This window comes from Ambystoma mexicanum, chromosome 10 (genome assembly GCF_040938575.1).
Source record: "Ambystoma mexicanum isolate Mex_15411 chromosome 10, UKY_AmexF1_1, whole genome shotgun sequence".
Classification (NCBI taxonomy): Eukaryota; Metazoa; Chordata; class Amphibia; order Caudata; family Ambystomatidae; genus Ambystoma; species Ambystoma mexicanum.
In genome coordinates this window covers 1,302,656,864-1,302,945,221 of record NC_090932.1, presented here as the reverse complement: position 1 = coordinate 1,302,945,221, position 288,358 = coordinate 1,302,656,864, and the positions used below count along the sequence as shown (strand labels likewise).

The 288,358-nt window shown below is 44.7% G+C and overlaps 1 protein-coding gene across 4 annotated transcripts; it reads left to right on the top strand.

Annotated features, from left to right (window-relative positions):
- The first annotated feature begins 57,916 nt into the window (after positions 1-57,916).
- Positions 57,917-286,674, top strand: GAL3ST1 (galactose-3-O-sulfotransferase 1). 4 transcript variants are annotated; one of them, XM_069619317.1, is made up of 5 exons: positions 57,917-58,521; positions 220,567-220,658; positions 242,304-242,339; positions 257,487-257,620; positions 281,901-286,674. In XM_069619317.1, exons 4-5 carry the CDS (start codon positions 257,496-257,498, stop codon positions 283,057-283,059), a joined length of 1,284 nt encoding a protein of 427 aa, XP_069475418.1. In that variant the 5' UTR covers positions 57,917-58,521; positions 220,567-220,658; positions 242,304-242,339; positions 257,487-257,495; the 3' UTR covers positions 283,060-286,674. The 4 variants fall into 4 exon arrangements, with proteins under 4 accessions (XP_069475418.1, XP_069475419.1, XP_069475420.1 ...); XM_069619316.1 differs by lacking the exon at positions 242,304-242,339 and having other exon boundaries at positions 57,918-58,521; XM_069619318.1 differs by lacking the exons at positions 220,567-220,658; positions 242,304-242,339.
- The last annotated feature ends 1,684 nt before the right edge of the window (positions 286,675-288,358 follow it).

Here is a 288,358-nt window from a genome sequence, read left to right as displayed (position 1 = left end):
CTGATGAAATTTATTTCAACATAATGAACACTTGGACAAGTATTGCCTTTAAGACTATGGATAGTTATGAGAATGTGAAGCCCTGCTGTGGGCAGTAAGTTATTAATGATTTTTTCAGCGCTTCCCACCAAATGTTCAAGTGGACTATCACAGTTTTCACAGTTGACACTGCTTTGTGACATATGTGTAAGTATGACTGACTACCCGGCTAAATGGCTGACAACCAACCTTTTTATAAATGCTAAAAATAGGGATTCTACCTATACACACAGGTACATGACATATGCACAAGAGAATGTGAACCCCGAGTGTGGGCAGTATTTTCTGAACATTTATTTTGTATCTCTCAAGCTTTTTGCATTTTACACTTTGTCGGCCACATAGGGTCATTACCAGCATATACCCAAGACTTGAATTACAACATTTACTATTGTTTTTCCACACTAGTAGTACCCTCTTTAACATCACCACTAAGGTGTACACTGAGGTTGTTTTACCATTGTGGTAGTTTCTCTTTCATCTAATATTCTGCAATAGATTGCTGTAGAAATGTTCATACCATATGGGAATGGGCCCTTCGGTCCTTCATGCCCCTCAGAGCTTTCTTCTTATTAAGACCACTATCATCTTAAGCTTAGGTGTTACATCTTAATTGCACTTATTAATTTGTTTTTGTTTTTCCACCACCAGACGTTACATGGCTGCATTAAACAGCCTTTTCCGTGGGAATAGGCCTGCTGTGCACGTAGTCTGCAAACCTCTCTCGTAGGCTAAAAATGTAATTTACTTGTTTATTTTCAACTGTTCCTTGGAGATAACCTAGTTCACCCTGGCTATCTCTCTCCTACAATAGCAGTCAAGGCATCACAGAGCGTTCGTAACAGTGGACATTCTGTTTGATTGGGCCAGCGGATGACGCTTTGTTTACATGTGACGTCACCCGCTATTTGGCGTGGTGATGTCAGCATGTAAACACGGATACTTAATCATTCCTTTCACAGGATTATGACTGTGTAACTTGGCATCGTACAGACCCATCATAGTAATGGGTTTAGTACAATATTCATTTTTTATTTTTATCTTTTTCTTGCCGCGTATTTCCTATGACATCCTTTCAAACTGATGTTACTCACGCATGCGCGCTGTGACGTTTTCAGACACTTCCGTATAAAAATGACTCTGCGGGGCCAATGGAGTCGGACATCCATTTTGGTATCCGATTCCGTTGGGCTTCGCCGCGTTCTAAGGTAAGAGCTTCCTACCTGCTAGCACATATCCGCTCTTACTCTAGGGCTCCCATGGGACCTTCCTTATCTTTTTATTTCAACCTTCTTAGTTGATACCCCCTTTTTTTTCTCTCTAGATTCGTCTTCTCTCCAGAGTACCAACTACTGGTTGTTAGCCATTTTTTTGACCGACCCTCTCAAGTGCCTTCTCACAAGACCCGCTGTAAGTTGCTTTTTATACCGCTTCTACATAGTCACTGCTTACTATTTTTAAATCAGGCACTCATACTGCGCCTTTCATCTTTGTACATAGGAACTTGATTTTACAGACCAAATTGAGGATAAGCAGCTCGCTCAACACGTATGTGACCCATTACCCGGAGTTGCATTACTGGTTGAACGCCATTTTATGGCCTTTTTCCATGTAGTGCCTTACCACAGACCTTTTTTGTAAGTTGATCTTCATTACTCATTTTTTAGCCACTAGCTACTAACGAGGCACAGAAATTTTATCTATAATCACAAGTATAGATTTTCTGATTTTCTGAATTTCTGTATTTTTGATCTAACCCAGACCCACCAATTGTAACCTTATGACCTCAGCTTTTCTACTTCCATAAGACTAGCTCTACCACATTTAACATATTATGACCCATGGTGTCTAGACGTTGATAGGAAAGTATTTCTCTTAAGTTTCTTTTCTCTATGGAACCAAAATGGACATAAATAAGATATCGGAATGCTAGATGGTTTTTGAAGACTTAGATTTCTTATTGGAGAATGTGTCTTTAATATACTTGAACTAATTGAAGGTTTGATTTAAAAATTGTCTATCATAAATTGCTTTTCATTGAATGTTAAAATTGTATATAAATCTTTTCCTAGAAATTGAACTGCCCCTGATGAAGAGTATGCAATACTCGAAACGCGACGGGCCCTTATCGACTTCATCATCATGAATAAAATGAAGATGGTTTCTTGTGACCTAATCTGACTGAATGAGCATCATTTCAAAATTGCCCTCTTTTCTTAACATATGCAAAATACATTGATTGATTTACTTAAAACATTGTGAATCTATATGATTAAGTATTGGTCTGGTATTCCAGACACATGATAGTGTGGAGGGGATGTGAGTTCCCGACACGGGAACTTGTTTTCTTGTTCTGTATTTAGCTCAACCTAGGTGTCAAGGTTGCATCTCTCTCCTCTGCACCTCAAATCTAATCTTGAATTAGTTAATGATCTGACTAACATTATTTCTAACACTTTAAAAGTTCTTGTCAAGAGGGCGTGCTTCCATTTTCCACTTTCTTCTTTCTTCATAGAGCAGGCAACCCACATTTACGAAGTCCAAAAACCTGCTGAAAACAAGCATCTGGCCAAAAACCCCAAACCATCCAACACCCCTGCTGCTGCTAAGGTGGTGGAGGTGAAAGTCGCCCCCATTCTAGACCTAGAGATGGGGGAGCCTAAAAGGGTACCTACACAAAATCAGCAAAATCAGAGACACAGAAGGCCCTCAGGCCAATCACAAACAGGTGGCAGTCAGGTAGGTAATCCTACCAATGGGACCCCTAACTCCTGGTATAGGCCGATTTAACTGACAAAAAATGGTCGCAATGACTAAAAGTTCTAAAAATGCTACCACCAAAGGTTCGAACACCAAAAGTTTGAACCTTTGGTGGTAGCATTGTAAAAAAAAAACGGGGGTGGCCTCCTCATCTCCCCGCTCACTATACTTCATGGTATAGTGAGCGGGAGTTGTGGGGGACACCCCCGCAGCTTTCCGTTTGAAAAAAAAAGGGTGCTGTGGGGGTGTCCTCTGCATCGCCCCGCTTACTATTCTTTATGGTATATGGCCCCGCAGCCTTCCGTTAAAAAAAAAAAAAAGAAAAGAAAAGGACCCTGTGACGCCGGTTCCCGATCACGGAAGTGAAAGGGAACTGGCGCTGCAGGAACCCAACGTGAAGATGAAGGTAAGTGGATTTTGTTTATGTTGGGGGTGTGGATGGGGGTGTGATGAGGGTGTGGGTGTGGGGGTGTTATGGGTGTGTTGTGTGTGTGGGTGTGAGCATGTATGTGTGTTCGCATGAGAAAGGTGCAAACTTTTGGTAGTTCGCACCTTTCTCATGCAAACGTTTCGGCCACGATAGTTTCAGCCACGGCCAAATCACTTAGATTCTAACTCCCCTGATTATATAAGTCCCATTTACAAGGGCAACCAACCAATCTTGGGGTATGTATGGACTTCCCCAGCCCAAGGGGGGGGGATCCAATCAGGTAATTACTGCCCCGGGAAACTTCCCTCCTAACTTCCCCCAGGAGGGCAGTAATCCCCCAAATGCTGGGTTAAGTTTCTTCCCACGGTACTCACAAAACCCCAACCTGCAGGACAACCCTCCTTTCGTTTCCAGTTTTCAGGAAACCAGACTCACGCTCTGAAACAGTTGTGTACGAGCGCGATATAAATAAAATATCATTTCATTTTATTTCAGACAACCCAATCCGGGAGAGGGGAGGCCAAGGGTGGAGAGTTACCAAAAAATGCATAATATCCAGGGTACAATGGGAGAAGGGGTACTTACCCTTCGCGTGATCACCTAGATTCGAACAGAGACCCCCGTACCAGCCGGAACGGGTGTCCCAAATGGAGCGCCAGGTCCAAAACCTTACCCAGGATCTGGGTTGCATGTTGAGGGCTCAACAGAACCCTCAGGTCAACATGGCGGCTCAGAACCCCACAAACCAAGGGTCTGGCACCCTAGAACAATGACGGGGAGAGAACCCTGACAACTCACCGATTCCAGAGGAGGAGACACGGGGAAAAGGGGGTGTTAAGCCCTAGGGGAAGCTTTCTTCCTCACTTGTGAAAAGCCCCTGGAAACCCAGGAACCAGAACAAAAATATTTTGCCCCTGAAAATCTGCAACCCAGGGAACACATGGTGGGTAGGAGAAATAATGACAGCAAAAAGGCCCAATTTGGGAAGGAAGTTAGTGTCCTCCAGTTTGAAGGGGAAGAATCCTTAGGGCATTCTGGGAAAAAAATCTTCTCCTTCAGGGATGGGGGAACTCCTCCCAAAGAAAAATGGGTCTCAAGAGATCTAAATGAAGACGGGGTGGGAGTGTAGACTGATTCAGTATCTCCCATCCTTGAACCCCAGAATGAACATCCAGGGAATCAAGTATTAAAAGAGGATTCCCAAACTCCCTGAATCAATTCTGGTGACTGCCTCCAAAAAGGGAAGGGCAGCCCAGAATCAGAAAAGAAGGAGCCCGAAACTCCCCAAATATCAGAATGTAAAATTTTGCTTTCAGATTCCCAAACTCCAACACAGAATTATCCCCAAACTACCCCTGTGTCGGAGTCTAAGATGAAGAAATTGACCACCCAGCTTGCCCGGAATGGACATTACCATTGCCCATTGGAGGAGAAAGAGGGTAGATTTTATGGCCCGGTCCAAGTGCAAGGGCAATGTACATTTGCAGCACTGGTGGACACTGGATCCCAAGCCACTCTTCTGTCAAAAAGGGCCTTTTATTACCTAAATTCAGAAAGGGGGGAGAGATACAAGATCCCTCTCACTCCTCTTCCTGGACAACTCCAAAACTTTGACGGGAATGAAATTCCTTTCGAGGGGAGAGCGAATTTGGAAATAAAAATTGGGCAACACAAAGTGAAACACCCGGTCATAATCGTGTCTCCGAGGGCACACCCTGTCTACTAGGGAATGACATCCTGCGCAGGCTGCCCCCCCTAATAGACTAAGTGAATAAGGTGCTCTGGACTCAGACCAACAGACCAATAAAATTAAAACAGAGTGTCAACAATGTTAGTTTAAATGGCACATTCCACATAGTTGAACAAAAACCCGATCATATTGAGTTTAATTTCCAGAACAATCAAATACCTGACGTGACAGTTATTGCTGTAGGACAACAAACTGGTGATGGGAACCCCTCTCCATTCCTGAAAATCAACCTTTTGAAGTTTTATACTGATTCACAATCTGAAAATCCCAATTCCATAGTCAAAAGTGATGAGAATTCAGCTCACAGTTTAGCTGATATTCAGAAAATTACAGAACAGTTGTTCCTCCCTATTCAGTTAAATGAGGGGAGGGAGTCTGTTCTCGCCCGAGTGTGCATGAACAATGTTAAGAGCTTCATCAGCAAAGCCACTTTCAGGAAGCTCCCAAAAGATCCAGCCATTCCCATATTTAAATTGATCGATAAGTGGGAAATGGGCCTGGAAACTCCTAATTCCAAACATCTCCTGCCTAGCAGGTGTCTGCTCAAAATTTCCTTTGGTAACAAAAGCATAGAACACAATTTTCGGGTTGTGCTAGATGTCCCAGCTGAATTCTATTTAGGCAGTGAAATTCTCAATCGTTTTGCCATTACTTTGGAATTGATAAATTACAAAGCCTTGTCCCGACTAGGGGGTAATCTCATGGACTTTGATGATTCAGAAAAAGCATTTCGGTCAGCCCAATTGCTGCCGTATGCGGTTGAAGTTCAAATGGGAGAGGAGGTTACCATCCCAGGATGGACCTGACTATTCCCACTTGAATTAAAAATTAAAAGAGGACAGAAACTGCAAAATCCTGACACATATGTACAGCTCAACACCCATCTCCAACCCCATTAGTCAATGTAGAACACAACACCATTCCAATATTGATGGATAACACGACCCTAGGAGTATCACTCTGGGGGCAGGCACCATTATTGGAATGGCGGTTGATGACTGACATTTTTCCATGTAACTAGGAAATGAACTGATAGGACCAATCCCCCATGACTGTTTTGACAATGACAGTGACAATGACTTACCACCAGACAGGATATTTACCCGGCAAGGAGGACATTTCCTGGTGTACTCTTCCTGTCCTTACGGTGAGGAAGAGGTGACCTGTGACATCAGGCAGGATGAGGTGATCTTCCAGGTCCACAATGACAGCCTCTCCTACCTGAAACCCTCTGTCCAATACAATACTCTAACCAGGGACCTCTCCACCCAGCTGGAGGAGGCCGCTGAGATCGCAAAACCGGAAGTCTTTCCAAGCTTCGGACAAATGCTTGAAGAGCGAATCAACCTAGCTGATGCCTGTGAGACTCCGGAGCAAAAGCAAAAGTTCAAACAGGTGTTCTTAGATTTTCAAGATCTCTTTGCGGTGGACTCGTATGACTGTAGTCGCACAGAAATTCACACTACAACAATTCCCATGGACCCTGGAATGACTCCAGTGTTTGTGAAGCAATACTGCTTGCCTCTCGCATCCATGGAGTCCCTGACGGAAATATTCAAAAACCTTGAGTCCCGTGGGATAATTTGTCCAGTCCACAGCACCTTTAATAATCTGGTGCTGGGGATTTTAAAACCGAACGGCCAGTGGCGACTCTGTGCTGACCTGAGGGAACTGAATAAACAGGTCCACATGTCCCGATGTCCTCTCCCCTACATTGACCAGGGGCTGGCCCAGATCCAGTGGTCAAAGGCATACACTGCCATTGACCTGACTAATGGATACTGGACCGTGCCTGTCAGTAGGGAGGACCAATACAAGCTGGCCTTTACCTTCGGGGGTAGCAGTACATCTGGACCCAGACTCCCTTCGGATACATCAACTCCGGCAATGAATTCAACAACTTCCTACATAAGGCCATGCCCGACTTGGGTGAAAGGGGTAACCTGGCCTATGTGGATGATGTCCTGATAAAAAGCTCAACTGCGGAGGAACACATAACTGAAATCCGTTATGTTCTGACACAGATGAGAGTTGCCGGAGCAAAACTATCCTTCCAAAAGGCACAGTGGTTGTAACGCTCACTTGGCTCCCACGGAGGCGCTGGTCTGGATTTCTAGAATTCGGACCACCGATTGAACAGGACCCCCAAATCTTGCTTGTCTGGCCCGTAGGAATATCCTTCTGCAGATGAGAAAGGGGATTAACTGTCTGCTGAATAGTGTGCTTGCTCCCCTCTTTCCCCCTTCGTTCTTCTCTGACTTCCTCCAAACCCCCGGTTTAAGCTCACCTTATGGTTTGGAAGGATGAACTCTCCATCCTGCTTCTGGTGCAGGGGCGCGCGTTCGTCCAGTTACTTCACTGGTTTTCAGAATGGCGCTGGCAAATCCACTTGACTTTTCTGAGCGATACGCCATAAGTATGAAGATGCAAAAGTTCAAGTCTGAGCCTCCTTTTATGTTGTTTTTCCTAACCTGTGATCTGTCCTTTATTTCAGGTGCAGAACAAAGGCGATGCGTTGAGGGGTTAAATTGCCAGTGGTAAAATCTGGTGAGTTAGTGCTGTGGGCGACCCCTCTAAATGTCTTTATAATTCCCCAGTAATGTCTTTTGTCCTTTCCCCATAGGGGCCGGGGTGCGGTACCTGCCAAAGATGCGGCGCCGACCCGAGATGTGGAATGGTTCACCAAGAGAAGCCGGTAAGTAAAATGGCTGAAAATTTGGCTTTCCTCCTGTGTTCCCTTGCTCACATTTTGTCTCTTCTTCTCTCCCCTAGGTGCAGAGATGTGGCGACCGGTGCTGAGAGCCGCGATGGAGCCAGGCGGCGTCTCGGGAACAGGTGAGTGAAGCGCGGCGCTGCAGCGAGCAACGCGGTGCCTTTAAATGGAAGTCTTCCTTCAGGAATGCTGGCGTGAAGATTCCGGATGCAGGTAAGAAGGTTGAATAAGTTCTTGGTTTTCACCTTTCTCTTCTCTTCTTTCCTTACAGGTGTTCCAGGTTCGAGGCGGGCGTGGCTGGAGTCCAGGTGCAGGAGCAGACACGGTGAGCGTTCAGCTGCTGGGATGCAGAACAACGCGAAGCACGTGTGGCTGTCCGGGCGTGGCTTAAATAGCCTTGGAAGAAGTTCCAGGTGAGTGTTCTTCCACAGCCCCACCCAAGTAACAAAATAGTTCCTTCAGAAAAATAGTCCCTCCTAAGCCTCATTTGGCTTGGTTCTTCATGCAGCATGGTCTGCATCAGGTGAGTGTGCAGCATGGTCTGCTTCAGGTAAGTGCACCCAAACACTTCCCCATATGAGCCTGGCACCTATGGCGCCAGGACTGATGTCCAACATGAGCCTGGCGCCAACGGCGCCAGGACAAAAACCAAAGAGCCCCTATAAAGGGCCGCTGGGCTTTTACCCGGGGGCGTGATGCCTGCTCCCGGGGGTGCTGGGCCTGGCCTCGTGCTCCGGGGGTAGGCATCATGACAGTGGTGCAGGACCTGTGTCATCCTCTTGGGGCATGAGATAATTCCTGAGGGTCTCTGTCCCCAGGAAAAGAAAGTGGAAGCACTCCTAAAACTAAAAGACCTCACAACTCTGCGTGAGCTAAGAAGCCTCATTGGACTGACTATTTATAGACCCCTGAACCATCTGTTGAAGGGGGGGTCCAATTGGGACTGGTGTCCAGAACAAGCCGAGGCAGTAGAGCAACTCAAAAGAAGCCTCTCACACGTGCCTTGCCTAGTTTACCCTGTCAAAAATAAGGAGTTCTTCTTGGAGACAGGGTTTTCAAATACATGCTTGACTGCAGTATTATATCAAAAGCATGACAAGGTCAATAAAATCATCTCCTATGCAAGCAAGACTTAATCCTCTGTGGAGGAAAAATTAAATGATTGTGAGAAGGTACTTCTGACAACGATGTGGGCATTGAAAAATTACCACCCGTTTATCCAGGGGGAACACATCATAGTGGAGACTCCACACCAGCCTCTGCAATACCTCCAAAGTGACAGAATCCGGGCCGGAAATGTGAGTAATTCCAGAATTACCTCCTGGATTCTGTCAATGCAAGGCTTTCCTGTGGAGGTCAGATATGGCCAAAACAAGAAGAGTCCCCTCGTGCAAGGTCTGGCTGACTTGCATGATTGTGCCAGAGAAAACTGCCTTGAGGACGAAAGTCTTTAAACCCAGGACAACATGGAGGCGTACCTGAATTCCCTGCACAAAGTCTATGAAGAAGACAAGTGCGAGGGAATGCCCACAGTTTATTTGGACGGGTGCTCCTACCATGTTGACAACAACGGGGAAAAGGAACTGGTGGCCAGTGTTGGGAATGCCTGGGTGAATGATGCCTCCCTACCCTCCGCTGGGTACAAAATCGGTCCCCGTAGTAGTCAGGTGGCAGAGTTCATGGTAGCTGATCAGGCCATCTTCACTGCCGTCCAACACCAACTCCACGAACTGGTCATAATCACTGATTCAGATTATGTCTGGAACGGGTTCGTGCAGCACCTGGTTAATTGGAAAACCAGTGCTAATAACAAATTGCTGAAACATGGCAAGCTAATCCAAAATGTAGATGATCTGGTTACCTCTAGTGGGAAGACCATCTATTGGAAGAAGATCAAGGGTCATTCCAAAATAGAAGACCCAGACAAAACTGGAAACGACCTCGCTGATCAGCTGACCAAAACTAGAGCCATCCAGGGGGATCTCCTCAAGATCGAATCCCTGTTGGGAGAAATCCAGGTCACTGCTATCACTGGGTCCAAGACAAATGCTCACAATGAACTCTCAACTGCCCAGTGGAGTAAGGAGACCTCAGATGCTGATTTAATCATGGCGCAAAAAGGGGATCTGATTATTGGTAAATTTTATCGACACATTGAGGATCCTGAGAACATTCCCCTGACGGATACCGATTACATTGGGAAGGAGGACCTCAGGGTGTTGATGAAATGTCCAAAAATGTTCTGAATCCAAGACGGTTTGTTGATGAGGAGATCCATATCTGGCTCTGACCAGTGGGTGATCCCTACCTCTTTCCGAAGCCTGATGCTAAGTCATGCCCATGATGCGGCCACAGCCGGTCATCTGGGTTTTCACACTACTTTGGAAATCTTGCTGGAGGTTGAATACTGGCCACACATGGGGCAGGACCTCAACCAATACTTGAAGGGGAGTCTTGTGTGTGCACAATTTCAGCCAACTTCACTCACACATCGAGCTCCTGTCCAGAAGAGGGGGATGACACTGCCTTGGTCAGATTTACAAGTAGATTTCATTGGGCCCATGATTCGCTCCTCTAGGGGGAGCAAGTACATGCTAACCGTAAACTGCCTGTTTACCAAATGGGTGGAATGTCTCCTGGACCCAAATTGCAAGGCAGAAAAAGCAGCTGCCCTGATGATCAACCACATCTTCTTGCGTTTTGGCCTACCTCAAAGGATTGAGTCAGACCGAGATAGTCACTTCACGAGCAAAGTGATAACAAAGATGTGGGAGATATTTGGGGTAAAAAGGAAATTTCACATTGTATACCGCCAGTCCTCTAGTGGTGGAGTTGAGAGGTACAATAAAAACCATTGTGAGCATTCTAAAAAAGTTTGTGGCAGACTCTGGGCCAAGTTGGGACATCTGATTACCGCTGGTCCTGATGGCCATCAGATCTACACCTTCTTCTGCAACTAAGATCTCTCCATTTGTGCTGATGACTGGATGAAGGATGGTGCTGCCTCAGAATCTGCTCTATGGAACACAAGAGCAGACACTGATAAACGCCTCCACAACTCATGAGTATGTTGAGAATCTAAGAAAACACCTTCAACATGCTTTTGCGTATGCTCAGCAGAATCTGGAAAGACCTGCAGAGGGTATGAAGACTCAATATGATTTAAAAACAACCAAAAACGATTACTAAGTAGGAGACCGGGTCTACTTGTACAATTTCCAAAGGAACTAGACCAAAGAGCGTACATTTTTGCCAAGCTGGCGGGGTCCTTTTGAAATTGTAGATAACATTTCACCTGTCGCCTACAGAATCCGCATCCCCAAAGGAGACCTGACAGAAGAGAAATGGGTCCATATTAATCAGCTAAAGAGTTGTCAACCTAGGCACACGCTGCAGCAAATTGAGGAGCCACGAGATATTCAAATAAAGGAGACATCTGAAGCATGTGAATAAGAAAAAGAAGGATCAGAAGGGAACAATGGATTTACAAGTATAATTATGTAACAGGGAGTATTTTTCTTCATTATCAATTGTCATTATTGAATGCATGTTTGTCCCACTGCTGTCATCCTTCCATGGGGGGGGGAGTCAGTGGGAAATTGTGGTAACCGGTTTGTGTTTACTTCATTGATTCGTACTGGTTGCACCATCATCACCAAGGAGGACCTCCCCGGGGGCCGGGAAAGGAAAGGGCCAAGGAAAAGCTGTGGGAGTCGTTCCACGCTCCAACAAGAGACAGCGGGAGGATTGTGTCGTACTGCTCCCTGATGCAAGAAGGACTCCTAACTGATGAAGCCCACTTTGCCCTACTCTCCCTCGACAAGGATCTCAGAAGAGTCAGGGGGATTTGTGGGCTACATTCACCCACTGAACAGAATTTCTCCATAACCAAGCTGCGCTTCTGCAGAAACAGCAAAATGGCTGCGCTGGCTCCAGTAAGTACCATTGCACCAAAACTGCATTTTGCAGCAACACAACGATGGCTGTACCATCTTGCCAAGCACATAGTGGGCAGGATGGAACAAGGGGGCACACTTAGGGAGCTTGCCTGTGTGTTCTTACATATACAAAAGAAATAGAGTGAAAAAGCAGCGCTGCTTTGCTGCCAGCCCAAAGTCCCCATTGAAAAGGGGGTATTTTACCTTAAAATGATGCTGCTCTGATGCTATTTTTATCTGTGCTTCCTCAAACTGCTGTTAGTAATAAGACCCTGCCATGCCCATTCATATCCCCATTGTGCTTCAGCAAAACCAGACATGACTCCTGAATGACAGGCTCTGTCAAACCAAATCTGAGAAAAATCAACAAAGAAACTTAATTTTCCGCCGCACGGGAAAAAGCTTCACTTTTAAGTTACAAAGTGTCAAGGACTAGTAATTCAAAGGAACTCCAGCTCTGTGCTATGTCAATTTCAGTGCATAGGTGGTTAAAATAAACTACTGCCTAAAAGAAAATAACTATAGTTGCAAAACAGTGTGGAAATCCAGAGGGAAAGTCAAAAACCGAATTTGAAAGCAAAGTGCTAGCAGCTTGCACCACATGTGTAAAAATGGGCTTTGCAAACTAAAGGAGAAAAATGCTTGTTTGAGAGTCTTAGGTTGAACAAAAACTTCTTCTTGCCTAGCAATGTGAAAGGGGATTGTACTGTGAAAATATAATGTATGAAATGGTTCTATTCAGCAGGTTTTCTTCCAATTCAGAGCAAAATCAATAGAATTAAATCAAACTTCAGTGGCTGCATGGGGGAGGAATCAGCTGAAGATGGGTTTCTGCTGAGAGGATGACAGAAACAAAAGGGGCCCTCTCAGTAGATACTAACACAACATAAATGCAAATAAATAGATAAATAAACACCCCAGTGATAATTACTAGGTTGGACAGAATCTGGTCTGGGCTGAGTCCTCCACAATGGAATTTCCAGGTCACGGATGTGCAAAGTGGAGAAGGGCCAATAAACCTTCAATTAAGCTGGGAAAACCCCCTTCATCCCTCTGGGGGAAGTGACAGTTGGTGGCAGCTGAAAAGAAAAAAAAGTGGGCCAGTGTAGGACAAAGGATGCCCATTCGTTTCAAAAGATTATTTTATTAAGAAACTTTGAAGATGGTTATCTTTGCAACAGGACTTTGCAAAAATGTTATAATTTAGTAGTTTAAATGTGATTTTTGTGGCTTTCGAATATGTCTTGGCTGTCAATAGCATGTATGAGGCATGAACGCCAGAAGAATGTGAATCATGGGGAAAGGAAACATGATGGAATGTTAAAAATTGACAGAAATAGGCCCCATGATAGTATGTACGCACATGTAAAGTCCCAGAATTTTAGGCTGAACATTTCACACTGAAAATGACCAAAGATTATTAAACGTACAAAATGATGTCTCACAGATTGCAGAGTTGGGCTGCAATGGTCTGCATAAAATATGTAACCTGTTTATGTAATTTGCTAAGAGACTTCAACTGTATAAATGTACCATTTGTGGCAAAATCGTATTTTAGCTAAAGTAACTGTGGGAGGTTTTCGAACATTGTAAAACTCACATCATAAATCTGACATCCTGCCCTTGAAATACAAACAGCTGAGAGCGAGGCGGGGTCTAGCACCCCTGACCAATCCAGTCGGTAGAGGTGCGTTTAGCTAAGCCTGCCCAGCCATATACTTCAATGATGTCACTATGCATTATAAATAAGAGTCCATGACAGGACTCCAGACACACACTCTTCCTGAAGTTCCTGTGCTGCGTTCCTGATCTGCTCCATTCATCTTGCTAAATCCAACTACAAGGCCAAAGCATTGCTGACCCTACTCCAGAGCCCACTGCAAAACCCAAGCATAGCTGATTCCTATCCCAGCAAGGCCAGGGATCCAGAATCAACCCACTAATCTCCCATTAAAAAGGGGAAACCTTTTGCATCCTGAAATCAGACCGGCTTGCTGCCCACTAACTGCTTGCCCACTGACTGCATCCAGTGGTACCTGTGCCATCAAGTGACCCGAATTGCCCAGATGTTCGCTACCCGGTCACCAGACCTTGCTCAGCTGACTTTTGCCAGTCACGCCGCCGTGTGGTGACCAGAACCTGTTGACTGTCCAAAAATCCAAAAACTAAAAAGTGGTCTGTGAGTATAATCCCCACCCCATAGAAACACATAGCCTATCTTGGCTTGCCCTTGTCCTCATCCCACTCTCTAAGTAGTCATATTTAGACCCTGGTAACTTGTTGAAACTGTTAGAATTATCCTTGTATCCTATCCTTAATGTTTAAGTGCTAGCGCCATCTCTTTTCAATTTTGTCTGGTGAAAATTATAAGCCCTTAGTTATATTTTGAATAATAAAACTAATTTCCATATATTTTATTGTTGGGGTTGAGGACTGGGGTGACCAGGTTGACCTTGCGAATACACCTTGGAGCTTACTGCTTTCCTCTTTAACAATATAGCCTAGATAATTTAGTGCAAGTAACATTTTCCTTTCTTTCAAAACCAATTTTCTCACTTTTAACTGCCCTATTTTCCTAAAAACAAACCTCACTCTACCTTCCAAATCCCTCTCAATTCACCAGCTAGAGAAGTATTTTCATCCCTATATTGTCCCTGTGATATACCTCTACCACACAGCCCAAAAAGCACACTCAAAATCAGAGTATTTCACCCGTTTTTATTTTTAAAATCTTTGGGTCATATAAAGCGGGAATTGAGTAAATTGCAAGTTTTCCAACTTGTCATTTGGCTGCAGATGTCTAAATGTTCCACTCATTTTCTAATTGTATGCCTTTTGCTGATCCATTGCCTTGTGAATGACAGTGATATAACATACCTGCTATTGTGATAAAACATATGTATATTATAATGTAACCACACATTAATTAATTATTTGTAAAATCCCAGTGTTATTGTAGGACTTTTCTAAGGGTTTAAAGTCCTCTTACTCTGTAAGGGAAGGTCGGATTTTGAGTCTGTTTTCTGCCTCTTATCCCTGACTACCTGCTGCTTCTTTCTATCCATTCAGAATTCGTTTATTTGTGGGTTGAGGGAACATTGGAGGGGAAAACCTTGACTTGTGTGCTATCTATCCTAATCCCAAAAGTGCTCCTATTCATGTGTGCTTTATATATTTCTAGGAGAAGGTTAACCAAGTGCATTGCTTCGATTTTCATTGTAAATATCACCCCATTGGTGATTGCTGTCCCATATTTAAAATTGTATGATTTTTTTAGAATTTTCAAAATAAATAAATGTTGAATTTTCACCAACCGGCCTGGTTCATGGTCCAGGGGTATTTGAAAAAGGGGGGTTGATATGGATTGTGTACCATCTCAAATTGAATTTGCATAAAATAAAGAGAAAGGCATCTCAGTTGTGCACTGCATACTGGGATGAGACCAAGGTGTGTGTCACCTGATTGAAATCCTTAAGAAACTGAAAACAGTATCTAGATTAATTTTGTGGAGAATATTTGTTCTAAGTGATAAAACATACCTGCCGATAGTGACGTTCATCGGCTTGTGGTTGCTGTCTTTTTGTTCATACTTCAATCTTACCCTGCTCTTGTTAGAAGAGACGTTAATATTCACACTTTTTTACACAATCCTAAATGCGGTCCAGTGAAAAGAAGACTCCTTATTGCTATGATTGACATTTTTATTACACTTGCAGATATAAAGAAACTTGATGATTGTATTAAAAATGAAGAAATGGCATGGTTATAGAGAATGAACAAGTTCAACAACCAGTAGGATGGTGCGAGAAATGGATGCCAGGATTTTTATGTATGATATATATTTGCATGATTGTTCTCGTTGTCTTTCTGTTTATCATCTTTCACAGTCTCTATCATGTCAGTACTTCAGCTGAACGAGTTCTCCCCACTGTGAAAACAAACAAAGACACGCTTTTGGATTTCTATAGGTATATTGGGAGATACAAAAGAGATGCAGAGGAAGATAGTGAAGGGATAACTATCTATCTAGATAACACAGCTCACCTGGGGATTAACATGCAGTACCAACACCTGAAAAAAGTAGGGCAGAAAGCATATAAGGAGGGCTGCTACATCTACTCTTGCATCCCCTATGCCATGAATCCAGTAGGAGCTCTCATTGCAAAGGAGGTACCAGAGCACGATGCAAAGTGCCTCAGCCATCTTGCACCATGTACTACTTGAGGACAATTCCAATGAAGTTGGGCAACTTTGCAGTGGAGATCAAAATGGTCGTTTCCATACCAGGATGACTACATTAAAACTCTACAAATGGAGAAGGAGCCTGGATGGAAGAGCAAGATTCTTGTGTATACTGCTGCAGGACAGGACGAGGTGATCATTGAAGAAATGAGGAGAAGGAATTGCCCTGATGTGACGGAAATAGCTAGATCACCTTGATGTTGGGAACAAACTCAATTATTGATCTATGGACGAGTGAATTCCAAGAATGGATGGGAAGAAGGAATGATGTCCTGTGCAGCTCATCTGCTGAAAACAGATTATGTACAAGAGGTACAGAAGGTGAATGATGAATGCTTAAGTCATGGTGCAAGCACTCCAAACTGTTGCCATGGGCAGATGATGAATCAGGCCCAGTAGTTGTAATGCCATTGGTTACTGCAACACTATGCTTCCAAAGACACAGGAAGAACCATTTGGGATATAACAACGTATACAAGACCAAAATTGATGTTCCTAGGATGGGAGAAGGGACAGCCATCCTTATGGATCGATATTGGGCTTGTGGATCTAGAGCCTATACGAGGCTACCCAAGTATTGGGGCAGAGTATGTTCCTTGGTGCTCATCCATGTTCCAGTATTAGTGATTCCTTAAAGCAATCTGAACATTGGTGAATTTCCAAAGGGAGATGCCAAGTTGAGAAAAAGAAGATGGCTTAAACTTCTCAAACGGACAAGAAGAGTTAATTATGTCTCAGCCAAATCGATAACAGCGTATGACTCCTTTCCTGAGGACTACACGTTGTTCAGCAAGACTGCCGCAATACTGACAACTGTATTCATGCCTGGGATGCAAACAGTGGCGCACGCCAAATGGTTACAGATCACTAGATGGGAGCTTCTGCAGACAATCAATGCTACCATAAAGGGATTCAACGCCATTAAAGAAGAGCTGAGGGCCATACGACTGATGATTCTCCAGAATAGGAATGCCGTTAATATGATCACAGTGATGGAAAGAGGAGTTTGTGCCAAAATCGGGCCATCATGTTTCACATTCATACCTTCTCACGATGAACAAAATGGAACCCTGACAGAGGCCATAATGTTGTTGACAACCCTGCATAACAAGATGGAAGAAGAGACAGATGACAATGAAGACGACTGCTGGTTTGCCTTCTTGTTCTTGCGGATTCAACAATGATTGGCAAATATGTTCAAAATTCTTGGAGTAATATTGGTGCTGGTGAAGTTTGGATTCTGTGTAGTCAGGATAGTGATTGCCCAATGCAAGAAAACGGCAAAGAAAGTGGTAAGGATGAAGATCATGATCGATGTCAGACCTGAACCAAACACCAGTGAGCTGACTCATGACGCTGTCAGAAAGTATATAGAGGCCAGCATTGTTGCACCTGAGGGAATGAAGTTCCCGTATCCAAACAATCATAAGAAGTATGTGGGACGATGGGTCTATTGTACCCCAATGTAACTACATGACCTGGAGTGTAGACGAACATGTCAAATCAGCAGGTACCCTGAGGGGGTGATGAAGTTATGGATACCAAAGAAACCCTTCTTCTAGAGAAAATATCAGGATGTGGAAACAATTGAGGAGGTGGTTGAGGACTCGACCAGGTGGGTAATGTAGAGGAGCAGCTGCATGCCTCTGCAGGAAACCCCGGCCCTTATCTCCCATTTGTTGGAAGCCTGAGATTGTGCTGTGTTTGACAACAGCAGTTGTGCCAATAACACAACATATGTTCGAAAGAAGATACCCATTGAGAACACCCTATTGAATGTATCCCCAAAGAGACAAACATTTGAGGGAGGAACTCCCTGAAGGAATATAAAAAAGAGCTAATAAAGAAGCCTGTGACGTCATAAGAGAGTATGCACAACATCTCAGGATACTGGCTGAAGAGGTTGTATGGATCCTACAGAAATTATTGACGAAGTAAAGAATCAAGAGAATTTTTAAATATGAAAAAGAAGATCACAAGTGCACAAAATGCTGCAGAGAATCAACCGTTCAATAATTGTACAGATGCTGAAATGCAAGTAGACTGAGTTATCATAGAAGCTGGCTATATGTAGTGAATAGAATGCAGGCAAAGCTGCCATTGTATAGGAGCTGGACATCGGTATCATGAATTTTTAGTAAACCAAGACCCATGAAGAGCAAAAGGAAAATTGTGTCACAGCAAGAATAAGCTTAATCGTGGAGCCAAATGGTAAGGTTGTCTGGCCTGAAGTCAAAACTGAAGCAGCAAAGGTTGGCTATCTATTCTGGAAAGGAGTGAACATGCAAGAATGAATCCTCTATTATTAAGGTGCAAAGAAAGAACACCAAAAGTGCCAAGTTTAATTCATTTAAGACATTTAAAACCTACATAAATGTACCAAATCGTGGTCTCCTGTCACGTGAGCCAAGGATGAAAATAGAGTCGAACTTGGAGTCCGAGAACACGATAGTGAGTGCCCGCAATCCCATGTATTCTCAGAGATAAGGAAACTTTGTAAGGCCAAGTTCAATGACAATCTTCATGGCAGAAGGCTTGGGTGATGAGAGATGCTGGGCTAATTGGGTGGGAGGTAGAGTCAGGCCCCATCTCCTTGCACCTGGGTCTGCGCTTACGTGCTGCTAAATGAACCAAATGTTCCAGACATGGCACAACCGTGCCAACCAATTGTAATGATCCATATATTGAAGGACCTTATAGTTTGAAAACCAATAAGAAACCGTCTATCTAATGTTCTTGAAGATGAAATGTTTTAGAGGTAGGTATATATTGTCCACCTGACAGTGGGCAGCCAATCATAATCCCAGTTCCTATAGATGATATACTTAGATGTTCTCCTTAAGCCTATCCCCATCCCCAGTAGGTTTTTCATTATTTGCCACCTAGTATGACGTCGCCTCTGATCATTATTTGCCACCTAGTATGACGTCGCCTCTGATGTATTATTAATATATAACCATGTTTTTATGGAACGATCGCTGAGAGAAATCGAGCGTATGTCCATTGATGTTCGTTGTAACTCCCTTTTTTAGATAATTGTTAATAAAACAGTACTTTGCCATCTTCCCGATTTGGTTCGGTTATTTGGACTCAGAGTTATTCTGTGTGAACCCATCCATTACATGCACGTTCCTAAAGGGCCATAAGCTCAGGTGTTTTTGCACTGGAGTTTATCTTGGGGACCCGTGCTCCTATATCCATTTGTGGTGCTGCAGAAGATGTTGACAATAACGGAGGGGATGGCATATCATAGCTTGGTGATCATGGGGAGAGTACAGCATCCACTCCTTTCCCTCTCTAGAAGGCACATTCTGTGTGGGGAGTTCCTCCAACTCACTATACCTGGGTCGGAGCACCGGGGAATGCACTGAGAGTGCTGCTTCATCTGCACTGAAAATGAGGTCTAATGCTTGGCTCTTCCTTTGTATCGGTCTGTGAACACGTTGTGTCAAATGGAAATCATCTATATTAGAGGGCAAGTTGTTCACCGTTGAATTCTTACTTCAGTTGACTTTCATTTCTAAGTCACCGAGAACATTGAGATTTTTGTATATCAGCAGTTGGCCTGTGACTAAATCCTCAAGACGATGAGGGAATTGGGCATCAGACTTCGCGGGCCAGTGGGTGAGGGGACAGCAGTCTATTTTCAAGGGTGATCTGGGGCACGCCACAGCAGTAACTGACAGTTTTGAGAGCTTTACATTGTAAGGGATTAACAGGCGTTCATGAAGAGGAGATCACTTCTTCTGGCTATCCTCACTGAAGTGCCAGCCTCGCATTGGGACTCTATTTCAAGGAACTATACTTACAAGCTATTGCAGCCTTGTGCAGACTACAGCTTTCATACTAAGAGCTCAGTCCCCTTGGCTTTCCAAAGTGGGTCTTTGCATTGATCTACAGCACCAAAGTGCCACCTGCCTGCCTGCATATCTTCCACTGAATGCCTTATTCTAAGTGGGCAGAGCATCCTCAGAGCTTCTAATTCCTGGGAGAAACACTACCTTGAGGGAAAAGGACCTGAATGGGGCCAGTGCATTCCTGTAGAATGGTCTCAGGCCTAAATCCATCACACTTCTTAACATTGTGAGTTTACCTGCACCTAGAGGACCTCATTGGGCCTTGAGGACTCTCACCTGACTGGCGCCAAGCAGCTCTCTGATTTATTGACTTCTGCATGTCTGTCCCCATCCAATCACCATGTAGACAGAGGAAAAGACGGATTGCACTGTCAACTATGGCTACTTTCATGCTTCCAGTCCCTTAACTTAGAATTTGAGAAAACACTGCTCATTCTGAATGTGGCATTCTCTGAAATAAATGGAGAACATGTATTTTCACATTTTTTTCCTCCATCTGGCACTTCTTATTCCTGCGGGAAAGAGAGTTTAGTGCACAGGTGTAAAACCCCTTCTAGGTAATCAGTGTGCGGTTCCATGCATCCATGCAGGAAATCCTCATGACAGTGGGAAATCAGTGTTCCAATTCACCCAGGAATTCCACTGGATTTTGCCTGGTTTCTATCCGCCTGAAAAAAAACAGGTGCAATCTGGTAGAATAAATAGGGCCATGACAATAAACATTTGTACATCTCATGAGAGTGCTTGCCCTCTGCCAGCCTTTTACAGGCATATTATGTGACAGGGACAGGCGCCTGACCCTGTCAGGGGTGAACAGGGCCCCCTGAGCCTGCAGTAGGTGGCCCACAAGGGCGTATGCCAGAGCCGATCCTATCCCAGAGGCGGAGTGAGGGAGTTGAGAGGGCTCCAGTCTTTGACACCCCACCCCCACTCATCCCCCTCTGGCCCCCCATCGCTCAACCACCTGCCTTGTATAGTTGAAATGTTGGCACCACTGTCTATCACACCATGTCTTCTAGTCTCTTTTCTGGTCAGAGTTTTTCTTGTTTCTTACACAACCACAGTTCCCAGAAGCAAATTCGTCCTCATGGGAGCACATCATGGGAAGAAGCAGGGTTGCAGGTCACACGTCTCACTGCTCCGACACCATAAAGTCTACCGGCAGGAAGATGATGAAGGAAGAAGGCACGCATGGTGAGCAAGAGAGCAGGTATAAAAGACTTGCACTCAGAAGCCTAGATAAAGGGTGTTCGGGTGAGGTCATGAGGAGAGTTGGTGAAGCGAGGGACCAGAGGGAGGGTGGAAGTTGGAGCTGAGTGCTGAGAAGTGGCAGGAAGTATTGGATGACATTGCAGGTGAAGTACTGTGTGTATGAGAGAGATTGGTACCAAGCTTAAGAGACTGGAGTGGTTATTGTGAGAGTGTATGTTGGAGTGGGTGGTAGTAGAGTACAGTCTGTGGGTAAGAGATAGAAGAGAGTGAGTGTAGAGGGTGAAGATAAATAGTGGAAGGTGAGATTGGTACAGAGAGGAAGGAAGTGTGAGTGAAAGAGAGAGTGGGTTAGGAGAGAAGACACAGGTACAGAGGAGGAGATTGGAGAATAGGACAGAGCAGTAGAAGGGAGAAATAGAAGGAAGGGGAGTGAGAAAGACTGGAGTGATAGAGACATTTTTTTTTCCAATTTCTTTTCTCCAAAACGGCCCAAGCATGGCTAGAAACCGGCCCCCCCTCCCCAAGGATGCTTTCGGGCCTATCCGACCCTGGACCGAGGACACCGCGATGGAATGTCTTGGGATGATCGTAATAGAGACAACAGGAGAATAATAATGCTATAACTGCAACTTGTTAAAAGTGAAATACATAGTCCCAAATGCTTTTTGGACGTTTTTGTCTGCGTTGTGAATTTGAGGTGTTTAAGAACAGACTAAATCATCGACTCACCCCCTGAAGTGTGCCTGAAATAAATCTTTGATGATTCTAGCAATTATTGTATAGAGTTCCAGAAAGACAAATTATTTGGTATTCCTATTTGTTCTTATTTAGGGTCACTGTTCAAAGTGTTACACTTGTGGAACTCCCTATTTTTTTTAAAGAGGCCTGAACAAGAAGGCCAGCCACTCCAGAAACAAAGAGCCACATGGCATTGGCCACAGCCCAGAAGTTCCCTTTACATTTTTTTTAAACCTTCTATATTTTTTTAGGTGTAGCAATGGAGACCACAGGGGTAGCAAGGGAGAACTCAGGGGTCGCAGGTGCGACCCCTGACAACTCCAAAATGACGTCCTGGCCGCTAGCCATAGGAAGGTTGTGGTCAGTCGCTGCATGGGGGAGGGGGGGGGGCAGGAGGAGAGTATGCACTGTGATGAGGAAGTATAGGACTACATGTAATAAAGATTACCAGTATCAATTCCAGGCACTACCATCTCTTCCCTCACCCTCCGCCCAGTCCGGACCAGAGCTAGGAATGTGTGCTTAGGGGCTCTGTGCCCCACATAGTCTACTCATTATTTAAGTGTTCAATAGGGCAATCCTGGCTTAATTGGCAAGGCATGCCTGAAAGTGTTTTTTTGGGGTTTTACCCAGAGTTTGTTTTCTTTTATGATATATACGCAGAATGGTGCGTTTTTAAAACTACCCTCTAAACACATGTTGATAAAAATGAAAAAAAATACTTCTCCCCCTAGAACTACAGGAAGAAACCACTGTTTCGTAGCAGTGCCACCCAGCAGCAGCACTTGAGCCCACAGTTCATGAAGTGCATTAAGCGGAGCTCATTAAGTATGACATTGTGCCTTGGCTGCCGGTGTGTTTCGGTGCTCTGCTGATGCCAGAGTAGTTAATATATGTGGGCAGTGAATCACTCACAGCCCCCTCTCACCGACTGAGCTTCACTCTGCTTCCACCCAGGGTCGGACTGGGACAAGAAATAGGCCCGGTCACCCAAAGAAAAGTGGCCCACCCCTCGCCTCACGACCCTTGACCCCTGATTACATCACCGGAAGTGATGTAATTTGACCCCACCCCAAAGTGACATCCCGGGAAGCGATGAAACACAACCCTTCACCCCTTGACAAAACAGGAAGTGGCATCAAATAGCATTGTTCCTAAGTACACTAAATTACTGTGAATCCAAGCAGACGTCCAAGGCCAAATGATAATATGTTATTGTATAGCACTTCCGCTTAAGCTCTTTTTTATAGAACAAATATGCAAACAATATCACCCAACCTATGTTATTACTCATCTATCCACCTAAGAAGGATGAAAAGCTTTTTATAAAAATAATAATTTTAAAGAAAAAAAATATTTTTTTTTCAATTTTTTTTTCTTCTTCCAAACCGGCCCAGACATGGCTAGAAAGCGGCCCCCCACTCCCCAGGGACGATTTCGGCCCGGCCACCACCACATGCTTTGCCTGCAGATCTGCACGGGAGCCGCTAATTCAAATTACAAAGGCTGGAGAATCCGGTGAATGCCCAAGGGGACGCTTAGAAGTTAACAAATGGTTGCAGACATAGTACAAACCTATGGCGAAACGATCGTGTTCTGTTTGTTGCGTTAATGAAATCAAAAAAGCTGGCCCTGGTTGGCCCCTTGAATTGTGTCTGCCCAATATTCTAAGGTATTTTGAAAAGTAACGCAATTGTCCATGTGGGTGTGTGGCTGATGTATTAAAACAAATAAAAAGGCTTCTGATGGCAGTGTGCTGTGCCACTCTTTTTTTTGTCTAATTACAGGTTGAGCATATCATTTCCTCGGACAGCACGAAGGACTCAAATGAGTCCTCCGTGCTGTCCGAGGAGATTAAGCTCTGTTACTTTTCTAAATACCCAACGGGACACTTCTAATGATTTTTTCTTTTTCTGAGGTGGGATGTTTGGAATCTCCCTCTGGGCCCCAAGCTTGCTGATGCCCCCCTTTTACCATCTACGCCATCGTCAGCGAATCACCAGTAAATGAAACAAGAACTGTAAATGCCAACAGGCCTGGCATTTCAAATGTAGAAGGCAGTTGTCTTGTGTTAAACCCCCACTGGGCAATAACGTCGTATGGCCTGATTAGATCTTAGAATACCTGATGCTTTACCACTCTGACAAATTCAGAGTCTGAAAAGTCAAACTCATCTCTTCCAACAGCTTTTGTGTGGCGGTAACTACATTTGCACAAAAGCATTCCCACGTGCAGTAATTACCACATGGGGTAATGTGAAATTCCCATGGCACTCCCAAATGAGTAATACCTTAAAGATCGACCTAAAGTTCAGACCTAAAGCTCAGAATCATGCATAGTTTTCAAATGACTGCATGCTTGCCATATGCGGCAATGCTACTACCATTGGGTGGTACTTCCAGATAAAATTCAGACAAATGTGTAATCAGCGACTTAATATTTAGTTTACAAAGCCTGGCCTACTTGCTTTGCCAATGCTTGCTGCTCTTGCGTTCGCCACAACTGGTCTCCACCATGCATACATTGCCTATGGTGGGTCGAACGCGCAGAAGCATGAGGCATGGCGGGCGCCGCCCCTTAGTGGGGGTTGCCCAGCCAACCTCCCCCCTCCTCTGCAACGTGGGGGGGGGGGGCAGGCAGCCCACAGCAGGAGTCCCGCCCCCGGAAGACAGGAGGGGAGACGGCACAAGACAAGGGGCAGGGCAGGAAACCGAGGGGGGAGGAAGCCCTATAAAGGAGTGGGATCGCATCCCAGGTCACAGAAATCTACTAGCAAAGGAACAGTTTGGATTTCGAAAGGAGCATGCAACGACTCATCAGCTACTGAGAGTGGTGGACACCATCAGCCACGGATTCAACATCAAGAAGTCCACAGGAATCGTCTTCCTGGATGTAGCCAAAGCATTCGACCGAGTCTGGCACAAGGGACTGCTGCACAAGATGATTGGCCTGGGATTTCCGAACTACCTGGTGAAGACGATTGCAAGCTACCTGGGAGGCCGCACCTTCCATGTCGCCATGCGGTCTGAGATGTCCTCTTCACATCCCATCCGAGCAGGCGTGCCACAGGGATCGAACCTCGGACCCTTCCTGTTCAACCTCTTCACCAACGACATCCCGACAGATCTCCACAAGACGAACCTGGCACTGTATGCAGACGATGTTGCAGTAATCTCCCAGTCTTTCAGCGAAAAGGAAGTGGCGAAGAACCTGCAAGCTTCATTGGATACCATCGCAAAGTGGTACAGCGACTGGCGGATAGAACTCAACACCAGGAAGACAACTGCAACGCTGTTCACCAGAAAGAAGATCAAGGAGCACCCACACATCAGCCTCAACGGGGAGACCATCAAATGGGAGAGCAGCAGCCGCTACCTCGGTGTGACCCTGGACAGCAAACTCAACTGGGAAAGCCACATCGAGAATACTCAGCAGAAGGCAACAGGAAAGATGGCAGCGCTGTACCCACTCCTGAAGAGCAAGTCCATGCCCCTCCGGACAAAGATCAACGTCTACAAGGCGATCATCAGACCAACCCTGACTTATGCCTCACCAGCATGGATGACCTGCCATGAGCGACACCGGAAGAGTCTTCAGATAGTCCAGAACAAGGCCCTGCGGATATCATCTGGAGCTCCAATCTTCACAAGGATAGCAGACCTTCACAGAGACCTGGACATCGAGATGTTGGATGAACATCTAGCAAAGCTGAGTAAGAACTTCTGCCAAGAACTGGATCAGAACCCGAACCCTCTGATCAGAAGACTCACTGCCACCACTGCAAACCCCTTCGACCGCTACCCGCGGCCCATCACTGCGAAGACCCAGTGAAACCAGCCCTACTGTGACAAGACCACACAGACCAAGAAGAATACAAACCCACGACTACACACTCAACCCGAGAAGATGGAGTAATGAGGCTCAAGCCTCGGTATCCAAAAAATCACCGCTGATGGATAAAAATCTATCAGCAAGAAGAAGAACAAGCGCCAGGTCACAGAGCCCAGCTCTACTGTGACAAGAACACACAGGCCCACATTCCAACCCAGGCGTTAAGGGTTTAACGGCGCCGACGGCTCATTTCCACCTTAACGCCTGCTTTTAGCAGGCGTTAAGTACCAAGGCGCTAAGCGTCCTTGGCGCTAATTACGGCACCGTAATTTACGGTGCCGTAATTAGCGCCTTCCCCACTCCCATTATGCCCTATGGGGCAAAAATGGGAATGGGGAAGGGTAAATGGGGATTGGGGATTTACCACCCCACTCACCTTGGAATGGGGCGGTAAATCCGCCATCCACCATGGTGTAAACATAGTTTACACCATGGTGGTAAAGTAGGGAACTTACCACCTGGGTTGGAATGAGGGCCACAGACCAAGAAGAAAACAAACCCACGACTACATACTCAACCCGAGAAGATGGAGTAATGAGGCTCAAGCCTCGGTATCCAAAAATCCCCGCTGATGGATACAAATCTATCAGCAAGAAGAAGAACAAGCGCTCGGGGCCAGGTCACAGATCACTTCGGCAGCAGGCCGGCACGAGAACAGGGGTGGGGGAGGTGGTGGAATGATAGAAGGGCTGGGGAAGGAAGTACTGGCCTGCGTGGCCGGGTCGGATGGAGCAAGGGAGGAGGGGGGCGGGACATGGCGATGGGATGCCCCCGCTAAGGAATTAGCGAGGTTAGAACAGCCAGCCAACAGACTTCTAGCCAGTGCTGCTGAGGGGGCAACCCGCAGCTCGAAAGCGCGGACAAGTAACCTGGGGGGCAAGAAGCACACAGGGGTATGGGCAGAACAGTTGCATACACATGGTCCGCCCCATACACCTCCCTCCTCCTCAGCTACAAAAGAGACAGGCAGGATCAGCCCACTACAAAGGGGCTAAGCACATTAGCATGTGCCGCAGCCAGTGGTTAAAGTGGGCCGGGGCCTGCTGGGGCTGGGCCCCGGCAGTCTCCAAAAAGTGGGACTGAGCCGGGGCCCTGCCGGGGCCCCCGTCCTACCACAACATTGGCGGGATGATGTGCCTGCAATGAAGTCAGGCAAGCTGACAGAAGTGGCAGCCAACCACAGCGACGCTGTGACTGGTTGCCACTTCCGTCAGTCATAGTAACTGCATCTAGTGACCCCTCGCGCGAGAGGTCACCAGAGGCAGTTACTGTCCCTTTGTTTCCCCAGGTCGCCAGGCGTCTTTAACCCTCGGCGAACCTGGGGATTCCTCAACATATTTCGAGGTTTATAAAAGATGGCTTTGAAAGTACACATTTCAAGCCATCTTTTATAAAGCTTTGCCGACGGACAATTTTGTCCGTAGTCAAAGCTTTATAAAAGATGGCATGAATTGTGTACTTTCAAAGCCATCTTTTATAAACCTGAAATGTTTAAAAAAGGTGCCCTGAAAACTAGGCAAACCGTAGGGTATGCACACAAATATATATAAATGTTATATATTTGTGTGCGTACCTTACTATGGTTTGTGTACTTTGCAAGCCATCTTTTATAAACGTAGAAATATGTTACATATTTCTATGTTTAGAAAAGATGGTTTGCATAGTACACAAACCATAGTAAGGTACGCACACAAATATATAACATTTATATATATTTGTGTGTATACCCTACGATTTGCGTACTTTTAGGCCACGCCCCTCCCACAAGCCACGCCCCCAAATGAGGGCCCCCCCTCGATTTCTTACCCCACTTAAAGCCCTGGCCGCAGCCCCCCCCCCCCCCCCCAACAAGAAAGCAGGAAGGCAGGAGGAAATAACAAGTGACCAAAAATGGTCACCATGAGGTGCTGACTGCAGTCAGCACCAGCCGGCCGGGGGAGCAGAAAGCCACCCCACACACATGCTGTGCCTAGGGGTATTCTGTGAGGCTATAAGCAGCTGCCTGGGCAGCAAGAAACACAACCTTGGTGCTCCATGCGCAGCACCACGAATCATCTACGTACACAAAAGACTTTTCCTTTTGAAGTATTGCTCTGCTTCAGTGCCGTGAGCTTCACCTTGCTCCGGTGCAGCCCGACTTTTAAGGGGCAGAAGAGAAGCGTTTCTTCAGGCGCACGTGAAGAGCCACCTGCTCAACCACGATACCCGAGAAAACACCGTAAGCATGCACTTGCTCCAATATGAAGGACAGGCCAGCTAGGATCAAATGGGACCAACTGATCAATATACCACAAAACATGTCCTAGCACCGTGGAGAAAACAGCAACAGAAAGAAGCAGCCAGGGCAGAGCAGGAGCTGGTCCACGCTCGGGGGAAAAACAATTGTAAGTAAAAGGGACTTACCGGTACTACAGCAGGGTGCTGGAAAAAAGACAGAGGATTCTGCGAACAACGCAGTCTGGCCCAAATCCAAAACCGCACATGAGGGACATTCAGACTGCGAGAAATCAGGAAGCTTGATTTAAAGCGAAAGAAGTTTTGGGCTTACTGCACAAATTTATCCAGACTCGCTTTTTGGTGGAAAAGGTTGCTTTAATGTGACAGGCCACAGCTCACAAAGAAATGCTAACCTGGCTCCCTGGCCTTACAGACTAACATATCCAGTTTAACAAATTTCTAAACAGTTAAATAAACAATTCCCCTACAATTAAATGCATTTTTAAAAAATATGTTTTATTGGTTTTCCATGCATATTAAAATACATTACAACATGATGTGTGTTGATGCTCTTTGAATACCCTTGCCCGCCCCTCCCTCAGTACCTCCCTAACCCCAACTTTTTAACAGAAAACTTGGTCACAAGGTAATGCTGTCGAGATACTGAGTGCCCAAGTCAATGTCTCTGGAGGTGGTGTGTGTTTGGTGATCGTTGCGCTTCTCAGGGTCTTTTTTTTCATTGCAACTTGGCTTTCTGTCCGGTGCCGTGCATTTAGGGGGGCCTGTTGTCCGGAGAGGTGAACAGATCTTGTATTATTGTGTTCCATGTTGCTATGTCTATTGAGCTTTCTCTTTTTCCTTTTGTAGTGCTTCGTGCCAGACTGCCGTCTCTGCTTTGGTCCACCTTTGTAAATCTTTCCACCACATCTCTATTTTGGGTCCATCTCTGGCCTTCCATTTCATCGCTATCCATCGCTTAGCTAGCGCCCATGCTAGAATAATCATCTTTTCCATTGCTTTGTTTTTATTCTGGAAACTGTAGAGGCCCAAGAGACAGGCTTCGATGGTCCACTCCTGGCCTTTCATCCCTTTCTCTCTCAAGCGCTGCTCTATTTCTTGGAAGTATTTCGGGATTCTTGGACAGAAGCAGAACATGTGTCCCAGGTTTGCGTTTTCCTCTCTGCATTTTGGTCTGTGCAGTGGCACCTGGGAAGTGTGATATTTTTTGTGGGGTTAGGTTTGCTCTGTTAAGTATGTAGAACTGCAATTGTTTTAGCCTGGCATTTCTGGATATTTTGTTTTGGGCAGAGTTTCGCCTTAGCACATTGCTTGTCTGTGATTGTCCTGTCTAATATTCTTTCCCATGTCTGCCTTCCTTTGTCCGTGCTTTTGGGGAGCCCTTCTGTGATCGCTTGGTATATCCTGGATAGTATATGTCCTCCCTCGGCGACGTTGTAGAGCAGGTCTAGGACTGGATCTTCTGTTTGCATTGCTGTTGGAGACAGCCATTTTGTATTCAGTTGTTTGATGAGTCTTGCATGGGTTATAAATTGGCCATGGTGTAATTCATGGGACTCGACTAGGTCTTGAACGTCTAGTTTCATTCCTTCTGGGGCTAGGTCTCCCGTCGTGACGATTCCTTTTGTCTCCCAATGGTCTCTGATTTGTTTGAAGTCATCTCTGCTGGTTCCATTGAGTGCTGCTAGCGGTATCTGGGGAGAATAGGGTTCTTTTATTTTCAGAAGTTTTTTGGTTCTGTTCCATATTTGTCTCCCTAGTTGTAGGAACGTAGGGGTTTGTGCGATCTCGCTTCTGTCTAGGAGAGGAGAGAGTGGGCAGCCCTGTTTGGTGCCTCTACTGATCGGGAATAGGTCTGAGATGTATTTACCTGTGTGTCCCCTTGCCGATGGTTTGGCATATACCATGTGTATCCATCGGATGAACCCTTGGCCTATTCCATAGTGTTCTAGCGTGACAGACATCCATTCCCATCTTACAGAATTGAAAGCCTTGATGACATCTAGAGCAGCTACTGCGCAGCCTTCTGATCTGGTGTGTGTTCTGTCTTTGACCATCTGGAGGTGTCTTAGATTTGCTGTTGTGGCCCTGCCTGGGATGTAACCAGTCTGTTCTGGGTGGACTAGTGTAGTGATTACCCTTTTGAGTCGATCTGTGAGGATCGCTGTGAGGATCTTCGTGTCTTGGTTTATTAGTGCTATGGGCCGGTAGGACTCACATAGTTTGCTGCCATTGCCTAGTTTTAGGATGGGTAGTATTTGGGCCTGTTCCATCTAGTCAGGGAGGGTTCCTCTTTCGTATGCCTCTTGTAAGACCTGCAGTAATTGTGGGACTAGCATATCTGTGTATTCCTTATAAAATTCGAGCAGGAGTCCGTCGGCGCCAGGGGTTTTCCCAGTAGGTAGTGAGGCGATAACTCCCTGTATCTCCTCTAGTGTGAGTGGGCTATCTAGCATTTCTCGCTGTTCTGTTGTTAGGTTTGGTAGCCCTAGATCTTCTAAGGTTTCCAGTATCTCAGGCATTTTCAAGTGTGTGTTGTCTTCATATAGTTTGGTGTAGAAGTCTTTAAAGGTTTGGTTAATTTCTAATTATGACCTCTTTCTGTCCCCGCTCTCGTCTGTTATTTCTGCCACCTCCTCCTTGTTATCTAGTCACCTGACCAGCCAGGCCCATAGTCTGCCTGGTTTATCCCCTTGCCTATGTATTTTTTCAGTGTATCTCTTGAAGCTGAAATCTCCCAGTTTTTCCCAGTATTCCATGTATTTTAATCTTAATGACATGAGGGTGCTTTCTGCCGAGGCGAGATCTGTCCCAACGCAGAAGTAGCAAGAACTCCTACCTCCCCTTGGTGGTCTTGGCCACCGCGACCCCCACGGGGAAAGAGGGTTAGGGTCCACGGGTTGGATAGGTTTGGGGGAAGTAGGATAACCAGATTGAGGATTAGGGAGGGATTGTGGACAGGCAGGGGAATAATAGGGAAAACATGCTCCTTGACTCCGACCTTGGTGAGACTGCTTTGGTGGTTGTGATTGCATAAATAACTTAACGTTCTCATTCACACATCCGTGCACTCGTTCATATCTCAACCATGCTTTACCCAAAACGAGGCTCCGCACTCAGTTATTAACCTGCACTGAGTTATGCCCCCTTACAGTGGTATCACACGCATGCGTTACCCAAGATGAGGCCCAGCACTCAGTTTAAATGTAGCACTGAGTTTCGCCTCCTTAGTATGTTCATAGCATAAATTCCAACATATCACATTTGCATTAACTGTGGCAATGCATCACATAGAACATGCAAAAGCACTTAGCTCTGGCTTCTCTTTAAGTTCTTTCCGCCCGCCGGCTCCGTAGTCTGGGGGGCCCGTAGGGAGTTTGGGCGTTAAGCTGACAAAATGCTCCTGGCAAGAAAGGGAACAATTAGCATGTGCCTTTCATGTACTTCAGGTAACTGTTCAACTCACTCACAAGCACCCGCAACTGGTGGATGTAAATCAGCATGCAGTTAGTTATTAAACATTCTGATTGTTCAGATATTCCCTCCTATGTGCATGCTCGGCTCTCCCAGCTGTCAGAAAGTCAAACGGAGCCTCTAACAAGGGTTAGTTCATCAGGTAAGTAATTGCAGCATACTCCGTAACGATAGTCAAACAAATCACTTATCTTTGATGCCGCGGGGCCTGAAGATAGTGTTCCGGCAGCGAGGGCGGCTCCGTGTGAGACTTTGCTGGAGCTCTGTAAGGTACGTCCTCTAGGGAGCAGAGTTGAGCGCGAACAAGCGCTCGCAGGTCACGCATGCGCACGAGTCCTTTCGCGCATGCGTGTTGCTCTGGGGCATTGGCTTGGGCGTTCTGGGACGTTTGCAGGCTCTGTGTGCCTGATTTCTCCCGGCAACAAATCCGGGCTGCTGGGGCTGTAGTCACGAGGTGCGAGGCTGCTGGGAAATGTAGTTTTTCCCGGTTTTGCTTTTGCACGTCTTCTCTTGCCACACCAGACACACCTACAGGAGGGGAAAATATGGCATTTACTTAGTGAATACCCCCCCCATAGTACCAGCAACTACCTTCCCCTTGTGTTTCCCCTCAGAGCTTGGTCTTGGGTTTACAACAGTACACCCCATCCCCACAGAAGGGCCTGGTTTAGCGGGGTGATTGCGATGGAACAGGCGTAAGAGTCCAGGAGCATGCACATTTGAAGCGGGTTCCCAAGACCTATCCTCGGGACCAAACCTCACCCAGTCAACAAAGTAATACAACCAACCACCCCTTACCCGTGAGTTCAAAATGGCCTGAACCTCGTATTCCGGGAACCCCTCTACCAGTACAGGTGGTGGCCTTTCCATGCGTATGTGAGGGACTGCAGGTTACAACAGTGCCACATGAAAAACCGGATGAACTTTCATGTGGTCAGGGAGAAAAAGCCGCATGGCAACTGGGTTGATAATTTGTGTGATGCTGAATGGGCCTAGGAAGCAAGGTTTTAATTTCTGACACCCAGGTAGGCGCAAGTGCCGTGTCGAGAGCCATACTTTGTCTCCTATTTTGTACTCTGGATTAGCACAACGCTTTCTATCGGCATATTTCTTACTGGTGTTCTTGGCTACGAGTAGATTCTGGTGAACAGCCTTCCAGGTTTGTGTTAGGTGAGTCACTTTGGTTTGTACTGAAGGTAGTGTATCCGGGATACTTGCACCGCTTGGTTGTATATGCGGATTATATCCATAGGTCACATAAAATGGAGAATACCCTGTGGAGGTGTGCCTGGAATTGTTGTACGCTAGTTCTGCCAGCCATAGATGTTCCACCCAACCATCCTCGGCACTGCGCGTAAAACAACAAGTTCAAGTGTCTGATTCAGTCGCTCCGTTTGCCCGTCCGTCTCGGGATGATAGCTACTGGACATTTGTAATTGAATACCTATTTTATCACAGAAGAGACGCCAGAATTTTGATGTGAACTGGGATCCACGGTCCGAAACTATGTGCTGCGGTACCCCATGCAGTCGGACTATGTGTTGAAGAAATAAATTCACAAATTCGCCTGCTGTAGGCAGGCCGCGACTGGGCATGAAGTGAGCTAATTTGGCGAGTGAATCTATTATCACTAATATTGTAATGTAGCCTTGATCCGGAGGTAACTCCACGATGAAGTCTAAAGATACCGTATGCCATGGCTGTGACGGCGTGGGTAAAGGTCTAAGCAATCCCATTGGCTTCTTGTGATCTGTTTTAGTTCTGGACTTCCTTGTGGAATTTGGGCCACCAATAATGCTGTTTGATCAGTTCTTGTGTCTTGTTAACACCCGGGTGACCAGCTAAAGGGGAATCATGGCACCACTTGAGAGCTTGAGTTCGTAGGGTCTTTGTAGGCAAATACACCGCTTCTCCTTGGTATGGTATTCCACCTTGCAGATGACGTTGGAGCTCTAGGTTTTCCCATTGCAGTAATTCCTGAGCAGTCATTGCATTGCCTATTTCTTCGAGCAGTGTGTTGGTCATACCTCCTATGATATTGGCTGGGGGTACTATAGGTTTCGCTATTTCTTCTTCCCTGGTTAAAACCTTTGTTTCTGGATATCTGGAGAGTATATCATCTTTTTTGTTTTCCTGCCCTGGATGGTATGTGACAACGAAGTCGAAGTCAGCAAAATACATGGCCCACCTCAATTGCCATGGAGAAAGAGCTTGTGCTGACTTCAGAAATTGAAGATTGCGATGGTCTGTTAGGACCGTGATGGTATGTCTCGCACCTAGCAGATAGTGCCTCCATTCAGCAAAGGCGGCTTTGACAGCAAGGAGTTCACGATCCGCTATAGTATAGTTTTGTTCTGCTGAGCTAAGTTTTCTCGAATAATAGGCTACTGGATGTAAGTGTCCCGTCTGATCTCGCTGGGACAGGATCGCCCCCAGAGCGTAACTCGAAGCATCGGTTTCTACTATGAACGGCAGTGTATGATCTGGATATAGTAAGTCTGGTGCTGTGGTGAAAGCCTCTTTTAACTGATTGAAACTTTGTTCTGCCTCGGAATCCCACACAAAAGGTCTTCCTTTTCTTAGTAGATGAGTAATAGCTAAACTTTTTTGTGCAAATCCTTGGATGAACCTACGGTAAAAATTTGCAAACCCTAATACTGATTGTACCTCTTTGATGTTTTGTGGGGCTGGCCAATCTAGAATTGTTTGTACTTTGTGTGTATCCATAGTTACTCCTTTCGGAGACAGAATAAATCCGAGGAACTCTACTGTGGTACAGTGGAATGAACATTTCTCCAATTTGGCGAATAACTGGTGTTCGCGTAGACGCTATAAAATGGATCAGAAATGTTGCACATGCTTCTCTTCGGTATGGGAGTAAATCAAGATATCGTCTATGTAGACTACAACGAAAATGTCCAGGAAACCACGAAGGACCTCATCCAGGAAGTGCTGGAAGGCGGCGGGTGCATTACAGAGACCGAATGGCATGACCTGATACTCATAGAGTCCGAATTTCGTTCTGAAGGCAGTCTTCCATTCGTCTTCTTCACGCACCCGTACCAGATGGTAGGCACCTCGTAGGTCCAATTTCGGGTAGATAGTGGCTCCCCGAACTTGGTCCAACAAAACTGGTATAAGCGGGAGTGGATACCTATTCTTTATGGTAATTCGATTCACCGCACGATAATCGATACATGTCCTGAGATCTCCAGTTTTCTTCGGAACAAAAAATAACGGTGATGAGACAGGTGAGGTGGAATGACGAAGGAAACCGTTTTGCAGGTTAGCGTCTATGTATTCCTTGAGATGTTGATTCTCCGCTTCGGTTAACGCATAAATCCTGCTGCAAGGCAGTGTGGCTCCCGGCTCTAGGTCTATCAGACAGTCAAATTCCCGATGTGGTGGTAGCGTTTCCGCAGCTGCTTTACTGAAGACATCTCGAAAGTCTTCGTATTCCTGTGGCAGGTCCTTCAATAGTTCTTTTTCTGTATCTTGTGTGGCCCCCAGAACCTGCACTACGTGTCCCACTTATTTTGTACAATGAGTACCACAGTAGCCTGAAGAAAAGAGAACCGTGCCACATGTCCAATCAATAACTGGGTTGTGCATCACGAGTCAAGGCAATCGGAGGATTAAACCAAACTGGGGAGCTGCGATGATGTCAAATTTAATGAGCTCTTTATGTCCTTGGATGTTCAGTACGACCTCCCCTGTTTGCTGCGTCACAGGTCCCGACCTCAATGGAGATCCATCAACAGAAAAGACCACCTCCTGAATTCCCTTAGGTGTCACCGGTAGCCCTAGCTTTTGAGCATAATCAACAACAACGAAGTTACCTATAGCACCCGAGTCTACTATAAGGGTAACTGACTGGTCTTTTTGGCGCGTCTGTAAAATACCTGTTTGACGGTGATATGGGTTTTGTGAGCATGCGTCACATTACCCAGCATATGGGTAGGGGCGTCGTTGTGACTTAAGCTCGACAGATCCGCCCTCCTCACTGGCGAGCATTGGCGTTTCCCGCTGGTGTAGTGTTTTTAGGTTTGGCCCCACATTCCTTCACAAAATGCCCAGACTTACCGCAATACATACAAAGTTTTTCTCATCTCCGTTTATCCCGCTCCTCCTTAGAGAGTGGTCCTCGTATTGTTCCAATTTGCATGGGTTCGGGCTCTGAGGTTTTTTCTGTTTTACTTGTGCTGGTCTGCGTCCGTGAATAATATGGTTTTGTTAGGTTTTGTTTGCTGTCCCATCTTCTCTTTTCTTGTCTCCTTTCCCCTTGTCGATGATCCAGGCGCAAGGCCAGCTCTATCATTCCCGTGCAGGAGGTTGGCTGGGGGTCTATCTGTGCTATCAAGTCTTTTAACTCCTCCCTAAGTCCTTGGTAGAAAAGGGCTAACCTTTCCTCGTGAGGCCACTTGGCTTCCACCACCAAGCGGTTAAATGTGGTCACGTAAGTAATGAGGTCCTTGCTTCCCTGTCGCAGTGTGAGTAGCTCTCTATCTCGAATTAGGGAAGCTGCTTTTTGGTTAAACATTTTTCCAAACTCATCTTGGAATTCCGCCCAGTCGTATAATAAGGCATCATCTTTCTGTACGAGAGGGGTAGCCCATGCTGCTTCGTCCCCGGTGAGGTAGGAAATAATAAAGGCAGTACGGGACTGGGCTGAAAGAAATATGGCTGGTTTAGTCAGAAAGTGTAATTGACATTGTGTCATAAAAATAGAAAACTTTTGTGAATCTCCCCCATACCTTTCCGGGATAGCCAGGGGCATGGGTGGTTCTGTAGTGACCTGAACTTGCACTGGTAATGGACGGCCCCATCCGGGAGTGGTCGTCCCTGAGCTGTGAGTTCCTGTACCCTGGTGGCTAACGTTGCATAGTCCTGCCTAGTGGCTTCTAGTGCTTCTTTTAGTTTGTGTAGGACGCGTGCCATGTCTTCCATGACTGCAGAGTTTGTGCTACTTAGGCACTGAAGTTATACGTGGGTTCGCGCTTCTGTCGAGGCGAGATCTGTCCCAACGCAGAAGTAGCAAGAACTCCTACCTCCCCTTGGTGGTCTTGGCACCTGGATTAGATAAACGCAGGCCACCGCGACCCACACGGGGAAAGAGGGTTAGGGTCCACGGTTGGATAGGTTCGGGGGAAGTAGGAAAACAGGATTGAGGTTTAGGGAGGGGTTGTGGACAGGCAGGGGAATAATAGGGAAAACATGCTCCTTGACTCCGACCTTGGTGAGACTGCTTTGGTGGTTGTGATTGCATAAATAACTTAATGTTCTCATTCACACATCCGTGCACTCATTTATATCTCAACCATGCTTTACCCAAAACGAGGCTCCGCACTCAGTTATTAACCTGCACTGAGTTATGCCCCCTTACAATGGTATCACACGCATGCGTTACCCAAGATGAGGCCCAGCACTCAGTTTAAATGTAGCACTGACTTTCGCCTCCTTAGTATGTTCATAGCATGAATTCCAACATATCACATTTGCATTAACTGTGGCAATGCATCACATAGAACATGCAAAAGCACTTAGCTCTGGCTTCTCTTTAAGTTCTTTCTGCCCGCCGGCTCCGTAGTCTGGGGGGCCCGTAGGGAGTTTGGCCGTTAAGCTGACAAAATGCTCCTGGCAAGAAAGGGAACAATTAGCATAGCATGTGCCTTTCATGTACTTCAGGTAACTGTTCAACTCACTCACAAGCACCCGCAACTGGCGGATGTAAATCAGCATGCAGTTAGTTAGTAAACATTCTGATTGTTCAGATATTCCCTCCTATGTGCTTGCTCGGCTCTCCCAGCTGTCAGACAGTCAACCGGAGTCTCTAACGAGGGTTAGTTTAGCAGGTAGGTAATTGCAGCATGCTCCGTAACGATAGTCAAACAAATCACTTATCTTTGATGCAGGTCGCGCATGCACACAAGTCCTTTCGCGCATGCTTGTTGCTCTGGGGCATTGGCTTGGGCATTCTGGGCCGTTTGCAGGCTCTGTGTGCCTGATTTCTCCCGGCAACGAATCCGGGCTGCTGGGGCTGTAGTCACGAGGTGCGAGGCTGCTGGGAAATCTAGTTTTTCCCGGTTTTGCTTTTGCACGTCTTCTCTTGCCACACCAGACACACCTACAGGAGGGGCAAAGATGGCATCTACTTAGTGAATACCCCCCCATAGCACCAGCAACCTTCCCCTTGTGTTTCCCCTGAGGGCTTGGTCTTGGGTTTACAACACTTTCTTTATTTTGCCTGGGGTCTCGTTTTTTTTCTAGGTTTGTGATTTCGGCTTCTACTTTTGAGATTTGGTTTTCCAGGTCCTTTTGTACACCTCCCGTAGTGGCTATCGCTACTCCCCTTATGACCACTTTGTAGCCCTCCCACACTGTGCTGGTGTTATCTACACTGCCTAGATTGAGTTCAAAGAACTGGTCTGATTGGAGTCTCAGGGTCTCCCTGAAGCTAGCGTCTCATAGTGATTCTGCACGCAATTTCCATGTGGGGATGGGTGTGAGGCGATCTGCAAGTACCCATTGAACTACCAAGGGGGAATAGTCGGATAGGGTCCTGCCCTCGTATGATGCTCCTGCTATGTTCCCTAAATGTTCCTTCCCCGTGAAGACAAAGTCGATCCTTGTGTATATCTTGTGTACACTTGAGTAAAATGAGAATTCTTGCTTGCCGAGGTTCAGTCATCGCCATATTTCCTGTTGTTCCAAGTCTCGGGTTAGTGTCTGCAGAGCTTTGGATGAGGGGGGGAGGTTTTGCCATGTGATCTGATCTGTCCAGGACAGGGTCCAGCACCCAATTGAAATCTCCTCCCCATACACAGTGGGCGCCTCTATACAAGGACAGGATAGAGTAAAGCGAGAGATAGAATGTGGCTGCGTTTTGGGAGGGTGCATAGGTGCCTATTATGCAAAACTCTCTTTTGTCTACGTATCCATGTAGTAGTATGATCCTGCCCTCCGTGTCTGAGTATTTGTGTATGATCCGGTGTGTCACGCCTGGCGCAAACCATATGAACACCCCTCTTGTGTAATTGGAGTATGCTGAACCATATCCCTTTCCTCTACATTTGCTGGGAATATGCGTTTGTTTGTCTGGTGTTAGATGGGTTTCTTGCAGTAGTGCGATTTGGATGGCTTTTCTGCGTAGATAGAACATTACTCTCATCCTTTTGATGTAGTTATTTAGGCCACGTATGTTCCACGTGGCTATTCTTAGGTTTTCGGACATTGGATGTTTGTTGTTTGGTTTATCATGAGTCTATGTCCTAAAAGCTTGGTTATGTCGCGGTGCTCTATTTCTCCAGCTCTGCCCATGTGCCATCTCGTTTCAACCATTTTTCTGGCCTTTTTTGTGCTCGTGGGCTTTGGGTCTCTGGTTGCTTCTTGGGTTTGCAGCTTCCCCACTGAAGGGTGGTTTCCCCCTGTGACTCTGACAACAAAACTAAAGCATAACCTTGAACTTGTTGCCCATTGGTGTGAGGCGTCTCCATCATCTTCCCGTTGGTCCACGGGGAGTCGGTGGATGAGTACCCAGGGTACTCTCAGTCCATTTTTAAGTTAGGTGGGGGGTCTGGCTGCGTTGGGACAGAAAGGTAGCGATAGGGTGATTTGGCTATGGTTATTGCCCACCACCATATGTCCAAATGGTTTTTTGGTTTCAGTTTGGTTGGGTCAGGTTGCTGAGCTCCTGCATTGTGTGTTCGTATTCCGTGATGCCAGTGGAGTTGAGTGTCATGATGCCTACCTCCAAGGAGCCAGGCCCAGCCCAGCAACCCCAGAGGCAGACATCATTTTCCCCAAGGACGTCTCAGCGGGCCCAAGTTGGAGCCTTTTGGACGCAGTCCTGGCGCCTTTGGCGCCAGGCTCATTCTGGACCCCAGTTCTGGCGCCTTAGGCGCCAGGCTCATAAAGCAAGACATGTGTGTAAGTGTTTTAATGTGCACTTACCTGAAGCAGACCATGCTGCTACATCCAGGGCCTCTTGAGGACTGAATGGGACTACTTTATCTTTTGGACTACTTTATCACTCGGGTGTGGTCTGAGGAAGAATACATACCTGAGTGGAAGGATACATACCTGGAACTACTTTACAGGCTATTTAAACCACACCCGAAGAGCAGCACATGCTTCGCGTTGTTCTGCATCTAGCAGCTGGACGCTCACCGTGTTTGCTCCTGCATTCGGACTTCTGCCACGCCTGCCAGCATCCTGATCATCTACAAAGGAAGAGAAAGAGAGAATAGGAGAAGGAAAAGACTTTACCTGCAAGATCCGCATTCCGGAGTCAGCTCGCCAACGATCCTGCAAAGGAAGACACTTAATTTAAAAGCACATCGCATCGACCGCCGCAGCGCCGCATTCCACTCACCTTCACAGGGCGCCTCCATGTTCAGCAGCGATCACCCGGATTCGCAGCCACGCTTCCACGCCTAGGGAGAAAAAGACAAGAGCAAAGGTGAGAGAGAGAAGGGAATGAGGAAACCTAAACCTCCATGTTAAGACTTACCTGTTGGGTCATTCCCTCTTCATTTCGGGTCCGCGCCGCATCCAGGCGTTTCCGGACCCCGGCCCCTATGGGGAAAAAGACATTAGCGTCAATGAGCGAATGAAAAGACATTACCCAAAAACGCTCATCAAGACTTACCTGATTTCTACAGGGATTGCACCTCGCATCTCGGGTCGGTGCCTTTTCCCCGGCATTCCGTACCCCGGCCCCCATGGGGAAAAAGACATTGACATTAGCATATTGATGCAAGGACAAAAGGGGAACCTTTCAAGGAACTTACCTGGAAGCCAAGCAAGTTTGGTTCTCATAAAACCAAGAATCCAGTGAAGTAACTGGATACCAACGCACCCCTGCATCAGAAGCAGGAAGGAGAGCTCGCCCTTCAAGACCCTAAGGTGAGACGCCACGGGAAGCACAGAAGGGTTTCGAGGAGGGTGAGAGGGGAAAGGGGGAGGCTGGTAGCATTCCCCGCAGACAGTTAATCCCTTATTCTCGCCTACAGAAGGATACTTTTGCAAGCCGGACAAGCAGGAGTTGGGAGTCCGGTCCAGTCCATCTTCTGAGCCCCGCGCAACACCTTAGAAGAGGTCACAGCAGCACAATCCTGGCCAGCGCCTCCGTGGGAGTCAGGTGAGCGTAACAGAACGCAAAGCCTACCCACAATTTCCCACCCGGGCGCTATGGAGACTTCTGAGACAGACCAGCTGGCCCAGCTGTTGGGTGAATTAATGGCAGAGGTACACTCAGCTCGCCAAGAGACTAATGCCCTCAAAAGAGAACTCATTCTCTCCAAGGAACAAACTGATGACCTGGCCAAACGATTGCTACAGAGTCAGGCTGGACAAATTCCTTTACCTAGTCCCGGGGGAATTTCCACTTCGTTGGGTTCGAGTAACCCTGTTCAGATCAATCTGCCGGGATCCATGCCTTTAGCACCGCCTGAACGTTTTGCGGGGGACCCAAAGAAATATGGCATTTTTATGAACCAATGTCGCTTACATTTTATATGCAGACCAGGAGCCTTCCCTGATGATAGGACCAAAGTGGCCTTCGTGTTATCGTACCTAAGTGGCTGTGCTGCCGATTGGTCTGTTCCCTTGGTGAACCAGAACGATCCAATTCTCCAGGATTTTCAGGGCTTTCAGGCCAGCATGGAAAGGTTGTTCGCTCGACACTCGCAGGGACAGGCCCTTGACAACGAACTGCTATCTCTACCACAAGGTAGTCAAGATCTTTTGTCTTATATAGCCTCCTTTAACAGACTGGTGGTGGAAACCGGATGGCCTGAAAATAAAAGGATCACTTTATTTCACCGGGGTCTGCGCGGAGAGCTAAAAGACATTCTGGCCCAAGTAGTGAATCCACCCCAGGGCTGCGCAGAATATATTGACTTTGTGGTACAACTGGATCACAGACTTCAGAATAGGAAAGCAGATCGGTCCAAGTTTGAAACCCGAGTACCGATCAGAACCCTCGTAAACCCCAGGAATACCGAAGCTTCGGAACCTATGCAAATAGGGGGAGTTAAGGGACCGTTAACTCAGAAGGAACGCGAGAGAAGGCGACAAAAGCAACTATGCCTCTATTGCGGGGCTTCCGGTCACTTTCTTCGTGATTGTCCGGTAAAACCACCTAGGAAGGTGGTTGGTGCCTCTGACAACAACTTATTGGAACCTGTTTCGGGAAACGACCTGGCTCGACAAGCGTAGAGGTCTGCTTGCCGAGCTTGAAAACGAACTCTCTGACCTCGTATTTTGTCTTGCCAATGGTGCTCGTGGATCCAAAAAAGCCCCAACGGTTGCATGCCATCAAAGCATACGTCGACAGCGGAGCTATCGGAAACTACGTGGACCGCGAATTGGCCTCCAGGATGAACCTTCCTCTGCATCCAAAAATAAACCAGGATGTCATTACTACGGTTGATGGTACCGAAATAGCCTCTGGGCCGGTAACGCATTCCACCACAGAAGTGACACTTGTGAGTCAGGATGGACATCGGGAAGCAATAGTGTTTGATATAATCAAGGCTCCACAATTTCAAGTAATCCTCGGAATTCCTTGGTTAGAAACACACAATCCTCGAATAGACTGGCGAGCAAAGAGAATAACTTTTCCAGATTGTGGTCCCACTTGTTATCCTAGAAATCCAGCTATTGGTTTAGCCACAGTAACCCCCGCCACTGTTCAACTACCGGCAGAATACCTTCAATACCAGGATGTTTTTCAGAAAGAACAGGCTAACACGCTACCCCCTCATCGTTCTTACGATTGCCAGATCGATCTAGTTCCCAATGCTCAACCGCCGTGTAGTAGGATTTACGCTCTCACTGAACCTGAAAACCAGCATTTGCGTCAGTATTTGGATCAGTACCTTGCCAATGGCTTTATTCGCCCATCAAAGTCCCCGGTCTCTTCCGCTTTGTTCTTCGTGCCTAAAAAAGAAGGAGACCTTAGAACTTGTATTGACTACCGCGCTTTAAATCAGATAACGATAAAGAATCGTTATCCCCTGCCTCTGATCCCTGAACTTCTTGATCAAGTAAAAGATGCTCGTATATACACCAAGTTAGATCTCCGGGGAGCTTATCACCTAGTGCGAATAAAAGAAGGTGACGAGTGGAAGACAGCTTTCCGCACCAAATACGGGCTCTTCGAATATCAGGTTATGCCCTTCGGTTTGTGCAACGCGCCTGCAGCTTTTCAATTCTTCATGAACGATGTTCTGCGAGAACTTATCGATGTTTGTGTCATCGTATACATCGACGACATCCTGGTGTACTCATCTTCTGAGTCAGATCATCGAAAACATGTTCGAGCAGTTCTAGAGAAATTGCGCCAGCACAAACTATTTGCCAAGCTGGAAAAGTGTGTCTTTCATACCACTGAGGTTGAATTCCTCGGATTTGTTCTGACTCCTAAAGGAATTCGAATGGATTCACGAAAGGTGGGCGCCATCCTCAAATGGCCATCTCCCGGTTCAGTGAAAGGGGTTCAGAGTATGCTTGGCTTTGCCAACTTTTATCGAAGATTCATCCCGGAGTTTTCACGAATAGTCCAACCCATTACTGCTCTTTTACGTAAGAATAAACATTTTGAATCGACTCCATAGGCCGAACAAGCCTTTCAAGACCTAAAGACCAAATTCACTTCCGCACCTGTGTTGAAGCACCCGCGTCCTGATCTCCCGTATATTGTTGAAACTGACGCATCCAGTTTAGCCATGGGAGCTGTCCTGTCGCAAAGGGATCCGAAAACTAACCAGCTACACCCTGTAGCCTTTTGGTCCAGGAAATTCTCAGCTCCTGAAATTAATTACGCAATTACCGACAAAGAGTTACTGGCCATTAAATCTGCTTTTAAGGCTTGGCGTCATTACCTCCTCGGTGCAAGACACACCATCACTGTAATTACGGATCACAGAAATTTGCAGTATTTAAAGACGGCCAAAGCCCAATCTTCACGACAACTCCGATGGGCTTTATTCTTTGCAGAATTTGATTTTATAATTATCTATCGCCCTGGCTGCAAGAATGGCAAAGCGGACGCCTTATCCCGGATTGGCATGGAAGAACCCAATTCGTGTTTAGAACCTGTGCCGATAATACCTGAACAAAGAATCTTAGGTTTGACTTCATTGCAAACCATCGAGGACGTTGAAACTCGAGTCAAACTACTTTTTGACCCTTCAGCCTTACTGGAATGGACTCAAAAGGGTCCCCACTTCACCGTTAAGGATAACTTACCGTACTTCCAAGAGCGGTTATTTCTGCCAAGTAAGGAATTGCAAGAACTAGTTATTGCTCATTATCATGAATCGTTAATGGAAGGACACCCTGGTATCGCTAAAACGGAAGAAAAGATCAAACGCCAATTCTGGTGGCCTTCTTGGAGAAAAGACATAAAGTCTTTTGTGATGTCTTGCGGAGTTTGCGCCCAAAATAAAGGTCAAAGGAACAGGCCAGCCGGCCTACTTCAACCCTTGGAGATTCCACTGGCACCTTGGCACACGTTGTCTATGGACTTCATTACGGACCTGCCTCCGTGTGGTGGTTACAACACTATCCTAGTAATCGTGGATCTGTTCTCCAAAATGGCCCACTTTATCCCTCTAAAAGGATTGCCTTCAGCTTCCATCCTGGCCAAGGAATTCCTGGAGAATATAGTTCGAATACATGGTTTCCCTTCCGTACTAGTCTCAGATCGTGGAAGTCAATTCATTTCCCATTTTTGGAGGAAGTGTTGCCAACTAGCACAAATAGATGTGCGATTATCCACCAGCCACCACCCCCAGACCGACGGACAAACCGAGAGGACAAATCAGACTCTCGAGCAATATCTTCGGTGCATGTTGCACCAATCCGAGTACAATTGGAAAGACATTCTTTGGATCGCAGAATATGCATACAACAATTCTATGCATTCCGGAACCGGTCAAACTCCTTTTTATACTGTGTATGGTCACCATCCTCGAACCTCTGACCTAGATCCACCTCTGACCCTGGAAATGCCCGCAGTAAATCATCTGCATTCCACAATAACCCGAGCCTTCAAAGAAGCTACAACTCATTTACAGCAAGCCAAGAAAAAGTACAAAGAAAACGCTGATTTGCACCGAAGTAAAACACCTCCTTACCAAGTAGGAGACCAGTTTTGGCTAGCAACTAGACATTTATCTCTCAAGGGCCCACAGACTTTCAATCCCAGATTCATTGGGCCTTACCCCATCAAAGCCATAATCAACCCAGTGGCCTTTAAACTGGATTTGCCTTCCAACATGCGTATTCATCCCGTTTTTCACGCATCACTTTTGAAACCGGTACAACCAGGAACCCGACTGTCCAAGCCTCCAGATCCTATTCAAATTGATGGGGAATTAGAATTCGAAGTGAAAGACATTTTAGACTCCAAAATGTTAAAGTCAAAACTCTTCTATCTTTTTGACTGGAAGGGTTATGGACCTCATGAGAGATCGTGGGAGCCTAGTAACCATATTCACGCACCTCGATTAATACGAAGGTTCCACCGTAGATTCCCGAACAAGCCAAAACCCCCGGAGGAAACAACCTTGGGAGGGGTCTTGTGGGGGGGTACTGTCATGATGCCTACCTAAAGGAGCCAGGCCCAGCCCAGCAACCCCAGAGGCAGACATCATTTTCCCCAAGGACGTCTCAGCGGGCCCAAGTTGGTCACAGCAGCACGATCCTGGCCAGCGCCTCCGTGGGAGTCAGGTGAGCGTAACATTGAGGTCTAGTAGGTGGGTTGTTGATCTCGTTAGTTGTCCCCCCGTTTCTGTTTGGGTGCCTCTCCTGGCTTTGGCCTAGGTTGTGTTTGTCCATCCAGGAGTTTATTGTTTTCTGGGGTCTCAAAGAATAAGGATTTTCCGTTGTAGAGTATTTTCATTTTTGCTGGAAAGAGGAGCATATATTTGATGCCTTGGTGTCATAGTCTTTCTTTGGTTTGTACGTATTGTGCATGTCATCTTTGTACGTGTAGTGTGTAATCTGGGTATATCGCTAGGGTTGCCCAATCTTTTTGGATTACGACTCCCAGTCTTGAGAAGGTTAGTATCTTTTCCTTGTCGCTGTAATTTAGTATTTTAGCCCTAACACCCTACCTCAACTGCTGCTACCTACAAGGCCCCAATGCAGGGAAGGCTAAGGAGCTGCAACCTGGGACAAACCTTTGTCCCAACTGTCGCTTGCTCGTGAACATTCCCTGCACTCTTTTAAACCCCCCGCGGCGCTCAGGCCATCTCGCTCCCACCCAGTACCCCCCTTTGCAAAAGTGGCGGTGGGCAGAGTATACCCGCTAAAGAAAGGAGAAAGGAACCGGCTGAGGTTGCCGTAGCAACCTACGAGCAGAAGGTCAGGAATATTCAGCAACACAAAATTGTTGTTGAAGACCGGTCACGGCGCACAGCACCAGCGTGAGGGGTGAAATCTATTTGTTAGCACAGAAATGTTTAAAGGGACGTACGGAGAGCCTAGTATATTTTCTGGCAGAAACAATGAGAAATACGCTTTGTTGGGAGGCAATGCCATGCAGAGCAATGCACAGCGCACAGGGCTTAAAAGACCTCGCAGAGATACCTATGAAGCGATAAGAAAAATTGGATCTACTTATTGCATAAACAACGTGCAACATACTGGTCTTGGAGGCAAGACCACGCAGAGCAGGGTACAACACACAGGTCCTGGTAGCAGGACCACGCAGAGCAACGTTATGAAGATATGGGATGAACCTATGCTAATTTTCACTTAAACAATGTGCAAAATGCTGGTCGGAGAGGCAAGAGCACACAGAGCAATATACAACACACAGGACTTGGAAGCAAGACCACGCAGAACAACGTGTGAACCTAAACAAGATGCAAACACGCTGGTCTTAGAGGCAATTAAGACCACACAGACAAACGAAACTTGAAGCAACAAGAAAAACATAAATACAGAAAAGGAAGCAAAGGGGCATCCAAAAAGAAATCAAAGCTCATGGGCGCCGGGGAAGTGAAGCCCAAATCTCTTATAGTAGCACTGGGCACGTGGGGCATAAGGCTGGAAGATTGAATTTTTTTTTTAGCAGTGCCATGCAATAGCAGCCCGGCAGTGAATATAGAAGGTGTCTGCGAAGTAAGAGACATAGAAGAAAAGGGCTCACAGAAACGTCACAGGTTACAACAATTATAAAAGAAAAGACGCAGGCTGAATGTCAAGATGCAGCCTTCAAAAGAAGGCGACAGCAACTCGTTTGACAGAAGTCGGTGAAGCAATGACGAAAAGAAGTTTGAAAGTAGGATGGCCAGAGGCAGGATGCACGTGCAGGCTACCATAGAGCATGAGGGGCAACTAACGACACCCCCTCTCACACGGTGCCAACGGGAGAAATATGACAATAAGAACAGAAAGGAAGACAAAACACCCTGCGGCAAGCAGCGTCGTTCACAAGGCAAATAGACTTCAGGCAAACAGCAAGCATAATTCACACGGAATAACAGGCAGGAGTAGCCAACCAATGTAGGCACTGGCGGGTGAAACAAGACTAAATACATTGTCAACGAGCGAGGGGCGAAAGACGACAATGAACATTTAGCAACACAGGGCATGCTGGGAAATAAACAGCAGAGTTATGCATTGACAATATGAGAGAAGATATGCCGGCCGCAGCAAGATGAAGAAAGCAGTGAAAGGAAGCAGCAGAACGATTCAAGCTAATAAACCACAGGAGATTGACGGTTAACAGGAGCAGCGAAGTTAAGGCTAATCCGATCCTGCCATGCATACTGGAAGGCGGTACAAGAAGGTGGACTGCAGTGATGGCGAACTCAAGTTCCGAACAGAAGCATAACAGATGGCAGTTTCAACACCCGCAACAAGAGGACAAAAACATGTGTCGAAGGTTCCCGAATGAACAGGGGAACAAATAATCAAAGCGAATGAGAGCCAGGCAATGGAGGGCAAATAAAGGGAGAAACCGCAAGGAAAGGCCTCCATTTCACTCAGCATTCCGAATGGAACGCAGCAAAATGTTTTCTGCATACGCAGAAAAAAGGAAAGAGCCCAGAAAACGGGGTTAGAACACCGCACAGTGTGCGTTTTTTGCTTCAATTAAGGAGAACCCGATAGAAGGGGGACCCAGTTTCACACAACACTCCGTACGGAATGCAACAAAAATAGACCGGATACACAGAGTTTCCTGCAGGTACAACAGCACAGAGGCACCAAACAAGGCAACAGCAATCCGGCAAAGGAGCACGGAAACCACCATGACATCCGGCAGTCAGAAGACGATAGCGAGCCAAGTGGATAAGTTAAGACGATGCCAAGCACCAAGGTCAAGGTAAGCAAGAAAACACCCAGAGAGAAGGAAAAAGAGGCACCTAAAGTGTGAAATGCCATCAGCACCAGCCAGCTAGGGGCGGGACAAGCCCCCACACAGGCAGACAATATCCGGGGTCATCCCTGGAAATCATAAAAAGCTTCCCAAACAGCATGAATGTATATTCATTTTTAGGACTCCGACCGGAGCACCAAACAAAGTATCTACAAGCAATTTACTGGGAAGAGAGCTAATGGCCAGCAAATGGCACAATAAGGTGCCTGTTTTGCTGCTGGCACCAGCCGGCCAGGGGGCAATAGAAAGCCCCTGCAGAAGTATAAGGGTAGTCCAGGGCGAAAGTACGGCAAAGAGAGCCACAGGGTAAAAAAGGAAAACAAGTCAAAGCCACCAGGACGCCGCAAGGAGCACCGCAAATAGGTGGGCGAACTGGCCCAGGGATAGTGATTAGAGGCCAATAGATTGCATAATAAAAGACACTAAAAGAATAGTACCAGAAGCAGGTAGGTGAGCGCAGCAAGACACAGAGTCAAGCCAGGCAAGACTGAAACCAATCCCCCACCTGTTTTATAATAAACAGTGTGCAGACACCAGGACTGTTTTTTCATAAACACAAGATAAAAAGCGAATGCGTATGGGTTAAGGGCAAGCCTACCCAGAAGACAAACAGGCGCAACCCAATAGCTTAAGAAAGCAGCTCAAGGGAAGGCGGTTGCACAGCACGCAAGCAACCGGGTTTGGGGCTAAACAAAATAACGAGCCACACACCACCAGACAGCCAAATGGGCAGCGACAGAGATGGGCTCTAACAACACAGATGCTATTACAAAACGCAAAGAAACAGTCTGAGAACAGAAAAGGTGGGGAAGATAAATTGATTGAAGGAATACTATAAAGAATACAGTGAAATGAAAAGGGGCACACAGACAGCTATTTAATATATATAGGGAGGAAAACACAAAAGAGGTAGCGATCTACATCTAATCCCCTACAGGAACAATACACAAATGTTTTCTCCCAAGAAAACCTGCGGTCAAGAGATCCGGGAACAGTTATGCCAAACAAGCCCCCACATTCCAAATGAAAAACTAGACTGCAGCAGATGGAGGTAGGAACTTATCCCCACCCCAACACTGATAGGAATTATCACAACAGGTAGAGCATGGGTCTACCAGTAACAACATGCAGGATTCAAGCCACCCCACAGGCATGTGAAACAAAAATGGCAGATCGATGTACAAATCAATATGTTTACAGGTGGAAAAGAGAGCTCAGCGTATAAGGTTTAAGACCACACAAAGCTGTAGTCATAGCAAAAAGCTACACGGCTAAAGCGTGGGGGGGGAAATTGCAGCTGTGGACTGCAACCCCACACGAGCAAGACCAAGCCATAACAGAACCCTGACAAGGGGCAGTTACTGGTCAAGGGAATGGAATGGGCAAGTCACATTTTAAGATTGGCAGACAGTTTGGCCTCTGGCAGAAGTAGAGGAGCAACTTTTGGGGGGAACCTGGATGGCCGGCAACCCATCCAGGTGTGGCGGCACGAGCCAGGGGGCACAACCCTGGACCTCGTGACCCAAAAGTGTACATTATGCATGATATGGTTATTATTATTATGACTATTACGTTGTGTAATATTACGTAATGTACAATAAAAAACCACTGCCTTTTTATTGCCAACACTTTCACAATGTTTCAGTGATCATTGGGGAAACACAATATGGGTAACAGTCGCCAACCTCTTGGCTCCTCTGGTTATTACTCATTCTCTATCAGTAGTGTCCGGAAGCTGTTAAGGTCACCCACTCTAACCCCCTGCTGAAGAGAACACTGGCAGGTCTACATGACCTGTCTAATTATAGAATGGCCTCTAATCTACCCTTTCCTGAAAAACTGTTAGCCCATTTACTTAACAACTACAGGCCTTGGTAGTGTCTAATGCTTTTACTCGATCTGACTCAGACTGCATTCTGCCCAATCCACAGCACCGAGTCTTTGGTGACCTCTCTAGGGGATGGTGCGAGATGGGGCTGACAGTGACGAGGTGCGTGTACTGGCAGGCCTGCATTTCTGCAGTGAAGAATGAAGAAATACTGGCGGATCCCGCTTCCTTCTTCCTCCTGCCTGAGCAGCAGACCAGCAGTGTATAATTTGTGAGGGTGTTGGCCAGGGCTCTTTTGAAGCCCGGCACTTACTGTCTCAGGCTCACTTTAAATATGACGTGTTGATAGTCAGTGCATCCATCAACCATAATGAGCAGGTGCAAGCTCTAGTGTAACCCCAAAATATTTGGGAGCTGGCACTTATTTTTGTACAAATTAATGCACCGGTTTACAAGCATGCACTGACTGACCCCCCTCCCCACCTCCTCTAAGTATAGAGACGCTCAGAAGTGACCCCACGACAGCAGTGCTACTATCCACCTGCCGCCTCGGAGTGCTCCATTTACCCTGGGCAAAACCTTGTACGTGTGGACATTATTTTTTCACTCCGTGCTGGCCCATACATTTTCTTATGAAGTGTATTCGTGTTAAGTTTAGCATTTTATTCTTATTTTGAATATTTTGACGGGACAGTTATGTATGGTGTCTTAATTTTTTCATCTGATCTTTCCATGGGCGTTATTTTTGGGAAGCTGTGGGGACCCTTATTTGGCTGTGAGAGAGGGTTTGGTGCAGTCTGTGCACTCTGTCCCTTGTGTGCTGTCCCTCTGGTACTTGGACCAGCCGGTAAGTACTTTAGCCAGGGGCGGTTCGTCCATAACGGACAATAGGGGGTGATCATACCCATTTTGGATGAGCCACCAAGCCAACCCAGTGAAAACACAAAGTGCTCACTCACCTGCAAATAAGAAACTCCTGGGCTATCGTGAACTGTCAAAGCTAGTTTCCCTTTGACAGTTAGTGCTCCAGCACGCATGTCCAATCGGCCATGCAAGACCAGGGACATTTTACTTCTCCAGCCTTGCATGGTCCATTGACAATACACGCTGGGGTACTGCAGGTCTGAATGTTGGAGTGTGTGCTCCTGCGCCTCCTGGCACATTGAATTTGTGTGTTATTGGGAGCGTGCGTGAAGGAAACAGTTTGCATTGTGTGGGTGCATTGTTGAATGGGAGAGCGTATGTTATGGGTGCATGGGTGAAAGGGTTATAAATGTTGTTAATGTGTATGGGTGCGCGAATGAATGTGCATGGGTGTGTGAGTGAATCTGTATGAATGGTGTGTGAAAAAGGAACCCTCCCCCTGGATTCCCAAATCAGAAGCCATCATAAGCGGGCCCATATTTAAGGGCGCGGGGTGCCCCCAAATCAGAGGCACGCTCACCAGCACAGTGAACACCAGCACTGTGCCAGCCAGCTGGCCTCTGATCTGGGGATGACAGCCCTGGCTACCTCTCGGAAAGGCTCTCATGACTACCCAGCGGGAGGGGAGGTTCCTGAGATCGAACAACACTAATCTACTATTGGTGCCTTGGACAAAACTGTCTTTGGTTAGCCGGGGTGCGTTCCACCTGGAATTTAGGGGTTGTGCGTCCCTGGACATCGTTAAACGCACCCTGAAAACACACTTCTACGCATGAGTTTGATCACCTTTAATGTCCAATTTTGTATTCTGAGATTTGTTGTTTGATGTATTTTGCTGAGCTATTTGTTTTTGTCCTGTGTTGTGTGCTTTGTTTGCAATGGCGCCCTGATGACCCCGGGCTTGATCGTCTTTCCATGGCGCTTTATAAATATTAAATAAATAAATGAATCAGAGCAAGGGCCCGCTCACCAGCACCAGTAGCCAATTAAAAATAATACGTGCTGCCACTGACCCTAGTACTCTGTTCCCCCAGTACTCTTGCTCCCTGGTTGTATTGTCCTCCGCCTATGTGCTACTTTAGTGCTCTTGTCTATGTCCTGTGGCACTCCAGTACTCTAGTTCTCTTTTTCTGTGGTACTCCAGTACTCGGTTGTCCTGTCTAAGTGGGACTCTGAGTCTGTGATAGTCTGTTTGTCTGTCTATATGTCTCTCGGGTACTCTAGAATGTTTGTGTTCTCTCTCAGTATAAATCCGCCCGCTTGGCTATATGTCCCTGGGGTACTCTAGTTATCACTCACTACTTGACGTATTCTCTGCCTGAACTCATTTTGTGCTCCACTTCTCTCTTCCTGTTGCGCTCTCTGTCTTTGCAGTGGTCTGACTTTCTCTCGATGAACTACGCTGTCCCCGATGTTCTCTGATATTGCATTTCCCCTTCTCGCTGGCCATCTAGTGCGCTGCCCATCTGGGGCTCCAGTTTTCATCCCAGCTCTGGTACTCTATCTGGCTCTTTAGCTCTGTACTCCATTACTCTGGTGTGCAGTCTCTGTGTGATATCCTGCCCCTGTGGTGCAGTAGTATTTCGATTGTCTGTCCCCGTGGCAACGCAGAACTCGGATTCTCTGTCCCTGTGCGGTGGTACTCAAGTAATCTGTTCATGTGGTATATTGTGTGCCTGTGGTAGTCTAGTACTCTTAGGCTGAGTAGTGTGGGTTCACTTTGCTTCTCTTACCAGATACCTACCTAAGTAATAAATTACAGACAACTTATGTGTATGGAAAAGTTGTAGGCCGTAGGCATTTTATTTTCTTACAGAAAATACAACACAACAAAATAATTACACTGCCATATCCTTTTGGGCACATTGTGTCCAGTTCCGAAGTTGCCCAAGGCTCCTCCTGAGTCCTTGTTATCCCTGAGCCTTCGTTCCTGGGCACATGCCGCCACAACTGAGTGGGTGTTCCTTACACCCGCTCAGGTCCCCCCCAAAAGCACCCTACCTACAACCCCATTCCTGGAGTGGCCTAAAAATGTTGTCGGAAAAAAACCCCATCCCTTCCTTTGATAGGTGCACCCCATCCTGGTGAAACATGTCTGAAATGTTCCAGTGTAAGCCATGTCTTATGAAATGCAGCCCTGTGCTATTGCAGTACTTTTCTACTGATTTATTTAGTTTCTTTCTGGCTATCTCAATTGCGTGCCTCTTCTGTGCCCCATTCCAGACCCTTCTTGGTATTATCTCTGACATAAAAATCTTGGTTTTCCACCAGCTGTGGGCTATGCTATGCAGTGACTCGCAGATGTTCCTTTGTAATTTACCCCTGTTTGTGCTCACCAGGTCGTTCCCCCCGAGATGTATAACCAGGTACTCGGGGGGGGTCCCTGTAACCTATCAGGTCCGATAGCCTGTCGTGGATGTCCTCCCACTGCATCCCCGGGAGGCCCCACCATGACGTAATTGTGTTCCTGAAATGTAGTCCTTGCTTCACCTCTTCCAGCCACCTGCTTGCCCGGGTCACGAAAGAGTGCCCCAATATCCATGCCGATTTGTATGGTCCGGCCTCTGTAGAAACGGGGGAGATAAGTGCCATATCAGTTCCTCCCTTATGTATTTCTTAAAACATTGCGACTTCCATCCCCCAATACATCTCACTCCTTTTGCTCCCAGGCCCCCCGCCCACGCAGAGGTTGCTGCCCCTATCCTGAAGGAGTGTGTCCCAAATTCGGCTGGATCCCATCCCGCTTTTGCCACCGCCTGTTTTAATACTGCCTGAAACTGGTACCTGCTGAGCGCGCTGCCGTCCCTATGGATCAATAACTGTCCGTGGACCTCTGGTCGCAGCTCCAGGAATTCTTGGGTGATGCATCTGGGACAGTGGTCCTTTTCTCTGATGCAATTGAGATCTATTGCTCTCCCCTTCCCCATTTGGTCTGTCTTAGATTTCCTTAGCATTATAGACATCCCCTTGATACCCATACTAACGTCTTTTCTTGCCAGGCCGTCTCCTGCCTCTGTATTCCTGGCCACCAGATCCCCTATTCTGAATGCTCCATAGTATGCTAGCACAAATGCTGCCCTGAACAGCGCGGTTTCGTACGTGCAGCTGCACGTGTCTTGCAGAACTTTTAGCAGAATTATCAATTTCCCAAAATTTACCGGCCTTCTGCTATCTGGTTTTTTCCCCTTTAACTTTGCCCATCCCCTCATGGCGTATTTTATTTTAGCGGTGTCAGTCGGGTCCGGTATGCCCGCCACTTTTGTGGTATATGCCACCGCCGCCAGGTGCGTTGCTGCCCAGCTTTTCTTTTTCCCTTTGGCAAATGCCTCTTCAAGAAATTCACAAATTTTTTCTGCAGAAATTTTTTCCACCTTTTTTCCACCTGTCTCCATCAACACATCTTTTACATGCTTTTCGTACTGTTTACCCATTTTGTATGTCAGGGCATTTCTGGTCAGCTTGTCGATGACCCTTTTTTTTCTCCGTTCTTCTCCTACTTCTTTTGAGTCGACCTTGAGGCCAACCGTGCTTTCCTTTCTAGTGCCTCCAACGGGACCCATGCCTTTCGTGGCGTGGGCGTTCTTTCCTTGTCGGCGTCCGGTCTCAGCTCCCTGAATTTCTCCCACTGAAAGCGACAGATTGCATCAGCCACCACATTTTCTTCCCCAGCGATATGCCTCGCCTTTATGCATGTATTCATTTTTAGGCTTTCCAGTGTGATTGCCCTCATTAATTCTAATAATATCATGCATGACGCACTTCCTTTGTTTAACACGTGCACCACCGCCATGTTATCTGACCATACTGCCAACTCCTTGTTCCCTAGCTCTTCCCTCCATGGGCATAACGCGACCCATTTCGGGAAGAGCTCCAGCAGCGTTATGTTCTTTGTCCACTCCGCCACTTGCCACGATTTTGCCCACTTGCCTGCACACCCTTTTTTCCCCAGTATTGCGTCAAAACCAAAGCCACCGGCTGCATCAGTGAACAACACCCTTTTACCTTCATCGTTCACCGGTGAGCGCCATATTACCGCCCCCTTGAAGTTTTTCAGAAATTCTGCCCATACTTCCAGATCTCTCTTGATTCCTCCCCCTAGCCTGACCCTGTGGTGCCCTTTGGTAGAACCTCTCGTTTTCAGCTCGATACTTCTCTGGAATACCTTCCCCTGAGGTATGACTCTTCCTGCGAAGTTCAGTTTTCCTGCCAGCGCTTGCAATTCTCTCACTGTTGCTTTGTTTCTTCCTTGTAGTTCCTTTATTGTCTTCAGCAGCTCCGTCACCTTGTCCTCCGGGATCCGACACCTCCCCTTGTTGGAGTCAATTTCTATACCTAGGAATTGGATAACCTGCGTTGGCTCCATCGTTTTCTCTTCCGCCAGAGGAAAACCCCACTCGCTCGTTATTTCCACGAATTTGTCCAGGGTTGCCCTGCATAGATCCGCACCTTTGGGGCCGACGAATAAGAAATCGTCCAGGTAATGCACCATCATGGACTCCATCATCTCCTGTGTTACTGCCCATTGTAAGAATGAACTTACCCTCTCGAAATATGCGCATGAGATGGCGCACCCCATCGGAAGGCATTTGTTGATGAAGTATTCCCCCTCCCAATGCATGCATAACAATCTTTGTGATCTGCTGTTGACTGGCAACAGGCGAAATGCCGATTTAATGTCTGCTTTCGCCATCCATGCCCCTTCCCCTGCCTTTCTGACCAGTTCCACCGCCTCCTCAAAGTCTGAATATGATACTGTCGCCTCGCTCTGAGCGATGCCGTCGTTCACCGAGGCACCCGGGGGGTAAGTTAGGTGGTGTATCAGCCTGTATTCCCCTTTGTCTTTTTTCAGCACCAGTCCTAGTGGTGAACATAAAAATTCTTTGAATGGTAGGGCCGTGAACGGGCCCTCTACCCTCCCTAGTTCTACTTCCTTCCTGATCTTACTGGTCACTATCTCCTTGTTTTCGCTTGCAGATTTTAGATTCCTAGGATTGTCATGTGCTCCTTGCCCGGTAAACAGGATGTTAAAACCTTCTCTAAAGCCTTGCCTGATTTGTTCTGCCGCTTCTTGGTCGGGGTATTTCCGGAGCCACCTTTCCATCCTCTCGATTTTTACCGGCGTGGCCCCTTTCCTGCCGCAGTTTTTATTTCCGCGTCTCATCTCTTCTGCCGCTTGGCGCACCGGCCCTTGTGCACTTGGAGCTGCTGTGGTCACCCTTGCATCTCTCACACTTGTGGCTGAATTTGCACTTCCATCCCCAGCTACATGGTACCCCCTTTTCAAAGCTCCTGCATTGACCTGGTTCGCTCGTGCTGTCCCCGTGCTCCCACTGCCCCCCCCCTTGTGTTGTCGGGGTCAGGCTGCTCTGCCATCCTCTCTGTGACCCGTAATTTCTGCTCCGAAAACTCTGGTCTCTATTCCTGTCATAGCTGGGTTCGTACCTTCTGCCACTCGATCTATAATCTGTTTTGTAATCATTCTGCCAGTACTGCCTTCTCTGCTGTCCCCCTGTGCTCCGCTCCTTGGAATCCCATTTCTCTTTTGGTACGTTAAAAATGTAGAGGTTAAAGTTTTCTTTGTCCCAGCCCATATCCGGAAAGCAGTCCATCTCCTTTCTGAACTCATGGTCATACTCCAGCCTTGCATCCCCTCCAAATGCTGCGTGGACCTTCAGCACCCTCTGTTGATATGCAACTAATGTTACCCCGTCTTCCGGGAATTTTTGTAATATAATTGTAGACATTATGGTGAAGGCCGACATCCAATTGTCAAAGCTCCTTACTACTGGCCCCTTTCTTAGTAAGCTTTTTTCATCCTCCTTCATGTCCTCTAGGGCCACATTCATCCCCCTCTTTTGACAATCTAACAATGTAAATATATCCATCAATTCCTTCCTCCAGATTTTTTCCTTTACTTTGTCATTTATGTACCAAGCCATCGCTTTCATTGACCTGCCCTGTGCGTCTTTACCCATGGTTGGCCTGCCATATTTCGTCATGAGTGGCCACTCATTTTCTGCCGCTGCCACCGTCGGTGCTGCCCCCGGTGGTGTGGCCCCTGCCCCTGTGTTTGGCCCTGCCGGTACACATTGTGGTGTCGGTAAAATTGGTGCTCCTTGCGGCACAGGGACTACTGGTGCCCCTTGTGGTGCCGGGACCGGGGCTTCCCTGGGCTCAGCTGGTGCCCCCTGTGGTGCCGGGACCGGGGCCTCTCTGGGTTCTGCCCCTGCCCCCCCTACCCCACTCTGCCTTACCTTGCTCACCACTCCTCTCCATTTAACCCAAGCCTTTAGGTGATCCCTTTCTTCGTCATCACTGCTTGATTCGTCTGATGAACTCCCCTGCCACTCTTCCCTGCTTTTCTTCCCCGTCTGCTCTTCTTGTCATTGGTTCTGGGCGATTTACCCGAAACCGTGACACAATTTTTTAACATTTTTACTATTTTATTCCCCGCATTATTATTCACGGTACCTTTCTTTTTATCTTTTTTCTTTCTCTTGGTCGGTGCCTCTGTCTGTTCCTCTGATCTCTTCGACTCCGCTCTTCCCTTTTTCTGTCCTTGCGGTACCTCATCTTCTCCTTCGCTGCTGCTGGGCTCTATGAACAGCAGAGGTGATGTTGCCTTCGCTCTTTCCTCTTTCTGCATTACTTCTAGCACCCATTGTGCCCCATACTCCTTCTCCGCCTTTCTTGCCCATTCTGAGAATTCTCGGGTCCTCTTCGCTCTTCCTTCCGCCATCCTTCTCGTCTGAATTCTGTTGGTCGGGCTTCTGTTTCACCACTGCGAAAGTGTCCTTCGTTCGTTCGCAGCTGGTACTTCTGGGTCGCTCCTGCTCTGGCACCGTTGTAACCACCGCGATAGTATGAACTTCTAGAGAGGTAGAAAAATGCGTGAGCCCGCAAGAGCAAACATTTTTCCTTCCCCTTCTCCAGGTACTAAGAGCCTACCCGAGAGAGGTGAGCTCTTACCTGGTTTGTGCCGCCTCTCCTTTTCCAGGCTTACTTATACCCCCCCGGCCTTTTGTTCCTTCCTGGGGGCGGCCGGGTTACCCCCCTGACCCCTTGCTGTTACAATTCGCACCTTCCCAGGTGCTGTTTCCTGCCCTTCCTGGGCTTTTGTTTCTTGTGGCGCCATTCGGACGCCCCTCCCTACGCTTTCGCGCCCTTTCCCCCCACCCCGTGCCTAAACTCCCAGACCCTCTATCGTCCCGCATTTCATGCGGCCCGGGGCCTGGGTCAGACTGCCGCGTGGTACTCTGTCCTGGGGATGTTATATTAATATGGTTCTCCATCCCTGTGGTACTCTCTTTTAACGCCGAGTTTCTGTCCCTGTGGTCATTCAACCTGAATGTATTGTAGTACTTTGGTTGTCCATCCCAGCAGTACCGCCCATTTCCTACCCAAGCCCTACTCCAGTGGCCATATGGTGCTGTGGGCCTCTTTCTCCACTCATTCTCTCTCTTCGTATGCACTCTTTTAGGTTTGCACCTCTGCGGTTCTCTAGTACTTGGGCTTCCCGCCCCTTTGGCACTGTGACTCGGTGCTGCGACCTTCAACCCGCGAGGCCCCTATCTCGCACCCGGGGCTGGGCCGAGCTCCTCTGAGTGCAGGCCTTTGTTGCCGCACATGGAGACAACTGGCCGCTTGTTGTGGGCGGCCATGAATGAGCTCCCTGTGCGAAGCGCCCGCCGTGTGAGGAGGGAGAAAGCCGGGGCTGTGACAGTCTCTGAGGAGGAGGGCCCGCGAGTGGCCACCGTGTAGCCTGGCCGAACAGCCGGAGGGAGGCAGGCAACGTGGGAGGGTCTGGCAGGTGACCGGCGGGAGTTTCACCTCCTAGAGGCCGGCCAGGTGACCGAGAGGGGCTGCCGCGACCCGCTGGGGGAGGAGGCGGGGGAAGAGTCCAAGTTGCCAAGAGGTGCAGCTCACCTGAGCCGCGGGAGGGGGGCAGTGGCTGAGAGATGTGAGAGAGCAGGACGACGCTGCGACTGGGAGGACACCGCGCACAAGCATCCTGCGTGGGCAAGGCATCGCGTGAGCGCCACCCAGACCTGTACCACAGCGCCGGAGGGAAGAGGAGTGCATGCCACTATAGAGGTAAGGGCACACTGAAAAGGATCCTCCGAAAAAGCGTGCCTCACTGCAGGAGAGCCGGCACACGCGACCACCGCACACAGAGAGGCACAGCCGCACACACAGTGAGAAAAAGCGCGCAGGGACCAGATCAGACGGAGTGTACGGGTGCGAGTGACAAGACATGCCCCACACAAAAGACGAGAGGCGCACAGGATGACAGCGAGAGTGCCGCACAAAGAGATCATGGCACACACGGGGCAGCGTCTGTGCGACAGCTGGCAAGGACACTTTACTGTGGCAATTTGGGTTAATTTCTTAATGCAACGTGCAGCCAGGCAGGGGCGCAACAAAACCTACATTCCGGGGAAAATGTTGGGCGAGGCACTAACTTCAGAGATGGTGGGGGAGGGACACACGTATTTGTCTGGGCGGTAACTAACTTTCATACGCATTCTAATTAGACTATTCCAGTGCATCTTCAATGTTACAAGCAGTTAACTGTCTCTTGTAAGTCTGAGAGCTCCCACGTAGGAATGATGTGCGTATGAGCGGTCTCCTGTCGCCCACTCCACCCTTCCAATCACTCCCTGGCATGCAAGTAATAACCCCACATCACGATTTTAATTGCCTAAAAATGCGTGCATGTGAATGCAGTGCAGGCATTAACAGTGATAAGCTGATGATAAGCATACGCAGTTGTACTATAATGCACACATAATTATAACCCGGAGACAGCTTGTTGTGGCAATAAAAAGGCCATAGGCTTTATTAAACATAACATCAATAAAATGATACGCGTTATGATTCCCAGCAACAGGTGTGCTGCTTGGCTTTGCTGCGTGCTTTTGGGCGCTTGGGCCAGGCAAAGGAAAGCTGCCCAGCCGGGTGCTAGTCCTGGAGTTCCATATTCCAGGTCCGTGCCAGTGGGACCTGTTATGTCATCTGGCTGGTGCTGCACCCCTGTGCCTGATGACAGCTTCCTTCCTGGCTCATGCCGCGAAACACGCGAGGGGCTCTCTGGGCACTCGAGTTCTCCAAAAGAACTCTATCTACATCCCTTCTCTGTGAGGGCATTGAGGGTCCCTGCGGAAAACATTTCCATCCCTTTTATTGTTAGGTGTGTCCCGTCCTTGTGGAGCAGGTCTGGGATGGCCATTGCTGTATACCCGTGTTTCATCAAATTCAAGCCCATGCTCCTACAAAACTTGGCAATGCCTTTGTTGAGTTTCTTTCTTGCTATGTCTATGGCTCTGTTAGATATGGCCCCCTCCATTGATTTCTGAATATTATTTCGAACGTTAAAATATCGGTCCCGCAGTGTAATATGCCCATCAAAGGTGAGCATATATCAAGCATTAACAGTTTCCGCCCTAGTTTCACTAAATAGATGCCCCCCAGGTGTATTACTAGGAACTCTGAGGGTCTCTGAAACCCACCAGGTCAGCTAGTTTGTTGTGTATTTCCTCCCACTGCATTCCTGGGTTGCCCCACCAAGAGGTGATGGTCCACTTGAATGGTAATCCTTCCCTTGTGTCCTCAATCCATCTTCCTGTTCTTATGATATGATATAAGTCATTTATAACGCGCCTGTACACAAGTGTTTCTAGGCGCAACAAGACAAGGAAGGGAAGACAGAAGGGGGACAAAACAATGGTCTTTCTAGGCCTTGTGTCAATCAGATCACGCAAGTGTGGGAGGGAGGGAGTGGGAGAAGTGCCAGGGGGCGAGGGGGAGGGCAGAGCGCAATATAACACGTAAGTGCTGCCAGGGAGGTGGCTCATAAGTACAGGAAGTCAGGGGACTGTAGGGTTGCAGATACAGTCCCTAAGTAGTTTGGAAGCCCAGAGGCAGTGCAAGGGCAACTGGTCGTGCCGGAGCCTGGTCCCGTAGTTCAGTGGGTGGCCAGGTAACCAGTTTGCGCAGCAGACAGGTGCATTAGCAAGGGAGAGGGAGAGTGAAAGCAGAAACAAAAAGGAGGGTCTTCATGTGCTTCTGGAACTTTAGGTGGTCCTGCTCAAGTTTGAGAGAGGCAGGGAGGCTGTTCCAGAGGGAGGCCCCCCACTCTCTGCCTGGAGAAGCGTCCGACCCTGAGAGAGTTGGAGGTGGATGAGCATAGGGCTCGAGAAGGAAGATGCTTAGGAAGAGAAAGTTGGATGTAGTTTGATCCCCGGCCCCAGAAAGCCTTGTGGACAATGCAGAGGGTCTTGAACTTGATCCTTGCAGCCACTGGGAGCCAGTGAAGAGATTTCAGGGCTGCAGAGATATAATTCCTGGGCTTGAGGCCAAGGACAAGTCTTGCAGTCCTGTTCTGGATTAGTTGTAAAAGGCGAAGAGTAGAGGCAGGCAGATTTAGAAACAGGCTGTTGCAGTAGTCCAGGCTAGAGAGACCCAGGGCTCTGGAGACAGTGAGCTTCTGGGGGAAAGTGAGAAAAGGAAGAATACCTCTAAGGAGGTGCAGCTGATATTGTGACTTCCTAGAGACTTCAGAGATGTGAGGAGAGAAGGCGAGGGTGGAGTCGAAGATGACACCAAGGTTCTTAGCCTCACAGGAAGGTACAGGTAGAGGGCCCAGGGTGGGCGGCCAGAGTGAGAGAGGGAAGGTGGGAGCAGATGTCCCAATGAGGAGGATCTCGGTCTTAATGGCATTAAGACAGATATCGTTGGAGGCACTTCATTCCTGAATTGCGGACAGTCAGGTATGAGAGAAGGAGCAGAAGAGGCTGAGGGGAGCCTGAAGGAGAGCTGAGTGTGCTTCGCATAACACTGAACGTTAGAATGGAAGATAGAGATGCAGTGGGCCAGAGGTGCCAGGTAATGGTTAAAGAGCAATGGGGAGAGTTAGACCCCTGAAGAACACCACAAGTAGAGAGATAGAACGAAGAGAGGAATGACCCAAGTTGGACCTGGGAGGGTCACTCGGAGAGAAAGGTGGTCAACCAGGCTAGGGCCTGGCCAGTGAGTCCCATGTTGTCATGGAGATGATTGAGCAGGATGGCATGGTTGACCGTGTCGAAAGCAGAGGGTAGATGATGGAGAATGGGGAAAGAAGGAAGGTTAGAGTCTAGATTAGAGAGCAAGTCTTCACGGGTGTTCAGGAGAGCAGTTTCCATGCTTCTGGCTGCTCTGAAGCCAGACTGGTGGTCATGGAGACAACCAACAGATTCAGTATGTAGGTTACGCTGGGAGATGGCCTGCTTTTCCAGGAGTTTGCCCAGGAAAGGAGTGATGGAGATCGGGTGGTAGTTTGCTGGAGATGAAGGACCTGCAGAGGGCATTTTAAGGAAGGGGTGCACAAGGGAGTGCTTATGGGTGAGGGGAAGGTTCTAGTGGCAAAAGAGTGATTGGAAATCGGACCAGGCTGGAGCAAGGGTGTCGATTTGGTCCTTAATGGTTCTAAAGGAGCAGGGGAGCACCTGCTTTGATGAGACCTTCATAGATTGGACTTGTCTAGAAACACTGTCGGGAGTTAACAGGGAGAAGGAGGAGAAAGGAGGAGAAAGGAAGAGGAGAAACGGCCGGAGAGGGGCCTGGAGTGGTAGAGGGAGAGAAAGAGGAGGTAGAGGAAGAAGAAAGAGTGGACAGGATATCGTGAGTTTTAGTGGTGAAATTGAGTTGAGAGGTAGAGGCAAGGAGGGAGACGGAGAGGTCATCCCACTTGGAAAAGGAGAGGGCGACCTGGCTAGGCGGTCTGTAGATGGTGGCCACAGTGAGAGAGAAGCTAGGAGAGATAGAGAGCCTGCAGACCAGGCATTCAAAGGAGGAGTATGCCCGCACAGGAATGACAGAAGCAGGGATCCACTGTGGGAAGATCAGGGCTACTCTACCCCCAGGATGGTTGGTTCTGGGTTTGGAGAGGATTTTGTACCCATCAGGAAGAAGAGCGTGAAAACATGTGACCGAGCTGGCCGTGAACAAAGTCTCGTGAGACCGAGTACATCCAGATCAAGCTCTTCGAGGAGAATGCAGATGTCAGAGGAGTGTTTGACAGCAGAGCGAGAGTTAAGAGTAGCGACCTGGAGCAGGTTGCTACTTTTGCAATACTTCCGTGGAGGGTAAAGTGCATGAGGTACGCCCCGCGGAAGTGTTAGAGGTGCCTGAGAATGGGCAGAGGAGGAAGGAGGAGAACACAGGGTAGTCAAAGAGGAAAGAAGAGGGTGCCAGAGAGTTGGCAGAGGAAGGAGAATGCAGAGCGGCCAGAGAAGCAGTGGAGGGTTCCAGAGAGGTGATGGAGGAAGGAGGTGGACACAAGCGGGGAAGGGGAGAAGGGACGGATGCGCAGGTGGGGGGAAGCAGGGCCTAAGTTGCTAGGGGGAGCAGAAGGGGAACTGAGAAGGGGCAGATGCGCAGGTGGGGGGGGAGCGGGGCTAAAGTTGCTAGGGAGCGCAAGCGGGGAAGGGAGAAGGGACGGACGTGCCAGAGGTGGGAAGGGGGCATCTCTTATCCTTGATGGGACCCTTGATCCTTGCCCATCCCTTGAGGGCATATTTCACTAATATGCTGTGTGTTGGGTCTCTACATCCTGCCAGTTTCACGTAGTGTGCTACGGCTGACAGGCTAGCTGTTTCTTTGTGGGATCGCTATTGGATTGCGTGCGCTATTTACCACTCTTAAAACCTAAAAGAAAGGTCGGCAGCAAGTAATAATCTTCCCTCAAGCTTCCCACAGAGCTTGTAGCAAGTAAACAGAAAAGATATCCTCCCTAGTTCGGGAGGATATCTTGCGCTCACACCATACACTTGATCTAAGTTTTACATTTTTACAAGTCCAACATCATTATTCATAAAGTCACTCAAGTGTTCCTTCAATGTGAATGTTTTTAATTCTTCTAGAGAAAGACACAGCCGACACGTGTTTCGACCACCGGTCGTTCTCAAGGCTGTACAAAAATACACATTCATTCAATATATACATTTTTCAAAAACCATACCATATTGTGTCACATGTCAGGTCAGGATGATGGAAAATTCATGGCATAATCAAGAATTTCAATCGGTGTTTAAAGAAAAAAAACATAAATTTAAGACCACAAATTAGTGTCTCAATCAAAATATCTCTGTTTGATCAACAAAAATAGACAGCTATCTGTATTCCACAATTAAATCCACTAATGTATTCATTATCAAATTAAATTAAACTGAGTCAGAATAAAAACAAATAGACTGCAATATATAAAGCTACGGCTGACAGGTTTGCCGTTGCCCAAGATGTCTTATTTTTGACCGAAAGCCCATTCCACAAAATTCCAATATTTTCATTTATATATTTTGTGTTTTTTACATTTGCTATTTCCATCACAGTTGCCAATCAGTTACTGTATTGTTTAGCTATTCTTGACGCTAGGGCATTGTTGGCCAGATCCATTAACACGCTTGTGGATGCCTCTGGGTTTTAGTCTGGATAAACTGTCTTTGTGGTACCCGTCGCTAAGGTGTGTTTTGTGGCTGTGTAGTTCTCTCCACTATCCCCACTGTTCAGCATGTTATGCTCAGCCAATGTTATCATTCTGTCAGAACTCTCCAAACCTCTTCTGGTACCTCTGTTATCTGCTGGTCTGCATCCGGTCTGAGGTACCTGTATGTTTCCCACTGTAGGCGAGCCAAAGCATCTGCAACACAATACTCTTTACCCACAATGTGTTTTGCTTTCACCTCTATATTTTGTTTCAGAGCAATTTTAGTCATTGCCCTTAGGATGTTCAAAGTCAGCTGACATGACATGGTTCTTCTGTTAAAGGAGAGTTCCGGGACTTTTTTTTTATTGTCCCTACGGTTCGGCCATGTGTTTTTAAGCATAAATCGGTAGATGGTAGAAAACTTTCCTATGGACCTTACCCGACTTTTCGTCCATTAACGCACTCGAAATCAGATGCCATTTTCTGATAATCCTATAATTTCCCCCCATCGCCCTGGCTCACCTGCTTTTGCGGCACTAAATCAAATCCCCCGCCCCTGAAACAGACTTTATCAAAACATTCATATTCCCCGCCTCTATCCGTGACGTGACTGTGCTGCGTAGGCAAACGCGCCCAGGCGTCTTCTACGCGACTCCACACAGAACTCGGAAATCAACACAGATCAGCTCACAACACAGCGCGCCACAATTGGGAATATGAAACTGTACTTTTAAATCAAACCGCAAGATTGTAAATTTGGTAAAGTACATTTATTTGACATCAAATGTTTAGAGAATATTCAGCGATTTTCATTTTTATTTGCTCACGTTCCAAAAAGTTCGTTTTGAGGCACGCAATGTTCCTTTGTTGTACACAGGGTCTTAGATCATCTCACAATACAGCGCCACAATTCGGAATATGAAACTGTGGTTTAAAAGCAAACGGCAAGATTGTACATTTGGCAAAGTACATTTATTGGACATCAAATGTTTAGAGAATATTCAGCGATTTGCATTTGTCTTTGCTCTCGATCCAAAATAGTTCGTCTTGAGGCAAGCGATGTTCGTGTGCAGTACACAGGGTGTTGGTTTACGATAAAATAAGCTCTTCGGTCGCACTGATAATCGCATGGCTGTTCCAACAACGAGGCACTAGGCCACCACAACGGTCTGTATGTTGCATCTAGCCGTTAGTACCGCGTAAGGGCATACTTGTACTTGGCGATCGTCCCATAAAATGGTCAGGGTGGTAACGTTGTTCACGCGGAGAAGCAACTGGCGGTTGAAAAACCCATCCGCCGGTGTCTGGTACTCGTGACACATACAATAATGAGTGATGTACCTGTTTTAAAAACATAAAAAATGAAATTAGTCTCATCATCAGATCTTTATTAAAATTATTCATTTTATATATTAGGTCGGGAAATTATTTCATAGCTAGGACAGTGCAACTGGGTATTATACGTCATTTCCAGTAACCCACCCCCTCTCCTCCGCCTTTTTCACAGCCGCCTGAGCGCCAGTGGACCACTTCGTCACTGATATGATATAATATGGCATTTGCAACGCGCCTATACACAAGTGTTTCAAGGCGTGGCGAGGCGGGGGGGGGACAAGGAGAAGACAGACAACGATCCTACAAGGCCAGGTGTCATTCAGATGGCGCAAGTGCAGGGGTAGGGGGAAGGTAAAAGTGCAAGGGGAAGGGGAGGGGGGAAGTGGAGTACAAGGTAAGTAGCATAAAATAATAAATACATAGGGCCAGCTGGTGGCGAGTGCAAGGTAAGTGCAGAACAAGTGCGGGGAAGGGGGGGCTGTAGGATACTGAGACAGTCCCCCAGTGCAGGGGTTGACAGGGAGGCAGTGCAGGTGGAGAGTGGAAGGGCCCAGGACTGAGGTCGCAGACAGTGGACCAGTTGTAGCAGGGGAGAGGGAGAGAGAAAGCAGAAGCAAAGAGTAAGGTTTTGAGGTGCTTCCGTAAAAGGAGATTGTTCTCCTCAAGATAGTGCGCGGTACAAAACAATATGCCACATTGAACGAACAAGTACAACTTAACCCGTCTTTAAAGCTACTGTATAGTAATTAAATTGCGGTATAAACTCATCTAAAGAGTTACTTACATTATATTTGCATTTTCCATTGTGTCTGTGCGTAGGGCAGCCCCGAAATACCACTCCTTCTATGCCGACGTTATTTCTTCTAATGAACGAACATTAAATGGCTATAGTTTCTGAAATTTTATTCATTATCGTTTCTTACGTTATTGCACCACACCCCCAAAAAGAAGTCTTTCGGGATGGTCCCGGCCCGTCAAGGTCAAATAACAATAGAACCTTATACTGAGTCGTGGGCCATTCCGGCACCCGAGCAAAAAATCAAAGCAGCTGACCTTCACTTTGAACGAGCACACATTCCTAGTTAGCTACATTCAGTGTAAGGCCATCTCACAGGACTTGAAATTTACACTCCATCTTTGCATTTTGTCTGCGTGCTTTGCAGCCCCAGAGAACCATAAATACGGAGACATTCTATATTTTTTGAAAAATGATTTACATTACTGTTTGGTTTAATTTAATGCGCAAATGAACAAGGTTGGAGAGACACATTGCATGTACACTGAGCAATCACTTTTATTTACACAATACATAGCTACACATATTCAATGGGCCTGCGACATGAGGAGACTCGAGAGAACAGACAATCAAATTACAATCATTTAAACCGTGATGTGTATTTCTCAATGAGCTCTTCTTTAGGTGGACATGGAACAGAGGCAATGTTGGGTGGCAATGCAGTTGTCCCCTGCACAGGTTCGTTCACAACTCCATGTATGTGCCTATCTAGGACATCAACAATAAGTCTCTCAATAAACTCATATTGCATATCCTCAAACACTGGTTTGATCACCCATTGTTTACTTCTTTTAGTGAAGGCCTTATTGTAGCGAAGCGTCCCTAAAGTTCCGGTCGTCCTACTTTGTTGACGGCCAACATTATGGTTATGTGCCAAGACCGCTAGAAGAGTCCGATTTATCATGCCCTCCATGCCAAAATGCAATCGTTTTGGCCTGTACTTTAGGCACATATTGTGGAACACCTCCAAATCTCCTGTGTGGCAGAATTCCATGAGTCCCCTCAAATCTCTTGTTATAGTTTTATTAAATACAATCTTTTCAATGGCTTTGTGAGTGGGTGATGAAGGAATCAACCACTTCTTCTTCCGTGCCTCCTCTGTGGACAAATGGCCATGTTCACAATTGTGGAAATGTTGGTTTGTGTTCCAACGGTGAACGTTGGTACAGTGTAGCATTACTGACCGCCATTTTTCCAGTAGAATTTCCAACGACCCTCCACATGTTTTTGAGCTCCACCAAAGATGGTTGCTGATTGACTTGGACCACTGTGAAATACCTTGCATATCTTTTTTTTTACCTGCAGCCGACATTTTTTTATTGATTGTTTTTGCAAGATGCCAAACGTCAAATTGGTGATTTATATTTTTGTACTCTTCTCTCATTGTCTTGGCAATTGAAACATGTCTGTCCGTGGCTATCAGGTCGATCACCATTCCCTGCGATTGTAGTTCTTGCAATGATGCTACAAAGCCAACTTTCTCCATGGCCACTGAGGATGTACTTTGTGACACCTGCACGACCACCGAACTCACAATTTTCTTACTTTCCATGTCCTGAAAGTGGTAGGTGCAGTACTTGGCTGAAAATCCTGGGCTGTCGCACTGTCCATCACCGGCTAGCCTGAACCGTTTGCCCGCGAATGTACGATCAATAGACATTTTTTCCATTCTCCAAGCTTCGCTAATGGCTGGAAATAGATAATCGGTTTGGTATTTGTAGAACTGAGTTTTCGCAATGAAATGGATTCCCACAAACTGAAAGAAAGACTCTAACTTTTTAAAACTTGAACCACTAAAAAGTGCAGCCGCTGCACAAAGTAGATTGCCTGCTGGCAGTTGCCCCAGCATGGGTTGTGCAGACCATGAGAAAGGATGATATTTTGTACAGGTGGCATGTATTTTAAGGTTAGTGCCTCGAATTGCACGAGTCACATTAATCAATGGCTCCCCACATACTTCCCCACCAACCGAATGCCCACATTTCATCCGAATAATAATATCAATCAAACAACTATCGAATACAATGAATTTGGCCTCTTTCCTTATACTGTCACTGTGCATCCCAGCTGGTTCGGCCTGTAACGTTGAGGACATGTCACTCACATGAAAGGTAGAATCTCTGATATCGTCTTCCGCTATGTTCAGTGATATTGATGGTGTTTCATTGTCGTCCACTTCATTCTCTTCCATTGCATCATCTGTTCCTTCTCCGGCGATGGGTGAATAAAACAATTTCTTCAACTTTCTCGCGGTCTTAGTTTTTGCGGGCGTGGATTCTGTGAATTGATCTCCGACTGCATCCGAACTACCAGGAGGACATTCACTATCAATGGCTAGTGGTGGTATAGCTCCGTTGTCAATCACTTGATATTCTTCCCATTGGCACAATGCATCTCCAGTCTCAAGTCCCTGCCAAAAGGTTTGACAAGCAACATCTCTCGTTCGCTTCACTGTCTGTGTAGATCTAGTTCGTACACCCTCTCGCAACTAGAGGACAGATTGGAAAAGGGATGTTCAGTTTAAACACAACTTACAGTATTGAACTAATAACAGTGAAAAACAACATATTATAGTGACCAGGACACTAACCTTCTTTTGCTTTCTTTTCTTTGAAACTTTCTTGCCTCGAACTTCAACATCAGGACGCTGTTGCTCCGACTCGTGTGTGCATGTCTCCACTTCCTCTTGCGCTGCAACGACTATATTTCCATGATAAGCACATCCATCACGCACTGACGCTCCATCGACTCCCTGAAACAAAGAACTTTCATTAGTATGTATAATAATATCGAAAACACAAAATGTACTTGGGGACCAATACCCACGTACATCTCAATAGCAAAACACGAATGAACGCTTTGTGTAGAACATTCAAACGACAATTATTCACGCATTGTTGATCTAGTTAGATGGAACTGTCAAGATCCATACCTCGGGCTCCTCATAGACTTCCATTGATGATATTATTGAAGATGATGCTTCAGTAACTCCCTGAAACACAGTAATTGCATTAGTATGGTTTTCTATTTTGTTAAAAAGAACATAAACTTTGTGCAGGCGTCAACGGCTCATCTAAATAGACCTGCACAAATGATCAGTTGTCTAAAATAAATAATGGATATGTAAATATGATTCGATTTGCTCGATCGTTGGAAGTGTCACCACCCAGAGATCTGCATCAACTACTAGGGGTGATGTTCTTGTAGAAGAAGCTCCGTCATCTCCCTGAAACATAGTACTTGCGTTAATAAAGAAGGAAGTATAGAGGATGTAATCACGTCATATGATTTCGCTTGATCGAACTGTCAGTATCCATACCTCGAAATGCATAAGAACATCAAGGGACGATGTAACTGCGGTGCACACTTCTGCAAGCTGTTGCGCAGACCCGTAACTGCATGCTCCCCCTTCTTCTTGGACTAATGCTCCATCGACTCCCTGAAACATAGGACTTTCATTAGTAATGAACACAATATTGAAAAAAGAAGACACATAGGAGGGCGACGACAGAAGGACATATCAATGGCTAAAACGAAAGAAACATTGTGTGTAACAATCACGCTACAAGAATGCAAGATCTGATGATCTCCATCGATGGAACTGTCCGGAAACGTACCTCGAGCATCTGAGTGACATCAACGGTTGTCGTCAATACGTTGGACTCCTCAGCATCTCCCTGAAAGACAGTACTTGCATTATTTTGGATAACAATAATTATAACTGAAAACAAAGACTAGAGGACGAGTACAAGGGTGTACCATTAGGTAAAATAATTACACGATAAATTAAAACTATTGATTTACATGCCTAAAACAAGTCAGTGGCAGAATAGCCAAGTAAGATTACCCGATAGGCGCTTGAAGTGGCTGATGACTGCAATAACGACACGGATGGAGAATCTTCCGCCTTCATATTGAGTGGATACATAAATGGGGAAATTATTGTTAGCTAATGCTACACACTACCGCAAGGCCGAGAGATAAATACGTAAACTTGACTCACCAGTGGAGGGATGTGGACGAATAGAGTGGGAATAGCGGTTGAGAGCAATTTTCGCCTCGCTCGCGGTGTGTTCTTCTTTATTAGCAATGATGTGGAGTACATGTCTGAGCTAAAGTGCCTGCTGCAGATGCGGTATCGATCACCCCTCTTGTCCGCAAAGACTTCTAGGACTCTACTTTCAAGCTCAGACGGTGGATATCCGCAATATCTGACCCATTCTCTTATCTGATCTATTGTCTTAGGGAAAACATGCATTATAGTACCTTCAGATTTATTATGGGTCTTCGAAGGGCAACCGCCAATGGAACAGGCAGGCATTGTGGAAAGTTCTGAAAAGTAAAGATCAACAATTCTCTATGAATACCAATGTAAACTCAGAACATGTGACTAGTTCCTTGCATGTACTGTCTTGAACGAAAAGAAATTGGACGCAAAATGATTATGGTACATGGCCTTACCTTGACGAACAAACAGTTAGATGCAGGGATCAGAGTAGTTTCTTGTCGTAGAACGGAGCAGTTCACAGGTTGCAAACTGAGGAGTTTCCTCGAAGTGTTCACGGAATTTCACAGAGACGAAGAGCAGATAACCAGCACCTTCACGGGTTGACTAGCAAAGCGCAAAGAAGTGCTCATTAGAAATATGAAGTGGGTTATAAAGAATTCAAAACAGGGGTTTGTTTGTGAATGAATGACGTGTATATGTCGTGGCATTATGCGGTTTGCAGGGGGCCGTCCAGCGTGAGGGGGGATGCTTGGCAGGAGACACGGGGTCTGGAGGTAGACATGGGAACAACAACCCATGCTCTCTAGACCACTTTGAAGTGTACATAGTCTTTGGCACCTCTTGGCCTTTATCGCTCCCTGACAGCTCCACTTGCCAGCACAAGTACCCCGGTGCGAACTGCCTTTGATAGGGCGGGGGTGGATTGGGGCGGTGGTCGTGCAGACAAGACACAGGAAGACTCGTGAATGGAGACACACTTATGTGGATTGCAGGGGGCCGTCCAGCGTGAGGGGGGATGCTTGGCAGGAGACACGGGGTCTGGAGGTAGACATGGGAACAACAACCCATGCTCTATAGACCACTTTGAAGTGTACATGGTCTTTGGCACCTCTTGGCCTTTATCGCTCCCTGACAGCTCCACTTGCCAGCACAAGTACCCCGGTACGAACTGCCTTTGATAGGGCGGGGGGGGTGGATTAGGGCGCTGGTCGTGCAGACAAGACTCGTTTGCCGCAGGGCCTCACCAAGGAGAGGCCATCTCACTGCATGTAAGAGGCAGGCTGAAGGATCTAGTACATGGAAGGCAGGGGGGTGAGTTTATAAATACCTCAGCCTCCCAGGAGAATATATGGGTGCAGTTCACCCTGGAGACCCTGGATGCCTAGGCAGTTAGTCAGCAGCAGGCTGGCCTGTGGTGGCAAGGCGGCACGGGCCAGAGGGGGTCATCTCTGTACCCGGTGCCCAAAAGGATGATTTATTATGATCAACCATATTGATTATTTACCTATAACCATGTTTTGTATCAATAAAATCCAACGGCCTTCCTTTTATTGCCAACGCTTAAACAAAGTGGTGTGGTAAGTATTTTTGGGGGAGGAGGCAAGGCCGGGAGGCTTGATGCCAACCCGCAAAATAACATATGTATGTATGCTGCATATGGGTTCAACGGTTATGTGGATTGAAGGTGGGCGGCCAGCGTGAGGGAGGATGCTGGCCGGAGACATGTGGTGTGACAAGACAAGGCACAGGAAGACTATTCAATGGAGACACACTAGATTCATTTAAAAAATCAAAACAACCATTGTTAAAATATATGTTGGGTTTTATTTTAGATCTTAATTTCAATTGAACATAAATAATAAACATTACACATTGTAAAGTTCCGGTTGCAGCACATCCAGGGAAAATCCGCGGTATTGTCCACTGTCGCTGGGGAAATGTTGTCTAATGGCAAGTACCGCACAGGCTGGTATTACTCTCCGAACGCGGTGTCCGAGCCTCCCGTGAAGCCACCAAGTGAAGCAACGATAGGCCTCCAGCCTGTACCACCTGTGAAAATGAAAGATGCAAACTGTATTAAAATGACAAAACTTTCTTATCACTGTCGATTCAGGTAAAAAATGTCATTCTGCTTTGAAAAAAATTCTATCTAGAAAATGCACAATATGGAACCAATTTACATGCATTCGAATGATATGTAGATGTAATTGTATATGTGGGAGACGACCATGACATAGTAGTGGCATCACTCACTGACATCAAAACCAGAGTATACTTACTCGTTACTCGGATTACGCGGACGAACAGTGCCGCGAAGTTCGTGCATAAGCACCATCATCATCCTCAACACGGTCCGTGAGAGGCAGGCTTCCCTGAACTCTGGCAGCTCGGTGATGCATTGCGGACTTGGCTCGCCTTCCGAAATGTAGGCCAAGCACCCGGAATTTTCACGGCAGCAGCAGTTCTCCTCCTCAGTTGGCATTAGCTCGCACCGATTGCACGTGCACCAGGTGGAGACGCCGTCCATGCGACATGGTCCAGGCTCTTCATCCGTTGACTGGTCCTCCCAACTGCCGTCCGAATCCCCATCGTTTTCGCGTGCTTGCCTTTCCAGTAGTTCTTCCTCGGTGTACTCGGGCTCGTACATATACGGCATTATTGTAGCCATTGTGTGGTAAAGAAAGTAAAATAATTTACAGAGATGGTACAGGTGTTCACAAGGCCTAGAAGCGGCGAAGGTAGCTGACCAGAGCACAGAAACGAGTCACAGAATACTCAAAGTAACACACAGAGAGTAATGGAATCGAAAATCTGCTGCTGTGTGTTGTGAAACGGTGTGTTTATACTTATTGAGGAAAGAGGCGTCCTGCCATTTCCATGGCGACACTTCATTAGCTGAGGCGCAGCGATTGTTGACACGAAACGTGCTTTGGCGTTGGGAAATGGGCGGTACGCGTCTGCTGATGTCAGGCTCAGGAGCGGGGGATTTGATTTAGTGCCACAAAAGCAGGTGAGCCAGGGCGATGGGGGGAAATGATAGGATTATCAGAAAATGGCGGCTGATTTCGAGTGCGTTAATGGACGAAAAGTCGGGTAAGGTCCATAGGAAAGTTTTCTACCATCTACCGATTTATGCTTAAAAACACATGGCCGAACCGTAGGGACAATAAAAAAAAAGTCCTGGAACTCTCCTTTAATGATGTTGACCACTGCCATGTTGTCTGACCAGACTGCCAGCTCTTTGTTGCCTAACTCCCTGCCCGATAGGCACATGGCAAGCTAAACGGGGATGATGTCCAGTAACGTAATGTTTCTGGTCCACCCGCTCCTGTGCCATGCCTGAGGCCAAGGACCAGCATTCCATTTTCTCCCAAGGATTGCCCCAAACCCCTTGCTGTCGGCTGCATCTGTAAATAGTACTCTCCTTTCTTCTTCATTTAATGGCATGCTGCATATTACTGATCCATTGAATGTCTTCAAGAACTCCTCCCATGTTGCCAAATCTTTCTTTAAATGATTGCCTAGCCTTACGTGTAAATGTGGCTTTCTAAAACCTTTAGTTTTTAATTCCAGGCTTCTTGAGAAGATCTTGCCTTATGGTATTATCCTCGCTGCAAAGTTGAGTTTGCCTGCTAGTGACTGGAGTTCCTTCACTGTCCCTTTCTCTTTCTTTATTAATGTTGTGATGGTCTCTAGCAGTCCCTCCACCTTGTCTTTAGGGACCCAGCATTCTCCTTTTATCATGTCAATTTCTATCCTTAGAAAGGATGTTGTGTGCTATGCCTGAAATTTTCACGCGGCCAGGCGGATGCCCCACTCTTCTGCTAATCTTTAACATTTTCCCAGTGCCAGTCTGCATGCATCAGAGATTTTGGGACCAATTAACAGGAAATCATCCAGGTAATGGACTGTGGATGCCTCTGGTGTGGAGCTTCCATTGCAGAAAACAGCTGAATTTTTAAAAAAGGACGCATGAAATTGCGCAGCCCATTGCGAGGAATTGGTCGAAATAAAATGTGTTTTTAAACTTGATGGCTTCCTGGAAGCTGGTGTATGATACTGCTGACTCTAGTTCTGAAATACTGTTGCTCACTGACCTGCTTGGGGGGGTGCCAGCATAGGTGGTGTATTAACCTGTATTCTCCTTGTTCCTTCTTGGGAACCAGGCCTAGCGGGAACAAATAAACTCAGGAAACGGTGCTTCCTCCCACGGGCCACTCACCCTGCTTAGGTCTACTTCTTTCTGTATTTTTAGTCTTATAATTTCAAGCCTTTCCCTTGCTGATTTGAGGTTTTTGGGCATGTTTGGTGAGCTGGACCCTTTGATAGGTCTCAGAAAGCCTTTTGTGAGACCTTTGGTAATGAACACGCTGGTCTCTCTGTCTGGATCTAAATCTAGCCTGTCATTGCTTGTATTTTTATTGATCATCTGCCTACGTCTGTTTTTACCCTTCTAGGGGTCTTCTTCTTTGATGTCCCTGGGTATGTTTTTGTGCATTTGACACTGCTGTGCTCTCCCCCGCATTTACTACATTGATGCCTTTACCTGCACTCCTTGCCCCAGTTACAAAAACACTTCTCAAACTTCTAACATGCTTTTGCTGTGCTTCCATTTTGTGGGCTCCCCCGGGTGGGCTGAAGTGTGAAGGGTCGTGTTGTGGGTATATGTCTTAGTCCCCAAGGTCTGCTTCTTGTGAAAGGGCTGGCCCCCTTTCTTCTGTTGTTTGTAGCTGTCACTGTGTTTGGGTGTGTAGTATTGGGAGGTTTGCATGCTTGGTGGCCCGCGGGTATTGCTGCCTGTATTGTTTTGACCTTTAAAACATTGAACATGTAAAGGTTTGTTTCTACCTCGTCCCTCCTGAGCTCTGGGTATCTGGCCATTGCCATTCTGAACTCTCTATCATAGTTGAGACAGGTATCACCCCCAAAAGTATAATTGACTTCCAAAATGTTGTCTTGGTAGGCCATCAATGCTACCCCCTCTTCTAGAAATGTGTCTAGGATTATGGTTTCTAGAATTATGAAATTTTATTTTTTCATTGTTTATCACGCAAACCTGGACCAAAAGCAGCAGCGCGCTGTACAGAGTTCAGGAGAAGCCAGATGCTAGTGTTTATAACAGTAAAGCAGTACTGTGGGGTATTGTCCGAGTTTCCATCCTGGGGGAGGAAGCGATGAAAGAGCCATGTCTTCACGATTTTTTCAGAAAACTGCATGATTGAAGGGGCAGTACGAGCCTCCAGTGGGAGTGAGTTCCAGAGTGGTGGGGCATAGCAGGAGAAGGACCGGTTTCTGGTCCTTTCCTTACTGGTAAGCATGGACTCTAACCTTTTGATGGTCGAGCTACAGGAGGTGCAGGAACCCCCTGAGATACAGAGTTTGCTTCCATGTAAGGCGGGGTTCCGTTGCAGACCACTTTGTATATGATGCACACAGTTTTAAAGAGAATCCTTGCTGAAAGTGGACATCACTTAGGATGGGGTGATGTGGTTGAATCTGTAGGCACACATGATAAGACAGGCTGCGCTGTGGTGGGCAGCTTTGAGGGGAGCCAAGTACGTGGCTGGGAGCCCGGAAAGGAGGACGTTACCCCCATCAATGTGTGAGACGAACAGTGCCTGGACCACTGTACGGATGTTTGCGGGGGGGTGAAGGGTTTGATTTTCCTAAATGTGGAGATTTTGAGCCAGGTAGTTTTGGCTTTCTTGGCCTCATGTTTTTGGATGGAGAGACCTCTATCGACAATGAAGCCTAGGGATTTGGCTGAGTTGGTCAGCTTGGGGGTGAATCCGTCTAGGTTAATGTTGTTGAGCCCGTTTTGGACTATGGGCCTCATTACGACCCAGGCGGTAAGTTACCGCCTGGGCCGTGACTTTACCACCATGGCGTAAACTACGTTTACGCCATGGTGGTTGGCGGACTTACCGCCCCATTCCGACCTTGGCGGGGCGGTAAGTCCCCAATCCCCATTTACCCTTCCCCATTCCCATTTTTGCCCCATAGGGCATAATGGGAGTGGGGAAGGCGTTAATTACGCCACCGTAAATTACGGTGGCGTAATTAACTCCATGGTCCCTTAGTGCCATGGATTTTAACACCTGCTAAAAGCAGGTGTTAAGTCCGCCATGGTGCTAAGGGACCTCGTACTCAGGCGGTAAGGGTCGGCGCTGTTTACGCCGCCGTAAAACCCTTACCGCCTGAGTCGTAATGAGGCCCTATCTGTTGTTTGGAGGGGGGGGGCGATAAGGAGCCTCTGGGGGGGGTGAGTTCCAGAGTGGTGGGGCATTGCAGGATAAGGACCGCTTTCTGCTCCTTTCCTTACGGGTAAGCATGGACTCTAACCTTTTGATGGTCGAACTGCAGGAGGTGCTGGAATCCCCTGAGATACGAAGTTTGGCTGCCAGGTAAGGTGGGGTTCCGTTTCAGACCGTTTTGTATATGATGCACACGGTTTTAAAGAGAATCCTTGCGGGAAGAGGGAGCCAGTGGAGATCACTTAGGATGGGGTGATATGGTTGAATCTGCAGGCACACATGATAAGACAGGCTGCGCTGTGGTGGGCAGCTTTGAGGGGAGCCAGGTACGTGGCTGGGAGCCCGGCAAGGAGGACGTTACCCCAATCTATGTGTGAGACGACCAGTGCCTGGACCACTGTACGGAAGTAAGCGGGGGGATTTCTAAGTGTGGAGATTTGGAGCCAGGTGGTTTTGGCTTTCTTGACCACATGTTTTTGGAGGGAGAAGCCTCTATTGCAATGAAGACTAGGGATTTGGCTGAGTTGGTCAGCTTGGGGGTGAATCTGTCTAGGTTCATGTTGTCAAGCCTGTTTTGGACTATCGATTGTTTGGAGGGGAGAGGGGGGGGTTGATAAGGACAAGCTCAGTTTTGGCGGGGTTGAGTTTTAGGTAGGCAGGTCTGGATGGTGTCCAAGCAGCACCCGAGACAAGAGATGTCTTGAGGGCCAGTAACCTTAAGGTACAGCTGCTTGTCAAGAGCGTACTGGTAGATGGAACTGCTGTGGGCATTTAAGAGATTTCCCAGGATGTGGGAAGCCGCCAACTAATTCCTGAAACTTTGTTCATTGGTGCTTTCTTTGTTTCACTCTTGTCCTCATCTTTTTTCTCCTCTCTTGTAACGTCAAAAACTCTATTTTGAAATTCTAGCAGTGTAAACATTTCAACAAATTCTTCCCCCTATATATTCCTTTTAACTTTCGTTACTATGTGCCATGCTAATGTTCTTTTAAATTATTTCTGAGGCTTGTTACCTGTTGTGTGCCTACCAAATTTTGTTTCAAAAGTTCCTTTGCTTGCTTTTTCTCCTGATTGCCTGTTACCCTTCACTTTTGCTGTGCTTTCTATTCATGCTTTCAAGGCTCCCTATCTTTGCTGCTGTGTTGTCTGTGCCAATCTCCTTCTTACTGTTTCTCCTCTTCAATTTCCCCAATTGTACCATAATTTCATCCATTTTCCCCCAAATTCTTTCATCTTGCTTTGCTTTATGTTCCTGCAAAGCTTTTCTAATCATTCTCCCCACTCTTTCCCCTATTAACCTGTGATCTTCTTTCTTCTCTGTGTGTTTCTTTCCAGTGCTGCCGCTGGCTGAGCTTCTGGCTTTTGAAGATCTCCCTTCCTTCTCTCTCAGTGCCTTCTTGCTGTGTGCCCCTTCCTCTGTGCCATTATTACTGCCCTGCTGGTTGATAGGTGAACCACTCCTCTGTGTGCTTAATTTTGTGCACACCCAATCAAGTCCAAATTCTTATTCTGCCACTGATGCCCATTCCAGTAGCTGTGTCTCTCACTGCATGTGTTCAGCTATTCTCCTCCAACTGCCACAGTGCCTTCAGTTATTCCTTCAATGCTGTGCCGTTTCTCGTGGCTGGCCTTCCTTTTGCAGAGGAGCAGCTAATTGCCTCTAGAGGAAGTCCCGTCCCCACCCTGCCATATGCTGGAAGCCTGAGATTGTGCCATGCCTGACGTCAGCAGTTGCAACTATTCCACAGGGTACCCACTGAGAAAACCCTATCACATGTATCCCCGAGATGACAATCTAATGGTGGAGCTCCCTGAAGGAATATGAAAATGAGAGAAAGAGAAGTTGGTGACGTCACAAGAGACGAGCGTGATGCACTGAGAAGACTGGCTGAAGAAGAGAATGTATGGACCTCATAGAAACTGATGACGGAGTAAAGAATCGAGTAAAGTCTCATATGCGAAAAGAAGATTGCACGTGTGAAGAGCACTGCAGAAAATGCAAGTGGTTCAATAAATGTACAGATGCTGCAACGCAAGTAGATTAAGTAATCTTAGAAGCTAGCTATAGTAGTGAATAGACTGTAGGCGGAGCTGCCATTATATAGAAGATGGACATTGGTGTCACATATTTTGTAAGCTCGAACCCATGAAGAGAAGTGATGAGAGCTGTGTCGCAGCACAGAATTAGCCGAGATCATGGAAGAGTCTGGAAGTGCTGTCTGGCCTGGTGTCAAGGCTGAAGCAGCCAACACTGGTTATCTATTCTTGAAGGCAGTAACAGTGAGATGCGGAATCATCCCTTGTTAAGGTGCAAAGAAAGAACACCATGAGTGCCAAGTTCTATTCATTTAAGACAATTAAATGCTGAAATATGCACCAAATTGTGGTCTTCTGTCACGTGAGCCAAGGATGGAAATAGAGTTCAGGCTTGGAGGGCCAGAATAGCGATAGTGCATGCTCACACTCCCACATATTCCCAGAGACAAGGATACTTTGCAAGGCCAAATTCAAAGACAATCTTCATGGCAGAAGGCTTGGGTGATGAGAGATATTGGGCTAATTGGTGAAGAGGCACAGTCAAGTCCACCTCCTGGCACCCGGGATACAAGCTTACGTGCTGCTAGTGAGCCGAATGTTCCAGACCAGTCCAATTGTAGAAGGCCGTATAATGAAGGGCCTTACAATTTGAAAGCCAATGATATATTGTATACTTAATAAATGTTGAAGATGACTTGCACTAGGGGTGGGCATGAGTTGTCCACCTGACAGTAGAGATCCAATCACAACCCAACCTCTTACAGAAAGTATACTTAGATGTTCCCCATGAACATATCCCACCCCTCGTAGATTTCTCATATTTTCCACGTAGTATGACGAATGTTTACTATATAAATGTAACTTTTTGTATGATGTGACGAGAGCTTTTGCGACGTCCGTTGTTAATCCCTGTTTTAGATAATTGATATTAAAAGAGAAAAGCTTTGCCATCTTCCTGAGTGGGTTTGATTGTTTGGTGTAAGAGTTACTTTGCTTCCTATCCACTGCATGACACGCTACCAAATAAAGAGCCTTATGTTCATGTGGTAGCAGTGTCGGATGGTTTCGACCCATCGATCAGTTAATTCCAGAGTTTCGGACGATCAGGCATCCTCCACCATTAAGACGGAAGATCGCGGGGTTTCCTGTTCAGAGCGGCTGATATAAATAAACTTGCAAGAAGGACCAAGATGGTGGGCAGGTGCCCCTTTGACGAAATCCCTGCCCGGTTTCCATGGGTGCTCTGTGGATGGAAGGCGAAATGGTCGGTTTGAGGAAGAGACGATACCGAAGGCCTCGAGTCGATTACCAAATGAATGGTGAGTAGACTAAGGGGGAATGGAAAATAAATAAGGGGCGTTATGTTCACTTTCCTTGACTAAGCCAAACATGCTGATCTCCAATGATGCTACCAGAGCATTAACGTGCTGCCAGACGCTGCAAAGCTGGAAGCCAAAGTAATCCTGGGCTGTGTTCACCACAAGATCCAGCGGGTGCTAGCCAGGCGCTGCAGGGAGGCGATTGATTGCATCCCGAATCCAAATGTTTCCTGGGCCATGAGCAGTACTGCTGAGACACTGAATGGATGCAATCCCCCGTCTTTGCTCAGTTGCACTGATTGACCCTGACAAAGTGAGTGGTACTGGCCTAACTGAATTTTGTGTGTCGCCTACGCAGGAAAGGATGAGGTGACACAGGCACTGATCATACCACTAAGGACGGCTGGGACTCCTCAACAACTGATCCAGTGGCCTTGTTCGCTCGATTGAAACAATATGGGAGTGACTAAACTGGCAGTCGTATAACAGGGTGGGCTGTTCTCGCAAGACCGCAAATCGAAGTGACGAGTGCTCATCGGTTTTAAAAGTGGAACTAAAAAGTGGAACTGTGTAACACAGGATTGGCAGAGCCACCCCGAAAAGGACCGCCCGTTAGGATGACTCCAATAATGTGACCATGCGTTTTCCAATAAAAATGAACATGTGTTTTTCAGTCAGAAAATGGCGTCTGTCTAATTATGTATGGAAACAATGTGGATGGTGTATTCCCTTGTTATGGGGCTGCAGCAGGGGTCAGCCCCGCTATGAAAATTTGAGCACGTGCGCAACCAAATCAAAGAAGGGAGATATAGAGAACAGAACCTTTTGCTGGCAGCTGGACCACGCGCAACAGACGAAACGAGTAAGATAGGAGATACAGGAAAAGAACATGTTTTTCACCGTTCACTGAAAATGTGTGCGATCCATGCAGAGCGCAAAGTTGTGATTCTGTGCCTTAGGAGCCGATATTTAAGTGCAAAACCGATGGTCCGGACCAGACGGCTTGAACAAATACTCCCGCCCATGTATTTACCTCAGTCCGGGCAGGACCTACTTCGCACCTATGTGCACTGCTCCTTTATTTTCTTGCCTAACACACTTCCCCCTTTGAAGTGGGGAAGTGCTGGGCCTATTGGTGTTCCCTGCCTGGCACCGTCACCCATTTGTGCCATTGTTTCGACCCGGCAGCCAGTGCTGCTGTTACTGGGATGTAGGTGAGTGCGTGGGCATGGGGTGGGAGCCTGTCAGTCACCCTCTTCCCTCTCCCGTTGGCCACTAGCTCAGCTTCCCTCATCTTAATAGCTGGGCCCTTTAGTTCATTGGGTGACCCATTCTGTGGCACAGGCAAATGCTTTAAGTTAGTGATTGCAGAGCCTTTGTTAACAGCGCAGCCCAGGCTCCATTTAACATCTGTGCCCTGTTCTGTCCGGCCGCGGCTCTGCAACTTTTATTGTCTTTCCAATGTACCATATTCTTCCCGGGTTCCTAAATTACCAGCGCCGTGATACTTACGGGTTTGGGCGCTATCAAATTAAATACATAAAATAAATAAATAAAATGGGTCATCCAGGTAGAGTCAACATAGACCAAAACTTCAGGGGTGGAGGGAGGTGGTGTTGAAGTCCGGTCAGCTCAATGGTGTTGCGCCACTGTGTGCAGCTTGTATTTCTTAACAGTGTTACAAGCCAGTTACCAATGTGTTTTAAAAGGCACAATTTCACCTTCATTTTTCCCATAAATGTGTACTCAGATACTATTTAGGTTTCTGAAAAGTCACAAATTGCGAATTGTGTATATGAGTATATGAGCCTCTTTTTTTATATGTTGTGTTAAAGCTTTTTATTCTAGGCCAGTCCTTATTGCAGTGGTCTAACAGCCAGGGCAGCAGAGGCGGGGGAAGGGGGGGGGAACCCGTCATTATTTCTACTGCGCCAGTCCTTATTCCAATGGTCTAACAGCCAGGGCAGCAGTGGGGAGGGAAGGGGGGGGGGTGGTACCCGTCATTATTTCTACTGCGCCAGTCCTTACTGCAGTGGTCTATTAGCCAGGGCAGCAGGGGTGGGGGTAAGGGCGGACCCGTCACTGTTTCTTGTCCCAGTCTGACTCTGGGTGATAAGAGTGCTATACACAGAGAGAGAGATGAACAGACAGGGCGACAGTGAGGCTCAGTGCCACATCTGCAGGGGGAGGCAGAGAGTGTGCCACACACACAGACAGAGACATGGGCGTAATTGTAGGGGGGGGACAGTGGGGTTTGTCCCCCCCAACTTTCATGGCACACCATTTTGTCCCCATTCATTTGGATGGGGCACCGTTTCTTCAGATATCATGTCCCCCCCCAACTTTTTCAGCAAAGTTACTCCACTGGACAGCGAACCACTGCCACAGGCAGTGCGAGATGAGGAGACTACACAGGGGACAGCAGAGCGCGGCTGGGTACCAGACGTAACCCGGAAATGTTTTTCAAAGGGGCCCTCCCAGTGCTGGAAATGGAAATGATTAACTGTGGGATCCCAACAGCGGGGTCAGGGATGGAGATGGGGGGCAGACTTTATAATTTAGGGGGAGGAGGGGGCCTCAGGACATTATTCTCAGTCTCCAAAATAAACATTTCCATTTCATTAATTAATAATGTATTAACAACTGAAAGGAGGAACATTTCCTATAATGTTGCAAGCAAATTATAAAAGGTGCACATCTTATACATGTACAAAACTGTACATAAACACATGTAGTAGAATCCTAACAGATATATTCACAAATGTTTTCACCAGACATTGGTCCTGACGACCCGATTTCAAATCCTGGCTTCAGCAGCATGTGCTAATAGATTTCTTCAAACTGAGAAAACCCGGGGGGACATTATTTGCCGGATCTTTGATCCGAGACAATCCGGCCCAATGACCAACGCTGGGGCCCATATTATGTCATGCACGCAAGCCCAACAGTAGAGGTTGGGGGTTCTCCCACAGGAACACAGGAACATTTGGAAAACGTGTCACAAACGTGTAGTTAAACAAGAAAGAAACAGACATGTAACACTTGAAAGAGGGAGGGATTACATACTGGAAGCTTTATAACAAAGTGGGTGCTTCAAAGGTCTGCATGCGACCGGGAAATAAGTCAGGAATGGGGATTGGTGTATGGGGAAGCTGTTAAGAGGAGAACACAACCAGGGCACCCACACAAAGTAAGCTCATGGTGCAGAGGCCCACCACTGAGGGACATCGCGGCTGAAGGCACTGCACAGAGCGAGGGAGCGCCACACACAAAGCCATTATCTATTTCTCCACTTGCAGGGATGGCAAAACCACACACCGTGGGAGGGAATCAGTGTTTAGTTAATTGACCTGGTGTAATGATCGACTCGTGAGTGTCCTTTAGTTCATTGATCAGTAGATCTTACAGTCAAGGGAGTGGAGAACCTGCATCATGCTGTGGCTAAGAGCCGAAAAGAGGCCACGAATGTCACAGGGCTTCCTCACCGAGTCACTGCCAGCAGGTCTGCCCTGTGTGGAGGAAAGGATGGAATGGATACGAAGCGAGACAGGGAGATTATGCCCCACCCTGTGCACGTTTGTATGTATTGTATAATGTAAGCACATCATCTCCTCAAGTATTGGTGTGTATGTGTGGGGTTAACTTGGACATGAACCGCACACATACACATCAACCCGTGAGGATAGCTCAGCGGCAACGTGCCCGCCTTGGAAGCAAGACAACACGAAGCAGCACAGGTTCAATCCCTGGGTCCGCGCCTAGAAACCTCTGGGTGTTTAAGCGCCTTATAGACACGCGACTAAGACAAAACAATGACACAACTAAAATACGAACAATTTGTGTAACGGGGCTGTGTGAGCGCTTTAAAAATAAATGAAGGCAAGAGGCATGCAGCGTCTGGGAAGCCACCGACATGGGTTAACTTTCTGATTGGCCAGCTGGCTGCCCAGGAAGTACAGCAACCCTGCTGTGTGATTGACAGCCTAGGCTCTGCATGAATGAGAAAACTTGCTTAAAAGGTGAGGGTTTTGGGACTAGAGGCGGAGTGCACCACTGAAAGAAACATCCCATGAAGAAACTGTGAAGAGAAGCCTGCTGCAACCTTCTGGACCTTGAATTGCCCGGTGAAGCCCTGCTGGCTGTGCTGACCTCCTTTTTCACCTCGACAGAGAAGCTCTAACCCCGAGACGAACACCACTTTGGCGCAATCCCCGACCTGCTGTGCCTCTCCGTTGCTGCAGAAGCCCAATGCCAGGGGCCGAGTGTCCATAACTGAGTGCAATGTCTGCCGCGGAATGAATCCAGCCAAAAGTTCCAGGAGCCTCCTTAGGACACTCCAGAAGCAGGAAATTCTGATCCAGAGTCCGGGAGCAAGGAAAGCCCAACCGGAGATATTCAATCTGCATCAGTGCTGTTTGCGACTCGCTGAAACCGCGAAGTGCCGCTGAATCAAAGAGAACTCCTTCTCGCGTACTGCTGAAAGAGCCTGCCAGATGTCCTCCCTGGGCCGGCATGGCTGTAGCAAGACGACGTACAGCTGGACCACTTTTCCTCTAACCAGAGGCACTGTTTGGGCTTTGGGGTGCTTACCTTCTTGCCTTAAGTCGTGCTGTCTTTCTTGAGATCTGCACTTTCTTAACGTTCTGAGTTGATTTCAACTCCCCTTTGCCCAGGCTTTACAGCTTGTGTTCCTACAGTGATTTTCTGAACTATCTGACTTTTGTGAAAGACTTTCTATCCAAGAAGTGCATCAGAACTATAGACTTTGTCCAAGTGACTTTGGTTGTCCGAGCTCCCAAAAGGCACTTTTCTGAATCCATTGACTTTGGCATTGTTTGTGCCTCATAGGTTGAAATTTGTTGAACACTTTTTCTGCTGGGAAAGGCTTACCTAGACATCCTTGGTGGATTCCCATTGTCCTCACATTATAAGTAAATGTTCTAACCTTTCTATTTTTCCTTAACCATTCCTTCCTGAAACTCAGAATCTAAAAAGTATACTGTTGTTATATATTAATACAATACTATCCTAGTGTAGGAGAAAGGTATTCACATCTCCAAAGAGCATTGATCAGCTTTATTGATTTTGAAAAGTAATTCCAAAGTTTGCTTGACTGTTACGAACAATTGCCTTTTTAAAGAATGCTTTACTAAAAACTGATATTAAATAAATAAATAACTATTTATAACTGAAACCTTGTGTGTAAGTGTTACTTGGTTACTTGTATTGACAGATTTCATTTGTACAGCTCTACAGCTCACATTTACCCCTCTTGAGATAGGCCTGGCTGCTCAGTCACACTACCAACTTGTGTAGTACAGTCCCATACCAAACGGTGGGTTACCTAATACCAAGCAGATAAGTCTTGTGTAGTCTCACACAGTGTGACTGCACCAATTCCTACCTAACGCTGGTGACAGGCAGTGGAATTGGGTAGAGTGGTTACAGTGACTATGTGTTGTACTTGTGCCCAACTAAACCATCCACAAGGCTAAGCTCCACCAAAAAGATAAGCAACTTGTAACAAATGTCTAGTATGGATAACTATAATGGGTCATCCCTTTGTAATCCGACTGTAGGTCAATTTAAAGATGTATGTAATGCTAAGGGTCTGCCTATGAAAGGAAGAAAAAGTGAACTTATTGCAAGGTTGTTAAATCACCAAAGTATGGGAATTAGGCCTGCAATACCTACTAACCGAAATGATGTGTAAGAGAATGACGAGGATGCTAGTTTATAGTCAAACTCCAATCTGCAAGAAGAGTCCGAGGAGGGAGAGGAATCTCCAGAAGGGAGCAATCCTCTTCCACAACCTGCCTCTATGCCTCAGCCACTTCCTATCCTGACCCCGCAAGGTTCAAATCTAAGCCCAGAATATCTTGCACTTAAAAGACTAAGTTTAGAGCTGGAATTCCAAAAACGGAAAGTACATTCTGAAAGCAAACATCAGGAGGTGAAACTCAGAGAAAGAGAAATGCAGCATGAAATTGAATTGAAAAAGATGTCCCTTGATTCTGCTTCCCTTGCAGGGTCTTCTAGGTCTACTAGTACCAAGAGGCCTTGCCTGCCTAAAGAAGCTGTAAGTGTGTATGATCCTAAACTTGATGTGTTGGATTGGCTGAGTACGTTTGAATACACCTATAGTCTACACGAAATAAGAGGGAATGATTTGATTGCATGGCTCATGTCTAGGCTCCCCAGAATGGTTGTGATGCTGTTATGGAGTTGAGTGCCTGTGACAGAAAAGACTATGAGTTCCTTAAGCTGGCAATAATAGCCATATTTGGGAAGACTCCTTCCCAGTACCTTGAGACGTTTAGGACCCTCAAAAAGACTGACGGTACCCCTTGGGCTACCTGGGTATGTGAATGTTTGAAGAACTTAGATGGTCGGGGTAAGGGTTACAGAATGAACTCCTTTGAAGGAATGAGAAACCTTTTTTGCTTGAAACTATTTCTGATGCCTGCTCTCCTGACTGAGCTGAAACAGAACTTGGCTGACTGTAAGGAAATCGATTTTATGAAACTAGCACAAGCTGCTGACTCATGGGGAGCTAACAGGGCCACTTCTAAGGATTCTGGGGCTACTCACAAGAAGGAAGAGGGGAAGCAGCACAAGAAAGAGGGTAAAGAAAGTTCTAATTCCAACCACCTAAAAGAGGGCCACAAACAAAATAAGGGTAGATCCCATGGGAAACCTGTCAGGTCTAGTGACACCTCTGATGCCAAACCAGAGGGAGGTCAGCAGAAACCCCCATTCTCAAGAACATTTGGTAAATGTTTTGTATTTGGGTCTGTGGACCGTGTGAAAGGGGATACGAGATGTAAGGGTAAACCTTCAGGGGTCCACACTGCCTCCTTAGCCTTCATCCCTGAGGGAGAGGCACAAATGGCTAGTGCAAACTTTCAACTACTGGCTGAAGACCCCATTGGAGTTCAAGCCAGTGTATCTTTAGTGTCCCCGGGTCTGCGTGAACAGCAGAACATTGATGTTTATAACACCATTTCAGTTAACACCAAAGAGTATTATATGGACAGTGTTCTTGTAGATGGTCAGGAGATTCCTGCCATTAGAGACACAGGGGCAAGCAGAAGAGTGGTGGATGAACGTTTTTTCCAACCTGAGGATGTAGCTAAGCCGGCCAAAGGGACCACTAAACATGCCGGAGGCCCTGTCCAAATGGTTCTAATTTTACCAGCTCTTGTTCAGTGCAATAATATGACTGTTAGGATCCCTGTCAGTGTACAGAATGAGGTGCCTGGGAGAGTCCTGTTGGGGAATGACTTAAAAACCCCTGGAGTAGTGTCCAGTACCTCCAGGTCTCCCAGCAAAAAGAAACAAGAGCAAACCAGACTGGCTAGAGAGGCAACCTTAAGAGACAACTGTGAGCCCGTGGGACCCTCTACAGAGGACCCCACCGTAGGTCCTATTGTTAGTAGGGCAACCACTAACCAAGGCAAATAAAAAACTAGAATATTAGGGAAATGGGAGCCCAAACCATGCTCCATCATTGCAATTCCAATTGTAAAGTCTTTGTTCCACACTGCTTCTGAGGAAGGGGTGGATAGACAAGTTGGAAACCTATCTAGGCCTGTGAGAACTGATGATTCTCAAAACTGGTAGAAATCCAGGAAAATAAGTCTAAGGCTAAACACCTTAAGAATGTTGGATCTTCTGCTGAAGACTCCAGTGTAAATCCTAGGGTTAGGAGGGAACCCCCTAACCAAGGTACAACAAGATCTAAGAGGAAGTGGAGGCCTGTACCTTGCTCTGCCACTAGAACTCCAACTAAGATACCGGAGACCCAACCTGCTCAGGTGAGAGAGTTGGTGAGGAATCATGGAGACCCCTCTAGGTCTATGCGATTTCTTTATAAGAACCCTTGTAAAAAGCCTATCGTAGGTTCAGAAGTTGTCACCACGCCCGAGGGACTGTTAAACCAGATCCCCTACACATTAAACAAGATAGATGTACCCAACAGTACTTGTACGTCATATAGCTTGCAAATGAAAACTAATGTTAAAAGGAATCACAGCAAGGGTTACAAAAGATTGCTGGTGGTCTCAGCAAACTGTTTAGCCGACTTGAAACAGGATATCCATCCTGGTGAGGATTAGATCCTCCTGTTCCTTAGTCTGGGGGGGACGAGTGTTAGGGAGAATTTTCATTTCTGTGCTAATTCCCTTCAACCTTAGAGACCCCCATCTCTTATGCTGGACTAAGGACTTTTAAATTTGAACTCCTGAGTGAGTGGGACTTTTTCTCACTCTCTCATGTGTTTTTCCCTGATTTGGATTTTATGTTGTCACTGTTTTTGGAGTCTGACAAACTCCATAGGCATCTGCTTTTTTTATAGTGATTCACAGCACCTTCGGTGCAGTGTCACTGTGAAATACTTTGGATTTCTCTTAAGGTTTAAATACCTTTTCTTGGGTGAACTACAGTTCCCAAGAATAATAAGATGAAAGTGATCTTACTTTCCTTTTTCCTTTTGTCGGTCCATTAAACACCATCCTATGCGGAGTGCTGGGGGGTTACTTAGTAGCCCCTTATCCTACTTTCTCACGTAACATTTTCTGTTACTCTCACTGCGCTAAATGGCTGGTGGCAGTGGTTTAACCTTTTACTGCGAGTGTGCTTTTATACCGCAGGCTGAACCGTCAGCTGCAGTACAGCACCCATGGGTGTCCATTTTGTAAAAATGGCTCCTGTCTTCTTTTTTTGCCATTTTCTGTTTGTGACATCTTTCTTGGCTTTTACTCTGTGCGTTGAGACAGGTTTGAGCCCTTTGTGTGTTTTGACTTTGGCGGGCTTCAGCCCTGAAGCCCGCCCCTGGCTCCAGTATGTCTGGGAGGACAGGAAGTGAGGGAGGGTCCTGAAACTCCCCTGTCCTTTGTCTCTATGTGTGCCTGACCGAAACCAGTCCTGGAAGGGCAGCTACCCTGCTGTGTGATTGACAGCCTAGGCTGTTCATGAATGGGAAAACCTGCTTAAAAGGCGAGGGTTTTGGGACTAAAGGCAGAGTCCACCACTGGGAGAAACATCTGATGAAGAAACCATGAAGAGAAGCCTGCTGCAACCTCCTGGACCTTGAATTGCCCGGTGAAGCCCTGCTGCTGTGCTGACCTCCTCATTCACCTCAACAGAGAAGCTCCGGATGGAATGACTTCTCTCCTTTGGTTAGTGGGACCAACTAACCCTGAGACGAACTCCACTTTGGCGCAATCCCCGACTTGCTGTGCCTCTCCGTTTCTGAGATTGGGGAAACATCACAATATTATATCACAAAGTGGTTATCTTGTCAGGTAAATCATTTAATTAGGAATATCATTTCCACTGTTTGAAAGGTGTGAGAATGCCAAAATGTGCTCTAAATTCCACGCCTTATCTCTCAAAGAACCTGTGACCTCTAATTGTCAATCAACTACAAGGCAAAATTAAGACCTTTTTTTATTTTTCATCATATGTCCACATTTTTTTTATTTAGTTAGACACATATTTTTTCATGTTTTATTCATCAAAATTACTAGAAATTACAAACATGCATAAAATATACAAGATAATGTACGAAAACACAGGAACCAATCACTTGGTGTAAATACGTTCATGGACAGTGTCAGCTGAAAGAGTTAAGCTCAAACACCTGTTCTCCTACAAAACGGTCTGCCCTAATAACAATTTGTGGGCTCAGGTGTCCAAATTTACCCCTCTCGAGATAGGCCTGGCTGCCCAGTCACACTACCAGTGTATAGTACAGACCTATACCAAAAGGTGGGTTATCTAATACCAACCAGATAAGTCCTGTGTAGTCTCACACAGTGTGACTGCACCAATTCTTATCTAACACCAATTAAGGGCATTCAGGTGGGTGGGACTCGTACTCCGATGGCAGATCCTAAAGTATGTATTAGATGAGTGTGGCACAGTGGTAGTATTTCACAGTAGGAGCACACACATTACCTCCCACCAGGAATTAAAATTATAATATTACTTATAATTATAATTCCTGGTGATAGGTAATGAGTGTCACTGGATGGATGACCTCTGTGCGCCGCTCCCAATGACCCAGATGGTGAGCGGAGGCCTCTCGTCCGCACCTTCAGGTCCTGGACATATTTCGTACTCCTTTATTCCTAGAGTAGGCTGCCCGGGCGGCAGCAGTGCAAAGTGGAAACGCGATGCCTTAAGTTCCCTGGGTTTTCAATACTTGATGAGTGTTGCCTCTACTGCCTAATGCAAAGGTCTGCAACCTTTGGCTCTCCAGATGTTTTGGACTACAACTCCCATCAGCCCAAGCCAGTATAGTCAATAGTGAGGGATTCTGGGTGTTGAAGCCCAAAATATCTGACGAGACGCAGGTTGCAGACGCCTGGCCTAAGGTGAGAAAACAAGGCTTGCCCAAAAAATGGGACAAGTCAACGACAGATAAGGATCTTGAAAAGAGGGGGTAGCTAGAAGATCAGGTAGACAGACAAGATTGCTGACAGCTTATCCCCCAAACAGAGAGTTGACATTAAGGAAATGTTGGTTAGAGGGTAAGCTTGACTAGTACCACTGCCACATAACGGCTCACTCCAAAGTAGTACTAAGTACAAATATTTAAAGTTGCAGATAGAACACTCAGGTTCCAGGTTTACTTTAGCCCATAGGACTCAATGGGGCATTTTTGGCAGAATTAATGCTGCAGTAATTCTGCTGCAGTAATTCCACCAAAAATGAGTGGAAAATTGGTGGATCTACCTCCAGCTCATAGCTTTCCAACTTTCTGCTCAACTCATAGTTGGGGGGTGCAGTAAAGTCTAACCCGCACCGCCCAACTTGTAATGAGGCTCAGTGGCCTGTCTGCAAATTCACAAATAAAACTGTATTGTTTGAGCATAACTAAAAAAATGGAAATTGACCTTACAAAATGTCATTTATTCACTTTTTCTCCTCGCATTAAGGTATAGGTAGGAAAAACGATAAGACAAAGTTAATGTGCGAATAACAGAGCACATGCCAGAAAATCATATCTGCTCCATTAGTAGAGGACCTTTCTAGAGACTCTTATATGAGGTCACTTTAGAGCTATGTTGCTGGATTTACACATTTTGCAATGGGGCCTTCCCATGTGTAGCTCTACTCTAGACTTTACACTGACTACAGATTTCGAGGTTGTAAAGTTCTTAACTTGCCATGATTAAGATATTGGGTATGTAAGAAATAAAGGCAGTGTTTGTGAAAGTGTGAGGTGCCATGCAAAGAATCAAAGGAATTATGAAACGCAAGGTTTGGGAGGGGGGCATGGCATAGCAATTAGGGGAGGAAGGGAGATGCATGATGTCGCCACATGTCAAACTTGGCATCTATGTAACATATGTCTTATATGATGAAATGCCTAGTATGTTTGCAGGTGCTTAATGTATCAAGGCTTTCTGTATATCTCCTTTTCACCGGCCTTGCCTTTTTCACTGGCCGGGCCTTGTGAATTTTCAAAGGTGTGTTGCATAAATGTTTTCTCTGCTTTGCGCCGAGCGAACGAGTCGTCATAAGCATCGTTCTCAGGGATCCTGATGGCTGGCACAAGTGCTGATATCAGGGCTGGCCTTAGAAGTGGGCCACCCAGGCAACTGCCCAGGGCGTCGAGCCATTAGCCCCCCACAAGGCCAGCTCGGGCGAATCTTTCAAGTTCTCCCCCAAGCTGGCGTGGTGGGAGAAGGCGCGCCACCCGCCCTATTGAAACTAAATGCGCTCTGCTCTCAGGAGCGGATTGCATTTAATAATTATAGGGAGCGGATGCTTTCTGCACCTATTGAAAAATGTGGCACCCCCACTATCTCCCCGCATGACCAGGGGCGCAATTGAGAGGAGGACGCCACATTTTTGTTTTGCCGCCCAGGACGCTGGGGCCGCTAAGGACGGTCCTGGCTGATATGGACTTGGGATATGAGATGAGGGTACAGGGACACACAATCGTCCCCTTGAAAGTGCGAAAAACTACACAATACAAAGTCTGGAACTTTGAATGATGAATTGGTGATATACATTTATTCTGAGGGAGTGTGTGTATACCAACCCAGTAGGACACACGTTTATTTCAAAGACATTTATTTGTAGGGTGACCGGACTGCTTTTGTTGGGACAGTCCTGTTTTTAACAACTTGTCTCATAGCCAAGTATGGGCTTTGACATTAGAAACTTATCAGAGCACTTCTATAATACAAGATGAACGAGGATGTGTTACAGCTGGAGGGAAAATCCTCGTGTGTAGACCTAAGCAACTCCTGCAGCTGGCAAAAGATAGATTTTTTGGAAAATAAAGAGAGAACAGATCAAAGAGAGTGCAGAGATAGGATGGTCGAGAAAGGGGAAAACTGTGCAATTGAGTGAGGAGGCAATAGAAATTGTATACGAGGAAGGATGAGTGCAGAAAAGTAAGGCATAGAGGTAACAGCAATTGTTTGAACACCCACTGCCTCAGCAGTGTGCTTAGTGCACTCCTATCACAGATAATCATCATACATGCACCCATACACTCTGCAAAGTCTCCAGATCACCAAGAAAAGGTTTAGACTGTTCCAATCGCCCCTAAGACGGCCACAGTAACCCCAACATTGCAAAGTAAGACTTTAACGTGTTTGGTCTGTCACGTGTTTATTTGAGACCCTTCCCGTTCTCTTTATTACATTGACTTCACAAATCTGTCCTGGATTTCAATTTGGGAAATTCGGTCACTCTAAGGATATGCTAGAATGCATGTGCTCCATATAAATAGCAGGCGTGTTAGTGAGAAGGACCGGGTCAGGCCGTAGGGAGCTCATTAGTACTTACCACCTCCCCTGCTACCTCTGACTGGCCGGACATGTCCGGCTCCTCCGGACTCTGGCTCCTCCCGACTCGCTCTTACTCTGGACGGTCCAGGCTAGAGAGGAGCAGTCCACCTCGGCTTGCTCTCTGAGGCATCTGGTGGTTGTGTGGGGTCCTCCTTCCCATCAACAATCATGAGCTGAAGGAGGACTGTGGGGGTACTGGAGACCAGAGCCTTCCTCGACCCACTCCTCAGCTCATATCATCCTCCCTAGAACCCTATCTACGTTTCTGTTCTTACACAGTGTTGGGTGGGGTCAGCAAGTCTGTGTGAGGAATAGGATAGGGATGGGGGTCCAGGGTGATCTATGCCTTATCTAGGGCACTTCAATTTTAGCACCCCAGGCATCCAATTGGCCCGGCTTTGGAAGCCTTTGTTTGTCCACTTACCAGCCCAAATGTAACTGCGTGTGTGTAGTTCTCCCCTGCTTTTTTACAGCACAGCCACTATGTCCAGGCAATATACTACTTTATAAAGCGAGGCAATATACTACTTTCACGTGATATGCAATAATTCCAAAGCATTAGCTCTTCTTTCTTGGGGTGTGCTTTCTTTTCCCATGGGAAGCAGGGCTCCCCTCTCATTTCTCTAGGAAGCCTTGCAGCAGACCACGTATAATAAATGTCAGGGATGCCAAGGTTAGGCACCTTTGCCTTGTTTTTGAAACGTTTTAATCCTGCACCTTCGGGCTTTCCCCCTGCCTAATTGGCTTAGATCTTAGATGAAGTTTCAACCAATCTCTCTGTGTCCAACCCAAACACTAAAGATCTTTGCCACGCATATTTTCGGTCAACATGCTGGATCTCAGTCTCCTCAATACTCGTACTACTCCTCACCAACCCGAAATGGATGCAAATACCATTTGTTTTCTTTTAGATAGCTGATGCTGTTTGATATCAAGGCCCCCCTTCTATGTTTATGCTCTTAGGGTTTTCTCACATTGTCTGCCATCTTGCAATGGGAAATGTTAAAGATGGCAAGTGTTGCACACACTTACATGTTCCAGGGGTTTTGTTTATGGACAAAATACGTTAATTTCCCAGGTTTGTGTCTTGTGCACTCCCCCTTGTCCATAGCAAACTTTCCTGTCTCCGTGTCTCTAATATCATACCTCCTTTTGATGAAATGTAAAATTTCATTTATTCACTCTATGTAGATGAATTCCTTATAAAGGAACAATCTGCTTCAGTGTGTATGAGACCTGCAAGAGGAAGGGATCCATGTTGCCCTGAAAGCTTGCCCATGAATACATGTCCTTCTGAAGGAAGCATCCTTTCAAGGCTGCTAATCCTGGCTTTATCTTTGTTTTTTAACAAATTGACTTTTTCCCTAATAGATTCTCGGTGTCTCCCATGATCCTCATTTTGTCTCCCTCTGTAGGGTAACAGAGCAATGCCTGAGCCAAAAAGGCAAAATACTAGCGTGGTCCAGTTTTTTGGGCTCAAAGTGGGCAACTTTTTTCGCCAATGTGTGCCAGTTTGATGAATTACTTCACTATGCAGCTAGTAGTTTTCATCATTGTTGCTGAAAAAATATTCTTTAAATTGCACAATTTCATTGTATTTGATCCACAAAAAAACCCTTGGGTACTATTCAAACAGTTTGTCACAATAGGAATGAATTGCCATTTGCAACTTTGGGACACTTTTTGATTGGTACCCGAGACAATTTTATGCCCCAGTCCGACCCTGCCTGGCACCCTATCTTTGCCTGGCACACACTCTCTGCACATGTCCCTCAGCTTTACTCAATTCAATTGTCCAATTCATTATTAACTTTTACTGGCACGAGTACAAGATTGGCAGGTACTGTGACGGCTGGGCTCGTATTTTTACCAGGCTTTGCCTGGCACCATTGTTACATTGGCCTTTGATGTGTGTATTTTTGTTAGTTGATAGCTACATGTTTGCTTTTGCGCTATGATTCCCTGGGTGTCTGACAGTGTCTGTTTATGTTTGGCAGCACGGGTTTGTCCTCTTGATTCTAACCTGCACTCTGGGAAGTCTGAAACAACCACCCTTCATAGTGAGAGTATGCATTCAAAAAGTTCGTTCGACATTGCAGCATCCTGGGTATAGTTTTAGAGGCGTTTATTTATTTATTTTTTCATTTGTTATATGCCCAATCGCTGATGTATCACGGCGTAGTTACAGACATCTTAATAATTACTTTACACACCGTATACATACAGACAAGAGAGCAAAAAATTACAAGTTACAGACACATCAGTACACATTTACTTGGCTGAATATTCAGGTAGACGCTGCCACATGTAAATCATATAGCTGGGAATTTAAGACTTGTGGCGATACTGTCAGCATGGCACATGAGCAGTGCACATTACTTGGCATGCTACGCATCATCCATGGATATGTAGTACATCATAGCAAACCGCATTGACGGGTTGTAAAATAATCCAAATCGCAAACAGTTGTACAGCATTACTTTCTAAATTGGCATTTTGATCTGAGCCCCACCAATGGTTTTGTGAACCTTACTCTCAGAGGAGACTGCAGCGAAAGGTTGGAGTGGCAGGCAAAGGGTTATGGTCAATGTTCAAATGGTATGAAGTGCCCAGATGTGATGTACCATGAATTATATTCAAAGGTTGTGGTGTGGGGCATCAGCATCTGCCGGAGGCAGGCCTGCAGTAGTTCTGTTCATAGCGCAGTATGGAGCCATTAGCAGGGGTGGAGTTAAATCATTAGTTGGTGTTTTCATTCGCTCTGGTTTATGGGTGGTGTTTTAGTGCCACCTTGTTGGGCTGAAACTAATAGCATGGGGTGTGGAGAGGGTAGTGTGGCATTTACAGACCAATATGCATCTGTGGCTGTCATTTGCCAAATGTCCTGCCCTCACCACACTCGTGCCATGCTCTGATTTGTTTTGAGCACGTGCATGCCATTACAGGATGTGCACAGCATCTATAAATTGTTTATTGATTAATTTAAGGAATTTATAGAGTGCAAGCCTTATCAAAATTTGATTATCAGAGTGCTGTAGACCAGGTAAAAAACCGTGGGAAGCATTACAATACAAGGATACAATGAAACGTCACACAACAAATCAACAGGAAATACCACAAAGGATAACAAAACACCAATAAAGATTTCAGTCACTTCATCCAGATATAAACCCAAGGACACCATTAATTATTATTTGGGCAAGGGAAATGTTTTCAATTTTTTTCAAAAATCGATCAAAGAGGAGGCTGTTTTTCCTTGTGTACAAAGTGTGGTCCGTTATCAGACCCACCCTGGGAATACCTCTATAATGAGGAATTTTGCAGCACAGGTGGCTTCGGGGTGGGAGCATGGGTCGGCATCGAGCCATTGAGAAAATGGGCACAGGGCTACTAGCATGTTTCTGTAGCCATTGCAATTCTGGATCATATCCACATATCCTCTCAAAACTCACAAAGTGTGTCCTGCTGTGCATTGTTGGCATACAATGCAGTTATACATGAAGGCGGCAACATGCTCCGCCAAGTTGGGACAGAACCAGTTTTCTGCTATATGCGTTGCAACACCCTCTTTGCTTATATGGGTTGGGTAGTGGAGCTGCATTAAGGCTATCTGGAGTAATGCAAGTGGCATGAACGCCTTTCCGGTGCTCTCCTGTCACCACATTGCATCCATGGGGGATACTGAACACCCCCTCCTTATCCAAAAATCCTTCTCTTATACTGGTGCTTGTCCCTGTAACTCTATTATCTGGGTAATGGGCAATGAATTGAACCTTTCTTGCATTAACCTGTTACGTAATCGTGTGTGCCTATTGCGAGGAGTATCAAATTCATTTATCTCTGGAGAGTATGCTGCTTTTTATGCTTCTGTGTCTGCAGCTTCCTCCTCGTGTGGACTTGGCACTTCACCATTGTGATGATTGATGAGAGTTGCAGTGTGTCTATGAGTCTGTCCAATAGGGGCGCGTGCTGCACTGGCATGCCGTCAACACGTTGGAAGCCCCGGCTTTTCCATTGTGACAGCTCTGCATGTACTCTTGATATCACATATGTACATGTGTTCTCCTCGTCCTCGTGTGTTTCTAATGCTGTGATGGGTGCTACCAATTCTGCTGCTTGTGCTGAGAAATGTGAGGGTAATCTCGCGCTTGTTACTACTTTAAATGTCGCGCTCTGTCTCAACTTTACAACTGCCGTCCCGGTATGTTGTTCACCTGATGTCTGGTCAATCATTGAGGACCCATCAATAAAGAGTATTTCCTCACTTCCCAGGGCATTTTCTCTGGCCTTGGGATGTCGTCATAGTATTCTGTGTATTTAGTGCAGTCATGTACGTAGTCTCCCTCCTCCACTGCCTCTGCTATGAATGTCCCTGGGTTTACAACTCTGCATCTCGCTACTTTTATTGCTGGGTTTGAGATAATCACCTCATATCCAGATGCTCTCTGTGTTGTCAGTGTGCTTTTGGGTTTCTCAAGGATGGCAAAAAGGGCATGCTCCACATAGAGAGTTGTACTGCAGTCCATTGTGAAACTTGCTGATCTCTCAATTGCAAAGGTAGCAGCAGCCAGTGCTTGTTCACAAGGAAAATGGTCTCTCATCACTGGATCTGAGAGCCCACTGTAGTAGACTATCCGTGTGTGCCCCTGTTAGGGAGAGTTCTCAGTTCGGTGCTAGTTCCCTTCAACTTTAAAGACCCCCAGCTCTTTTGCTGGACTTTAGGACTTTTTAATTTGAACCCTGGAGTGAGTGAAACCTTTTTTACTCTCTCGTGTATTTTAACCTGATTTGGATTCTGTGTTTCCTTTGGTTTTGGAGTCGGACAAACTCCATAGGCATCTACTTTTTGTGTATGGTGACACACAGCACCGTCAGTGCAGTGTCACAGAGAAATCCTTTAGATTTCTCAATAGGTTTAAATATCTTTCTTGTGTGAACTACTGTTCCCAAGAACAGTAAAGTGAAATTTACTTTACTTACCTTTTCTCTTTCTGGGTCCAGCACACACCATCTTATGTGGAGTGCTGGGGGGTTACTTAGTAGCCCCTTATTTTACCTACTCAAGTAACATTCTTTATTATACCCTCACTACTTTAAATGGCTGGTGACAGAGGTTGAATTTTCCTACCATTGTGCTTCTCTACCACAGGCTAAACCTTCAGCTGCAGTATAGCACCCATGGGTGACTATCTTGTCAAAATGGCCCTGTTCTTCTTTTTGTTGCCATTTTCAGTTTGTGAGGTCTTTCCTGGGTTTTACTCTGCCTGCCAAGCTAGGTTTGAGCCCTTTGTTCTTTTTGCCTTTGGCAGGCTATAGTCCTGAAGCCCGCCTCTGGCTCCAGTGTGTCTGGAAGGGCAGGAAGGGTATCAGGTAATATTATCCCCACCAAAAATATCACCGTATATATGGTTGTCGGGAACGGCCATAGGCAATATTTTTAGTGGGGATAATAGTTGGGGTGTTTTGGGAGCGGGAGTTGTGGGGGTGTCCCCGCTCCCTTTCAAATAATATGAGGATTGCAGGGGTGTCCCCTACAGGTTCCATGCCTTAATATCACTACAAAAATATGGCAATATATTTGTATGGATATATTTTTGCAGGGATATTAACACATGGAACTGCATGAAGTGATGGAGGTGCCTGAACCTCCCCTGTCCTTTGTCTCTAGGAGTGCCTCAATGCAACCAGTCCTGATTGGCTGGCTGACTGTCTTTTCAGGACAGCCACCATGCTGTTTGAGTGACAGCCTAGGCTGCGTATGAATGGGAGAAACCTCCTTAAACGGCAAGGGTTTTGGTACTAGAGGCAGAGTCGACCACTGGGAAGAACACCTGGTGAAGAAAACGTGAACAAAGCTTGCTGCATCCTCCTGAACCTTTGAATTACCTGGTGAAGCCCTGCTGCTGTGCTGAAACTCCTTTTTCTGATCGACAAGAGAAGCTCTGGAAGGTACAACTTCTTCCCTTTGGTTAGTGGGACCAACTAACCTGTGTCGAACTCCATTGGACCATCTTCCCCAACTGGCTGTACTTCTTTGCTGCTGTAGGAACCCAGTGCCAGGGGTCGAGAAATCCGTAGTCCAGTGCAGCATCTGCAATCCGGCCCGGGAGCTCCAGGAGTCTCCTAAGGACCCTTCAGAAACAAGATGACCAGAGCTCGGGTCCTCTCACCAGAGTGCAGGACTGAAGGAGTGAAGGAATCCCAACCGGTATCCAAGATCTGCAGTGGCGCTGTTTACTGCACGCTGAAACAACAAAGTGCAGCAGATCCGTAAAGAGCCCGTGCTGACGACTTCCAAATTGCTGCCACAGGAGTCCTCCAGATGTCCTCCCTCTTGTCCCCATGACTGAGGCTCAAGAACGCAGGATCTGCATCGCTGCAACAGGACCGAATCCAGCTGGACCACTCTTCTTTAAACCATATGTACTGTTCAGACTTCAGTGTCTTTTGCTTTGCTCTTCTCAGTTGAGACTTGCAGGGGCTACTTTTGTAAGAGCTGATGTCAACTATGCTCTCCACAGTGGTAACAGTTTATGACCCTACACTGATTTTCTACAAAACTCTCTAACTTTGTGAAAGACCTTTATTAACTACGAAGTACCTCAGCTCCATAGACTGTGCTCCAAATGACTTTGGCTCTCCTGGCTCCCTGCAGACTATTCTAGTCATTGGCTTTGATATTTTCTATCCCTCAGAGGTGATAACTTGTGTTCAGACTTTTATTGCTGGGAAAGGTTTTGTCTAGTCTTTATTGGAAGATTTAAGTATATGCACATGCCCTGAGAACGTGTTTAACCTTTTTCCTGCCTTTAACCTTTCCTTTCTGCAACATCAGAATCTGTTAAGTGCACTAGTGACATATAAATTCCATTACTGTCCTTGTGAATGAAGTCACCTCCGGGTGTAGGAAGAGTGTAAAAAGCATCTCTAAAGAGTATCCTCTAAACTTATGCTGATTCTGGAGAAGTATTTTAAAGTATATTTCATTCTTAGATATCTTGCCCTTTTAAAATAACGCTTATTTAATAACAATTTAGCATTTATATACCGCTATGAACCCCCAGGTATCTGAGCGCTGCTTATTATTACCCATGGTGTGTGGAGCTCATTTATCGACCTCGGAAGGATGAAAGGCTGAGTTTGGCCCTGCTGGGATTCGAACCTGCGTCAGCAGGCTCTGCACAGGTGTCAAAGCGAGCGCTCTACTCACTGTGCCACTTGACCGGCTTAAAAATTGATGTTAAATAAATAACTATTTATTGCTGAAACCTTGAGTGTAAGTGTTACTTGGCTACTTGTATTTGTGAAATGTCATTGTTATAGCTCTACAGCTCACATTTACCCCTCTTGAGATGGCTTACCTAATACCAAGTAGACAAGGGTTGTGTAGTCTCACACAGTATTACTACAGCAATTCTTGCCTAACAACCCCAATGTGGTTTTCTGTGTGAGTACTGCTGTCATCACCACTTCATTTGAGTGCGAGAATAAGTACAATTCTGCACTGTAATCGTGGGATTCCCAAAACTGGGGCCGTGCATATTGCCCCTTTCAATTCTGCAAATTCTTCTGTCATTTCACCTGTCCAGATTAGCTTGCCGTCAACCCTTTGAGCTTCCTTAAGTCTGTTTAGAAGGGATCTAGTGTAAGTGCTGTAGTCAAACACAAAGGCCCTGCAATAATTGCAAAGACCCAAAAATTGCTGCATCTCCCTCACAATCTTTAGCAGCAGTGTTTTCATAATCACCTCTGGCCTTTCAGGAATCACCTTCCTGCCTTCCTGTGAGATTAACTGTCCAATGTATAGAACTTCTTCCTGGCAGTACTATAATTTTGCCTTGTCCACCTTGTTTCCCTTCTCTGCCAAAACTGTCATCAATTGTATTGAGTCTTTTCGACACTGCTCCTCTGTACCGCTACATACCAGAATGTCTTCCACGTATTGGATCACTGTGATGTCCAAATGTACATTCCCCAGGTCCATTTGAAGGACCATATTGAATATGGAAGGAGATTCACAGTACCCCTGTGGCAGCCTCGTACGTTTCCACTTTTTATTTATGTATAGAAACAAGGTCACGTCTTGTGATTCCTCATGGAGGGGAATTGAGAAGACCGCATTCTTCAGGTCATTTATCATGAAATGTGTAGCTTCTGGTGGCATATAACATAAGATTGTCACTGGGTTAGGAACTAAGGTAAGCGATGCTTCAACAATATTGGTCAGAGAGCGCAAATCCTGAATGCCACAACCCCCCGCCCCCCGCCGCCTTCTTCAATGGGAATAATAATATGCTTGGCACCTGTGCTAGGTCATCCTCAAGAAATGGTGGTGTCATTTTCATCAGGGCCATCCTCTGTGGGACTTCCCTGTACTTAATCCTCATCCACTAAGTAATGCTCATATAAAACACGGTCTCAATATTTGAACAGTCGTCCCGAAACAGTTCTTCGTCTGTCAAGTCAGTCAGTCTGTATCCTTCGCCTACTGCAATTACTGCTCTACAAGCTTTTCCCAGCATCTTCAGTCCCATGAATAACCATTCTCTCTTCCTTTACTATAACTGTTTCCAATTCTAATGGGAATACATGTCCTTCCTCCTCGTCCAAGGGAATTTCTGGTCTGAACAAACTTTCGTTGTGCAAGTGCAGTAGTTTGCTCTGCATCCCACAGAGCCATGCTCGCATTATATTCACTCCATACTGGATTACCTCAGTATCTAGGGGCAACCCCCTCTGTACAGTACGGCCACAGAATTCTTAGATAAATTCTTGTGCATTCATATAATGAATCCCTGGGGTAGAGCACACTATCCCCTGTTCAGTGCATGAGATGGTCATGTTAAGTGTACTCATCATGTCCTTTCCCTTTATGTTAACTGGTGTCTAGTGGGGATATACCAGTGGCATTGTAAGATCATGCCCTCCAACCCAAGATTGGCAATTAGTCAGTGAACGGAACCAAATCTGTGGCCCCCAAAAATGCCCTACATGGGGTATCTCCCCTTTCTAACACAGCGCCTGGGTGGCCCCGTATCTATGAGAAAGGAGAAAGTCTTGTCTCCTATAGTTACCCCCACTCGTGGTTCCTCGTTCGCTTTGGGTGTAACAGATAGGCTTGAACACATCAAGTCAGTCTGTGGGCTGACCTGTGGGTATGAGCTCATCCCTGCACCCGTTAAAGGATTTCCTCCCACTACAGCCAGATTCCATAGTCTCTGTGTGGGAGTCTGTACTGTGGTATCCAAATGTCTCGTCGTTACAGTGCTCTGCTGTGCTGGTGCTTTCGGTGTTGCCTGCACTGGCTGTGTGTATGCATGTGCTTGCAGTGTCCGAGTCATTGGTTGTTGCGGCTGCACCTTTGCTTGTTGTGTTGGTGCCATTTGCGGCACATAGGTCTGTGTCTGCTTGTGATCTTGGGCATAATAGTCAGGTTGGTCTGTAGTGTAGGCTGGTGGATGTGTCGTCCGCCCTCTTGGGTCTTGCCAATTCTGTTGCATCCCTCCCCTGTTTCTGCACACTAGGGCTATGTGGCCAATCTTCTCACATGTCCAACATTGTAGTGGGGGTCCCATGGGCTGTCCCCTGTTAAATCCTTTCTCTACTTGCTGTGGGTGGTATCCCGCTCCTCTCCCCCTGGGCATGCCTCCTCTTCCCCGTGGCCAATAGTTAGCGTCCCCTCTACCTGAAAAACTTCCCCCTGCCATTTGTTACTGGTGCTGTGAATTTTGGGTAACTACTGCCTCTCCACTTGTTAACATTGCCCCTTCCATTGAATACTTCGACCATTTTTTTGAAATAACTTCACTTCTTCTTGCTTTCTTTCCTCTCATTTATTTCTTGCGTTCTCTTGCATTAACCGACAATAACGTACTACAGTCAATTGAATTTCTGACCATGGCTTCGCCTCCTTCACCTCTAATTTTTTTAATTGCTTCTGTACTTGCTCTGGTAGTCCCTGACCTAGTATGTGGTAAAACAAACCCATGGTTTTGGCCCACAGTTCACAAGTCTCAAGACGCCAGTATTCTTGTATGCATTTTGCGTGCCATTGTTGCGCTTATGTCAGATGTATCTAGGTATTGTACTCTCAGGGACTGCCATATGACCACCCTACAGTTATTAAAAGGTGCCCCTTCATGCACGGTGTTTTGTGCCATCACTCCAGGATACCCTGCCTGTTTCCAAACATCGTCAGTTAACTCCCTAAGAATGGCAGAGAACAAGCTCTTCATGTCACCCACTGCTGGTGTTGTCCCTGCTGTCAACCTTTCTAGCTCATAAATCCATGTTTCTGCCCTGTGCAGTCAACAATGTCAGTTTCCACCTCAGATTATCCTTGTCCATTTGTTGCCAAGGTATATATTGTGGCCATCCTCTACCCTTTACTAGCAGTGGAAACTGTGTCAGCCCCACACTCCTCTCGGGTTTCCTCATGACTTTCATTATTGTAAATGCTCCCATCATGCTAGCTCTCTTCCGCCCTAGTATTGCTCTCAACCTCTGCACGTACAGAGTAACCTCGTCTGCGCTATAAGATCAGCCTTTTCAGTGCTTGGTGTGCCCTTCAGGTTCTAGCTTCCCTCTTTCTATATCCCCCTCTTCATCCCATTGTGTCTCCCAATCTGGGATTTCTCCTTCGGAGGGGCAGCGCAAACTCCTCCTCCCTTATTCATCATCGTTTTCCCATTGCTCCTCATCAGACCCCATTGGCCCTAAACTGTCATCACACTCTTCATCTCCTTCGTCCTCAAAGCTCAGTCGTATCAACGTATTATTTCCCTGGCGTTCCCGTCATTGCCCTAACCAGCGGGTTGCTCCCCTTTCTCAGCAGGGATCCCGCTGTGCTTCTGCTTGCCTTAAGGGCCACAGCACTATCCATCCTGCTTCGATACAGTGTCCCAATCCTCTTTCCTATTCCTGCTTCCCCGTCTTTGTCCGGAAGTCTGCGAACTCTCATTATGTCCTCCAGTTCATGAAGGCGCCTCTAGTTCTCTCAATCTCTTCTCCCTTCTCAATTGTACCTGCCTCTCTTTTTCCTCTTCAGCATTTCTTGTCACCCTCTCCTCTGTTTCTTTCTGTTTTCTGCCCTTTTCCTTTTCTTCTCTCTCTTTATCTAAATCCCTCCTCAGCTGTTACTGTTCCTTCTTCTCTCTTTCTCTTCTCATTGCTTCCTCCATTAGCTCTACCCATTCTCTTTCCTCTTCCTCTAATCTCTTTCATTCATCCTCTGCCTCCTTTTCCTCTTAGCTTCCCCCTCTGGGTCCCCGAACTCTGTTATAACCCTTCCATCTAGTTTAAGCAATATTTGTCCTCCCATCCACTCATTCAGTGGGACTGCTGTCCCTCTTACGTCTCTGAGTCGCCTCCTCACCCCTGTCAACTTCAGCTGTAGCTGGCTGCGCTCTTTGCACTCGTCAGTCATGGTCCATACTTTCTGATTCACTAGCTTAGCTCCACTAAGTGCGTTTTCGCTGCTATACACAGGAGGTGCATACACAGGCCGTTGCTTTTAATGCTTTCAAGGGGTAAAATCCCTGTCCTCCTGTCGGTGGGTTAGTCATTTGACAAGGAGGAGGAGGAGGAGCTGCGGGCGTTTCGCACCCCACATCATGCTGCCTGAGCAGCCACTCCCTCTTGGGTGGGTCCTTCTCTTTGTCCTCGAATATCTTCCATAGTTCCAACATCGCTAATCTGCTGTCCAACTTCTTTTCTTTGTATGCAGCATGTAAATATGTGGTCCTGGGTTGCAGCTCAGATTTAGAAAGGCTTCCTTCCCGGGGCCATGACCTCACCATTTTGCCCGCTGTATCGCAAGTCCATTCCGCACTACACATGCATATCTTATCCTAATATTGCAGAAGGGACTTGCCCAACTGTTGAGGGGAGTGTCCCCCATGATGGCACATCACCTTCTGACTGCCGATACTTATTTGACCTCAAATCAGGATTTTTACTTATTGCAAATAATCCCAATCTTATCTCTACAGTTCTTGTCAACAATACATCAACTCTTCAAAAATGCAACAATCTCCGATCTATTCCCCATTCTCTCTGGCTTCACCAACACAAACAAGGGTGCATACCAAAACCCGCCAACACTCTAACTTTCGCCCTAATAGGCCAATCCAAACCTCAATGTGCTCCTCTAGCCTTACCTAATAGTACTACAATATTTTAGTTTTCAAAAACCTCAAACTCTTGAGCTAGTCGGGCCTTCACTCTTCAAACATCACTTTAATCCACTGCAAAACAACACCTTTCTTCTCTTTTCTCCACCACAATTACAGTGCCCACAGCGGGCTGACAACCTTCTGTCAATGTCCTATTCACAACCTCCTTCTGACGTCATCAGCCACTATGCATGCAAAACATATGAGTGCACTCTTAGGCCGCCACAATAATAGACAACACCCGACACAAATACCCTGCGGCCATCTTCCTGCTTTTATACACAGAGGATTCATCTCTTAAAGTACCCACTCAGGGGCGTGGCCCTTCTACACTGTAGCATAGGATAAACTTTTCTTCTTTTTTTTATGCCTTTTAATTTTTTCAGTATTCAACAAGGTGCCACCTTCCATAACCTAAGCTAACCTAAGCTAACGCCTAAAAACAGGGATACCCTCTTCATCCGTAACCTCAGCTAACACCTGGAAACAGGGATTCTAAGAAAATCCCTAGTGAAGAAATTGGATCTCATATTACAAGCAATACTTTATGTCCTGACGAAGGCCTAGAGATGAAAGAATGAGAGATCGCAATGGGATGGGTGGATTGCAAGTAAAAAGGCTGAAACTCTCTGTGTCGACATTTTAGGAAATATACATCCCTTTGTTAGAGAAAAGTGTAGAGAACAGGATATGCAGAAATAATATTCCTGTGGGAAACTGTGGGGACATTATTTCAGTTTTTGAATAAAATGAGAGTTTGGTAATTAACCCTCATTCCAAGTCTAGGGGTCTGGAAATAAGGGTGCCGGTAGCAACAAACCAACACCCTTTCTGTACAACTATGCCTGCAGGGGCCATTGCTCCAAGCAGATCTGACCTGCCAGGGGCACCGGCTCCTGCAGGCATGGTTTTCATGGACGCACTGGCACCGTTAGCAACAGTGCCAGTGCTTTCGTGTCCCCATTCCCGTGGAGTCCTTTGGGACTCCACGGGAATGGTAACTTAAACTTTCCACTGCCTGATATCCTGGGCCTCTAGGACTTCCCGGTGCCACTGGGATATCTGGCGGTGGAACGGTGTTGTGAGTTTGGCGACAACCCACCTGTAGCACCGGCGGGTTATCACGAAACTCGTAATGAGGCTCAATGTCTGTTCAGTGATCTAATAACAGAGCCATGTTGTTCTGTTACTTGGGTGTGAGCGCTTCGTGTTTTCAACATTCCAACGTTCTATTCTGCCTGTAATTTTCCTCAACTGGGCAGCACTGTGAGCCGAGCTCTTGATGCTTCCCCTGCTTCCTGGAGGAGGAGGGACCTACTACGGACACGTGACTCATCACGTGACTGCTCTCCGACACAAATTGCTGGCCCAACCGCCCGAGCGGCATTGTTCTGTTACTTGGGTGTGAGCGCTTCGTGTTTTGAACGTTCCAACGTTCTACTCTGCCTGTAATTTTCCTCAACTGGGCAGCACTGCGAGACGAGCTCTTGATGCTTCCCCTGCTTCCTGGAGGAGGCGGGGTCTACTACGGACACGTGACTCATCACGTGACTGCTCTCTGACACAAATTGCTGGCTCAACCACCCTTGCAGCGTTAAGCCCTGGAGGCAGTAAGGGCTCGAACTGATGTTTTGCTGTTTGGCTGTGACCTGTGACTGTGAGCTCCCCAGACTAAGGTCCTATGCTATTTTATCAGCCTTATTCCAACCAGCATTTAGGGTAAGGGGGGAGAGTCGTACTCTGGCCGCTCCTCAAACCGTCGGGCGTTCCTTAACCTAATACCAGGTGCACCCCAAGGTCTATGTTGCCTCATGGTACTATTACTTAATCTTTGACCTTTCTATCAGAACAATTAACTGACATACTTGATGTTATGTTTATTCCCGATTTTTTCCCCATTCTTGAAAGAGATCCATATCTATCTGTATTTTATCACTGTGTTTTAAAGTGTACTTGGTGTAGTATTTAATGTGTTTTAGCTACTCCTCGTATTCAGTGCAATTTTAAAATTGTTTGCAATTCCCTTTGTCTTAAATTTTTTGATTCTTTCTCCTTGCTGTGCTCATTTCTATTTTATCTCTAGGAGCTCCCCTACTTTACCACCAATAGAGCTCTTTTGCTGTTAAACTCTTTGGTTTCCTGCCTTTTGCCCCCTCGTATTCTCCACTGGTTTGAATGACACGCAAGGGAGTTAGGAGTCAGGTAGCTATGGAGGCTTCTCTTGATTCTACTCTTCCTGTAGTGTTGGCTCTTTCTCCTTCCTCGATAGATTGTATTCCATCAATAAAACCCATCTCTGTCTCTTTAGGCAAGCCACAACACACAATAGTAGATAGTTTAGAGGATCCTGCTCTCCAAAAATGTATGGCTCATGCCCAAATCCATTCACAAGAAATGACTGATTTCCCACCACAACCTAGGCTGCCTTTACCTGCTTCATTGTTGGATGACTCTGTTGCGAATGTTATTGATTCCTCTGTTTTATCTAAAGAGTCTACTACGCAACAATTTCCTCCACCAGAGGCTAACAGGAACTATGGTATTTCCCCCATCAATTTATCAACGGAGGTATTTTCCTCTGGTAAGTGGGTTAAGCACACTTCCTCTATTCATGTTACTCTCTCTGCTACCCCCGTTGATACTACCACCACTTCCACACTGAAACCCATACTGTTTAAAACTCCACTTACAAAACCTCCGGTCTACACCCCTAAAATAAAATCTTACATGGGCTCTCAGGGTAAACCTATCCAAGGGAAAAAAATTCTCATTTCTTTGGAAAATGGACTGACTGCCACTAGAACCCTTATCAAACCTCCACATTCAGTTTTAACAGTGGCTACCATAGACCATACGCATCTGGCGGATGTAGTAAAGAAGTTGGAGACTGAAGACCCTGGAGATAATGATATTGATGATATTAGTATCATAGAATGTGCAGATAAGGCAATAGCTGAGAGTCATTTGGATCCTAATTCTATTAACAAAAACAATGTAACCCAGCAAACTTGTGATGCCTCTTAAGTGGGTTCTCCCTCTGAACTCACTAATGTCATTGATGAGTATACAGAGAAGCAAAATTGGCTTAGAGAAAGGGGTTTACTTCCAGACTCACAAAAGGACCATGCTAGCCAGTCTATTATGCATCACACTGTTAAAGAGGCAGATGACAGAATAAAATTAACTCAACCTACATTATCTGCATTGAATATGATTCTCAGTTCTTTTGTGAGTCTCTATGACAATATATGGTCAGAGGTTAGATCACATTCTCTCTTACTCTCTGAAATCTATGATAGGCTAGAAGGTCTAGATAGATTTGAAGAGTTGGTTAAAATGATCAAGGAAGATCATCCCTCAACAATAAAACAGTCTTCATACCCTATTTTTGCAGCCCAACCTACTATGGAAGTGCCTCGGGTCAAGAAAGCCCTAAGCGTGCAAACAGCTAGTTTCCCAGGGGACCCCATTAATAGTGCCCCAGGGATCACTGACCCTCATTGCGCGGATAGGGGAATTTCTGATCAAATCTCTCTGATTCCCCCTATGAAGGTTGAGGCCATACAAGTGGGCCATATTCTTGATGTAGATCTCACTATCACCCCCACAAAAGCAACTACCAAACCCTTAGTGGAGAAAGCCCAAGAGGGGCTGATTCTTAATTCTTTAAGCCCAATTCCCAAGAGTTTATCTTCAGGACCTACTACACTAGAAATGGCCGAACCACTTAAGGGAGACAATACTGCTCCATCTTATGACTCTAAATCTGATCTTATTTTGGAAAAGCCGCTTGACACTATCGACCTTACTAAGGAATCGGTACAGTGAAGGGGCTTTGCTCATATAGTTAAAAAAAATCATAACCAACAAATCAAGAAAACAAAAAATCAGTAGAATATGAAAAAAATAAATTCTTATACTAATCAATTCTTTAAAAATCTTTTTCTGGCAAGTGCCCCTGTGCGTGCAACAATTCCTACCCCTCCTAAGGGGACTAAGAATCCGGTGAGATCAGCGGTACTTGTGACCACTACTTCAAATATAGACGCCGCTTCTGCTGTACTAACCTCACTACCTTCTATTCCAGCTATACCTAGTCAGCCTGATCCCTCGGTAGTTAGTCCTATGCCAAAGGATAATATTCCTCTGGCGGAGGTGGGCAATAGTGGGCGGGCCGAGGAAACTCCTGCTACTTGCCTTCCAAAAATAGTCTTAACTCAACGGGAGCCTATAAATAACACCGCTCCAGCTATATTGGATGCCCAAATTGTATGTAAGCCGATGGCACCCCTTTTGGACGCAGCTCCCCCAACTACTCTGTGCAATCCTTCATCTACATTAGCTCCTACCCACCCTGAGCCTACCACTACTCCGTTATCGGCGAATTTGGTCAACCTCAACATGGTAAAACAACTATTTCAGGAGCTTCTTAATACAAATTCATCTACGTCACAATTCGAAATATTAAACCGTTCTTTAAAAGAAAACAATAACCCTGTACAATTTGTAAAGTACTTTCATTTCACAATAAACTCTCCGAGAACATCTGACTATTCCCATATTCAATCAAATTGCAAATTTGTTTCTTCGCTCGTGATCCAAAATGTTAATCGTGAGGCACACGTTGTTAGTTTTCCATACACAAAGTGTTTGTTTTCGATAAAGGAACCGCTTGGGTTGCACAGTGAATTGCAGGGCTTCTGCATCAACTTGGGCCTAGACCACCATATAAGATGTTATGTTACTCCTAATTGCTACAGCAGTGTACGGGCACATGGGCCCTGGGCGATCGTCCCGAAAAACAGTCACTGTGAGCCAGCCGTTGATGACTACGTGCACCTGGCGATTGAAGACGCCATCAGTTGGCATCTGGAATCTATGGTAATCGCAGTATGGCAGCATGCATGTAGCTATTTGGAAAACATAACAGAAAATATGTATCAATACCTGACCTTTATTACAATATATCTATTGATTTCTTAAGTCGGCATAGAGTTCAAACGTACGATTAGCACACACATCAAACAGTTTCAACAAAGACAAAAACAACGTGGAAACTGATACACAATTCGATATGGTCATACATGACATTTTAATGAAATATTAGCGTTGAACCTGGGTGAATCTAGTGATAGTCTACATGCACCTAGATTCTGCACTCCCCATAACCACATAAAAAAGACAACCACACAGAAAGATAGTATGTGAGTTACATTGCCAAAATGAATCCTCAGATAATAATAACTTAAAGCTCGTTTCGGTATACAGCCGTCAAAATCAAACTTACATTACATTCACCATTTCCATTCTCTTGCCGTAACTCAGACCGAAATGCTCGCTGCGCTCGCACCAAAGAATCTTCATGAACTGATTTTACATGTTCCTTACACACTTTTGGAATGCATAACCTTATCAAATGTTCATTATTACAAACCTCCACTCATTGCATTCCTTACAGAATATTCCCTTTCTCTCAAGGTCAAAAAACAATTGACCCTTATACTTTGTGTCCCATGTGTGGGCTTCCTTAGCTCGCAACCAAAAAATCAAAGCTGGTGACCTTCAGTCAGAATCTAAATACATTCTTACTTTGCAACAACATGGCTCAACGGATTCATGAGAACTCGTATTCTCATACATGTGCAGGGCCGCTGTTTCCATAAAACACTGCAGGTGGCTGCCTCAGATGCCAGAATCTAGGGGGCGCCTGTCTGACTCCAATATTATTGTAAATACATTGTAACACAGACACATTAGTCATTCGCCTGTACTTTTTGCACATTATATTGTGGAACACCTCCAGTACCGTATGACTTTCGTGACAAAAAAACACCACTTTTTTGCTTCTTGCTGCCACATCCCATCCTCATCAAACCTCACCTCCCCAGACAGTATTTGATAAGTTTAACAAGTGCAATGTTGTGTTTTTTAATATGTTTTTGCAGCGATGTCTGCAGACACCAAAACACGGATCAAAGATGGCGGGCGCATCGGAAAAATCTGACGCACTTCACGCTCTTCACCATCCAATGAGCAAATGCGTCACATGTCCGTGGACATGACGCGCCCGATTAGCCAATCGTTATCTTGCCCGCGGAGCGAACAGGGAAGTTTGTCTGCAGAGCGGACATAGATATCACAAATTCTTTGAGGCCTACTTTTTGATGGTTTAAAAAAAACAACTGGACGGATTTTCACCAAATTTACAAAAGCACGCTTTTGGGACCAAACCACTGCTCCTGCCGCAAATTTGGTGAAAATCCGTCCAGGGGTTTGAGCTGTAGCCGTGCGCAAAGTTTTTCCCCCATTCAGTCTATGGGAAAAAAATAAATTTTGGGACCCTCCCTATAACTTTTCCCCCCCTGGACCAAACCTCACCAAACCTTGCAATTCAGAGTGGGCCATATTCTTTTTTTGCAAAGTTTGCTGAGGATTCGTCCATGGGGAGCAAAGTTATAAACCGCCCAAAAAGTGCCTATGGAAACAGCAATTTAACAATAACTACACAGCCACTACCATGGCTGTGTAATATATATATATATATATATATATATATTCCCTAAAAAAACCTTTGTTAAGGGGACGTTACGGTTAAGTTGCGCTACTAAAAACCTGTGAAATTCACTAAAAGTTTTTTACAAACGTGAAATAATACAAAAGTCTCATTACGGTTCAAAGTAAAACGGAAAAACCCTTGAAATTCGCCATTTATGGTACGCTAAGCAACCATAACTCCCCGCAATACTGTGCACTGCTAACAGTAACACCCAGGACATCAAAGATGACATCATAAATGTCATTGATGACATCACTGATGACATCACATGTGCATGTACTTTTCAAACAAGGGGTTGTGAAGGTCATTTTGGCAAAAAAGTATCAGGGATTATCGGGGCATGCGTAATAAACTTCATACTTCATCACGCAATGTAGGCGTGTAAAGAAAAGTCCTTTGCAGTGTTCTTTCTAGTACAGGAATCTGCTCATACAGAAATGTAAGTATTGGCTGCAGCATACACCACAGAGGTGCTATATTTGTACTTTCCAAAGTTGTATAATAAAATGGTGAATGCTTCTGTATGAACCTTTTCTGGTCCGTGAAACATGTACTAAGTTGCTAATAATACATTGGTTAGTATATATTTCTAGTAATACACACAAAACGTAAATAGACTACAATGCATACAAATATGGGGCATATATATGGAGAGAAAAGTAAGCAAACAAGAGGCAGTATCATTAGCAACTGTATAGAATGTACATTAAAGTATTGACACACAAAAATGATTGCTGTGTTGCAGGCCTGATTCTTCCCGTTTATATGTACTTTATAAGATGTGAATAATTTCTAAGAAAAGTAGTGTAAGAACATGTGAGAATATCAATATCTATAAATGTAATATCTTTTGAAAGCTAAGTTTCTGACTGTCAGTAAAGCCACCTTGCCTACATATGGCACTGAAGAAAAACGAAGGGGCTACACATGGGATGTCATCAGTGATGTCATCAATGATATTTGTGATGTCATCTTTGATGTCCTGGGTGTTACTGTTAGCAGTGCACAGTGCTGCGGGGGGTTATGGTTGCTTAGCGTACCATAACTGGTGAATTTCAAGGGTTTTTCGGTTTTACTTTGAACCATAATGAGACTTTTGTATTATGTCACATTTGTAAAAAAACTTTTAGTGAATTTCATAGGTTTTTAGTAGCGCAACTTAACCATAACTTCCCCTTAACAAAGTTTTTTTTAGTGAATTGTACAAGGTTTTTAGTAGGACAATTTAAGTGTAAGGTCTTGCTAAGAAAGACATTTTCTACTGCATGTCACAGATTTTCAGTAGGGCAACATAACCATAACGTCCCTTTACCAATAGTTGTTTGGCAAACAGTATACACCTTGCGAAGAATGCCACATGAAAGTATGCTGGGGTACAGCACTGTGACATGTCCCGGAATTATTACACACTTAACTGTACCATCTATGCCTCGTGGGCAGTGTGGAAATAGATTTTATATTCATGTTGGAACGTCCACCCTCAACATTTGCCGTACACAACGCCAACATGTATTGGTATGCAGGGATTACCAATGCACTACACATTATATATCGTTAGCAAAAGTTATACTTATCTGAAAAAGACATCTGCTAAAAGCATCCTTCCTCCCTAAGAAACAGCAGCACTGGTGTTATGAGAAAGCATAAGAAACAGTGGCGCTACCTTGCACATAACAAACAGACAAAATGTATCGCCGTACATCCACCAACCCATATTACCGTTTATTGCCTATTTGCTCATTGCCGTTCGCAAATTCCCTTATTGCCTGCCTGGCCAAAAAATAAACCCACCCGTAAACAAGGATAATAATGCGTTAATAACAACCTTTCACAGTGTAAGGAAAAAAAAAATTATAATAATTTGCATACACTCCAAATACTGCATATTTCTCAGTAAAGTACATAGACGCCATAATCTTTGCCAGTAATACTCTAAATTAGCAAAGCAGTAACATGTGCTTCTGAAAAGGATGATTAGTTGTTGTAATCCGGGACGGCGGTCGCAGTTCGGATTACAAAAGGAAATCCTCTTTCAAGATGGCAGCCATAGAAAGGGAAGGCGGTTATTCCATACAACGCCCCTCTTCCCTTTCCATGGTGGGCTGCAAAAAGCACAAGTATGTGACGCCACACTTGTAAACAAACATACAGCGACGTACAACCTAATAACTAACATTTGGAAATGATGCCGTTGAATGTAAAAGAAAACGTGAACATTTTACAGTTTGCAAAGTAGGTTTATTTAACAACAAAGTGGCAGAGACCATCGGAGTAAGGGCATTTTTAGTACAATCATAACAATAGTTCTAAGGGCGGCATTGCAAATGTCGAAGATCACGAACATGTTTTTTTTTTGGCAGACAAAAATTTTGGGATTTTGTTGAAGCAGTCACTTAGTTTCCACAGTGATTTCCCAAAAGTCGTCATGGCCTTCAGCCTACAGCACCATAAATGAAGTGACGTTGCTCCGCATAGCGAGTTCAGCGTACGGACAAAGTGGAATTAAAGTCTCATTCCACATAATTGTTATGGACAGGCAACCGCTCACCAGCAGCTGCATTTGCCGTCCGAAGAAGCCGTCACTCAGCAAGTGAAACCCATGACACGCACAATATGGCAAGATATACCCAGGCGGGAAAGGTTACAGAAAATATGTGTGAATAACCAACCTGTACCAAAAAATTTCAAAAAAGGCACATAAAATGTGCAAAGTACTACACAAAGGTACGTGTTCAAACATGACATTTTAATAAAATGTTACTAATGTGCATTTCTACCTATAGTGCCAAGCTACAAACGCCGAGATTTTGCATTTGCCGTAAGAGAAAAAAAATGCCAACTACACAGGAAGAGGATAATTCAGTTATGAAATGAAAAAGGAAGGGAGAATGAAAAGAAAATGACATTGAGTGATTTCAAAGAAGACTAAAAAAAGTGCAAAGGTGTACACAAAGCTATGTGGAGATAGTTAATGTTTCAAATAAGAAATAGTAATGCTAAAAAAGAATGAGTGCAGTCATACACCACAAAAGTACAACCTGGGCACTCTCAAATATTACTGCAATAATGTAATAGCACAGAAAGATAATACGACAATTATATTGGCACAATTAGATGTGCGGTAAGAGAACAATAAAGCGCGGTTCGCTGCAGAGTGGGCAAAATTCAACTTACACAATATTTACTGCCTCCATTCTGTTTGTGCAAGGTACACCAATGTGTTCGCATGGAAGATTCTTCGTATACTGATATTCGATGTCCCTTATAAACCTTTTAAAACATAACGTTATCAATTGCTATTTTTTTTTACCCTTTCATTCCGTGAACTGCCAGTAAGTTTCCCTTTTCACTCAAGGTCAAAAAACAATTGCCCCTTATACATTCACTCAGATGCGCGGGCATATTGAGCGGTCAACCAAAAAAACAACTCATGTGGCATTCACTCAGAAGCCAAATACATTCTTTCTTTGAAGCAACATATTGCAATCCATTTATGAGTACCGCTACTTCCATACACATCCCAAAGGGATGTTTCCAGCAAACACTGCAGATGGTTGCCGTAGTTTACAAAACTGAGGGTGCCAGTTTGACGGCAATTTTATTCCAAAAACATTTTAACCCACACACAGTAATTGGTTGTGGAACAGTAAGCAGGAACGTCCATTTAAACGTATCACTTTGGTGAGAAAAAAGCTTCAATTTTTCATTTTGCGCTTCCACATCCCATTCCGCCCCCCTCAAAGGTCAACTACTGAAATACTGTTACATGAGTGTGTCAAGTCCAATGCAGTGTTGATTTCGATGTGTTACTAGCGATATCCGCATACACTGAAACATGAATAAAACATAGGGGGGGCACCGAAAAAAGCTCACTTACTTTACGCTGTTGTACAACCTATCAGGGAATGAGTCACATGTTCACGTGCACAAACTTTTTCCCCCATTCAATCTAAGGGGAAAAGAGACGTTTTGAGAACCCCTGCCCCTTATAACTTGCGCCCCCCCTGCGCCAAACATCATCAAACTTTCCAAAGAAAGTCACAGTGAGTGATACAATTTTTTTTGCAAACTTTGGTGACGATTCATCCAAGTATAGCACAGGTACAAGGCAGTCAAAAAGTGTTCTTCCTATGGAAACAGCAACTCCACCATAACAACATAGCCACTAACGTGCCTGTCTAATATGCTGTAGTGGTTGTTGGCTGGACCTACAGATTTGGATATATGTCAGCATACATTTGAATGTATACGTGTACATTGGCTTATAACTCAACTGCTTATAAGGTCGTTTCTGGGTGCATGGCCTTCAGCCATGCACCGAAGACAGTACACCCTCCCCAGAACTATCTGACATGCTAACATATACTACAGGTGTATGCATTGCTCTTATATGATGCAGTGGATGTGGGCAGGGCCTAGGGTTTTAGGAGTATGTTGTATGGGCTACAGCCTGCAGCCATGCAACCAAAACTGTACATCCTGCCCACAACCACCTCAGTGATGTGCAGTAGTACGGGTGTATTGATAGGTGTAGTTTGCTTCAATTGTTCTGGCCAGAGACTGCACTCCTAGCTGTATGTCCATAGATATTGCAATGTGTGGGTGTGCACTGGCTTACACCTCCAGCGCTTCTAACTTTGTTCTTGGGTGCTGTACACACTCCCCACAAACATGTAATCGTGAGTCAATACAACACGCCATGCACCTAAGACAGTACACCCTCCCCAGAACCATCTGACATACTAACATATACTACAGGTGTATGCATTGCTCTAATATGATGCGGTGGATGTGGGCAGGGCCTAGGGTTTTAGGAGTATGTTGTATGGGCTACAGCCTGCAGCCATGCAACCAAAACTGTACATCCTGCCCACAACCACCTCAGTGATGTGTAGTAGTACGGGTGTATTGATAGGTGTAGTTTGTTTCACTTTTTCTGGCCAGAGACTGCACTCCTAGCTGTATGTCCATAGATATTGCAATGTGTGGGTGTGCACTGGCTTACACCTCCAGCGCTTATAACTTTGTTCTTGGGTGCTGTACACACTCCCCACAACCATGTAATCGTTAGTCAATACTACAGGTGTATCCATGGTTGTGACATGCTGCGGTGGTTGTGGCCAGAGCCTACAGTCTTGAAAGTATGGCCTCCGGCCTACGGCCTGCGGCCATGCATCCAAGACTGTAGGCCCTGGCCACAACCACCACAGCATGTCATAACCATGGTGGCATACTAATCAATAACAGACCCATAGGAAAATGTAATCTAATAACGTCATGTACTCAATTTGAACGGTCAGTAACACAACACGTGTCCTTCGAACATTTTCAAGGTGCCTCTACACAGCACAGACTAAAATACTACCCTTATCGCACCCCTCATTTTCTGCATGTACAAATATCCTGAACAAGGCGGCAATCGAGAATACATCAATAACAGTTGCCGCCCAAACAAGTACAGTATTTCAGTCATCTTTTACGCTCTGAGCCTCTCCAAGCACTGTAGGTGTTCAGAAGACTTTCCCAAACACCATTTCGCATGGCGAATACATCATTACCTCCTTCTGCCCAAACAAATACAGTATTTAAGCAATCTCTTACTCTGTGATCCTCCCCACGCAATGTAGGAGAGCAAAACAGTTTCCAAAACAGCATTTCGCCTCTGGTGGCGACCCGCTGTCTTGGGATCCAAGATGTCGGGCCCATCCACATATTCTAACGCACATCACGGCTCGCTGTAGCCAATCGGCAAAGACGTCGCATGTCCTCGGTCATGACGCCATCTCCCTGGCCAATCAATATCTTGTCCGCGGAGTGAACAGGGAACTGTGACCGCGGAGGGGACATACATATCACTAATTCTTTTATAGATATTTTTTGTTCGTTTTAAAGGAAACTTCTGGACGGATTGGCACCAAATTCCAAATTTACAAAAGCACGCTTTTGGGACCAAGCCCCTGCTGCAAATTTGATGACAATCCGTCCAGCGGTTTGGGGGTGTAGGCGTGCGCAATGTTTTTCCCCCATTCAGTCTATGGGAAAAAAGATGTTTTGGGACCCCCCCTATAACTTTTGCCCCCTGGACCAAACATCACCAAACCTTGCAAAATAATTCAGAGTGGCCCATATACTTTTTTTGCAAAGTTTGGTGAGGATTCGTCCAGGGGGAGTGGAGTTATAGGCCACCCAAAAAGTGCTCTTCCTATGGAAACAGCAACTTAACCATAACATAATATATATACACACTAACAAAAAACATTTGTTAAAGGGACATTATGGTTCAGTTGCCCTAAAAAAAAAACTATCAAATTCAGTGCACCTATTACATGAAAGGAACATTATACTTACTTTGCACTAATAACATCCTATCCATATTTTGGTTACAAGTAAAACCGAAAACCCCCAGAAATTCGCCAGTTATGGTAAGCTAAGCAACTAACTCGCGCCACTGTGCACTGCTAAGAATAACACCCATGACATGAAAGATGACATCTCAAATTTCATTGATGACATCACATGTGTGCGTTCCTCTATTTTTGTTTACTGACATATCTAGGGCAGGAGGTTTTGCTCATGGACAGGCAGGGACTAAAAATGGGAAAGGTACTATATTTACCTTACCTTTCCCATATGTTGTTAGACTGCTTGCAGTAGGGTTTAGTTACATTATATGATACATATACATAGGAGAAGAAGGAAGACCGAAATCCAGCAATCAGTTGTGTGCATGAAGATAATGACGTAGGTTATGAACAGTTTTTGGTAATATTGCTGTTTTTTTCCTTACTTTTTTTTCCGTGTATGTACTCATATTTGGATGCATTGTGCGCACTTTAGGTTTTGTGTGTAGTAGTACAATTATGTAGTAAGTGAAGCATTATAACGTACTTACTGTATGTTGCACGGTACGGAAAGCTCTGAAAGGTAAGCATTCATCATTTTCCTATCCAACATGGGAAGATGTTGAACATTTACCCTCTACAGTGCATGCTGCAGACAATGCATACTTTTCCACATGAGTAGGTTCATGTACTGGAAAGAAGTATGTAATACAATGGTGTTTATAGCAATGCATTACTTATTGAACGATGTATGCCATGATAGTTCTCCCAATTACCTCTGATAGGTTTCTACCAACATTACATTGACAATCCCTTGTGGAGGCTTTTTATGAAAAGTAAATGGACATGTGATGTCATCGGTGATGTCATCAATGACATTTGTGATGTCATCTTTCATGTCATGGGTGTTAGTCTTAGTAGTGCACTGTGGTGGCGCGAGTTAGGTTGCTTAGCTTACCATAACTGAAGATTTTCTGGGGTTTTTTGGTTTTTACTTGTAACCATAATATGGATAGGGTGTTATTAGTGCAAAGTAAGTATAATGTTCCTTTCATGTACTAGGTGCACTGAATTTGATAGGTTTTTCTTAGGGCAACTGAACCATAACGTCCCTTTAACAATGTTTTTTCTTAGTGAATTTCATAGGTTTTTAGTAGGGCATTGTAACCGGAACGTTGCTATAGCATAGTGTTTTCTGTAAAGGTGATATGTTTTTGGTACCGCAACTGACCCATAACGTCCCGTTAAGAACGTCTTGTCACTGATCGCTTGTCTGCCCTGCTCGCAAACTTGTGGAAAGCCCAAATTCCCCTGTGTATCTATCCATTTGTGCTACCCCTTCCCTTGCCTAATAGTTTCGGTGTATCTTACAAATGAAAGGTGTGCATGTTAAGTGTTGGTGAGAATGTGAGTGGTGTTTCTTTTTGTGTTAACATAGCATGGTGAATCTGTGCCGCACATTACTAGCTGAGATAGCTGCAGGTAAGCAATGTGGAGGTTTCCTATGCAGACTGCACATGTCCGGATTATATGTGCAATCACAATGCAGGTATCTGTAGGACTGCAGTACTGGCCGCATGGCTGCATGCTCTAAAGCACTTTTAATTAGTTGTGGGACCGCACGTCTATCCATTGTACAACTATGTCCATGCTTAGGGCATCCTCTGTGTGCTGGTAAGAGTGCTCCTGTCGCCAGCCTTATGGATTGATATGGTAGGCTACCACATTTTAAGTACTCCTCACGACTATTGCTCTGCAAACCTACCAATTTGTCGCTGCACCATGCTTGCCTGTATCAGGCCCACTGGAAAACAAGGAACAGCAACCTCGAGTGTACGGTGGGCATGCTAAATGTCACAATAGTTTGATTGATGTGCTGCTTGCCTTTCCATGACCCGTGAAAGAGACACACCGTCTCGGCACTGAGCACTGTGCCGGAAAGTGTCAAGGGTTCCTCTGCGGGTCGTAGTTGGAGATAACATTTAACTGCAGGTGTGACTGTTTGTGGTGGTTCTGCAAAATGCCAAAGCTGGTGCGGCTTGGTCACTAACATAATAGTGCATGTAAATAGAGAAGTAAGCAAACAGCAGAGTCTTCGGAGAGCAAAGAATATCACTGGTAGTTAGAACTGTACTGTAGCCGCATGGGTCGCACTTAATAAATATCTTCCTCCTGCACTTATTGAAGCTTGATTATCCTTGCTGTAAGCAATCTTGTATTTCACAATTTAATCATATCTGTGCATGCTAGTCCTACGTCTAATGGCGTACCATGAACTGTCCGTACCGCATGTGACGAGAACAGCAATGCAAGCATAAGGGACCAGTGTGCAGGGTACTACCATGCCAAAAATGTATGAGGGTAATTTCATGTACAGCATTCTCCACATAGGCTTCGGGCTACAACAGGGGCACACCTGTGCTGCACCAGAGCTTTAAAACACCCTTGCAGACCATATGCTGTGCTACTGACCCTTACCTGGCAAAGGGCATTGTAGTGCACATGTACTGCAACACAGTACTCTACAGAGGGAAGCTACTTTGAAGTGCTTGGGAAGAGTTCGTCTGGGAGCATGACAATGAGTGGTGGCTATTTAAGTGAGGGACACCCAACATTTCCGTCTCTCTGCACGTCCCCTATGGTATCCCTGCAGGTGCTGGCCCTTCCGTACCAGCCCTTGCCTTTCGTTCCTTCGGTGGCGTGTGTTACAAGACCAAAATAAATAGAAAGTGGAACAGGACAAAAGTTAAGTAAAGAAAGCACCTTTCAGAGTTCAACAATCTAAGTGGCAATGGAGGGAGGCATCGCGCTGCGCATCGTATACCCTCCACAGACTGTGCGCTAAATATAAGGAGCCATGGTACTGTGGAAAACACTGCAGTCGAATCGGATAGAAATGGCTCGCTGTTAATGTTAATGTTGAAGGACATTTGTACCGCGCACTATCACCACTGGAGTGGTCCCCTGGCGCTCTGGCGACTCTGAAAGAGGGAAGGGCAGGTGAGTTAGTGGGTGGAGGCTGGAAAAGTGCAAGAGAGCAGTGATGTACTATTGGCAGCCTCAGCCCGGTGGGTCCGTCGGCTGGGCCTGGGGTGTATGCGGCCGGTAGTCGTTGTGTACTGATGTGCGAGTCTATGTGTGTTTATTGTTTTGTTGTTGCAGTGTGGTGAAGTTTGTGCAGTTTGTTGTGCTGGAGGTTTGTGGTTGTGTTTGGTTTGGAGTTTGAGAGGTTATGCAGAGGAAGAAATTGTTAGTGGTATCGGTTAGTTGGCATCTCTATCCTGAATTGACCAGTTGGGCTTGCATAATCTTGCTCGATGGGGGTGCTTGGGCTGTTGAAAGAGATAGTTTTACATGTTGCAGTGCGTTTTCAAGAGCTCAAGTGCGCAACACCTAGCACAAACATTCTTCCTATACTTCCAAAAAGGGCAGCAAAGCAACTTCTATAGGGTGTGCAGAAATCAAAAATGCACTATTATTAAGAGGAACACTATTTGTGGGGAAAACTCTTTGTGCTGTGAAATGGCAGATTCCCATTTGTAAAGTACGACATTGGCACAAGTCGTAAAAAGGCACAAATAGACTTCTTCACAATGTACTGTGCTTTCTCCATTTCCGGACCAAATTAAAAATTACGAGGCCACATGGGTGTCTACGTAATTAGATAAAAAATGATGCAGGAGATTGCAAACAGACGCATGATCTGGCCAAATGCCTCCTTCACCGCAAACGGCACTGAAAATCGTGTTACGTGTTGTGCAATTTTCCCTCCACAATGAACAACAATAATATCGTTGTGATCGCGCATCACCAAAGTCTCACACAGACAAACCAAAATCAATCCCTTCATTGTAGGTGCTCCATTTGAGTACAAATCCACATGATACAATCCACAATGAGGTCCCACTGCACTCTGTTTTCCATTCACTGTCAATCAATGTATTTAGAACTCCCCCACAAAGCATACACTGTGGCGCGTGCAACATACAGCCATAAGCGCACCCTCTGCATTTCGCTTGACAAATACACCATGTACCACAGTCTGTGCGTGCAATCCACACCCAGAAAACTTATTGACCAATCCCGTGTCCTCCACAGGCCCACTTCTATGGCCGCCATCTGCAAAAGGGGCATATGTCACACATGCAACCCTGCAACTCTCGCGATGTCTACAGACTTTTCCAGGTGTGCGCGTGCGGGAGTGGGGGAATACATTTTAACCAGGTTAGTGGACTTCGCCAGTAGTGGCTGCACTGAAAAGAGCCTTTTTTTAAAGTTACTTCCTTAGAAACACAATTTTTTGCGATTTTTATAAGTATTTTTGTGTTTTGTAGTTGAGCTCACATGCTTACAGTAGGGTCTTCAGTGCAGCCTGTATATTGGAAAACAAAATATCATTGCCACTGGTCGACAAAGAAATTCCATTAGCTTTGAAAAGATGTATATATCAAGAAGCAATGTTGTCGTTCTCACAGGAGAACATTCCAGCAGCACTCAAGAAATCACACATGCTTCGGTTGATTAGACGCCTTCTGACCTCTGGCTGGCGACAACAATCATTGGAATAGTCCCACACTTTACGTGGTGGTATACATGAGAAAAGCACCTTGGCAGTGGGAAAAATGCACTTCACTGCTTTCATCAACTTCTTGAGTTGACGGTACATACAGGAACAAGCCATGGAACCCAAATACAACGCTTCATAGTGCACAACCACAGCATGTACAGTTGCGAAAGTGGCCACTCATCGACATTAGGCAAGTAGACCGCCAAAATTGCGCACATCGCCACAGCACCGCAAAGCGTCCACTGACTCCAAATCGAAATCACAATGAAAGCCTTTTTTCGACGGCATACTGGAACAGATCTTCCACAAACTCATCACCGACTACCAAAATAGTGCGTCTGTCCATCTCTGCTTGCCACCCTCACTGCACAGAGTAATGAAAAAAATGTTGCCGCCCTTTCCTGTAATGCACACCCCAAGCACCTGATTGGACAATGGACAGCATGTTGAGAAGAGCAGAATGTGGCACATGTGCTTTCTGAAATACAGCGAGTGCCGCGCCCCAGCAAAGCAGGAGTAGTCCTTCTTCACTTTGCACTACTGTTGCTCCACCACCACCTCATTGGCTACTATTGAATAGTGGCACACGCATCTACCAATCACATCCAAGCCACCATCATCCAACACTGTCACTCCTGTACAACACTTCAAATGTAACGTTACACAATTACTGTACAAGTGTCGTGCCATTCCAAAGCACGTCCAGTACAAAGCTCAGTAAAAGTATGCACGATTTCTCCATCCACATACATCCACATGGCCATCTAGGATGTGGCACATGTAATCCTGAAAGTACCATGGAATCCGCTACCTTTTCATGATAGTGAGGGGGGTAAGCAATATGAAGCTGGGTAGGGGATTGGGTCTTCCATCGTAGATGTAGAATGTTTTTTTTAATTTTGTTTACGTGCGTGTGAACAACTGTTTTTTCTCTTTATATGAGTTTCTGTTTGCTCTCTTCACATTTTAACCACATTCTGCTCAATGCTTCTTGCACAGTATAAAAGAAAACAACATTGCCAATGGCGCTCAAATAAATGCCATTTCTACGGAACCTGTGCATATTTTGCAACCTCATGATCTCATAGTGGGAGGAGAACATGCCAGCAGTCTGCATGAATTCACACATGCTTCTGTATATAACACACTTCCTGACCTCTGGATGGGGACAAACTACACCGGCATGGGCCCATACTGCTCTTGGTGTTATGCATGAGAAAACGACCTTAGCAGTAGGAAAACTCTGCATCACTGCGTTCAGCAACCTCTTCAGGTGACGGATTAAACGTCCACACGACATGTAACCCAAATGTAGACTTCCATAGTGCACCACAACAAAGTCAACATTCGTGACGGAGGCTACATATCTGCAAAGGTGAACCTTCTCGCCAAAACTGCAATCACCCTGACAGCCCCAGAAAGCGTCCACTCCTTCCAACCCGAAAGGACCAGCAACGCCTCTTTGAACACAACACCAGTGCAGATGGTGCACAAAGGTATCACCGATGATAAGCACTGTGTGTCTCACCATCTCGACCAACCTCACGACACAGTATTGGGAAGAAATGGTACCGCCCCTTCCTGTCAACTACACCCTAAACACCTAATTGCCTATTTCCCACAATTACATTTCCATGGCCACCATGATCATAATGGCAGGATCTGGCACATGCGCTACAGTGAGGGCCACAGCCCAGTAAAGCAGACACAATACTTCTTCGCTTTGCACTGACATTTTTGCAGCACTCCCTCATTGGGTGCTGTCAAATTTTCAAATACGCATGCAACAATCACATACAAAACCTCTGCATTGCACACTATCATTTCTGTACACCACTCTATATTTACCGTTAAACACTCCAACTCCCCCACACCATGAAACACCCATTCACGAAAACATGTAACAATTAGCAGAATCCACAAACATACCACAGCCTGCACCACCCCTACCCACTGTCATTCACAAAGTATTATGTCACTGGCAACCTAAGTACAACATCTTCACAACATTGGGCCTACTTCAATAAATCTGCACACAGCAGAGTAACCAAGCACATATAAGCTGCACTTCAACCATACCCTCTTCCATATTAACATTATATAAACACTGTACCCTGTGGCCACACTGCACAACTTATCACTGCACCATCTCCTGCCGTACACTAAATACTGTAGCATGTTGCAACTATCACCAAAACCATGGAACGCACAATACACGCTTTTCAACTCACTTGTGCTGCTGTAGCACATCTACAATGTGCTCCACACCCATTCTCCAAAGATCACCACTCTGTGCCTGATGCACTGTCATACCTGCATTGCTGCAGTAGTTGTGCTCCTTGCACACATTCCCCGCACCGTAATGCAACCATGCATGTCAGCATGTCACCAACTACCACTATGCATATATAGAGCACCAGGGGACCACTCCGGTGGTGATAGTGTGCGGTACAAATATCCTTTAACATTAACATATGCACCACTGGCACCAGCACCCCTACCCAACCTCTGCACCACAATGGAGTTATACAGCAAAAAATGCAACAGTTACCATAATCTAAAAACATCACACTGTCTCTGACACCCCTACGCCCTTTCATTCACATATTATGGTCTTACCCACTTCCACTCAGAAAGTATTGTGTCACTGCCAACCTAACCACAAAATGTTCACAACATTGCCCCTACTACAACCAATCTGCACACAGCACACTATTCAAGCACATATAAGCTGCACTTCAATCATACCCTCTTCCATACTGACAGTATGCAAACAATGCACTCAGTGCCCACACTTCGTGACTTTTCACTGCACCATCTCCAACCACACACGAGAAACTTGACCATGTTCTAACAGTGACCTCACCTGCGAAACCAAACATACACGCATGGCAGCTCACATCTGCTGCTCTATTGCATCTGAAATGTGCTCCAGAACCATTCTGTACAAGTCACCACCCGCTAACTGATGCAGAGTCAAAAATGCATTACTGCAGTGGGTGTGCTCAAGCCCTAGGCTCTTGAGTGCTTGGCCTACAGCCTACGGCCTTCGGCCATGCACCCAATAGTCGAGGCCTTGAACACACCCACCACAACGTAATGCCACCAGGCATGTCACCATGTCACCAACTACGACAATCCACATACACACCACTGCCACCAGCACTCCTACCCAACCTGCGCACCACCTTGGAGCTATGGAGCAAAAAATTGCAACAGTTACCATAATGTAGAAAGAAAACACTGTCTCCTACACCCCTGTGCACTTTCATTCACATACTATGGGCGTACCCACTTCCATTCACAAAGTACTGTGTCACTGTCAACCTACCCACTCACTGTTTGCAACATTGGCCCTACGCCAACCAATCTGCACACACGACACTATGCAAGCACCACCCTCCACCGGATGCAAACTCAGACATGCATTGCTGCGGTGGGTGTGCTGAAGCCCTAGGCTCTTGAATGCTTGCCCTACGGCCTACGGCCTTCGGCCATGCACCCAATAGTATAATACTTCAACAGACCCACTGCAACTTCATGCACCCATGCATGCCACCATGTGCGCAACTACTGCAATCCATCTGGACAGCACAGCCACCCATGCTCCCACCCAATCTATATCATGTGCAATTCACTCCCCTTCTGAAATTCACCTGCCACCACTCACTACGGAAAGAGGTCACCGCAAAAAGATTATGGCACAAGCTATCGGGCCATTATGACAGCTGCCTCCAACCACCACACAACGTAGTCGCCTGTCTAGGTACCTGCGAATTGGCGCAATACGCACGAATACTGCAGGAACTCCTCTGTCTTCTTCCACTTATTTACATATGTAACATGAACCTCTTCTCACTCCCCCACCCTTCCCCTTCCTTCTTGCCACATGGCATACGGTATATTTTTCAGACCCTTCCGCTGGCGCACTGTCCTCTGATACACCATGGCAGTATTTTCCCAAAAATGTTGACGCAGAGCATTCTTCCCTCCAGCCAACCACCGGCCATGTCCAAAGTTCTTCGACAGCATGCCGTACCGCAAGCCAATGAGACTTTCGTCCGCGGAGCGAACAGGGAAATGGGTCAGCGGAGCGGACCCAGATATTGTTACTTTTTAGAGACGTACATTTCAGTTGTTTGCAACAAAAGTACTGATCAGATTACCATCAACCACACAAACACATGCTTTCTGAACCAAGCCCCCGCTCCTGCCGCAAATTTGGTGCATATCCGTCCAGCCGTTCGGGCTGTAGCCGTGCGCAAAGTTTTTCCCCATTCAGTCTATGGAGAACAAAAAATTGGGATCCCCTATAACTTTCGGGATTCCTGTGACTCTGGTGCGTCAAGGCCATTACGTTCACCACCTTCCCATACTTCCAACATGGTTGTCCTGACCATGATTACCTGCATGCAAAACAGTTGCCTGCTAGCCACCTACATGCAGGATATTGAGCAGGTAAGTCAGAAGAAACTGCAAAGCATGTTCAGAGTATCTATGTCAACCAGAATACCTCTAACACTGTGGTCACATGACATGTGCCAGCATTGTATGTGCAACAACTAAAGAATGATGTAAGTACTTCGGCATATGAACACAGTGGCTGGCAAATGCCTGCCTATGCAAAAGGCTGCTTTGCTTTGCCAGTAAATAGGGAGATTGAATGAAATTCTCCCCAAAGAAACGAATTGGAAGGTTGTTGGATGAAAATTCTCTTTGCGGACGACCTGAGCATTATCTCAATTTGTGCCCACGTTGTTTATCACGATAACAGGCAGTAAGGAATTCGTTTGTTGTTAAAGGTGATGTGTTTAAGTAAAAGAAAAGATTCTACAAAAAGTAACTCTTTAAAAAAGAATGAATTTGTGACAATAAAGAATGTATTCTTAATATAAACATGTTGCGTGGTTACAAGCACGAATCGGTGTGTTAGACAGAGAAGGCTACTTTTCAAAATGAAAACAAATTGATTCCTAGTCAAAATTAACCTATTTATTCAAACAATATTAAAAGTAAATCAATTCACTAATCTATATCTGCAGGAGACCATTGTCTTCGGAATCTGCAGATTTTTCTAATTTTCTACGGGATTCTGGCGTAACTAAAAAAACTTTCTCCCAACTCTTCTTGTAACCGAGTTGCCATTAACTTCCTCGTTTTTCTGGTGCTGAGCTTACAGTATCAGATTTTGATTCCCTTGAACCTCAAGACCCATTGCCTAAAACTAAGGGCTTTACCCAGGGTCGGGCCTCTTCAGCAGCTCAGAATCCCCGGACTCATGAGGGCCCTGTACAGCTTGCTTTGACCCTCTGTGCTTCTACACACCACCGCTTAAGTGACTTCATGAGGAGGACAGTGGTGATACAGAGTGTTCCCAACACTGCTACCCTTGCACCCTCAATATGGCCTTGCGCTGAACTGGCAGATCATTTTCTGAGATGTATCTTTGCTCTGGGCATCATAGGACAACTGCTGTGACATAACATTGAACAGAGAATGGCTCATTTGAGTCACTATTATCCGTGGCAAGTCCTTTTGATATGTCTACATTTTTAAACTGTCTACCTCAACCCAGGAAACTCCCAGCTATGTCCTCAAACTGAGTTCTCACCCATGAGCTGCTGTGTTTCTGAAGACTATGCATGCAGGACATAATGCAGAAAGAGCCAAAGCCTCATATCCGGCTCAGAAGATATCTAAATTGATTTATATATCTTGCAATTTACATTTATTTGTTAGGGTGAGGATTTTGAACAAGGAAAAGAGCAGAGTCCAACTTCCATTACTTGCTCAACTGATTTCTTGCTGAATCACTATCACAGACATTTTTTAAATTTAAAATATTGTGCATTCTTATGTTCCCAAAATGCTCTTTGCTTTTATGCAAATCGCCACACTTGAGTTCCATGAAGAGCTACTGCGTTTCATGACCCAGCATTGGGCCATGCCCCTCGGCCCACCACCCTCTTCCCTGGCCCACCACTCCCAAGAAGGAGAAGGTTCCCAGAGTAATTGATTTCCATTTCCAGCACTGATTTCACCAGGACTGTGTTCCAGGATTTCACTATTATTCCTTCTGAGATTGATTAAATAAGAATCATTGAGTTTGGTTAGAGTAACAGCTGTTATTTTTTTATTTTTTTTATTTATTGTTTGATCAAGATATGATTTTACAATACGGAAGCTTTATAGTAAACTTCGATGCACTCGTCTTCGTGTTTTCTATTTTGAAAGGAGACGAGGGCTTATTCTTTGTTGCTTGCTGTTGATATTGAGTAGATTCGTGTCAATGTATTCTAGCATTTTTGCAGTCGCTATTTGCCACGTTGTTTTTTCTCCCCCAATGAGTCTGCACCACCACAATTGCTCTTCTGGCAGTGTGCTGAAACCCGGTATCATTGGCAGATAGCACTGTCTGATTACTGCAGTCGCTGTACATGCCATGAGTAAATGTCTTATTGTCTCCTTTGGAGGTTGTGTGTCATTGGAACAGAATCTGCAAGTGTTTGACTGTGCTTGCCCTCGAACATGTCTTATTTCATTTGTTTTGAACAGGTTAAGCCTTGCTCGTAGAATTAAGTTCTGTGCTTGCTTGTTTGGAAACTGCTTTATGTAGTTCTGCAGTTCATTCCTTTTTACAGTAAAACTTGGTAAATGAGCGACATGTTTTAATGTCGCGGTACCGTCAATCGTTTTGGCCCAGTCCATGTCTTTTATTTTCTTTAGCACTTTACATGGATTTGTGATGAGTTCGTCTTCGTCTGAGACGATTGCGTCCAATACTGTTTGATTTTGCTTTTGCCAGTTGGTTACCATATCACAAGTATTGTTGTTCATCTCTTGTTTGATGATACTAAAGATTTTGTTTTGACTGTCCATTCTGCATTTGCGATATAACATGATGGCGTTGCAGGTTGCAGAACATTCCAATGATTGTAAACTTAATTCGCGTCGTATTGCTACGCCAGGAGTCGAATTTGGTAGTTTAAGGACTTTACGCCAGAAATATGCTTCTAATTTGCACCAAACTTTTTGTGGAATCATCGGCATTGCTTCTATGCCATAAGTGATGGCGGGTACGACCTTCATCTTGTAAAAGTTTATTGTTGGTTTCAGGGAGAATTTTCCAAATTTGCTGTCAATTTTTTTTGCTTGAGCTGCTAGTTTACTCATCTTTGTGTGTAGTTCCTGCTGCATTGTGGTTTCGTGGAGGGAACTATCCATGTTTACTCCTAGATATTTAAAGTTTGAAACCACCTCAATTCTGGTCTTGCCCAAATGCCACTGGAAGTTTTCTTTTTTTGGATGACTTTGGAAAATCATGGTTTTTGTTTTGTTGATATTGATTTCCAAATGATTGCTGTTGGCATAAATTAGAAGGGCGTCGAGTTTGTGCTGTAGCCCAATTTGAGTCTGGTCAAAAATTGTTAGGTCATCAGCGTACAGCAGGTGACCAATTTGCATTGTTCCCAATGTAGGTGGGAAGGCTCGTGTTTGAATTCCCATTTTTTGAATGTCGCCGATGTAGGTGATGAAGAGTGCTGACGCCAGTGGACAACCCTGTTTGACTCCTCGTGTGGTGTTTATTTCGGTTGATAGTCTCCTTCTGGGCTGAGTCTGAATCTTATGGATGTGCCATAATGCAATGCTTGAATTGGCTCTAAAAGAGCGTGGGGACATTTCCATGCTTCAAGTTTGTCCCACAAGAGTGATCTTTCAACTCTGTCGAAGGCCTGAGTGAAGTCAATATAAGCTGCAAACAGACAATGATTCTTTTCTAGAGTTTTTGCTTTTAATATACTACACACCAGTATGTTGCATGTTGTGCCTGTGTGTTTCTTGAACCCTGTTTGCATATCATCGTTACATTCTGCAGAGGCCGCCCATCTTTGAAATCTCGTCAAAAGTAATGAAGCGTATACTTTTCCCATAACATCTAGTAGGGCAATCGGACGAAAGTTCATTGGGTCTGTGAGGCTGCCTTTTTTGTAAATCGGTACCATGATTGCTTTAGTCCATGATTGTGGTACTGATCTCGTTTCAGTGCATCGCTTAAAGATGACGCTTAGCAAAAGAGCCCATTCTTCTGGATGACTTTTTAATTCGACATTACTGATGCCATCCGGGCCTGGTGCACGCGAGTTTTTCAATTTTTTGATGATGTCAATGATGTCCTCTTTTCTTTCTAGATTCGACCATTGTACAGCTTTTAATTGTTGCGCTTCTGATTTTACATTTAGATCAGATTTGAAGACTTTGCTGAAGTGACTTTCCCAGGTATGTTGACTGATGTTGTTTAGAATTTGATTGTCCTGCGTTTGTTCAACGTCGTGTATTAAGGACCAAAAATTTCTACTGTTGTTGTTAATGAGTGCCTTTGTTATTTGTTCTGCGTCCCCTTGGTACAATTTGTGTCTATACGATTTTACCCAGGCTTTGTATTTTGTTTTGATACTTTGAATCTCTAATGTGCCGTCTGTGGCAATTTGCTTATGGGCTGTTCGAAGTGCTCTTCTGTACTCACGCCTTTTATCAATTAGAGCTTTGTTATATGCGTGTTTAGTATTTCGGTTTGTTGTGTTTCCTTTTCTTTTTAATTTCTGCATATACGGCAACAGTAGAGGTTGGTAGTCGATGCCAGGGCATGTCGCTGAAACGGTAATGGCCTTGTACTTTGCTGTGATTTTGAGAATTTCAGCAGTACTTAGTTTGATTCTGGTGCCTTTCGTGTTAGCCTCAATTCGTATGTTCATTTGACAGTTTTTTTTGGTTGTGAAGTTCCATGCGGTTTCAAGCAGGTTATGGTCGCTTGTTGGAGTGTGCCGCACTTTAAAAAATTGTAGACAGTGCAACATGGATTTAGATACATAGATATAATCGATCGTGGAGGCCGAGGATGCACGCTTCCAAGTTGCTATTCTGTCTATTTCAACGAAGACTTCGTCCAGGTTGTATAGATCACGCGAGTCGGTGAACTTTCGCCAATTTGTACCACGGTATGCGGACGCCTTTTGTAATGCCGTTGCATTCATACTGGTTATTTGGGTAACATTTAGATCTCCGCATATCAGAATGTTCTCTATGTCGTGCTCAGATCTTACTGCGTCAATTGTCCTTTCACAAAGATCTATGAACTTTTTTGCGTTTATTGCAGCTGGGTTCCAGTAAAGATTTATTATAACAATTTTTGGTGAATCTATCTTATGATTTTCATCGCCTTGCCAGGCAATTTCTACTGCCAAAATTGATTGATTTGCAATTATCGTTTGTACAATGGAGGCTCCAGAACCGTTTCGGCAGGCTATTAGGAGACCTGATGTTGGATGTCCTTTGGTTCCTCTTGCGGCTGGGGATAGAATGATCTGATATCCTTCTAGTGTGGGAGTTTGCTGAAGCCAGGTTTCCTGTAGGCAGATTATGTGAAACTCTCCGAGATTGGGGCCTCCTGGAGCAGTCAAATGTGTGTGGCCTCGCGTGTTCCATGAACATAACTTGATATCATTGATAACTTCCATGGTCTCATTACATATGACTGCTTCCGCCCGCTGGAGTGGCTATTGTTTACGATGCAGACTTAGTGCTTTTGGCAACCAGGCCCAGATTCCTGTTTTACTGCTTGTATTTGGGTTTTGTTTAAATTGAACTGTCAGTGTTGAGCCGACTCTTTGCGAGCAGGTTATTTTTGTTGCACCATCAATGATTGGTGTCCGTTGTGGATTTACCATCTTTTCTTTCTCAGTTGTTTTATTAAATAATGAGTCATTTTTGGTTTTGTTATGCTCACTTTTGCTCTTATTGTAATGTGATCACTGATATTTCTTTGATGTTTCAAGTCCTTTTCTTGCTTTGTGGTCTCTCTGAGAGTGATCCTCTGTGTCTTTTTCATCGTGCATCCTGTACTTCGTGGTTGAGTGTTTATTTTCCGTGGCATCGATCTCCCTAGTTTTGACTGATTCGATGCGTTCTTCGTTACTAGGTACTGTGAGATCTTCCACGTAGTAACCAGAATTGTAGATGTCTCTTCTGTATTTTAGAATTTTTTTTAATGTCGTTGAAGACGCTAGATGCAGTATTGTGACTGCCGCATGTTGCGTGTGCCAAGGTTCAACGATCTTCAAGTCGTCCGTGTGAAGTCTCTGCAAATCTTTAATTTGACGCAGTATTTTCAAGACCCTTCTTCGATTTAAGATGGTCTCTTCTTTAATGCAACTTCGTTGGGTCATTCTGATTGAATATTTTGAGACATTTTTTGTGGGGTATCTCCCGTCGTTTTCTTCAATTTCTGTGTTTCTTGTGTTTGGAGCATAAGATGCTCGTTTGTGTGGATCATTCTGCTGTTTCTGTCCTGAGCAATAATCATGTTTATTATTGTTGTTAGTTTTTCTTGTTTCGTGTTCTCGTCTCTTGGTTGTGTCTTTGTTCTCCTTTAGCGTTAATCTTTTTTCTCCTTGAGGTCCTTGTGTTTTGTTTTGTTTCGTAGAGTGGCTGTTGACTCTCTATCCGTTGTTGCACTCTTTTTTGTGAGGCGTTCTTCTGATTTATTTCTGATGTTTTTTATTTTGTTGATGTTCTTACTTTGGGTAGTCTCCGTGTGTCTATACGCGATGTGGACTTGCTTATGCTCCTTTTTATTCTCATGGATTGCTGCCCACTTTGTCAGACGATTTCGTTTTTGTTCCAAGGTTTCGAAGTCGCATTCTTGCAGCATTTCCGTATGTTTTTCCTCTAGAGTTACTGCAATCTTTTGTTTCGATGATTGCGTTTTTTCCGCCTTTTGCTTGACTGAAAATGGTGTTGTCGGTGAATCAATAACTCCATCCGAATATGTACTCAGGTTCGTTAAAGGATCCGTTAAGTCCAGTTTTTCCTTGGAGTTCCGTTCTCTGGTCAGTCTGTTTTTGCAACCTTTTACATTTTCTATATTTTCGTTTTCACTTATTGGGGTGGCCATTGAGCTGTTCGAATTCCATTCTGATGCTGCGGACAGCGCTCTTGTTTCAGGTCTTGTGTTCTGTACTTTCTCTATGTTTTGTTTGCTGGAAGTATTTTTTGAGACATCCTTTTTGATGCATGTTGCGGCTGTCTCAGAATCGTTGAAGATGAAGATGCTGCAACTCTGACCTCACTTTTGTCTTTGGCGTTTGCTTGATTTAGTACCAACATTACCTTTGGCATCTGTTGTACCATGGTCGCATTGTTTTTGCTATTTGTTGTCTCGTTACTACTACTTGCTATCTTTTTCTGAATGTTTTCTCTGTCAGTTGCTTTTATATCAACTGTTAAATCAATGATGGTCTTTGTTTGTGTTCCAACTTGACATGTGTTGATTGACTTGCTTTGTCGATTAGACAATGTTGTCTCATTTATTGTTGCTGTGATTTTGTTGATCATCTCGTCGATACATGACTCTGTCGTACCTTTGTTACTTGCAGGATTCACTTTTGCTGTGATGTAGCCTTCCAAGTATAATACTTTCGTCAGAAGCATTGCTAGGGTGACTTGTTGATCTTTTACTGCATCATTCATGGTCTCGTATAATTTGCAAAAAGGATTGAGTGCAATGGTTATAACTGACATGATTCCTTGTAAGTCCGTTTTTCTCGAGGATGCCTCCTGGGCTGCATTTGGCGTTTGTGGGCATGAGATTCTGCCTGGCTGGTGGTCGAACTCACTATGACTTCTTCTGGGTGTTCGTGGTTGGTTTGTACCTCTTGATTCCGTTTGCAGTATTTTTTCTGTCGGAAGAACCCGTTGGGGTCGGTCTTTTATTTTGTTCACTTGAATGTTGGATTCCACTATGTTTGGGGGTTTATGTGGTTCTCTCACAGCTGCCGCATGATGGCTTGCTAAACATGGGCTGAGATTCTGACTGGATGCAGCTGGTGATTTGTATGCTTCAGACGTAGCGGTCTGGGACAGGCTTTCTCGTTCTTGTGATTTGGCCGTGACCGCAATGTCCTTTTGAGACTCTTTGAATTCTTTGTTGCCTTGAATCAGTTGTTCATCACTCGTCGTGCTCTCCTGGACCATGTTGATCGGTGTTGGAGTCTCACCTTCCACGTTGTCCTGGTTAGATGCGTTGTTATCATTAGGTATATCTTCACCTGGGTTCTTGGGAAGGTTGGCTTTTAACATTCGTCTTATGGCATTCTCATCATTCTCATGTGTTCTTTCGCCTTCCTTGAGACTAGAGTCTGTGAGCTACGGATTTATCTGCTTGTGGTAAACCTACTTCAGATGTATAATCCACTCTTCGCTGTTTTGCATGTGGTATGTTTTCGTTTATGGCTGCTAGCATGTCTGCGTCAGAGATTTCCGCGAAATTTCGTGATTTCTTTAGTAGCTGGAGTTCGAAGAAGTCAGTCGCCATACGCATGGTGTTGGTTTCCTTTGATTTCGCTGTGTTTATGCTTTTGATCATGCGCTCTTTCACGGTATGTGATGCGTTTTTGATGGAACGACTCACTTTGGCTCTTGCATGCGCATTTGATTTGTTTTTCTTCTGATTAGTGAGTTTTTGCGAGCTCATTTTCCCAAATGTGGTTTCACAACGCTCTCTGCTCCTTTTTTTCATATTTCGTGCTGATGTTAGTGCACTTTCTAAGTGGTTCTTCTCTGATGGAGCGTATTCCACACGATTTACACTTTCTTGGAGATCTTCGTCATTGTTTGAGGCGTGTACTAAGACTTTTACTCGTTGATGGACCCTCGTTGGTGATTGGTCCTGAATCTGTTTTTCACATTTATTTCCTTTCCATTTACACGATTCGGAACTCTCTACATCGGTTGCAAGTCTCGTCTCCTTAGTGTACGCACAATCTTCCTCATCCTGCAGCACTTCAGTGATAACTGTAGGCAGTCGAACCTTTGCAGGGCTCGATTGCAACGTTTCTTCGGCGCCTTCATTTCGTGGGCATATCTCTATTCCCTCACTTTGCTCTAGGCTCTCATCATGCCTGCACTCCGACCCCCCTCCGGGGGTTAGCGGCGTGACTAGCTTGAGAGTGCCGAGTTGTGGGGAAGTTGACGTCTTGCCGTGCTTGCTCTTTTCATTATCCAGCTGTTTGCGACTTCTGACGCTTACTGTTGTTTCCTCATTTGAAATGATTTCTATAATTGTGGTGGGAGTATACACGGTTTTGGAGTTTTTATCATGATCAACTATCAGCGGGCTGATGTGTTCGCAACTCGTTTGGATGAGGGGTGTGAGGGGTGAATTGATGACTTCGGAGGGAGCATCATTCTTTTTTATTGGTCTGTTTGTTTCATTGCTCTCAATTGCAACACCAGTTCGGGGCCCTCCCGCTCCTTTCCTCGAGCTACGGATGTGACGCCCGTCATCTTCGTCCATGCTTGAAGTGAGGTGATTATCGTACGCTTGGAACTTAAATGCGTGTGTTTTGAATGAATATGCTGCAAATGTTAGTGATTTTCACAAAGACAGGTTTAGGGTTATGATTTCGAGGAAAGCTTTTAAGAGGTCTTACCGCATGAGTTGAGATTGAGTTTTTGGATGAGTGGCGCCGACCTGTCCGCGGCCCTTCGCCGGACCACACCAGACCACTTAGACACCACTTCGCACCGCGCGCGCTCCGTGCCGCGGATGGTGTTTTGTAGTGGTTGCAGCTCCTCCTTCAAACAGTGGCCACAAAGAACAGACTCCGACCACGCCAGACCACTTAGACACCACTTCGCACCACGCGCTCTGCGCCGCGGATGGTGTTTTGTAGTGGTTGCAGATCCTCCTTCAAACAGTGGCCACAAAGAACAGACTCCGACTACGCCAGACCACTTAGACACCACTTCGCACCGCTGTTATTTACAGCGCCAAGAAATAGCACAACTGTGCTATCAATTGCTTCATAAAGAACACAGGTCGCTCATATTGGAGAGAGCTCAGGGGGTATCGGGGAAGGAGCGAATGGTAAAAGAGGTTAGACCGATAGTTGGGGTCGATCTGGAAGAAGTGACAGAGAGGTGCTTCGAGAGAACGGCATAGATCTGGTTCCAAAATGGTTGATGTGGCAGACGTTCCACCAAAATTGTGTTCCTGCCAGCAACATGTGACCGCCCTTTCCAGTTGTTAGTAATGTCTGTGTGGTCAACTTGTGCCAAATCTCCAAGTTCTATGGGTCGCCCAGGTTGTGTGTTCCCAGGCTCCCAACCAAGATTTGCAGTGACCGAGGCACCTCTCCTCATGGGACAGAAACACAGTTACATGACATTGGACTCCAGATCACAGTAACCATTTGCAGAGCACATGACTGCCTCTGAAAAGTAATGCTGCTAAATCCCCTTTTTTAATAATTGGTTTCAGCATTAAGACAATACAACACATTTTTCGATACTACTGAAAATTGACGAAATCTTTACTTTGTCAAGTAAGTAGTGCATTATTGTACGAAACCAGTTTCCTCCTTCAATATCAAATAAAGCCCCATGCCTGGTCTCACCTGCCTCGGCCTCCCCTCCTTGCTGAACCAATTGTCGTGTAACTTTTGACCCCTATTGAGTCGCCTGAGGGCGGGAGCTGGTGTACGTGATCCACGCACCGTTACAGTGCTCTTTGTGTGACCTATTAATGGCGCATGACGCTCCATATTTGAACTGCTCACAGACCTTTCCGAACACCTGCCTGCTCAGAGAGGGAGACGGGCCTCTCTAAAGAATTCTAATTCCGTTCTGCATCAGCCCTCCTTCCTAACGGCCACACAGGCTATGACAGCAAAACAGAGGTGGTGGAATATATAATGTGGTGCCTGAAGAGTCACACCCTTTACTCAGAGGTCCCTCAAGACAGAATGTAAGCTAATTCCATTGTGGTGACAGAAGCAGCCAGAGGCAAGCAAGCAGTCAAGGAGCGATGGAAATGAAAGTTCAGAGGAGGATGAAAGCTGTATACACGGCAAAAGGCAGTGCATGTTATGAAGGTCGCATTGAGCCAGGAACATTTGCATCTCTCGATTGTAGTTGAAACCCAATTCAATACAGAACAGCATCATGATCCACCTTGCTTCAGTTTGGGAGAGGAGTACCCTGTTTCTTCTCCTTGATGTGTGTGTGTCAAACCAAATCTCATGATATATAGGGTCATGAATGTCACTTTTATGATGCTTGGTAAAAATAGGTGGCCAAATGCCTTTGTTGCCAATAGCTGTGAGGTGTTCTGGACAGATTTTGGAGGTTTTCTTGGTACTCCCAACATAGATTTTGCTGCAGGGGCATGACATGGATTAAAAACGAGCACTCTGGCAAATGTATTTGTATTTTGTACATTTAACAATTGCAAAGAAACTTGCTCAGGACGTTCCAAAAAAGACAATTGCCTGACCCCGAAATTCCCCTGCTAGCATTTTTCTACACCTGAGTGAAAAAGACCAAACCACACCACCTCTAAAAGCATCCTACTGGCTGCCAGTGGGCAGCCGGGAAATGGCCTGCTGTTTTTGATCAACATATTTTCGATATTTCAGTCATCGAGATAGCTGTTTCCCTTCAACTGCACAATTCTTGATCTTTCTCATATCCAGTGTGCTAGTACAAGCAGCTGAGCCTTATGCCTACTAGCTAATAATACAATATAAACCCAATACACATTTAAACATTGATAGCTATTTTACCTTCCATTAACAGTTTTTCTGCACATTATTTACAATGTTTTGCACTCTTGATTTTCAGGACTTCAAAATCAAGATACCTACAGTGAACGCGTGACTAAAAATGTATTACTTTATTTATTTTTTTATTTAACATTTGTACAGCGTGCAAAACCCATGGGCATCTTGGTGCATTTATTTCTTAAGAAGTCGGTTACATTGGTTACTTGAGATGACAGGTAGATTACAATAAATACATGTAAGGGTTGCACAGTACAACAGATTGAGCGGTTATAGCACTGTAAGATACAGTTTACAAAAAAGACATACAATGAGACACAGTGTTGTCAGGTGACGATTACAGTACTACCTGTCTAGTAGAGCTGGCTGAGTAACCCGTCACTTGGGAGGGTAGTACATTTACATTAGTTGCAGGCAAGGGTATGACTGAGAGGCTAAGTGAGGGAGTTGTGGGTAGGGGACATGGATGCCCACTATGAGTGTCAGGCAAGGTCACTAAGTTTACGTTACGTTACCATTATAATAACCAAGTGAGAGTGCTCTTTTACCCCCAAAATAATTGAGAAGTTCCCTCTTGCAGAGTGATCCTTCTTTGTGTTTCGTGAAGGCTTCTTCTGTCCTTAGCAGGTGCATTCTATGCAAGGGTTGTAGCTATGAGGGTGATGCCATGCTAGCCCATGTCTTTGCTTGCTCCTCCCCAAATTGCATAGGTGAGGGCCAAACTTGGACTGTCCGATGTTTGGGAGACTGTACCACAGTGAAAAGACTCTCTGCGGACACGGATCATTAGTACATTCTCATGGTCAATCCTTCAATAGCAACCTCTATCTTCTTAGCCGCCACCGCTTTCTCCTGGCCTGGCTGCTGGCCCCACGCTGCTCCTTTATACTAGCAGTCCTCTCCACTATCTGGCTCAATTGCACTAGGGCGGTGCATCTCTCTGTGCCGCTGCCCTCTTTCTTCTGGCACTTACTTCAACTCATCCTTGCCTCCTCGTCCATGCTTTCTTTCACAGCACCCCTGCTCACGTTTTCCCAAATAATACCCGAGGACTCTCGTTGTCTAGGGGTACATTTTGCTAAGTGGGGGTCTTTACTGACCATTAATACTGCTGTGGACTATGCTAACCTGGTCCCTGGGCTTTACCAGGTTAATAAATCACCCTGCCCTCCCCACAACTTGGGGATATTGCGTAAGCAAATTCCTTCCTCTCTTCTAATTGTACTGATGTTAATTTACCTAATCTAATACATTTAAATTGGTTATTGCCATGGCTACTGACTGCTGATGAGACACATTTATGGCAGCAATAACAGTCATCTTATTTTACCCTCCGTCAACTCAAATGGATTCTTCCATTAATTCCTCGAGAAACCCATCGGATTGTGGTTGGGTCTTTGATTAAGTCCAGTCTAGACTAGTCCATCGCAATATATGCAGGTCTCCTTCTCCCTCAACCACACCGGCTTCAGCTGGTCTGGAATTCTACAGTGCACATATTTTCAGTCTGAAAACGTCTCTTGCTTCTGTAGGGAATTGCTTTAGCTGCTAACTACATTTCAGACCTTAACCAGGGGACTATACCTGGTAATCCTAACACAAGACCACAAAGAAATCGGCGTAGGGGCGTCAATTTCTCAGGTTCGAGTAGTGGGTCCTCCTCAGACGACCAATCTAGGCCACAACAGGGCCGACAACAGGGTCGATAACAGGCAAATTTTGCATATCCCCCTCAACCGCCCCTCAACCTCCCCCGGCCTTCTTTCCTTTTTTAGGTGGAGGTTTTGGCAACCCCCAATGGGCACAACCACAATGGGGTTTTTCCGCCCACGGAGGCAGAACAAATCAACGCCGACGCCGGCCGAGGTATTGAACCCCTCTGGTACTTCTCTTACAACCCCTGTCTTTAACCTAGCCGGACTTGAACTTTCAAAATCTGAACTATCAGTCCTATCGAAAGGCCTTTCCTTCGTACCAACAGCCTCCACAGATTGGTACGATACAGAAATGGAGGTGCGCACCTTTCTCCGTAAGGTGAGACTGCGCACCTTCTTCCAACAACATAACCTGGATGAGGAAACTGACAGAGATGACACCGGTCTGCACCAACCCTCCACCTTCACCCCTTCTGACGGCCAGATCCCCCACGACCTCCTCACATTTGAGAGATGTGTATTGGAGGACCTAGACCGTTTAAAAACCTGTACTTTGAGAACTAAACATAATCTTGGTACAGCAGAGAGACGGGCCTTGACGTCACTACAAAGTAATAAAAAGATCGTCATTAAACCCGCTGACAAAGGAGGAGGCCTGGTGATAATGAACAACACACAATATAAAGACATGGCTCTGCAGCTTCTCAATGATTGAGATAGCTACAGGATCCTTCGCAAAGACCCCACAAAGGACCTCTGTCAGGAAATAAGCAACGCAGTTGCCTTTGCACAAGAACGAGACTGGATCTCTGATAAGGAGGCAGCTTTCCTGACCAAACCCTCAGGGAGAACACCATGCTTCTATGCCCTACCTAAGATACATAAGGACCCCCTGAATCCACCTGGCCGCCCGATTGTATCTGGTTGCGGCTCAATCCTGGAGCCCCTGTGCAAGTTTGTAGATCATTTTCTCCAACCCATCAGTACACAAACACATACATATCTAAAAGACACTATGCACACTATCTCCGTATTTGAGGGCCTCCCATTTGACCCCACAGGTCAACTTCTGGTGACAATGGACATCAAGTCCTTGTACACGAACATCCCCCAAGCGGATGCTATCGAGTGTGCCCGAGAGTGGATGTCCACCGACCCCACTCCCCATAAGACCCCGATCAATTTTGTCCTGGAATTAATGAAGATCGCTCTTTGCAAAAACTTTTTTACTTTTGACGGTACAATATATCTCCAGACCAAAGGCACGCCCATGGGTGCAGCATTCGCCCCAAGCCTGGCAATACTGCATATAGCCAAATTTGAGAATGACCATATCTTCTCAGACCAGAATCAATGGCAGGCGCAGATCACCAATTGGCATCGCTAGATAGATGACGTCATATTTATTTGGACAGGCACTGCTGTTGAACTAACAGCCTTCTGGACATGGCTTAATACATGTAATAGGGACATTCGATTCACCATTGATAAGAGCAACTCGGAGATTAACTTTCTGGACCTTACTATCAGACACGAGGAGGGTACTTTACAGTGTGACCTTTTTCGGAAACCTACGGACAGGAACACCCTCCTGCACTATACCAGTAACCACCCAGCACACACAAGAGACAACCTACCCTACGGGCAATTCCTCCGCATCCGGAGGAATTGTACCTCGGTTGTGAACTACAAGCCACAAACGGAAGACCTCACTGCTCGTCTGCGAGCTAGAGGCTCCCCAAAAAAACAACTTGCACAGGCCAAGAAACGAGCCCGGTATAGAAATCGGGATATCCTCATCCGTCCAACACAGGAAGATCACCAGCCAATCGAGACCCGTATGACTTGCATGGTCACGTTTGGTGCACACACGGCGCAATTGAAGAAAATCATTAAGAAACATTGGCATATAGCACATCTGAACCTACCTGATGAACAACTCCCGAGGTTCGCCTTCAAACGCGCCAAAAATATTAAAGAGCATCTGGTACATTCTCTTTACCAGCCAGATACCACATGCGGCAGTTCCCGCACACTCCGACCCCTACAAGGTCACCACCCATGCGGCAGCTGTGTCGCTTGTAAATTTACAAAGAAGATAAAATCTTTTTCCATTGGTGCACGACAATGGACCCTAAAGGATTTGTCCAATTGCAAAAGTTCCAATGTGATCTATTGCATTGAGTGTCCATGTGGCCTCAGATACATAGGCCAAACAACTCGGGCTGTCAACACGCGGATCTCAGAACACCACTCCAAAATCAGATGTAAGAACCTGACAGCCCCCCTAGTGGAGCACTATCTGAGGATGAATCACACCCCCAACGATATCCTGTGGTGGGTGGTGGAAAAAGTGAAAGGTGGGGCGGATATACAACATAGCCTTCTTAAAAAAGAATCCAGATGGATCCACCGCCTGGACACATACCACCACGGTCTGAATGAGATTTTTCAGTCCTGTATTTAAATGTAAAATTCCATGATTAGCATGTTGTATGCCACCTCACTATGTATCTTGCCTGGCATACCCATACACTACCCCCACACATCCCCGGTTGTCGCGCAGCAGTATATGCGCATCTGTGCCCCCCCTTGAGCCCCCTCAGTGCCCCTGGACATGTATGTGAGCAATTCTCACACAACACGCTTTGGAGCACTGGTACCACGCACATGAGGTCTTCGGCCCACGTGCCATGTTACCACCTATCCTGTCCCTCAGCCCCACTTCGCACAGTGCTGGGACAAATGATCCTGCAATCTTTCCTTTCCCGAAACCCCCTAGATTCACCTGTATCAGCCCTGTGGGATGAATCCAAGCTGCTCTACGAGCAGGTTTGCAGCGACAGCAGCTGAGCGCCGTCGCTAGTTCCCGTGGTTACCATTAGCACAACAAACGGGAACGCGCGCCTCCACCCCTGCAGGACACTGCTTCTGTGTCTGCAGGGGATTGGTTAGCGTCACGGAGCCTCAGGCTCCGCGCACGCGCGGTTGCTATGGACGCCGTATTCTTCCATAACGTCACCCAGCGCCCGCGCTTTCCCTTACAACGCGCATTCGCGGCCTCCTTCCAGTCAGACAGCGTTCTTCACTGTGCGCGACTGGACTGTCCAAGCCGCTCCGCTAGGTAAACCTGCAGTTAGAAGTTACGGGATGCCTGCTCGCCTACTAACACACCTCGGGTGCGAGACCTGGCCGGATCACAGATCACTCTAGCCAACATTATTGTTCTGCACTCACGGCCACAAGGGTTTCCCCTACAAGCGCAATAGGGACACTAGAGGGAGGGTTTAAATTCCCTTTCTCTGTTGTACACTATGACACTAACGGTACTAACATCCACTGTTAGTCACTATTTATGTACGTGCTAGAGATATTACCCCGCACCTTGTTCTAAGGTCCTACACATGGTCAGCACATGAAGCCCATACGCCCAATATCTACTGACCAGGTTGGCTTGGCTCCCCACGTCACCCTGGGCTGTTCTTCTCTTCCTCGGTCCAGGGTTCTCCCTAGGACTATTCGCAGAAATCACCCCTGATGCTGATGCAGAATTTCTGCGCTTCCATCCCAGCTCACCAACTACCAAGTGAACTTTCACTTTCTAACTTGCAGGTACCTGTTTTATGCATTTACTCTACCCTGTATCGGCACTTGCCCGCAAGCCACTGCAGCCATTAGTGAGGTCCATACAACACCTTCAGTATTTTTTACCGCCATTTTTGTCCCTTGTGCAGAACAACGCTCTACACTACGACTACTGCCCTGGGCCAGCACTCATACCAGCAGGGCCCATTTGAGTATCCTCCTTTGCCCAGCCCTTTTTGCCCTTCGGTGATCGAAGACCGAGTTTTTGGGATCACAGCACCGGTAGGTAAGCCGCCGCTCGGTGCTTGAGAGAACATACATTTTGTCACTTATGCCAAATGATTATTGGCATCCTTGTAAAATTACTCACTGAAGCTCTCTATACCCACTGCAGGGTCGCCCCTACGGAGCCCTGATGAAGGCGGACGCTACCTTAATGCACTTCCGCCAAAACGTGTCAATCCGGGAACAGCCACATGCAATTGTTCCCGTCTGAATCAGACCCTGTCCATTCAGTCTCTGTCACGTTGGCTATCAAGATATCTTACTCTCCATAGGACCCTGGAAATACATTTTGCTGGAAAGTAATACCTGACTAAGTAACTTTCCATCAACAAGGATACCCTTAAGAAATAGTGCTCCACTAGGGGGGCTGTCAGGTTCTTACATCTGATTTTGGAGTGGTGTTCTGAGATCCGCGTGTTGACAGCCCGAGTTGTTTGGCCTATGTATCTGAGGCCACATGGACACTCAATGCAATAGATCACATTGGAACTTTTGCATTTGGACAAATCTTTTAGGGTCCATTGTCGTGCACCAATGGAAAAAGATTTTATCTTCTTTGTAAATTTACAAGCGACACAGCTGCCGCATGGGTGGTGACCTTGTAGGGGTCGGAGTGTGCGGGAACTGCCGCATGTGGTATCTGGCTGGTAAAGAGAATGTACCAGATGCTCTTTAATATTTTTGGCGCGTTTGAAGGCGAACCTCGGGAGTTGTTCATCAGGTAGGTTCAGACGTGCTATATGCCAATGTTTCTTAATGATTTTCTTCAATTGCGCCGTGTGTGCACCAAACGTGACCACGCAAGTCATACGGGTCTCGATTGGCTGGTGATCTTCCTGTGTTGGACGGATGAGGATATCCCGATTTGTATACCGGGCTCGTTTCTTGGCCTGTGCAAGTTGTTTTTTTGGGTAGCCTCTAGCTCGCAGACGAGCAGTGAGGTCTTCCGTTTGTGGCTTGTAGTTCACAACCGAGGTACAATTCCTCCGGATGCGGAGGAATTGCCCCTAGGGTAGGTTGTCTCTTGTGTGTGCTGGGTGGTTACTGGTATAGTGCAGGAGGGTGTTCCTGTCCGTAGGTTTCCGGAAAAGGTCACACTGTAAAGTACCCTCCTCGTGTCTGATAGTAAGGTCCAGAAAGTTAATCTCCGAGTTGCTCTTATCAATGGTGAATCGAATGTCCCTATTACATGTATTAAGCCATGTCCAGAAGGCTGTTAGTTCAACAGCAGTGCCTGTCCAAATAAATATGACGTCATCTATCTAGCGAAGCTATTCCAGACTCATGAGTGACAGCTATCTCATTCCTATTTTCGAAAAAGGTGACCCTACAAAACCAGAAAACAATAGGCCTATTTCTCTAACAGATGCCGCCACAAAAATATCTTCTATTTTAGTTCTTGTTGACCTTGAAAAATATCTTGTGTCATTCAAAATTTCAAATTGGATTTAGACGATACATGAGTACAACTCTTAATGCCTTTATTATGGCGCATCTACAAGCTGGAACAAAATCAAAAGAATTTAGCCCTATATTAGCCCCTATTGATATGACTTCAGCTTTTGATACTTTAGTACATAATTTGCTGTGGCTAAAGATGTCCAAATTAGGCATTCCTTCAAACTTTATTTACTGGATTGCTAAATTCCATTCCAATACATCGTATAAAATTAGAATTACGAAGGGAGGTGCTGTTACAGAACCAGTAATGTCTTATATAGGACTCAAACAAGGATGCAACTTTGCAGCGACATTGCTTAACATTTATTTATGAGACATGAATACGATTTGGGACATCAATACCACGTTTGCCGCAAGGCTATGTTCATTAAGGCTGCATTCATTAGCCTTCGCCGACGACATTGTGTTATTTGATTTGACACCAACAGGATTGAAAAAGAAACTGCAGTTGTTTTCCGATTATGCTCGCCAACACAACTTGAAACCAAATTCATCTAAGACAAACATTATTGTTTTTGATGCAGGTAAGAAACTTAAAAAGTATGTATGGAGAATTGATGGGGAAGCAATATCCCAACCCAGGGAAATTATATATCTAGGCTATCGCCTGACTAATATGACCTCAGTAACATCGTGGGTTGAATACTTGAACTAGAAGGCTAGACCCCTAGCAAGCCAGATGAAAATAATGTACTCCAAATGATTGTACATTTTCTGTGTTACCCCTATTGGAATATATGACGCTAAAAGTAGAACCGGTCCTGTTGTATGCTCTTGACTTCTGCCTATGTGATGTAAAGAATCAATTGAATTCCTTGCAAGGTTATTTATTAAAATCAGCATTTCAACTCTCTGATTAAATTCCCAACTGCATTATTCGCCATGAGTTAGGATTGATATCCCTCTCTTGCAAAAGGGAATGGAGAGAACTTTCCAATTATGGTAGAATTCTCTCTCCATTAGTCAACTCGCTTTATTAAGATCTAAATCAGATGACAAAAGGTTGTAGTTCTAGTTCTTTTATGGCATACAACTTAAGAATGCTCTCAGTCTTGGACAAGCTTGATATAGATCAGTGTGACTTATGTCTGCTTCCTGGTTATGTTGAACAAAAATTGTTTGAATATGACTGGTCATTGACCATAAATTAACTAAGAAAATGCATTACATACAAAGTGTATGCAAAGTTTATACATTAACGTGATGGTTGCTGTCCCTATTTACAAATCTTTCCCTGTAACATTGCACGTAGTTATTTTATGCGTTTTAAATTGAATCAACTACATACATTGGAAAGGACCAGGTACTGAGGTTACCCAAGGACATGGTGTCCAACTATGTCATGCAGATTTCCGAATTCTGTAGAACCGGAGGAGACTTTAGAGCACCTTATTTTGGAATCTCCCCACTTTAGAGATGCCATGACTACATTGCTAATGCGATTTGTAAATGTCGATTATGTAGACTGTATGGACTCACTGTGGCATCGCTTAATGATGATGCAAGGGAAAGCTCTAATTTTTGCTTTGGTGTCCTTTTTAAAATTGATTGAAAATGAAATACTCTTATTATACATTTGCTATGAGTTTGTCACTATCTGAAACAAGAAGGGATAGTTACATTTTAATACTTGCTGGCTGAAATGTCCAAATTGCGTAATTTGTAATTTTAGACTGTGAATTTAATATCGGGGATTTTATGTCCTTGTCTTAATATCTGATAGGCTTTGGCATGCTAAAAGTTACACAAATCCTGAATTACTTGTATGGTTTGTTGTTTGCAAACTGGGTATTTGCACTGTATGGTTTGTTCTTTGCACAGTGCGTATTTGCACTCTACATCTTGTACTGTAATTGGTGTTGAAACTACTTGTTTATTCAATTTTGTGGTTTGTTTTTAATGTAAAATTAACTTCGAGGAAATATGTATAAACATTTTTTATGTAATACTTGACAACTATGAAATGTAAAAATTGTTTTATTCAATAATTGTAAAGGTTTTATAAACCAGATACAATAATAAAATATATATGTATGTTCCTCGATGGACCATGTGCTCTTCAGAATCTCATCTCCTTGTGGTCCCCTGCTCTTAATTGCAAGACCATGGGAGGTAGGATTTTTCTGCTCAAGGCCCTTTGCTCTGGAATGCTGTGTTTAGAAGGGAGCATAACACCCATCTTTTCAACTGAATGCTGATTTCAAGTCCATTTTCTATTGTGCCTCTTAAGGCAATTTTGTTTACTTGGCAGGCTGGTGTTATCAGGGAAATCCAAATAAATCAATCAAATCTGTTATGTTATGTTATGTTACTTTGCATTTATATAGCGCCTTATGTATCATTGGTAGGATCTCAAAGCGCTGGTAGGTTGAAAGTCCTCGGGAACCGTAGTTCAAGTCAGTTGAGAGAGAGAGAGAGAGAGTCGTAAGGTGCGTGTGTGCAGCTGGTGAGGCACTTACATGATAGCTGCTTCTTAGCGGTAGGTGAGGTGTTTGGGAGGTCAGGAAAATGTGTTCATTCTGAAGGGTTGACACCCAGACTGATTTCTGCCTGCGTTAGGCCTGAGGAGACGGTTAGGCTAGCGGTGTGTGCCTAGCTAGCTGTGTTTAATTAGGATGTTGAGGAGTAAGAGGCAGGTGTTAGCATGAGAACAACTATACCGAATGTGTCATAGTATCGCTGTGTTCTAGTTGAGTGGTGGTGTATAGGAGAGAGTAAGCGTGGTAGTGTGATATGGCGGTTTTCAGTAAGGCCGTTCCGTCCACTCCGTCTGTTCCATCCACTCCATCCCTTCCGTCCATTCCGTGTACTCCATCGTTCCGTGTACTCCATCCGTTCCACGTACTCCATTTGTTCTATCTACTCTATCTGTTCCATCCATTCCATAACCTCCATCCGTTCCATCTGTTCCATCCACTCCATTCGTTCCATCCACTCCATCCGTTCCACCTATTCCATCCGTTCCATCCACTCCATCCGCTCCGTCCGTTCCATCCGCTCCATCCGCTCCATCCACTCCATCCACTCCATCCGTTCCATCTGTTCCATCCGTTCCATCCGTTCCATCCGTACTATCCGTTCCATCCGTTCTATCCGTTCCATCCACTCCATCTGTTCTATCCACTTCACCTGACCCATTTTCTCTGTCTACTACAACTGTTCCATCCACTCCAATCCACTCCATTCGTTCCATCTGCTCTGTCCGTTCTATCCATTCGAACTTTTTGTTCAACTCGTTCTGTTCCATCCACCCCTTCTGTTCCATCCACCCCTTCAGTTCCATCCACTCCTTCAGTTCCTTCCACTCCCTCAGTTCCGTCCACTCCCTCTGTTCCGTCCACTCCCTCTGTTCCGTCATCTTCATCTGTTCCGTCCACTGCACCTGTTCTGTCCACTCCACCTGTTTCTTCCACTCTACCTGTTTCATCCACTCTACCTGTTTCGTCCACTCTGCCTGTTTCGTCCAATCTACCTGTTCCACCCATTTCATCTGTTCCATCTACTCCATCAGATCGATCCACTCCTTCTGTTCCCTCCGCCTCATTTGTTTCATCAACTCCAACTGTACTGTCTACTTTATCCGTTAAATGCATTGCATCTGTTCTCTTCATTTTGATTTGTTCGTTCCATCTGCTTTGTCCGTTCCATCCACTTCATCCATCTGTTCCATCCCCTCCATCTCCTTCCATCCCTTCCATCCCTGCCGTCCGTTTGGTCCCTTCCGTCCGTTCGTCCCTTTAGTGTGTTTGGTCTCTTCCTTCTGCTCTGTCCCTTCCATCTGAATCATCCCTTCAGTCCCTTCCGTCCACTTCGTCCTTTCCATCCACTTCGTCTGTTCCATCCACTTAGTCCATTCCTTTCACTTCGTCCGTTCCATCCCTTTCATCCGTTCCATCCACTACATCTGTTCCATCCACTCCATCCGTTCCATCCACTACATCTGTTCCATCTGTTCCATCCATTCCATCCGTTCTATCCGTTCCATCCACTCCATCTGTTCTATCCACTTCACCTGACCCATTTACTCCGTCTACTACATCTGTTCCATCCACTCCAAGCCGCTCCATTCGTTCCATCTGCTCTGTCCATTCTATCCATTCCAACTTTTCGTTCCACTCCATCTGTTCTGTCCGTTTCGTCTCTTCCGTCCGTTTCGTCCCTTCCGTCCGTTTCATCCCTTCCGTCCGCTTCGTCCACTTTGTTCCTTCCGTCCACTTCGTCCCTTCCGTCCACTTCGTCCCTTCCATCCGAATTGTCCTTTCAGTGCCTTCTGTCCACTTCGTCCGTTCCATCCACTTCGTCCGTTCCTTTCACTTCATCCGTTCCATCCACTTCGTCTGTTCCATCCACTTCGTCCGTTCCATCCACTTCGTCCGTTCCATTCACTTCGTCCCTTCCATCCACTTCATTCGTTCCATCCACTTCATCCGTTCTATCCGCTTCATTCGTTCCGATTCGTCTGTTCCATCCGCTTCATCCGTTCCATCCGTTTCATCCACTTCGTCCATTTCATTCACTTCATCCGTTCCATCTACTTTATCTGTTTCATCCACTCTATCCGTTCCATCTACTTTATCCGTTTCATCCACTCTATCCGTTCCATCTGTTCCATCCACTTCATCATTTCCATCCACTTCATCATTTCCATCCACTTTGTCCACTCTGCATCATCCGTTCCATCCACTTTGTCCGTTCCATCCACTTCGTCCATTCCATTCACTTTGTTCGTTCCATCCACTTCATCCATTCCATCCACTTCATCAGTTCTATCCGCTTCATTCGTTACGCTTCGTCCGTTCCATCCACTTCATCCGTTTCCTCCACTTCGTCCATTTCATTCACTTCGTCCGTTTCATTCACTTCGTCCGTTTCATTCACTTCATCCGTTCCATCCACTTCATCCGTTCCATCCACTTCATCCGTTTCATCCACTCTATCCGTTCCATCTGTTCCAACCGTTTCATCCACTCCATCCATTCCATCCACTCGATCCGTTCCATCCCCTCCATCTGTTCTAGCTACTTCACCCATTCCAGTCACTTCACCCATTCCATCCAGCTTCGTCCCTTCCATCTGCTTCATCTGTGTCATCCACTGCATCCATTTCATCCGTTTCATCCACTGCATCTGTTTCACCCATTGCATCCGTTTTATTTGTTTCATCTATTTCATTTCTTTCATCTACTTCATTCCATTCTGTTTAGTTTATCCGTTTTAATTTACACTGGCAATTTTAGTTTTCCATTTTTCACGATTGGGTCTTGATGCTTTTTTGATTCGGTAACCTTGGGTTACTGTCTATTGTTGCTGTTTAACTGTTTGTGTTAAGAGTCGATTTTTAGGGGAAGAGCCACGTTTTCAGTGATTTGCGGAAAGACATGAGGTTTTCGGTGAGTCAGATGTGGGGTGGAAGTGAGTTCCATAGAGTGGGGGCCAGGGCTGCGAATGATGATCCACCTTGCCTAACTGAGTTGGTTTTTGGTATCACTAGGAGGCGGGCAGAGCTTGATCTTAGAGTGCGTGGTGGATGGTAGGGTCTAAGTTTGTCCTGTAGATATTGAGGTCCGGTTTTATGCATTGCTCAGTGCGAGATGCATAAGGTTTTGAAGGTCACCCTTCGGCCAACCGGGAGCCAGTGCAGAGTTTTGAGTGCTGGGGAGGTGTTATCCCTTGGGCCAAGAGCTAGTAGCAGTTTGGCTGCAGCATTTTATGCTCTTTGTAGTTTAGTCAGGTGGTACGCATGGACTCCGAGGTAGAGGGAGTTAGCATAGTCTAAGAATTTTGAGGTGGTAGTGGCAGGACTTAGAGACATTGTTGACTTGGTGTGAGAGGGTTAGGTCAGAGTCGAGAGTGCATCCAAGGTTTTTTACTGAGGTTGAGGTTGTCGGGGAATTGCCCATGGCAGGTGGCCATGGTAGAGGGTGCAGAAGAAGTTTGTTGTTGCCACACACCATAATTTCGGTTTTGGAGGGGTTTAAAAGGAGATGGTTTGTGGTCATCCAGTAGTCAATGTCAAGGAGACAGGCAGCGAGGTCGGGTTGGCAGCTGGGTTTTGAATTAAAGAGTTTTTGGATTAGTCGGGTGCCATCGGCATAGTTGTAGCACAGGATATTGTGCGAGCAGATTATTTGTGGGAGAGTGGACATGTAGAGGCTGAACAGGAGGGCTGATAGGCACACTCCTTGTGGAACTCCGGTGTTGACTGGTCGGTCGGCGGAGGTAAAGGAGGTGAGGAGGGTTATTTGTTTCCTATTGTTAAAGAAAGATTCTATCCTCTTGAGAGCGTTTCCACAGATTCCTAAGGTCTGGAGGCGGTCGAGGAAGATAGAGTGGTTGATTGTGTCAAAGGTGGCGGATAGGTCAAGAAGGATTAGTGCAGCGCATCCCGCAGAGTCTGCAATGTTTTTAAGGTCATCCCAGACTGAGGTCAGGGTGGTTTCGGTTCCGTGTCAGGGTCTGAAACCTGATTGAGCGGGGTCTAGGAGATTGTTGGCTTCGACAAAGGCGTTTAGTTGGGAGTACGCGGTTCGGTCAATGAGTTTGGCAAGGAACCTGGTGTTTGAGATGGGGTGATAGTTTTTGGGGTCGAGAGGGTCGAGGCCCGTTTTTTTAGGAGGGGTGTGACATGAGCAGTTTTGAACGCGTCAGGAAAAATTCCAGAGGAGAGGGACTCGTTTATTATGGTTCTCGCGTATTCTGCTGTGCAGGAAGATGCAAATATTTCTTTGAGGGTTGAGGCTGGGCAGGGGTCTAGTGGGGAGCCGGATGGTTTCCGTGCGGAGAGAAGTTTGGTAAATTGGTCAGTTGATATTGGTGTGAACGAGTCAAAAGTCGGTTGGGTTGTAGTTGCAGGCATAGGATTGGTGGATGGGGTGGGTGGGTTGTGCGGTGGCTCCAGGATGGTGAGTTTGTTGATTAGGGAGTTTGTTCTTTCGAGAGCAGTGGTGTAGAAGTGGAGAGAGAGTGAGTCGCAGAGTGATTGAGAAGGGGTTGTTTGGGTGGTGGTACATGATGGTTTGGTGAATTCAGAGATGATTTTGTGGAGTCCTTTGCTGGGGTTTGCACTGTTGAGGATTCGAGAGTTGTAATGGGCTTTTTTTGCTTTCCGGATTTCGGCTTTGTAGTGGCGATGGTGCCGGGCATAGGTGGATCTGCTCAGGGTGGTTTTATCTTTCCGCCATTTGTGTTCGAGGGATTTGTATAGTTGTTTTGAAGTCTTGAGTTCAGGTGTAAACCATCTTGGAAAGGGCCATGGATGATTGGCAGGTGGGCATGAGCGGGATTAATGAGGTATTGAGCCATGTGTCAAAGGCGTCGGGGGTTAAGGGTACATTGCGTGTGGAGGTAGGGGGGGGGGGAGACTGAAAGAGCGTGTGGGCTAGGTCCAGAAGGATTTTTAGTTTCTTCTAGCATTTGCGTAGATTTGGAGGTTCTGGTTTGGGTACGGGCAGGGGGGGCGGGTAGTCGAATGCTGAAAGGGACAATGAAATGGTCAGACCAGATGATGGGGGTGGTGGGGTTTAGATGTATCTGGTCGTGGGAGCTGAAGATGGCATCAAGGGTGTGTCCTTTGCAGTGAGTTGGCCCGTTTGTGTGGGTACGGTGGTTGATCGCATCTAGGCAGTCAACCAAAGAGTGGGTCATAGGGTTGGTCGGGATGTCGAGCCAGATATTGAAATCTCCTAGTAGAGTGAGGGTGGGATGGTTTAATTGGATGGTGGCTATCGAATCAAAGAGGTTGTTTGAGAATTGTCTGTCATAGCCAGGAGGTCTGTAGATGATTAGGAAGCTGTGGGAGAACGTAGGGGGGAGGGATAGTTTGACGAGAAGTGGTTCGCAGGAAGGGTTGGTTGGCTGGTTGGCGGTGATTGAGGCGGAGAAGTGTGACTTGAAGGTGATTGCTACTCCTCCTCCTCTAGAGGGTCAGTTAAGTCGGATGAGGGAGTAGTCTGGGGGGGAAGGCTTCTTTGGCGATAGGGGCAAAGTCGTTGGAGAACCAGGTTTCTGTGATAAAGACTAGGTCTGGTTTGTCTGAGGTGAGTAGGTCAAAGATGCTGTGTCTGTTTCTAGCTACAGATCGGGCATTAAAAAGGATGCATCTTAGTTCAGTACAGGAGGATGTAGTGGAGGTTGCAGAGGTGGAGGTTGGGAGGGGTGGAGGAGTGGGTCAGAGGGATGTCGGGTGGGTGGGTCGCGGGTGGGGAGGTTAGGGGGTGGAAACTAGGGAGTGAGAGAGGGGGGATGGTCGATGGGAAGAGTAGGTGGGCGGTCGAGGTGGTGGTTATGGGGGGTGGGGTTGGACAGGTGTGTGAGGTTGGTTGGAAATGTGTCAAGCGATTCGAAGGTGGGGTGTAGGGGGTTGGAACTTCTAGTTGTGTTTGGTGAGAAGTCAAGGGACTAATCAAATCTTACCTCTTTCACCTAGAAGTGAATGATTTGAAAGTTGAAGTGTCATGCTTTTTGAAGAAAAGTACTTTGGCTGATTTGATTTACCCATAGAAACACTATGGCCAGTTTCCGAAAACCTACTGACTTCCTGCCACTCAAAGTACGTCCGTCTATTCCCCGTGGGACTCACTGGCGCTGCATGTACAACTCAAAACTTGTATGAAGTTCAGACGAATACTAAAGGCTCGCCCTTTCCTCTCCACTGATGTGCTGTCATTTCTTCCTCTTTCTTTCTCTCTCTCCTCACCCTTTCTGATCCAATCTGCGCACTTTATAAATAAATAAATACATGATCACAAACCTTGAGAGGCCTAGATAATCAACTCCACTCATGTCTTAAGTTACATGTTCTCCAATGTATGTTATCCCTGAATTCAGCATAATGAGTTTCAAATATCAAGCAACAAAATGAGTGTTCATAGGTTCAGAAAGAGGATTGTACATTCCTTAATTTATGGTTTAGAGAGCTGGTAAGTTAGATCAGCTTCTTGTGTTTACACAATGTATATGATTATATGTTCATGAATGTATGCATAGTGGTATTTGCATAATTGTCTCCGATATTAATTTCTTAGCTGGCAGTATTAGCAGTTAGTTGGTTAGTAGATAGATGTGTACCTTGTATAGGCATTACATTGCCTTAGTTTACAGTTTCTTTTGCATAGAGCACTCAGCATTTGAAACATACACATTGACTATGCTAAAAACAACCAAAGAATGAAGAGCATCAAGCGGGAAAGGGAAGGGGAGCAAAGGAAGTGCAACGATCAGAAAAGTGTACAGGCTGGTTGTGTAGGGCAGTCCAAGGAGGTCATAGATTTATTTTGCTGCATGGATTGAAATGAGCTCTTAGAGTGACATAGTTCTGTCATTTCTGGAGTATGAAGGGGCTTTAAATTGATCACTTTAGGATTGTTTAAAAAGTGTGGTCTTTGAGACCTTGTTGATCTCTGGGTTCTTACAGCAATCTTAGCTCTAAAAGTAGGTTGTTGCATCGTTTTGGTCCAAAAACATGTTTTTCTACCATTACTCCTTGTAATGTGTTGGTTGTTATGTGGCAGTGGATGCTGGGGGGTTCACTTAAGGCTTTTGGTGCGGGGATAAGGTTTTGATAGTTTATGAAGTTGAATGGTACCCTTCTCTCTCTCCCAATGTGCTCAGTTAGTAATGCACGTAGCTTTAGGGTTATGTTTCGCTACATTGGTGCAAGGAAAGATATCTGAGTGCTGGATTGATAGGATCACGTCTCCCAAGGCAAAGAGCCATGCATGCTGCACATTATTTTTTAATCAGTTGCAGTAATGCATGCCTTTTTTGAACTTACCTCTACACATAGACTGGGGCAATAGTGTGTCCCTAAATAAATAGGGGTTTTATCTACAGATTAAGTCTAAATTTGAGGGGTGTGAGGTATGTGGGAGTTGGCTATATTGGTATACCTGCATCCTAGCAGGTGCAAATTGGGCATAGCTGAGAATGAGCATTTAGGAACTGGTAATGTCTGTGACTGAACATTTTGGGAACTGGGAATATATTTGACTTTAAAAGTGGGAATATATTTAACTGGGCATAATGACTACTGGGATTATCGCTATATGGGTATGACAGCAATTCACCATACTGTCACTAGTGTGATGAAGCCCTACACACTTGGGCAAGGGATAGTCACAGGCAGGCTACCATGGGAATTCCAAGACCCCCACATCATAGAAAACCAAGGGAATAAACCCACATAGTACGGAGAGAGCCTAAAGCTCCCTTCAGCAAGACCCAAACACCCAGCATAGGGAAGGAAGCCTTCCCCTTTAAAGGGACACAGTTGCAACATTCGACAATGCTCAGGGAGCAGAGAAACACTTTTCTTTTTTTCAGCACCGCTGCCGAAGGATACATTTCAAAGTATGAAACACCCTCACATGACTTGTACAAACCCCAGGAATAACATTTTGCATGAAACAATGACAGAAAAGCAAAGATATCTTACCTGTGTTCACCGCACAAGTCGAGAAATAAACACGCATTGTTCTCCCACTTGCACACATATTGCGGGGGTTGCAAAGTTGAAAATGTTCCATGATGAAGAATTTACACATATACCAGACAGTTTCACAGATTTACCAGAATCTTTTCTGATTTATAATTCACATGGTAGGAAAGCAAAGGGGCCCAAGGAAAACCATGCAATTGAAACAGACTATCAGGTGGAGAGAAAGGAGACCTCACACATACCCAGGGTTGTCCTGAAATAAAACATGTCAGCAAGGCTTAATGTAAGTTTAAGCCAGCCTCCTTTCAACCCACCTGACCCTGAGTACATTACCCAAATAGGGAGCAGCCCCCCCCCTCCACCCTCCACAGAACCCAGGGGAAAGCAATGCCCCTTAAAACCATCCACGGGGTAGAGAGACCATGCTTTAAAACTCAACCAGTCCAGACAGCTGGTGTCAATCCCTGGGAAATGTAGGAGGATGTTCACAGCAAACCCCTGCCTTAAGACCCCAAGTGATGAGAGCTTGAAGGCATAGAAGGGTGGTGCACTGGTGTGTGGTGAAGAGGCACAAGCATTTAGTAGAGAGGAGAGTGAAATTATGTAGAAGGATTGAGATTTTGTGTTAGAGGAGGGCAGTATTTAAAAAAAAAATGTATTATGATTTGGTTTACACATTTCTTTTTCACACTTACAATTAAAATATACCAAAAATAAAAAATAAATATATGTATCTGTTTAACCAATACAACATTTTCAAAACACAATCATTTCTCAATAATCTCAAAAACCTCCAAAAGGAATCTACAGAAAGCTAATATTAAAGATACGTTTTCACCACACATGAGGCGAGCCCAAAACATGTTCCCCGAAAAGTCAATTCCCAAAGGGGTACAATCTTTGAAGTGATAAATTCTGTTGTTACACAATATAGGCCAAACGGCGACTAAATGTCTCAAGGTCTCTAGTGTACCAACAGTTCTGAAAAGACGACATTCAAGCACTTTGTTCAGATGGGCTTTACAACGGCCTATTCATTCAAGCGTGTGCAACTGGTTGAGGCGAAAACTAAGGTACACAGTGTGCATCTTATTGCAAGGAAAAAGGTGTAGTTACCTCGGCAAATCACCTCTCTTCATTGGAAACTTATCATATTTATATGAGCTATAGATATTAAGTTGCTCTATAGTTTCTGGCCAGTCCTGCCTGAACAGTTTCAATTTAGCAGTAGCGGGACGTGTGATAAGTTCCTCCTCTGTAGAAGATCTACAGTCTAAAAGATTTGCCATATTACTCTTCAAGGCGTTGATGGATTCTACAGACTTATCCACCAACATTGTCCTTAGATCCATGCAGAGAGAGTTGGGGGGAGGAGAAATTATCTTAGCATAGCTAGACAACTGTCTCCACAAATGCCTTGTTTGAAGGGATATTAGCCCCAATTCATGCCCAAGGACAACATTGGGAACAGCCTTGGAGAGACCAAATGTATCTTTCCAGATAGTTGGCCTTAAATTAGCTGCCCTGACTAAAGCAAAGACAGGTTACAAAAATTGGTTGCGAACACATCGCGCAACACTTTGGCAAAAGGACGGCGAACATATGCTGAAATTATTGTGTAACCAGAACACCGCACAAATTTGGGCTACTCTTAATGAAGCTGTTATCATTCCCCAGACGTTAACACAGATCCATGATGTATCTGAACTGGCATGGATGTAGTACTTTACCAAAATGTATGCCTCGCCAGTGTCTGTAGTTTCAGCACAGGAGGAGGAGCGTTTGCCTGGGTTTCATCTTGATATATCAAGAGATGACATATTTTACTACATCTCCTCAATAAGCCAATCCAGAGCTCCGGGCCCAGATGGGTTATCATATAAGACCCTTAAACTCAATCCCGAACTCTGGACTGAGATTTTGTTCTAAATTTTCCAGCACATTAATGTCACGCAAAATATCCCCAAATCGTGGAAACATTCAATCATCATTCTACTGTTTAAAAAAGGCGATTGCACTAAACCTCAAAGTTACCGACCAATTGCCATGTTGGATGCCCAGGGCAAATTGTGCAGTCGCATTATATTGCAAGGGCTGAACGACTGGACTAGGCTTAAAGGGAAAAGAGATCCTTTCCAGGCGGGTTTTGTTTCAGGTTTGGGTACCTCCTCTAATATGCTCCTCCTTAATTTAATTAAGAGTAAGTATGCTGGACGTAAACAAAATCTATATGTAGCCTTTGTTGACTTTAGCAACACGTTCGACTCAGTCGATCGCCATTTGCTATTTAAGAAACTTGAACAATATGGCTGTCCTGTTTCAATACTTACTCTAATTAAACTACTGTATTCAAACACTTCATTGCAAGTCAGATTGTCGCTGGATGGTTCATTATCTGCCTCTATTCCAACAAATCGAGGACTTAAACAGGGGTGTATCTTGGCTTCAACAATATTTAACCTACTTTTGCTAGATATAGGCACGCAATGTGAAGATACCATTGCAGATGCCCCCAAACTGGGCCCACAGAAAATCATCTGGCTTTTATACGCTGATGACCTTGTATTACTATCTTGCTCTCCGTGTGGGCTGCAAAATTTGTTGGACAAACTTCAAGAGTATGTGTCTGAGAATCATTTTACCATCAATGTAGCCAAAACACAAATAGTAACTTGTTTGTCCTCTGCAAAGAAAATATTTCTAGTTACAAATGGACCCTTCAAAACCAGGAGGTAGTGAGAGTTCCCCAATATAAATACTTGGGTCTTCCATTCACAGAGTTGCAAAACGACCACATCTATACAGCATTTTTGGACGCTAAAATGCGTTCATTATCATCTCAAGCAAGAATTCTGTTGTATAGATATGTAAAATGTATGTTAACTCACATAATGAGTTTCTATCAACAAAAAGTGGTTCCTATTATCATTTACGGAGCAGAAACAGGATCCCCGAAGCCGAAATCATTTTGGGATCATTATGAAACTTCTTTTTGGAAAACCGTATTAAAGCTCCCCAAATGTACTCCATTACCACTACTTCGGTATGAATTAGGCACCATTTCCATGCATATCCAAGTGGTGTGGAAATGTTGCTCTCTGTACAAAAAATGCCTAATAGGCGCCACCGCTCCGAATGTGTTGGGTATCCTTGCAAATCATATCCTTAAATCGTGTCTTGAGTTCTCAAAAAAATGGACTGAGTATGTGTTAGAGGCATTAACCAACGCTGACATTTCCCTTGAACTTTTATTACTGAATCCAACTAAAGCAAAATTTAAATTGTATCGAGTTGATTGGATCCATACTCACAATCAATGTTCGGTCTATGTGGATGGTGGCACTATAATGTTTTCGCATAAAAGACTACGCACTATGGAACCTTATCTAGTGAAATGTCCATCTAACTATGTAAGATCCCAAATGTTGCGTATTCGGTTGAATTTATGTGCCACAAGGCAGATTTTAGGAAGGAGACAACTCATTTCTAAAGATGAAACATACTGTTGATACTGTAAGGAACTCTGTCAAATTAAATCATTGTGCCATTTGATAGTTGACTGTCCTGCCTTGAGTTTAATCCGGAACCAACTGTTCAATAAGTGCTGTCTTTTTTCATCACTTCGTTCCAGTGAGGAAATTTGGACATAACTTCTATCCAATTCTAAAACTTCTATACAGATTGCACTGGTTCAATTTGTTAATGCTGTAATTCCATCGTAATTAATTTGAGTCTCACATTAGTGGTCCTTGGAATCTATGCCTGATGGACAACATGCCTGTGGGGTAAGGAAGAGGTCAATCGTCCCTATGTTGGAAATTCTGATGGTTTTAGTTCTTCCTTATCTGTTTTGTGTTTTTTTTTGTAGTGTTTATGTTTATGTTTTGAGAATGTATACTTTGTTCAACATTGAAATGTGTAAAGATGACATTTTATTTGCTTTTATTGGTATTTTGAATAATAACATGTTGTAATTTTGAAAGGTTGATTTTTCAGCAAACCAAAATAAAAAAGAAATAAAAAAAAGTAGCCCTGATTGAGTTTTTTTTACGGTGGCTTGTAAGTGAGCAATGATAGTCACGTTTAAGGCGGTCTCCTGTATGAGGCCTAAATCCCACTTGATAGTGCATTATTATGCCCAGTTCTAAAAGGGTGCTGTTAAGGTCTCTTAACGAGAGAGAGAAAAAGATTTTACTAGCAGCATCAAGTAGCGCTATAGGCCTATAGTTGTCAGGTTTACTATGGTCGCCTTTTTAAGAGATCGGGATAATTATAGAGGGGAGTATCAGCAGGATTGTGGTACAGGATGGAGAATATCTCTGTAGACAGAGAGAGAAATATTGCTTAAGATAAAATATTGAATGCTGAGTTTGCTAGAGGGGATATAAATAGTGGGTAGAACTGGGTAGAACCCTTTGATAAAGTTGTGACGCAAATACCCCCTGTTAGGATGGACAATCAGTGTCAAACTGATGTGAATATCACCCAGAGTTATACCCCTACGGTGAGCACAGCTTGCCAAACCAACAGGGTCGACTTTGAAGACCGCATTAGGGCTGGTAGTGAAGATGGTGCTCAGCAGACTTCCGTGATGGATGTCGTTCCTATGTTATCATTAAACTATTTGTGTGTTGAAAAACCACTGCTAAAATGGACTGGGGTATTATGATTCTTACTGGTAATCCTACGGCCACCTTGGTGGGGAAGGATAGTCATACTAGGAAGTTGCCCAAGATTCAGATTCTAACATAAGAGGTTGCATTATGGATCATAGAAATGTCATATTAACTAATGTAAAAACAAATGTGAGTGGTGGGAATCCAGACAGTCCTTAAGAAATAAGGTCCTTTACTGGTTGCAAGCAAGAACTGAGCCTGGGTGCATCAGAATGCAGGACCTTAGATTCCTGCAATGGTTACAAGTTAAGGACTGGTCTACAAAGAATAATGCTCACTGTATTGCCTTAGGCTGTGGGTAGAGTAATCTCCCTTTGTATTTGAGCCACTATAAGACCTTTGCAGAATTGCCCATCGAACATCACCAGGGCACACTCGGCCACTCCCGAGGAGCCAACCTTGGGCGCTGTGCTGTTAGGGTGAAGCCCAGGGGAAAACCCATGGGACGCAGCAGTCTAGAGAACCCTGAGCACCGTGGGTCCATAGCTGGGGGAAACCTGCAGCTTAAGCCTAGGGTTGGAGGACAAGATGACCCCTGTCGGACTGACACTGTAAGTGGCAACAACACCCTCCTTGAAAAGGGAAGACTTCATTTTTGCACTTTTGCGGTTTGGAGGGACTTTGAACACTTTGAGACACTGAACACTTTGTTGGCGAACCCCTTTCCTTTGGAGCAAGAGGGGCCGGGAGGATAGCTCAGGGTCAACCCGTTTGTCTTGGAAGCAAGACAACGTAGAGCAACACAGGTTTGAATCCCAGCCCGTGCTTAGAGACTGGTCTTTGCTATTAGGCACATAATTCAAAGATGAATGAATTAAGAGTGGAAGCCTCTATTTCTTTTGACTCTCTGTTGGACTCACTTGTCCTCCCCTCATGTTAGACCGTGTCATGGAGGTACCATCCTGGTATCCTATTTTTTATTGAATTATGCCAGCACCCTGTCATGCTGTTTTATGACCAGTGCTATCATCCTGACTCCTTATTTCATGGTTACTTAATACAAACCCTTGAAATGTGCTCGTTGTGGTTGGTCTCAGTTCTGGAAACACAGTGACAGACTGTCGTCCTATCTGCCTGTCAAATTAAGCCTAACACTAAATGACCATATCTGCTAGTGGAAAGTAAAAACGGACCATGCCTGTTATTAAATGTGTTGGGCCTGCTCATAACAATAACTGGACCTGTAAGAATGGGCATGGAAGTAACTGAGCATGAGGGAATTGAGAATATCTGATAATGGGCATGTGCAAATTGATAAAACTTCTTACAAGGCATATGGGAACTTGCCATATCTGCTGCTGAGCCTGGCAGCACAGGTAAAATCTGCTAATTGGCATGTGAACATTTGAATATCTGTTACTTGGTATGTGGAAATTGGTGATATGTGAATTTCATAGCATTATCTACATGTGCATTATCTGGCATTGTGGAAACTGGAACAATATGCACATTTCTTCAGAATTGACAATACTGCAGCATTATTGTGGGAACTTGGAAAATGTGAATTACTGTGAGAACATTAGTATAGTACTTGGAAAATGTGTTCATTGCTGGAACATGTTCTGAACTGGGCAAATATAGCAGTTACTATGGCATTCTTTGGACCTATGACCCAATATGGAAATTAGGGAGAAATCTGCAAACTGGGCAAATGCCCATTATGTTTTGAATCGAGTCTAGCGCATGCCTTAGTTTTGCTGGGTGGGCCTTTGATGGCACTCTGGAAAGAAATGATGTGTCGACATTTTGATTGGTTACGTAATACTGATGACGCGAGGCAATGGTCTATTCACATTGGAGCTATTATGTTTTGATGCTAATCATGTGCAGACGTGGGGTTATTATGTACTGAAATTGAGCAATGTGTGCGATGAAAATGGGCATTGATTATGTGGGTCGGTGGAGAATGGACACTGATTGGGCAGAATGGCAACATGCAAGGGATGCTGGTCGGGCCATCATTTGTGGCTCTTAGTAGTGGGGAGTTGGCTCAGAGGTCTATTTATTACAAACATGAATTGGCCTTTTGGTTTCCCAAGAATGGCTTTTAAACTTGCTCAGTTTTCATTTATATATTCGGTCAGAGACTCAAAGGAAAATGCCTCTTGTCTCTAATTTTTCAACAAAGATCTAAGGGCAGACCAATCCTTCCAAAATTGGGTTAAGTCTTACTCAATAGGTACCCTTTTACTGTCAAATTTGTTTTGAAATGCAATATTTGACACCAGTGTACCCAGCAATTCCTTTGGGGTAGTGCCCTGAACATGCTATACAATCCATGGCATCCGATGACAAATGTAGTGGCATAATGTGCTTTAAAGTCAACCATTCACCAAAGACTTTAAAAAACAGATCACATAGATGAACCCCCAAATCCCTATACATTTGCATTTAAATCTTTTTTATTCTAGCCTAATAATACTGGTCCAATAAGCTCTGAAGGTAACCTTTGGACACACTCTTCCTACACGTTCCCTGCAGGGAAAACCCCAGAGCCCTTCTATAAAGTTGTCCTTGCTGCTTAACTAATCACTTACTGACCCGGTGTACCTTAAAATGTACCATTTGCCGCTCATTTCCACAAAAATCATTGAGGCGGAACTCTGAACCCCTGCAATGTTATATGTACATTGCATGCACTTTTTCATATGATATTGGCACGTTGTGCTTTGAAAGGAACTATGTCCATTTCAAAGCGATAACAATGGCAGTAGTTGCTATACAAATATTCAATAACATAACATGGCATTCAATGATGACCTGCAGTGCTCCAGATGTTTTGGACTACAACTCCCATGTTCCGAAACCTTTGAATATGCTAGCAAGAGTGGTGAGAGTTGTAGTCCAATACATCTGGAGAGCCAAAGGTTGCAGACCCCCCTCTAATGCATCAGGTGTTGCTTGGGTTGAGAACCCACACACCCTCCTATAACCATGTCTTTAAATCCAACCTGATGTAGAGTAGCAGATATATACATCTGCATGAGATCCCGCCCCTCTACCTCCTTTGTATTGGAGACATGAGACCGTGCCTTGCCTGACACCAGCTATCATACCAATACGGCTGCAAGTATTTGGAAGGAGATATCCATTGAGACAACTCTATGAAATGTACCCTTGAGTTGATGACAACCTACAGGAGGAACCCCCGGAAGGAATATGAGAAGGAGCTGAGAAAATGAACTAATGATGTCATAAGAAAGTGTGCAAGACTTCCGAGATACTGAAGGAAGACGATGTATGGATCCTAGCGGACAAATGACGGAGTAAAGAATCGAGTGAACCATCAAAGTGGAAAAGAAGAAGATTGCATGTTAACAAACTGCTGCAGAAAGCAGAAGTTCAATGAATGTACAGACGCCGAAACGCAAGATGGATCAAGTTATCGTATAGGCTAGCTATGAGTAGTGAATAGAATGCAGACGAAAACACCATTGTATAGGAACTGGACATTTGTATCATGAAATAGTAAGCCAAAAACCATGAAGGGGAATGAAAAGCTGTGTCGCAGTGGAATAACTGGCTGCTGAAGCTGCGTTGCAAGGCTGCCTAGCCTGAAGTCAAGATCCTAGAAGTCGAGGTCAGTTACCTACTCTGAAGAGAACGAGTGTGCGGAGGATGAATCTTCTTACCCTAAGGTGCAAGGAAGAACACAAAGGATGCCAAGTTTTAATTAATTTAAAGCATTTAAAAACAGCAGAATGCACCGAATCGTGGTCTCTTGTCATGTGAGCCAAGGATGCAAATAGAGTTCGAACTTGGAATTCCAGACATGATACTGAATGCCCTCACTGCTGCGTATTCTCAGCTCGAGAATACTCTGCAAGGCCAAGTACAAAGCCAATTTCAAGGCAAAAGGCATGGGCGATGAGTGATGCTGGGCTAATTGGGCAGTGAGGTCGTTTCATGCCCTATCTCCTTACACTTGGGTCTGGGCTTATGTGCTGCTAAATGAACCGAATGTTCCAGACATGGCACAAGCGCCCCAGCCAATTGTATTAGTCCGTATAAGGAAGGACCTTATAGCTTAGAAGACCAATGAAACCCAATGTAACTAGTGTTTCTGAAATGACCTGTTTGAAGAGGTAGGCATAAGTTGTCCACCTGATAAAGGACAGCCAATAACAATCCTAGGTCCAATATGATTGTATATCTAGATGTTTCCCTTAACCAATCCTGACCCTTGATAGTTTTTTTTTCACTATTGCCACGTAGTTTGACGTCACTCTGATGCATAATGAAGTATATGAAGTGTATTTTTTGAGGATATCATTGAGAGACTGACCGTACATCTGTGGATGTTCGTTGTAACCTCTTTGTTTTAGATAATTGTTAATAAAACAGTGACTTGCCATCTTCTTTCATTTGTCTGGCTATTTGGACTCAGAATTATTCTGGTGTAATCCCATCCATTACCATATGCACGTTCCAATGGCCATAAGATCCCTGATATATATTAACGTTACCGGCTGAATGTGCTTTAAAAGGAACCAGCTGTTTTTAATAGCCTTAAATATTCTTTGGGGTAAAATAATGATAATAAACAGAAGTTAACAAATGTATCATCTGCTTTCTTTACAATCTCATCACATTGAAAATTATTTTAAAATGTTGCTTGAGTTAGCTCTACCCTCTTGCAACTTCACTCCCTATTCCCACTTTTTAGTTTGGGCTACTCCTACAGGGCAAAACTATGGCATTAGAGTACAGATAGGCAGAAATGGCATATGAGGGGGGACAAACAGCTTGAAGGTGTTGTTCGGCTATTTGCACACCAATTTACTGCCCATGGCCATGCTAATCCCTATGGCCATTCCGACTCAGCTCCTGCCCCTCTGCGCCCAAAACAACTCCTCATTGGAACTCTTTGAGCTCATTTTAATCAAGCCGTACAATAATACTTTGCACTCAAAGGGCCTGCCAGTGTTTTTTTAAAGCTGCCTTCTAATAAAGACTCAATTGAAGCTTTAATCCTGCAACTGGTGCAATTAAAATGTCTTAACCAGGTCTGCCTTCAGCCACTTGATTTATAAGAATTATGCATGCCCTTCACTGAAGTTCTGTTCAAAAGAGGCGTTGGCAAAGCCAACAGTGTTGGCTTGTGTATAATTATTAGCCATTTGCCTGGCACTGTTATTAGGTGCCCAGGTACTTGCACCTGCTACCACCAATGGCCATTTAATACCACTGCTGCAGTGCCTGGCAAGGGCCATTACCATGCCTACACTGAAGCCCCAACAGTGGACATTGCCAATGCTTGTTTATGTTTTACTGGGGGTGTTGCCCTCCTTAAATAAACTCCTAGCAATGTACATCTCTCTATAGCACACCGGACAGAGGTCAGGGGTTGAGTTAAACGTGCGCCTCTGCTTTCTAGCCATTGTATTAATGATTAAACTCCTTTCAATCCAATGTCAATATTGGCCCGATCAATGGAGAGCTCTCTCCGGGGCCTTCCTGTTCAGTGAAGCACAGTCAGTGACAAAGGTAAGGGAGAAGGGGATTAGAGAGGAACAGACAAGGGTGGGGGGTGCAGGGTACGAGAAGTAGCAGTGGGGAGAGGGGGCAGGGGAGGAGGATGGGGGGAAGAGAGAGAGAGACGGAGTGAAGGAAGCAGGGGGGGGAGCCTACCTGAGCAGGAAGGAAGGAGATAGAGTGGGGATGGGGGGATGAAAGCAGACCGAGTGAGCCGGAAGGAAGGAGACAGCATGGGAGGGGGACCCAGATCAGAAGAAAAGGAAGGAAGAAGACAAAAGAAAGGAGAGGAAGGGAATTAGAAGTAGTGGGGGAGGAACGTGTGAATATAGGAGGGAAGGGGAGATAGCGCGAGTAAAGAAGGGGGAACAAGAGGGATTTAAGGTGACAGTGGTAGGGAAGGGGGCGGGGGGAAGGATATTAGAGAGGAACAGGCAATGGGGAGATGGGGATTGCAGGGTAGGAGAAGTAGCCGTGGGGAGAGGGTGCAGGGAAGGAGGAAGGGGGGGAGAGAGAGAGAGGGAGAGAAGGAAGCATGGGGAGCCTACCTGAGCAGGAAGGAAGGAGATAGAGTGGGTGGATGAAAGCGGACAGACTGACCCCGAAGGAAGGTGACAGCATGGGAGGGGGGGCCAGGTCAGAAGAAAAGGAAGGAAGAAGACAGAAGAAAGGAGAGGAAGGGAATTGGAAGTAGTGGGGGAGAAATGTGAGAATGGAGGAGGAAAGGAGAGATAGCAGGAGTAAAAAGGGGGACAAGAGGGATTTAAGGTGACAGCGGTAGGGAAGGGGTAAGGAGACGGAGGGAGGTGGACGAAGACGGCGTAGAAAGTAAGGAGGCCGCGGGCTGTCGGGAAATAATAATAACAAAGCGGGAAGAGGGTGGGGGTAAAAGCAAAATGGAGGCAAGAGTGCAAAAGGGCGAGTGGGGTCTAGGCTTCCAAAAGGGGCTGCATAGGCAAGAAAAGAGAAACGTGGAGATTAGGTCGGAGCAAAGGAGTGAGTTACATTGGAGTGACGTCCCTCAGGTCCACGTCCCTTCGACTACCAGCCCTGCTCTCACATTCCTGCAGGGCACTGGTCCAAGGTCAGAGCATTAGCGACGCCATGATAAACTGCCCCCTGCATGCGCCAGCACGGAGAAGTTAATGATCCCGCGTCCATGCGGGACCTTTGCTGGGTTCATTTGTTTTTTCGGGTTTGGCTCCCAGGCATCGCTGTAGCCACACCCAGCGCAGCCGAAACCATTTGTGTGGATGGCGTGTGTGAGCACGTATTCCCCTTGGTGATATGGCAGTATCCCCTCCTTGTCAGTGCTTTAAGTGGGGTAAGAAATTGAGGGGGGGCCCTCGTTTGGGGGCGTGGCTTTCATTGGGGGCGTGGCCTAAACGTGCACAAATCATAGTAAGGTGCGCAAACAAACGCATAAATGTATGTGAGCATTTATATGTTTGTATGCGTACTACTATGGTGTGTGTAATTTTCAAGCCATATTTTATAAACATAGCAATGTTACATATTTCTATGTTTGTAAAAGGTGGCTTGAAAAGTGCACAAACCATAGTAAGTTACGCACACTTGTGTGCTTACCACCTTACTATGGTTTGTGTACTTTTCAAGCCACCTTTTATAAACATAGATATTTGTAACATGTTTCTATGTTTCTAAAAGATGGCTTGACACGTAAACAATTCAAGGCATCTTTTCTAAAGCGTTGATGATGGACAAAACAAACCGCAAGGTGGCTTTGTCCGTCGACAAAGCTTTATAAAAGATGCCTTGAATTGTGCACGTTTCAAGCCGTCTTTTATAAACATAGAATAAATATTTCTACCTTTATAAAAGATGGCTTGAAACGTACACAGTTCAAGGCATCTTTTATAAAGCTTTGCCGACGGAGAAAGGCACCTCGGGCTCTGTGATTTATCTGCTCAGAGCACATAGATCACTGAGCCCGAGGCGTCTTTTACCCTCTGCGAACCCGCGGGCTCCGTGATTTAATCTGCATATTAGATCACGGAGCCCGCGGGGGTCAGTGACCTGGGGAGGGAAAACAATGGGACAGTAACTTCCTCTGATGACCCTGATGAGGGGTCATCAGAGGGAGTTACACTAACTGACAGAAGTGCCGCCAGCCTCAGCGTCGCTGTGGCTGGCTGGCACTTCTGTCAGCTTGGCCGACATAATGACGGGCGCATCTCCCGTCGCGGCTGCGGCCGTGGCGGGATAATGCATCCCGCCAATGTTGTGCGGGATGGGGGGCCCCGGCTGGGCCCCGGCTCAGCCCCACTTTCTGGAGACTGCCGGGGCCCGGCCCCGGCAGGCCCCGACCCACTTAAAGCACTGCTCCTTGTGATATCCCGAAGGGTAAACATTCTGCGTGCGTGCCTCCGTTGCAATTAGTTAATATCTCATCTTAACAGTGGAGTATTTGCTTCCTCTCCTATTTTGGTTTAATGCTTGTGGCTGCTTTGTGTTACATATTTTAATGGTTACTATATAGGGCTCATGATGAGTTTCCCGCCGGTAATTCAAGCGGGATACTGGGGAACTACCACACCGTCTCTGCCACCCGATATCCAGGGATATTATGGATGGCGGAGACGCTGCTAACTCCCCATTCTATGGAGTCCATGGGGAGGGGTTGCCCGAATTACCGGCACCATTACTAACGGCGCCGGTGATTCTGGCATTTATGTGCCGGTAGGGCCCTGATCTACCGGCAGGTCAGGCCTGCCGGTAGATCAGGGACCTTACTGGCAGGCATGTGGTTGGCCGGTCCGGTAAAGTACTGGTAAACAGAAATACCAGTACTTATGACTTGTAATGGTGTGAACTTTACTGCTGTCCTTTGGACCTTTATTGGAGCTGCACTGGATGGAGTCTTTTCGAAATACTGTTTTTCAAAGAAATTATTTTGAAGAAACAAATGTAATGTTCGTATATGCATTTGTAGTATCCCCCCCCAAGCCGCCCTTCCCTACATTTTATCCCCTTACCCCCTTCTATATTTCCACTAGTTTTTTAATGACATTTTTTCGTTAAACATTGCATCAAAAAAACACCTAGGGATGAACCAACACGATACTGCACTTGTTATAGGTTGTGTTATTGGCTTTGCTAATGCTTGTTTTCTTATTTCTCTGCAATGGCTGGGCAGTGGTACCGGATTCCTTTTCATATCAAATATGAGGCACCAAGAGGGGGGATTGTTGTTATACCTCAGCACCCCTAGATACAGCGCCTATGCGTCTAGGTGTCTGTGCCGGAGGCTGTAGGTTGGATTCACTCTGCCTCTGAGGCAGGGGTCATTGTCCATCAGGTTGGTCCACTCTGTGAGTGACGACAGGCACCCCTTGTTTTGTGGGGTTGTCACATTGGCATGCAGCATGCTTCTTGATCTAGGGACACCTGCATTGCTCTGTTCCAGCCAGCGGGGTTCTCTAATTTCTGAGGAACTGAACTTGAGAATGAGTGAAAGTCCATTGTTTAGGTGCTGGGTTCATTGAGATGGGACGAGTGGAGACCTGGGCCCCGTAAGAAGCATCTGAAATATTAGACTTGTTGCCAAAACTCTTCCATCAAATCTTCCAGCCAAGTAATAATCCCAGGGTGCTTTGCTGCCCTGGGAGGTGTGACTGGGCTCTGCAGGGGAGAACTGAATCAATAGACAGTCAGTCCGTTACGCAGCTGCAAACACACATTTTTCAACTCATAATTACCTTCTGAATCGCAATTGGATTGGTTAGTTCTGTGTCCCAAGGCTCTGTGTCTCCCCCCTTCACCCGTGCTTTGTGGGATGCAGACAGGAGGTCGTTGCTAGTCCAAAAGGGCTATTATGAACTCCAGAATTTCCAGAGTCGGAGCATGAAGCGAGAGGGCCAAGCCTAGCACAGCGAGTTCATGACAGCCCTGAACCCACTTCTAGCTATGATCATAATTTACTGATCCCCCAACAGCTACAAAATGAAACCCAATTCTCTTTTATTTACATGTAGACATGTTATTGACTTCAGTTAATTCGTTTGTACACATGTGTGCCTCGTTCTATGTAAGTCATTAGATATACATGCAAACAGACTGTGTTTCGAAGTGTCTCCTTGTGGGTTTTTTGGAGGAGAAGCAGCAATGCAGACACATTTACATCACCACACTGTATCCTACAGGAGATAGTAATATCACAATGACTTGCATGACCTACTGCTCTCAAATGCAGAGAAAGTGGAGGAAAAGTCCAACGTAGACAGGGACGAATTAGGTACAACTGATTGTAGAATATCCTGGTATAGAGAATCAAGAGGCCAAGATTAAAATACATCACATCACAGTGCAGACAATCAAGCAGCTAGAGACTGTATGGGTAAAATAGACAGGTACCGCAACACAGAGGGACAAGCAGACAGACAGTAGATGATTACAATGGACTTGGACATCCTAGTTTAGAGAATCAATCAGCCAGATAGTAGATGAGTAGAATCGTTTGGGGACACCCTATTATAGAGAATCCAACAGCCAGATAGTAGATAAGAATAGTCTATTGGTGACACCCTACTATAGAGAATCATGCCACCAGATAGTAGATGAGTAGGATCGATTGGTGAAACCCAGGTATACTGAATCAAGCAGCCCGATAGTAGATGAGTAGAATCATTTGGGGACAATCTGTTTGGCAGCCACAGAGTAGATGAGTAGAATCGATTGGCGACAACCTAGTATAGAGAATCAAGCAGTTAGATAGTAGATAAGTGGAATCTATTGGCGAAATCCTGGTATAGAGAATCAAGCAGCCAGATAGTAGATGAGTAGAATCGTTTGGGCACAATCTTTATGGCTGCCAGATAGAAAATTAGTTGAATCGACTGGTGACACACTAGTCTAGAGATTCAAGCAGTCACAAAGTAGATGAGTTGAATCAATTGGTGACATTACATATGGAGAATCAAGCAGCCAGGGATTAGATGGGTAAATGGACTGGTTACTATCCAGTGAGCCAAGCACCAGATAGAAGATGGGTAAAAAAGACTGATGGAACCACAATACAGTGAGACAAGTATCCACATACTAGATGAGTAAAATGGATTAATGGCATCCCTATATAGGGGTTCATGCAGAAAGATTGTGGATGAGTACAATCGATTGTGGCACCCTGGTATAGAGAGTCAAGCAGCAAGATAGAAGAACAGTGTAATAGATTGGAGACAACACATATTGCAGTCAGACAGGTGATGAGTAGAATCCATTGGGGACGCCCTATTTTAGAGAACCAAGCATTCAGATAGTACCCATGGCAGGTAGATGCGAGATGAGTAAACATTGATTGCCGAAATCCTATTATAGAGAATCAAGCAGTCAGAAAGTAGATGACTAGAGTCGATTGGGCGCATCACGTACAGAGAATCAAGCATCCAGATATTGGATGGGTAAAACAGATTGGTGACAGCCCAGTACGGAAAGCAAATCATCAGATACAAGATGGGTAAAAAAGACTGGCGATATGATATGATGTGGCATTTATAACGCGCCTGCACACAAGTGTTTCTAGGCACGACCTGTACCAGATATAGAGAGACAAGCAGCACCAATGGAGTCTACTCATCTACTATCTGGCTGCATATGTGATGTTCACAAACTATTGTACTTATCTACTATCTGGCTGTTTGATTCTCTGTAGTAGGGGTTCCCCAAATGATTCTACTCATCTACTATCTGATTGCCAGACATGATGTTTCCAATCTATTATGCTAAAAATCAATGGATATGTGTGACTAGATAGGCAACCTGCATGAACTCAACCTCTGGGAAGAACATTCATCTCTACGATAGGTGCACGCACTGGAGGCTGGGACACATTCCAGGGCATATTACAGACCACCATACACAAAGCAATGCTATGCTCTACTATAGAACACATTTCTCTCCAATACCCTTGCAACCAAGTACCTTGCCTAGCGCTCTATTGGACTAATCAAAAGCACTACAGGGCCATACGAATGGCAGATGTACGCTATACAAGCACCAGTAATGTAACATAACAAAAGATGATCAACACAGGGGAATGGGCTGAGCCACGCTATAAAGATGACTCTTCCTTCCCTTTCCCTCTCCCGTGCTAAACTCTCCATCTGCTGCTGGACTGGAGCCTCTTCCCTTCAGAGTCATACAAGGGCCACCACCCCCTGCCAGCCCCCCCCCAGCATCCTTTGCCGGCACTTGCCCTGGGACTCCCATTCCCAGACTATCCCAACTTAGTCCTCCTGTCCACTGCGCCCCCCTTCTCTCCTTCCCCTGGCACTTGCAGCCTCGGCCCAACCAGCATTTGCCCTCCCCCACCCCTGGGGGCACCCCAATTCTGCACCTCTCCCTCTACCCCCATACCCCATTGCAGTTATCCCCTCTTTTATGCACTTGCACGGTAGGATTGCCACAAGACCAATATAACTGTTCTTTGTTGCATTCTTATGATTTCCCATGTCCCCCCACCCTTTTGTCTTGTGGCGCCTGGAAACACCTTTGTATAGCTGCCATACAAATGTCCAATCAATAAATAAATAATGCGTTAGTACATGTTCCACGGGCTATAGCCGGCTTTAATGGCCCGGCAGCCTGAGTTAACGGCCTGAGCGAAGCAAGGGCGGTTAACGAGTGCTATAGTGTCTCTTGACTCTTCTCAGCAACTTTATTTTCACCCTTGAACCCCTAAGTACTTTAATTTCTCATGTTCAGGGGTGGATTTCGCCCCTCCCCTCTTAGAGACGATGGAATGTCGGAACCCCTGGCAGCTCCTGTACATATTGTACACAATTAGGCGTGAATTGACTATTGCCTGAATAGGGCTGCCCGGATGGTGCTAAATCTGTTGATTGTTGCAGCTAAAGTGGAGGTTTCACCACCAGAATATTGCCGCAGGTGAATCCTCCACTTTACCTGCAACCCCGAGAATTCGGTGGTGCACTAAAAGTGGTGGTAATTCCGTTACCCCCCAAAAACTCTAAAACATATATATTACTTAAATGATATTGCTGAATTTTATTTTTGATGTGTTTCACAGTACCTCAACGTGAATTTTTATACAATAATTGTGTGTTAGGGTGTGGAGACCTCACTGCTGGCTATGTGCCGAGGCCCATGTTTTAGATTGTAAGTGGGGTGTCTTGTGCGGAACACTCCTTAAGGGTTTGCACCCCAAAATCTTTAGAATTACATTTGAGGTTTGTTTGTTTGTTTTATTTATTTATATAGTGCTCCAGACCCAGAGGTAAAAGGGCGCTTCGGGAAACGGTTACATAGTACATTATATACAGTTTACATTTATACATTTAAAGGCACAATTAAAGTATAGACAGTATTGTCAGACATAGGAGAGAGAAGATGGTAAATGCTAGTTTTGTCCAGGTTGATGTAACAATTGTAAATTGTAGTGGTCCCCGCACACTCTCTGTTCATGTGTCTGGTAACAGAATGATCGCCACTTTTTCAGATCACCATGTCTCCAAAAGTTGAACACTTGGTGGCAAACTGTTTCCTGTCCTTGCGCTAAAGCCCTGGAACTGCTTAACCCCGATCCTGGAACTTCACGAAGGCCCTGAAAGCTTCTCTATTCAAGCAAACCTTTCCCAACGTAAAAGACCCTTCTGAGGGCCCTACTATTTTTAATTTATAAAGCGCTCACACAGCCCGCAGGCATGAGGCGCTGTTACAGGAATTGTTTGTTTTTCTTAGTTGCGTAATTGTGTTTTTTGTCTTAGTTACGTATTTATAATGCGCTTAAACACTGAGATGTTTCTAAGCGCGGACCCGGTGATTGAACCTGTTGTTGCTTCGTGTCGTCTTGCTTCCAAGATGCGCACGCTGCCCCTGAGCTATCCTCCCGGAACGGGAACTGTATATTAGCAGCCAGGAGGTGACATCATTGAGGCTGCCTGCAAATCAGAGGTCACAAAATGCGAGCCTTACCTCATGGTTTTGGCCCACCTTCCGAGCCCTCTGAGCAGCATTAGGCCTCCATCTTGCCCGTAGGACTCTGGGGCTCGGCAATGGATTCCAGTCACCATATTTCCCCTCGGCAACACCCTGATCCTGCCACCCCACCCCTCATCCACTAACCTGCTTCACCTGCGACGACGCTCCTCTCTGGTTGCTGCTCACCCGGTTGGCCCACCTGTCTCCTCTTGCAGTGCTCACCAGAGAAAGGGAGTAGGGTCTACGAGTAGTTCCCTCCCTCATTTTCCATTTCTGACATTTTTTGTAGTTTAAAAAAACCTTTTTAAACGGCTACCACGCAGTTTTGCGACTTAAGAAGCAAATGCTGTTGGCACCCTGGGCACCATACCGGGGTGCTACTGACTATAACTTTCTTGGCGAGGGGGTAAGCTCACTTACGGTGTTACTGCTTATTAGTAGGGGTTGGCGAAAATGGCTAATTCCACTCCATTGGAAAATTGTCAGATTCCTGACAAATTTCGATCACACTGACAATTTCACCAGAGGAGCGCAATTGGCAGTTTTGGTGCCTTTCTGCCCTACATTTCGTTTTTTGTTTAAAGGAAATTTTGGACAGGAAAGGCTGTGTTTTGCACCTTCAAATTTCGTTTTTTGCAGAAATGTCGTTCCCTGTGTGTGTTTCTGAGCACACAAAAACAGAAATTTTGGCAAAAAACGCCATTTCTGCTGAAATAAACCTGCCAAAAGTGCTTGTAAAAAGGTGTATATTTGCCCAGCATGGGGTACATAATTGTGGGAGAATTTCACCAATTCCCTTTCGCTGGTGAGATGTTCTCCCACCCCTACTTATTAGGCATTGGAATGTAATTGCTGGTCTAGCTGTGGAATTGGCCTATATGCTGCATACACTTCCTGAGGGAAGACCACCCAGCCAGTGCCTTCCACTCACCACCTACCTACCTCTCAGTGTCTGTGCCATCCTCCCCAACCACCCCATCACCCACCGCCCCTTTTCCCATTTCTACTCCCAAGTGATCTGTTTACCTGCGACAGCAACCTTTGGATTTTTTTTTTGGCTACAACTCCCATCAGCCTTAGCCAGCATAGTCTAGTCTATGGTGAGGAATCATGGGCGTTGAAGTTCAAAACATGTGGCGAGTCACAAATTGCAGACCCATGGGTTAATCCAATGAATTAAACGTTGATTAAAGAACCGTTTGTGTAACAGTTATAGCAAAACATGGGCCTTTTGAGATCAGTGTGGTTGTCTTTTCTGAGCTGCCGAGTTGTCCAAGATCGCCACAGGTGATCGAGAGAGGTGGATCTCCCTGATGTCCTGTTCCCGAGTGACACGGTCTGCGCCTGACGGCGATGAGGCCTACCTGGCATGTCTAGAGACTTCTATTACCATCTCCATTTCTGCTTCCGAGCTCTGCTCTTATCCTCATTAATAATAAACCTTTGCGAGAGGCTCACTTGCAACATCTATAAATTACAGAGGGCATCTCGCGGCCTCCGCCTCCCAGGCAGTGGATTGTCTGTACGTCTCAGGAGAACTGCCCATTAAAGAGGCCTGCGGGCCTCATTAAACCAAGCAACCACCCTGAGCCCATACAAAACGAAAATGATTACCGGTAAGAGTGAAAGGCCCTAGGCATTAGGATAGCCCGCTAGGCTAATGCGCCGGCTGCGTGCGTCTAGCAAGTCAAAGTTTAGAAACCCCGCAGGGCTACCTCAGCATTTTATCCTCGCGAGGTTTGTTACTCAAATGAACCACCTAGTGAATAAGGCTTCAAACCCAACCAGGCAAGTTCAAACACAGGGGCAATTGTCCTTGCTTGTTGCTGTTTGCTGGAACTACAGATGTGAGTAGAGAGAACTATCAATGCTTATTTTCTTATGTTCACTAGATTGCCCAATTAGATGCTAGGTCTGATTCGTAATTCTAATTATTTTGCAAGCTCTGTTTGATGGCCCTTATCAAGGTCAATCAAGCAAGAAAAGGGTGAAGGCGGTGATAGCCTGCCTGCCTGGAGAGGTCAGAACCACACCAGGATGGCGACCATTAAGGGGCCTATCCAGTAAATGGTGTCCCAAAAGGACACAAAACCCAAGCTTGCATCATCACACAATGGAGAGTCTGCAATGCTTGATGTTGGTGATTCTTGATTTTGTCACATCCCCCCTTTAATGCTTTTGATTCAGTGCCTGTGAGCCAGGGTATACTGTTCAAGACTCCATGTATTATCTACAAAGCAGTCATGAGTAGCACAACGGCGTACCTGGCGGTTACGCGCCACTTATCTGGCGACACACTCTACTCACGCGGCAAATCCACAAACTGGATCGAATCGCAACTCGTGGGGAAAGAGAGGTCCCGCAAACAATCCTTCTCTCGTCATGCACCCATCCTCTGGGACTCGAGTCTGCTATCCGCCCTGAATGCCCACAAAATTCTCCAGTTTTGCAAATCTCTCAATCCGTGGCTTTTTCCACAGTACCAGACCAAGGACTAATGCCAATGGATGAACAGCCCAAACGCTGGCCACCCACACCTTGTACAGGGCACTGTTGCTCTTGAGCTAGATTTGTGTTTTAAACATATAAAATAAATAAATCAAAATAGCCTGCAGATGACCTGGCAGCAGAGTACACATGATAAGACATTGACAGCCAGGTAAGTCAATAGATGTGTGGGGAACAGGGGTAGAGGGTGTGTGTGGGGGGGTGTTTTAGTGGACATTTGAAGTGTTATGATGCAAAGCAGGGTATACTGTAGTGTGGCACGGGTAAATCAATGTTCATGGGGCAGTACTAGGGGCAGTGACAAGTGGCATTGCTGGGGTGGAAAATTCTAGGACAATCTAAAGTTAGCTCAGCTGCGTTATGGCAATGTAATGGGAAATAGGAGCAGTTCTGGACTCGCATTGTCCTTTTCAGGAAACCTCCAAGATAACTTGTTTTACAGGGACAACACTGGCATGATATTGTTAACACTGGTAGCGCAGCATCACTTTCTGTGGGCAATGTAGAAACTAGCATTATAATATGTTTTATAAGGCATACACTACAGTTACTGTTGCAATAATAGCATGGTTCTGCCACAAATTTCTTGTGGCAATGTAGATGCCAGCAAGCTAATGTTTTTTAAGGAGCAAAACTGGCTTGATATTTTGTAAACTGATATCACATTTCTGGTACCATTGAAGAAGATACGTCTGCATTGCCCAAGCCAGTATAGCCACAGTAAAACCTGCTATATGATAGTGTAAGAGTGTGTTTTACTGGGGCAACACATGTGTGGCTTTGTTTGTTTATCCATTTAAATAGCGCTCTACTCCCGGGGGCATCAAGGCGCTTGATACAATGAATAACTCAGTTTGACATGAAAACAATCCTTAGCAGATCTTAGCTGGTGCAGGATACAGTCTTGTGGGGTGTGCCCAAGAAACGCTTTTGAGGAAGAGAGAAGTGTCAATCATCTCTATAAATCTTGGGAGAAAAGCAGAGTTTTGAGCTGCTTACGGAATGCCCAATAAGAGTGTTCAAGTCTGAAGGATGGTGGGAGATCGTTCCAGCTCTTGGCGGCGATAACCGGGAGGCTGGCTCCCCCAGCTCTTTGGAGATGGAATCCTGGGGTGTTGAGGCGATTCGTGTAAGTCGAGCGGGTGGGTATGGTGTTTGAGGTTTTGGTGAATTTGGATGTAAGGTATCTTGGGGGCAAAGTTTGAGATACATTTGTGAGCTATAGCCAGAGTTTTGAAGCGGATGCCCTCTTTGATAGGAAGCCAGTGTAGGTTTCTTCTAGCTGGCGAGATGTGTTCTTTTTTAGCAATGTTCACAGCAGCCCTTAGAGCGTTATTCTGTATGATTTGTAGCGTGTTGATGTTGCCAGCTGAGGTGCCTGCGAAAAGGGCATTGCACTTGTCCAGCCTGGATCCTATCAGTGCCCTTGCGATAGTGAGGCAGCTTTCTGAGGATAGGAACGGTCGACAAGCACAGATGCGTTTTGTAATGTAAGCTGCTGAGGAGGCAATGGCATTGACTTGCCTGGATAGTGACAGGGTAGAATCTAGATATGCCACAAGGGTTTTGATGCTGCTGGCTACTTGGATAGTGATGCTGTCAATATCAAAGGAATTGTATGCTGGGTCGAGTCTGTTTAGTAGGGGTAGTGAGCCGACTTGGAGCAGCTCCGTTTTGTCGTCATTGAGGCAAAGCATGTGTGCTGCCATCCATGCTTGGATAGTTTAGTATACTTGTTTCAATGAGTCAGAGTCTGTGGCGTCGTTGTCGGTGATGGGTAGGAGTAGCTGCCTGTTGTTGGCGTAGTTAGTCTAGGAGATTCACTGGGCATCGAGTAGGTTGAATAGTGGCTTTGTGAAGATATTGTATAGTGTGGGTGATAAGCAGGAACCTTGGGGGACACCGCAGGTGACGGGGATAGGGGCGGCTGATGCAATAGTCGAGAAGACTCTCATTGTTATGTTTGATAAAAAAGGAGGCGACCCAAGTGGTGGCTTTGGGAGAGAAGTGGGCTGAAGAGTGGAGGTGCTGGCATGGTATTTGGTGATCCACCAAATCAAAGGCGGCTGAAAGATCAAGCAATAGGAGGAGGGCAAATTTGCCTGCGTCTTTGGATTCATCAAGCTGATTTTTGTAAGTCAAGTAGGGCTGTTTCCGTCCCGTGGCCTGGTCTGAAACCAGATTGACGAAGGCCTGGGAGGTTGTTGGATTCCAGGTGTTGTTGGAACTGCAGATAGGCTGCTCTGTCCGATATTTTCAGTAGACATGGTACCGTAGTGATGGGGCGGTAGTTAGTAGGGATATCAGGGTCTAGTGTGGGCTTTTTCAGGAATGGTAGAACCCAGGCATCTTTTAGGTTGGCTGGCACAATGCCTGAGGAGAAGGAGATATTGATGAGGGAGGAAAAGAATGGCACTCAAGCTTATGTGCAGTCTTTGATGACTGGGGTGGGGCAGATGTCGCCTTGACATCTGGACGGTTTGCGACCCTTCATTATTGTTCTGACATCGCTTTCTGAGACAGGTTTGAACTGGAATAGAGGGACATTGGGCTTGTTGGGTTGGGGTTTCAGGTCAAGAGGGTTGTTGGGAGCAAGCAGTATGTTTTTATTTTGCTGGTTTTTCCTTGAAGCATATATATATCTTGCTCACTAAGGCGCATGTTGTATGTTTGTGCACCAGGCGGCGTCTTTGGTACAGTTGGTGCTGGGTGGGGCTGGGGATTCTAGTTCACCCAATATGGTGAAGAGCTCCCTGGTGCTGGGGTTTGCTTTTGCAATTCTGGCGTTATATGTGGTACTTTTTGCTTGGAGGATAGCGTGTTTGTAAGCTTTTGTTGTGGATGCAAATTGGATTTTGTTTAGTTGGTTATGGTTATTTCTCCATGAGGTTTCAGCTTTGAGTTTCACAATGCGGAGACTTTTCAGGCCTGGGTTGAACTATGTGTTGATGTGGGCAATGGGTTTGGCTTTTCGATTGGTCAGCGGGGCAACCGTGTCAATGGCAGTGGTCAATGTTTGGTTGTATCTGTCAACCAAGGTGGTAGGGTCACTGATGTGTGTGACTTGCTCTAGGAGAGGTTTTAAGTAGGGTAGGAGGCTTGCATGGGTAATGTTTCATGGATTTCTCCTTTGTTTGGCCAGCGGTGAAGAGGGCTTGGTGTGCTGTGCCTGGGGTATAGCTATCTGGAAGGTGATAATATTGCGATCTGACCAACGGCAGGATACGTTGTAAAGATCTGTGATCTCGCAGTTTAGGTCAGTGAGCCAATCTAGGATTCAGCTTTTATTATGGGTAGGATTTGTGATACCTTGTGTTAATCCAGTGGTGTCCAAGGTATTGGCTAGGGAGAGGGCGTTAGAGTCGGTGATGTTGATGAAGCCTAAATTTAGGTCTCCAAGGATTATGATTTTAGAAGTGGGTTTGGAATTAGCGGAGAGGATCGATGAGATGTCATCTTCGAATGAGAGCAGAGGGCCGGGGGGCTGGTAGATCAGGTGAATGTTTGCTGTGGCTGTGTGAGAGAGGGTAGCATTTCTCCAGATTGTATTGTGTGTGCATTAGTGTCTCTGATGGTTAGGGAGTCCTTGGCTATAATAGCTACTCCACCTCCTCTCCTAACTGTTCTGTCTTTGCAGAAGATGGAGCATTTTTGGGGAAGCGCCAAGGAGAGAACTGGGCCTGTAGCTGCATGAAGCCATGTTTCCGAAATGGCTAGCATGTCTATATCATTGGCCGTAGTCAGGTTGGCAATGTCCAGTGCATGGGCTGTCACGGGTCTAGCATTGATTAATGCTCCTCTAATGGAGTGTGAATCCAAAATGCGGTCTTCAGGATGAAGAGTGGTTCTGGTGGGCTTGGATTGGGCTGTGGGGGACCTGACCTTACAAGGTGATGAGGTCTGCATAAGAAGCGCAGACGAGTTTCAAGTTCCTGGTGAAAGAGGCAGAAGGGGATCTTTTCATTGGTGGGTTGTTGTAAGCAATGGTGTTGCGTTGTGGCGGGACTGAGGCAGCGTGGAGCCAGAGGGGAAGGTGGCAGCTGCAGTGCGTGGCTTGGTTAGGTTAAGTCCGGCTATATGGGCTGACTTTGGTGGAGTGGGGATAGAAGCCTCTAGTGAGCTGGTATTAGATGCAGGTTTGGTGAGCGGTGAGTTACTGCGAAGAGCAAGGTAGAGATTTGGTGTGCAGTGGGCATAGTGCAGTGAAGTTGTGGGTGCAAGTCAAGGTGTTTTGAGGAGGTTTTGCAGCCATTTGTGCCTTGGATATGTTGCTGTGGCTGTCATGGGAATATTCACCAGAGGTCCGTGCAGTCAGGCGGCAACGCCTGGTGATGCCGATACATGGGGCGGTCAGCATGAGACTGGAATCACAATTTCCTGGGGAGAATGTAGATATCAGATTGATATTTCGTTTTACACTGGCAACACTAGCATTTTGTTTTTTAAACTATCATCAATAATTTCCGGGGCAACATAGGTACATCTACATTACCTCTTGAAATGTGTAATGCCAATTATCTGGGGATAATGGTGATGCCAGCGCGATCATTTGTGTTGCTATGTGCATCGAATTATTAAACAGTTATTATGGTTTGGACTACAACTCCCATGATCCGTTACCATTGACTATGCTGGGTAAGGATGATAGGAGTTGTAGTCCAAACATCTGGAGCGGCAAGCCAAAGGTTGCAAACCCCTCCCCTAGAATATCATGATGCCATTTTCAATTTTAATAAATGTCATACATTTGTACCTTCCAGTAAAACACATGAAAGTGCTGGCATCTGCAAACAACTCCACAAAACTTTGATACCGCTCTCAACAAAACAATGCAAGTGCTGCATATTGTGATGAAGCATCACCGTTTCCTTCTTCAACATCAGGGGAAAACAGTCTTTTTTTCATGTCTATCTACATGTGACCCTGCCAACGGAGCCACGGGAGTAGAAAGCAAAGCAAGCTGGACAAGGTGGACCTTGTTGCAGCAGGAAGAGATCAGAAAATTGCATGGCTGACATAGAAGACCATGGCTGAGAGGCTGGCAGAGCTGAATGCAGCTGGCAGGTCAGATCAAAGGCCATGGGCATGACTGAATCTTGCTGGGCGGGGGCAGGGAGGCAGGGGAGTTGCTAGGTCTGGAAAAGACCAGGGGCTAAACTGATGTCGGAACTGTTGGGACTGGGGGCTAGCTAGTCTTTTGGCTGTAGCTCCTGAGATTCTATCCGGGGCTACAACCAAAAGATCAGGGGCTATAGCCCCTTTAGCCCCCCCTAGCAACGCCACTGCAGGGAGGATTCTGAAGAAGATACCTGAATTGCAAAACAGCTGTCCCATGGGAACAGGAGTAGAAGCCATAAGATGCCAAGTGAAAAAAAAACAAAGAAAGCTGCATGTTGTCGTTCTTGCACCCCAAGACCTTAGTGCCTGGGACCTTCTAAGTGAAAGAGAACCAAAGGAAGTTACATGTTGGTAACTGTGCTACTAACACTCTATAGCCATAGCAGAGAGGTGGCTCTGGCTGGGAGTAGTGGTTCATACACTGACAGATGAAAAGAGCACTAAGGAAAGCTGCATGTTGGGAGTTGTAGTTGTAACAATCCAAGACTTTAGCTCAGTGTATCTGACAAGCGATAGTTAACCAAAGAATCTGTAATGTTGGAGGTTGCTGTTCTAACACTCCATGAAGGTGAATTACTGGCGCCAACATGCTGGGAAGTTCTAGTGCTAACTACTGATGCCAATTGTGGATTTAACACTCCATAGCACAATGGTGCTGACAAGTGTAAGTATCCGGATAGCTAACCAATTGCAAAATATCAAGGAGTTGAAATGCTGAGAATTATGGATTTTTAAATGCCAGTAACAACAATACTGTGTCTCTGATCATTACCAAAGGACCCAGGGAAATCAGTGGTGGGAATTGTGTATCTAAAGGACCACAAAGAAGGTACTACAGTGCTGCTGGTAATTAGTAATTTTCAAAGAACCTGCAAAACGAAATGTTGGGCATTGTCTTTCTAAAAAGTCCAGTATTCGTAGCAAAGTGACACTGATAACTACCAAGAAATCAAGAGGGATGCATGGTTGAAATTGTGATTCTAAAAGACCCCAATGTCAGTAGAGCAGTGGCACTAGTATTTACCAAAGAAGCAAGAAAAGTGAATGTTGGGAGTTGTGGTTCTACAACCCAAGTAACAGTAGGATGGTGGCAGTGATAACTACTGTCATTTGCGGGATGTTGATCAACAGGCTAGATAGGTCAAGGAAGCTAAGAGGTTTCCTTGAAGGGTTGCCCCAAGGACCAATGTCCTATGGACAATGGGTTGTCCACCCAAATGTAACTCTATGGAGACCTGTAGGGGTGCAAGATACAGGCTACCTGCAGCCCTCAGGATCACAGGATTCAACAAGCAGACTCCAGGTAAGTTTTACCAGGAGCAGAAAAGTACCTTCAAGTGAAGAAAACGGTTGCTGCAGGACGGTCCCAACGGTGAGGCGACAGCAGACTGGGTCACTGGTTTCTTGGTCGTGTCCACAGGAGAAAGGGCCTTCGTTGGATCTGGCGACAGCTCTCGTGCATACAAATGCCAAGCGGGGAATGTTTCCAGTTCTGGCTTGTTGGTGCCTTTTTTAGGCTTGAATGAAAGATGGTTGTTGCAGCTGTAGACTCTTCTCCTTCTCTCGGTCCCCATCTCTGGTGAGGGGACTTTGAAGAGCTGGCTTGAGTCACGGTAAGGTTAGGAGGATGGCCACAAAGTTCCAAGCGAAACCGAGCTTCAGGCGACGATGCACAGCGATGCAGCACAGGTCCCTGTATATTAGTGAATTGCAAGCTGTGGAGGTCGCAGCTCCTCCGGGGATGGCACACATTTAAGTTTGCCTTGGGACTGGTTAGGCCCACCAGTTCAAGGGAGGAAGTCGTCCTGTTGGGATCTTCCCTGTCGTTTAAAAGTTGAGGTTGAGGCAGCAGCAGTCACTCAGCAGGCTCTAACAGTCGCAAGAAACTTCTGTTCCAGTGGTCAACTCTGATTTTCAGCTCCGGGACCTCAGAATGTTTCCAGGAACACCAGCTGAGCCCACCAATCATGACCCATGCACCATTCAAACTTGGGAGGGGGAGTGGCTGTTCAAGGGGGACAGCCAGCCTGCTAGTCTGAACTGGTTTCAGTCAGCCACACTGCAGGACAAAGGGCAGCAGTGTTTCGGTCACCTCCCCCACTTCCTGTCCTGCCAGTCACTGAGCCTCTTTGCTGGCTTTCCTTGGGAAGCCCGGCGAAGAAAAGGGACCAGAGAATCCTCTCCCACCCAGAAAGGTAGAAGAAGGCCTCAGAAAAGACAAGATATCTTGTTCAAGGACAGGTCCTCTTGTTCAGGGCTTAGAAAAGTATGGTTTCCGTTTTGGTAAATGGTGTCCCTTGTGTCCCCTACCGCAGCTGCGAACACAACCTGCAGCAAAAGTCCACAAAAAGTCATGCAAAAAGGTACACTGCCACCAGCCTGAACAGAGAGCTTGTCAAAGTAACGAAAACATTACTGGAGGGTCGAGAAAAGGGATACATTGGAACCCCCCAGCACTCCACGTAAGGTGGGGTGTGCTGATCTCACAAAAGAAAATACAGGTAGGATAAAAAGTATCCCCCTGCCTTGGTAACAAGGGAAAATAAAGAAGCACTAAAGTGGAAGCCCTAGGAGCTACCAGCAACAGCGCAAAGTGCTGTACGCTGCTTTAATAAAATGGATATGCCAGAAAAGTTGGAAGAAATCATGACTCCAAAAATTAATTACCAAAAAGAGGTAAAAAGGGTTCCCAAAGGCAGAGTAAAAGAATCAGTGAATGTGGAAAAAGGTTCCCACTCACTCAGGAGAGCTAGTCAAAAATCTAGTTGTTCAGCAAAAAGTGCTGGGGGACTCTCAGGTGGAGAGAATTTCACGCAAAAAGGGAAATCTACTCGAGGAAGTACTTTTTAGGGGGGTAGAGTGCCATTTGCATGGTGCTTGAGCCTGTGGTATTGTCAAGTTCTGATTTTTTATACATTCACGAATGGGACTAGCCACAGCGGCCATCTATATGGCAGCAGTGGACTGGGTTAATCACAATGACCTGGAAGGCAAACTGTTAGTCTGCTGTTCAAGCCTGTTGGTGAAGTCAGTCTGGTGGGGAGGGTGGCACAGAGGGTGGTTTTGGGGTCTGGTGTGGCTCTGCAGATGTGTGCTGAGAAGCAAGGGTTCTGCCTGGATATGTTTCTCTTAAACAAGATGGGAGGAAGCGTCTGAGAACTCCAAGTGAGCACAAAAGGTATCAATGTTGCTTAGGCTGGTATGGTGCAGTAAGCCTTACGTTACACCCATCAGTGTCTACTTCAAATTACACCACCCCAGCCTGCCCACCAAATGACAACACCAACTTTCTGGGTGAAGTTTTTGGCTATTCAATCAAAGCCTGTCTGGGAACTAGTTACATTTTGTAAATGTTTTTTGTTATAGCATTGATAATTAGTCCGAAAAATAGTATTGAACCTAGGAGTGATATATTTGGTAACCCAAACTTCAGTGTTGACTAAGAGAAGCAATATTGTAAAACAACTGTTTATGTTTAAGAGGTGTGATCCTTTTATATTTTGGCAGCCGCATTAAAGGAAACACTCCTCTCGGGTTATTTTCCAGGTATTCATGATTAACCTTCTGAGAGGCAAATGTTTATGGGAGTGAGTGGGTAGCAAGAAGAAATACCCACCTCGCCTACATTACCCCCACGTCACTGGTGGGATCTCACAGTAAATTACTTCAATTTCTAGTGCTGAAATCAGAGGTGAAAACTGTACATTTTACTGCGCGAAATACCTCTGGCAAACCAACTATATTTCAACATATGAACATTAGCAGGTTAGAAACAGAATTATTCAGGAAAAATAATGAAAATCACGTGAAGCATTTGTTTCTACGCACCTCTGTCTGCAGGTCAGACAAGAATGGAAATGCTTTGAGAAAAACCTACTTTACTTCTGCAATACATTTGAAAAGAATTATTGCACCATTTGCTGGCAAAATAAATTAAGTAATGTGGACATTTCCTTAACTGCAGCTGAAATGTCAATATGGGACAAAGCTGTGAAAGTAGCAGAGCCAGTTTGTCAAACGGCATCCATTTTATATGTTATATTGGTCTAAGCTCTCACATTTCTTTGCTCACTCTCAGACTCCATTGTAGTACATTAGGCCCCATTTCTGAGGTACTCCCATTTGCCAGCTTGAATATTTGCAGCCTGAAATGCTGAGCTTTTCTGAATATCTGTTTTTGGAAATAATTCATTAGCTTAGTGTTTAGTGCAGGCTGAACTTTTGAACAGCTTTGAACAGGCAGGCATGGCTAAGAAAGGAGATACCACATGTCTCCCCGTCTCCCGTCTCCCATCTCCCACAGAAATATGTAGCAATAATTAGCAAAGAACTGAGATGCTGTGTGCATTCCAGGAAGAAAGCATTAAAACAAGCTGCTGAGCCGCAGATGCGCAAATATAGATTGGATTTTATACCGGGAGTGTCTCCTTGTGCTGGGGTCGGTCTGAACCTTGTAACATTGTGAACAATAAATCTGCACAAACATCGTGTAGATTAGACTTGTAGGTATTTCAGACAGAAACAAAAGGAACCAACATTTAGTAACCAAGGTGTAAGGAGGACAAGGGAGGATTCATCCTACACTGCATCTTCAGATGTATCGAGCGGAGAGCTTGAAGCAAGAATAGAACCAGAGTGTAATCCACAGGAAGAAGAAAGATAGTGGGGAGTAGGATTAGTAACTTTGTCCAGCTCTACACCCACCAGACAGGTCTCTTTTTTTAGGTTAAAACAGGTCTGAAGCAGTAAGAAGATCAAAATCAGCCATTTAAGCTGACCACAGCAAAGAAGACCTAGTAGTAAATATTTTGATGTACCAGTTGTCAAAATGTGAGTTGGGTGTACTCCAGAAGGGACTCTCATTTGTTCCACAACATATAAGCATTATTTTATAGATGAAAATCGACTTTTTCAGGTTGATGAGAAAGCTAAAATCAAAAGTATTTTTTGGTTAACTTGAAGAACAGGGTGAAAGTGATCAAGAATCTGAATTTCTGGAGATGTCATCTAAAAGTACCTTTAATTCACCCATTGAAAATCCTATCTTGACATCATTTGAGAAGCAAGTATTAGAGGATTTAAAAAAAATACTATTTCATCCGAAGAAGCATTGGAATTTCGCCCATCAGGAGAGAAAGGTAGTTAAAAGGTTGCTAGACAATGAGAAACTTATTTTGAACTGGCCGATGAAGGATACAGAACAATAGTTAACAGAAGTGTAACAGCAGCTGAGTGACGGAGAAACATATTTGAAAATCATTTACGATCCAACAGTAAGAGTAAGGGAATTGATTTAGGAGGTCTTAGATGAGGTTGAAAACAGGGGAGTGATTTCACAATGCACAAGAAGGTTTTTACAAATGACCCATCCAATTATGCTGGGGTTTTACATACTGACAAAGATACAAAAGATCCTTGTGAATCCACCATGATGTCCTAGTATTGCTGCCATAGGTAGTCTTCTTTAGACATTAGCCCAGTATTTGGATAAGGCGGGAAGCCCTACTTACATCAAACACACAACTCACTTTGTATTAAGACTCAAAGAAATTGAATTTGTACAAGGTCAGGGTGTTCTGTTCACTATGGACATAGCATCCTTATATACTAATATTGTACACTATAGTAATGCATACTACTATTGGCCGTCCTATTATTGCTGCCATAGGTAATCTTCCTGAGCCATTAGCCCAGTATTTGGATAAGGCTGTACAGCCACTTGTACAGGGAAGCCCTACTTACAGCAAAGACACAACTCACTTTCTATTGGGATTCAAAGATATTGAATGTGTTCAAGGTCAGGATGTCCTGTTCACTATGGACCTAACGTCCTTATATACTAATATTGTACACATGGCCGGATGTTTATTAACATAAGAAGCATGTAAGGCTGTTAGAAATGCTCTCTCCTAACCATTCTAAAGTAGGCTCTAATGAACAATTTCTTTAAGTTTAAAGATAGGCTCTTTTTACCACTTTTGGGGACAAGCATGGGAGCAGCAATGGCTCCTAGTTATGTAAATACGTTCATGCTGTACTTCGAGATGGAACATGTTTTGAACTCAGCTAGGTGGATGCAACATTTGTCCATGTTTTTTTAGATACATCGATGATATGTTTGGAATATGGACAGGACGAATTGGTGAAATTAATAATTTTCTGAAGATCATGAATCATATGCATCTTCGAATCAAATGTACTGCATAATTTAGTTACACCAATATTCACTTCCTTGACGTTGAGATATACAGTGAGAATTACACACTTAACACTAAAATGTTCACAAAACCTACAGACTGTGATAGCCTGCTCCATGCAGGCAGTTTTCACCCAACGCAACATTTCGAAAATGGAAGAATATAAAATACAAGCGCACAGACTCCAAGAAACATTTGTAGAGAGAAAATATGATCAGCATCTCATATAGGGGATAGCATCTCATATAGGGGATAGCATCTCATATAGGGGATAGCATCTCATATAGGGGATAGCATCTCATATAGGGGATAGCATGTAAAGTTGAATAGATCTCTAGCAATGTTCTACTGGCATCAAAACCTCCAAAAACAAGTCCCTCGATGATCTATGTAGCAACATATTCAACACAGAGCATGAAAATCAAACAGGTTATAAAGAACTATTGGCCTATGATGCAAATGAAACCAAGTTTACCAACATTTACATACAGGAGCAGTCAGGCATTAAGGAACACTCTTCTTCGAGCAGAGAGTGAATCACCAAAAATATCTGGTATTCAACATAAGGGTACTCAACCTTGCTACAACTGCCCGCATTGTGGCAATATAATCAAGGGCAATAAGACTCATGTACATAGGATTCAGCGAATGCAGTGTAAGCATGAAAATTCCCATGTGGTTATTTATATGCTGGAGTAACAACACCAACATCTAAAGTCTGCTGTACAGAGCATAAGTCAAACATCAGATTAAAAACTCTCAAATCCCCATTGGTTGTACACTTTCTGGAATCAAGGCACAGCATAGCACAACTCAAATGCCTAATTGTAGAAGAAAGTATTATGTATAAAAGGGGTGGTGACTTAGAGAGGAGATTATTATAAAGAGAAATAGCCTGGTTTGACCAACTTGACTCCTATGACCTAGGGGAATTAATTGTGGGTGGGATTTAACATGTTACATTTAAACCATAGAAAGCCGTGGTGACGGCAGTATATTATGAGCAAAGGAACCTGAGAGATATTAATGGACCTGGTAAGGAATACGTAGCTCGCTACTCTTATGAGTGTTGTGTTTTAATCTTGAGTGCAATTGTAGATTGTGAGCAGGGCTGACCCTAGAGACACACAGGTGTTTTTCTTTGTGATTGAAAATGGAATCAACTGATAAACTGTGAGATTTACACTTTGGTTGAACCTTAGGAGAATGGGATCAGGGCTCACCTGTGAGGTTTATGTGTATGAACATATAGTGTGGAAAGACAAAATAGATGGGATCTAAGTCTGTGGGACATCATATCATTTTTATTCAGGAGCTGAATTTAAATAGACTCCTGTGTTGTGTTTTTATGATCTTTAGTAGTCTGACAATTCGGTATCTGAGCGATTTGGTCGACAAATAGCCATAAATTGGTGATTGGAGCAAAACAACAATGTAAAATTAGGAAGACATGCTGCCATTTAAAGATGGCTGCTGGCTGCTTCCATGGTTACGAGTACCGTAAAAAAGAGACAAATAATTATTTTAATTAGATAACTTGGAGCTATTATACATTTGTTGTTCAGGAGTTGAATTTGGCCTTGACTCCTGTATTTCTATATTTACCACCTTCATAAGTGCGATATTCTAGCAATACAACTCTAAATGAGTGAGAACAGATGTATCATAATATGAAAGCATATATTTGTCTTTATAGTATTTCTTAATATGACAGATCAGCATAAGAGTGGGAATGCCACATGGAACATATTGATCAATGAAGAAATCAAGTCACTCTAAGATGGCCACTTATTTTGTGGCTAATTTCTTATAATTACATGCATTCAAAACACAAGACTAATTAGGTTTTAAATAGATGGGTGCGGGCACCCGACTGGTAACACCGGTCTGCTGCCTCAATGCCGATGGAGATAACTTGGGCCTGATTCATGGAAGTGTTTTATAATGGCGCAATCCCATAGGAAAACATTCCATGAATCTGGCCCCTTATATTAGTACGTTGTTTCATCAGGAGCAGCATTTCATTAGCCAAATGGAATTAAGAGCAATAGTGTATTTTGACTGTTTCCAATATTGTTGCATAGGTGGTTGTATCGCTAAGGACAATTCTAACACCTGAAGTGCCCAATGTGTAATTTGACTCATAAAATTGGAAGACGTTTTGTGCATTAAATTTAAACATTGCCAAGATGCAAGTGAGAACAAAAGTATTGACAGCACAATTTCATTTGTTTTAGGCATATACAAAAGGTGACTCTAGGGGATCAGAGGAGGTCAGTGAGATGATTTAACATATTATTGAAGAGTGTAGTGACTTGACAACAGTAGTGTAACACAATGTTATTTGTATAGGTATATTGAAGCAAGTCTAGTCTACTTAAGAAATAAGGGACAGCTGAATAGCCTTGGAAGAAGGATAAGGAGAGTTATTCGAAACGCGTTGGCAGAATGGAGAGCCAATTGTGTAATGTTCTGTTTGACTAAACATATTAAGCTGTTCTATATGTGAAATCTGTTGAGCTATATCATCAAGGTGAATGCTGAAAAGGTTTGATGACTGTGATTTTGGAATGTTTACTTAGTACTTACAATACAATACATATATGAATTTAAATTAAAGGTTTTTGCTATGAAATTGTTTGTTTGAAGCCAATAACTTCGATTGAACATAACACCATATTTGGAAGGACTTAGTCCTACAGGTGCATTGGGTTACTTGTTAGCAACAACAGGCTGACTGCTAGAGTTTGTATGGTGTTCCCCTGGGTCGGGGAACTATTCCCAATTGCACCTGAAGCATTTATAAATTCGATAAACCATATATTGTCTTAATTCATATTTGAATTCATGGAAGTTTGCTAGTGCACCTCACTCTCTTCATTACTTTATAAGGACAGCCTGTCTATTACACTAGAAGATTTATAGGGATAGCCTGTCTATTGCGCTTGGAACATATATGATTGGGGCCTGTCTATAGCACTTAGGAGATGTATAGGGATAACCTGTATATTGCCATTGAAGGTACATGAGGACAGACTGCCTATAGCACTTGATGATTTATGTAGGTAGTCTGTCTATTGAGCTTAGAAGAAGCGTTAGGATTGCCTGTCTATTGCACCTAGAAGATTTGAGGGTAGCTTGTCTATGGCCCTTAGAAGATGTGCTAGGGTAGGCTGACTTTGCGCTTAGTAGACACATTAGGATAGCGTGTCTACTGCACTTAGCCATAGTATTGCACTTAGCAGATTCATGATGTTAGCCTGTCTATGGCGCTTAGAAGATTTATGAGGATACCCAATGAATTGAACATAGAAGGTATATGTGGGTAGCCTTGATATCACATTTAAAAGATCTCTGACGGTAGCCTGTCTATTGCACTTAGAAGATTTATTAGGATAGCATGTCTGTCGCGCTGTCCATTATACACACTGCTACATCAAGGACAAAGCTCCATCTGAGCCTCAAGGTACATAATCACACACCACTTCCGTGGACATCTGCTGTAGGCACGGATACCCACCCTCATGCATCAGAATGCAAGGACGTCCTAATGATTTGCCTCCATATACCAGACTAAAACACAAAGCACAACACCTCTGCCATCCGAATGCAGCTACAACCTATGACAGAGAATGCGGTCTAGCTGGACCCATAACGATTCTCCTGCACTCACCTACTCTCCTGAGCACCTCAGCACCCACCCACATGCCTGAGCTTCACGGTTAGCTTACTGGAGCTCGGCCAGCCCACCTAACTCCCTATCTTGGCATAATGCACACACACATTCTAATCCTTCTGACAATTTTCCCTTACCTTGGACTTCGGTCCCCCGAGGCCGTTCCCACTATAAGCTCGTTGAGGCCATACTAATGTGATAAAGGCACTATATAAATGACAAACTACTAGTACTTCTACTAAACCATCCTGGGTTAAGTAACACTGGAGTTTATTTCTCGTTCTTTAACATTTACTAAACAGAAAACACAATTAAATAATTGGGGGACTAGGACTGAACTCCAATGTACTCTCCTTCTCTTGGGCAGTCTTTGGCCCTTTCATCATTTTTCAAACTCTATGAACTCCTTGAGTCAAAACACGGGTAAAAACGTAAGCAAAGAAAATCAAGCATAAAATGCCAGTACAGTCATTTGTAAACAGTACTCCTGGTTCAAAGGTCTCTCTCCCTTCTACTCCTTTTCTATTGTTTGCCCTCCTCGATACCAGCCAACATGCTTGTTCTTCCTTCCATTATGGTTCAAACCCCTTCTGATCAGGGTCTCCCCATTACCTCTTGCCATGTCCAATTCTTGCCATCCCAGACCTTACCTTCATGTTCTTTCTGCCTTAGAGCTCACTCGTTCTGACTTCCTCCTGCTTCCCAGCCTACTCCTGCTGTTTCTTTCCTACCACCTCCTATTGTCTCCTGATAATCTGCTCCTGCCACATTCTGAAGTTCTTGTACCACTTCCGTCTTTCACCTGTTCCTCTCCTCCTGTCAACTACCATTTCTCTCGTCATGCCATCTCCTGATTCTCTCCTCCTGCCACCCCTTGATGTTTACCTTCCTTTCACCTCCTGAAACTCCCCGCCTTCCACCTCTTGAAGTTCACCTCCTGCCAACTCCTCATACTCTCCTCCTGCCACTTCCGATATTCTCCTACCACTTCCTGATATTCTCTTCCCACCACCTCTGCCTACTCTCTTTCCACCACCTTCTGATAACATTTCTGCTACCTCCTAATATTCTCCTACCCCCATCTGATACTCCCTTTCCCCTCTTGTCGACATACTCTAATGCTTTTTCATCTCTGCCTCCAGCCTCCTACTCCTATTTCTCATCTGAATCGCCAACTCTCTCCGAACTCCGCTCGTGACTTTCTCCCAACTACGCAGACAATTCTCCATTTGGCTAGGGTTTATTTAGCATGAAGTTCACTCCCTCTGCCATGCTTCGCAAATAAATATAAAAAAAGGGCACATGGCTAGGCCCTGACATGTCCAGGTGGGTATACAATGTTATCACATAAATAATCAGGGTGTGAGATCACATGTGACGTCCTTCGTTGTCTTACTACACACTCACAAAATACAATGGGCCTCATTACACGGAAGGCGGTAAGGGTTAACGGTCACCGGTAATGGTACCGGTGACCGTTAACCCTTACCGCCTTGCTACGAGGTCCCTTTGCGGGTTGGTACTTTAACGCCTGCTTTTTAGCAGGCGTTAAAAACCAACCCGCAAAGGGACAAGGGTGCTAATTACGGTACCGCAATTTGCGATACCGTAATTTGCACCTTCCCCATTCCCATTATGCCCTATGGGGCAAAAATGGGAATGGGGAAGGGCAATGGGGGAAGGGGGAATTATCGCCCCACCAACCTTGGAATAGGGCAGTAATTCCCCTTTCCTCCAAGGCGGTGCCGGTATTTTACCGGCATGGACCAAGGTGCTAATAGCACCTTGGTCCACCGCCTACCTTGTAATGAGGCCCAATGACTCTTAATGGTGGGTAAACAAAGTCTTTGACCCTAAATTGTTTATTTAACAAGTCAATTTATTATTAACATTCTGACCCAAAGGCGGACATTTTATAAAATTAAAAAAGTGGTAGTACCATTATGTACCATCCAAGTCCATCTGAAGGACTTAACTCATACAATGCACATTTCCTATCATTCGTGACAGAACATTTACATAGAAACATGTGTTATCCTGAGCTTGATGTCTTTCTGGGGTACAAAAAACAACAGTGTGACATTGAACACTGTACATTACAACACAAAGGATGTCGACACTATAATGTTTTGGCCATATAAAACTATTTCTTGAAACTTCTAGTGGGGATGGCCTTCTTCAGGACATGTGGGATGAAGTGTTATCTATGTCCGTGGGGTATCTATCAAAAAACAATAACAGTGGAAGTGTGTGTTAGGACAATCTGTGATCTCAAATTGACTGTTCTATAATTTAAAAAAAACCTTATTAGGTGCTATTGGGAGCCAAAGCAGTGTCCATATTAGATCACTGGAAAAAAGCTTACTGTCAGTGTTTTATTCCTGTGGTAAGTGTTCGTAAAATATCCCTCTTTAAATTAGTGGGAGGTGCTTCCTTAGTAAAGCTCCATAGGTGAAATGCAGATTCATGTACAGGATCCTCTCTATCTGTTTAAGAATCGAGACAGGAAAAAACAGGAATCCGTGTCAATACTGGCACCAGATGGCACCAGATGGTTCCCAGTACATTGTGGTACATTGGTGAAGATCTCTTACCCAATAAAATTTGAGTCACTGCTCATGCCTTGTTATGCATCCCGCTGGAGGGTTTGGTAGTGTTCCACGTGAGCGCAGCATTATATTCTTGAGTGAATCTCAACTGGAGGGGATGACAAAAATGGGGAGGCGTGCGTCAGCTTGCTGTTCCTCGCTAGAGTAGTGATACTTATACTTGTGCATGGATTGTTGGCGGGGAAAATCATTTACAGTGTAGATAAGCTTTTGTCTCGAGAGACGCAAATCTTGAGCATACTGAGCGCGATGATCGGTATTGAAGACAATGGCGTCTATCATCACATTAAAGTACGTCTGTGGCTGGTCTCCCAATAGTGCACAGTGGACCATTCATGGGTGTGTTGAAATCTACATATATTGTGGTGTGAGAAACGTTTTTCGAAAAAACACACAGGTGGTCTCAGGTTACACAAATGGGTGATAACGGTGTATCAGATATTTCCCTCTCTCCCGTGTCATGGATCGCGCCAAAGTACATGATTTCAAAATGGAGCGCATCCATCATAGTGTTAGTCGTGAAAAGGTGCTAATTGCATGTGGACTTACTTCTCGTATGCTGCTGCTGGCGGTGTACGCCTGGCTACTCTGTCGGATCCTCGGAAAGCAGAAGCGTTTCCTTGCCTACTGGAGACACTTAGTGCACATTGCCTTGGGTGATATTAGAAAGCGAAACTAGCTTGTTTCGTGGTAGCCGCACCTCCGGTCGTGACGACCAATCGACAGCGGACAAGTGTTCTGTTGGAGAACTGTGCTCCTATTGGTTTTATGCAAGTCTCTTGCTACTAGACAATCCGGCAGACTCAGTGCACATGTGACTGGAAACGTATACTATGAAGTACCGCTCCAGTGCAAAAAAATATTTTCTGTGTGAATACGATGTGATGTTAATAAGAAATTGACTTGTTAAATAAACAATTTAGGGTTGACCCTAAATTAAGAGTCATTGCATGTTATGAGTGTGTAGTAAGACATCAAAGGACGTCACATGTGATCTTGCACCCTAATTATTTATGTGATAACATTGCTTCCCAAATATACACCTCTGTAGGAAGGTTGAGCAATGACAAAAGGGACAAGAAAGAGTTTCATTTTACAGTAGTTTAGAGAAGGGGTTGGATCAAAGTCTTAGAGGAAATATGATAAAATCACCAAATAATACAAACAACTTCTCAGTATGTCTATGTCAAGGAAGGGTCAACACAAATTGGGATATTACAGGTATTTACAACACCTACAAGGAGGCTTGAAACATAGCCTCATCAAAAGTTGGACGGGGCAGTCAAATGCAGTGGTAACACTATTACCGCTGCATTTACCGCTCTGCCCAATCATAAGTATGGCCCTACCTGGACGCATACACCTCCAGCTCTGAGCTGGAGGTGAATGCGCCAGTGGTATGGGCATTTTTGGCACTATTACCGCCGGCTGTTTTTTGCAGCAACAATAATTGTGCCCCCCCATCACCATTGGGTCCAATGGACTCAATGGGAATGGCGACTTACCCCCCACACAACACAGGATCCAGTGCAAATTGCGCTGGACCGAGTTGCGGTAACGCTAATTGTATGGGGCAGTGTCCGAGCGCAATTAGCTTCGGGATACCGCCCAACTTGTGATGAGGCCCCTAGTCTTAATGAGTCCTTCATGGCTGCCATATTCTAGAAAGTGATGTCTAATGAAGTGGCCAGCAGAAAGATCCAAACAATCTTAGAATGTCCTTAGCCTTCTGCCTAACCCTATGCTTCAATGTAAATGTTCCAAATCTTGGCCAAAAAAGGAGTGCACAAAACCTATTTTACAAATGTCCAGCCTTGATCTTTGGAGCATCACAAATAAAGGTTTCCTAGGAAGGTTCTTCCAGGAATTACTCAGTCTTGACTCTTCTTTGGTCTTCCTGTTTCCGAGATGCAGCTTGAGCCCTCTCCACAATTTCTGGTATCTCAGGTTTCACTTCTATCCCTCCCTATGGCAGATGATATTCTAAATTGTAGGGTAAGGCCTTATGCCCAACTTCTTCATTCCCAACATTATCAGACAGGTCTCTCCAGGGCCACTTTCCTCTAAACATTCATGTACAGGTGTCTCCAAGAAATCCTGTTTCTGAGCATTCAATGGGCAGTTCTCCCTTTGACATCTTGCTTCTCAACATCATGTGAAGGTCTCTCCATGGCCTCTTGGTCCTGAGTGTTCAACTGACAGGTCTCTCACAAACTCTTGCTTCTCCACTTTTATGTAAGGCCTCTCTTTGACCTCTTGGTTCTCAATATTCATAGACAGATTTCTTCTGGACCTCCTTGTTTCTCAGCATTCATGGACAGGTCTGCCCCAGATCTCTTGTATTATCTTCACCATTGTATAAAGTCCGGTGTTTGTTAGACAGCTTCAAACATAGTGGCCACCTTATACCAGGCGGCAATCCCTGTCTCTTCAGGGAGTGGCAAAGAACACATGCTGTTCCTCCCAGTCTGTGTGCATCACTGGTGTTACCCACCTCCTTTTATAGCCTTAAGGCAGTGGGTTTGTTTGTACAACCATTTGTAGTTGGCTGCAGCCATGAGCATGTTGTATTGCATGCTCTGATTGTGATATTCACAAACATGTGTCAGTTCCGAAGCCTGAAAGGCACTGCGGGACATCAGTGCATGTTGGATTTTAGATGTTGGCTGTTCGCCATTCCACTGCATCCCATCTCACTTTGTGTTTTTGGAGCATTCTGCTGCATTGGTCCAGCTCGACCACATGATCTGCAATTGACTTGTTTGTGGGTCGGTGAGTTAACCCTGTAATTGTGGTTTTTGCGGAATTTGCAGGATCGCGAAGTAAAGTGGATGGCCGGTTCAAATCTCTGGTATTTGGTCTGTGAACCATTTCCATTTTAAATTAAGCTGTTTTGTAGTAATAGTCTAGGTCTGTAGTTTGTGGCAGGATGTCTCTATTGGGTTGTTAATGCATTTTGGAGGCGTTGTGAGCCTGTAGGATCCCACTCCCTCCAAGCCCTGGGTGGCACGTTGGGGAGTGGACAGACCATTCCAGATCCTTGAGGCTGAGCCTCACAAAAGAGAATCAGGAGTTCTACCAACCCACCACACCGCTTAAAGGGCCAGAAACATGTTGGTTTGCCATGTGGTTGTTAATATGCTTGGGTAAACTTTGGAATCTCCACATACCACCCGCTTAGCCATTGCCTAGTAGATTGGGGCGGTACACATCTCAAATGGCTATCTCACTGGATGTCCCTAAAATATGGCAGGATACTTCGTTACACTACCAAGGACTCAAATTCCAATGACAGCAACACAGTGGCTCTGTTAACTACCAAAGAACCAACAGGACACAATGCGTGTAGCTCTAATGCTTATGGAAGTGGCACAAATAACAACTGACACAAGTATATAGGTAAGGCCAGAGAAGAGAAGCTTCAAATTGCACTATTTTCCAGTATGAATCTTAAGGCATCGCAAGTCTCAAGAGTTCAAGACGCTTCTCTGAACGTCTTTAAATTAAACTACTTTTAAAATGTGTTTCTTGATTGCCCATTCACCTATCCTAAAAGTTTATTTGGAATAAGCTTTGTTTTTAATCATTCATATACACACAACTTCCTTATTTTATAATACATAGATGTATTCACGTTGAAATCTTATCTCGCAGTTTGTAATGTCTGAGCCTTTTTCACAGTTTGTGAGATCTGAGCCTACACGTGTTTCGTGTGAATGCTCTTCCTCAGGGATCTTAACTGAAAGTACTTAGTATATAGACTTCAATTCACAAAGGCTTCAACCAAAGAATCTTTTAAGTCAAACACTTGCAATTGCCAACATACATGTTAATGCACATTCATGTCCATATAGAAAGAATGATAATGTCCCAGAAAAATTATTGATAAAGAGAAATTCCACTAATAATATATCAAAACGCATGCAAAATAATAATGACATGCAGAAAATAGTAAGAGAAATACAGGGGAAGGGAAAAGGGGATAAAGAAGAAACAGTAAGAAAATTGATTAGTATGTTTATATTAATCACATTATATGTTTATAAAATGTGTAACTTGGTCTGAAAAATACATTCTGTATTTATTTCTTCATTTAGTAGCTGTTTTCAAATAATGTATTCTGCACCCTAACCTCATGGGAGGTACAAGATATGGAGTCCGAGGCTAGATAGAGAGCAGTCTTGATCAATTTGTAGCTAGTGTCTGAAAATGATTGTAATAGATAATGAAAACTAATGTTTGTTTTTTGGTTAAGGGGTGTTCTAAGGATGCTATATTAAGTGACTTGACATTTCCTTGCTACTCTTATTGCGGTGAAAAATCCAGGCAAAGATTACCTTGCATCCTCAATGTTCATTTTAACAGGGACATATATTCTCAAACCTATTTAACTATCAAGATCAAAAAACGTGTTTTGATCAAACCAAATCGCTGAATGATGTTATCTTCTAAACAGCGTTCACAGACTAAGCTTTGTCATAATTATGCCATATGTAGCATAATGTATTTGTTGAATATCCAATTCTTATGGAAGCCCAGTTTTCTGATTACATTACTCCACTGTGTGTGATATCACAGGTGTAAATGGGTTTCCCCTGCAAAACAATAGATGGCTAAGGGTTTTATAGTATCTTATATTTTAAAGGTCAAAAAGTTGATATTTCAGTATTTACAATGTCTAACAGATCTCACAGGCCCTGCTTACCTACCTGAATTGGTGCATTTTCCCTTTAATGCTGCATGGCATGTTTGACGGCCAACGCCATCTTGTTCACATAATGAACGTGATTAATAAATTCGAATGATGGACCTTCTGGTGGAACAATGTATTCCCGGTTTATACATCACGGTTGCCATTTTGAAGTGTACCTTCTTATTATGACAGATCAAATATTCTGTATTTGTAAATACTATATAATCATTGAACAGTTTAAACATTGTATTTAATTGTAAACAGATTCTGGTTGTTTCTTTTTTAGAGATGGAGGAAGAGCTAATTTGTGTTTTTGTGTAGATTCCAAATTATTGTCCCGACAGAATCTCGATTTAATAACCTTGTTTTGTGCACAGCAAAAATTGCAACATCTGGGTGAGGCCAAATGAGCTGTATGGACATAAGTGTCTTAATCTCAAATCAATTCCATAAATGCATGCAATATATATATGGTTTTTCCAAATAATGATGCAGCAGATACATCTTCAAGTATGATGTGAAGGTGCAGAACAATTAACTTGTTTGGAGTTCTTAAAGGCTGTATTGTTGTGTGCAGTTAATGTCTCTCAGATTTCTTCTCATACCAAATTGCAATTAAGTACCAATAAATACATTCAATTAATTATCTATGTTTAGACCACCCTTAGTTCAAATATAGTCTGTGCTTCTTTCTTTCTCATTTCAGCTTCCCTGTTACTGCCACTTGGCTCTGATTAATTATTTTAATGCCACTGAACCGTATTTGCTCCGTGTCATCATTGGAATGTTTCAGTGGACCAATGTTGCGTGAATGGATATTAGGTGCTACCTGTTTGAATTGCATGAAGCTACTCTCTGATTCTTAAACGTACTTCTCTTTTTGTACTTCTAATGTGAAACTTCTTGCACATACAAACTATTACATAAATTACATAGGAAGTTTTGCAATTAATGAGTTCTTGAATTATGATTCTTCTGTCAGTATTTGTTACAAGATTTTTGGTTTTGTTCAGAGCATAATCACATATGCTGCATGTGCTGTATTTGAAAATCCTCTAGGGTTAGTAGGCCATTTTTTCCGTATTTCCCTTTTTATTCGATTGCATCAGGCTGGGACTGGTTTTAAGGCTGATAGTTTCTGCTCCTTTTAACACGAGGACAGGTGTATTTGTCTCGGGAGGGTAGCTCAGGGGCAACACGTTTGCCTTGGAAACAAGACGACGTGGAGCAACACAGGTCGGATCCCCGGGTCCGTGCTTAGAAACCTCTGGGTATTAAGCGCGTTATAAATAACCTATATTAATAATAATATTCCTAATGTAATCTCTCAGATCTGGGTCTAGGAGAAGAACATTCCAGTGATTTTTCAGAATCTTATAAACACCATTCTTATGAGCCAAGTGTTCGGTAACTAATCTCACTTGCTCATTGTCACTCTTCTTTGGTTTAGTTTTAGGTGTAAGTAGCTTTCTTCTGTGCTGTTTTTCTGGCTATGTCATAGCGGCTACAGTATTGTTTTCTTTGTAACCTCTGTTCTTGAATCTTTGCCATATCAGACATTACATTTCAATGTGAATAAATCTACATATTCTAAAACATGGAAGTCGTGTATATATGAATGATTAAAAATCGAAGCTTATTCAAGTAAACTATTAGGATAGATACAATACCAATCAAGAGAAACACTTTCAAAACTGACAAAAGTACTTTATCGCCCAGAGAAACGAAGACTGAGAGAGATAGATGGATAATGATAGAGGGAGAGATAATGATAGAGGGAGAGTGGGAGAGACAAAGCGAGGGAGACAGAGAGAAAGAGAACCTTACTTCTCACAAAAAGAAAAAAAAACATAGGTAACTACAGTTCATACAAAGAATAGGTCCTTGTACTTTTAAAATAGTCCTTTCTCTGTTTTTTCAATCAAGGTTTGATGTCATTATTTGCGAAAACAGGATACCGCTTAAAGCACATTATCATGCTTGGGTCTACATACCAACTACAGACAATTAGGCAAAGCACCTCTTGATTCAGATCAAGTATGTTATTCTATCTAGGTTTAATGAAGCAGGTGATCATCACTTGTCAGTCCCCGCTTTTCACGGTCTCCTAAATTAACATCTTCATAATGGATAACGGATAACGGAAAGGTGAGTGCAATCTCAGACTTTTTCCACATGTGGAAAAGCCATCTACATACACCAGACATTGTGGTGCCAGTACGAGCAATGCCATGCCAGTGTTGTTGCATTAAAGCAAATTATCACGCTAGCATGATTATGCATTTCAGTGGGTCAACACTGGCAATCATTTCCTAAGTGACATTGCACTTTTCTGTGGGTAATGCACTCATTTACTCTGTACCCAGAATATTGGGCTGGCCTTTAAAGAAATGCCCTGTTATATTGCCCCAGTCAAACAAATGATCGTACCCTCAGATAAATGGGATGGCAGTCTAAAAAAGGTTATAGAGTGTTACCACAGTAAAACACATTATCCTACTAGTGTGATGTTGTCTTTTACTGTGGCAGCACTGGCATGACTTTGATGGGACTGTCATCACAATTGATTGGAGGCATCGAGAGGCCAGCATGATAATGTGTTTTGGTGGGGCAGCTCTGCCATGGCTTTGTTGAGACTGCTATCACTACTTTCTGGTGACATTTGTTGGGAAGTACAGACAGAAGAAACCATCTCGAGGCCATGAAGAGAGGCCCACACAGGAGTCATTCTTCCATTTCAATGTTGGACGTTCTGCAGAGCCATGACTAAGAGGATGGAGTAGAGAGAGCAGAGGGACTTTAGAGCAGGAGTCCAGCACATGCAGTAGTGCCATAAAATGCTGTGGCATCCAGGTAGTGCTGAGAGGCCAGGCCAATACAGAAAGAAACACTGGATGTCAGGCACAGAGCCAGTGGGCAGCAGGGAGAACGACTTCTCCACAAGGGCGAGATGTCCTGAGAAGGGGGACCTGCTGAGAGAACATGAGAGGGAGAGCCTGAGGTGGAATGCTTCCACCAGGAAGTTACCCGACTGAGAGGGATGTTCAAACAACCATATGTAAAGTCAGAAAGAGACCCGTGAGTAGAGCCACGAGTGGAAACAGGACTATGGTAGGCAGCCGATAGCTAAGAGAATATGTTACAGCCGGTCAGATAGCACAGCGAGCTAAGCGCTCAGCCCTGATCTGTATGTAGCCTGCTGTGGAAGGTTCGAATTGCCAGCAGCGTCAACTCAGCCTTTCATCCGTCCGAGGTCGATAAAATGAGTACCACTTTGTGGGATAATAATGTCTTCTGTTATTTGAGCGCTCTGAGACCTATGGGTGTGTAGCGCTACATAAGAAATATATTATTATTATTGTTTGAAGAACCAAGGAAGCAGCCACTTGCCAGGTGAGTGATCAGAGGCCAAACCCAGAAGGGCAACAATTCCCTTGAGAAACTTCAGGATGGGGTACGGAGGGGGGTTAAAGAGAGCAGTCTAACTGGAAAACAAAGGTGAAACATGCTGAATCCTCGAACTTGGAGTCAAAGTTCATCGCAGGACTTGAAAAAGAGTTGGATTAGGGAAGAATTTAATCCTGGAACTCAAAGGCAAAATTACTTGTTAAAGGGAATAAAATGAGAAGCGCTGAATACTGGAAAAAAGAATCAAAGTTCCTAGTGCCACTTGAGAAGCACTTAATCCAGGAAATTTGAGACACACTTTAGAAAGAGAATAATTGGAGAAGCACTTAATCCGGAAATTTGAAATAAAAGTTTCCAGCACCAGTTGAGAAGGAGCGTGATTCAAGAATTATTGAAATCTGGAAAGTAGAGGCAAGCTTCCTCATTTCACCTGAGAAAGAGCTCCCTCACAAAACTTTAGGAAGAGTTTGGTTTGAGAATCAATGAATCCTGGAATTTGAAGACACCGTTCTTAGTGCTACGTGAGAAATAGTTTAATTTGAGAAGCAGTGAAATTTAGGTGTTGGACACTGGGTTTGCCAGATCCATAGAAGAGTGTTATCGGAGAAGCATTGGATCCTAAAACTTGGAGCTCACAGCAGCACCTGAGAAAGAGACTGAACATTGCTGATCCCTGGATCTTGAAAGAAAAGTTCCCAGAGACACGAGAAAGTGATTGGTCTGAAAACCACTGAATTCTGGAACTTGTAGGCATAATATATGGCAACGCTAGAGAAAGAGATTTATCTGGAAACTGCTGAGTTCTGTACTTTGAGTAAAGGTTCTTAGCGACATTTGAGAAAGAGACTGATGTGAGAATTGCTTAATCCTGGAACTGGAAGTCAAAGTTCCTAGCATTTCATGAGAAAGAGATTGGTTTCAGAAACAATGATATGTTTTAAGGAACTGGTGTACACTGGGACGCATAGTCCAATCCTTGGTGATTTTTGAAAGAGAGAGTACACATTCTGTGCCATCCAAGCAGAAAGATAGTAGAGTTCAGGACCACCAAACAAACTCATGAAAAATACAACTTTTGATCTCCTAATATCTTGTCCGCCATATTTTCTTTCCCTTGTCTGCCAGACAATGTAGATGATAGTAGCTCAATGTGATTAACTGGGGCAACGCCATTTTGTTAAACACTTGCATTGCATGATTGAGACTGCCATCACATTTTTCGTAATGCTTTGTAGATTTTATATTCCAGCATAATAATTCACTTTATTGCCAAAACAATGTCATGTTTGACACCATTGACACTGGGACGACATTGATAACTTGCTTACGTGGGGCAGTTTGAAACATGCGTGCCAATGTGTACATTAGCAAGGCTATGTTTTGGCTTGTAGGCTGCCAATTTATGCAAAACTGTTTTTCGTTTCTTGGTATACAGTGGCTTTGAATTCTATTGTAAGTTCTGGTAGATCCTTTGTATTTTATCACTGGCACAGAAACAATATCAGTCTTTGAATTCTAGTTTCCTTGCCACAATATTTAACATTGGTGTGATGTCTACTGCTATATGATTTATAGCTGCTATATTGTGCACTCTTTCCGTGATGTGGCACAAATGCATAATTGTCCATCCATTGTTTATTTTTTTATTTTATTCATATTCATTTAGCGCTAAAGACAAACAATCCCAGAGGCATCAGAGCGCTAACAAGAAGCTGTCCTATTGGGTACACAGTTTAGGAAGGGCTCATACCATATGCGCAGCAGTGAAATATTTCTGGGCGCTGTTGGTGACCTCTCATTTGCACTATTGAAATATTTCTTGTATCCCCCCCCACGGAATGCCCTATAAATCCTATGAACTTTTTTCTAAATTCTCAAAGCGAGTGAGCTGTAAGTTCAGCATTTCGATCCATTTTTGAGAAAATTTGAAACCGTTATTTGGGGACCAACCACCCAAATTCCAGTGGGTGTTTTCGGGCTCATTGTGCTTGTTCACTTGCACCAAATTAAGTTAAACATTTGCACCCCACCCTTCAAGTAAAACTTGGGTTGGCCACTTAGACTGTGGTTGACTCAGAACCGCTCACATGTTTAAGGTGTTTGCAAAATCGCCCACATTTTAAAGAAGTTGGGTTGTTAAGTTCAAGGGAAATGTATGACCGTTTTAAGATGATAAATGTGCATGTAAGGTTTGGGTTGAAAACGTCAGCCTTTTCTGCCAGTAGAAAGCAAAGTTTCAGCGCACGCAGTTTATTGCTTGCAACTGGTGTGGTGCTTTGCTTTATCTGGGAAGCAGAACAAACTCTCCGCAGGCAGAAAAAACACAACTTTAAAAAACGCGAACTGTACAAGTACAGCAGCATGTGTTTTGCTGTTTTTTCTTGGGTAAAAGCTGCCATGAATTCACACAATTGGAATATAAGCTTCCTAAATGGTTCAAACATATTCAGCATGATACCTGTGACTAATCCTGTCCCAGACTGGCATGCTTCAGTTAAATGGCTCAGTTAGATATGTTAACTGCTGCTGATATCGTTGTGCAACTTAAAGGTTTCAAACTTGGTGAAGTGGCACAGTGGGTCAATGTACCTACCGCGGAGATCTGGGTAGTAATGTTGGTTTGGAGTCTGCTGGCATGGCCCTGAGTGTGGAATGCGATGGCTCCGTGTGTTCTGTGTGTGACCGTTGGGCTGGTAGAAGGGAGACTTGTTGTGCATGGGTGTGGGTGAAGCCCAGTGTTTTCCTTTATGTGAGTCGTGTCTTCTGTGTCCCCTACCATCCCGTATGTATCTGGAGGCGTACAGGACCAGGACATTGGAGAACCTATAACTTATCTGACGTGGTGGGTCCTCCTTCTCTACACTGGCGACGAGGATGGAATGGTAGGTGGACCGTGCCCTTTTGCCATCATGTGTTTCTGGGAGGGGTGCAGCAGATTGAGGACACTGCCCCGCTGACCTTTCCCACACCCAGACGGGCCCTAAGTTCCGGTCGGCCCGCTGACACCGCTGCGAGCAACCATGGTCAAGGTTGCCAGTGCGGCAGCTTCTGCGAACAAGCAGGAGCTGTTCCGTAGCCAGGAGTTGTTCTGCAGTGTTTTTCCTACTTTGTTTCGGAGCAGCGAGAAGCGCAGCGGCCAGGAGAGAAGGATGAAGGAGCCCTTCCCTCTGTTTGAGGAAGGTCTCCACCGGTGCAGTGCCTGTGTTGAGTGAGCTGCGGTTTGTAGACCGTGCCCGTGGGTCCCAAGTTTTCCATCTCGGTGGTGGCCAGCTTTCGAGAAGGTGCGGGAGAGTTGTGCCAACCGACCTGCTCATGAAGGAGCATGTAGACTGCTTCCAGTTCGTTGTCCGGTATGGTGCCAGGGGGTTTCCTTCCCAGCAGTGCCGGATCAAATGATAACGTCAACTGGAAGTGAGGGACGGCAGGCAGCCTGCGTGTGTTGCCGTTGGTGTGGCTATGTGTCATGCTCTGTGCATGGCGTTTTGGAAGGAAGATCTAGCGAGAATATTTCCTGGAAAGGTGATGGAACTGTTTGAGTCACGGCCCAGTTGGGCGCAAACTACATAACAGAAGACAATCCTGAGGTGTGCCACAGGGAAGCGGGAGCAGCCGTGACCGTGGCAAAGGAGAAGGTGCGACGTTGGCAAAATGTCGAGTGCCCGTTCTGGAGGAGGAAATTCCACGAGTCACGGTTTGTTATGAATGTAGCTGAACTCATGGACAGAGTTCTGGGAGATTTACAAGACCCGGCCGAGCGTGATATTGAAGAAGAAGAATTTTTAGGTGTCTGTCATGGCGAAGGAGCAGTGTTTTGGGTGCAGCGTTGAGTGCCCCCAAGTTGCCCTAAATGTGCTTGAACTCATGGACAGAGTTCTAGGACATTTCCAAAACCCAGCAGATCATGAAGCAGGGTAGGATCAGTTGGAGGTAGGTATGTCAGGGCCTGTAGTATTTTTGTTGTCTTGGTGATGTGGCCCATTTTGTTGGGTTTGAGGATGGTTTTCGCGGTTGGGTATAGAATGTTATTAAGGCCGTTGTCTGTATCCTGTGATGTGTTATTGATGTGGCCTCTGTGTTCCTTTAAGGTTTCCCGGGGAGAAAATGTTGTATTTCAGGTTGTATATTTTGGGCATATTACTCGCCGTAGGGTTTGTTTGTTTGTTTATTTATTTGTAAGGCGCGCCAGAGCCGGGGGTATCAGGGCGCAGAAAATCAAGAAGAAACAAGAATACTTTAAGCTTAGGTTACACAAGTTACAGGAGATATGTAAAACAAATTACATATGAAATACAATGCAGAATATGTGCCAGTTAAGTACATACACAATAGGGTAACACATTTATAATTACAAAGATTTACAGGTTAGAGTTCAGCATGTAAAGAGCTATACAATATCTATGTACAATAAGATCTACAGGGAGGTCATGAGACATGGAGGCAGAGGGTCAGTTGGGTAGTTAGTGGTCATTATCTCTGAGCCATTTGATAGTGTTATGTCTGAAGTTCAGAAAGGTTTGGTCATCTCTCAAAGATGGCCCTGAGTGTGGAATGCAATGGCTCTGTGTGTTCTGTGTATGACTGTTAGGCTGGTAGTTGGAGAGTTGTTGTGCGTGGGTGTGGGTGAAGCACAGTGTTTTCCTCTATATGAGTCGTGTCTTCCGTGTCCCCTACCATCCCATATGTATCTGGAGGCATACATGACCAGGACATTAAAGAACCTATAACTTACCTGACGTGGTCGGTCCTCCTTCTCTACAATCTGCCTCTAAAATATGGGTCATATTGTGATGCGTGGGTATTGACTCATCAGAGCGTCTGGGGTATTCGGGAACCTTAAAACCATTTTTTAGCACCTGTATGTGGTGCGGTCATTATGGTGCTCAGGAGTAATGCTTCCAGTTGGCTGCAAGGAGACATAAGGCTCACCGTGATGGTGTGGAGTGGATGGCACAGTGCTGTTATTCAAGTACATTTTGGGTATCAGTTGAGGCCATGTGCTTGAATGGGTTCATTAGGCAGTGGAAGTTGAGCCAGTTTAGTATAATTCAAGATGTCAGCCACACCACAGGTGTAACGGGGGCCCCCACCACCAGCGGTGCGGGGTGCCCCGCCACCATATGTCCTGGGAAAGGGGGCCGCTTGGACTAAAAAAAGGTAAAACATTTGTTTTTAGTCACTCTGCGTTCATAAAGAAATTATTTCTGTCACAGGGCAACAGAAATAATTTCTTTATGAAGGTAGAGTGACTACAAAATGAAACTTTCTTTTTGAACTCTGAGGGCTCCCCCCAAGCCATGACATGGAAGCCTCTAGGCTTCTTGTATCAACTACTACTCTTCTCTTCTTCTTGGCTTTCCTGCCTCACATCTTCTTCCTCTCTGATCTGTTTATATTTCTTCAGTTTGTCTTCTCTTCCCCTTACCTTTTCGCTCCTCTGTCACATCTTCTTTACTGTCTATTTCACTGCTTCCCTTTGAATCACGTCTTCTCTACCATTTTCTTTCTATTGTTTTTAAATGTACTCATGGCTTGGCTCCACCTTATCTTTCTCCGCTGGTCTTGTTCTATTCTCCCTCTGTGACTATCTGATCACAGAATCTGCTTCTTCTCACTATCCTGAAGCCCCCCTGTGCTTCATCCTGTTGCTAATACTTTGCCCTCTTATCCCCTAAACAATGGAATTCTCTCCCTCCCTCTATTCGCTCTTCTTCGTCTCTTTGCATTTTTCAATCTAACCTGAAAGCTCATCTTCTCTAACTTCTTTCTACTTCGTGACTTTCTGTTTCTCTCCCCCTCCTATTTTTTGTTGTTTTTCGCATTATCATGTAAATTGTACCTTTTTTCTAATATTTTGTAATGGCGCTTTTGGCGAAAGGCGCTTTATAAATTCAATAAATGAAATGAAAAGGACTGGGAGACACACAGAAAGCTGCGTCCTTACAGATGCTTTTTTGCAGATGGAGCAACGGGCGTGACTTTAGATGCCGGAAACTGAAACAATGAGTTTACAAATGCAGTTTGGCTTGATAAGAGTTCAATGTTTCAATCTTTATTCTTTTTCTTTTATGCAATAACTGCTTCACTGCTGCTGTGCTCAAGACACACATTTGGTATGGGTAATTGCAGTAGATTAAGCACACATATTTTTAAGGTATTATAAAGTGCACCTGACTGTCATTAAGTGACTTTTACTGAGAACTGAAGCATACATTTGAATTGCTATGTTGTTATAAACAAATTAAGGATTATGCATATTGATTTTGTTAAGCACTAGAAACAAATTGCATGAGTTAGCATTTACTGTAAAGAGAGCACAGTATACCTGTTGACCCTGCTGCCCTCTGCACGTTGCTCACGGTCTCCCTTGGATCTGTGTCTCCCAAAATCACCAACAACATCTTCCCACTGCCAAACAATCAAATGTAAGGACTTTGTAATAGTTTATTTACTTGGGGATCTTTTCCTAATGGCCAGAAGGCAGTAATTCACCCCTTAAACATTTATTGCTTGATTGCACAAAGTTAGCTAACTTGAGAAATGACATTTTTGGACGTTTTATTTTGGTTATTGGGCTAAACCCATGGGAACTTCTATGGGAGCGATTTTATCTGGATCATTGTTCCAGATCCTTATAAATGGCCTTTTATCACTACTTGAAATTGTTGGGTTTTTAGTAATTTGTAATTAAGCTATTTTATGATTCTTGTGATGATGATGATGATGTTTGGAAGCAATGTATTATTGCATTGTCTGTGTATTGGTTTGTGTTAAGGTTCTTTTTATTATTAATGTACTAGGAACACAGCAGGTACAGCCAGCAGCGAATGGAAAGTTTGCAGAAAAGGTAGAGCATAATTTTATCTTGCGAGGGTGAAGGTTCGCACCCAGGGACAGATGGGTTAGATTTCAAGCTACACAAGGAGGAGGTTTTGATGGGGGGCAACCTAGATTTGGGAGGCATACACAGCAATGTTGGACATGTGGGAAGATGGGGCACACTTCACGCCAATTCAGAAGCAGGAGAGGGATGCAACAGAACTGGCAAGCAGCTGCTCCAAGAGGGGGAAAAGCATACCCTCCACCATATAGCGCAGAACCACCTGAATATTATGCCCAAGATCACACACAGTATCAGACACAAGCGTCACTAATACAGCCAATGCAGCAAAAGATAATACCCCAAGCATAACAAGCACCAATGCACATACAGCAAGCACCAATCCAGACACAGGCACTAGCACAACAGAATGCAGTGACCCCATGGAACGTGAACAAATTGCCATAGGCACTCACACCTAGACACTAGTGGGGGGTCATCTTTTCACTGGCACAAGACTGGACATACCCACAATAGGACAGCCCACAGAAAGACTTAATGTGTTCAATCCTATCAATCACACCAGACCTACAAGAGGAACCGAGGATCGGGGTGACCATAGGTGACAACATATTCTCTTTCCTAGTAGATACAGGGGCGACTCGCTCCTGTGTTAAAGAAGGAAAGTTCCCAATGTCAGGCACTGCCATGAACGCACTAGGATTTTCTGGGGTGACAACTACGGTTCCTTTTACAGATGCTTTACCTATTACTATTGGAGAACACGACATGTCCATGCCATTATTATATTCCCGCAAGACACCAGTTAACATATTAGGGAGAGATTTGATGAGCAAATTAAACATGCAAATATCATTGACTGACCAGGGGATAATATGTAGTACCTCAGGAATTAATTATGTGACTGCACAAGAATTTATAATAGCATTCTATGGCCAAGAAGCACTAATAGGCATGCCATTAAACCCAGAATTATTCCTTTACAGAGTACAAATATTGTTAACATGGCTTCCAAGAATACAGAACAGACTATGATGGTTACCCACAGAATTTTTGTTTCGACCAGAAGTACCCACGGACATGGAGGAAGGGCAGATATTTACAATTGAATTAGAAGCAGCAATTGTTAGGGAAGGCAGAGTTATTTTACAAAGAGTTGGTGAGCAAGGGGCAAACTGGAGAACAGTAATAGCGCTTGACGATGGGCATAGATTGACTGACTTAACAGATGAAGACTTGTTTACAGATGACTACTCAGATGACCAAGTGATGTTTAATATATGTCTCACATATCAGCAAAAATTGAAAATAGGGAGATACCTCAGAGAATGACCATGCAAATAAGTGGGCACCACACTATGTTATTCAGTTCATTTAAAAATATTGTAACCTTGTATTCTAGTAAAGTCTAAAGTATTCAAAAACTTCAAGATCTTATACGAGCCAACTGAAAAGAAGTCCAGACACACCATGACTGAAAATACAGTGGAACGGGAAGCTTGGTAGAGATACCTAGCTATTCAGTTGCTCTCAGACTGTCCCCTTTAAGGGTTACAGGGTAATTATTAAATGAATATTCAAAGTTATTGTCCCTGTTGCCAAAAGTCAAATGTTTTTTCAATATTTTTTGCTGTATTCATTAGAATAAGTAAATCAGAGTCAACCTCTTTCTCAGAACAGGTGTATTCAATCATGTTCAATAATAACTTCTTATTCGAACAGGACTCAGTGTGTCCTCAATGAATAAATCATAGGTCCATATGCCAATGCATTTCGGAGAGAATTCTCCTTCATCAGGGCGAAACTTGATGTTCACAATTGTTTATCACATACAATACATGCACAGTGTTAAAACAATTACATTTAAATGGGTAGAAATATAAGGCACATACCATTTGTTCCATGTGTCACAATGTTGCCAGCACAAGCAAGCCAAAAGAAGTGTCCAGCATCAGTCAACGACTGTGTCTCAAATGTTATTTATGAATATACACATACAAAAAGATTAACTGGTGTTACCTGTTGTCTTTACTGTAATGCGAAGACCACACTGTTGTGAATTGCACTAGAAGATCAAAAAATGCGTGGATGTGCATTAACCATCAGTGTGCTGTTAACTTTTCTAACCTATCTGTGTTTCTTGTTTCTGATAAGCGACGTGCATTGATAATATCTAGTCTTTAGGCGGTGTGTTGTCCGACAAAGAGTCATTACATCAACTGGTTTAAACAAATGTGTTCAGTTAGTAAAGCAACCAGACCATCTGTACAAAGAATAATTTCATTCATCCCCTGTCTGTTACCTGCTGGCGTTTCCGCGTTCGGCAGACCGTGTGCGCATGCCTGAGTTCTTGTTGTCAACCGTTGCTGAGGTAATGGAACTATTTTGTGTGATCCCTGCGCCTAAGACCCCTTTGTAGTGTTGTTTCCTCTGCCTTCGTTAGTGGTCTGTCTGAAATATTGATCACTAAGTTTTCTTTAATTGTTGTCTCGTCAGTGGTCCTCCCCTTAGGTTTCCTCCTCCCTCCCTGGGTTCTTTCGTTGGGCTCCTAAAAAAGTTGCTGATGTAGTGGCTGTGTTGGTTGTGCTATGGAAATGGAAAAAAAACATCCATTTATGGGTACAATAGATAGACATTTTTGGAATCTGATCAGGTACGGAGACAGACTTTGACATCTTTTTTGTATACCTTAACAATATTGACAGCAGGATTCAATTGACCAGGGAAGTTTCGAAGTTTGAGATCGATTTTCTGGATGTTAGGGTCAAAGTATCCCAAGATGGCTACACCACAAACTTGTTTCATAAACCAACAGACAGAAATAACTTATTACATCGCCTAAGTTTCCATCAACCCAGTTTGATCCGCAATCTTCCTTATAGTCAGTTACTGCAAGTGAAGAGAATAGTCAGTGATTCCACAGACTGCATTCAACAGCAAAGAGAGATGGCAAAGACATTTTTAGCTCGTGGCTATAAAAGTGAAGACATAGAGGCAACAGCACAGAGGATTAACAAAATAGACTGAAAAACATTATTCACTGCACCAACCAAGGATAAAAAAGGATTGAATTTGTTGGTATATGTTTCCAAGTTCTCTTTACAGAGTGGCAAAATCAAAAATACCATAAAAAAACATTGGGGAATTTTCAAAAACGATGTAAGAGTACAACAAAAAGCATCCGCATTGCTTGATCGCATACGCGCGACCTGTGACAGAGCTCTTGCCACATCGCTCTGTTAGTCCTGATTCATTACAGGCGTCCTGGGGAGCTCCTCAACGATTTCCTGTTCCCAGCCCTGGCACCAGCACTGTAACCGGTGCTTTTTGATCCAATCACAGGGTTTTTTCAGATCCAGTCCCTCACCACATCTTACGACTGCGATCCGGCGGCTACCTATATTTAGGCGTCCATTTTGACTCTGAGCTTGTAAACACTGCAGGTCTCTTGACTCTACCTTTACGCCTGTGGTCCCATTTACCTCCCACAGTACTCTCCGAACAACAAGACGACACAGCCTTCCTTGTCCTGACGAAGGCCCTAAGAAGAACATGGCTCACATAGCCCCCACATAAGGCCGACACACTGTGGTGTAGACAATCACTCTCGAATCACAGTGTCACACATGGACAATCACTCTCAAATCACAGTGTCACAAATGTTTTTCACTGTATCTAACTGACATTCATTATATGTACTCATTGCAAGTGTTCATGTGATATGACCCCTGTTGTTGTCTTGTATACCGACAGCAGAATCTCCATTATGTTGACTGTATATATGTATGTGCAAGGTATCTAACTTGCTTCTCTTCATTGTGCAATTTTTGTTGCCCTAGATGTAATTATTGGTGTTCAGCATTATACTAAAACCAACAAGTAAGTTCAAATCATAAAAAAGATGTATTACAACTATTCAGGTGTGGTACTCAAATCCTTTGTGAATTGAAAATGAGCAATAAGAGGGTATGCTAGTTCTACTGACCCATTTGCCTGTATTTTGATCATCATAGAGCCCTCCTGGGCAGAATAGGGTCATCTCCAGGAGCCCTTGTTCATAATCGCTAAGCACTTTGTTGACCAACAGTCCCCATTACATTGGTCTATTGAAAGGAGTAGGGGCAGTCAAAGTAAAGTTTAAACACTGAGCTATTTTACTGCAGGTAACACAATATCCCACGTCAAAAGAAGCTGATGAGGGTATTTATGACACTAGTGCCACCTTAGTGCGACATGGGATATTATTGCCTTCAGATTCCCCACATAACACGGCAGTGTACCCAGTGAAAAAAGCGACAGGAGGGTTGTGGAGATTTATTCAGGACTTACGCCCCCTGAACAATATTGTTGAGGCAGAGTTTCCATTGGTTCCAAACCCAGCCACATCCCATCTAAAGCTAAATATTTTACAGTGATTGACTTAAAGAATGTTTTCTTTTCCATCCCAATGCATGAAGAGTCCCAGTATTTGACCTTATTCACTTACCGCAGAATTAAATTAAAACATGCTTAGTTACTTTAGGAGTACTGTGAGTCCTCCTCGGTCTTTAACAAAGTTCTGCAGTTAGAGTTGGGAAATGTGCAATTTGGCAGCATAGTAATAAAATGTGTAGATGACATTTTAGTGTGCAGCAACACAGAGGAAGTGTAGTGCAGGAGAGACTCAATAAAACTGATGACAGTTGTAAGGGAAGCCCAATTTATAGGGGTACCCCTTAATTATACGGGTACCCCTAATCACGCTCACACCAGAATGAATGCACCCCTCTAGGGAATTAAGGCCAAGAGTCTATCTTGCAAGGATAACAAAATTTATCTGTACAGAAATGAGGATGGGGCAAAGAACTCTGCTCCCTGAACGGCATCTTCTGTCCCTCTGCTGTTCCAAGCTCCTGCAGACTGGAGCCAGGCATGATCTTATATATTCTTAACTTGCTGTAGTGGCATCTCTGGATATGGGCATAGCTCCACCCACAACTGTCCTTCTTCCCTACAAGGGATGCTACAGTCTTCCTTCCTTCATGGTCAGAATCCGTTTAGGACATGCTACTTAACATACTGCTAGCCTATGCAAAAATACACTATAGCTCCTGTTTTTTTAATCATTTTGCTACATTATGAACATTTATATATAAAAATATTTTCTCGTCATGCTCTCCCAATTTCATTCATTTTACTCATGTTTTTATCTGGTCCAGTAATTCCCCTTAAACCTTGTACTCCATAATTCTGCATTGTCTGCATCGAACCTTAGCCTGCATGGGCTTTTTGACAGACAGCCAATAGCTGGTGAGCCACTTTGTGTGCTCTTCCAGAACTACTCAGTAACGCAACACTACATGAGTTCTGCAATCCATTTATAGCGCAGGCCACATTCCTTTTGGCAGAGAGCCTGCTTCTGTCGGACATTGAGATTTTAAAACTAGACCGAATTTAACATTTACACATTTATTCAGCTAATAGTTATTTATACCTTATATTTAGATACTAACTGTCTTCTGTTAGTGTACGTAATATAACCTGGACAGGCGAGATGATAGATGCCTTTGATGAATTGAAACTAGCAATTAGCAGATTACAATGAGAAATGTGTTTTATTTTCCCATTCAAATGGAGTAGTGATGACGGCTGTCCTCACACAGAAAACTCAAATGCAGTAGTGATGACCGCTGTCCTCACACAGAAAACTACCATGAGACACAAGCCACCAGCATTCTACAGTAGGATTTTAGACCCAGCAATGAGAGGTCATTATCCCAGCGAGCAAGTATTGGGGGCATCAGCCTTTGTGATAGAGAAATCTGCTAGCATAACTATGGGATGCACAGTTACATTATATGTTGAGCAAGCCCTATTTGCTATACTTAAAAAGACCAAAAGCATGTTGACCACACAGAGAACCTCCAGTTATGAAGTAAGTATATCCAACCCATTGATCAAAATTGTCAGGTGTCGAGTGGTGAATCCAGTTATATTCATAGCAGAACCAGTGAAGGAAGGAGACAATGTGCATGATTGTACTTAGTGCACTGAATACTATGATGAGATACCACATGTTAAAGAAAATGCCCTCGCAGGAGGGCTAATTCTCTTAATTGATGGGTCATAGTCAATACACTAGAGCACTGGCGAATGACACAGTGTGACAGCAGTGATAAAAGCAAAACTGAATGATAAGTTTGAGACAATGACAAGTGCGAGATTGCCCGCGCATTTCTGAGCACAACAAGCAGAATTGGTAGCGCTGATTTTGGCTCTCATGAAGAAGAGGAGGTAAAGGTGTATTCCGAATCCGCCTACGTGACGTCAACAGTACATGCAGGACTGCCATGATGGAAGAAGTGTGGCTTCTTATGCACAGATGGCACACTAGTGCAGCATGTGCCGCTATTGGACAGGCTCATAGACACACTCCAACTCCCATCGGCCATCGCTGTGGTAAAGTTCACAGTGCACACCAGAGGTGCAGATTTGATTTCTCGCTGCAACAAGGCAGCCGAACTTGACGCAAAAAGAGCAGCATCTTTTCCTGAAATATCTGACATTACAACTACAACGAATAAATACACATGTGCACACAACATGGTGATGAAGGAGGGTTTTGATACACTACGCGTAGCACAAATAACTACATTTCAGGGAAGAGAACCACCAGAAGAGCAAGAGTATGGAAATAAAAGGGGTGCTCATTGTCCCCCACAGATGCAATGTGGCAGCAAGACAGCACCAGGAAATCAGTCATGCCTCTAGGGCTGCTTAAAATTGCACTATACCAATTGCACCACCCAGCACACACATCAAGAGAGTGTCTTGCAGTACTGAATTTGAAGGAGTGGTTGGAAATTTGGCAGAACACATTGCAGATTTTGTTGGAAATTGTTTGACATTCCAGAAGTTTACCATTGGCCTTACTTTGTGAACAGTGAGAGCAATACCCCGTCCTAGTGGACCATTACAGCATTTGCATTTTGACTATGTAAATATGCTCCAAATTTTTAATGGCTACAGTTATATGCTAGGAATCGTATGTCCCTTTTCCTGATGGATCAAAGCAGGTCCATGCACACATCCAGATGATTATGTGGTGTGAAGTTCCTTGTATGTGAGGTAGTTCCAAGATGGGGAGTGTGTGAAGTACTCCAGTTTGACAATGGACCGCATTTTGTAAAAGGGGTATTTGAGTACATCAAAATCCTGTTGCGTATTAAGCATACATTCTTGTCCGCTTACCGCCCACAAGCAAACGGAATCTGTGTGCACCTTAATGGCCTCCTGAATGAGCAGATTGCTAAACTAAAAGAGACACTGAAAAAAGGTTGGCTTCCATTGCCTTCCTTTAGCCCTATTAGCAATCAGCCCGGCTCCAACCATCACCTGACTCCACATGAGCTGGTGACAGGACGCTGAATGCACACACTCCTTGCTCCTCCCACATGAGCTCAAACTGATGCAGAAAGTGCTGCTACTATGTTAGGGAAAGAAATACATGATTATTTGATAGCTATGTTGGAGTCTCCTAAATTTATGTCTCGACAGCTTCGAGCGTTTCAGGGGGAGTCAAAGAAGACTGATGAAGCAAATAAACAAGTTGATCCTAAGACCTTATTAAGACCACCAGTACTGTAACCAGGGGACAAGGTCCTGTGCAATAACTTTACGAGATGGTGGCAAAAGCCCCATTTTGATGGACCATTCATAGTTGAAGCAGTTACCCAAACAGCAGTGAATCTCCAAGCAAGGCAGTCTGGCTGCACCTCAGTGATGTCAAACTCTACAAAGGAGACACCCCCCTGCCTGCCAACATCGAGCACAAAGGTGAAGAAGATGTGCGAATAGTCCAAACAAGCTCGATGACAAGAGCCAATCAGCAGCAAGTAGAATAAAAAAAATTGGGCCTCATTATGGGTCCGGTGGTAACTCTGCCGGTGCCACCAGCAATATTTTACTGGTGCCTGACTTCCTGATGCCACCAGCTCATTACTAGTCCGGCGGCCCGGGAAGTCAGGCGCCGGAAAATTGTGAGTCCCCATTCCCACCCATAGAGTCCTATGAGTCTCTATGTATGGGAGTGGGGACATGGAAGCACCGGCACTGTTCAAAACGGTGCTAGTGCTTCTGTGAACAGTCTGCCTACCATGGCCACTGCGCCCAGCAGGTTCAGATCTGTCGGGCACAGTGGCCACGGCAGGCAGACTCAGAGTTTGCCTAACCGGAAACAAGGGTACCAGTGAGCTTACTGCACCCTTTTACCAGACCAGCAAACTCGTAATGAAGCCCATTGTTTCCTTATAGATATACAGACAAGGCAATTTAACGTCTTTTCAACAACACTTGCTTGAAATAAAGCACAAATACTTCCGCAGTAAAAAGAAAATAACAAATGTTACCTATAAGAATTATATTTTTCTTGGTGTTATCCTATTTGATGGATAAATAACCCTTTTTAGGAGCATGGAACATCTGTCTTGCCATATTATTGTTTAACATAAAAGCCTATTTTATTTTTTAAAGAAATTTCCTTTTGATACTAACATGATTCTTTCTTTGAATATTTATTCCTCAAAGAGACTGCAAAGAACTTGCCTCTGGTGAAAGAAATTTGATTTTTCAATGCTGTTAGATATTCACATTTAGCACTTAGAAGGAATAACGCTTCCAATTATTTGAAAAAGGTAGACACATTAGCAATGATGCTTAGCAATTAGCAATTATGCTTATGGCAACAATAAGCATGCAGATGAAAAGAATAAAAAAAGTGTGTTAGATGGCCCTATGCACCTGAGTCACAATATGGCTGGTTCTGCATATGCCACTAATAATTTGTGGTACCAGCACATGAGCCGAGTGCGGAGAGAGACGTCTGATGAGAGGTGGTTTGTTTGCTCACTTATCCCATATGCCAGGACTGCCTTTAGAGTAGTCATACTTCAGGAAGTACCAGAATACAGAGCACATTGCTTGTTACATCTTGCACTGTGCCTGATAAGAGGACAATATGAAGGACAATCAGCCATTATAAAATATGTGACATACGCAGATTTCCTATACGTAGATAAGTATATGAAGGAGAAACCCATGATGGATATTGTTGAAGCAGGACTGACAGAAAAAACACCTCTCAGCAAGGTGCTAAAATATATCTGGACAGGTCCAGATAGTGCCTCATGAAATGTTAAAATGCAGGGATGCCAAGGGAAAGCCCATATGTTATTGTTTCAACAGGCTAAAATGGCAAATAATTGGAAAAGTATTCTTCTCGGGGGAATGGGTTGACAGTGTAAAGAGATACAGAGCAGAGGCAGTGGTGTCTGCATCCATTGATGTGATAGAAAATGCAGGTAAAGTATGCTGTGAAGAATGGAAACAACCTTCCAAACTTTTAACATGAGTGGAAGATGAAGCAAAGCCACTAGCCATAACCAAAATGCAAGTCCTGAAGTTATGTTTTAGGAATAATGCCTCAGTGAAAGTTGGCGAAAATGAGGGATGCAAACGCATCATGGATATACTAGGTATGAAATTTGGCACCACCATGCTCATGAACCACTATTGGGCCTGTGGTTCAAAAGCCTATATGCAGCTCCACCATATTGGGGTGGGGTGTGCTTGGCGGTGGTAATAAATGCACCAGCTCCAGTAATACTTCAGAGTAAAGTACAGATTGGTGATTTCACCCGAATAGATCCACACTTAAGAAACAAAAGGTCCCTTAACCTTAAATGCAGTAAAAAGGAAAATTATTTTTCGACTAAATCAATAGAGGCCTATGATGATATACCAGATGTGTATACATTGTTGAGTAGGACGGCAGTGTTCTTTACTTCCTTCTTTATTCCTGGCTTGCAAGCATCTACAAATGCAAAATGGTCACAAATAACCAGATGGGTGTTGCTGCAAATAATTAATGCAGCCGTGAAAGGCTTTAATGCATAAGAGAGTAGTTGAGGGCAGTAAGACTTATAACCCTCCAGAACAGGTTTGTTCTCGATCTAATAATCACCATGGAGGGGGCGTGTGCACAAAAATTGTGCTTTCTTGCTGCACATATAAATACCCACCCCAATGAGGAAAATCAAACCCTAGCATAGGCCATAACCACATTAACAGAATTGCACACAAAAATGGTGGAAGAGGTGGAAGAGATTGAGGATGATGACTGGTTCTTGTACCTGTTCTCATGGATACCCACATGATTGACTAACACATTCATAATTTTACTGGTCATTCTAGTACTAGTACTATTTGCCTTCTGCATTTTAGGAATTGCAATACACGGCTGCAAAAAAGATGCCAAGGGTGCAATAGGAATGAAAATAGTAATAATCTTGGATGCTCACATGCATATGTATACTCAAACAAATGACACACACTGTGCCCAAGCAATGGAAAGTCATATCGCCCCTCTAGGATCAATGTTTACTTGTCCTCAGGACCTTCACAATTACACTGAGAATTGAGTATATTGTGATTCCAATGAGGAATGCTGCTATATGACCTGGAGCGTGGACAAACATGTCAGGCAGACAGGCACCTTGAGGGGGTGACTAAGATATGGAAAGCCAAAGTGCCCAGTGTGGGGGAGGGCAAGCAGGAGGATGTGGTCAAGCACTCAACCCGAGGGGGGCATGTTGGGAGGCAGATGGTTCCATCATCCATAGCTACTGCCCCTACCCCGGCCCAATACTGCACAGGTGAGAAACATTACTCCCTAAGGCAACTGTACTTCCCATATCCCAGGAAGGTAGAGCAGGAGATGGACACGAACTAAGCTAAAGATGGCAAGAATAAACAAACAGTGAAACAATACACGTGTATGCACTAGACACAAAGCAAATGTGCACTCAATATGAAGAATGCAAACACTAGGTAATATATGTATTAATACATGAGGAATATTAACTTGGCATCCATAAGACATGAGGAATACTAACATAAGCACGGTATACGTTAAATGTAACATGAACAATACGCGAATATAGCTCACTAACATAGAAATGTGAGAGTAACGGGCCGCCATATCTTCCAAAATGGAAGTCACAACACGCTTCTGAGTAAATAAAAGTCCTGAAGGATTCACGAGGACTCAAAATGCTGAAATAACAAAAATACAGATGAATGAATAGCTCAGACAGCAGCAAGCAACCCAAGCCAAGGTTACAATGAAAAAGGGAGGATAGGAAAGTTGCAATGAAAGTACAAGCTAACGATTCCCAAGACGCAAGCCATATATTCATAGATTCATTAAAAGAACAACCAGTCTTTGGAAGCCAGGTGCAGGACAAGCCCAAAGACTGGGGAATAGCTCAAGAGTGTCCCCAGTGGAAAGAGGAACCATAACACTGGCCCTGATATTAGCTACAATTCTAATAAATGCAGGATGAAATAATTCCAAATGCGGTCTCATCACAGGTGACACATAATTGAAGAATACTGTCCATTAATTGGCAACACATACATCTAGGGCACCTGCCTCACTTCTCATGCATATTCCCAGGCACCACACAAGATCAAATACAAAGAAATCACTCTGGCTGATGGCCTAGGAATAAGGGATTGTATTTTCTTTAATTGTAAGGAAAGCAGTCCATGGACCGCTCTCCCTCTGCTACTGTCTGGCTCATGTCTTGATGACATGTCAGTTGCCCAAGGTTGGCCAGTAAGAAGCCAACCAATCGGAACCCCTGACTTTAGGCCGCCCTGTATGTATTATGCCAATCAATAATCTATTGTAGAAATTATGTCTTTTTACTATTATCAATTTAGAGATGGTCTCAGGTGGAGCCATCAGATGGTTGTTACCCAATTAGAATGTATATGTAGTCAATCCCTTTAGCCATTCCCCATAACCCATAGGTTTGTAAACTGATATTATGTTATGGCATCGTTCATCACACATTCGTAGTATAAAAACTGTTGTTTTTGATAAGCACGCTGAGAGCGATGACATTCTGTGCGTGTATGCTGTCCCTGCTTTAAAGACGAGATTGCTCATCCTAGGTGCATGGGAGTGCACATTATGATCATTTTCCTTAGCGGTTAAGTGGTTAATAAAGCTGGATTTCACCTAGCATTTTGTCTATTTCCATCATTGAGTCTGGCTTGATCTGGCTCCAGAACCTCTGTGAAATTGTTGCGCTTTCCATGCTAGCTTAATTACTCGGTTTTCCATTTCGGTAATCTTGCCAACAAGCATGTCCATGAGCTGTTGCATGAGATCCAGTTTGATATTCACATCATCTACTTTGCCAGACAGACTCACCCTCACTTTATGCATTTCTTCCAGGATGTTAGAAAATTCTGGTGTTAAAGACAGTCTGGCCTCCCCTGCAGGATCCTGAGCCCAAGTTTCCTAACTGCTGTGTGTATCGCAGGCAGGTAAGGGGTCATTTTCTGCCATGCACCTGTCCTTTTTGTTGCTTGTGCCCTCCTTTTTTCATCGGGCCTTGCTGCAAGCTATGTAAGGTGTTTTGCAAGCACTTTTCACTGGTGATATGATGTTTTCTTCATGATGTTTATAAGCTGGGGAGTGTATATTTGCTGTGGTGCTGGTGCTCAAGTTGACAGCATCGGCTGGCTCATTGTTAACTCATACGTGCAGTAGGACCATTAAAAGACTTGAGCCTAGATGTATCCACAAGGAAGAAATAAGGGAACAGTCCTTCTCCTGCTAAACTGAGGTCCTATGGAATTCCATCCTAGTGGCAAAACGGATCACTCCTTCCCCTCCTGTTCCATAAATAGCTGAAACCCTTGGTATGTCAGCCTCAACGTGACATTACCTAGACTTTGAGGCTACTCACAGCCATGGAGGACTATATGTAACTCAATACAGTGCTACTGTGTTAATTGTTTTGTGTACACACACACACACACATTATTTATTTATTTGAATTTTTGTTTAGCGCTGGCCCTACTGAGTGGGTCTCGGAGCACCTTACATGGTTCAAATATTGAAAAGGTGGAGTTGCAAAAAGTTGTTACAACATGTTTTCAGCAAAGGATAGGAAGAGTAAGATAGTCCAGTGGTAGCAGTGGAGGATGCCAGGGTTATGTGTGGGGAAACAGGTATATTTTGAGGGATTTCTGAAAGTGGTGATGAAGGATGCAGTGGTATGTGGAGTGGTAGGGTGTTCCGTGCCCTTGGTGCCCAGTAAGTAAATGCTTATTTTTGTATGCATGTGAGTTTTCAGAGTGGAATGTGTTGAAGGTGTTGGCTGGCTTGTCTGGTGCTTGTGTGGGTGATAGGTTTGAGTTTGTCAGGAAGCTAAGATGGAGTTTTGAGGTGGATGGCTTTGAATACAATGCAGAGTCCTTTGAAGGCAATTCTCTGTGACATGGGGAGCAGGGGAGCTGAGCAAGAGCCGGGGTGACGTGTGAATGTTTGGGTAGGTGGAAGATGAGTCTGGGTGCAGGGGGGTAAAGGTGTTGTTGGCGAGTCCATTGAGGAGAACATTTCCATAGTCCACCTTAGAGAGAACCAGTGATTGGACTGCAGTGCAGAAGTCATCAGGAGGAAGGATATGTCTGATTTTGTGAAGGAGGTGTAGTTTTAGATTGCATGTTTTAGTGATAGAACCTATGTGGTGTGTGAAGGAAAGGTGGGGATTGATGGTAAAGCCCAGGGATTTAACAGGTGTGGAGAGCGATGTGTGTGGGTTGACCCTGGCGAGTTCCTTTATCCAGGTCAGGTTTGTGCCTTTGGGGGGCAGATGAGGAGGTATTGTGTTTTGGAAGGGTTGAGTTTGAGGATGTGGGTGGCCATCCAGTTTTTGATGGTGGAGAGACAAGTCTTGAGGGTGTGGAGTTGTAAAGTGGATGAAATTTGAAAGTATATTTGGGTGTCATCTACGTATTGGTGGAAATGTATGTTGTGCTTGCTAAGGGTCTGTCAAAGGGATTCAACATAGGTTGAAGAGGAGTGGAGATAGGGAGGAGCCTTTAAGGACCCCATAGCAGACAGGAGTGGGGTCTGATTGATACAGGGGCATGGATATAAAGTGTTTACTGTTAGTGAGAATGGAGGTGAACCAGTTGAGTACGGTGCCAGAGAGATTCATCCTGTGGGCTAGGATGTGTAGTAGAATGGTGTGGTCGATGTTGTTGGAGGCTGAAGAGAGGTCGAGGAGTAGGAGTAGTGTGTGTGTCCTTTGTCTGTGATGCTGTGGAGGTCATCCAGGATTTGAAGGCTACCAGTCTCAGTGCTGTGTCTAGGCCGAAAGTCTGATTGATAGGCGTTGCATAGGTTGTTTGTGGTGATCTGTTGTTGCAGTTGGGTAGTTACAAAGTGTTCCATGATTCTGGTGGGGTATGTTAGGATAGTAATGGGGATGATGTTTTTAGAAAGCGTGGGGTCGAGGGGTAAGGTTTGTCCCATTTTGAGTGCAGTTGGGATAGTACCATGTGAGAGAAGAGCTAGGGAGGTGAAACAATTGGATGCAGCTTGAGGTGGGCACGCATCATCCATGGAAATGTGCCATTTTATGTTTTTTTGGCAATTAAATTGAGGAGAGTTTCAGTGTCGATGGGGCAGAAGGTGTCCCATGCGTTGGAATGCTTGGGAGTGGGGGGTGTGAGTAGGAGAGCTGAGGTGAGGGCTTCACTGATGTGTATTTTGGAGTTGAAGTAGTTCATGAGGGAGTTGCATACTGAAGTGGATGGGGGTGTGGAAGGTGTGGATGGTGGTTTAGAAAGGGACATGGCAATGTGGAATAGTTTCTGGGTATGATTGGTAGTGGATTGGAGTTCTTGGGTGTAATGGGTGGCTTTGGCATTGCATATTGCTGTTTTATATTTGTTATGGCAGACTCTGAGGGGTGTCCTGGTTGAGGGGCATGATTTCCTTTGCCAGGCTCTTTCTTGGCATCTGGTTTCCTGCTCGATCGAGAGAAGGGAACTGTTCAACCATGGTTTGTGGTGGTTGTTGTGGGCTTTTTGTAATTTTAGGGGTGTCATTTTGATGAGTATCTGTGTGATGATGATGTTTTATTGGTGGAGTAGGATGGAAGAATGTGCGTGTTGGGAGGTGGGAGTGGTATGAGTGGTGCTAAGGCTATGTCTGTAATGTGTTTGGTTTGTCTGGCTGGAGGGTGAGGGGATGTGTGGCAGGTGGTGGGATTTTGTGTGGTAGGGTGAGTGTGATGGGAAAAGCAAAGTGGTCAGACCACGATACCCAGATTCGATTATCCACAGAGACATGTAGTGTTGAGGGTCAGACAGTAACACAAAAATGTGTTACTGTCTGACCCTCAACACATTTGCTGTTAATGTTACCCTAATGCTTCACTGCTTCTGAGCTGTTTATGTGCCATATACATATGTTAATAATATTAATTGGAGGTATCGCCTTTCTAGGCAACAGTGTTAAAAGATATATTTATATTATGCAATCGCACTAGCGCATGGCATTGATAAGGTTAAGATGAATTGTCTAATGAGTTTTAGAAAAATAGATTTCTTAATAACTCTTGAACACCTCCATGATAAATTCTGAACAAATTCCACAGTAAATGTTCAAGGTAGCCGCTTGGCCACCACGTTCTTATAACACGTACACTTATGCCACATGGTGTTATTGAACATGCTCTTGCGCTACACACACACATATGCTACATGTGGAATCTGATCATTTCTCTTTCCTCCACTGCACTGCTGGTACTCTGTCCTGCTCAGCAGGAATACCTACATCCCTCCAAAAAATACTAAAATTCTCAATAAAAAAAAAAATTTCATCAAGAGTTAAGGTTCATTTAACACAAATTAAACGGCGGCCCTATTCATGGAACTTTAGCGCAGTGGAAAGTGACTTTGCACTGGTGCAAAAAAAGCACAATGCCAAGCGGATGTGATGAAGAGCCAGTAATGCATGCATATATATATATATATATATATATATATATATATATATATATATATTACACAGCCACAGTAGTGGCTGTGTAGTTATGTTTAAGTTGCTGTTTCCATAGGAAGAGCCCTTTTTGGGGCGGCTTATAACTTCGCTCTCCCTGGACGAATCCTCACCAAACTTTGCAATATGGCCCACTCTGAATTCCTTTGCAAAGTTTGGTGAAGTTTGGTCCAGGGGGGGCAAATTTATAGGGGGGGTCCCAGAACTTCTGTTTTTCCCATAGACATAATGGGAAAAAACGTTGCTCACGCCTACAGCTCAAACCGCTGGACGGATTTACATCAAATTTGCGGCAGGGGCGGCGGCTTAGTCCCGAAAGCGTGCTTTTGTTAATTTGGTGTAAATCCGTCCAGTAGTTTTTTTTTTAAATGACTAAAACATAAGGCAAAACAATTAGGGATATCTATGTCCGCTCCGCGAACACACTTCCCTGTTCGGCCCATGATTGGTTGGGCGATCCGCGTCATGTCCGCAGACATTCGATGTGCTCGCTGATTGGGTGGTTCAGAACGTGTGGTGCGTCAGATTTTCCGGGCACGCCCGCCATCTTGTATCCGCGGACAGCGTGGTGAAATTTGGTGAAAAAATACTATTTAGTCAAGTGTGTTGGTGTGTAAGACTGTTTGGAGAGGGCGGGGGAGTAAGAGATGGGTAAAATGTTGTATTTATTTAGGTGGCAGGCACCCCTGTTGTGTTCGTTCTGACCGTGGACAGCAGCGCTGTCCTTAATGTCGGTAGTTAATGAAAACGGGGTGTCCTAAGGACACAGTACCTGTCCGTATAGTTCGCATGCAAGTCGAAACTGTTCTAAGAATACATCAAGTGTCCTAGGATGTTCATAAACAAACAAAATGGGGGTGTCCTGAGGACACTATGCCTGTCCGTATTGTTCGTAGGCAAGTTGAAACTGTTCTAAGAACACACGTGGTGTCCTGAAATGTTCGTAAATAAACAAAATGGGGGTGTCCTGAGGACACTACGCCTGTCTGTATTGTTCGCAGGCAAGTTGAAACTGTTCTAAGAACACACGCGGTGTCCTGAAATGTTCGTAAATAAACGAAATGGGGGTGTCCTGAGGACACTATACCTGTCCGTACTGTTCATAGGCAAGTTGAAACTGTTCTAAGAGCACTCATATTGTTCACGGACATAAAAAGTGCCCACATGGCATAGTTAAAATGTTTGATTCTATGGGTGTGATTTATGGGTGTGATATGCTGCGGTGGTTGTGGCCAGGGCCTAGAGTTTTGGGTACATGGCCATAGGCCATAGGCTGTAGGCCATGCACCCAAGACTCTAGGCCCTGGCCACAATCACCGCAGCATATCACACCCATAGTGGCTTATAACTTTGGCACCCAAGACCACATTTATAAGCAACGAAGTTATAAGCTAGTATGGGTGTGATATGCTGTGGTGGTTGTGGGCAGGGCCTATAGTCTTCTAAGAACATATCAAGTGTCCTGGGATTTTCGTAAATAAACAAAATAGGGGTGTCCTAAGGACACAATGCCTGTCCATATTGTTCGTAAGCAAGTTGAAACTGTTCTATGAACACACACGGTGTCCTGAAATGTTTGTTAACAAATGAAATGGGAATGACCTAAGGATACTATTCCTGTCCGTACTGTTCATAGGCAAGTTGAAACTGTTCTAAGAACACGCATATTGTTTGCGGACATAAAAAGTGCCCATATGGCATAGGTAAAATGTTTGATTCTTTGGGTGTGATCTATGGGTGTGATATGCTGTGGTGGTTGTGGCCAGGGCCTAGAGTCTTGGGTGCATGGCAGTGGCTTATAACTTCGGCACCCAAGACCAAATTTATAAGCAACACAGTTATAAGCTAGTATGGGTGTGATATGCTGTGGTGGTTGTGGGCAGGGCCTAGAGTCTTGGGTGCATGGCCAAGACCAAATTTTAAGCACCGAAGTTATAAGCCACTATGGGAGTGATATGCTGTAGTGGCTCTGGCCAGGGCCTAGAGTCTTGGGTGCATGGCCAAGACCAAATTTATAAGCACCGAAGTTATAAGCCACTATGGGTGTGATATGCTGCGGTGGTTGTACTTATTATAATATACTTACTGTTTGGTTTGGTAACTGGAGTGCATATATTCCTTGTCAATTTCTGTGATAAAAGAAAAGATCATGTTAGTATTGGTAGTTTGTAACGACTTATAACATTGAATAATAGACATTTTTAAATTATTTTGACCCTCATATTTAGTAGATTACAAACTAGTGTACTGTGCAATTTGCTCAGTTTCTGTGTTTGTTGCTAAAATCATTGGGTCTGTGGAAAAAAAAAATCCATGTCAGATTAAAAAAAACCTTTTTTGGTATTCCGCAGTCTATTTGTTTGTTTGTTTTCAGTGTTCACTTGTTGTTTCTGGCTAATGTTCTATCTGTTGGCTTGTTGCAGATTTTTGGAGCAGTTAGATACCTGTTGGCATATTCTAACTGTCTATTTTTTGTTATAATTTAGTGCTATTGATTTATCTGTTTGGTTATTGCAAAATCTTGGGGCAGTTAGATACCAGTTGGCGTATTCTAACTCTCTATTTTTTCTTATAATGTAGTGGTATTAATGTATCTGTTTGGTTATTTCAAAATCTTGGGGCAGTTAGATACCAGTTGGCGTATTCTGTCTATTTTTTTATATAATTTAATGGTATTGATTTATTTGTTTGGTTATTTCAAAATCTTGGGGCAGTTAGATACCAGTTGGCGTATTCTAACTGTCTATTTTTTTATATAATTTAATGGTATTGATTTATCTGTTTGGTTATTGCAAAATCTTGGGGCAGTTAGATACCAGTTGGCATATTCTAACTGTCTATTTTTTATATAATTTAGTGGTATTGATTTATCTGTTTGGTTATTGCAAAATCTTGGGGCAGTTAGATACCAGTTGGCATATTCTAACTGTCTATTTTTTGTTATAATGTAGTGGTATTGATTTATCTGTTTGGTTATTTCAAAATCTTGGGGCAGTTAGATACCAGTTGGCGCATTCTAACTGTCTATTTTTTATATAATTTAGTGGTATTGATTTATCTGTTTGGTTATTGCAAAATCTTAGGGCAGTTAGATAACAGTTGGCGTATTCTAGCTGTTTATTTTTTGATATAATTTAGTGATATTCATTTATCTGTTTAGTTGTTGTAGAATATTGGGGCAGTTAGATACTTGTTGGCATATTCTAACAGTTTATAGTTTTTTAATTAAAGTTTTGTTAATGTTTAAGTACAGATTAGTTATTACATTTTGGTTTTAAGAAGATTAAATAAGCGTTTGTAAGATTTGCTGGTAATCTCTGCTTTAGAGTAATGGTACTAGCATTACATTCGAACCATCCACATTTCTTTATATATATGCAGTATAGTGACCTGCATTGGTTGTGGCTCCTGTGTGGTAGATTATACCTATTGTTGTGAAGGTTTTCTTACCAAGTGATACTTGACCATGTGTGAATCCAGTCAGCTTGCAGTTGTTTTTGGTACCATCTGCATTGGTACGTAGAAGCATTAGTATTACGTATTTACTATGTGTTTGTATTAGTAAGGTGGAGTGATTATCCGAATTGCAGGTATTACATAATCTACCTTGGTTTGCATTTTGTACAAGTTGCTGAAATGGAACGGATTCACAATTAGGTATGGATACATACACGAAGCGCTCATTGGGGATTTGTTCCTGTGTCACATTGTTGCAGAGAGTGCATGTATGTTTCCACATGTATGAAATCTAGAAGATTTCATTTATAGGTATGTTTTTGTTTTCCAGTGAGTTTATAGTGAATTTCACCATTCCAGCAGCGTAGTCCAATTCTTGTCTTATTCCATGAACACTATAAGTGTTGTCAGGATCGTTTGTTGCGTTTCTATGAAGTACTAACATTTGCAAACACAATTGGTCTGTACTGTGTAAGTAAATGTCAACAATTGGTGGCAATTGAAATAGAATATTCATTGCTACATTTGCATAGCAATTTACACCAGTTAAATTTGAAAATTTAAATGGACCAGATAAGTCTGTGTCCAAGTAATTTTTTCGGAATGTGTGTTGTTTCTTTGAAGAAGTTCCCGAGTTACTTTGAGTAATAGGTTCTTCTTTGGTTGTGGTAATTGATGAAGTATTAGCTGTTTGAATTAGTTTTCTTTTACAACGTTTTACTTTTTGTGGAACAGGATATGTTTTTAGATGGGGGTGTATAGTGAACGTAGTCTATTGTATTCTAAAATGCAAGGAATATCAGCGTTTACTTTACTTGCATCAAAGTTGATTAGAAATAGACCTTCAAGTGTACGTAAGCGTGATAGTGCTACGTAGCTCATGCCTTCTTTAAAGACTGTGTTACCAATATCTATCAATGCTTTGTCTAGGGTAAGACCTTGTGATTTATGAATGGTGACTGCGTATGCAAGAGTTAGAGAAAATTGTTCTCTGCGTACATACATGTCTTTGAAGAGAAGTAATCGAGCTGTTCAGCGTCCTATCCTTTTCACTTCTGAAAGTTTGTCAAAGAGAATATTGACAAACTGAATGTTGTTGTCACGTGGGTATGTTTGAAAGCCAACAACTGCACCCAGTGCTCCATTAACTAATCCTTGATCCACGTCAAGGTTACGTTTAAGCATTACTCTACAATTTAAGGATAATTTTAATATTTTTTCCAACCCAGCTGTGTTGGAGATTGAATTTTCTAAACTATTTAGTCTTGTTGTGGCTTGCTCACACATGGGTAGTGTCATACCATGTACGTCTAGTTTGTCTGTGGTGCTAATTTCCATTATTAGTTGCATTTCTTTATTTAACATTGTTTCATTGAATTTGAAACAGCTTGCAAGAGTTGGCATTAAGGCCATACAATTGACAGGGGGCGTGGCTTGAAGGCCATGTGAGGAGACGTGCTCTCGGAAGAGCTCCCGGAGATCCTTCATTCATCCTTGGAATAAGTGTACTTGTGCTGACCTTCCGACGCCAGGAACACAGGCATCTGCTCATGAGGGCACGTGGAATAATTGCCAATAATATGAGACCCGAGCAACCCAGGGAACGGCAGATCTGAGCGTGCGAAGCCCCCGGAGCTGCGGACTGGCGTAGACAAAATGGCGGCTGCACCGAACAAAGGACCATAAGCTGGTGAAGGCGCTCTGTGTGCGGACGGCCGCGGGGCGGGCCGTGTGGGGCATCCGCGCACCTCTGGGGTGCATTGCCGTGTCTCCGGTGGCCTCCGTTGCCCGGTGCGGGCTCGGAGGACCGCCCGTGAAGGTGAGCGGCCGGCACTAGGGCCCAACCGTGCTGGCGGGTGAGGCGGACCTCACAACGAAACTAACGAAGTGCCCTGCATTTCTCGGGGCTGGCGAGGGCGGACGGCGTGCGCTGGGCCGGAGCGGGCACTGGAGACGGCGGACTGCAGCGCTGGAGCCGCTGCGTTGCATGTGAGTCCCTCAGCCCACAGAGGCGGGTGTTCGGAAGCAGCTCAGAGGCGAGATGTGAAGCTCCCGGGCTACGACACGATCCGAAAGTGAAATCAGGACTACACAAGTGGAAGGCTTTACAGTGTCCACATGAGCATCTACATTGTAACAATCCCCTCTGTAGATCACCCATGGAATAAACTGCACTGACCCTTGTGCTGAGACATTGCTAGCATCTGAACACTGCTCCTATGATAATAGAAGAAGGGAGAAAGTGGATTGGCAGGCTATTGCGGACTGCCTCTGATGGGTCAGGGAAGTGGCTGGATGGTGGAGCGTGGCTTGGAAGCCATGTAAGAGGACGCGCTCCTGGAAGAGCTCCTGGAGATCCTACATTTATCCTGCGCAAAAGTGCATAAGCACTAACTCCTGAAGGCCAGAAACGTGGGCATCCGTCCATGAATGTAAACTGCACAACTGCTGACGAGCTGGATCCTTCGCAAGCCTGATAACAGCAGTTATATGGGATCGAAGTCACTGGAGTCGCGACCCTGACTGAGCGAAAGTGGCAGCCCATACCGGACTACGGAGGAGACACATATAGGATGGGGGGAGCACCCTCGAGGTGAACGGCGGTAGCGCGGGCTGTGTGGAAAGAGATACGCCTCTGGGAGAACATCGGCGCGTCTTTGTGGGCACCGATTACCTAGCACGGGCTCGGGAGACGGTCAGCGACGGTCAGCGGTCGACACTGGGACCCGCCCGGGCTGACCGGTGGAACGGACCTCGCGGCTTGAGTACCGAAGTACCGCGTGCATGTCACGCGGAAGTCCCGAGACGAAGGGCCCACATTTTGACGTTGCTGGCCTTCTTGGTGGCTGGCAGCCAACAGGAGACGCTTGGATTACGGCCAGTCCTACGACGGTGCTGCGTGGGACTTGGCGGTGATCCGAATCGGCTACTCTGCCGGTGAACTGCAGCGGGAGTTCAGGAGTCCTTTGGTGGGGGACCCGGATGAGTGGTGGAAGAGGCTGCTACAAAGGGACACTTGAGGCGTGAAGAAGAACACGCTCCATTGTGGGCGGAAAGTAGGCCTCTCTCCCCCTTGGTGGTGGTGAGGTGGGAGTGAACGGGCCCACGGCATACAGTGGCTGCGAGATGTCTAATAAGCCCATCAGACAGAGAGTGAAACAGCCCACGTTGGATGAGTTTACCAAGACACCGACGGGCCAGGAGAGTGCTCGGAGCAAGGAGAAGCCATCCGCATGTGGCATGGCCACCGCTAGTCCAAATCAGGATGTGTTAGTTGCGATCGCTGAACTGAAAGCGGATTTGAAAACCGCCTGGGAGGCCAAGCTTGAAATGGTGGTGGCGGACCTGAAAACAGTACTCAACCTCAAAGTGGGAGAAGTTCGGGAGGAGGTGAATCTACTTCGACAGGATGTGAAGACCCTATCGGAGCGCACGGAGAGCCTAGAAAAGGAGGGGAGCGCCAACACGGCGGATTGTGCCTCACACAAGGCCGACCTGCATGTCTTGGCGCAGAGAGTGCGCAACTTGGAGAACAGAGCCGAAGAAGCAGAAGGGCGCGCCCGGAGGAACAATATCCGTATTGTGGGCATCCCGGAAGGATTGGAGGGTCATAACCCCACGGAGTTTATCGAGAATATGTTGCTCCAAGAGATCACCGGGGGTGCGCTGTCGCAGGGTTTTGCGGTGGAGCGAGCACATAGGGCATTGGCTAGGAGGCCTCCACCGGGCAGACCGCCCAGGCCTATGATAGCCAAAATCCTTAACTACCGAGATCGAGAGAGGATTTTGGAGCATTTCCGTAAGGGGGGAACCATCAAGAGAGGGGAGGCAACTATAACGGCCTACCCAGACTACACCATGATGGTGCAGAGGAGTCGGATGAACTTTGGGGCGGTTAAAAGAAGACTGAGAGAGGTGGGAAAGAAATATATGCTCCTTTATCCGGCCAAATTGAAAGTGATTCACAACAACAGATCCTTGTTTTTCGAGTCGCCTGAGGAAGCCATGGGGTGGCTGGACATGCAGGGCAGCCCCCAGGAGCCGGATGTCCAGGCGGATAAAGGTGGAAATGAGAGATAAGTGATCGACGACGGGAGAGGGTGCAGCTGGAGACTGTGGGACTTGACTATAGTTATTGCTATGGCCTGGGGAAGTCGGGCCTGGAACTGGATGGTTAGTGCACTGTCTGCACTGTAACTGTTGTCTTATAAGGGAGCCTTTCGGGGCTAGTCCATTCACCCCCGTTTAGTGTTTTTTAGTTAAGTGGCCGTTAGGGCGCCTTTACCCTACTGGGCTCTGTGTGTAACAGCCGGAACTAGATGTGGGGGGGCCTGAGATCCAGGGATGGAGCTGGGCAAGGCCATACAATTGACATTTTTGTGCGCTAATTCTTCCAAAACATCAGTAGCACATGCATTATCGCCATAAAGTACATGAATGTGCCGGGTTTTCAATATTGCTTGTGCTTCTTGAGATAGTATACCAACTCTAATACTTTTTAAGATGTTGGCATAAGTGAGATCTGCAGATTGCCGCATGTTTTCTGTTAATTCTCTGTATTGGAAATGTTGCCAAAGTTTGACATTTCCTATGCTGCCAACAGTTTTATGGCAGAGTTTGTGTCCTAAGGTTTTAAAAATAGGTTCACCTTTCACTGATGTCAATTGAAGAAAATCTCCGAAAACAATAATGTGTTTTCCTCCAAAGAGCTCTTCGTAGTTTGTTTTGAGTACTTCTTGTAATCTGAGGTGAATCAAAGCCAACATTAGGTTGGAGACCATGCTCACTTCATCTATTAGTAGCATTTTCATTTGTTTTAACACTCTGCGTAGTTCCATTGCAGCTTCTGTAGAAAGTTTGTAATAGTCTAATTTGTTTTTGTGTTCTACTGGCAGGAGTAGTAATCGGTGTAAAGTGACACCGCCTATGTTGTAGGCAGCTAAACCTGTGGGGGCAGTGACAACAGCTGACAGTTTGTTGTTTGTCAATTGTTGAAGGAACTTGCTGATGATTTTGATTAAGAATGTTTTGCCTGAACCAGCTTCACCACTGATGTACAGTATTATAGGTTTGTAATTTTGGCAGGTGCATTCTTTATTTTCATGTTATACACCATGTGCAATTTCTTTTGTTACTTCTTGAAAAATGCTACGCTGCTCATTGTTTAGTTTTGATTGTAGTATAGTTAAGTCTTCTTTATCTTCATACTGCCACATGGTGTTTTCTACTTCTGTCATAGCTAATTCTGCCTCATTTGCTAGTAGTGGCTGTCCCAGTGGTTCTTGGTTTACTGTTACAGAAGGTTGACTACTGTCAGGAGTGTCCTTATCTAGTTGGGCCTGGAGTTCTTCTTCGTGTTGCTGTTCATTGTGCAACATTGTTTTGTAGTGTGTAAAGTTTACATCGGTTATAGTGCTTTCATTTGCTTTGAAAGCATCTTCGTAGGAGTCATAGTTATCTAGTATTTCTTCTTCTTTTCTCCATAGTTTAAAGAGTTGTAGCAGGGACATGCAATATAATTCTTTATGTTGAGGAGTCTTTAATGACAATTTGATATGATTAATTAAACTTGGTTTGGTGAGTTTTACTAAGCTGCCTTCACAATTTGTCACTCTGTATCTACCTTTTTTTTCATCGGGTTTTATATTATTTTTGTATGTGAAGTTTTGGGCTATGTGGTATAGACACATGGTTTCCAAAGTGGTACTTCTGTTTGGGTCGTATGTGTCCAGCAAATTGTTTTTCAAAATGTCTTGGCTGTTGGGATCATTTTTGGCTATTGTTTCTATGTTGTCGTATGATTTGAGAACTCTTTTTATAGATTTAGCAGGACCAAGACTTAGCCATACTATATTTTCAGATTTTCCATACAAAGCAGTACCGGTTAAACGATCTGCTGCTTCATAGGAGCCACATTCTCTATGGGAGAGCATTTTTATGCCCAAGCTGTACAATTTTTGAGACAGTGTTTTGTCTGACGACAGGTCATTCCAGAGGTCTTGAAGCTCTGTTTTTTCTGCTTTGGTTAAGTATGCTGTAACATATCGTGCAACTGCAGTGGACTTGTCTGCAATGTACTGCACATCTATGTTTGCATTCCATAAGAGGGCAATGATTGCATTGTAATCATTGATATATTTTTCTTCTTCTGTTCTTTTTATGTAATATGTATTTTTAGGTGATTTACCTTTAACACTACGTCTAACTGAAGACATGAAGTTGTTCACTTGACCTGTTTTTGTAACTGGTCTAGGGAAACCAAATCAGCATTTGGTGTAATATTTCCCTTTGTTTTTGTATTTGCGATGACAATATTTGCCACATTTGTGTCTTTGAAATTGTAAAATTTGTGCATAAAGATCACTATTTGTTGCTTCCGATGGAATTTCACAAGTGACATATTTTTCGATAGACTGTAACACAGTGGCATCATTGTCTTGACCAAATTTAGGAGCATCTTTAATCCATAAAAGCATGTGGATATGTGGTGCTCCTCTGGCTTGGTATTCTTTTCTCTAAAAGAAGTGTTGCACTTCTCTGAGGGGAGGAAAAGTTTTATTACAAATAAAGTGTAGCATAGCAATGAAGCGATGATGCAAATATCTTGAAACATTAACAGGATCTAGAGAACAAAGTTCTCCAGGTGTTAGTATATCTACGTTTGTTTTGCTTTTGTTTGAAATGCGTAGGAAATCATGTAAATCTTCCCATGCATATTCTGCACAACTTAATGTAACAAACAAAGTGGGTGGGCCAAGGTTTCTTATCATACAACGTACATCTCCATGATGTCAGAACCAGTACTCTTTAGTACCACGCATGTTTGCTAATAGATTTGTAATACTTGATTGTAAAACCTCATCTTTTTCTTGCACTTTTTGTAATAATTGTATAGCTGACATATTTTGAAAGTGGGTTCCTGATTTTAATGTGTGTGCAACTCCGTAACATAGAGTTGCTAGTTCATTTTCAAAGAGTAGGTGGAATATGTATTCCACATTTTGTCTAAATCTAGGATCTTCAGAATACATCCGTAATGAGCGGTATTCTGATGCTGTTATTTGAATAGGTCTATGATTGTACCTTCCTCCTTTGCCAGTAGGAAAGAGTAGAGGAAAAGCACGTGCTTCTATACTTTTTTTCCATATGCTGATTGGTGATCCTTTCGTTTGTCGCATTTGGTACGTTTCTAGTGCATCTTCTATGGTGTCATTAGAGTGCAATGGAAGACTTGTATAATGGTCTAAAATATTGGATACTGTAGCAGGATCTAGAAGCTCAGATTGACCAGTTTCTGGTGACTCTTGAATTATTTCAGTGGTTTCCTTCAATATTCATTTCTCTGTAGTATTCATTATTGTCTTTTAGATATTGCAAGGCTTGTCTAACTTTATGTAAATCTACCAGTTGTTGTTGCCAAATTGATTTGTCTTTTGTAGGTACACCATTTACTAAGATAATTAAAGATTGCTCTATTGGACATTGCACTCCCAGAGTGTGCACATTTTGTTTTAGATCTAATGGTAAATACACTACTTTGCCACCAATGCCTTTCACCAATTCAGAGGGAGGTAATTTTGCTGTTTTTGGTTGAAGGCGTATCATTGCTTGAAAGGGGTGCACTGTTTGAATTATGATGCTCTCATATAAATTGAGTTGTTGTAGGGGTTTTGGTAGTGGGAATAATTCCAAATTATGTGTGATAGCATGTGAAGGAGTTGTCAAGTTTTATAGTGCAGTAACTGCAAAGTATTAAGGGGTCAGTTATTTCGTATTTGTTTTCTGCTATAAGGTAGAGAGCTAATTCAAACCATTTAGAATCTTCATTGTCTTCTATTTTGTGTGTTAGGTCTACAGTTTTTGTGTTACTTTTATAAAATGTTCTGCGGCAACACACACACATGGTTTGGTACTTCAGGACATGTACTTTTAAATTTCAGTATTTCTTTTTTGTATGTGTATAGTAGAAGGTTGCCATGCGTAGAATTGTTGCTAGTCTGTTGTAAAGCTATTGCATTTTGTAAGTGGCATTCACTTCCAAAATATTTTTTCTGGATATAGTCGATTTCTTCGAGTAGGTCTTTGGCTGTACCATGTAGAATAAAGTTATTTAAATTTGCTAGTGCTAAAGCAGGACTTTTAGCATAGTACAGTTTATAGACTAGATTTCTTATAGTTGAATGATGTGATGATATCATTTTTATATGATGGAAGGTGGTTTTGCAAATAGGTCCTGAAATGCAGGCTAATGAATGTTCTTGTAGCCCTGTGTATTTACTCACTGGACAGGTATCCATATTTTGCAGTAGTTTCATTTTGATTTTGTCTTTGCCTTTCACATACTGACTGAGGAATTGGCGTAAAGACTTGAAAGATTTTTTGGGAATGTTACACATTGACGTGCATGGCCATTTGTATACTAGACGTTCTAGTTCAGTCGAATGGAGGGGTAATTCTGAGTTTTCTGGGGATATTTTTGTAAGCAGTATTTCTTGTTCCATTATGGTATTATTAACTTTTTCATAACCTCGTCCACTGCTATGTATGGCAATTGTATTTGTTTGCTTTTGTTTGTATGCTTCCTCATTAAAATATGGTTCTGTGCTTGTGGTGTGACTCCACTCACCTCCACAGATATTTAAGAAGTTATTTTTGTTGACATTTCGTTTATTGAGAAGTCTTTTTTGTAATTTAGTCATTAGTTTTGTTAGTGGTTTCATTTTGTTTAACACTAAAATAAATAACTTTCTTTTGAGAAGGATTGCACTGTCTATCAAAGCTTCTAAGATTAATTTTCTATGCTAGGTTTTAAGGGTTGTGCATGATTTCTCTCCGGGTTGTGCATGATTTCACTCCTGTTTTTATAAGATTTTGAAGGAATCTGTGGCGGAACATTTTTGCTAAAATACTTTTTTTGGTATGCTTACTTGGCACTATATCAAGATTTGTAGGAGCAGTTTTAGCAGTAGTGGTAGCTGAATTCTTGTCAATTGTTTTCTGTTTCGTTTTACATTTTGATAGAGGAGGCAAAGTTTCTGTACTTGGAGCTTATTTTGTTTCGCTAAATGACTGTATTAGCTGTTTTGTTTGAACTTTTTGTACAAATTCTGCTAGAGATGGATGCTTATTTTGGACACTTCTATTTTCATTTGCTCTACTTCTGCGTTGCTTTCTACGGACTTGCTTTTTGGGGACTGTTGAAAAAAATAAAGAAAGTATGGGTTGGGCTGTTCTGCAATGTATGTGTGCTGTGTGCATGAGTGCCTGAGTATGATGTTAAAGATGTATGTGATGGTGTGTGATTGTGCATTGGGCAACTACAACTAGTTGGGATGGCTATTCTTGAATTTGTGTGTTACTATACTGGGGTTCAGATGATAGTAGAAAGTAAGCTGGTGGTGAGGAGAAGCACAAATAGTAAATCTAATGGTATAGAATTAAAACAGTTCTTTGTTCTACAATACTAACATTCTAGGGGCTGAGTTATGTCATTTGTGCACCGAAAAATGGGGATTTGTGGGCAGAATGGTGCACAATCTCAGTTTTTTGGCATAGAAATACCATGAATGAACCCCACAGTGTGTTTGAGTAACAGTAAAAATATTATGGTGGTATTTAACTAACTTTTTTGTGTGGAATAAGCAGGTTTCTTCTGAGTTGTTGTTTGTACTTCAGATTCTGCTGCTGCTTTTCAGGAGAGTGGTCTTCACTTCAATTGTAAAGGAAAGAAGTTAGTAATTTTGTGTGTTTATAGCACTGATGTTAATTTAGACAATTGGGCCTCATTACAAGTAGGGCGCAAAGGGATACCGGGCACCGGTAATGACACCGGTGCTGGAAATCCTTTTGCGCCCTACTACGATTTCCCTTTGCGGATCCTTCCTTAACGCCTGCTTTTAGCAGGCGTCAAGGACGGGACCCGCAAAGGGACAATGCGGTCAATAACGGTACCATAATTTATGGTACCGTTATTGCCACCTTCCCATTGAGCCCTATGGGGGCTCAAATGGGAATGGGGAATGGTTCCCGGAATGGGACTTACCGGTCCCGCAAAGGTCAGAATGACATGGTAAGTCCCCATTCCGGGAACACGGACCCAAAATGCGGTAAGGGGGTAGCCATGGCGCTAATAGCACCATGGCTACCTCCTACCTCGTAATGAGGCCCATTGATTTTTATGTTTTTGTAGAAGTATTCTTGTTTGATATCTGAACATAGTGTGTGCATGCAATTTCGTTTGACTATGTGCAGTCTTTATATTTTACTTTGAATATGTTAGTTCAACATGCTTTGCAAATGTGTGTGTAAGAAGAAATTAAATAGCAGATATGTTTGGAAGTGACAGTTCATTATAGCAGATGGGGAAAAATGACAGTAAGTTCATTTTATAGGTTATACAGGTTAAAAGACAGTTAATCTGTTTATATGCATTTATAAGAATTGTACATGCACTATACAGAAAATATGCATACCTGTAGTTTGTGTTCATGGATATGGATATGCATGCAGCTGCAAGTAGACATCTTGGAGACTTGTACAGTAGTTCTTGTAGTAGGTGCTTTCCAATGATATGACACTTGTACTCAGAGTGATTAACAGTACATTTGAAGTGCTGATCTATGATGATGGAGTTAGATGTAGAGGTCTTGGATGTGATTGGTGGATGGTTGTGTGACTGCTTAGCTGTGTCCAATCAGGGAATGGCACAGAGAGTGAATTGGAAATGGTAGAAGGCCTGTCCATGTTACGATATGTCCGCGGACATGGCAGTAGTCCGCAGACATTGCGTGTTACATATGGGGATTTTGGTGTGGGGAGGTATGCAAATGAGAATGAGCAGAGCAAGGGATTGGTCAGTAAAGTTTAGTGGGTGTGTTGTGTCAGGAGTTTGTCAAAAAGTCTTTTTCCTGAGAGAAAAACAGATAGCTATGGCTGTGTGTTTCAGAAAACAGATTGTCTGGATTTTGGGAGACTCGTGGATACATTGGTTGAAGGTGCATGCAGAAAGCTGTGGAGTAGCTGTAGATCTTGGATTCCCACATGTGGAAGTGCACTGGCATGGAGTGCGTGGAATGAAGTGGCTGGATTTGGTACCTCTCTGTGCTACTTTGGAGACAGAGCATCATGCAGACATAATGATAATTCATTGTGGAGGGAATAGTTTAGGACATGTGTCTGGAATTTCTTTGCAATTTGCAATGAAAGAAGGACTTGGGAAGGTCATGGACATGTTTCCAAATTCTCAAGTAATTTTTTCTTGGATTGCGCAGAGACAAATGTGGCTGCGTTTTTCTTCATTTGGTCCACAAATGGAGAAAGTGAGGCGCAATGTCAATAAGGCTGTTTGTGGCATGTCCTCTTTTCACAATGAAAATATTATGTTTCGTAGCACATACATTTTTCGCAGAGATCGAGTACATATTACTTATGCTGGCAATCAGATTTTTCTGAGAAATGTACAAAATGCATTGCAACGGTTTTTGGAATTACAGCCATCCATTTTGCAGTAGGTGTTGACCATTTCAAGTTTTTCAAACACAAAGAAACACCACCAAAAGGCTCTTTTCAGAGCCACCACTTCCTCCCAGAGAAAAGTGCAATGGTTATAATAGGGCAACACCCCAAAATTTTAGATGGCTGCGAACTGTCCACGGACTTCTAAAAAATACAAAGGGCCCTGCTCCATTTATTTGCCACTTCTGTTTTTAAACTGTGAAAGGCGGCTCTGAAAAGAGCCTTTTTTGGGGATTTTTGTTGTCTTATATTTTTTTTGGTTTTTTGCACACAACACACTAGGAGAGGAGGGGAAAGGAGGGTAAGGGGGGACACCAACCATGGGGATAAGAAAGGGCAGGTGGAGAGAGGAAGATGTAGGGTGGGCCTTACTTAGGTAGGTAGGAAATCTTCTCATGCTCCTTGACTCCAGTCTCGAAAGCACTAGAAAGTCTCTCCCCCTGCAGAGTACTGTGTCGCAGTACATACACAAAACTGTGACCCTCGAAAGGTAAGGGTCATCAGCATTATGAATGGCCTGTGAGGAAGCTGGAGGGATGCGTTCTCCCACAGGAGTGTCCCTTGTGGTGAAAGGAGCGGAAACGGAGGATGTAGTAGCGGAACTCAACCTACTACGCTCCTTGCAAGGTACAACCTTGCGAATGGCTCCACCGTGGAACGACGTTAGGTGTCGCTTCATAGTTGTCGTACCAAAGCTGTACGAACCAAACCTCCCGCGACTGAGCACCATTTTGCACTTGTTGCAGGTGACTTTGTTCGCACGCACCTTGGATACGTTACCATGAATGGTAAATAACCGCCACACCCAAGAGTCACGGTAAGTGCTGGTAGTAGGGACTTCCACTACCTCATACTCTTCATCCTCTTCATCCTCCTCTACATCCTCACTCCTGTTCCCCTCTTCAGGCCCTTGGGGAGGTGGTGGAGGTGGAGGGGGTGGTGCGGAGACAGATGTAGCACCAGCTGGAGCAGCAAGCATTGATGCCATCAGGTCTGATGGAAAGCTGCAGCAAGAGCAGCAAAATACCAGCCAAAGTAGACAATGCTTTGTCAGATAGCCAAAAGCACAATGAGAATGAGCTCTGGGGTGTGGCCTTTTATAGGGGTGCTGGTGCGTGATTCGCGGACACCCGCGCTGTCCGCGGACAGATCGAACATCAGAAAAGGCTCAAAAAGTCCCAAAAGTCAGGATTATTGTCTGGGACATGTGCTATGGTGATTTATTATTATAAATTATTGTGGATTGCTTGAAAAGGTACTTTTAAATTGTTTGGGGACACGAACAGTGTCCGCAATCAGAACACATGCTCAGCGGGGGCGCGGTCACATGATGGCGCCACGAACATGTCTGCGAAGGGAACGGGTGTCTGCAGGACACCAAATGCACGGGAACTGTTTTGCGCATGCGCGTTGGTGTTCTACGGACAGTGTTCAGGTCCTCAAACTAATTAAAAGTGCGACACAAGTGTGACGGACAGCTACGGACAGGCGCGATGTTCGTAGGATTTATGGGTGTGGTGCGCATGTGCGTAGATAGTATACGGACAGTGTTTGGGTCCTGAAACTAATTAAAAGTGCGACACAAGTGAAAGGAACAGTTACGGACAGGCGGTTGTTTTTGGAACAGTTTCAACTTGTCTACAAACAATACAGACAGGCATAGCGCCCTCAGGACACCCCCATTTTGTTTATTTACGAACATCCAAGGACACTTGATGTGGTCTTAGAACAGTTTCAACTTGCCTATGAACAATACGGACAGGTCTAGCGTCCTCAGGACACCCCCATTTTGTTTATTTACGAACATCCCAGGACGCTTGATGTGTTCTTAGAATAGTTTCGATCTGCCTACGAACAGTTGGGACACGTATAGTGTCCTCAGGACACCCCCATTTCGTTTGCTTACGAACATTTCAGGGCACCGTGTGAGTTCTTAGAACAGTTTCAACTTGCTTACGGACATTACGGACAGGCATAGTGTCCTCAGGACACCCCCATTTCGTTTATTTATGAACATCCCAGGACACTTGATGTGTTCTTAGAACAGTTTCAACCTGCCTACGAACAGTATGGACAGGTATGGTGTCCTCAGGACACCACCATGTCATTTACTTATGAACATTTCAGGACACCGCGTGAGTTCTTAGAACAGTTTCAACTTGCCTACGGACAATGCAGACAGGCATAGTGTCCTCAGGACACCCACAGTTTGTTTATTTACGAACATCCCAGGACACTTGATGTGTTCTTAGAACAGTTTTAACCTGCCTACGAACAGTACGGACAGGTATAGTGTCCTCAGGACACCCCCATTTCTTCTACTTACGAACATTTAAGGACACCGTGTGAGTTCTTAGAACAGTTTCAACTTGCCTACGGACAATACGGACAGGCGTAGTGTCCTCAGGACACCCCCATTTCGTCTACTTACGAACATTCCGACACCCGTGTTGTCCGCGGACACTAAAACTGACTTTTTTTTAAAGAAAGGACTAAATTAACACACACATAACATTTGTTTTTCATTATATTATATATATGTACAATTTATGATAGAGAAGGGGAAGAAGAAACTGACACAAACATGTGGGAATTGGGGTTTTCAAGAGGATGGACAGGAGAAGATGGGATGGAAGTCTTATCAAAACGTTTTTCTATGTGGGGAGGGTTTGGGGATAATTGACTGGGATATGGAGAGGGGGGGCAGGTACATGTTGCACAATGATATCTAATTTTTTCTTTTATATGGTCCTACACAAAACCTTTCAAAAGGTGGAAATTTGTCATGAGCTTGTTAATTTTTTCTTCCATGCACTGGAGAGTTTGTTCTAAAGTATCTTGTTGTGTATTGTTTTCAATGTTTGTATGGTCTGTTAAAAAAAATATATATATGTTAAGTGCACATAAAGTAATGCTTATTAATTTGGTTATATAGAGAAGTGTCGACCATTAGTTTCACTATCTTCAGACATTTCACCATGTGGGAAATTCTCCTCAAGCCATTCTTAAGTATTTGACATTTCTGTGAGGAAAAAAAATATATATTACTTTTATTGTATCGAATATAGACATTTTAGAAATGTATAAGACAAAATAAGTTTACTTACTAGATTGTGCTAAGTTGTCTTCTCACTCTTCTGTAGATCTGCTGTTGCTCCTATTTGTGCAGTTTCTGTGAGGTAATTATGTTAGAAGCATATCTTTCTTGTTTTGGTATATTCCATTTTAGTATATATGGTATTTAAATGGATGGTTGATGTGTTTAGATATATAGGTTCTACTTCTTATTTATTGCTACATATAATGTGTTTGTGTGTTGGTTTTTCAACTTGTGCAGTGTTCATAATGCATGATATAACAATTTAAGATACCCCTGAGTTTTTGGGTAGTGTTGCTGTTGTCCGCGTCCGTCCGCAGACATTCGCACAGTTTGCGGATATCTAAATCACTAGCTGGAGGTTCAGTATGTTCTATGTTACATGCATATAAAGTCAGGGATATTATGGTTAAGTTGTCCTACTAAAAACCTATGAAATTCAGTAAAAGAACTTTGTTAAAGGGACGTTATGGTTTTAAGTCGCGCTACTAAAAACCTATCAACCAGACATGTGATGTCATCAGTGATGTCCTCAATGACATTTGTGATGTCATCTTTGATGTCCTGTGTGTTAGTGTTAGCAGTGCACGGTGGTGCGAGTTATGATTGCTTACCTTACCATAACTGGTGAATTTCAGGGGTTTTTCGGTTTTACTTTGAACCATAACGTCCGTTTAACAAAGTTTATTTACTGAATTTGATAGGTTTTTAGTAGCACAACGTTTTTTTACTGAAAATATATATTCAGTAAAAAAACGTTGCTAAAAGGACATCATGGTTACAAGTAAAATTGAAAAACCCCTGAAATTTGCCAGTTATGGTAAGCTAAGCAACCATAACCCGTGCCACCACCGTGCACTGCTAAGACTAACACCCAGGACAGTCTTTATTAGTGCAACTTTACGATAACGTCCCTTTAACAAAGTTTTTTCATTGAATTTCATAGGTTTTTATCAGTGCAATTTAACCATAATGTCCCTTTAACAAAGTTTTTTCATTGAATTTCATGGGTTTTACCAGTGCATGCTATTTTCCTACAACTTACTAATATCATACTTACCAAATATAACAATATTTGTGTCCAATTTACAAAGTGTCACGTTAAAACTCTGCCATTTCCCACCTTCGAGAATCATTGTTAATACTTCTATACACTTTTTACAACTATTTCAACTAGTTTTGCGTCCGTAGATATCTACGAACATCTGACTTAATTGCGGACCTTCCGGACAGTGCCACATGACCATACACAGGCGCGCGGCATGATAACGTGTCCGAGAACCCGTCTGCACTTCACGATAAGATCCGTCCTTCAAAGACAGTTCGGAACTGCATTTTCTACTGATCTAGGAACTTTCAACTTCAAAATTTCCCTTGCACACCTCCGACACCTTTTCGTACTCATTATCCATTACCAATCTAGTACACAGTACATACTTGGAAGAATTTTATCAAAACTGCTATTTATCTTAAAAATGGCATCAGTTATTGCCATCCCTCATCCCTAAGAGCCACCACCACCACCAGCTGGAGGACCTTCACAACAAAAAAAGCACAGTACTTTTAAAGACAATGAAGAGGACCAAGAAGATGAGGTAGAGGAAGTGCCTACTTCTAGAACCAAGATCGAATAATGGGTGTACCAGTTCTTTGCTACTGTTGGGAGTGTACCAAAGGCTAAAGCTACCAAAGTGAAATGCACTGAGTGCAATTTTGTACTCATTCGCAGACTACCTGGACGGTACTCCTACGGGACCACCTCCATGCGCCGCCACACCAAATCCAATGACCGCAATGCTCTCAGAAAGGTTATTCCTTTCTCAGCAAGTAGTAAGCTGTCTTCCTCCACCTCATCTTCCTCAACAAATACTGTAACCACACAGTCTGATGTCTGCGGGCATTGGTGCGTTATAAATAAATGAATAAATAAGGAGGGCTATGGACCATTATCGTCCATTGCAGCCCCTGAAATGGGGGATAAAGGCCATTAGCACCCCTGGTTCCAAAAGCGGAAACCCAGGGTGCTAAAACATAGATTTTTCTTCCTATAGCGGGACGCCTGCGGCATCCCGCTGTAGGAAGGACAATCCTTTTCCAAGACAGCCAACATGGAAAGAGAAGGCGGGGCTCCATACACAACCCCTCTTCCCTTGCCATGGCAGCCCGCAAAACCCCATGAGCATATTACCACAAGCACTTTTTTTCCCTTTCAAACCTATCCTACCTTCTAATATCTTTACCACATAGCCGGTCCCAGGTAGATATAGCCACTTTAACACTATTTTCCGTCCCTAGCAGTCATGGCCAGTAGCCAGATTGTCCGTGCAATAACCTTATGCCATGACCCAGACAATCTGGCTACTGCCCAAGGCCACATGCTATACCTCAGTCTCCAAAGGTATATGACTATTTTTTGTACCTACATTATTAAACTTGTCAAAAAATAAAACACGGGCACATTTGCAAAACCATGCTTTAATGTCCTTGCCAATGCTCCTCACGAGTTTGCTCGAAAATCCACCCACGTTTTATTTTTTTTAAAGTGTCAAAATGTATGTACATACAATAGTCAAATAACTTAGCCCACACTCGACAAAATCCATTCAGTCTTTACATAAACATTGAAGGTTTGGTCTATAATCTTTCTCAAAACTTTTGTCCACATTCGTCAAATAGCAACAAAGTTATAAGCCATCAAAAAATGTTGAGTCCCGCCCTCTAATTTCGCCTCCTCTTGAGAAAATCCCACCAAACTTTAGAAAACCATTTATATCTAGATCCAAAATCGTTTTGCCAAATGTTGTGCAGAGTCGTCAAATGACACCACATTTATATGCCTTTAGAATATTTTGGAAGCCCCCCTCTCTAATTTTGCCCCCTCTTGACAGAATCCCCAAAACATTGCAAAACCATTCAGGATTAGTTCTAGAATAAAATTGCAAAATGACATGCAGTTTCATTGAGTCGCGCAAAAGTTATAAGCCATCCAAAAACTGTTTTTCCCCAACCCTGTAATGCAGAAATAGGTACAGATGTCCTAGGACATCTGAAGTGTCCGCGAACACCACAGGACTGTCCCAGGACATCCAGAGTGTTCGCGGACCTTCCGGGGGTGAAACAACCCGTTTTTTGGCTTCTTATGGCCATATCCAATCGAATCCTCATCCCCCCACCACCCCAGAGATTGTTTGTTGAGTTTGACAAGTGAAATGCTGCTTTTTAAAAAAAAGTTTTCACCGCTCTGTTCGCGGACCCCAAAAAAGTCTGCGAATCCAAGATGGCGGGCGATTCAAGAAAACAGACGCATTTCACGTTTTCTCACCATCCAATCAGCGGACGTGTCCCGGTGTTCGCAGACTACGCAAATGTCCGTGAATTTTATTGGCCAATCGGGGGCCAGTCCGTGGACAGCACAGCCAATCAGAGGCCAGTCCACGGATCGAACAGGGAAGTGAGTCTGCGGAGCGGACATAGATATCCCTAATTTTTTTGCTTTGCATTTTGGTCATTTAAAAAGAAACTACTGGACGGATTTACACCAAAGGACCAAGCCGCCACTCCTGCCGCAAATTTGGTGTAAATCCGTCCAGCGGTTTGGGCTGTAGGCGTGAGCAAAGTTTTTTCCCATTATGTCTATGGGAAAAAAAGAAATGTTTGGACCCCCCTTTAACTTTGCCCCCCCTGGACCAACCCTCACCAAAACTTTGCAAACAAATTCTGAGTGTGCCATATACTTTTTTTGCAAAGTTTGGTGAGGATTCGTCCAGAGGGAGCGAAGTTATAAGCCGCCCAAAAAGTGCTCTTCCTATGGAAACAGCAACTTAACCATAACTACATGGCCATATATATATATATATATATATATATATATATATATATATATTACACGGCCTGTGGCAGCGGCGGTGTAGTTATGGTTAAGTTGCTCAACCCATGGGAAGAGCACTTTTTGGGCGGCTTATACCTTTGCTCCCCTTGGACGAATCCTCATGAAACTTTGCAAAACAGGTATATGGCACAATCATATCGATTCTGTGAAGTTTGGTGTTGTTTCGTCTGGGGGGTCAAAGATATGGAGGGGGGCACAAAATGTGTGGTTTTTCCCATACACACAATGGAAAATAAATATGGCTCACGTCTACAGCCCAAACCGCTGGATGAATTCTCACCAAATTTGCTGCAGGAGCAGCAGGTTGGTCCCGAAAGCTTGGTTTTGGAAATTTGGTGTAAATCCATCCAGTATTTTTTTTTAAGCAACCAAAAAGTAGGTAAAAGTAAATTAGTGATATCTGGGTTCGCTTTGCGGACTCACTTCCCTGTTCAGTCCGCGGGCGGGCTTCTGAATGGCCCAGAGGACGACGTGATGTCTGCAGACATCAAACGCTCCCACAGATTGGATGGTGAAAAACATGAGACTGGTCAGATTTTTGGAAATGTCCGCCATGTTGGATCCGCAGACAGCGGCCTGTGTCTGCAGACAGCGGGGTAAAAACATATTAAAAACACAACATTGCACATGTCAAACTAATAAAACAATCACTGGAGAGGTGAGGGGTGATGAGGATGGGATAGGATATGGCCTTAGAGATCCCCCAAAACAGGTGGATTTTCAACTCCGATATCCGGGAAGAGTCCAGATATCCTAAGCAGTCCTGTGATGTTTGCGAACATCTGAGATGTTCGGGGTCATCTATACATACTTCTGCATTACAGGGTTGGTGAAAAGCAGTTTTCTGGATGGCTTATAACTTTGGCGCCACTCAATAAAACTACATGAAATTTGGGAATTGCATTCTAGGCCTTACTCTGAATGGTTCTGCAAAGTGTGGTGCTGTTTTGTCAAGAGGGAACATAATAAGAGGGGGTTCCCAAAATATTTTAAAGGCTTACAAATGTAGTGCCATTTGAGGAATCTGCACAAAGGTTTGCAAAGGGATTTTAGACCTATATATGAATGTTTTTTCAAAGTTTGGTGGGATTTGGCAAGAAGGTGGCAAAATTAGAGCAGAGGTCTCAACATTTTTAGATGGCTTATAACTTTGTTGCCGTTGGACAAATGTTTTCAGAAAGATTATAGACCTAACCTTGAATGTTTGTGTAAGGTCTGAATGGATTTTATCATGTGGTGGCTAAGTTATATGACTATTGTATGTATGTACATTTTGACACTTTCAAAAAAATAAAACATAGCGGATTTGCAGCAAACTCATGTGAGGAGCATTGGCAAGGACCTGAAAGCATAGTTTTGCAAAAGCAGTTCACTGAAAAACTTTGTTAAAGGGACGTTATGGTTAAGTTGCACTAAGAAAAACCTACAAAATTCACTGAAAAACATTGTAAAAGGGACGTTATGGTTAATTTGCACTAATAGAATTAAATGAAAAAACTATGTTAAAGGGCCGTTATGGTTACAAGTAAAATCGAAACCCCCCAGAAATTTGACAGTTGGTAAACTAAGCAACCATAACTCGTGCTACCACCATGCACTGCTAATACTAACACCCAGGACATAAAAAAGATGATATCACTAATGCCATTGATGACATCACCGATGACATCAGATAGTAAATTAATTTTAAAACAGTCCCTACAAAGGGTTGTGTTTATAATGTTGGTAACAAGATGTCAGGGGTGATCGGGAGACCTATCATAAACTACTGAATGTATTAAAGAATGCGTTCATCTAAACAAAACATTATATTGGAGTGTTGTTGTCAATACAGGAACCAAATCATACATACACATAGGCAATGGCTGCAGCATGCACCAGAAGTACAATATTTTTAATCTGGTAATTTTGCATAGTAAACTAATGAATGCTACCTTATCAGAGTTTTTAGTAATGTTAAACATGAAATAAATAGCTAATAATTCAAGATTTACTACATACTTGTGTTAGTACAAAGAATACATATGAAGACCCACAATGCATACAAATCAGAGGCACATACAAGGAAACTAAAGTAAGGAAGAAAGAAAGATCGCCAGAAAATGTCAATAACATTAAAGTTAATCATCATGTATACAAATAATTGTGTGTTTGAAGCCTGCTTATTGCCCCATATGTGTGCACCATGAGCTGAGACCAATCCCTAAGGAAAGTACATACAAGAAGGTTAACGTCAAGATATATAGCACCTTTTATATTTTCATATTCTGACTGTCAGTGAACAAAACCACCTGGCTTAGATATGTCAGTGTACAAAAACAAGTGGCCCTGATAGGTGTTGTCATCAGTGACGTCATCAGTGACATTTGTGGTGTAATCTTTGATGTCCTGTGTGTTAGTCTTAGAAGTGCAGAGTGGTGGCACAAGTTATGGTTGCTTATTTTACCATAACTGGGGAATTTCTGGTGGTTTTCATAACGTCCCTTTAACAAAGTTTTTTCACTGAATTTCATAGCTTTTTTTTATTAGTGCAACTTACCCATAACTCCCCTTTAACAACATTTTTTTTTTTACTGACAAAAAAAAAATATATATGACTTAGGCCCCTCTTTTACAGAATATTCCATCGAAGTAAAGATTTTGACTATTGTGAGGCTTGGCTATTCTTAAAAATGTAATATAAGAAAATACTTGGGTTAAGTGTATTTTGTGATGTGATGGGTGGTATGTTTGGCATGGTACAATCATGCCATCTGAGGATTCGGGTGACATTTACAATCAACTCGATGGCCTGCTTGTTTTCAGAGGGGACCCTCCTCTAGGGAGGTCTCCAAACCAGGCTTTATAGGAGGTCTCACAATTCCGTGGGCACAATACTCAAAGGAGGCCATTTTCTAAGGTTAAGTGAAACAAGTTCTGCCTCTCTGCAGTTCTTGTCATTTGCTCTGCAATGTGCAAAGAGTGGCAAAAGCAGTTGAAACTCTTTTACTTATCTTTTTACACCTTGTATAGCAAATTGTGTAAAGGCTGCCTGCTGCTGGTCGGGGTGGTAATTCCACTGGCTGCCTCTCCTCCACCACATAAATCAATGAAAATATGGAGGAACCTAAAAGGCATGCATACGTGTCTTACGCTTGTTTGTTTGTTTATTTATTTATATTGCTCGCCAGACCCTGAGGTATCAGGGCGCAGAAGATACATGAAGTATTTCAGCTTAAGTTGCACATGACATATATACAAATCACGAGATCTAGAAAATACAGAAAACACAATGTACACATCGCAAATATACGAGCACATATACAAGTCAAGATGTCACAGAACTACAGGTACGTGATACATAATGTACAAGGGAAAGGCGACACAAGAAGAGGGCTATACAGACAGCATGATAACAGGGCTCTGCAATCTATGTACAGTAGGATGAGGGAGGTGACAGGGAATTATTGGTCATTGTCTTTAGGCCAATGGATGAAATTCTGTCTGAAGTTCATGTAAGATTGATCCACTCGCAGGCATAGGGGCACGGAGTTCCAAAGCTGCATGCATGCTTTTGAAGCTAGATTTGTATGTTCTCCCAGAACGAAAATGACTTTGTAGGTGAGTGCTTGGGAGGGAATTGCCCTGCCACTGCTATATCACCTTTACAAATCAGGCAGATGCCATGCCAGGTGGGCAGAGGGTTTCTGGAGGCGGTGTCGGCAGATAACGTCACTCTATTAAAGGAGAGGCCTGAGGGGCGTGAATTGATTTGTGCAACACTGGGGCTCATGTAATGAATGAAGGTGCCTGATATTTGATGTCAAATTAGAAAGGAAAGTAGGAGGCGCATGTAATAAAAACATTGGCCACACGAGGACGCCAAGAGACTGCTTAAGTCGATTTTCCAAGTTGTTTCTGGCAGATTGGCCAGCATTGAGCAGGCCCAACCGCCGCCACCATTTTTAGCTACCCCAAGAATGCCACCAGTGAAATGGGGGACAAGGTATCGGGGGTGGGGGAGCCTCAAGGCATTTGAAACCTAATTAGCAGACAGGGATGGAGCAATATATGAAGTGAAAAAGACAGCTGCGTTGTTGGTTAATGCCCTGGGTTTGGAAGGGCAGACCGTGTTTCACCATTTACCCATGGTACAAGTGGAGGGTAAAGATGTAGCTGAATATGTGGAGGCAGTTCTGCACATGAAGAGGCATTATGAGTTGCAGTCTAATGTTATTCTAGAAAGGCACCACTTCTACGTTCTCCACAAGCTGCAGATGAGCCAGTAGAGGAGTATGTGGCTGCTCTAAGGATATTGGCAGTGGATTGTGAGTTTGGACATTTAATTGAACAGCATTTGAGAGACCAAATTGTGGTACATTGCAACAACAATAGAATTCAAGAGAGATTGTTAAGTTGCAGGGATCTTACACTGGATCAGGCGGTGTACATTGCAAAAAGTATGCAAGTGTCTGCCAGTGGTGTAAAGGCTCTGGATAAGCAAAGTGGTGAAAATCCATCGTGCTCTTATGTCAATGAGAGGACCATAAGGACACCTTCAGGTGCAGGAGGAATAAATGCAAGAAGAGGAGAAAGAGGCGACATGTGTGTTACCAGGGAGTGGTACAGTTGCGGTGGTGTTGGACATATCGCATCCAGCAAGATGTTTCCAGCATTGGGCAGAGAATGTGGTGTGTGCAGATGCGTGGGTCACTTTTGCAAAGACATGCCATTGGGGTAGAGGAGGTCGAATGAACTTTGCAGCGGAAAGTGATGAAGAAGACCACAGCAGTATGGAGAACATTGTGCTGATGGTCGGCACAACAGGTGCAACTTCTAAAATGAATAAATTACTGCAATGCAAGGTGGAGATTAGCGGTAAACATGTTAATCTGGTCACAGACCCAGGTACTGCAGTCAGTATAATATCCCAGGAAACCTTTCATATGTATTTTGGTCACATAGGTTTGATGAAACCCTGGATTGCTCCAGAGCAGTTAGAAGGAGAGAGAATTACATTATTGGGGTATTTCATTCACAACTAGAATTGAAGGGATGCTATGCTGAAGACATGTATGTGGCCAGCAAAGGTATAAATGTGCTTGGTTGGGAAACGCAGGCACGGTTGAGGATGGTTTTGGATCCGTGTAGTGAGGAGCAGGTTTACCCGACAAGTATGAACTAGAGAAGATTCTTCAAGAGCATGACAATGTTTTTGAGGATAGTCTTGGAAGCCTAAATGCATTTATGCATCAGATTAAATTGAAGCGCAATGCAGAACCTGTCAGACAAGGTGTAAGAGCTGTACGTTTCGGTGTGTGGAAGGAACTTGCTGATCACCTGGAAAGTATGGTTAAGGCACAACTAATCGAACCAACTGAGTCGTTGTTGTGGTTGTCACCAGTGGTGGTGGTGAGAAAGAAGAACAGAGACATTCCGCTTTGTGTAGACTTGAGGGGACTTAATGCAGCAATTTGGGTGGATTGCTATCCCTTGCCTAAATTCGAAGACCTTATTTCAAAGGTTGCGAATGCTAAATGCTTTTTTGACGCTGGATGTAAGAACTGCATACCACCAGATTCAATTTCATCTGGACTCCAGACCTTTGACTGCTTTTGTAATGCCAAAAGGAGGATATCAGTTCAAGCAGATGCCTTTTGGACTGGCATCTGCATCTTCTGTTTCCAACATGTCATGCATGAATTGTTCAGACGTTTGAAGGAGGTGGTGGCATTTCAGTATTATTTATTGAACAATGGGCAAAATGTGAGCAAACACAACATAATTCTGCCAGTGGTGTTGAAGAGGTTGCGTACGAAAGGCATGACTTTGCAAAAAGCCAAGTGTGTGTTTTTAAAGGCCTGGGTGGAATGCCTAGGAAATGTGATATCGGCAGATGGAGTGAAATCGAGGGAGGGATTGGTAACAGCTATTAAACAGGCGCCAAGGCCATGAGACAAGGAAAGCTTGTTATCCTTCATGGGTTTGAGTGACTATTATTCAAGGTTTCTTCCAGGATACGCCACATTGGTGGAACCATTGAGAGAGTTGTTGCACAAAGGTATGTGTTATGAATGGTCTGATGAGAGAGAAAAGTGTTTCACGCTGATCAAAACATGTATTTGGGATGTGCCCATTTTGAGTGCTTTCCGCAAAGGTACCCCATGTGTAATAACTCTGTGGATGCGAGCGCATGTGGTCCGGGCACTGTGCTGGGGCAAGTGAATGCAGGGAAGGAGTGTACTGTGGTGTTTGCCTTGCACACTTTGTGGAATGCCGAACGTCAATACTCTTTAATTGAGCGGGAAGCTCTCAAGTGTGTATGGGCTGTGCAACCTTTCAAGTCCTATGTTTGGGGGCATGGTTTTTACATAGTGAACGGATGATCATAAACTGTTGTTAAAGGTTTTGCAAGATGGAGGTTCAGGAAAAACAACTCCAAGGCCAGCTTGACTTGCTTCTAAGCTGCATGAGTACGTACATGCTATGGAATATGTTACTGGAAACAGGAATGTAAGAGATGATTTTTTGTCATGGTTGCCATAAGCAGAAGTAGGGGGCAAGGATGAAGTAGAAGGTGATGTGGAGATGGTAGCGTTTATTAGGGATGTACAGAACACAATTGCATGTAAGGAGTGGAAGAGCATGTTGGTGCATGATGAAGTGTTGGTGCGAGTAGTACATAATGTGCTGAATGGGTGGCCTAGAGAGTGGATTGGACAAAGAGATGCAAGTTTATGCGAAGATCCAGGAGGAGCTGTTGGTGGAAGATGGTCTGTTGATACGTGATCACTGGGTTGTGCCTCTGGTTGGTGCACATGCAAGATTATTGAAAATGGCACATAAAGGTCACATAGGGGCTACTCATACAAAGAGGCATTTGTGTGAGTGCTGTTGGTGGCCAGGAACGGACAAAGAAGTTGATTGGATGGTGGACTAGTGTTGTGTTTGCTGTACCGCTGCAGTGTCGAAAGATACTGTGAAAAACGAGACGGTGTTTCACATTACGCCTAAGATGATCTCTGGTACCATGTCTAGTTTCACATGCATCTACAGTTATGGTCATTTCACTTTGCCGTCCACTCACCCGTACACCTCCATCTTCACAGCATTCACCTTCAACCACACCACACATTTGTTCAAATCTTCCAACTCACACCCTTGTGGGCACACCACACTCTTGTCCTCAATTTGGATCTTCCTTGCTGCTGTGCTGCTCTTCTGCCATTCTCCTATTGCTATTCAACTTGACAATCCTTTCTTTGTTCCATCAACCATTCTTGCCCAGTTTGGCGGCACTGTGACTTGTTTCTGTGATAACATCAGGCTCAATATGCTGGGAATCTCCCTTGGTTACCCTAAAAGTTTTTTTAACCCGTACCACATCTCCCACTTGAATAACACTCTCCTTGACACGCATCTAGCTGTCAAAACAAAGCGTGTTCTTCTGCTGGGTCTCCAAGACCCTTTCATGAACTCTTTCCACATCCACCGGAGGCACTCCTTCACCCAACAATCCACCAACCCAAGCTGGCACCATGTTTGACCCAGCCTTCCTTCCTCTCAACAATTCGAAGGGAGAAACTGCAGTCACCATATTGGGCATAGTCAGATACACCCACATGTCACACAAAGCTCTCTGCACTGACACATGGTTAGCAATTGCCCACTGAATACATCCTTTAACTGTCCTGTTTACCCTTTCCACCAAACCATTTGCCTCAGGGTTTTAAAGAGCTGTTCTCCAACTCTTGATTCCCATCTCACTCAGAAATATCTGCATTTCCCTTCAGGTAAACTGAACCCTGTTATCTGTCACTGTCTCAGAGGTCCCCTATCTTCCAAATACTTTATCTTACTGGACGTAGTTGGCATAGACATGAACTCCACTTCACACCATAAGCAGTGATAATCCCCAACTGTAGCACTCCTCAGGAATCAACTTGTGCATGGGCCCAATGAAATCCACAGCTTACTTGACCCACGGCACCCTGGGCCAGTCCAAAACTTGCAAAGGTACTGCAAGGAAGGCATGGTATCAGACAGTAGACACAGACACAATGGATACATGTTTCAAAAAACTTTATTTAAAGTTTTGGTTGGGTTGGTAAAATTCCTAACTGGCCCTAACTCTAAAATCAGAGTACCCTCGACAATTAAACAAATAACAAATATGTCCAAGTCAGTCTGGTTAAAATAAAAAGGCCTATACTAACCTAACCTTTCCCTCCTTCTCAAGAGAACAAATGTGTTAAGGCAATACAAAAGAAAAATAGTGTCTTCCTGAAAGCTTGGAAATCTTGGCTGGCTTTCTCTTGATCCTTTCAACTGCTGATAAGCCTGTTGGCCTTCCAACTCCACACCCTGTTTGCATCAGCCTCAGAAGAGCTGTTCCTTCTTGTAACCAGCCAGTGTGCGCCACCTTTTATGTTCAAAGTTTATGTTTATTAGTTCTTCTTCCTAATTCATGTGCCAGTGTTATTGCTTTCTGTTCTGTTGAAAGGGAGAGGTGTTATGATCTCTGTCGCATGGTGCGAAGTGCTCCCGCGCTGTACTCCATGGAACACGAGAATGGAACTGAGTTTGACAGTTTGCGGTTGGGGAGTTTAGCTGATCAGTGGTGGTTGGCGTTGGTCCTGTGTCTGGGCTCTTAATAAAGGAACTACTGAGTTTACTTTGTGTAGTTTCTTCATCGCCACACCAGCCCTGTCCATTATCAACCTTGGAAGGGTGAAGGCCGGAGTCGTCCTGACAGGATTTGAACTTGTGAAGTGTAGGATGTCCCCCGTGCTAGAGGAGAGCGCTTAACATGTGAGCTATCCTCCAGGAGATCTGTGTCTAGGTAGAAAATAAATGCTCCAGTGCTCAGAAAGGAACCCATCAACTTTTATGTAAAATGTGCTGTAAGTAAGAAACTCCAAAGCGGGACTCTGATCCAGCTGCATCCGTGCAGCATGTTATGAGCAGATTCAGTGACCCCTGCCTCACTTACCTCTTCCTTTCCCTCACTCTCTCAATCCCTCCACTTCTTTCACATCACCCTCTCACTAATTGCCCTTTTCTTCTATCTGTTCACCTCCTCCCTTTCTTTAAGCTCACCTTCTCTCTCTTATTCAATTTCCTCCTATGGATCCCCTGACTTCTTCCTTCCCCACTTATACCTCCATATCCTTTCCCCTACCCTCCACTTAATTTTTTTTCTCGCCCTCATAATAATTTCTTGGGCCATCTGTTTTCTCCTTCATGTGACACTCTGACCTTCGTGTGACACTGTGACCCAATGGCATACCGAGCAGGGAGAGGGCAGGGGAGGTAGCTTGCCCCCAGTGGCTCTTTCAGTAGCTGGACTGGGACATTTGGGCTGGCAGCTGGGTACAATTGCCCTCCTGGCAGCGGGACACCTCCCGTTCGCCACCCTCATTGACAGTGAGGGTGCCAAACGAGAGGTGTTCCGCTGCAAAGACAAGGACTGTGCTGAGCACGAGTACACCACACGGCAAACAGGTGTCCCTGTCCCACCCCACTCTGTGCCACTGCAGCAGCTGCAGCCTGGAGTAGTGCGGGACACAGACACCAGAGAGTGCTCCTGTGTGCCCCTCCAGCTCCAGTCCTGGGCAGGAAGTCAGATCATTCCTTTCTGGGGTTAGAAATAAATGAACTGACTTCTTTCTGAAGTCGGACTAGTGAATGCACTCAGGGCTTCAGCTGGCGGGCACACAGGAGCACTGTCTGGTGATGTTTTTTTCTGGGCATATATGATAAACTCTCAGTAAGAAAGGGGTGTGCCCCCAAATGCCAGCCTAGCCAAGTAATAACGCAAAGCATACTTGGTTTAAGACCAAGTATGATTTGTGTTATTACTTAGCTAGACTGCATTTGGGGACAGCCCAGGGACGGCGTCATGTCCTTTCAACCTTTTCAAATGAAAGGGACTTGGAGCCTCAGGAGGGCCCCGGCAACTGCCCCCATTTGCCAGTCAACAGTCTTGTAACACAGCAATATTTTAATTTCTATATTTTTCTTCGGAGGCTCAAAATGTGCGCTTGAATTACAAGCTGCGTTTTCTCTTCCAACAGGATATACTAAAGTGTTATCACCTCATTGCCTTCTAACACTGGTTACTCCACATCAGCCACTTGCTGACAAAGAAAGGTTTAGAGCCCTTCAGTGGGCATTTCGTGTTTAAGCTCCCTGTTGGCTGGCCGTCTCAAGATAATCATTGGCTATTAACCTTATATTTGTCGCCATTGTAATGTATACACTCCATGGGTGCCTCAGGCTGTTTTCACTATAAGCAGGGGGCCCCCAACCATCATGTTGAAATGGGCCCCTACACATTTTACGCTGGCCGGGTAGCCTGTCTAGCCCTTTCGTACTGTGGCATGACTTTTGTTCTGGGCATCATGTCTGGGGCAGCAGTGTTGCTGTATGCTCCTGCTCTGCACCCTTCATGCACACTAGGGGGCATAGCAGGAGCACGCTCTGTGCCCCACTCCAGGCCATTGACTGCACTGCACTACAGGCCCAATAAGGGGCAGAGCCAGCTGCAGAGCAGGAGCACACAGCTCCATGTGCCACTCTTGTCCGAATGTTGCAGGGAGAGGGTACAGATCATATGGGGGGCAGGCACGACTGTGTGTCAGTATATCATTAACTTTCCAAGGTGCCTTTGGAGGGGGAAAGTAGCAGGACTTTTTTCGTGGCTGGCCCCCACCCAGTCTTGCAATTCTGGATACTCCTGTGCTGTGACCCTCAGCTTTCTGCTCTTTCCATTTTTCTATCTTTTCGATCCATTCCCTCACTACCTCCTCGCTCCCCTTCTACTACCCTTCCTGTCACCTCTCACTGTTCTTTGCACTCCTCTTGCTTCATCACTCGCTTCTGCCAGCCGCCTTTATAATTATAATTGTTCTTTTGGATCCGGATTCGAACCTGTGTTGTGCGGCATTGTCTTGTTTCCAAGGCAAACACGTTGCCCCTGAGCTACCCTTCCTCTAACTGTGTGAACTCGTACCCTTGGCCCACACCTACTGCGCACTGTAATGTATCCTTCTATCTGCGCCTTCCGGTGCCTTTCCACATACCTTTCAACCTCCTCGGATTGTCGTCAAATCTTTTTCCTTGTGCATTCCTCAGTTTCAATAAAACCTCACCCCCTACCTACTTGTCTCGGCCCACAACACGCACACACCTCTCACCGCCCTACCAGTCTGTCTTCCTCACCTGCCTTCTCAGTTCTACGCCCTGCGCCTCTGCCCATGATCTATCTATCATATACTCATGTGATTTGGCACCTGCGTTGTCTCTTTCCCGGTTCAGGCGGTCCGCTTTAACCCTATCTTGTGTCTTGTTGATTGACAGGAGCGCGAGATGCTGCCTGAGGGGAGGCCCTGGCGGTCCATGTGCAAAGGCCTCATCCTGGGGACGCTCCTGACCAGCTTCATGCTGCTGCTCTACTCCTACGCCGCCCCGCCGCGCCACTTCAGCACCACCGAGTAAGTGTGAGCCTTGGCTGAAATCCACGTCACATTTGCAAGGCAATATGATCTCTCTGGGCCTCCATCTGTGACCCACCCAGATATAGGCTGTCTGAGTTCTACCTGACTGTCTCCTATTCAGGAATAACCTATCTATCCCCTGCCTATACGCTTGACGTTCCCTCTTTACAATGACCCGTAGAGGGGCTATTCTTTTTCTTTCTTCACTCTAAGCCTATTTCCTTTGTTTCACTCTACTGAGGCGCCAGCACAGGTATTTTTATTAATTTATTTTAATTTTCAGGTATTAGGTATAAATTATTTTTTAGTATTACCCTTAAGTCTCTCTCTCTCCCTCTCTCCCTCTCCCCCTCTCTCTCTCTTTCTCTCTCTCTCCCTCTCTCTCTCTCTTTCTCTTTCTCTCTTTCTCCCTCTCTCTCCCTCTCTCTCCCTCTCTCTTTCTTCCTCTCTCCCTCTCTCTTTCTTCCTCTCTCCCTCTCTCTCTTTCTTCCTCACTTTCTCTCCCCCCTTCGATCCCCCCCCCCCGCCCTCACCCGGATCAAGAGTGTTCTCCTGATATAGCTAGTTTCAATTAACTTCATGAACTAAGCATCCATGGTTCCCCTCATTAAGTGGAAATAATATCCCTGTGTTGAACCAACAGCCTGTTTTCACACTCTGATAACTTACAGGTGCAAACTTGGGAGTGATTTCCTCGAATGTTTTTGTGGGCCCAGCCTTTCCTAACGCCACAGTCTCCTCCACCCCAAAGCCTGCTCTCTTTGGTCTTTTGCCTGTGGTCACCGCGTGCCTCCCCTGCTTCCTTGGCTTCTTAAATAACAGTTATTGAACAGCTTAAAGCAGTTTTCAAGGGGAGGCAAACTTAGGGTCTATGCACATATTTAAACGGAGATAAAACAAGCATTGGCAAAGCCACACCGTTCGCCTTTTGTGGAGGCATGGGTTAGGAATGTGCCAGACCATGCCATATGGCACTTCATGGCTATAAAATGGCAACAGCCGGAAAAGGCTGTGATTACCTGGGTTTATGATAGCAGCACCTTGCAAATGACTCTCCAATGCCCATAAACATGCAAACACTATTTGCTTAGTCAATGCTTGATTTATTACAAGTGTTCAGTGCAAGGAACAGATATAAATAAAGCGGATGCAGGTACACTTGGTTAATACTTTTTTATTACACCCGTAGCACATTTACAACAGCAATTAAGCTGTTAGCTCTTACCAGACTGCTTAGAAATAACTCCTGTATGACAACTTTTGATATTACTGCTGGATAGAGTCAGTTGCACAAAGAGATCCGTGGAGGAGCTGTTTTGGCAGGGAGGGAAAGGTAATGGGTGGCAAATGCAAAATGTATAAATAAATAAATAAATAAATACATACATACATACATACATACATACATAAATGGTCATAAAGATGATCATGGCTAAAATCAGTGATTTGATGGGTAAATACCAAACAACACCCACAAGCTCGGTGTGCCTCCTCGCATGTCATCTCTCTCAATCGGTATTCCAATGCAATAGTTTTGGGTTATGGGTGATGCATAAGTGCCACCTAATAGCTAAAATCAGAAATGAAGCAAAGAAATCTGGCAGTGCCAAACCTCCATCCTGAAACCCCTGATGCAAGCAGGTCATGTCAGGACTCTCTTAACTTTCTTCAAATTACATTTAGGAATTGCTTCTAACTAAAGATATTAGAGGTTTAATTCCCCAAATTCATTATATTTATGGTTAATGTTTGTATTGCAATGTATGCTTGTGTTATAAAAGAACATTTCACATAAACAATCCTCTGATAGAGGTCATTGCTCTTTTGCATGCAAGGGACATAAACAATCCCCTGATAGAGGTCATTGCTCTTTTGCATGCAAGGGATATAAACAATCCCCTGCATAGAGGTCATTTCTCTTTTGCATGCAAGAGATATACACAATACCCTGCATAGAGGTCATTGCTCTTTTGCATGCTCTTTTGCATGCACAGGATATAAACAATCCTCTGCATAGAGGCCATTGCTCTTTTGCATGCAAGGGATGTGAATGCAGATGCATGAATGAAGCCTGGTCTTGTTGGTGTCTCAGAATACTAATTTAACTCTAATGAATGGATTCTTTCCAAATTCTGTAAATATCTTTGAGTCATGTACCGTTTGAACTACTACTCGCACAGTGTTACTAAGTATTCCTTATTTTCACACTTGCATTTGCATTTAATTGACATTTAACAAAATGTATCACAACAAAATGCTTTTATTATAAAGTTTAGGAACTCCACTAGTTGCACTCGCCAAAGGCAGCTCAATAAAATAAATACATTCTGCCCATGAATGTGAGCGAGCATCCGAAAGCAGCGAGCGTGCCCCACCAACCAAGGTGGGCTCAGGGTTGTAGTCCTCACAACCAAGAGAAATATGTTTATTATGGGTAAAATGATGCATTTTACAGAACACTTTTTGTAAGGAATTGGGTAAAAAGCCTTACGCATTTGTATTCGGCTTTGTAGGGTAACACATGAACAAATCCAATAGATGCCAGGTCACCAAAAATACAGAGGAGCATTTTCCACGGCATTTTCTTGATGCCTTAGCCCACAATATATGTCAGAATTCTGCCAGTTTTAAGAAACCATGCTCAGAGTGGCTGCGCCAATTTGAGTCAGGGTTTCCACTTAAGAACACATTCGTTTTGGCTGTGCTCATAATGCCAGAAATGACACTGTACCAAGTCCATGCTAGCTCTGCCCCCATAGGACAGCTTTGCCACGTAAGAACACACATTTGTTTTTTGGCTTCACCCATAAAACCAATAATGCCACTGTAAGAAAATATGTCCATGCTGGCTGCACCAATATATTCCAGTATTCCCACACACAAACACATTCATGTTGGTTTTGCCCATAATGCAGTTATGCCGCTGTAAACAGAAAAGTCTGTGATAAGTGTGCCTAAATAGCCAGTATTGCCATGTAAGAATAGACTCATATCGGCATTGCTCATAATCCTACTTATGCCGCTATAAAAAGACTTGTTCGTGGTGGCTCCTAAATTTTACTGCTGTTGCCTTGTTCCCTTCCAAGCTCTGCACACACCCCAATGCAATCACCAGTCCTGCTCTCCACTGCCCTGACACCTATTACACATACACACTGTACTCTCTCTCTCACACACACACACACACACACCTGCACATGATAGCACACGGCCTGCATGCAGCCGCACTGCATATTGGCGGTAAAAGAAAGATGTAAGTTATGATATTGAATCAAAACTTACATCTTTTCACCTAGGGCAAAAAACAAGCAGGGCAGCACCCTCCCTATCTCCCTCCCAAGCAAACCAGCTGCCTCTGAGTGGGACTGTCGGCTCTTTAGCCTCTTGGAACAGTGGCCATCACTACACGGTAATGTATCACTGGACTAAAAGACATATCCTTGGCCTAAAGCCCTGGAACTGCATCTCCCCAGCCCTAAAATCTCTCCACTGGCTCCAAGTTGCTGCAAAGATCAAGTTGAAGACCTTCTGCGTCGTCCACAAGGCTTTCTGGGGCCTGGGACCCCACTACACCTAATGCTCTCTCCCTAAATACCTTCCTGCTAGAAGCTGTCAGTCTTCTAGCTCCAACTCTGCAGATCAGATGCTTTTCCAAGCAGAGAGTGGGGGGTAGATCTCTCTCCTCCGCAGGTGCCTCCCTCTGGAATGGCCTCCCTGCCACTCTCAGACTTGAGCCGGATCTCCTTAAGTTCCAGAAGATTTTCAAGACATTCCTTTTCTCTTCCTCCTTCCCTCTCCCCCTCTCGTGCTAATTTCCCCGTCTGACTGGCTGACTGGTTCCATCAAATTCTTACCGGGCACCAGGCCCTCCTCGTCCAGTCGACCCCTACACTTGGTCTCCCCTGACTCCCCCCTTTAACTTGAACTTGCCCTTCCGGGCCCCTTCACCCTGCACTAGCCTGGCTGTGCCTGCACCCCCTGAGCCCTTCCAACACCTTACCTCACACTTAGCTCATGGATCTTCGCTCACCTGCACTCTCTGCTTTTCCCTGGCACTGTCCACCTGGCCTCCCCTGGCACTCGCTTTCTCACGGATCCTTCCACCCTGACTGGCACTTCCCCACCCTCCCCTCTCCCACGCACTTCTTGTTACTGCACTTGCACTATCTGGATGTCACAAGGCCTAGTAGGACCGGTTTTCCTTTCTGTCACGCCCCACCCCCTTGTCTTGTTGCGCCTTGAAACACATTGTGTATAGGCACATTATAAATACCCAATAAATAAATAAATAAACTGCTCTCTAGTGACTGGATTTTCTTTGCTCAGTTCCCTGGCGTCTCGGAATGAATCATAAAAGCAGTGGTGGATTATGGAGGGTCCTGCAGGCAAGAATGTGGGTGTGTACCTGGGACATAGGAGGTGGTGGACCTTGGGGTTGTCTTGAGTTGGGGCAATTATGTGTTTTGGGGTATAGGTTTCAATGGCTTTGTCCTTTTTCTTGAGCGTGCAGACTCTTACGCCTTGTTCTTCACCACTCTTCTTGCAAAGTCTTGCTGAAAACACGGCAATGTTAGAATGGCACTGTCTGCCCATCAAGCCAACAAAATAAGGATGGCAAGACAAGTTTCAAGGTTAATCATGTATGTCCTGCAAAGTACATTAGCAGGCTACCTTACGACTAACCAAAAGAGAAATGAGATAACCAGTTCATGTGAAATAGTACAGGTGTGAGTAAATGAATGCGACTGGCCGTGTTGTTGGTGCAAAAATGTGGGTTTCCCTTTTCTTTGTCCATCATGTTTATAGCTCAGTTGAAAAATGCCCTCCTTTCCATTACTTAAGCGTCCATAACCAGCCCCTTGACTCTAAGCTTGCAGTGTTGATGTGGAGTGGCAGGCCACATGGCAGAACCAAATGTTTATTTGTATTATTTAAAAATATATTTCTAATGAGCGCACTGCAGTTGAGGATTGCATTGCACACCTTGGGTTGTGGTTGCAGTTTAAACATGAAGCAAACAAGTAGCCTGCGTCTGAAAAGAGCCGTCAGTGCAATTACTGAGAAAAGCAAAGCTTTGTGGCTTACAAACAGAGCTGGCCCTATAAATAGTTGTGAGGGGACACACACAGAACCAAGGAGGTGCCCGATACCCAGCACAGGAAATGGGCCAGAACACGATGGAGCAGGGTTCCTGCAAGACATGCTTGCCGGAACTCTGGCAAAACATGTCTTGTTGCCCTGTCTGCACGCCCAGCTGCTTGCCCACAATACTCACACCGAACGAGTGAGTATTCAAAGCAGTCTGCTTGATGAAGCTGAACTCAAGTTATCATATACACAAGCAACCCACGTTTCAACAAACAGACACTTTCAGTAGACTCGGCATAGGCAACAAAGCCCAACTTCCATTGATCGCTCAAAAAAGGTTCTTACAGAATCACAATAAGACATGTTCCAGGAGTAAAATTCTGGGCATACTAATGTTCCAGCTTCTTCTTCTTCTTACTGATAGATTTTTATCCATCAGCCGTGATTTTTGGATACCGAGGCTTGAGCCTCATTACTCCATCTTCTCGGGTTGAGTATGTAGTTGTGGGTTAGTATTCTTCTGGGTCTGTGTAGTCTTGTCACAGTAGGGTTGGTTTCACAAGGTCTTTGCAGTGAAGGACTGCGGGTAGCGGTCGAAGGGGTTTGCAGTGGTGGCAGTGAGTCTTCTGATCAGAGAGTTCAGGTTCTGATCCAGTCCTTGGCAGAAGTTCTTACTCAGATTCGCTAGATGTTCGTCCAACATCTCGATGTCCAGGTCTATGTGAAGGACCGCTATCCTTGTGAAGATTGGAGCTCCAGATGATATCCGCAGGGCCTTGTTCTGGACTATCTGAAGACTCTTCCGGTGTCGCTCATGGCAGGTCATCCATGTTGGGGAGGCATACGTCAGGGTTGGTCTGATGATCGCCTTGTAGACATTGATCTTTGTCCGGCGGGGCATGGACTTGGTCTTCAGGAGTGGGTACAGCGCTGCCATCTTTCCTGTTGCCTTCTGCTGAGTATTCTCGATGTGGCTTTCCCAGTTGAGTTTTCTGTCCAGGGTCACACCGAAGTAGCAGCTGCTGCTCTCCTATTTGATGGTCTCCCTGTTGAGGCTGATGTGTGGGTGCTCCTTGATCTTCTTTCGGGTGAACAGCTTGCAGTTGTCTTGCTGGTGTTGAGTTCTATCCGCCAGTCTCTGTACCACGTCGCAATGGTATCCAATGAAGCTTACAGGTTCTTCGCCACTTCCTTTTCTCTGAATGACTGGGAGATGACTGCAACATCATCTGCATACAGCACCAGGTTGGTCTTGTGGAGATCTGTCGGAATGTCGTTGGTGAAGAGGTTGAACAGGAAGGATCTGAGGTTCAATCCCTGTGGCACGCCTGCTTTGATGGGATGTGATGATGACATCTCAGACCGCATGGCGACATGGAAGGTGTGGCCTCCCAGGTCGCTTGCAATTGTCTTCACCAGGTAGTTTGGAAATCCCAGGCCAATCATCTTGTGCAGCAGTCTCTTGTGCCAGACTCAGTCGAATGCTTTGGCGACATCCAGGAAGACGATTCCTGTGGACTTCTTGATGTTGAATCCGTGGCTGATGGTGTCCATCACTCTCAGCAGCTGATCGGTCGTTGCATGCTCCTTTCACAATCCAAACTGTTCCTTTGCTAGTAGATTTCTTTTGGTGGCGAAGTTGCTGAGACGAGCGAGGAGAACCATCTCCATGAGCTTCGATAATCCAGAGAGCAGGCTGATGGGACGGTAGTTCGCAGGATCCCTCAATGATTTGCCGGCCTTTGGGAAAACGATGACCCTTGCTTCTTTCCAGGAACTCAGGAAGTGCTGGAGCTTCATGCATGCATTGACAATCTCTGTGAGGTGTTCTATTGATGCTGGTGGGAGGTTCTTGATTGTCAGGTTGATTATTCCGTCGCTCCCGGGTGCATTGCCGTTCACCAGCTTTTCTGCAAGTCCTGCTACCTCAGCGCTTGTGCATTCCTCGATGTCTTCAGCTCCCAACCCGGTTCGGTCTTCTGCAAGATGCTTCTCAACTGCTTCCTCCACTCAGTCTGAGAGCCTACGTACCTTGTTCTGGGTGAACAAAGCCTCTAGTGTCTCGGCAAGGACTTCTGCCTTGTCCTTGTTGCTGCATGCAAGGTGGGTTCATCCCTGGATTGGTGGGCTAGGTTCCTTCTTCCCAGTTAGGCGACGAGTCACTCTCCATACTAAGTTGTCCGCCTCCTTCAGCTTGGCTGCCGTGGCCTCCCACTTCTCTCCACGGTGCTGTTGGATCTGTTCCCGCAGGAGTCTTGTGAGCGTGTTATACTTCTGCAGGAGATCAGGCGTGCGGAACTTCTGCCACTGGCATCGGGCCCAGTTCTTGTCGGTGATTGACTGTTGGATGCCTCTCGGTAGATCGTAGATGGAACATCGGGTTGTCTTCTGCTTTGGAACGCTGCTCTTGATTGCCTCCTGGACAGCAGTCGTGAAGTCTTCCCCAGCCCTGTCAATGTCTTCCTTGGTGCTCAACGGGGTTGGTGTGACCTTGCCGTTCAGCCCCTCCACAATGCGCTTTGCTTTTATGCAAATCACCAGGATTGGGATCTATGAAGAGATACTGCATTGGTGACCTGGTCTGGGATCACGCCCCCTATGCCCCGCCCCCTCGGCCCCGCCCCCTCCTTTCTATGGCCCCACCTGCCACAACTCCGCCCCTCCAAGGATGAGAGGGTTCCCCCAGTACGTTTTTTTCTCATTTCTAGCAGTGCCAGGCGATACCAATGTGCCTATCTAACTTTTTGCAGCAGTCTTTGGTTTGAGCTAAAGTGTAAATGTGTAGGTATTTAACATTTTGTGAAATTAAAGATAATTGTCTATTTTCAGAATCTCCTGTTGGGCATTCGGCATGGTTGTTATATGAACCACAAAGTGTCTAGTTTACCATTGGAACTTGGGTAAATGTGGGATTTTAATAAGGTGCTCTTTTACACAATAGTGTGCACCATTGAGTCCATAGTAGTTGACAATGTGGAGGATGAACTTTGTAATTTGGTGAATCCATTTACCTTTTCATTGAGGAGATGGCCGTGGATTCACAAGCAATGCTGCCATGAGTGAGCTAAGAGACAAATAGCTCGTGGCATGCTCTAGATAACTGCTCATTAATTATTACATACATAAGGAGCCCCTCTATATTAAACCATTTAAGAGCAAGGCTTTTTCTGCAGTGCAAACTAAACTGAATCATTTCCAAATTTTGCCAGTTAAGAATAATAAATTAGTACAAAACAGTGATGTGCCCAAGATCACATAGCTTTCAGCAATTCCCTCCTCCTCCTCACCTGATTTTCTTTTGAAGACTGGGGTCAGAGGTCCTCTCGTAGGGTTGCCTTGGATCATCTATTGGTGATCTTTCTTTCCTTATTAAAATATGGCCTGTCACGGTGGAAGTCACTATGCCTGACTACAGGACTGTCAAAGCAAGGGGCTCCTTCCCCGGAACAGCCCAAACAAGGGGTAAAAGCCAAACCGGCAGAAGAAAACCCTGACTGAATGCGCTGACAGGAACCTGAAGTAAGCGAAGGTCGCAGTTACACAAATGTGGAGGCTCCAGCGAGTTCAGCCACTGTAGATGGAAGCACCGGGAGTGCCATAGGAGGATTCAGCAGGACAGAGCGGACAGGGAGGAGCACGGCAATCAGAGAAAGGGCACTTTGTGAAGAAGGGCACAGAGGCAGAAGGTGGCAGGGATAGAAGGAAAGACAAAGGAGCAAATAGCTCAAGGCAGAAAAACAAGCGTCTTACCCTCAAGCAGAAACACAGTTGCAATGCGAGGCCGTGTAACTGGAGGCTGAAGGTATACTTCACGGCAGCAGCCATCTTGAAATAAACTAGACTGGGAATGTGCGCTCGCAGGGAACGTGGTAGCACATCAATGGTGGATTGTCCACCGCTTCCACAGGTGCCAGGAAGGGGGCATGATGACAATTCTTTTTCAAGTGGTGAAGCAGGGATATGGGATCTTGTTTCCCCGTTGCATAGTTTCCAATTTAGTAAGTGACCACATCTCCTTTCATTGATCTTTAGATACACCAATACATTCTGGACTTTCTTTCAATAAATAAATAGATGTTGTTCCATAAATCTGACTTGCACAGCACACACATCACATAATGAATTAGCCTACCAATATAGGAAATCCTAATAGAAATGTATTAGACAAAATAGAGTATGGCCATAGGGACAAGAGCACCTGAAAGAACTACAATCTGCAAAAGCATTACAAGTAATTGCTCTAGCACCTTGAAGCATCTTCTTTGTGCTAGATGGGATTACCAATAATTATCACAGACCAAATAATCGGACAGACCAAAGAAATATGGTAAAACACTGCTTTAATCTCATTGAAAGAAAGCAGGGAGAAATACAGCTATCAAAGTAGATGCTCGTTGTTTCACACCAAAGTTTGCTTGCACAGAGTTTTTATAGTCTCATGTACATACCCGTGACATCATGCTACACAGCATTTTACAAAAACATAATGCCGGGAGGGATTGGGTCAGGGGAACATATCTACTTATAGAATAACAGAAAGATAAATGTATGGGTTTGTATCCTAGTGAAGTGCGCTATGACCACTGGGTGTTAAATGTGGTGGCAAGCTGCATCACCCTTTCCCCAAAGTCCACCCATAAAAGCCTTGATTGAATAGTGAAGAGGTATGGTTGGGTTTGGGGTGTCTCGCGCTCTGCCTCCTGAATTCCATAAGCTAAATGGTTAAGATAGAAATTAGTTCAACATATCCTTGGAAAGATTCTTCCAGATGGAGGTTTATTCTCAAAAAAGGGTCAGCTGACATGTGTTTTGACCTTAGTCGTCCTCAAGGCCTATATTCAATTGAAATCGAAATAATGACCATATCTATATAATGACCATATCTGGATCATGTGCACCTTTACGAGTCTATTGTGTCACACCACACTTGCGGTTGAATTGGAAAATAGATTGCAATGATTCTAAAATAGCATAAGCGCATCAGCTTCTGCTCCATCATCAGTTTTAGGTATTTTCATATTGTTTCGACTCAGGCTCATATGTCTTCCTTATGACATCATATTGTCGTCATTAGATTCTTGTTTAACATTCATCCATGATTCTTAGTGCTGCCTCCTTCCACTTAGGTAATTGACATCCTTCCTAGTAACTTCCCTCCATTGACTCAACGTGAGGACATCTTCTGAATGGCTGTCTAAGTGCATATCATCTTTAATAAATTCGATGTGGTATTGACATGTCACATAAACTCATGCAAGAATTCCCAATGATAGCCCTTTGTCTGCTACTCCAGTGGGACGGTGGTAAAGGGGCTGGGAATAGAGGAGAGGCCTCCTCCTGCTCCTCTACATTCCCCCCTGTGGTCAAAAATTCGACCATACCCTTCTTTTCTTCTTCTTCCGAAATTCCTGCTTAATCTTCTTCCACCATCTCATCATATTTTCTCTACTTTGGGACCCATATTTTCTCCACCCCCTGAGGTGGCCTGCATTCTTTGTGTTCATCGCCATTCCAGGTCATGTGGTGACAATCTCCTGCTGGTGAACAGAATATCCATTGTCCTGCAAATCTCTTCCGATCTTGGGGATAGTAGAAGCTGGTTCCGCAAGGTGCAAGGTAACTTTTCTTGATGTTTTCTCTCTAATACCACTGTCAGTCTGTGTTTTCTCTCTAATACCACTGCTAACATCAATCATTATCTTCATCCCAATAGCTTTCTTGATTGTTTTCTGGCATTGTCCCAAGATGGTCCTTAAGAGACAGAATTCTAGCAACACCAACACTAGTATTGCTCCAAGTAATCTGAAAGCATTTGCCAACCAAGATGGAATCCATGAAATCGGGGATGAGAACAAATCACTGCCTGCCATTTTATCAACTTCGTCTTTGATTTCTGTATGCAGGGTCGTTGACATCGTTATTGCCTCTGTCAGGGTTTCATTTTCACCATCATGAGAAGGTATAAATGTACAGCAAAAGGCCCGACTTTGGCACAAATGCCTCCTTACATTGATGTTATTAGATCCAGAACATACTGTTCTGGAGAGTCATCCGCCTGATGACTCTCAATTCTTCCTTTATTCATTGAATCCTTTTATTGTTGCATTGATTGTCTTCAGCAATTCCTATCTAGTGATCTGCAACCACTTGGCGTTTACTGCAGCATGAAGTCCTGGTGTGAATATAGATGTCATTATCATGGTGGTCTTGCTGAATAATTTGTGCTCATCAGGAATGTCTTCGTAAGCCTTTATTGATTTTGATGAGAAATAATGATCTCTCTTCAGTTGGCAAAGATGAAATTATCTCTTCCTTCTATTATATTCATTCATTTTTGGGAACTCTTTGATGTGGAGGTCACTTTAGGGAATCACTAGTGCTGGGATGTGTAAATTTACATTGGAACACACTCCTCCCCAATCTTTAGGCAACCGCATGTAAGCTCTGGATCCACAGGCCCACTATCGATCCATCAGAACTGCAGTTCCTCCATTAATTCCTGGTACCTCAATTGTTTCTCCACAACCTTTGTTCCTTCCAACATAGACCTTGCCATCTTTCTTGAAGCATGTTGTTGCATTCTTCAATTGTAGTATATGCACTGTTCCTGTTTCATTGTCAACCCAAGTTAGGAGTTTTGCATGCTTAGCTCATGATTCCAAGCATTCATTGTTCACCTTTTGCACTCCGTGGACAGAGTCTTTCTTCAGTAGGTGTGCAGGGCATGATATTAGTCCATCTTTCCATCCAATTCCAGTTGCTACACGCCAATACACCAACAGCTGTGCTCTTTCCCAGCATCCTGGCTCCCCTGATTTTACAGTCATGTCTGAGCAATTCATGCTCTTCATGTCAACAGCCTGTATCTTCTCTCCAAATTGGGACGAATACATATGTTTTTTGTTTGTCCACCCTAATCCACTCTCCATCCTTTTTGTCTTTACGTATGTATCTTTGTAGGGAAAGGTCTGTCTTGATTGCCATCTTAATGTTGCACACTTCCCTTCAAATTGGCCTCTCGTAGTGCAGGCTGCTAGATGACTGAGACATTGTGCATCATGTGGGGACATTTCTCTTGCAATAAATGTTCTTGCTGCATTCATATGATATGATATGATATTTTATTTTATTTGTATCGCGCCCATGCACAAGTGTTTTAGAGTGTGACGAGGCAAGGGAGGGGAAACAAGGGAGGACAAAACAACGATCTTACTAGGTGCAGTGACATTGAGAAAATGCAAGTGCAGCGGAGAGGGAAGGGGGAAAGTACGAGGGGTAGGAGAGGAGTAGAAAGTGCTGAACACGTGATAGAACAACAACAGGTAGTGCAGCCAGCAAGTGGTAAGTGCGAGAATAAGGTGTAGACAATGGGTGTCTGATAGGTGCTGGAAGGGGACTGTAGGATAGCAGATACAGACCCAAGTGCAAGGGTTGCCAGGAAGCAGTGCGGGTGTGTGGCTGGGAGTGCAGAGATCTTGGTCCGAAATCAGAAGGTACCCAAGTGCCTGGTGCCAAAGCAGACAGATTAGCAGGGGAGAGGAAGAACAAAGGTAGAAGCAAAGAGGAAGGTCTTGAGGTGCTTCTGGAACTGAAGATGGTTCTCTTCAAGTTTCAGAGAGGCAGGTAGGCTGTTCCAGATGGAGGCCCCACTCGAGGAAAGGGATCCACCCTCAACTCATTGCTTGGAGAAGCGAATGACCCTGAGGAATTTGCTGGTCATGGGGTATTAATGAGCATAGGCCGTGGCATTGGGTATTAATGAGCCCACATAACACCTCTCTTCTGATGCTCTCTCTCCCACTTCTTTCATGTGCTGGTACCATAGGTTATTTGCTAAATGAGCCAATTTATCTAGGTATGTGTTGATACTTTCATTATCTTCCTCAGCATCTCTTTTTACTAGGGGAAAGAGTTTTTTAATATCAGAATGCAATGGGGTTTTTCGGTTCTTAACAGGCACAATAGGAATAATGGGGCTAGTGGGGGATGTCTTTTTTTCTGGCTTCTCGCTGCTTATGACATGTGTAAATGCCAACGTTATAAGGAGAACAGTCAAAATCAAAATACCACAGAAAGCTCCAATAATGATTCTTCGTTTGGTACATCTTTTTCTTGATGCTACGATTATTACCTTTTGGAACATTTCCATTTCCTTAATTACATCTGACATACACCAAAGGTATCAATGTATTGCTTCTTTATAACTTTATAGCAAGAACTTTAAAAATAATCCCCAATATAATTCTCAGAACGATCGTATTAGTTTTAGAGTTTACGAGAAACGTTACTATATCACTAGGCCTTTGTATTAATGTGGGTAAGACTGCAATATATTTGAAAATACTGCAAGCAAGAATGTGTGTACAATGGGTAACATAAGAAAAAGTTAAATATTGTTCTTTTCTTCTGCTTTCGACTGCTTCTGTACACTTGTTTCTTTTCACCTAGTCTAGGGAAAGTTTTGCAGGATCACTATAAGTCCATTTGTTTTTAAGAAATCCTAATCTAAAAATGTTGTTTCCTTTTCCTTTGTCTTGTCTTGGCTTTTGGTCCAGGATCTGGTTTGTATTCAACAAGGTTCTTCACTTGCTTCGGATGGGGTAGCTGCAGGAGAGGTCAAGGTTTGTCCTTTATACAGTTTAACATCATGGAAATGTATCCGCGCTCCCCTGTTTTGCAATTTAACAGCAGTAGGGCTCACTTCTTCCACTTCATGAGGGCCGTCAATATGAAGTGTGCCCCAGGTACACACACATTAACGCACCAGCACCTGGTTTGAGCGTCTCTTCTAAATGAATGGGCTGAGTATCTTTCTGATTTTCCCTTGACCCCTCCCATTGATTCTTGAGCTTCTGGGACATAAAAGAAACACTTTCAGTCATCGTTTTTAGATAATCATGCATTTCATCACCTAGAGCCCTTGCTACACAATGGGCGTCTGTATGTGCCCTTGTTGGGGGAGTGAGAGGAGTTCCCATGCACAGTCCAGTCACCAACTCATGGGGCATCAGATGATGATCTGAGCCAGACTGGTTCCTCACTGCACAAAGTGCAAGGGCTAGGCAATGAAACCATCCTTTCTTTAAAGTGGTTTTGATTTTTGCTCTGCTTTCTTTTAAAGGGCCATTGAGTTTTTCACAGAACCCGTTTGGTTGCAGATGTTAAGCAGAAGCAAACTTATATTAAATGCATAATAACAGAACTATATTTTCAAATAGCTCATTCACAAAGTGTGGTCCATTGTCAGATCGCAAAACCTTGCACACACCCCATCTTGTAAACACTTTGCGCACAACGAACGTAATAGCACAAGCGGCATCAGGGTGCGTGCATGGACCCATCTCAATCCATCTTGAAAAGGGGCATACTACACAATATATACCTATATCCATTGCAAGTCTGCAACATATCTACATAATCTATGTGCAGATGCTGGAATAGTCCACTGGTTCTGGGAATTACTGTTTGCAAAGTATGACCTGCAGTACATTTCTGGCACACAATACAGTTTATAATGAACTGTGCCACATGTTCATATAGGTTTGGTACAAACCATTCTTCTGCAATAGTAGCAACTAGACTCTCTTGCATCAAATGTGCTGGGTAGTGGAGCGGCTCCAACGCTACCCTCAATAGTGCTAGAGGCATAACTGGCCTTCCATTGCTACCCTGTCTTCAAATTGCTTGAGTAGGGGGCAGAAGACATCCCTGTTGTTTCCATAACTCTTTCTCTTGTGGTGATGCTCTTCCTTGTATTTCAATTAACTGTACAATGGACGTCATATTGAAGCCTTCCTTAACCAGCATGCATCACCCCATTGGCTGCTTTATTTTTTTTACCTCACTCTCAGATATAGTTGGATTATAGGCCACTTTTTTGGCCTCCAAGCCTGCGGCTTCATTTGCATGAGAGATTAAATCTGTTCTCTTGGAATTTCATTATCGCTAGTGTCTCTGGAAAACTCAGTGCTTCAATATGTTTTTCTAATAAACCTGCATGTTGCACTGGAGTGCCGTCTGCGTGGAGGAAGCCTCTCCTTTTCCAGCGTGACAAGCCTGCATGTACTGTTGACGTCACATAGGTGGAGTCAGAGTACACTGTCACTTCCTCATCCTCAAAGCTTTGCAGTGCATCAATAAGTGCAGCTAATTCTGCAGCCTGTGTTGAGTCATTTGGGGGCCATCTCCTACTGATCATTACCTCGAATTTACCCTCTCGTTTCAATTTTACCACTGCCAATCCAGTATGTCTCACCCCACTTTCCTGGTCAATTCTCGATGACCTGTCAAAGAAGACCACTTCCCCTCTCCCTAGAGCATTTTCTCTAACTTGGGAATATCATCATACCACTTGTTAAATGTAATACAGTCATGCATATCATCATATTCTCCCACTGGTTCAGCTATAAACATTGCTGGAATCACTGTGCTACACCTAACAATTTTAATCGCAGCATTTGAAATAATCACCTCCTATCCTGATGCTCTCTGTGTGATCAATATACTTTTAGGTTTCTACAAAAATGCAAATAATGCATGTTCTACAAACAGCGTTATTGAACACCCCATGGTCACACTAGAAGCCTCTTCTATTGCAAAGGCAGCTGCTGCCAAAGATTGCTCACAAGGATAATGTCCTTTCATGACTGGATATAAGATGTCCTAATGTTGTTTTCTGTGTAAGTACTGCCGTCATTACCTCTCCATTTGAATGAGTAGAGTAGAATTCTTCACTATAATTTGGAATCCCTAACACGGGGTGGTACTTATCACCTTTTTTTAATTCCTGAAATCCTTCAATCATCTCTTCTATCCATACTAGTTTAGTTATTGCCACCTGTGCTTCCTTGAGTCGAACGTATGTACTGTAGTCACACACCCAGGCCCTGCAATAGTTGCATAGGCCTAAGAATTGTTGCTTTTGTCTTACTGTTTTTGGTTGTTCAGTCCTCATAATGGCCTTTGCCCTTTCAGGTGTCACTTTTCTTCCTTCATCTGAATTCAATTGCCCTATATGTAGTACTTCTTTCCTGGCAATATTGTAGTTTTTCCTTATCCACTTTGTACCATTTCTCTGCCATTGTAGTCATTAATTTGACAGAGTCCTCTCTGCACCTTTCTTCTGTCTCACTGCACACTAAAATGTCATCCACGTACAGAATTATGGCGCTTTTGAGTTGAACATTTTCCAAGTCCATCTGAAGTACTCTGTTCAAAATTGAGGGTGACTCACAGTACCACTGAGGCAAATGAGTATGTTTCAGACAAATTGTTCTATATGAAAAGGAAATAAGATCTTGTAAGTCTTCATGAAGTGGAATTGAGAAAAATGCATTTTTTAAGTCTTCCACAGTGAAATGCATAGCTTTTGGCAGGATATTACACAATATTTGCATGAAGAGGTCTGGGAGTCTCTCTACCGGCACAGCCACGGCCCATTGACCTGTTCTTGGCTGGATGGCCCCCAGCAGAGTCTCAACCCCACTTTAGCTCACTGTGCTTTTCACAGAGGAGACATTTCCATATGCATATCAGTCTTTGTCCCACCCAAAGGTAGTCCAGCACCGAAATGATAGGCAAATCTCCTCTGAACAAGAGTACCAACAGTAAACCCATAGACGTGTTTCAGCCTTGTTGGGTATCATCAATGAGGTGGAGGTGTGTCTCCAAGATGGCAGACTAACCTTTTTAGCTTTTGGTACATAGAGCCAAGGCCCATGCCACAGATCTTTAAGACTACTACCCCTGAGATGATGGAGTGCACCATTTCTGGGCTTCTCGGTACATGTGCTCCCCTCTTCCACAGCATGGGCCGCAAGTTTCCCTTTGCCAGATTTGCACGCTTGACCTTCAAAGATGTTTGGTTTCTGTTTGACACAATACAGGGCTCAGAGTTTTGCCAGTTCCGGTTGACAACAGGACTTGTGAAGCCCAGCTTTTCTCCATCTCTTAGCCGCATAGTACAGCTTCTGCTCAGGGCCCATGGGAACACATTCTTGGTGGCTATGTGTGGTACTAGACAAGAGGGATGGGGTGAATGCGCTTGCGGAGCCCCTGCAGGCCTATTATCACAGTGTGAGCTGTGGTCCCCAGGGTCTCTCAGGACCATTCTCTATCCTCCCTAAAGTGACTTCGACACAGGTTAAAGTCATTATAGAACAAAAGACAGAAAGAATATGGAAGGCGTTAATTATGAACTCGCAGCCATTGGGTTCTTCTATATGGATCATGAAGGGACACGCCTTGTTTCCTCTTTCAGAGCAGAAGGCAGCCAGGGAGAGAAGTGCTGATGCAGAATCACAGACTCAACAGTACAGTTAGGAAGGTTAGATCAAATAAAACCCACCATCACATTAATCAAAACTGGACAGCTTTTCCCTCCCTAAGCTGTATCCCCGTCCTGTAACCCACTGAATCGCCCCTCTGTATGGCTTTGCAAGTGTAGCCTTGTTAGTCTATGCTTCTAGGGGGATCTATATTTGTGTACCCTATTATTGGGCCCCCTTGTTGCACAGCTCTACATTGCTTCACCGCTAGGTTTATGCTATATAGAACTCAGCACATACATACGCCAAACACCAGATGAAATGATGATTGCTTGATTTGTCCTGTAAGAACTACAGCACATAATTACTACCTACTGGGACCACCCAGATGTACTCACTAACAGAAGGCAGGCTTTCAACACATCCCAGCATATCTTCCCAGGTATCCATGCACTGGCTAATGACTGCAGCTTTCACTCCCGCGGCAGGGGTGCTGACATGGCCAGTAACGGCCTGCCAGCCCTCACCTAGGTAGGCCAGTGCAAAGCCATGTCAGCCCCCCGCCAAGGGGGTGAAAACCATTTGCACTCCTTTATTTACCCAGGTGTGGATGGTTTTCAATGTATTTTTTTTTTCTTCCATCGGAACATGGGCTCAGCGTGTAGCATATCTCCTGAAGGAAGGGGGGGAAAAAGCAAAAAAATGCCGGCAGCAATTAAAATGGAAAAGGGACTAGGTCCTTTTTCAGATGGCGGGGCCATGAGAAACATGGAACAAATTGCAGCCGTCATCCCAAAAGGGATCTAGCCCTTTTTCTATTTTATGCCGCGGGCACGGGCGGTGATTGCATAATTGCACCGGGAAAAGACGGATTGTGATTGGTCAATCTGTCTTTCCCGGGTACGAATCACATTTCCAAGCGACAGTCTGGCACTCACTTCCTGCTACTGTGAAAGTTCAATCCACGTTTCACTAACTCATACAGAAAGAACTTCCTAAGTGTGGCCCTACATACCAGGCATTGTGACTGTCAATGCTGTTACTTCTCAACTATGGCAAATATCTTATTGTCAACAGGTATGTCATCAGCACCCAGAGCAGACACTATGCAGAACATGACACAGCATAACAGGTGCATGTATAGAGTACACATTCACCCCCTATAGCCCCCAACCCAGGTTGGTGCTATAGAAAGATGACACATGTTTACTGTTACCCAAATCAATCCAGAAGAGGACATATTGAAATCATTTGTACCTCTCCAAGCATCCAACATTCTTCTCTATCATTTGTATTTGTATTTTATATTTATTTGAAGAACAAGGGTGTTATTTACAATTGGAAAGGACTTACAATAGCACATTTACCCATAGCGTAGGCATTCCCAAGAATAGTACAAAGATGAGAACAAATGGTGAGCCAATTTAAAAGAGTGCGAACAAGGTGGGCAAGGACCAGGGACAAAACAAAGAAACAGGTGACTTGCAAAAGTAACATTAACCTAGATAGTCAATTCCATCAAACTAGAGAGGAGTACTGTACAAATATACAAAATTGAATTATTATGCAGCACTGGATGAAGCGATGAGGTAAGGAGGATGGGCGAAGGGCTGGGGTAACTCTGTCTCTGGATAGTAGGTGAAGATCAAGCCAAGCTTTGAAGAGATCCACAGTCGAGCTAACTTTGATTGTGATGGGCAGTGGCTTCCAGTTGAGCGGGAGGATCAAGGAGGGAGAGCTGAAGAAGAGAATGCACGGAGGAGGCATGGGACAGAGAGATTGAGTGCAGAGCAAGAGGGAAGGAAGTTGAAAAGGGAGCGGTTGTGCATGGAGAACCAACTAGCATAGTGTTGGTAGGTAGAAGTGGGTGAGGATCTGGGAAGGTTGTAGAGGGTACTGGTAGCGAAGTTGAGGACCTTGTCCAGAGGGAACAAAAGGTGCAAAGAGGAAGGCCTGGCGTAGGCAGAGCAGTAGTCAAGTTTGCTGAGCACAAGGTTCGAGACCATCCTTTTCAAACGGTGGTCAGTAAGAAATTGACACATTTTCCAAATGCACAGTTGGTTAATATGAGAAGCTGAGGCAGAGGTTTTGATGAATTGTTGCAGTTGGAGGTCACTATCAAAGAGGACCCCAGGTCAGGAGGGAAGGAGATAAGAGAGAGGAGAGGAGGGATGGCATTGGAAGTGGGGATAAGGTGGTTTTTCATTTTCAAAGAATTTAGCATGAGGCAGCGGAGAGCCATCCAGTGATGGACTGTAGTGACTCAGTTGGTAATACATAAAAAATGTCTGCCATAAATGAGGGAATAGAGAAAAATTATTTAAGTATCTTCAATAAAGTGGTGATAGTGCAAGCCAAATGATTTGATGAGTCTACTAGGGCAGAGGTGAAAAGGGGTAAGACAGACATTAAATGGCTGAAATGTGTGGGACACTGACAGGAGGAGTGGTGTAGTCAGAGTTTTGCAAGTTACATGATATTTGAAAGGAGCTAAGATGCAATCCAAACTAAAGCAGATGTATGAATCTCAAGGTCCTGGAGAGAGAGGAGGTCGGAAGAGTGGTGGACGGTGTTTTAAGCCGCATAGAGGTCCAAAAGGATGAGTATAGAAGAGAGTTTAAAGTTTTGAGTATCAGAGAGAAAGTTGGAGACATGCATTAGTGCACAGTAGAGTGTTCAGTTGCAGATTTAAAGGAGGCAACAAAGAAACCAGCAGAGAGAGAGAAATGAAATAGCTCAGAGAGATGTGTGCATATGATTGGAAGTTTGAGAAGCAAATTGGTCGATTGGAGCTTAAAATGGGCTGGCACTCTGAAGGAAGGGCACTAATTTGGTAGGAGAGGTAGGGAGAAGTAGTCGATAGTAGAAGGGGTGTGGGCGAGGTGGTGGACAGGAGGAGAGTGGGGAGGCAGATTGAGGAGGGCTGTGAAAGTGTTATGAATTTTAGAGATTTCATAGGACGAGTAGTGAGCAAAGCCATTAGAAGAGTAGATGCAGGTCATGAATATTGGCTTGGTAAGTGTGAGCAAATCTTGGAGGGTATATGAAACTTGGTGGGTGATTACAAAGGGATGAGATTAGGTTTGTGCAGTAGTAGGTTTTGGCAGAGTCTAGCCCAGAGGAAAGTGCAGCGAGGGAATTATTTGTAAGCTAGAAGATGGGTGTGGATCCGGGATGTGTGTCAGCATTGCAGGCCATGACACATGTTGGTTTTGAGGGTTTGGTTCTCAAAGATGATCCGGGCTGAGCACAGGGGTGGGAAGGTGGGAATGTGAGTGTAGGATAGTGATGGTCAAAAGAGTCATGAGTGCAAAGTGAAAGCAAGAAAACACATGGTCAATATAAGAGGCAGGAAAAGGGGGTAGAGACAGGAGAGAGGTCTTCACATTAAAGTAAGGGACAAGAGAGTCCTGCCTGAATTTCCTTTTGGTTATTTAGAAGGGAAGAGGAGGAGCACATGGTGGAGAAACTGAGACATTAAAGTGAACAATACAGTGATAATAAGGAGATGGGTCAATGGAGAGGTCAGAGGAGGAGAGTGAAGTAGAGATAAAGACAAGGTCAAGGTAGTTCCCAACAGAGTGGGTAGGCAGGCCATGGAGGGAGTAGAGAGAGAGAGAGGTCAGATAGGAGGGAGGTAAGTTCAAGGCCGGTGGATGCAGAAGGCTAAAATCTCCCAGCACAACAGTGCAGATGTTGGTAGAAAGGGACTCAAGGAGAATGTTCAGGTCAAGGAAGAGGAGAAGGAATTGAGAGGATGGGGGGCCAAAACAGTGAAAAGAGTGGGAGGGAGGCATTGAATAGTGGCATAATTAAAAGATTAGGAGGTGGGGCAGTGGTGAGGGCCTTATTGATAAGAAACTCCACTTCACCACCCTTCTCAAGAGGTTGGGGAGAGTGTGAAAAGGTAGCAACGTCAGTGTGGAGAGCCACTAGGGTAGCAGAGCCGGGAGGGGGTGTCCAGGTTTCTGTGATAGCCATAAGTGAACATTGATGGTGATCAGAATCGAAGCTGTAAGTGCAGAGGGGTTGTGCAGTGCAGAGGTGATAGGATGTGGGCGAGAGGAGCAGATATTGTGTGGTAGGCAAAGACGATAGATGACGTTGGAGACCCTAGGAGGATGGGGGAGTCTGGTTTGAGGGGTGCAGGGGAGAGGAGAGGTAGACATTTGAACCAGTTGTGAGTGAAGGCTACAAGAGAAGGGGAGGAAAAGACTGAATTCAAGGAGGAAGAGAGCAAAGTCAAGGTGCACAATGAAGGGAAAAAGAAGTAGGCAAATGAAGGCACTACAAGAAGGGCACAGTTTAAGAGGGAAGGTGGGGTGAGTGAGTGGCAAGTGACGGGGAAATGGTAAGGTGCGGGTATAACTTCTGAGTTGGGCTAGAACAGATAACCAAAAGACAGTTCGCTGGCCCAAAACAGAGATGTCCCTTTGTGGTTCGAGGTAATAACAGCTCTGTGGTGGAGAGAGAATCACTGGATCAAAGGATCCCTATGTGTTGAAGCAATTGTCTGGCAATGGGAGAGTTTGGTGAAGAGGCAAAGAGGTGTTTTCCTAAAACAATGTTAGTCCTCGCTTGAGGAGGGGCTCCAGCCCTGGGACATTTCTGGCCCTACCTTCCCAGGCAGGGAGTTGCCCTGAGATGCTTTTGGCTCTTAGCTGCAGAGCCCCCACCTGGATACCAAGGGGAGGCTCAGTAACGAGGGTGGCAGTGTTTCACATGATGATACACTCTTCTATGGAATCTGACTTGTGGTCCTATGTAGGAGTCTTTCTGGAGTTCATTTTTTTGCCTACAGATAGGCACCTTTGTCCCACTCTTTCTTCTGCTTCACACTTAAACTAGGGCTTACCCCACATAGTAAAAACTGATTTGCACACAAATTAAATAAAAAACATATATTAGTCACTTTATCAATTACATTTGATCCTGGTAGCCAGTTTGACCATTATATAGACTGAGTTAAGGCCAATGGTTAGGGGGATTGTTTTCTGTATGTGGGGAGAAGAGAAATACTTGTATCTAGTGTAGGGAAGGCCTGGTATCACAAGTATTGACACTGAAACAGTGGATACAATTTGTAAAACCTTTGTTGAAAATGTTGGGTTTGGAGAAACTCCTATTCTGTCCTATGACTGAGATGGGAGTAGTCTCGACCATCAAATGATAAACAAAACAGTCCTAGTGGAGTCTGTCAAATCGTAATGGCCTTTACTAACAAAACCAAATGCCTGCCCTATCTCTTGTACAAAAGGTGTAAAAAGGAGAAAATATATGCAAAAGGAAAAGTCACTGTTCAAATGATAATGTGGCTGAACCAGCTCTCCTCCCCATGTTAGGCCTCTCAAGGTAAGGCGATCCTTGTAGGCAGGATCACACACTCTGACTCAGCTTCCAACACAGTACACAGTTCAAAACCGTGGACGAGACCCGCCTGGCTTTACACATTTAAAGTTTCTTTCTCTAACTTTTAAAATAATGTTTCAACCAAATCGTTCAAAAAGGTACCCCTCTGCTGGGCTCAGACCTTTCACCACACAGTTCTCGTAGGTCCCCCTCTGCCGGGCTCAGACCTCTCACGATACTGTTTACACTAAGTTGCAAGGCGGCTCCCTTCCCCAAGCTTAATACACTTCGGGTCTCCCTCAATTGGGCTCGGACCACTTTCGGATGTCGAAGTCTTTCGAATGTGCGTGACTTTCTTTACAGACCACCCCAGGACCACTTCGACTCGACAGTCACTATTTACTTTCACTCTTGCTGTTTGTTCACCCTCTAGCTTTCAAACAATGCACCTTTCACTGAGGCTACTTAATTTCACTGGACCATTCCGTTATTAGGTATCACTGATATCGCAGCTGTATTTCACTTTAAAGTTCATTCACGGGTCTGCCTTTCTTTGCATCTCAGCCACATGCGTACAGACTTCACTTTTGATATGATGGTGCTACTTCATTCACTTTAACACACACCAGTCTCTCAGATTGCTTGCCAACTCACCGGATGTGTGCTCTTCTTTCTTGTTTGCGTTTTCCAATTTTCGTGTCAAGGTTAGTACCGCAGGCTTGACCTCCCCGTGGTACCAACTCTGCTGTTCACCCGGGAGGGTCGCTGGTGTCCTTGAAACACAATGCAATCTTCACTTGTGGGATCTGGCCTTCTCCAGGCATCTTTTGCGGCCTGTTAGAGGCAGCAACCTCCAGTAGGGAAGCCTTGGGGGTTTCGACCCGCTGGTCTGTTGCACTACTCCAGAAGGTGTGCCTTCATCCCGGAGGTTCTGCTCATTCTCGTGTCCCGCTTTGCTCAAAGTGTGTCTTTAGGTGTTGTGTTTTATTCATGTGAGGAGAACTAATTGGTATCAGTTGTACACACTTGGAGTAAAGTGCCTGACATTGCCTGACCCGATTAACGGGACATGTCCAGTACGATGTGAGAGAGTAAGTCTGGTTACTCTGTCACCATCTTCCTTGACCCAGTGTTTCTATGAAAAGGAGGGGGGGAGTTGGAACTTCAGAAAATCCTAAAAAATAGGGTGGGGTATATGAACAAAAAATGGGGGAATGCTGCGTCTCACCATCGGCTATCTCAACCCCACTCCCTGAAGATCCCTCAACCAGGTGATCCTCCCACACTGGCCTACCCCAGGGTCTGGATCCAAAGGCGATGGCTGTGCCCTGGTCATCTGAGAGAGATCCCCGGGGACTAGCGGGTGAGATACCCTCTGGTTTCTCACACTAGTGAATAAGGTATTGGGTTGTCGGTCTTTGCAAGTCAATACATTGGCTTCCAGTTGGGTAGAGACAAGGCACACTGGGAGGGTTAAACCTGGGTTGATAAAACCTGAAAATGTTGGAGTGAAATAAATGAGTACATAATTAAAAGATGGCTAATTGTGATATCTTCTCTTTCTTTTCCACCAGGATCCCTGTACAGGACCAGTGTTCTTCCTATCCAGCCAATCCCCGGCACACACTGTTGCCAGTGAACAACAGTCATCAGCCTGTTAATGATGGCAGGAGCTGCCAACCACGCACTGATGTAGTGTTCATGAAGACGCACAAAACGGCAAGCAGCACCATCTTGAACATACTCTTTCGTTTTGGCGAGAAGCACAGACTGAAGTTCGCCTTCCCTAGTGGTCGAAATGATTTCTTCTACCCATCGTACTTTGAGCGAGGGCAAGTGGAGGGCTACCAGCCTGGTATGTGCTTCAATGTCATCTGCAACCACATGCGCTTTCGCTACCTTGAGGTGCGCCAGCTGGTGCCTCCAGACGCAGCCTTTGTCACAGTGCTGCGTGACCCCGCCCTGCTCTTTGAGTCCTCCTTCCACTACTTCAAGAATGTAGTACCGCTCACCTGGAAACTGTCTGGAGAAGACTCGATGTCCGAGTTCTTAAGAGACCCCTGGCACTACTATGATCCTGACGGCATCAATGCCCACTACTTACGCAACCTACTTTTTTTTGACTTGGGATATGACAATAACCTGAATTCAGAGAGCCCCATGGTGGAGGCACGAATCCACGAGGTGGAGGCCCGCTTCCAGCTGGTCATGCTGATGGAGTACTTTGACGAGTCCCTGGTGTTGCTACGTGATCTGCTATGCTGGGACCTCCAAGACATTGTCTACTTCAAACTTAATACTCGCAGGGGTTCCGCCATATCACAGCTGACCCCTGAACTCTATGAGAAGGCCACCAACTGGAACCAGATTGATAGCAAGCTTTACCGCTACTTCAATGCTACCTTCTGGCGCAAGGTGGATGCCTATGGGCGGGAACGGATGGCACGGGATGTGGAAGAGCTGCAGCAGGAGAATGAGAAAATGAAGAGGGTGTGCATTGAGGGGGGGCAAGCCGTGGATCCAGAATCTATCAAGGAGTCAGACATGCAGCCGTGGCAGCCGCTGGGTGAGAAGAACATTCAGGGTTACAACCTGAAGAATAACATTGAGAAGAGGTACAAGAGACTCTGCCGCAAGATGCTGACCCCAGAGATACAGTATTTGACAAACCTGGGTGCCAACCTCTGGATTACCAAACTCTGGAGCCATGTGCGGAACTTTTTCGGGTTTTAATTTGTGGGTTAGTGGGGGTGCATCCTAGTCTATCACTGGTGCTATGAAGACTCTTGCTGATGGAGCTCCATGGTTGGAGAGAGGGCAGCTGGACAGAATTAATTGAATGAAGCTCCTGGATATTGGCACACATCATGTCTTCTGACATGTTCTCCATGCTCACATCCTCCAGGTCCTTCCCAACATTCTCAACTGTTACATTTGCCCCAAGCAGATCTCTAGAAAGGCCAACGGGAACAGGAATAGAAGGGGAAGAAACAAGGTGTCCTTTCAACCCTACACTCTCCTGAATCTCATGCATACATCCTGCGTTAGTCTGTACATGTGTGTGGGTTTATGGACACATATCAGCCTGACCACGAATTGGAGGAGCAGTCTCTCCTATAGAAACTAACCATGACTATTTTGTATTAAACTGACCTCTTTAACCCAAACTGAAGACCTCAATGTCCAACATGTTCACTGGTCACATATTCTCACACACACCCCATTTGGATCCAATGTCTGACTGTCTGTTTTAACTGCCTAATGTTGAGAAGAATGTGAATGTGTCTGCATGTGTGCTTATGTCGAGGTTGTAGGTGAATTTGTGTGCATGTTCATATGTATATTGGTTATGTGGTGGTATACTGTATGAGTTTGTGTATGCATTAGATTATGTGTGTAGTGTATGCCAGCATATTAAATTATTCATGTCCGTTAATGTGTTTTTATGTGAGTGTAGGCATGCGTGTGGATTGTGCATTGCTGCCTCTGTGTACATCTGTTAAGTTGTGTTAGCATGTATGCCTTACCTAAAGATGTGCATGGTTGCCTCTGTGTGTGTGGGTGGTTAGATTGTACCCTTTGTCTAAAGATGTGCATTTGTGTCTCTGTATGTGTTTCTGCTGGTCCATTGGTGTGTACGTTGGCGTATAAAGAGTGTATGTGCCCCTAAGCTTGTGTGTGTGATGGTTTACTCTGTGTGAGCGTGTACGTGTATGAGATCGGTGTGTGCATTATGCATTTCTTTGTAACCATGTGTATGTTTAAAATCCAAACACACGTTCCTGCACAAGTGTGCATGGAGGATTGTGTATGTTTGAGGACTGTTTATATTTTGGGACCGTGTAGGGTCCGTGTACGTGAAAGACTAGTAGTGTTGCACATTCGTGAAGGGCTGTGTTACTTGCACACACTCTACTGTGATGGCATAAGGTATGCCTTATCAACATAATATGCATGAATGATAGCGTAGTATAGTGAAACAGGATGTGCAAGTTCATGTGTGAGTTTTGATGGCGTGCCAATCCCCCAGGTATCCCTGGGACAATATTTCTTACTACTATATCTTCTATCGCACAATATTCACCTAGAGATCCATGCATGCAATTCTGCTGCATGTGCCCATTGACAAACAATGTTACACTTGCCCCTTCTTACTACTAATACATTCCTGCATCGAAGAAGAAGCAGCAGTGTCTGAGTTCAGAGTTGCAGATGCACGGCTGTACCCTGACTCTGAGATCACTAATCAAGAAGGACTGTGTTTCACTCTAGGGCAGTACCTCTGGATTCTGTGTTGTATACAAGAATTTTGCAGCATGCTATGTGTATGTTGTTTCTTTCAGCAGTGAGAGATTGTGAAGAAATTCTATAATAATAATTACTTGTTTTTATATAGTGTTTGCTACTACAGTTTGTTGCCCTTTCATTGGTCAGCATAGAACATTTGTTACTGTTACCAAATTTAATGTTATTCATTTTTATCAACCTCAAGGGGCCTAGGAATTGTGGGGCCAAGTGCAGCAAATTAAGTGTGAACTCCCTAATTTGCATATAATTACATCATAGGAAGTGACATCAAAGGAAGTGGTATCACCAGAAGAAACAGTTATTTACCTGTAAGCAGAGCTGTTGTTTTTTTGTTTTTTGTTTTTTGTTTTCACTTTCTTTTTTTAAAACTATTCTTGGCAGACATAAGCATACATTCATCAATTAATAATACTATTTTTTTTTTTTTTTTTATTATTGAATATAGTTGCATTTACAACAACTTTTTCAATTTATACATATTACAAAAATTCATTCTTTCATAAGTAAAAACACTGACATGAGCAATAAGTCAATTAAACATACATTTGCAATTACATAATACTATTTGCCATTCAAACACACAGTAGGCATCTGCCCCATATAGGGTGTGGTTACAGTTCACATACATGTCGATAATACATGTGATAGTACCACACAGCTGCAGAGTAATTTAGAGGAACATTCCATTCTTGACCCGGTCATGGGACTGAGACAGCACTATTGGCTGTATGGGACGATATCTTGAGGGCAGCTGATGAAGGGGATCTGAGTATGTTAATCTTACTGGATCTGTCGGCAGCCTTTGACACAGTCGACTTTGAGCTACTATTGACTAGACTTCTCAAAGTCACTGGAAGCAAGCCCCAATTTACAGGTGCGCCCCTTAAATACAGGGGATCCATAATCACCAAAAACCAGAGTAATCTTGCAGATGATGACAAGACTTTAATCTTTACAGATCATGAGGATTGGGGAAATGACAGAGGACTCTGTCATTTCCAAGCCAGCATTCTGTCGTCGTCCTTCGCTGACTCCAAGATCCTCTGGATACTGGTGCTGTGCCTGGGGCTTAAATACACTTCACTTGGTCACTGGATACCAACAGAGCTCCTCCAAACTTGTTCTTCTTGCCATACAAGGGATGCTGCAGAGGCTCCACTGTTGCATGGTCATGTTCCCTACTTAACATTAATGCTGTATTTAGCAGGAATACTTTGTCGCTCTTGTTTAGCATAATTTACTATGTTATAAACATTCATACATAAACACATCTTCCCACCATTCTCTCAACATTAACTCCATAAAATGATATTTGATGTGGTCCAATAACTTCTACAGAAAAACACTTTTCTAATACTATGTCATGTCGACTCTTAGGGCCTCATTACATGGACGGCGGTAACCATGGCGCTAGTTGAGCCATGGTTGCCGCTGGTATTTTACCAATTCTGCCCTGGTGAATGGCAGAATTACCGCCCCATTCCAAGGTTGGTGGGGGTGGTAAATCCCCATTCACCATGGTCCTTCCCCATTCCCATTGAGCCCCTATAGGGCTCAATGGGAATGGGGAACGAGCAGATAATGGTACCGCTATTAGCGGTACCGTTATTTGCTCTGAAGTCCCTCAGCGGGTCCCGTCCTTAACGTGTGGTCTGACCACACGTTAAGGACGGGACCCACTGAGGGACCTAGTAATAGGGCGGTAAGGGATTACCGGCACCGGTGCCCTTACCGGTGCCGGTAATCCCTTACCGCCATCCGTGTAATGAGGCCCTTAGTCTCCATTGGCCTGTGATTGACAGGACCAGTTGGTCAGCCACTTCATTCTCTCTTCCAGCCTTAGACTCAGTGATGCAACATTGCACACGAGCTCTGCGATCTATTCTTAGCGCAAGCACATTCCTCTTTGGCAGAGAGCCTGCTCTTTACTGTGTGTTTTAAACAAGCTATTTTACAATGTACACCAGTTTTACAAATTAATTCAACTAATAGTTGGGATTGAAATATAAGATGCAAATAACTATCTTTATTTAGTGACTGGCCACGCCTCTGTGTGATTATTTTTGCATGAAAGAAGCTTTCCCAGTGCTATAGTGCTTAGAAGTCCTGACTAATTGTAAAGCGCTTGAGGGGTGCAGGGAGGCGCTAGCCAAAGGCGCTTGCTCCTCCCCAACATTCCCCCCTTTCGTTACTTCTACAGTAACAAACTCCTCCCCGCCCGATATTATCTACAACCCCAGAAATATTTGTTTGATTTTCGCTCCTTATTGTATAACAAGGTGTTTTAGGTCCCCCAATTGATACTATCATCTTTGCACTAAAAGTGACTATAGGACCATCTCATCGGAGACCCATTGGCACGTGTAGAAGAGAACCAAGAAGAACATGATCAAAGGAACCAGTATTTTTACTGCTGCCCCAACCATGACAGGACCAAATCAAAGGCAAGCGATGTTCTGAACTCCACCATCTTCCTTCATTTGAACACCTAGATTGTGCACCGCCTTGATGACGTGGGTTAGTGACCCATTCTCAGCATCCTCCGGGGGTAGAAAAGTGCAGCAGCTGCTTGTACCCCAGGAGCCAAAAAAGATTAAAAAGAAAGTCTCTGCTGAGCTAAAAAGTCAATACATGTCAGGTATTCCTCTGAGCAGTGCGGAACAGTCTTTTGACAGTTTGAGCTTTTCTTTCTTCCCCGCCGTTGAAATAGTACTTTTTCTGGCAGCATACCAAATTCTTGTGTGATCTGCAAGATTTTTTCTGTTTCTTTTAGGTGCTAGAGTGGCTGTTGGCACCTCGACAAGCATTTCTTCTCCCTTCACATGTCCTTCCAGGATTACTAGTAGCACTGAGTGCAGGGTGGCCAGTGAACACCTGCCCCTCCAAGATGCTAGGAGTTGCAAGTAGGCTTGTCGGCCACAAACCCAGTAGTAATCCATCACTGCTGCTATACCGTTTCTCATACCAAGGATCACAAGAGTGTGATTGCACTGTGTGTTTGTGCCACCAGGAACTGTTCCTTCATTGCTAAAAACAAAGTTAAAAATGGTTGGCCCAATCTATTCACAATGCGTTCTTCATTGTTGCAATCTGTGTCAGCCTTGTGATGTATTGGGACCATACTGCGCGCACACAGTCTCTATTTGGGATATTGCTTCTCTGCTGTACTCTCAGCCCATCTGCCAGGCACATCACTGTGGTACCCTGCCATTTGTCATTGTCATTTGAGTAACCTCCCAAGGAGAAATATGGTCCTTGTAGATACTGGCGGTATTTCGTGTTGCCATTGCATAACGCTGGATCTAGATCAATGCTTCTCAACTAGACACTATGTGCCTGGAATGTGCCCTTTATCCCTTATAGTGCAAGATGTACCACACATTGTGCCTCTGTAATTGGGACTGGATGTGGACCTAAAAACCTTAGGAGACCCTGATGTGTGTGGCATAAATGCACACACGTAACATCTTTCATTGATTTCCTTCCTGCAATGCGCATATCAGAGTACTAGCTATTCAATGTTTCTACATTCTGGACATCAGAAATAGTGTCAAAACCCCAACCCCTTATGTAAATCATACGCCATTTATACTTCCCGGTTTATTCGTCTAAGAAAACCTGTAGGGGTGGCCGGCAAAAAGTGAGACATTTTGTATTTCCTTTTTTTTAGACATATTAGCATTTTTTCCAACTGTCCATCCCCCCTTTAAATGGCCACCCCATA

Coding starts and splice junctions, on each gene's coding strand:
- GAL3ST1 (XM_069619318.1), top strand. CDS start 257,496: ATGCTGCCTGAGGGGAGGCCCTGGCGGTCCATGTGCAAAGGCCTCATC. Junction 257,621..281,900: donor CGCCACTTCAGCACCACCGA/GTAAGTGTGAGC, acceptor CTTTTCCACCAG/GATCCCTGTACAGGACCAGT.